The 287,776-nt window shown below is 47.7% G+C and overlaps 4 protein-coding genes, 1 long non-coding RNA gene and 1 other non-coding gene across 15 annotated transcripts; 4 read left to right on the top strand and 2 right to left on the bottom strand.

Annotated features, from left to right (window-relative positions):
- Window positions 1-17,730: 17,730 nt before the first annotated feature.
- On the top strand, window positions 17,731-46,148 carry RBSN (rabenosyn, RAB effector). Of its 4 annotated transcripts, XM_060161073.1 has the most exons (12): window positions 20,665-20,866; window positions 22,859-23,175; window positions 26,850-26,990; window positions 30,057-30,157; window positions 31,071-31,116; window positions 31,235-31,396; window positions 33,675-33,916; window positions 35,928-35,998; window positions 38,645-38,731; window positions 39,785-39,887; window positions 41,261-41,365; window positions 42,057-46,148. In XM_060161073.1, the coding sequence occupies exons 2-12, from the start codon at window positions 23,028-23,030 to the stop codon at window positions 43,203-43,205; spliced, it is 2,355 nt and encodes a 784-aa protein (XP_060017056.1). In that variant the 5' UTR covers window positions 20,665-20,866; window positions 22,859-23,027; the 3' UTR covers window positions 43,206-46,148. The 4 variants fall into 4 exon arrangements, with proteins under 4 accessions (XP_060017058.1, XP_060017056.1, XP_060017057.1 ...); XM_060161075.1 differs by lacking the exons at window positions 20,665-20,866; window positions 22,859-23,175 and adding an exon at window positions 17,731-17,751; XM_060161074.1 differs by lacking the exon at window positions 22,859-23,175.
- Window positions 46,149-50,348: 4,200 nt separating this feature from the next.
- MRPS25 (mitochondrial ribosomal protein S25) lies at window positions 50,349-64,009 on the top strand. The gene is made up of 4 exons (XM_060161092.1): window positions 50,349-50,617; window positions 55,134-55,240; window positions 63,021-63,108; window positions 63,745-64,009. The coding sequence occupies exons 1-4, from the start codon at window positions 50,484-50,486 to the stop codon at window positions 63,935-63,937; spliced, it is 522 nt and encodes a 173-aa protein (XP_060017075.1). The 5' UTR covers window positions 50,349-50,483; the 3' UTR covers window positions 63,938-64,009.
- Window positions 64,010-68,746: 4,737 nt separating this feature from the next.
- Window positions 68,747-149,388, bottom strand: NR2C2 (nuclear receptor subfamily 2 group C member 2). Of its 2 annotated transcripts, none has more exons than XM_060161088.1 (14): window positions 149,085-149,388; window positions 98,698-98,808; window positions 90,764-90,964; window positions 88,588-88,690; window positions 86,151-86,330; window positions 85,123-85,270; window positions 84,278-84,371; window positions 81,186-81,319; window positions 80,055-80,232; window positions 78,841-78,962; window positions 78,018-78,157; window positions 76,620-76,757; window positions 75,134-75,239; window positions 68,747-72,149 (listed from the first exon to the last, which is right to left on the bottom strand). In XM_060161088.1, exons 2-14 carry the CDS (start codon window positions 98,767-98,769, stop codon window positions 71,975-71,977), a joined length of 1,791 nt encoding a protein of 596 aa, XP_060017071.1. In that variant the 5' UTR covers window positions 98,770-98,808; window positions 149,085-149,388; the 3' UTR covers window positions 68,747-71,974. The 2 variants fall into 2 exon arrangements, with proteins under 2 accessions (XP_060017071.1, XP_060017070.1); XM_060161087.1 differs by lacking the exon at window positions 149,085-149,388 and adding an exon at window positions 135,188-135,266.
- Window positions 86,201-97,594, top strand: LOC132526768 (uncharacterized). 2 transcript variants are annotated; one of them, XR_009542692.1, is made up of 4 exons: window positions 86,201-86,343; window positions 94,357-94,481; window positions 96,660-96,761; window positions 96,856-97,594. It is a non-coding gene; the product is annotated as an uncharacterized LOC132526768 (long non-coding RNA). The 2 variants fall into 2 exon arrangements; XR_009542691.1 differs by lacking the exon at window positions 86,201-86,343 and having other exon boundaries at window positions 93,440-94,481.
- Window positions 149,389-161,036: 11,648 nt separating the features above from the next.
- On the bottom strand, window positions 161,037-285,009 carry FGD5 (FYVE, RhoGEF and PH domain containing 5). Of its 5 annotated transcripts, none has more exons than XM_060161078.1 (21): window positions 284,923-285,009; window positions 266,395-269,080; window positions 227,613-227,745; window positions 211,802-211,860; window positions 211,659-211,689; window positions 193,431-193,591; window positions 193,004-193,160; window positions 192,300-192,387; window positions 190,594-190,644; window positions 189,951-190,009; window positions 182,816-182,887; window positions 181,012-181,080; window positions 177,167-177,250; window positions 175,580-175,659; window positions 173,247-173,346; window positions 172,793-172,930; window positions 171,643-171,772; window positions 170,767-170,897; window positions 168,100-168,228; window positions 163,086-163,240; window positions 161,037-162,243 (listed from the first exon to the last, which is right to left on the bottom strand). In XM_060161078.1, exons 1-21 carry the CDS (start codon window positions 284,924-284,926, stop codon window positions 162,207-162,209), a joined length of 4,554 nt encoding a protein of 1,517 aa, XP_060017061.1. In that variant the 5' UTR covers window positions 284,927-285,009; the 3' UTR covers window positions 161,037-162,206. The 5 variants fall into 5 exon arrangements, 4 of the variants coding, with proteins under 4 accessions (XP_060017061.1, XP_060017060.1, XP_060017063.1 ...); XM_060161077.1 differs by lacking the exon at window positions 284,923-285,009 and adding an exon at window positions 277,226-277,370; XM_060161080.1 differs by lacking the exons at window positions 168,100-168,228; window positions 284,923-285,009 and adding an exon at window positions 277,226-277,370.
- On the top strand, window positions 164,051-164,153 carry LOC132528346 (U6 spliceosomal RNA). Its single transcript, XR_009543217.1, has one exon. It is a non-coding gene; the product is annotated as a U6 spliceosomal RNA (small nuclear RNA).
- Window positions 285,010-287,776: the final 2,767 nt, after the last annotated feature.

Genomic DNA, 287,776 nt, shown 5'->3' with positions numbered 1-287,776 from the left:
CAGCCCTGAGACACAAGTCGGCTCAGGTTCCAGGGATGTGATACCAGTCCAGGTCACTGAGGCCTGTGAGGAATATCATTGGGATTTCTTTTCTTTTCTTTTCTTTTTAAATTTAATTTTATTTTATATTAGGACAAAGTGGATTTACAGTGTTGTGAATGTGTTGTCTGTGCAGAAACCTGATTCAGTTATGCGTATACAGATATCCATTCTTTTGCCGATTCTTTTCCAATATAGGTTATAACAGATTGGTGAAGATATTCCCTGTGCTCAGGAGTAGATCCTTGGTAATTGTCGAGTGTACATATATTATTGTGTATATATTAATCTCAATGGTCTAATTTCTCCCTCCCTTCCCCCTGCCTCCCTTTCGCCTCAGGTAACCGTAAGTCATTTTCTAAGTTTGTGAGTCTGTTTCTCTTTGGTAAATGAATTCATTTTTATTGCTTGTTTGATCCCAGCTCTAATTGGTCTCCTATGCTGTTTGTCCTTCTCTGCCTTACGTCCTCCGCTAAGTATGATCATCTCCAGTGCATCCATGTTGCTGTAATTGACATGATTTCATCCTTTTATGTGGCTGACTGATATCTCATTGTATGTACGTACCGCATCTTCATTAGCCACTCATCTGTCGAAGGACATTTTGGTTGCTTCCAAGTCTTCGCTATTGCATACCGTGCTGTAAGCAATGTTGGTGTGCATGTGCCTTCTCGCATGATGATTTTCTCCGGATATAGACGGAGGAGTGGGATTGCTGGATCAGGTGGTAACGCTAGTTTTTAGTTTTTCTCTTCAGGAACCTCCAGACTCTAGTGCATAGCGCCTGTCAGCAATTTACATCCCCACCAACAGCAGAGGAAGGTTCCCTTTCTTCCACGGCCTCTCCCACACTTATTGTTTGTAGACTTTTTTTTTTTTTTTTTTCCGGTACGCGGGCCTCTCACTGCTGTGGCCTCTCCCGCTGCGGAGCACAGGCTCCGGACGCGCAGGCCCAGCGGCCATGGCTCACGGGCCCAGCCGCTCCGCGGCATGTGGGATCTTCCCGGACCGGGGCACGTGTTCCCTGCATCGGCAGGCGGACTCCCAACCACTGCGCCACCAGGGAAGCCCGTTTGTAGACATTTTGGAGATAGTCGTTCTAACCGCTGCGAGGTGACACCTCCTGGTAGGTTTGAATTGCGTTTCTCTAAGAATTAGCGATGTTGCGCTTAATTGCAGGTGGTTTTGTTTTAAACGGTGTGAGTACAGTTTCCCTCTCGAAATTGGCTGCGTGAAGGTCGACCCTGTCTTGAATTCTTTTTCCATTACCTCCCCGAGGATGTTTCCTGAGGGCAGGTGTCATTTCCAGCCCAGCCGGTTCTGTCAAGAAGCAGCGGGTTTAAAGTTGTTGTTACGGGAAAGGACCACAAGGCGGCGGCATTAACTCCTGCCCAACTCTGGTTACGAAGGCTACAGGAGCCTTAGCAAAACTCCTGTTCCTGGGTCGTGAATTAGAGTGGAAGGTGCCAGAAGAATCACCCACGGGCTTGTGTTCCATTTCTTATTCCCCCTTGTCAGCCCCTCAACTTCAGACAATTCCGAACCCCTGTAAAACCACCATGCTGAGGGTGCTGTCGTATGTACATGGAGAACGACTCTAAGGAAGGAGGCTGCACGTGGGAACCCCACGACCGGGACACGTGCAGAACAGGTGACGTTTCGAAGTTCTTCCAGCTCAGAGGGCCCACCATTCTTTGGGTGCACTAGGCTTGGCTGACGTGTAGGAGGGCCCGCCAGGATCTGGAGATTGTGGTCCATGCAGAGAGGACCCGTCACCACAGGACCACGGGGGCTGCTTTGCTACCACACCCACCCCAGCTCCCTCAACCCCAGGACAGTCCAGCCTTGGGACCCAGGTCAGCTCAAGCTTTAGGGATGTGAGCCCAGCCCCAGTCACAGAGGCCTGAGGCGAAGAGAGTGGGCATTTCTTTCCTTTTTTCTTTATTTAATTTTTGTTTTCTGTCCACGTATACTTGATTTACTATTATGTCGTGTTTGTTTTAGGTGTCCAGCAAGCTGATACAATTATATATATACACACATGTATACTTTTGTGGATTCTATTCTCGTATAGGGTATATCAGAGTGTTGAGTAGATTTCCCTCTGCTGTCACTAGGTCCTGGTTGGTTATCTATTTTATACATGTTGCAGTGTATATGTGAATCCCAACGTCCTAACTGATTTCTCCACCCACACCTGTCCCTTGGGTAACCGGCAGTTTGCGCCTCGTTGCACGTGGTTTTGTTTTAAACGGTGTGATGAGTACAGTTTCCCTCTCGAATTGGCTGCGTGAAGGTCGGCTCTGTCTTGAATTCTTTTTCCATTACCTCCCCGAGGATCTCACTTGAGGGCAGGTGTCATTTATAGCCCCCGCAGGCCTTTTGAATATGAAGTGCCCTTGAGCACCGGTTTTCAAGTTGTTGTTAAGGGGGACGTCCACAAGGTGGCAGCACTTCTTCACGCTCAACTATTACACGGGCGACCAGAGCCATAGAGAAAGTCTTGTTTCCGGTTGTAGATTAGGGTGGAATGTGCCAGAAAAAACAGCTAAGGGCTGGTGCCCCATTGCTGCTTCCCTCTTAACCTTCAGCCCCCAGGCTAATCCCGACCACTGCCCACAGGGCAGTGCCGAAGGTGCTGTCCTTCGTAGGTGGGGGATTCCGAGGAAGGAGGCTGCCGGTCGGAACCCACAATCAGAAGACTTCGAGACCTGGTGACTTTTCAGAGCTCTTCCAGCCGGAAGGTCCGCGGGCCTTTGGGTGCACTCGGCTTGGCTGAGCTGCAGCACGGCCCACCTGGATCTGTAGGTCGAGGTCCCATCCCCAGGGAAGCTGGTACTGCAGGCGCAAGGGGGGCTCTTTGCTGTCACATCCTACCCAGGTCCCTCAGCTCCGCCATAGTCCAGACTTGGGACACAAGGCTGTTCGGGTTCCAGGGATGTGACAGTAGCACAAGTCACCGAGCCCTGTGGAGAATATCGTTCGGATTTCTTTTCTTTTGAAGTTTAATTTTATTTTATATTGGAACAGAGTGGATTTACAGTGTTGTGCTTGTGTTGGCTGTACAGCAACCTGATCCAGTTATGCGTATACAGATATCTATTCTTTTTCCGATTCTTTCCCCATATAGGTTATAACTGATTGGTGACTAGAGTTTCCTGGGCTAAGCAGTAGGTCCTTGGTAATTTTGGAGTTTACATATATTCGTGTGTATTTATTCATCCCTCCCTTTCTCCCTGCCTTCCTGTGCCCACCTTTCCCCTCTGGTAACCAGAAGTTGTTTTCTAAGTCTGTGAGTCTGTTTCTCTTTTGTTAATGAGTTCATTTGTGTCGATTGCTAGATTCCACCCCTCTGTGGTCTCCTATGCTATTTGTCCTTTCCTCTCTGACGGCCTCCTCTTCGGCTGACCATCTCCAGTCCATGCATGTGGCTGCAGAAGGCATTATTTCATTGCTATTGTGGCGGAGTCATATTCCCTCGGGTATATGTACCACATCCTCTGCATTCGTCCATCTGCTGTGGGACCTTTGGTTGCCTCCACGTCTTGGCTCCTGTTAATACTGCCTCAATGAACATGGGATTAATGTATCTTTTCGAATTTTAGTTTTTCTCTGCATAGACGCCCAAGATTGGGATTGCCTGCTCATGTGGTAGCTTTATGTTAAGTGTTTTCACAAACCTCCATACTGTTCTCCCCCGTACCTGGTACCAATTTACCTTGACAAAAGCAGTGCAAGAGGGTTCCCTTTTCTCCGTGCCCTCTCCATCCTTTGTTGTTTGTAGACTTTTGATGATGGCCCTTCTGACGGGAGTGAGGTGATACCTCGTTTTGATTTTGATCTTACTTTCTGTAATCATTGGCAATGTGGATCTCTTTCCATGTGGTTACAAACCAAAACAAAATTAACAAAAAGGTGTCCGTCAAATTTCCCTCTTGAAATGGTTTCTGGCAAGTCGACCCTGGATGGAATTCTTTTTCGATTACTTACCCCAGGACGTTTCTTGAGAGCAGGTGTCATTTACAGCTCCCGCGGGCCCGCTGGGGCTATGAAGTGCCCTTCAGCACAGGTTATCCAGTTGTTCTTAAGGGAAACGTGCACAAGGGGGCGGCACATCTTCAGGCTCAACTGTGGTTACTCGGGCAACCAGAGCCAGAGAGAAAGGCCTGTTGCAGGGTTGCAGGTTAGGGTGGAATGTGCCAGAAGAAACAGCTAAGGGCTGGCGTCTCATTGCTGCCTTCCCTTGCCCCTTCAGCCCCAGGAGAATCCCAACTGCTGCCCACATGGCAATGCTCAGGGTGCTGTTGTCCACGGGCGGGGTGATTCCAAGGAAGGAGGCTGCCGCCAGGAGCCCACAATCAGGTGACTTGGAGACCTGGTGACTTATCCAAGCTCTTCCAGCCGAAAAGTCCACCAGGCTTTGGGTGCACTCGGCCTGGTTGAGCTGTACGACGGATCTGGAGATAGTGGTCCCATCTCCAGGTAACCTGGCTTTGCAGGGGCAAGGGGGGCTCATTTGCTGGCCCATCCTCCCTAGGTCCATCAGCTCCGCCACAGTCCAGCCTTGGGACACAAGGCTGCTCAGGCTGCAGGGATGTGACATCAGCTCAAGTCACCGAGGCCTGTGCAGAATATTGCTGGGATTGCTTTTCTTTTCTTTTTAAGCTTAGTTTGATTTTATATTGGAACAGAGTGGATTTCCAGTGTTGTGTTTGTGTTTTCTTTACAGCAACCTGATTCAGGTATACAGATAGCCATTTATTTCCGATTCTTTTCCCATATAGATTATAACTGATTGGTGACTAGAGTTCCCTGTGCTAAGCAGTAGGTGCTTGGTAATTGTCGAGTTTACATATATTATTGTGTATTGTTAATCTCAATAATCTAATTTCTCCCTCCCTCACCCCCACCTCCCTTTCCCCACAGGTAACCATAAGTCATTTTCTCAGTTTGTGAGTCTGTTTCTCTTTGGTAAATGAATTCATTTTTGTCGCTTGTTTGATCCCACCTCTAATTGGTCCCCTATGCTCTCTGTCCTTCTCTGTCTGACGTCCTCCGCTAAGTATGATCATCTCCAGTGCATCCATGTTGGTGTAATTGGCATGATTTCATCCTTTTATATGGCTGACTGATATCCCATTTTATATACGTACCGCCTCTTCGTTAGCCACTCATCTGTCGAAGGACATTTTGGTTGCTTCCAAGTCTTGGCTATTGTATATCGTGCTGAGAGCAATGTTGGTGTGCATGTGCTGTTTCGAATGATGAGTTTCTCCAGATATAGGCCGAGTTGTGGAATTGCCGGATGACTTGTTCTCTGTAATTTTACGTTTTTTTCTTCAAAAACCTCCATACTGCTGTGCATAGCGCCTGTTAGCAACTTACATTTCCACCAACAGCAGAGGAGTGTTCTGTTACTTCCACGGCCTCTCCCGCACTTACTGTTTGTAGTCTTATTGGTAATGGCCGTACTAACCGCTGGAAGGTGACACCTCGTTGCAGGTTTGGATTGCGTTTCTTTAAGAATTAGCGATGTTGCGCATTGTTGCATGTGGTTTTGTTTTAAACGGTGTGAGTACAGTTTCCCTCTCGAAATTGGCTGCGTGAAGGCTGGACCTGTCTTGAATTCTTTTTCGATTACCTCCCCGAGAATGTTTCCTGAGGGCAGGTGTCTTTTCCAGCCCAGCCAGTTTTGTGAAGAAGCAGCGGGTTTAAACTTGTTGTTACGGGAAAGGGCCACAAGGAGGCGGCATTTCCTCCTGCCCAACTCTGGTTACTAAGGCTACAGGAACCTTAGCAAAAGTCCTGTTCCTGGGTTGTGAGTTAGAGTGGAAGGTGCCAGAAGAGTCACCCAAAGGCTTGTGTTCCATTTCTTTTCCCCCTTGCCGTCCCCCCAAATTCAGACTATTCCCAACCCCTGTCAATCTGCCGTGCTGAGGGTGCTGTCATATGTATATGGAGAACGACTCTAAGGAAGGAGGCTGCACGTGGGAACCCCACGACCGGGACACGTGCAGACCAGGTGACGTTTCGAAGTTCTTCCAGCCCAGAGGGCCCACCATTCTTTGGGTGCACTAGGCTTGGCTGACGTGTAGGAGGGCCCGCCAGGATCTGGAGATTGTGGTCCATGCAGAGAGGACCCGTCACTACAGGTGCAAGGGGGCTGCTTTGCTACCACACCCTCCCCATCTCCCTCAACCCCAGGACAGTCCAGCCTTGGGACCCAGGTCAGCTCAAGCTTTAGGTATGTGAGCCCAGCCCCGGTCACAGAGGCCTGAGGGGAAGAGAGTGGGCCTTTCTTTCTTTTTCTTTAATTTAATTTTTATTATCTGTCGACGTATAGTTGAGTTACAATTGTCGGGTTTGTTTTAGGTGTCCAGCAACCTGATACAGTTATACATATACACACATGTATACTTTTGCGGATGCTTTTCCCATATAGGGTATATCAGAGTGTTGAGTAGATGTCACTCTGCCGTAGTGTAGGTCCTGGTTGCTTATCTATTTTATACATCTTGTAGTGTGTATGTGAATCCCAACGTCCTAACGGATTCCTACCCCCACATCTTTCCCTTTGGCAACCAGCAGATTTTGCTGTAACCCTGTTAGTCAGTTTCCCTTTTGTAAATTAGTACGTTTGCATCAGCGTTCCATTCCATCTGTAAGTGATACCATATGAGATTTGCCTTTCTTTGTCTGAGGTATTTGACTTACTCTGATTACCTCTAGGTCCATCCATGTTACTGCAATTGGCATGATTTCATACATTTATATGGCTAAATTATATCCCACTGTATACAACTACCGCATCTTTGTTAGCCACTCATCTGTCGATGGACATTTTGGTTGCTTCCAGGTCTTGGCTATTGTATACTGTGCTGTGAGCATGTTGGTGTGCATGTGCCTTTTCGCATGATGATTTTCTCCGGATATAGACGGAGGAGTGGGATTGCTGGATCAGGTGGTAACGCTAGTTTTAGTTTTTCTCTTCAGGAACCTCCGTACTCTTGTGCATAGTGCCTGTTAGCAATTTACATTCCCACCAACAGCCGAGGAAGGTTCCCTTTCCTCCACGGACTCTCCCACACTAAATATTTGTAGACATTTTCGTGATGGTCTTTCTGACTGCTGCGAGGTGAAACCTCGTGGTAGGTTTGAGTTGCATTTCTCTAAGAATTATCGATGTTGCGCATCGTTGCAGGTGGTTTTGTTTTAAACGGTGTGAGTACACTTTCCCTCTCGAAATTGGCTGCATGAAGGTCGGCCCTGTCTTGAGTTCTTTATCGATTATCTCCCCGAGGATGTTTCCTGAGGGCAGGTGTCATTTCCTGCCCAGCCTGTTTTGTGAAGAAGCAGCGGGTTTAAACTTGTTGTTACGGGAAAGGGCCACAAGGCGGCGGCATTTCCTCCTGCCCAATTCTGGTTACTAAGGCTTCAGAAACCTTAGCAAAAGTCCTGTTCCTGGGTTGTGAAGTGGAGTGGAATGAGCCAGAAGAATCACCCACGGGCTTGTGTTCCTTTTCTTTTTCCTCCTTGCCCTCCCCCCAAATTCAGACAATTCCCAAACGCTGTCAATCTGCCGTGCTGAGGGTGCTGTCGTATGTACATGGAGAACGACTCTAAGGAAGGAGGCTGCACGTGGGAACCCCACGACCGGGACATTTGCAGAACAGGTGACGTTTCGAAGTTCTTCCAGCCCAGAGGGCCCACCATTCTTTGGGTGCACTAGGCTTGGCTGACGTGTAGGAGGGCCCGCCAGGATCTGGAGATTGTGGTCCATGCAGAGAGGACCCGTCACTACAGGTGCAAGGGGGCTGCTTTGCTACCACATCCTCCTCAGCTCCCTCAACCCCAGGACAGTCCAGCCTTGGGACCCAGGTCAGCTCAAGCTTTGGGATGTGAGCCTCGCCCCGGTCACATAGGCCTGAGGGGAATAGAGTGAGCCTTTCTTTTTTATTTTGTTTCTTTAATTTAATTTAATTTTCTGTTGATGTATAGTTGATTTACAATTATCTCGTGCTTGTTTTAGGTGTCCAGCAACCTGATACAGTTATACATATACACACATGTATACTTTTGTGGATGCTATTCTGTTATAGGGTATATCAGAGTATTGAGTAGATTTCCCTCTGCTGTACAGTAGGTCCTGGTTGGTTATCTATTTTATACATGTTGTAGTGTGTATAAGAATCCCAACGTCCTAACTGATTCCTCCCGCCACACCTGTCCCTTGGGTAACCAGCAGTTTGCGCCTCGTTGCACGTGGTTTTGTTTTAAACGGTGTGATGAGTACAGTTTCCCTCTCGAAGTGGCTGCGTGAAGGTCGGCTCTGTCTTGAATTCTTTTTCCATTACCTCCCCGAGGATCTCACTTGAGGGCAGGTGTCATTTACAGCCCCCGCAGGCCTTTTGAATAGGAAGTGCCCTTGAGCACCGGTTTTCAAGTTGTTGTTAAGGGGGACGTCCACAAGGGGGAAGCACTTCTTCAGGCCCAGCTGGTTACTCGGGCAACCAGAGCCATAGAGAAAGTCTTGTTTCAGGGTTGTAGATTAGGGTGGAATGTGCCAGAAAAAACAGCTAAGGGCTGGTGCCCCATTGCTGCTTCCCTCTTAACCTTCAGCCCCCAGGCTAATCCCGACCACTGCCCACAGGGCAGAGCCGAAGGCGCTGTCCTTCGTAGGTGGGGGGATTCCGAGGAAGGAGGCTGCCGGTCGGAACCCACAATCAGAAGACTTCGAGACCTGGTGACTTTTCAGAGCTCTTCCAGCCGGAAGGTCCGCGGGCCTTTGGGTGCACTCGGCTTGGTTGAGCTGCAGCACGGCCCACGTGGATGTGTAGGTCGTGGTCCCATCCCCAGGGAAGCTGGTACTGCAGGTGCAAGGGGGGCTCCTTTGCCGGCACATCCTACCCAGGTGCCTCAGCTCGCCACAGTCCAGACTTGGGACACAAGACTGTTCAGGGTCCAGGGATGTGACAGTAGCACAAGTCACCGAGCCCTGTGGAGAATATCGTTCGGATTTCTTTTCTTTTTAAGCTTAATTTTATTTTATATTGGAACAGAGTGGATTTAGTGTTGTGCTTGTGTTGGCGATACAGCAACCCGATTCACTTATGCGTATACAGATATCTATTCTTTTTCCGATTCTTTCCCCATATAGGTTATAACTGATTGGTGACTAGAGTTTCCTGGGCTAAGCAGTAGGTCCTAGGTAATTTTGGAGTTTACATATATTCGTGTATATATATTCATCCCTCCCTTTCTCCCTGCCTTCCCGCGCCCACCTTTCCCCTCTGGTAACCAGAAGTTGTTTTCTAAGTCTGTGAGTCTGTTTCTCTTTTGTTAATGAGTTCATTTGTGTCGATTGCTAGATTCCACCCCTCTGTGGTCTCCTATGCTATTTGTCCTTCCCTCTCTGACGGCCTCCACTTCGGTTGACCATCTCCAGTCCATGCATGTGGCTGCAGAAGGCATTATTTCATTGCTATTGTGGCGGAGTCATATTCCCTCGGGTATATGTACCACATCCTCTGCATTCGTCCGTCTGCTGTGGGACCTTTGGTTGCCTCCACGTCTTGGCTCCTGTTAATACTGCCACAATGAACATGGGGTTGATGTGTCTTTTCGAATTTTAGTTTTTCTCCGCATAGACACCCAAGATTGGGATTGCCTGCTCATGTGGTAGCTTTATGTTAAGTTTTTAAACAGACCTCCGTACTGTTCTCCCCGTGCCTGGTACCAATTTACCTTGACAAAAGCAGCGCAAGAGGGTTCCCTTTTCTCCGTGCCCTCTCTATTCTTTGTTGTTTGTAGACTTTTGATGATGGCCCTTCTGACGGGAGTGAGGTGATACCTCGTTTTGATTTTGATCTTACTTTCTGTAATCATTGGCAATGTGGATCTCTTTCCATGTGGTTACAAACCAAAACAAAATTAACAAAACGGTGTCTGTCAAATTTCCCTCTTGAAATGGTTTCTGGCAAGTCGACCCTGGATGGAATTCTTTTTCGATCATTTACCCCAGGATGTTTCTTTCTTTTTCTTCTTTTTTTTTTTTGCGCTACGCGGGCCTCTGTTTTGGCTTCTCCCGTTGCGGAACACAGGCCACGGACGCGCAGGCTCAGCGGCCATGGCTCACGGGCCTAGCTGCTCCGCGGCACGTGGGATCCTCCCGGACCGGGGCACGAACCCGTGTCCCCTGCATCCGCAGGCGGATTCGCAACCACTGAGCCACCAGGGGAGCCCCCCCCCAGGACGTTTCTTGAGGGCCGGTGTCATTTACATCTCCCGCGGGCCCGTTGGGACTATGAAGCGCCCTTGAGCACCGGTTTTCACATGGTTGTTACGGGAAACGTGCACAAGGGGGCGGCACATCTTCAGGCTCAACTGTGGTTACTCGGGCAACCAGAGCCAGAGAGAAAGTCCTGTTGCTGGGTTGCAGGTTAGGGTAGAATGTGCCAGAAGAAACAGCTAAGGACAGGCATCTCATTGCTGCTTCCCCCTTACCCTTCAGCCCCAGGAGAATCCCAACCGCTGCCCACATGCCAATGCTCAGGGTGCTATCGTATGGGGGGAGGGGATTCCAAGGAAGGAGGCTGCCGCTGGGAACCCGCAATCAGGAGACTTGGAGACCTGGTGACTTACCTAAGCTCTTCCAGCCGAAAAGTCCACCCGGCTTTGGGTGCACTCGGCTTGGTTGAGCTGTACGACGGCCCACCTGGATCTTTAGATGGTCGTCCCATCCCCAGGGAACCTGGCTTTGCAGGTGCAAGGGGCCCTCATTTACTGGTCCATCCTCCCTAGGTCCCTCAGCTCTGCCGCAGTCCAGCCTTGGGACACAAGGCTGCTCAGGCTGCAGGTGTGTGATACCAGCCCAGGTCACGTAGGCCTGTGGGGAATATCGTTGGGATTGCTTTTCTTTTTTTTTAAGCTTAGTTTGATTTTATATCGGAACAGAGTGGATTTCCAGTGTTGTGTTTGTGTTGTCTGTACAGCAACCTGATTCAGTTATACACATATACATTTTTTTCCGATTCTTTTCCCATATAGGTTATAACTGATTGGTGACTAGAGTTACCTTTGCTAAGCAGTAGGTCCTTGGTGATTGTCGAGTGTACATATATTATTGTGTATTGTTAATCTCAATAATCTAATTTCTCCCTCCCTCCCCCCCGCCTCCCTTTCCCATCAGGTAACCGTAAGTCATTTCCTAAGTTTGTGAGTCTGTTTCTCTTTGGTAAATGAATTCATTTTTATCGCTTGTTTGATCCCACCTCTAATTGGTCTCCTATGCTCTCTGTCCTTCTCTGTCCGACGTCCTCCGCTAAGTATGATCATCTCCAGTGCATCCATGTTGGTGTAATTGGCATGATTTCATCCTGTTATATGGCTGACTGATATCCCATTGTATATACGTACCGCATTTACGTTAGCCACTCATCTGTCGAAGGACATTTTGGTTGCTTCCAAGTATTGGCTGTTGTAGTCGTGCTGCGAGCAATGTTGGTGTGCATGTGCATTTTCGCATGATGAGTTTCTACAGATATAGGCCCAGGAGTGGAATTGCCAGATCACTTCTTTTCTGTAGTTATATGTTTTTTTCTTCAAAACCCTCCGTACTGCTGTGCATAGCGTCTGTTAGCAATTTACATTTCCACCAACAGCAGAGGAAGGCTCCCTTTCTTCCACGGCCTCTCCCACACTTACTGTTTCTAGACATTTTGGTGATGGTCTTTCTGACCGCTGTGATGTGACACCTCGTGGTAAGTTTGAATTGCATTTCTCTAAGAATTATCGATGTTGCACATCGTTGCAGGTGGTTTTGTTTTAAACTTGTGAGTACAGTTTCCCTCTCGAAATTGGCTGCGTGAAGGTCGGCCCTGTCTTGAGTTCTTTTTCGATTACCTCCCGGAGGATGTTTCCTGAGGGCAGGTGTCATTTCCTGCCCAGCTTGTTTTGTGAAGAAGCAGCGGGTTTAAACTTGTTGTTATGGAAAACGGCCACAAGGCGGCGACATTTCCTCCTGCCCAACTCTGATTACTAAGGTTACAGGAGCCTTAGCAAAAGTCCTGTTCCTGGGTCGTGAATTAGAGTGGAATGAGCCAGAAGAATCACCCACGGGCTTGTGTTCCATTTCTTTTCCCCCTTGCCCTCCCCCCAAATTCAGACAATTCCGAACCCCTGTCAAACTGCCGTGCTGAGGGTGCTGTCGTATATATATGGAGAATGACTCTAAGGAAGGAGGCTGCACGTGGGAACCCCACGACCGGGACACGTGCAGACCAGGTGACGTTTCGAAGTTCTTCCAGCCCAGAGGGCCCACCATTCTTTGGGTGCACTAGGCTTGGCTGACGTGTAGGAGGGCCCGCCAGGATCTGGAGATTGTGGTCCATGCAGAGAGGACCCGTCACTACAGGTGCAAGGGGGCTGCTTTGCTACCACATCCTCCTCAGCTCCCTCAACCCCAGGACAGTCCAGCCTTGGGACCCAGGTCAGCTCAAGCTTTGGGATGTGAGCCTCGCCCCGGTCACATAGGCCTGAGGGGAATAGAGTGAGCCTTTCTTTTTTATTTTGTTTCTTTAATTTAATTTAATTTTCTGTTGATGTATAGTTGATTTACAATTATCTCGTGCTTGTTTTAGGTGTCCAGCAACCTGATACAGTTATACATATACACACATGTATACTTTTGTGGATGCTATTCTGTTATAGGGTATATCAGAGTATTGAGTAGATTTCCCTCTGCTGTACAGTAGGTCCTGGTTGGTTATCTATTTTATACATGTTGTAGTGTGTATAAGAATCCCAACGTCCTAACTGATTCCTCCCGCCACACCTGTCCCTTGGGTAACCAGCAGTTTGCGCCTCGTTGCACGTGGTTTTGTTTTAAACGGTGTGATGAGTACAGTTTCCCTCTCGAAGTGGCTGCGTGAAGGTCGGCTCTGTCTTGAATTCTTTTTCCATTACCTCCCCGAGGATCTCACGTGAGGGCAGGTGTCATTTACAGCCCCCGCAGGCCTTTTGAATAGGAAGTGCCCTTGAGCACCGGTTTTCAAGTTGTTGTTAAGGGGGACGTCCACAAGGGGGAAGCACTTCTTCAGGCCCAGCTGGTTACTCGGGCAACCAGAGCCATAGAGAAAGTCTTGTTTCAGGGTTGTAGATTAGGGTGGAATGTGCCAGAAAAAACAGCTAAGGGCTGGTGCCCCATTGCTGCTTCCCTCTTAACCTTCAGCCCCCAGGCTAATCCCGACCACTGCCCACAGGGCAGAGCCGAAGGCGCTGTCCTTCGTAGGTGGGGGGATTCCGAGGAAGGAGGCTGCCGGTCGGAACCCACAATCAGAAGACTTCGAGACCTGGTGACTTTTCAGAGCTCTTCCAGCCGGAAGGTCCGCGGGCCTTTGGGTGCACTCGGCTTGGTTGAGCTGCAGCACGGCCCACGTGGATGTGTAGGTCGTGGTCCCATCCCCAGGGAAGCTGGTACTGCAGGTGCAAGGGGGGCTCCTTTGCCGGCACATCCTACCCAGGTGCCTCAGCTCGCCACAGTCCAGACTTGGGACACAAGACTGTTCAGGGTCCAGGGATGTGACAGTAGCACAAGTCACCGAGCCCTGTGGAGAATATCGTTCGGATTTCTTTTCTTTTTAAGCTTAATTTTATTTTATATTGGAACAGAGTGGATTTAGTGTTGTGCTTGTGTTGGCGATACAGCAACCCGATTCACTTATGCGTATACAGATATCTATTCTTTTTCCGATTCTTTCCCCATATAGGTTATAACTGATTGGTGACTAGAGTTTCCTGGGCTAAGCAGTAGGTCCTTGGTAATTATCGAGTTTACATATATTCGTGTGTATATATTCATCCCTCCCTTTCTCCCTGCCTTCCTGTGCCCACCTTTCCCCTCTGGTAACCAGAAGTTGTTTTCTACGTTTGTGAGTCTGTTTCTCTTTTTAATGAATTCATTTGTGTCGATTGCTAGATTCCACCCTTCTGTGGTCTCCTATGCTATTTGTCCTTTCCTCTCTGACGGCCTCCACTTCGGTTGACCATCTCCAGTCCATGCATGTGGCTGCAGAAGGCATTATTTCATTGCTATTGTGGCGGAGTCATATTCCCTCGGGTATATGTACCACATCCTCTTCATTCATCCGTCTGCTGTGGGACCTTTGGTTACCCCCACGCCTTGGCTCCTCTTAATACTGCCGCAATGAACATGGGGTTGATGTGTCTTTTCGAATTTTAGTTTTTCTCCGCCGAGAGGCCCAAGATTGGGATTGCCTGCTCGTGTGTAGCTTTATTTTAAGTGTTTTCACAAACCTCCATACTGTTCTCTCCCGTGCCTGGTACCAATTTACCTTGACAAAGCAGCGCAAGAGGGTTCCCTTTTCTCCGTGCCCTCTCCATCCTTTGTTGTTTGTAGACTTTTGATGATGGCCCTTCTGGCGGGAGTGAGGTGATACCTCGTTTTGATTTTGATCTTACTTTCTGTAATCACTGGCAATGTGGATCTCTTTCCATGTGGTTACAAACCAAAACAAAATTAACAAAACGCTGTCCATCAAATTGCCCTCTTGAAACGGTTTCTGGCAAGTCGACGCTGGTTTGAATTCTTTTTCGATTATTTACCCCAGGACGTTTCTTGAGAGCAGGTGTCATTTACAGCTCCCGCAGGCCCGCTGGGGCTATGAAGTGCCCTTGAGCACCGGTTATCAAGTTGTTGTTACGGGAGACGTGCACAAGGGGGCGGCACATCTTCAGGCTCAACTGTGGTTACTCGGGCAACCAGAGCCAGAGAGAAAGTCCTGTTGCTGGGTTGCAGGTTAGGGTAGAATGTGCCAGAAGAAACCGCTCAGGGCTGGGGTCTCATTGCTGCTTCCCCCTTACCCTTCAGCCCCAGGAGAATCCCAACCGCTGCCCACATGCCAATGCTCAGGGTGCTATCGTATGGGGGGAGGGGATTCCGAGGAAGGAGGCTGCCGCAGGGAACCCACAATCAGGAGACTTGGAGACCTGGTGACTTATCCAAGCTCTTCCAGCCGAAAAGTCCACCGGGCTTTGGGTGCACTCGGCTTGGTTGAGCTGTACGACGGCCCACCTGGATCTTTAGATGGTCGTCCCATCCCCAGGGAACCTGGCTTTGCAGGTGCAAGGGGCCCTCATTTGCTGGTCCATCCTCCCTAGGTCCCTCAGCTCCGCCGCAGTCCAGCCTTGGGACACAAGGCTGCTCAGGCTGCAGGGATGTGATACCAGCCCAGGTCACCGATGCCTGTGGGTAATATCGTTGGGATTGCTTTTCTTTTCTTTTTAAGTGATTTTATATCGGAACACAGTGGATTTCCAGTATTGTGTTTGTGTTGTCTGTACAGCAACATGATTCATTTATACAGATATCCATTTTTTCCGATTCTTTTCCCATATAGGTTATAACTGATTGGTGACTAGGGCTCCCTGTGCTAAGCAGTAGGTCCTTGGTAATTGTCGAGTTTACATATATTATTGTGTATTGTTAATCTCAATAATCTAATTTCTCCCTCCCTCACCCCCACCTCCCTTTCCACACAGGTAACCATAAGTCGTTTTCTCAGTTTGTGAGTCTGTTTCTCTTTGGTAAGTGAATTCATTTTTATCGCTGGTTTGATCCCACCTCTAATTGGTCCCCTAGGCTCTTTCTCCTGCTCTGTCTGACGCCTCCAGTAAGTATGATCATCTCCAGTGCACCCATGTTGCTGTAATTGGCATGATTTCATCCTTTTATATGGCTGACTGATATCCCATTGTATATACGTACCGCATTTACGTTAGCCACTCATCTGTCGAAGGACATTTTGGTTGCTTCCAAGTATTGGGTATTGTATGTCGTGCTGCGAGCAATGTTGGTGTGCATGTGCCGTTTCGCATGATGAGTTTCTCCAGATATAGGCCCAGGAGTGGAATTGCCGGATCCCTTGTTCTCTGTAGTTTTACGATTTTTTCTTCAAAACCCTCCGTACTGCTGTCATAGCGCCTGTAAGCAATTTACATTTCCTCTAACAGCACAGGAGTGTTCCGTTTCTTCCATAGCCTCTCCCACACTTATTGTTTGTAGGCATTTTGGTGATGGCCGTTCAGACCGTTGCAACGTGACACCTCGTTGCAGGTTTGAATTGCTTTTCTTTAAGAATTAGCGATGTTGCGCATCGTTGCAGGTGGTTTTGTTTTAAACGGTGTGAGTACAGTTTCCCTCTCGAAATTGGCTGCGTGAAGGTCGGCCCTGTCTTGAGTTTTTTTTCGATAACCTCCCCGAGGATGTTTCCTGAGGGCAGGTGTCATTTCCAGCCCAGCCGGTTTTGTGAAGCAGTGGGTTTAAAGTTGTTGTTACGGGAAACGGCCACAAAGCGGCAGCATTTCCTCCTGTCCAACTCTAGTTACTAAGGCTACAGGAGCCTTAGAAACTTCTGTTCCTGGGTCGTGAATTAGAGTGGAAGGTGCCAGAAGAATCACCCACGGGCTTGTGTTCCATTTCTTTTCCCCATTGCCCTCCCCCCAACTTCAGACAATCCCCAACCCCTGTCAAACTGCCGTGCCGAGGGTGCTGTCGTATGTACATGGAGAACGACTCTAAGGAAGGAGGCTGCACGTGGGAACCCGACGACTGGGACATGTGCAGACCAGGTGACGTTTCGAAGTTCTTCCAGCCCAGAGGGCCCACCCTTCTTTGGGTGCACTAGGCTTGGCTGACGTGTAGGAGGGCCCGCCAGGATCTGGAGATTGTGGTCCATTCAGAGAGGACCCGTCACTACAGGTGCAATGGGGCTGCTTTGCTACCACATCCTCTCCAGATCCTTCAACCCCAGGACAGTCTGCCTTGGGACCCAGGTAAGCTCAAGCTTTAAGGATGTGAGCCCAGGCCTGGGCACATAGGCCTGCAGGGAATAGAGTGGGCCTTTCTTTTTTTTTTTTTCCTTAATTTAATTTTTATTTTCTGTCGATGTATAGTTGATGTACAATTATGTCGTGTTTTTTTTGGGTGTCCAGCAACCTGATACAGTTATACATATACATACATGTATACTTTTGTGGATGCTATTCTGTTATAGGGTATATCAGAGTGTTGAGTAGATTTCCCTCTGCTGTACAGTAGGTCCTCGTTGGTTATCTATTTTATACATGTTGTAGTGTATATGTGAATCCCAACATCCTAACTGATTCCTCCCCACACACCTGTCCTTTGGGTAACCAGCAGTTTGCTCTTCATTTCAGGTGGTTTTGTTTTAAATGGTGTGAGTACAGTTTCCCTCTTGAATTCACTGCGTGATGGTCGGCTCTGTCTTGAATTCTTTTTCCATTACCTCCCCGAGGATCTCACGTGAGGGCAGGTGTCATTTACAACCCCCGCAGGCCTTTTGAATATGAAGTTCCCTTGAGCACGCGTTTTCAAGTTGTTTTCATGTGGGACGCCCACAAGGGGGCAGCACTTCTTCAGGCCCAACTCGTTACTCGGGCAACCAGAGCCATAGAGAAAGTCTTGTTTCAGGGTTGTAGATTAGGGTGGAATGTGCCAGAAGAAACAGCTAAGGGCTGGTGCCTCATTGCTGCTTCCTTCTTCCCCTTCAACCCTCAGGCAAAACCCAAGCCCTGCCAACACGGCAGTGCTGAGCATGCTGTCGTTCATAGGTGGGGGATTCCGAGGAAGGAGGCTGCTGGTGGAAACCCAGAATCAGGAGACTTCGAGACCAGGTGACTTTTCAGATCTCTTCCAGCCGGAAGGTCCCCCCGCCTTTGGGTGCACTCGGCTTGGCTGAGCTTCAGCTCGGTCCACCTGTATCTGTAGGTCGTGGTCCCATCCTCAGGGAACCTGGCACTCCAGGTGCAAGGGGGTCTCGTTTCCTGGCCCATCCTACCCAGGTCCCTCAGCTCCGCCACAATCCAGACTTGGGACACAAGGCTGTTCGGGTTCCAGGAATTTGATAGTAACAGAAGTCACGGAGCCCTGTGGAGAATATCGTTCGGATTTCCTTTCTTTTTAAGTTTAATTTTATTTTATATTGGAACAGAGTGGATTCACAGTGTTGTGCTTGTGTTGGCTGTACAGCAACCTGATTCAGTTATACATATACAGATATCTATTCTTTTTCCGATTCTTTCCCCATATAGGTTATAACTGATTGGTGACTAGAGTTCCCTGTGCTAAGCCTTAGGTCCTTGGTAATTATCGAGTTTACATATATTCGTGTGTATATATTCATCGCTCCCTTTCTCCCTCCCTTCCCCGCCCACCTTCCCTGTCTTGTAAGCAGAAGTTGTTTTTTAAGTTTGTGAGTCTGTTTCTCGTTTGTTAATATGTTCATTTGTGTCGATTGCTAGATTCCACCCCTGTGTGGTCTCGTATGCTATTTGTCCTTTCCTCGCTGACGTTCTCCACTTCGGGTGATCATCTCCAGTGCATGCATGTGGCTGCAGAAGTCATGATTTCATTGCTGTTGTGGCGGAGTCATATTCCGTTGGGTATATGTACCACATCCTCTTCATTCATCCATCTGCTGGGGGACCTTTGTTTGCCTCCACGTCTTCACTCCCGTAAATACTGTCACAGTGAACAGGGGGTTGATGTGTCTTTTTGAATTTTGGTGTTTCTCCACATAGAGGCCCAAGAGTGGGGTTGCCCGGTGATGTGGTAGCTTTATTTTAAGTTTTTTAACAAACCTCCATACTGTTCTCCCCTGTGCCTGGTACCAAGTTAGCTTCCCAAACCAGCGCAGGAGGGTTCCCTTTTCTCCATGCCCTGTCTTGCCTTTCTTGTAGACTTTTTGATAATGGCCCTTCTGACGGGTGTGAGGTGATACTTCGTTTTGATTTTGATCTTTCTTTCTGTAATCATTGGCAATGGGGACCTCTTTCCATGTGGTTACAAAACAAAACAAAAGTAAACAAAACGGTGTCCGTTAAATTTCCCTCTTGAAATGGCTTATGGCAAGTCCTCCAATGTTTTTCGATTACCTACCCTAAAATGTTCCTTGAGGGTTGCTGTCATTTACAGCCCCTGCAAGCCCTTTGAATATTAAGTGCCGGTAAGCACAGTTTTTTTTTTTTTTTAACATCTTTATTGGAGTATAATTGCTTTACAATTGTGTTAGTTTCTGCTGTATCACAAAGTGAATCAGTTATACGTATACCTATATCCCCATACCCCCTCCCTCTTGCGTCTCCCTTCGACCCCCTCCAACCCACCCCTCTAGGTTTTCACAGAGCATAGAGCTGATCTCCCTGAAGTACTGGTTTTTAAGTTGTTCAAGGAGTTGTACACTAGGCGGCAGCACTTCTTCAGGCCCAAGTCTGGTTCCTGGGCAATCAGAGCCATAGAAAAAGTCCTGTTTCTGGGTTAGCTATTACAGTGGAATGTGCCAGAAGAAACAGCTAAGGGCTGGCGTCTCATTGCTGCTTCCCCCTTACCCTTCAGCCCCAGGAAAATCCAACCCCTGCCCACACGACAATGCTGAGGGTACTGTCGTATGTAGGTGGGGGGATTCCGAGGAAGGAGGCTGCCTCTGGGAACCCAGCACCAGGAGACTTGGAGACCTGGTGACTTATCAAAGCTCTTACAGCTGTAAGGTCCACCGGGCTTTGGGTGCACTCGGCTTGGTTGAGCTGTACGATGGCCCACCTGGATCTGGAGATGGTGGTCCCATCCCCAGGTAACCTGGCTCTGCAGGTGCAAGGGGGGCTGATTTGCTGGCCCATCCTCCCTAGGCCCCTCAGCTCCGCCACAGTCCAGCCTTGGGACACAAGGCTGCTCAGGCTGCAGGGATGTGACACCAGCCCAAGTCACCGAGGCCTGTGGGGAATATCGTTGGGGTTTATTTTGTGTGTGTGTGTGTGTGTGTGTGTGTGTGTGTGTGTGTGTGTTTTCCCCACACATTGTTCTTTATCCATTCATCCGTCGGTGGACACTTAGGTTGTTTACATATCTTGGGTACTGTAAGTGATGCTGCAGTAGATAAGAGGATGTAGATACCTCTTTGAATTAGTATTTTTCTGTTCTGCAGATAAACACCCGGAAGCGGATTTAGTGAGTCCTATGTTAGCTCTGTTTTTAAATTTTTTGAGGAACCTCTGTGTTTTCCGTAGTGGGTGCAGAAATTTACATTCCCAGCAATAGTCTACATGTGTTCCATTCCCATCCTCCCCAACACATTTCTTTTGTTAACGGCCACTATAACAGTTGTAAAGTGATATCTCATTACTGTCTTGTTTGTATTGGAAAACTTCACAGATTTTCCTGAGCACTCTGTACCTGTTTTGGATGTATACTTCCTGTCATTATAAGCCCACTCTCGTGCTGTTATATTCCAGACTCTCCACATCCTCCAAGCCTCTCAAATAATTCCTTTACTCTCTAGCGCTCAGGAAGTTTAATTGACTCTAATTAATTTAGAAGTGTTCGTTGCCTCATTCACTGCGCACCTCGGTCAAGGAGCAAAAAAGCACAGGCTTCAGTTTTCCCATACTTAACAGTGGGGTGGAGAGCAAGGGGCGTGGTTCAACTTCGCTGGCGGAACTACCAGAGTCGTCAAAACGTCGCAAAATTACCCAGCCTCGCCTGGCCGGTTTTTCCTGCGCCTGCGCAGAATCCGCCGCTGGCCTGCGCTTGGGGATTCCCTTCCGTGCCCTCGAAGACTTGGCGCTCCTCCGTGGTCCGTCTGCCTTTCTTTCGTTTTAGGCGTCGACGCAGGCGCGGCTGTTGAGCGCCGAGCAGTCGATGGAGATGGTGGCCTCGACCGCTTGAGGGGTCGTGGAGGCCCCGAGCTCGGGTCGGAGAACTGGACAGGCCTTCGCGGCTGTGGGACCGGGAAAGGTACACGGGGCTGGGCGTGCCTGCGGGGCTCTTGTCAGAAACCGGGCGGGCGGGCCGTGCGGGCGTGGGATCCGTGTGTGGTGGGTGTGACGTGCGTGGTGGGCGCTGGGGCTCTCGGGCCGCGCGTCTCGCTCGTGTGCCTGGGGTGTTTTTACTCCGTGGTTGCTTGGGGTTGTGTGAGCTCTGTAGCGTTACGCGGCTGGGGCGGCGGGGGGCTGTCTCCCAGGAGCGTTTTCTGGGTCTTCTGTGGAGGTTTAGGCGTTTGGCTTCGGGGTTTGTGTGGTGCCTATGTGAAGTTGTCGTGTGTGCTTTGTGGGGATGAGCCTTTTCACCCACCGCACTGTGGGTGCGGTGATGCGGCGCGTGCACGTCACGTTGAGTTACGTGGAGGGTGGTCGGGCGGCCGGGGGATGTGTGGTAGCTGCGGCGTGTGGCCGGCAGCTCTCACGCTAGACGTGGAGTTGCAGGAGATGTGGGTTTTATTTGGACTTTGGACGTGATTTAGGGTGCGAGGGTCTCGCATATGTTGTGGACGTGGGGCCTGGCTTGGTGGTTTGTGGTGGGTATTTGGTATATGATTGTAGGGCTCGTCCGTTCATTCATTTATTCACCCTTGGAGCGTTGTTGAGATTTTCGGTGTTTTGTGCCGGGCACTGACCCGGGGAGTGTGGTGTTGGGAACGAGGACGTGGCTTCTGCTCTCAAACAGCTTACAGGCTGTTGGATTAAGTCGCTTTGTGTACCTGTGATTACAAATTGAGATAAATGCTATGAGGAGAGGTGCAGGGCTGCCCGATGGGAGAATGCGTCAAGCAAGAAATTCTCGAGGAAGTGAGGGTGTCTTGAGATATGGGGAGTGTGTGTTGATAGCGTGAGTGCATGGGAAGGAAGGGGGCTCGGGTGAACCCCTGGCTGGGAGGGGCCGGGAGCTGCTTTATCAGCGACCGTCTGGAAAAGGGGCTGAGATCTGAATGTATATAACCATTGGGCTTTTTAGCTAGAGGAAGAAAACAGGGACCTCGTGTTTCATTTGTTTATTTCCTGGGTCACTGCCACTCTTCAGCTTTGAGGGCTTAGGCAGTTCCTCCTCCGTGGCCCTGTTAGCAGGTCCATCCACAGCTCAAAGATGACGGTCATACATTCTCCCTGACTCTGTACTGTGGTTTGTGGCCTCAGGTTCTTGGGGAGAAATTTCTCTGCTTTTGTGGATTGGTTTTGTCTGCATTTCCCTATGGCTATGCATCTTTCTGAGGTGACATTGGAAGTGACTTTGCCGTGGCCTGATAAAACTGAAAATGTAACTTATTAAGCCCTGAATTGTATAAGCATCAGCTTCTTTTATTTTTGAAGCAGTGAGAACGTTAGGCTTGCTGGTTTATAAAGTCTAGTAAGTTTATTGGAGAAAAAGTACCCTACAAACGTAAGACACAGAATAGATTTTTCTTTTTGATCACTAGGTTTCTAATGCTCCTCCTTAGACTGAAGCTGGAATTTTGTTTGGTTTGGTTTGGTTTGATTTTTAGCGCAGGTGCTATCCCTTTTATATCAGTGCCTTTTTGACAGAGGTGCAAGAGCTCCATATATGTAGTTGAATAAATGGTCAAGGTAAAGAGAGTCAAATAAAAATTTGTGCTTGTTGATAACTATTTCAGACATTTCCCCAGCGGCTAAAGTGGAATACAGATTATGAAGCTAGATCATTGGAATGAATGTTAGTGAATTGCCTTGGTATTGTGTTTACTGTTGAAGTTGTATTTTCCTTTCTTCAAGAATCTGTGCTTTCCCTTTCACTGAGTTGCCATTGTCCAGTGATGTTCTCATATCTTAGAAAGTTTTGTGTTTTGGTCTAAGGATTCGAGAAAGCAGTTTGTGTTCTCAAACTTGCACTGAAAAATGTTAAGTACCCTTCCTGAACTGTGAAAAGGACAAGGAAAATTCTCAATTGCTGCTAATTTGCCTGAATTGGTTTCCCCCCGCTTCTTTCCTTTCTTAGGACTCCTACTCCAGAGAGGATACCTCATCCAGGGCCGTGATGCCACTTCCCCATCACTTGTGTGCTGCTTGGTTAAGCTAATGCTGCGGATCCCTTGTCTCTTGTGGAGGAATCAAGCTGACTCTTGGCATGAGGACCCTGCCTTGCGGGGGTTGAGAGTGACACTGCCATGGCTTCTCTGGATGACCCAGGGGAAGTGAGGGAGGGCTTCCTCTGCCCTTTGTGCCTGAAGGACCTGCAGTCTTTCTATCAGCTGCAGTCACATTATGAGGAAGAGCACTCTGGGGAAGACCGTGATGTCAAAGGGCAAATTAAAAGTAAGAGACAGGGACTCTCTGCTTATCTCATTCTGTCACTGGGAGCTTTAACTCGTGGGATGGTTTTCATCAGCCACCATGTTGCCACCGTAATATGATAAACAATACGAAATTAATAATAATAATAGAGAACATATTTCTAGTGCTTTCCATGTGCCAGGCATTATTCAAAATCTTCCCAGTGTATTAACTTCATTTAATTCTCACGATAACTATGTGACTATGAGCCCATCTTACTGATGAGGATACCAGACACAGAGAGATTAGACACAGAGATAACTTGCCTGAAGCTGCAAAGTGAGGTAGAGCCCGGCTTTGAACCTAGTAAGTGTAATTACTGTCCTCTGCTGTCTCTTGCTAGAATGTTTGAATTACCTAACTGCCAGCCTAAGAGGGTTTGGGGTGGAATTCCTTTCCTTTGCTCTGTAAGTGGAGGCACATTGTACACCCATTTACCTGTTACAAATTCAGGCCTTCCTGCCATCCTTACTTCTTCAACTAGACCTTGTCCTCTGCAGCACAGGAAAAGGAAGATTATGGTTGAAATATAAGGAGTTAAACCCAAAAAGTTAAAACTTGGTTTTTGAGCTTCCAAGGACCCTCAGGTCCTGGAGATTTGCAGAAAGAATTTTTCATATTTTTGCTATCCAGATTATTCATTTCCCGAACTTTAGATTCTAACCCCTAAGTATGATGCTGGTGCTCTGGAATTCACTTTCCTAGTGATTCAGTTAATAGCTGGCCACATTTCTGAAGGCAATGAGATTAAAAAGGTCTATTGCTGTATTCACAATTCTTTGTTGGATGGGAGAGAGAGGAATGATCCATGTATTCCTAAGCGGACTCTGGTCTCCACACGTGTGAGTCACATGCCCCTTGTAATCAAAGTCTCACTCCATGTCTCACTTTTCAGTTCAGAAAAAAAGAGTTGTTGAAAGTATTAACATTTATAACTTCTGTCAAAAATATGACAAAGTCAAACATTTTCAAAATCCTGAAGGCTGCAGTGGACTAGGTGGCTTCTGGCTCTAGAGGCTGGAGCAGAGTCATAACTCTGAGGAGACCCAAAAGGAAAAAAAAAGAGAAATGTATGTTCTTTCACATACATTGTTATTTCATTTGACTCTCCCAACAACCCTGCAGGAAGGTGTTGGTCTCATTTTATAGAGAAAAAGTGAGGCTCAGAGATGTGGAGTGACTTATCCAAGGTCAGATAGGAATTGATGGAGGTAGGCCTTGACCCCATGTCTTCCATCACCTCTAAGCCTAATGCTCCTCTTTGCGCGTGGCATCACTGATGAGGTGAGGCCCTGTATTCCAGTCACAGCATGCACTGCAGCTGGAAAACTAGCAAACGAAGGGACTGATTGTCTAAGGGTCCTTTGGATAACTGAAGGGCCTCCATGATTTTCAGTGAGCATCTAGTCTTAGTGCCAGCTCAACCGAGTCATATACCGTGATATCACTAAAACCTTGATGCCGGTGGGTGGAGAGATTAGAGAATGTCCTCACATTCCTGTGATGACTGCCCTTGTATTAGGGGAAAAATGTGTAAGATTATCGAGGGAATAACAGATATAGGACCTTCTGCTGCTGACTGAATTGAAGTGAGGGTTGATCCTGAGTAGTAGCTGGAGAGAGACCGGGAGTTATCAAATTTAGTTTCTCTTTTCTGTCAGTGTCTGTTTCTCTCTGCTTTTCTGTTTCTGCCTCCTTTGAGAGACAGTGAATTTCCTGCTCCTTTGGCTGTGAGGGGAAGACAGGCAAAATGAATAAGGCACCTAGATTTTAGTCCCCTTTTCTTTCATGTAGCTCATAATCACAAAGTCAAGAAGTCAAGACTTGGGCTTTCTTTTCACTAATGAAAAGGAGAAACCTGGTACTGAGTTGAAGAAATGCTTTGGGCCGATCAGATACTGGAAACTACCTCTTCAGGTGGAGTTCTTTCCTCCTACCTCTGCTTCCTTTACTTGGCTTGTTTTGGGCTCTTGGAAAACCTGGGACTGGAAATAACTCTCAAAGATGTTAGCTAAGGGGCTGGGCTGCAAGCACTAAAGCCCGCTTTTATTAGGAAGGGCATTTCTAATTCTCTGTTTAGTGTCCGTTACAATGGAAGGCTGCAAGAAGGTCCTTCTTTGGTTGGCTCAAGCTTTGGTTCTAACTCTAGCATAATCTCTTAAAACTAGCCTCACCATCCCTGACAATGGCAGGTTATGGGCTACTTTCTCTCCTAACTCACAGTATCTCACATCAGAGGGAAACTATTTATGTATATAGCCCATTGTCTTCCTGGTGCCTTCACTAGGCTTATTTATAGCTACCTTCTGTTATAAAAAAGCCATCCAAACCTTTCAGGAAGGATTCAGTGTCTAGTGCATTTTGTGTCTAGGACATTTGCCTTATCTGAGATGCATTTTTTTTTAACAAAGCCTTTTCAGGACACAAGGGCTGTCAGTTGAATTTAACTTTCCTCATTTTCTCTGTTCCTCTTAATCAGCCTCTTTTTTAGGAAGCTTGAAATTTGGGAGACACTCTGGTGTTCATTAAGATTCTGATTCCATTTGTCTTGCTGGAATTTGGGAGGCAAGACCCAAGGCTAGGGAATGACTTACCGGGGGATAGACTGTACTATCCATAATGTCCTCGGGACTCCCCTGGTGGCGCAGTGTTTAAGAATCCACCTGCCAATGCAGGGGACATGGGTTCGAGCCCTGGTCCGGGAAGATCCCACGTGCGGTGGAGCAACTAAGCCCGAGCGCCACAATTACTGAGCCTGAGCCCTAGAGCCTGCAAGCCACAACTACTGAGCCTGCGTGCCACAACTACTGAGCCTGCATGCCACAACTACTGAGCCTACGTGCCTAGAGACGGTGCTCCACAACAAGAGAAGCCACCACAATGAGAAGCCCGCGCACCGCAATGAAGAGTAGCCCTAGCTCGCCGCAACTAGAGGAAGCCCGAGCACAGCAACGAAGACCCACTGCAGCCAAATAACAAATAAATAAATAAAAACATAATGTCCTCATATTCCTGCTATTTAGCTCTCTCTCTTTACCTTTCGAGCTCTTGACTTGGCGTTTTTGTCCTCATAGAAGCACATAGTTCCTCTTGTGTACTTCCTTGGCCCCGAGCTGTTACAGTCCTTGAATTTCTTTAATTTTGTCTGAAGTAGTCTCTTTTATATTTTATGGCCCTAGGATTTTAGACTAGAGTTAATCATAATAATACTGCTGAAATCACAGTCTGCGGCTTTCTTATGGGACCCCAGACCCAAGAGTTCCCTTCCCTACTACATATCTAAAGTACAGATCTTTGAATTCAAGAATCTCTAGTTCAGAACCAACTTAGTGGTACAGTTTGCTGATGTTCCTCAGCCTGCAGTTGAGTCTCTCCTTAACTTTATAATTGATTTAAGCAACAAGATCCCTGTGATGTATATGGGCTGGAGGATGGAATTGGACCAGTAAATGGGATTGTGACAGTGATTCTAGAAGTTTTCCTCCTTCCCCCATACTACTTATGTCCTCAGAAAATGAAAGAACCCTGATACAGGAGAAGCCATGAAATGCATTGGGACCCTGTTGATAGGTGAAATCTAAGTGCTTTTCCTATAGGACCTTGACTCTACTGGGTTATCTTCGTGGATTCATATGGTGTTTGTTCCATTTTTCAAGGTCTTGTCCAGAAGGCTAGGAAAGCAAAGAACAGGCTGTTGAAACGAGAAGGAGATGACCGAGCTGAATCAGGGACCCAAGGATATGAGTCTTTCAGCTATGGAGGGGTTGATCCTTACATGTGGGAACCCCAGGAGCTTGGTAAGAAATTCTTTTCATTCGTTCATTCATTCATTCATTCAGCAAATGTTTATTGAACATCTATATGTTTTAAGAGTTGGCTGAAGAGACACCAGTAAATCAGAATGGTTGTAAGCTTCTGAACCTTGTGTTATAGTGGGGGGAGAAAATGGACAAGAATGAGCTGGGCCTCTGCTTTGTGTTAGGCACTGCATTAAATGCTTTACTTGTGGACTCTCGTTTAATCCTTACTGAACTCCATGGGGACCTCCCAGGGTCAGACAGCTAGGAAACTGCGGAACTGGGGTAGGAATCCAGGTCTTTGACATCAGCCCAGGTGCAGTCCATTGACTGGGCTGTCTCTTCTTGTGTAGCCATTGATTACCTCCCTACTGAGAAGCACTGGTTCATGCAACTTAATTTTCTGAAGCATGTAATTGTGTTATCATCTGCTTACTTTCAAAATTACCATCTTTTCGGGATGATGAAAATGTTCTAAAATTTATTTTGGTGATGGTTGCACAACCCTGTCAATATACTAAAAACCATTGAATTTGTATGCTTTAAATGGTGAATTGTATGTATTTGAATGATAACTCAGTAAAGCTTTTACCAAAAAGATCATGCCACATGGAGTTGAACTAGCTAATCTTACATGTCCTTTAACTGTTGAATGATAGTGATCATTAATATAGTATTTTCTATCCATGCGATGGGTAAATAATGATTCTTTCGTAGTAGTTTATTATACTTTGTTTTGTTTTGGGGCCGCTCTGCATGGCACGTGGGATCTTAGTTCCCCAACCAGGGATCGAACCCATGCCCCCTGCATTGGAAGCGTGGAGTCTTAACCATTGGACTGCCAGGGAAGTCCCATAGTACTTTATTATACTTTGATACTCATTATCTTGTTCACCTTTCACAAAAGCCTTGTGAGGTAGAAAGGGTAGTGATGCTCATTCCATTTATAGATGAGAACACAGACTCTAAGAAGGGAAGTGATATTTACCCTGGGGTCATCTACCAAATAGTGCTGCTGCAGGATGTGTCTTTTATTTTATTTTTTTAATAAATTTATTTATTTTATTTACTTTTATTTTTGGCTGTGTTGGGTCTTCATTGCCGCGCACAGACTTTCTCTAGTCGCAGCGAGCAGGGCTACTCTTCCTGTGGTGCACGGGCTTCTCATTGCAGTGGCTTCTCTTGTTGCAGAGCACGGGTTCTAGGTGTGCGGGCTCAGTAGCTGTGGCTCGCGGGCTCTAGAGCGCAGCCTCAGTAGTTGTGGCGCACGGGCTTAGTTGCTCTGCAGAATGTGGGATCTTCCCAGACCAGGGATCAAACCCGTGTCCCCTGCCTTGGCAGGCCGATTCTTAGCCACTGCACCACCAGGGAATCCCAGAATGTGTCTTTTTGGAAGAGGAAAGTCCTAGAATTACACTATCCAATATGATAGCTACTAACTGTATGTGGCTATTTAAATAAATTAAAGTTAAATTAAAAGTCAGTTCCACAACCACACATTAGCCACATTTTAAGTGCTCAGTCTCCATGTGTGGCTAGGGGCTACCATGTTGGAGAGTGGAAACATTTTATTTTCATTATGGCAGGAGAAAAATGGCTTAAAAATAAGATTATACGCATATATTTATTAGTTACATATGAAAGACAGAAACATGAAGGAGACTTTTCAAGCATATGAATTATTAGCTTTTTGATAGCTTATTTCATGATTGCCAGTGTTAAATTATCAAGGTGATTTACTGATTAACTTGCCTGTTTCAGCAACTGAAGGAAGTCACAAATTACAAAAGGTCACGTGAATGGCAAATTTTAAAAGTTAACGTGTATTGTCACTCCTAAAAATTCGAAACTAAAATTTAATTAGGTGTTAAAGTTGATTAGGGAAGAAGAAAAGCGTGGATGCTTAAGAGTGTAGCATAAAGATCTAGATATGGTAAAGCAGCGGTCCCCAACCTTTTTGGCACCAGGGACCAGTTTCAAGGAAGACAGTTTTTCCATGGACGATGGTGGAGGGTGGATGGTTCAGGTGGTAATGTGAGCGATGGGGAGCGATGGGGAGCTGCAGATGAAGGTTTGCTCGCTCTCTTGCCTTCCACTCACCTCCTGCTGTATGGCATGGGTTGGGAACCCCTGTGGTAAAGTACCTAAATGAATAGGCCATCATTGGGTGGAAGAAATGAAATGAGTGCTGGGAGGGTTGAGGGGGCAGGGCCGGCTTTCAGAAGAGGTGAGATTGAGCAGGTTATATTTCAGATGCACTGAGACAACAGGCTACTTGGTTCCATTTGTGTGAGGAGGTTTGTCCTGGGTCTTGGCTGCTGGACTGAGAAGTTACCTGTTTAACTAGCCCCCTCCAAGGGCATCTGTTAGCGTTTACATTTGGGGGGCTATTTTGAGAAGGATTGTTTTTATTCTGATGAAAAACTATATTGTACCAGCTTTGAAAAGTACAGAAAAGTATGAGATGTTTAAAAATCGCCCATAATGTTACTGCCTTTTTATTTAACAAAAATTCGTGTGCTAGGCAGTATTCTAAGGATTTTATAAATTTTAACTTCTGTAGTCCTGATAACAGCCCTGTGGAGTAGGTACTACTGTTTTCCCCATTTTATAGCTGAGTACTCCAAGTTACAGAGAGGTTAAGGAACTTGTCCAAGGTCACACAGTGTGTGGCAGAATTGAAACTTGAGCACAGGCTGGCTCCAGAGTTCAACCTCTGTCCTTAAGGTCTTTCCTATCATACTTTGTGGCCCCAAGGTGACCACAGTTAACATTTTAGCAAATTTCCTTCCATTTGCTTTTCTAGTTTTTTAATTTTTAGTAAGACTCTAATGGACTTCCCTGGCAGTCCAGTGGTTAAGACTCCACGCTTCCAACGTAGGGGGCCCAGGTTCAATCCCTGGTTGGGGAACTAAGATCCCACATGCTGCACGGTGTGGCCAATAGATAGATAGATAGATAAATAAATAGATAAATATAATAAAATCCTAGAATGTTTGAAATTCAAGGTAGAGAGGCTCCCTCAGGGAAACGACAAGTCGTTTATGTCACCACCTCCCCTCCTAGGTGCTGTGAGAAGCCATCTTTCCGACTTCAAAAAACACCGAGCTGCCAGAATTGACCACTATGTCGTTGAAGTCAATAAATTAATAATCAGGTTAGAGAAGGTAAATCTTTTGTTTTAAAACACTTTTTTCCTGCAAGTATAAATCTTCTGGGGGGAGAATTACATTTCTGTAGCATGTGTTTTGTATATTGTGTATATCCAATGCTGGCAAGGAAGCGCCCCACCTAGAGCTGTGCTGAGGACGTGGTGGATGGTTCTAGCCTGGGCTGGCCTTACTGAAGGTGGTGGCCCAGGTTGATGACTGGCCACATATCCCGCTTCCCTTTTTCTTCCTATGAAGGCCACTTGGCTGCTGGATAGCCTTTCTGCCTTTAGATCCTTTCCTCGTTTGGGTGTCCCAGGGACAATCACTCAGTGAGGCATAGTGTGTGATACCATGTGATGGCAAACAGAGAGGCTAGTAACCAGGCGTGTGAGGAGTACCCTGCCAGGGCCAGTGTGCAGTGTGGGAACCTCTCGTCCTGTGGTTGGTTTAAGAGTGTGTCTTCAATACCACGATCGCTCTGTTTACTTTAACCCTGGAAATGCTTGTTGTATATAAGCTGGGTTGTGTGGTGGGCATGGCAGCAACCACACGGGTTCAATTCTTTATGTGTACTTCGTAGGGCAGAAATATGTGACCACTTTCATTGTCCAGGAGGACTGTGGTGAATCGGGGGGTTCCCATTGCTTTCAGTAGCCACCCCACCGTGCCCTTGCCTACCCCTGGTTATTGCTTAAGCGGGTAACTGACAATAAACAGATTGGAATGGGTCATGCGAAGGGAGGTACCTTCTGGATGCAAAGCTAATACTGTATCCCCCACAAAATTGTTTTTGTGACATTTTGGGTTTGGAGACGACAGATAAGACTTGAGCAATGCTGGTGTGCTCATTCCCACTTGATGCTTCTGCCTGTAGAAAATGTATACACCACCAGATTAATTCCTTCTGGCACTTTTTTCTCCTTGTCAGCTCACTGCATTTGACAGAACAAATACTGAGTCTGCGAAGATCCGAGGTAACTCTAGAACTTTGCTCACATTCCTTCTATTCTTTATCTTTCTTCTTGACCAGATCTCCTTTTTAAAATGGCCTACATTTATGTTTGTTTGGTTTTTGTTTTGTTCTTCCCAAAGCAATAGAAAAGTCCGTGGTGCCTTGGGTCAACGACCAGGATGTCCCCTTCTGTCCAGACTGTGGGAATAAGTTCAGCATCCGCAACCGCCGCCACCACTGCCGCCTCTGTGGGTCTATTATGTGCAAGAAGTGTATGGAGCTCATCAGCCTTCCCTTGGCAAGTAGGTGATGGGGAGGCGGGCCCTGGACCCTGATCTCCTTTTGAGACTAACTTGTTTACTAATTACCACTGGGTGATTTGGGGGACTTTTTAAAAAAATTAATGGCCCATGGGATCTTCATTCATTTACTTGTTTATTCCTTGAAGCCCATTACAGCCTAGGCCCTGTGTTAGGGACCAGTGATTCAATGGTCTGTAACAGAGGTTGGCAAACTTTTCCCATAAAAGATCAGGTAGTAAATATTTCAGGCTTTGTGGGCCACATACGGTCTCTGTCACATTTCTTCTTCTGTTTTAAACAACCTTTTTGAAGTGTAGAAACCATATGTAGCTTGAGGGTCATACAAAAACAGGCTGGACTTGGCTTGCAGGTTGTTGTTTGCCCACGTCTGGTCTATAAGCATCAGCCATTCCTTCAGGGAGTCCAGCATCCAGCAGGGGAGACACACTGACAAACAACTGCTTTATAAAGAGGCAAGTATGATGAGAGAAGTTGTGTCAGGCACATGGGAGAGTTGACGGAATCTTTTTTTTAAAAATAAATTTATTTATTTTTGGCTGTGTTGGGTCTTCATTGCTGCCAGCGGGCTTTCTCCAATTGCAGTGAGCGGGGGCTACTCTTCGTTGTGGTGCGCAGGCTTTTTTCATTGTGGTGGCTTCTCTTGTTAGGGAGCATGGGCTCTAGGCGTGTGGGCTTCAGTAGTTCTGGTGAGCGGGCTCTGTAGTTGTGGCTCACGGGCTCTAGAGTGCAGGCTCAGTAGTGGCGGCGCACGGGCTTAGTTGCTCCGCGGCATGTGGGATCTTCCTGGACCAGGGCTCGAACACGTATCTCCTGCATTGGCAGGTGGATTCTTAACCACTGCGCCACCAGGGAAGTCCCGAGTTGATGGAATCTTTGTCAGCTCTGCTTGAAGTGGCAGGTGAGGCTTTGAGAGGAGACTGTAGGAGGTGGTCTTAAAATGAGCAGCGGGCTAGTCCTTTCCTTTGAGCAAAGAGTCACAGACAGCTCACCGTCATATAGAATAGGCTGTAATGTCGTAATATGAGAGCCACTGAGTGCTGCTGAGGCCGCTGCAGAGGCTGAAGAAGAGTGAGAGTGTGGGTGCTCAGGGTCAGGAGGTGACGTTTGAGAGCAGCCTTGAAACACAACTGGGACTGCAGAGAGGTGGGGCAGGCAGGCATCCTGGGGAGAGTGAAGAGCTGGTGCTTAGGCGTGGGATGTGGAAAGGCCTGGGGAAGGTTAGTAGATGAGCAGGTACAGTAGTTGGGGGTGTGAAACACTGCTTGAGAATGTGGGAATGAGGCTGTAAAGGTTAGGTGGAACACAGTGTCCCAGTGGTCCAGAACTTTGAACCTCAGCTGGTTAAAGGTTGCGAAAGATGATCTCATGGGGTTTTGGCTAATTCTGGGACTTTTGGGGTGATTTTGCAACCCTGGAGAGTTCTGCTGACTCTGCATGTACCGTTGGCTGCAGGATGTCTGGATAACATGGGACAGAAGCAGATGCTTCCTCTGTCGAGCTCTGATGTCCAGCGGGCTCGCATTACCTTGATACTTCCCCTTTCTCCCTGAGGCGACTCCCTGTCTTACCTGAGACTTTATAAGCTATGTTTTGGGGACACTCTTCACCTTCCTTCTTTTGAGCTAATTAACTGACATTTACTGGGTAGCTGCTATGAGGTGGCCCTGTTGGAAAAAATATAGGGCTGCAGCTATGAATAAGACAGTTTCTACCCTCAGAATCACAGATTCCTAGGGCAGCTCTGGGGTGTACATAGAGCTATCACTACAGGGAAAAGTGGGAAGTGCTCCACAAGGGGTGATGTAGTAGAAACTGATAGAAAGGCAGATTGTTTTTGCCTCAAGGAATTGCGGGGCGGGGGGGGGCTTCCGGGAGGATGTGCCATTTGAGCTGAGCTTTGGAAGGGGTAGGAGTCGGGCGTTTGGGCGTGGGGGAAGGCCGTGGAGGGTAGCCCAGGGAGAGCCTGGGTTGTGTCTCAGGCACGGGGCAGGGCAGTAGGTGGTAAGGCCAGGTTAGGGGTGGGCTTCAGAGCCTCAGAGACAGACTGTCCTAGGCTGCTTGGCTCTTTGGCAGCTGCACTGGGCGTCCATCCCACCTCAGAGCCTGAGCCCGGAAGGCAGAGGTGTGGGTGCTTCTCGCCTGTGGGCAGAGCCTGCTCTCGTGCCACCCCCACCGTAGGACTCCACTGCTGTTGTGGCTGGTGGGGTGATTGGAGGCTGCGGGCTCACTGCTGCCTGTCCTGTGTTGTGCTTTACAGACAAGCTCACCAGTGCCAGCAAGGACTCCCTGAGCACTCATACCAGCCCCAGCCAGTCACCCAACAGTGTCCACGGCTCCCGCCGGGCCAGTATCAGCAGCGTGAGCAGCGTGAGCTCTGTCCTGGACGAGAAGGATGACGACCGGATCCGCTGCTGTACACACTGCAAGGACACACTACTCAAGAGAGAGCAGCAGATCGATGAGAAGGAGCACACCCCTGACATCGTGAAGCTCTACGAGGTGATTCGTGTGTGGCCTTGAGTCTGATTCGAGAGATCTGGCTGTTGGTTATATACATGCCTGCAGCTTTTGGAGAATGCTTTGGGAAGTCATTCCCTTGAATCATTTTTAGTTTTTGCCAAAGGGCACTAGCTAGGGCCCTGGGTGAGTCGCAGAGTCACTGGGTATGTTGCAACAAACTTGTTCCCTCACCCTTTCATGCCCACTTGACAGCGGGGTGGGGGGGTGGTTAGGGGCTTCTGTGGCCCAGGGGCAGGAGGAGGAAGGGTGGTTGCCATGCGGTGTAGACAAGTTCTGTGGGTGGGCAGGAGCTGGAGCTGGTGGTGAAGAGTGGGCTGGAAGAGTCCTGCCACACTCACTTGGAGTTTGAGAAACTGCCCGGAGGCTTAGAGCTTCCTCTTTTAAGTCCATTCAAATGCCTCAGCTCTCATTACCACCAGCAACCCTGGAATGCCTTCAGTAGATGCTGCTTTAAAGGAGCAGAGTGTGGTGCCAGAAGCTGGGATTTAGAGTCAGACTGGGTGTGAGCCTGGCTTAGCCTCCTAATGGCCAGGTGAGGCCTGCAAGATGAGAAGGATGAGCCAGGTTGGGGTTGGGCAGGGAGGTGGTAGGAAACGGGGAGGAGGAAACCCGCCCAGGCATCGGAAGCAGTTTGTGCAAAACTGAGCAGAGGAGGGGTGTATCCTTTTTTTTTTTTTTTAATAGATTTTATTTATTTATTTTTGGCTGCGTTGGGTTTCATTGCTGCGCGTGGGCTTTCTCTAGTTGCGGCTAGCAGGGGTTACTCTTCATTGTGGTGCGTGGGTTTCTCATTGCGGTGGCTTCTCTTGTTGCGGAGCGTGGGCTCTAGGCACGTGGTTTTCAGTAGTTGTGGCACGTGGGCTTCAGTAGTTGTGGCTCGCAGGCTCTGAGCTCAGGCTAAGTAGTTGTGGAGCACGGGCGTAGTTGCTCCGCGGCATGTGGGATCTTCCTGGGCCAGGGCTCGAACCCATGTCCCCTGCATTGGCAGGTGGATGTTTAACCACTGCGCCACCAGGGAAGCCCCAAGGAGGGATGTGTTTTTGTCTGATGATCACTGAATGGTCACTGGTAGCAGTTCTGTAGGTCACAGTGGCTGTATTTCTGAAACCACCATGAAAATACTCAGGCTACTAGAAATGGTGTTAATTAAACCCTTGCTGAGCTGCAGATGTAGCCATTGTCCATCCTTTATGTGGAGCTCATGATCTGACAACTCATTTTTGTAAATAGCTGCCACGCTTTTGGCTTCCTTCTTTTTTGAAGTGAGCCCTGGCAGTGCCTTGTGCTGGTATCTGGCATCACCTGGCAGATACAGGACATAGCAACTAATTTCTTTTCTCTACCTTGGTAAACTCAGATGACTTGTGTCCTGGAAGGCCTTGCTCCTCTCAGAAACATCCGGTCAAACATCCGGGCTTCCCTGGTGGCACAGTGGTTAAGAATCTGCCTGCCAGTGCAGGGAACACGGGTTCGAGCCCTGGTCTGGGAAGATCCCACATGCCGCGGAGCAACTAAGCTCGTGCTCCACAACTACTGAGCCTGGGCTCTAGAGCCTGCGAGCCACAACTACTGAGCCCGCGTGCCACAACTACTGAAGCCTGTGCGCCTAGAGCCCACGCTCCGCAACAAGAGAAGCCACCGCAATGAGAAGCCCGCGCACCGCAACGAAGAGTAGCCCCCGCTCGCCGCAACTAGAGAAAGCCCGCGCACAGCAACAAAGACCCAACGCAGCCAAAAATAAATAAATTTATTAAAAAAAAAAAGTTCACCCTCGCTTTCTTTCCTTCCTGCAAGCTTTTCTTGTAGAGTAGGTCTAAATCAGGAAATTGATAACAACAAACAAAACAAAACAGAGCTAAAAACCACTCTCTGCACTTTTTTCATTTTATAAAACTGCACATTTTAAATACATCTGTTGATTCAACATAACCTCTGGGTAGGCTTTTCTGTACCTTGAGAGTACAACTCACCTCTTCTTTTTTGTTCTTAGAAATTACGACTTTGCATGGAGAAAGTTGACCAAAAAGCTCCTGAATACATCAGGATGGCAGCATCATTAAAGTAAGCTATTCCTCTCTGTTTTACTAATTTAGTGGTGACTGTTTTCTGGCATTTTAGGTCAATTCTTTAGTAGGTGAAAATGACATTCCTAACTCTGCCCAGGCTTTTCTTCTGCCACTGACTGCAGAGAATCTTCGTCATATCTGTATTTCTTTGGGGTGCATGTTACAGTCCTGTGTAGTCATGTTCAGTCATGTGACCCCAGCTTTCCTGATTGAGCGGGTTTAGGAAGGGCCTTGGACGATAAGCACCACTGCCAAGTGCAGCATCCGGAGGTGAGCAAGGGCACTGTGCCTCATGCTTGTGCCTGGGTAGATGCCATTCAGGGTGACACTGAGGTGTCAGGGCTGAGAGCAGACATTTCCTTTAGGTCAGGGGTTGGCAGACTTTGGCCCTCTGGCCACATCTAGTGTGCCATCTCTTCTTTTAAAATTAAGATTTAATTCACACACCATAAAATTCACCCTTTTAAAGTGTACAGTTCAGTGGTTTTGGTACAACCATCACATCACATTTAGTACAACATTCACAAAATTGTACACCCATCAGCACTGTCTTAATTCTGAAACACTTTCATCATCCTAGTAAGAAACCCCATACCCGTTAGCAGTCCCTGCTCCATCTCCCTTTCTCTGGCAACCACTAATCTGCTTTCTGTCTATGGATTTGCCTAGTTTGGATATTTCATGTAAATAGAATCATAGATATATGATCTTTTGTGTCTGGCTTTTTTCACATAATGTAAAGTTTTCAAGATTCATCCCTGTTGTAGCATGTGTCAGTGCATCATTCCTTTTGTGTGAAGCACCGTGTGGGTAGACCACATTTTGTTTATCCATTAGTCCCTTGGTGAACATTTGAGTTTTTCCACTTTTGGCTATTGGGAATAATGCTTCTATCAATATTCATGTATAGGTGTTTTGTGGACATATACTTTTATTTCTCTTGGGTATATACCTAGGAGTGGAGTTCTTGGGTCATATGGTAACTCTGTGTTTAACTTTTTGAGGAATTGCCAGACAGTTTTCCAAAATGACTGCACCATTTTACATTCCCATCAGCGGTGTATGAGACTTTGAATTTCTCCACATTCTTGCCCACACTTATTTCAACATTATAAATACAATGTTATTGGGACACAGCCATGCCTGTTTGTTTGATTACTGTAGCTGATTTTGCACTACAGCAGCAGAGTTGAATAGTTGCAACAGAGACTGTATGGGCCTCCATAGCCAGGGGGGAGCTACCGTTGCTAAGCATGTTTCCAGGTGTCCAACTCTTACGCCTCCAAAGACCAGTTCTGAAGTGCTTTAAGTAAGTGCCTTTCAGTCTGTCACTCATTCACTCAGTGGATATTTAGCAAGCACGAGTTACGTGCCAAGTGCTGTTCTGGGTGCTGGGGCTGCAGCAGTGGACAGTGGAGACAGCTTCATTATCATGGGAGTGCAGACCGTAACCAAGTGAACAAGTAACGCACATGATAATAATGCCAGGCATGATAGGTGCTCCGAGGAGATTATAGTTGGTTGATGTGACTGAGACCAGGGCAGTGATTTCAGATTTGGGCCAACCCTGTTATTTTCCACATGACTTGGCGTTATCAAGACAAAGTGCAAGTCTTTTTAGTTCTGATCTGATGTTCTTTTTGCAAACTGTGCAGTTAGAGATGATGAAACAACTTTATTGAATCTGCAGATTACAGCACACACCAAGATTTTTCCAGCTAGGCCTGCCTTATAGATGGAAAACAGGTAAACACAGCAGTTCTTTCTGTTTATTTAACTTAAATTGCTGTTGCCTCAGGAAGAGAGTTGAGTGGCCATTGCTGAGGCTGGATTAATAGCTTGGAGATCATTTGAAATGTTTCTCTTCACAGTAAACATTGTTTAAGCTTGTCCCATGTGCTAGTTACTAGGGGTATAAAAATGAAAAGCCATGATCACTGCACTTGGAGTTCAGCAGTCTGGTGGGAATGGCAGACTAGTAAAGGAACAATTCTAAGACCACATGATAACTGTTACTGTTCCTCTGAGACTGGGGTTAAGCCACCTCTGGCCTTCCCTGATGTCCCATCCTCCACCCTGGGCAGAGTTACTCCCTCTCACCTCCTTTCTTGAGTTGGAGTCCAAGTGATTTTCTCACACAGGGAGCAATTGTTCGTGAGACCTGGGAGCATGGGGCAACTGACAGTGCCACCTGGGCCGTGGCTTGGATTCCTTGGTCAGCTTTCCTATCATTCCTCCGCTCCCTGGGTAGTCTTTGAGTGAGAAAAGAAAGTGCCTTCTCTTACGTGGTCTGACCAACTCATTTAGTAAACCACTTCAACCGTCTTACTAGATGCACTGAAATTGTTCACGGAAAGTAGGCTGGAGTAGATTCAGTCACATTTATTTTGGCAATGAGCTTAGGAGCTGGTCCTCAAAGACCTCGGCACTAGTGTGTCCCTATGGTGTCTGCAAATTAAAAGCAGTTTCTAGTTGATTAGCACTTATATTTTGAAAAGGAATGAGCACTGCAATATATGCAAGAGTCTGAAATGCCATTTGGAGAGAATTAACTGTCTACCCCTCTGTGAGTCCTTTTACACCACACTGTCCGTTCAGTGCAATGACATTTAGATCAAACATCTCTGTGATTTCTCCCTAGTGCTGGAGAGACAACCTACAGTCTGGAACATGCCAATGACCTTCGAGTGGAAGTGCAGAAAGTGTATGAGCTAATAGACGCTTTAAGGTAAGGTCTGTTAGGTGATGTCTTACGTGCTGCCTTGAGTGGAGGAGGTGCTTTGTTAATGAGTGGTGGGCGGCCAGCAGACCTGAGCTTACCCAGTCCTGGTGATAGTGGGAGTGTGTGAGGAGGAGGCTGAGGGAGTTGCCAGCTCTGGCACTCAGTGCATCTCAGTAACTTTCGGTTAAGGATTTCTATTGTTCATTATTATTAAAGGAATAGGAGTTGATTGACACCAGCTGTGTGCCAGTCACTGACTACTTCCACACAGAGTAGCTCCTTTATTATACCATGGTTACCCTGTGAGGTAGAGATTAACATCCCCATTTTATAGGTGAGAGAATGCACCACAGCTAGAAGAAGGACTGGAGCCCAGATGGAAACACAGATTCTTTTCTTCAAGTTGACTGCTGCCTTGGTTTTTTTTGGCTGCGCTGTGCAGCTTGTGGGATCTTAGTTCCCTGACCAGGGATCGAACTGAGGCCCATGGCAGTGAAAGCGCCGAGTCTTAACCACTGGACCACCAGGGGAGTCCCAGTCGCTGCTTTTTTTTTTTTTTGTCGCTGCTTTTTAACTGTGGATTGGCTGTTGGGGTTACATCAGCCCTTTGCAGTGTAGGAAGTACTGTGACTCAGAACAGAGATGCGGAACTCTTGTCCATCTGTACGTGCAGGGCTAGCTACGTGGTTTAGGGTCTGCTGCAAAATGAAAATTCAGGTCCCTTGTTCAAAATTAAGGATTGTAAGACAGTGATAGCAGAATATGAAACCAAGCACAGGGCCCTTCTGCTGTGCTGGTCACTCACCCACGATGCTGGCCCTGCACCAGTGGTCAGTGCCTCGATGGCTGAGTGTTTGTCGTTCACCCTGTGCTTGTTTGGGGCCTTGGGTACAGCCAAAGGGTAAGAAATGGGCTTTGCCTGCAAGGACATTTCAGTGGAGTCTCTAACCCATTTCTCTACACATGTTGCTGGCATGCAAGCCTGGTGACTCGGGACTTTTCACCCATGTTTCTGAGGCTGGCAGTGCCTGTTACAGTGATGTATTTGTTCCAATTCAGTAAGAAGATCTTAACCTTAGACTTGAAGCAGGACCCTCCACCACATCCAAACACTTTACGGCTACAGAGGATGATCAGATACTCAGCTACGCTTTTTGTGCAGGTAAAGCCATCCTGGGGTGGCAGAAACGCCGCACTCGCCTCCCCTGCTCTTCTACCACTCTGAAGGCAGATTGGGCCAATGGCTTGTTTATTTTCTGTTTGTACATTTATTACTTTTTAAGGTTATAAATGTGTCAGTCACATCTAGAGAAAAATCTGGATGTCAAAGAAAAGTAAATATTCCTTTTAGTCCTATGTCCTTAACACCATCCTGCCTCATTCTGATATATTTTCTTTTTTATTCCATTTGCACTGGTTATATAAAGTAGTTACATATGCTACTTATAGTAACTTATATAAGTAGCATATTTGCAAGTTTAGGCCTTCTTATTGCTGAATTTTATATCATAAGCCCTTTTTTTTTTTTTTGGTGGCGCCACACGGCATGCAGGATTTCTAGTTCCCCGACCAGGGATCGAACCCATGCCCTCCGCAGTGGAAACACCAAGTCTTAATGACTGTAGTGCCAGGGAAGTCCCATAAGAACTTTTTTATGTGGTCCTCAAACAGCTCTTGTTTGAATGACTACAGAATAGTGCTCTGTGTACACTATCCTTTAACTATTCCCCTTTCACTGGGCATCTGATAGATTCCCATTTTTTGCTGTTGAGGATTGCCTGATGGACATACTTGCACATAGCATTTCCTCCTTGGGATAAGCTCCTACGGGACTCTTCCTGGGCCATTGGTTTGGAGGAAACAGGTGACAAGGGCGCACTAGACGTAGGTGGTTGGATCTAAGTTGTTTCTACCTCAGAAAGCCCTTGTGAGAGTCACAGTCAATCCCCTGTGGGGCTCCTGACAGAGATCTAAGCGTCCTGTTGGGTTAGTTTCCCAACATCGTAATGCAGAGAATGAGGCCCTTCCTGCTTTTGATTAGTGGCTGTATTCCACAGTCATTTGATGAGTGCCTGCTGAGTCCCAGGCAGTGTTCTAGGTGCTGGGTATCCTGCCATGAGTAAAGACAGACATTCCTGTTCTCCTAAAGCTTGTATTCTAGAGAGGGGAATAGAAAAGAAACAACTAAAAAGTATAGCTTAAGAGGGTGGAGAGTGCTGTGGAGAAACGTAAAGAGCGTGGGGTTGGGGCTTTGACGGAGGCTTACGGATGTAGACAGGGAGGGCAGGAAAAGGCCCCACTGAGAGGGCAAATAACTGGGATGTCTGGTGTTGATCATTTCATCAGGAAAAGGCTGGCCTATTTGGAAGTTGGCTCTGCTCCGATTTCAGCGTTAGGTCCTTCCCTGCTCTGCTCATTAACGTGATTGTCCGAGAGTGGGGTAGTTTAGCTTAAGTGGGCTCTCACTAGAGGGCTTCAGGTTCACTTTTTCTCCTAAAAGGGTTTAAGTGTAAAATTGCCTGTGACCCCCTACAGGAAAAGTTGCTTGGTTTGATGTCACTGCCAACCAAAGAACAGTTTGAGGAACTGAAAAAGAAAAGGAAGCAGGAAGTGGAGAGGAAGAAGATCCTGGAGAGACGGGTGAGTGAAGCTCAGGGATGCTGGCGTCCTGGCTTCTTCCCTGCGGCTCCCTTGAGCGCAGAGGCTTCCTCAGGCTCCCAGGAGGTCCTGTGAGGTTGTCGTTAAGTCAGAACCTCTCACTCTCTCTAGTTTGCATTCTCCTTCTGTTCTGTTTCTGGCCTCTCTCATCTTCAGAGGTCAGGGTAATTATTTTTCTCTCCAGGTCCTATTTTTCTTTCAGAGGTTCTACTGATTTTCTCCTGTCCAGAATACCATAGAGACTGGCAATCCTCCCCCTGGTACAAGCTGCAGAGGACCCAGACACCAGGGAGTTCTTTCTAGAACACTTTGGAATATGCAGTATTAAACAGAATAATATGTGTATTTAAGATTGTGTGAGGTTCTAGTGTAGATGAATGGTAATAGACCTCAGAGATTTAAGACAAGTACGTGGCCAGTGAATCTAAGATTGAGAAAAGCTTATCCCTTAACTTACTGTTATTTGGTATTTTAATTTTGAAAATCAGGGTGTGTCCCTCCTTCCCTTCTGATAAAAAAGCCTGATTTATTTTAGCAGTTGGATATCGTAGTCCTGAGGTGGAGAATTGGAGTCTCACTGACACAGGGATAGCGGGACCGCAGAGGGTGGCTGGCGGTGTGGCTGTTGGCCTGGTGACCGTGTTTCTTCTCTTTGGCTTTGGTGTCTCCCCAGGCTGCCCTGGAATCCCAGCGAAGGCTTGAGGAAAGGCGCAGTGACCTGGTGTCTCATGCGACCAACGGGGAGGTGGTGTCCCTTCGCGGGGGCCATGCCCCGTTGAGAAAGGCTGAGGGCTGGCTCCCGCTCTCTGGAGGTCAAGGGCAGGTCGAAGACTCGGACCCACTCCTCCAGCAGATCCACAACATCACATCCTTTATCAGGCAGGCTAAGGCCGCGGGCCGGATGGATGAAGTGCGTACGCTGCAGGAGAACCTGCGCCAACTGCAGGACGAGTATGACCAGCAGCAGACAGAGAAGGCCATTGAGTTGTCCCGGAGGCAGGCCGAGGAGGAGGACCTGCAGCGGGAACAGCTGCAGATGCTGAGGGAACGCGAGCGGGAACGAGAACGGGAGCAGTTCCAGGCGGCATCTCTGCACACGCGGACTCGGTCCCTGGACTTCCGAGAAATCAGGCCTTTTCAGTTGGAGCCAGGCAGAGAGCCTCGCAACCACCTTGCTCATGCCTTGGATCTGGGCTGTTCCCCAGCTCAGAGCAGTGCGGCACCCAAGACCCCTTCACCCAGCTCGGCTCTCGAGCCCATCAGACTGTGGTCTGGGCCCCCAGCCCTTGGCCAGGAATTCTTCCCCCAGAGCACCACGTCGCAGCACAATGAGGTGCCCTCCCTAAATCCCTTTGATGAGGAAGACCTCTCCAGCCCTGCAGCAGAGGGCACGGCCAGCCCTTCTGCTGCAGAGCCTCCTCTCGGCCCTCCAGCCTGTGTCCTCAAGGAGTACAATCCTTTTGAGGAGGAGGAGGAAGAGGAGGCAGTGGCAGGGAATCCCTTCACTAGCCCAGACAGCCCAGCCCCCAGCCCCTTTGACGAGGAAGATGGGCATTCCCCTCAGAGACCCTCAGGACCTCCTGTTCCTGGCAGCCCCTTCGAGGAGGCCCCCTGTACTAACCCGTTCGAGATGGACAGTGAGAGCGGGCAGGAGGGCGAGGAGCCCATAGAGGAGGAGCTCCTCCTCCAGCAGATCGACAACATCAAGGCGTACATCTTCGATGCCAAGCAGTGCGGCCGCCTGGACGAGGTGGAGGTGCTGACGGAGAACCTGAGGGAGCTGAAGCACACCCTGGCCAAACAGAAGAGGGGCGCCGACTGACCATGATGGGCAGGGCGCCTTTGGGGCCTGGCAGGAGCCAGGGGAGCAGGAGGGAGGGCTGCTGGAGTTGATGGACAAGGAGGAAGGGCGAGATTTAAGCTGCACGCAGGTCAGCGGGGGAGGAATCTGCTGTTTCGTGCTGTGCACTTGGAGCTTTTTCCATGATAGTTGAATAATAAAATGGGAACTAGAACAGGAAGAATCAGCATGCATTTGCTGTTTTTCCTGTTTTTTTTTTTTTTTTTTTTTATAATTGGGTTTTCCCTTTAGAAGGGAATTTAAAACTTCACTGCCGAGATATAACTAAGCGCAGTTCTGTTGGGCCCTGGGCAGAAATGGCTACTGTGTACCTCTTGCAGCCATTTGCTCCTGCCTGGTATTTGGTCATTATGCAGTATTATAGGGCAGCCTTATATAGGGCCCTTCCTTTAGCCAAGACAGACAAGATAGAGTCCTGTAAATTTTACTCGGCTCTGGAGGAAGTCTGTCCCCATTAGGGTATTATGTTGCTTTTACCTGGGACTTCCACTGCTCTACTGGGCACATTCTGCCTGTACAATGGAAGGGGGAGGTCTTGCTATGAAGGCAGTATTTAAGACCCAGGAAAGCCCAGCACCTCTTCTTAAGAGTGGGTAATGGTGGTGAGGTTTCACCGGGGTCTGTTTCCCTCTTTGACCTCTTGTTTGTCTCTTTCAGGAAGTTAAACTCCCAGTGCAGGGGTATCACTGTGAGTCTGATCGTGAACTTTTTACAAAACAGGAGTGGGTAACTTTTTGGTTGATGGAGGTGGTATAATTTGGGAGAAGAGTCTCTATCCGTGTGGCTCTGTGGAACTGAATGACCGCTGGGACAATTGTCTGTCCCCAGAGAAAGCTTCCTCTAGAGCTTTGGCAAAATAACTCTGAGCTGGGCTTTTTCAGACTTTTTCATAGTTTAGGAATTGGTGACCAGGAAGCTCTTGTGGAACATTGTCAGAAGAGTTAAAGCTCCCCTGAGTCAGAAGGTCAATTAAAATAACTTCCAAGGCTAGTTGATGAGCCTTCTTCCCTTTTGGTTCATCTTGTGCTGACCGTGGACACTGGTGAGATATTTTTTTACCAATGTTTAGTATTAAGAAACTGAAATGGGGAATTCCCTGATGGTTCAGTGGTTAGGACTCGGCGCTTTCATTGCTGACGGCACGGGTTCAATCCCTGATCAAGGAACTAAGATCCTGCACAGTGCACCACGTGGCTGGGGAAAAAAAAAAAGAAACTGAAATGTTTGAAAGAGGCACAACCCAGGATCATTTTGGTAGAATCGCAGTACTTGAACTCTTCACCAATTAAGGGCAAAAAGGGAAATTGTTAATTTAGCTCTGGTGCTTAGGTTTACAGGAACATAACCCTTAACTGACATCTGCCATCTTGATACCCAAGTGTGCTCAGCTCTGGGTAGAGTTCCTGCAATTATGCTTGTTAACTACTGAACAATAACTGACCACTAGTCACTTTATACCCCTTAACTAACTCTGGGTCATACTCTCAATGGTTAATGGTGTGAGAGTTGAAATTCACTTTGTTACATTCTGGGACGACCTCTCTTGATCTTGGGAAGGTCTGAAAAACATTGTGGTGTAAAGGTAATCTGTTTTTGTATTGACACTATTCACATTTCTTTAGCACCTGCTGGATCTTTGGGCTGAATGAGGGGGTCCTGTATGGGGATGTGGGAATGGGGAGTGGGTGGGTGGAGGGTGTGTGGAGGACCCCTCGAGTCTGGGTTCTCTTCACAAAGGAATGTGAGTGGGTTTGAGGTCAGCCAGTTACCAACCTTGCTGATTGTCATGGTTTGGGAAGTTGGCCGTCAGGCATATAAAATGTTGCCCGGTACAGGCATTTTTTCTTCCTCAGGGTCATTGCTCTTCATGCTGTTACTCTGGAGGGATTTATGGATGGCTGCATGCTCCTCCCTGCTCAGTCTGTCTTTTCTCTTTGACTGAAGAGAAGGAAGCTCTCTGTGCCGAAAAGCAGGTAGTTCCAAAAGCTAAATGCTGGTCTCCCTCATGATTACTTTTCTAATGAGAATATATCTCTTTTAGTTAGCTGGTGGTTTCAATTAGGACTAGTTTACCAAACATACCCTTTCTCTGAAATCAATTGCAGGTGGCAATGTATAAGTAACTAAGAGCATTGAGAGCCACTAATATAAGAAACATGTTTTTAAGCTAAAAAAAAGAAATTTTTAAACTGAATATACTAAATCAAACTAAAACCCTCTGATGTGATTGAATTCTTCCATGGCTGTATGTTTCCATTTAATTCTTCCATGGCTATATTCTCCTATAATCACAGACATGACCGGAGTTAGAATTCTCTATCCCTCGGAATTCACACGGGCACAAAGTTGGATTTACAGGGATGGGTTAACGTCAGGGAAGAGATGGCCTATGAATTGCAACCACAACTTCAGGTTTTTGCCTCGTGTGAATAGTTCCCCCGTCCTGCAGTCCTTCATCGCAAACAGCTCCATCTCATCGGAAAATGGGCAAGTCCTTGATACGGCGTTGGCAGATGTCCCTAGACACAGATCATGTATGCAAGAGACTTTGGGGATTCAGGCATCAAATGAAGCTGGCTTTTCCCTGTTATGCCTTGTCTGTATTTTCCCTTGTCTAATACACTAAGGACGCTTACTCGTTATGCTTGCTGCTCAATGTGTCTCTTCTGTTCAGATACTAAAATGTACCTGAATCAATCAAGAGCCATGTGGTAGGTTGGACGTTGGCATAGGTGATGGGACTCAGGGTGAGAAGCTGGTCTCTTTACCAGGTCACAGACTGTGGTAGTAGATTATGCTGGTCATCTGACAGTGACAGACAGTTTGAAGGTCATTGATTTGCATGCACTACTCTGAGGCCTTGTATTGGAACCTTTTTTAAAAAAATAAAATAACATGTTAGTGGTTGGGGGTGTGTGTGAGTATGTGCACACATTTTGCGAGTAAGAATTACCAGATAACATCTCTCCCCTCCTTTCTTAATAACTTCTGAGTATCTGAGTATCAGAACAGCCCAGCTCCTGTGTTACCTGTGTGGTTAAGGCCTCCGGACAAAATCAAGGTCACTGGGCTCTTAACAGGGGTTAAGTATGGGTTCAAGTTCTGTCCTTATCTTTAGTTATTCCTGCAGTGTTGATTAAATGAACTGTCTTCGGCAGGTGTCATGCAAAACCCTTTGAGGTGGTTAATCAGGTGTTCAGCTGACAGATGAAGAAACTGGTTGAGAGAGATGAGCCTGGCTGGGGTCAAAAAGCCAGTCAGTGGTGGAAGGAGGATTTAAAGCCCAGTCTGCCTCACTTGCTTGCCCTATGTAGCAAGGAGGGTTCCACGTGGGTCAGGTACAGTGGGAGTGCTCAAGCAAGGTTTGTGGCCCAAAGGTAGCGGAAGTGGGCGACGGGGAAAGAGATTGGAAGCTGCTGAGTGGATCTCTGATATTGCCATCACTTGGACCTTTGAGACCTCCCAGGACTAAACCAGGAGGAGGTAATATTTAGCGCTCACTCTGGGTCAGACAGAATGCCAAGTATTATGTATGCGTACCTCATTTAATCCTCCCAACAGCTCCAGTTTACAGATGAAAAAATGAGTGTGGTGAGGTTAAGCCTGCTCAGGGTTACACCGCTGGGATTCCAGCCCAGGTCTGTCTGCCTCCAAAACCCAAGCTGCCCTGGCCTGCTTCGTGTATGGACACTCAGGTTTCTCACATGGGGTAGGATAGTTCATCCATAGGAAGCACCTCCTCTGAACTTTAAGGTCAAAAGCCCTTCTGACTAAAACTCTTCAGTAGCCTAGCATGGTTTTAAAAAATACTTCAGAAAGGACTTCTGGCTTCAGCTCAGGCATACAAAGAGTTTGGCAGTTGTCACTCCTGTCCTTACCACAAGGAAAAGCTGGGCATACTGAAAGTCAGTGACTCTTTGGATCCATCAGAGAACTGAGTTTGCAGGGCCTACTGCCACCTAGAAATGTGGAGAGGTGAATGCAGAATCGCAGCCAAGATCTGCTTACCTGAAGCAGAAGCCACTGGAGCCAGAGCTGCTAGGAAAACTCGCTGAATTGCTGGAGGCTGAGTGTGGACTAGCATGGGAGTAAGAAACCCCTGGGGGTCAGCCTAAGGACACCCCACACTCTCGGGTTTTACATCCTGGAACCCCACCTGGTTTTCATAGCTAATTGCTTTGGCAGGGAAAGGGGGAAGAGTTACCTTTGTAAAATAAACTCAGAGCATTCTCCATAACAAAGGCCTGTTGGGGGGCTGGGAGGTTTACCAGAGTCTAACCCCACGTGGGGAAGGGCATTTCACACTAGTCCCCTCTAGCCTTCCTGTCTCATCCAAGTGTGGGGAGGGTAAAATTGAAAACTCATGTTTTTCTATACATTCTACTCACACACTCTTATGACACTACATACGGGGTTTTTGTTTTTGTTTTTTGCGGTACGCGGGCCTCACTGCTGTGGCCTCTCCCGTTGCGGAGCACAGGCTCCGGACGCGAAGGCTCAGCAGCCATGGCTCACGGGCCCAGCCGCTCCGCGGCATGTGGGATCTTCCCGGACCGGGGCACGAACCCGTGTCCCCTGCATCGGCAGGCGGACTCTCAACCACTGCGCCACCAGGGAAGCCCAATACGGGACGGGGTGGGGTTTCCACAACGACCAATTCTCCAACACCAGCTGGGTGTCCAACAATTCAGTTCAATTCTGACACTGTCTACCTGGAGTTACCATCAGATCCCACACGTTAAGGGCTCAGTCCACCAAGACTGCCCCTCCACTTCAGATGCCAATCACAAGTGCGGGCCTCGGGTACTTCTGACTTTCTATGAATCAGGGGTTTCTACAACTCCTCCTTGGTTTCGATAATTTGCTATAATGGCTCACAGAACTCAGGGAAACAGTTCACTTACTAGATTATTGGTTTATTGTAAAAGAAGACAACTTAGGAACAGCCAGACGGAAGAGATGCATAGGGCAAGGTATAGGAAGGGGTGTGGAGCTCCCATGCCCCCCTCTGGGCACATCACTCTCCAGCACCATGGTGTGTTCACCAACTTGGAAGCTCTCCAACTCCCTAAATTAGGGTTTTTATAATGAAGGCTTTATTACATAGGCGTGATTGTGATTGATTGAATCTTTTGGCCATTAGCGATTAACTCAACCCTTAGCCCCTTACCTTCCTGGAGGTCAGAGGTTGAAAGGGGCTTGTTATGAATAACAAAAGCCACTCCTTTCACCTTCATCTTTCCAGAGCTGTTTCAGGAACAGGGACAAAAATTAGATATGACAAAAGAAGCTCCTATCACTCTTATCATTAAGGAAATTATAAGAGTTTTAGGAGCTCTGGCCAGGAGCTGGGAACAAAGACCAAACATATTTCTTATTCTTTATCACAGAGGGGGATTCAGAGACAGGAAGGTCATAGCCCAAGGACACAGACCCACTAAAATACTGAAATTTCACCATAAAATTACAGAATGCTTCCCTGCTACCACACCTTACTACCACACCAACAGAACTCCAGTATAAGGATGCATTACAGCTAAAAGAGCTACAAAACACAGACTCTAGGGTAGCCCAAAGTCAAGAGAGACAAAAACAGACACTAGAGGAATTTGAAGCCTCTGGGGCCTACAGCTACAGCAAACAAACACAGCTCTACTTCTAGCCAGAATAACATAACCCCTCATAGTAGAGGCTTATTTACCTCAGTTCCTATTACCTAATACAGCCAATAATGTCTCACTTCCAACAAAAAATTTTAAGTGTGCTAAAAAAGGTAAGGGAAAACCCCACAGTCTGATAAGACAAAGCACATATCAGAACCAGATTCAGATATTACACAGATGTTGGTGTTATCAGATAGAAAACTAAATGATTAATATGTTAAAGAGTCCAGTGGTAAAAGTAAATAATATGCAAGGACAGATGGATAATGTCAGCAGAGATAAGGAAACTCTAAGAAAGATTGAAAGGAAATGCTAGAAATAAAAAAGACTAACAAACAATGCCTCTGATGAGCTCATCAGTTGACACAGCCAAGGAAAGAATCAGTGAGTCTGGAGATAGGTCAATAGAAACTTCCCTACTGCAAAGCAGAGGGAAAAAAGAATGAAAAAAAACCAAAAACACCGAATAGAACATCCAAGAACTATGGGACAATTTCAGAAGAGGTAAAACATGCATAATTGGAATACCAGAAGGAGAAAAAAAAATGAGAGACTAAAGAAAAATATTTAAAGTAATAATGGTCAAGAACTTTCCAAAATTAATGACAGTCACTACACCACAGGTCCAGGAAGCTCAGAGAACACCAAGCATAGTATAAATACCAAAAATATACACCTAGGTATATCTTATTCAAACTCTATAAACCAAAGACAAATAAAATCTTGAAAGAAACCAGAAGAAAAAACCATCTTACCTATAGTGGAAAAAAGAGAGCTGACTATTCATCAGAAACCATGCAAGAGGAGAGTGGAGTGAAATAAAGTGTTGAAAGATGCCTCCCAACCCCCAACCTAGAATTCTATATCTGGCAAAATTATCCTTCAAAAGTGAAGGAGAACGTTCTCAGATCAGTAGGAAATGCATCTCATCCACCTTTTGCTTTTCAAGAAATTGAGGTCCAGAGCTCTCAAGTGGCTAAACTAGAAAGGAGTGGATCCCAAAATCTCCTTTTTTTTTTCCTTTTTGCAAGTCAGGTTTTTAATTTTGTTTTTTTTTTTAAGTCAATGTTAGAACTTGCTTAGTTCTAACCCTTCACTTTAAAACTGGAGAAGTTGAGAGAGCAAAACTGACATATTTGAGGTTGAACAGAAAGTTACTAGCCGACTTGGTGTTCAAACTCAGCTCTCCTGAATTATTTCCTACTGTAAGTTTGTTGTCTGAATGATTGAGTTTGATCCTATATAACATATTTTCCCTTGGCGGAGGGGAGAAAGACTTGATTCACAAATCGTGAAAACCTTAACGTTCCAACAGGAGCTTTAACGCTTAGGCGTACGTGCCGGCTCCCACCGCCCCCGCCTAAGGAAAACTCTGCCAGCCAGTACTACAAGTCCCAGGCCGCTCCGCGGCGCGCGCGCTGCCCGCCGGGAAGCGTCTCCTGTGAGTCTGCGCGGGAAGTGGAAATCGGCGCTGAGGAGAAGCGGCGAGAGGGCCGCCCGGGCGGCGTCAGCTTACCTCGTCTCTACGCGCTGCTGGGCTCGCGGCCGGCGGTCCGGCCCCTCCGCCGCAGCTGCCATGTCCATGAAGGGCCGCTTCCCGATACTCCGCACCCTGCAGTACCTGGGCCAGGGGGACATAGTGTTCAAGGAGTCGGTGAAGGTCATGACGGTGAACTACAATACGCACGGGGAATTGGGCGAGGGCGCCAGGTCAGTCCGAGCCGCCGGGTCCCACCAATAACTTGCGAGTCATTGAGACCCGGCGCTGCGCTGGCGCCAGGGCCCCCATTGCACGGACGGGCAGCTGTCCCGGCTTCCACAGCAGAAGAGGACCTCAGGGCCTCGTCGCGCCGGGTGGGGGCGGCACTGACGGGGAGGCCGAAGCCTCCTCAGCCACCCGTGCCCCGCGGGCGGCGCGCGGTCCGGGTGGAGACCAGCCCGGGGCGACCGACCCGCTGGGGTCCGGGCTCTTCCACCTGCTGGCTTTGGGAGAGTTGCTTTTCCTCAGTGTTGCGACCGGGGTGATACCTATGTCTCAGGGCCGATTTGGGGGTGCATGGCAGGGGTAACAGCTGCTGGCATTTATTGAGTCCTCGTACGTGCAGCGCGTTTCTGAATGCTCCTCGTGCACTAGCTCGTTTGATTTCTACAGAAACCTCGCTGTTCTCTTCACTCCAGGGATGAAGGAACGCAGGAGGTTAAGGAACTGGCTTGTCCAGGGTACCATAGTCAGCTGGTGAGGGTTCTCGAAGGACTCGTGACCCTTAGAGTGAAGGGACTGTGAGCTGCGCAGCGGCCCCCGCCCCAACTTCTTAATGCTTTTCAGCCCGCAGCAGAGTCGGGACTCATTGAATGGATTTGCAAGTGAAAGGTTTGAACTGAACCTCGAGGCAGCAGCAGTGCTTTGGGCTTTTCAGGTGTTAGGCATAAATTTACTGAGTGCCTCGTGCTGTTGCTGGGAATTCAAGTCCTGTCTTACAGAAACTTTGGGATTGGGTGTGTGGGATGGATCAGAGTGAGCCTGGAGAGCAACTCCCTGTGGAGGGTGGTCCCACCATGGCGCGGCCTTCAGTGCAGGGCTGTTCAGGAGAGCCAGCAGCTACCCCCTAGCCGTTTGCTTTCCACAGGTCAACGCAAGAACTTGAACCTACTTGGCGTGGGGTCAGCTGGGATGAGGGCTTCCTAGAAGACTCAGTCTTAGGGCTGAATAGGCACCCAGATACTCCTGCATAACCAACTTTGCATCCATCCATCCATCCATCCGCACCAGGAGTCACAGGGCAGAGGCCAGGCAGGTACAAACAAAGGAGAGAGACAGTCTGGATGGGCCTGCAGTAAACTGAAAACGTGCCCTGCCTCACGGGGCCATTCACTGCTTGGCTACATCTTAGCTCTTTGGGCTCCATGGAGAATTTCTGACCTGTCAAGGAGCCAGAAATTCAGATTTTTATGTAAATCTTTGGTTTTTAAATGGTCAGCCAATCAAAATAGGCCTGCACATACTCGCATGCTCAAGTATTTTCATACTCTCTGGGTAAATAGGAGCCAAACAGCCATTCTGTGTTTCACTGTTCCTAGTGATAAGGGCTTGACTGTCCCACCGGTGCCCTTCGGGTTTGAGCCTGTCAGACTTGCTCTTTGTAGCCCCACCGGTCTTTCTTTGCTTGTTCATGTGCCCTCAGCACTTCATCTGGCCCTCCATTCCAAGTGCCAGTGGCCAGTACAGCACCGGGCTAGCAAGTCTTAGGGTATTTGCTGGGTGTGTGGGGAGCTGCCTTATTCAGAGTCTGAGAGCTAAGTTCCTCCTCACCTCTGCCAGGTGTTCTTGCCCTTAAGATGCAATGGGAGAAGTAACAGCTGCTGGAATTTATTGAGTTCTGTGTCCAGCCTTGTGCCTCAGGATCCAGGTGAATTTGATAGTGATGGAGCCCAATGCTCACAGCCCTGATTGTTTGACTTACTGGTCATGTGACCCAGGGCAGTTTACTTTTCTGGCCGTTTTTAAAAAATTAGTTAATTAATTTTTGGCTGCGTTGGGTCTTCATTGCTGCACGCGGGCTTTCTCTAGTTGTGAAGACCTGCATATGTCTTTTTGAATTATGGTTTTCTCTTGGTATATGCCCAGTAGTGGGATTGCTGGGTCATATGGTAATTATTTTTAGTTTTTTAAGGAACCTCCATACTGTTCTCCATATTGGCTGTATCAATTTACATTCTCACCAACAGTGCAAGAGGGTTCCCTTTTCTCCACACCAGCATTTATTGTTTGTAGATTTTCTGATGATGCCCTTTCTAACCCGTGTGAGGTGATACTCATTGTAGGTGATACCTCGTTGTTTTTTTAAAATTTATTTATTTATTTATTTTTGGCTACATTGGGTCTTTGTTGCTGTGCGTGGGCTTTCTCTAGTTCTGGTGAGTGGGGACTACTCTTTGTTGCGGTGTGTGTGCTTCTCACTGCAGTGGCTTCTTGTTGTGGAGCACGGGCTCTAGGCGCACAGGCTTAGTAGTTGTGGTGCACGGGCTTAGTTGCTCTGCGGCATGTGGGATCTTCCCAGGCTCGAATCTGTGTCCCCTGCTTTGGCAGGCAGATTCTTAACCACTGTGCCGCCAGGGAAGCCCCCTCATTGTAGTTTTGATTTGCATTTCTTTAATAATTAGTGATGTTGAGTATCTTTTCATATGCTTCTTGGCCATCTGTAGTCCATTGATTCGTTTGCAAATATTTTCTCCCATTCTGAGGGTTGTCTTTTCGTCTTGTTTATGGTTTCCTTTGCTGTGCCAAAGCTTTTAAGTTTCATTAGGTCCCATTTGTTTATTTTTGTTTTTATTTCCATTACTCTAGGAGGTGGGTCAAAAAAGATCTTGCTGTGTTTTATGTCCAAGAGTGTTCTTCCTATGTTTTCCTCTAAGAGTTTTATAGTGCCTAGTCTTACATTTAGGTCTTTAATCCATTTGGAGTTTATTTTTGTGTATGGTGTTAGGGAGTGCTCTAATTTCATTCTTTTTTTTATATATAAATTTATTTTTTTTTAATTTTTGGTTGTGTTGGGTCTTCGTTGCCACATGTGGGCTTTCTCTGGTTGTGGTGAGCGGGGGCTACTCTCGGTTGCGGTGCACAGGCTTCTCGTTGCAGTGGCTTCTCTTGTGGAGCACGGGCTCTAGGCACAGGGCTTCAGTAGTTGTGGCACGCGGGCTCAGTAGTTGTGGTACGTGAGCTCTAGAGCGCAGGCTCAGTAGTTGTGGTGCACGGGCTTAGTTGCTCCGCGGCATGCGGGAACCTTCCCGGGTCAGGGCTCTAACCCGTGTCCCCTGCATTGGCAGACAGATTCTTAACCACTGCACCACCTGGCAAGCCCTAATTTCATTCTTTTACATGAAGCTGTCCAGTTTTCCCAGCACCACTTATTGAAGAGGCTGTCTTTTCTCCATTGTATATCCTCCAGAGGCAACAACTTTCAACTCTAACCATTTGATTAGAGTTTTACTCCCATATAGTTAAATACCATACTTAGAGAGCTCCTTACTTTCTTAGCTTTAGGCTTTATCTGTTGACTTGTCACTGTGGAAGGCAAGGATTTAGCTCTTCAAGAAGCATTGCTGTTCCCTACCGCAGCACATGCATACTACTTGACGCCCCCCCATCCTCCCAATATAGTCATTTAAGAATTTTGGATAAATCAGTATTCACTGTTAAATTATTATGACTTTGTAAACACTGTACACAGTTGAGTCAAATACTTTGATTATTTTTTCTTTTTGTTTTTGCAGTTTTTTGTTTTCCCTGGAGTTATTGTCATTGCTTTTGTTTTAACTGCAGATTCTGCCCCAATTATGGACATCTCCCCAAGCAAATGTCACACAGTCAGACCTTCTGTTGATCCTATCTTTTTCTTCTTGAGACTAAACTACAAGCTGCTATCTGGACTGGTTGTCCTGCGTTGCCATCATGTTGGCATAAACACTGAGGCACACAGCAGTAACTTGCTCTGGGTTATATACAGCTGGGAAGTGGTGAAGCCAGGCAACCACGCTTCTACCCGCGTACGACTCGCACCTTTCCATCGTCTGGTATGGGGAGCAGGGTGGCAGCAGGAAGCAGAGAATGCATTTAAATTCGGGTCATTGGGGAGGCTTTAATCAAGAGACTAATTGCAAAGGTGCAGGCAGGATCTTAACCACTGTGCCACCAGGGAAATCCCTTGCAAAGGTTTTAATGTAATCAAATTTATCTGTGTTTTAAACCTTCTGAGTTTAGAGGTTTCTCCACTCCTTGATTGTAAAAGTATTCCCCATGTTTGTTTTCATGGTTTCATTTATTTTTAAATTGTGGTATAATTTACATAAAGTGCTCACCTGTAGATACACAGCTTCTCATATGAGTACACTGTGCAGCTGTCACACCAGTCAAGACCGAGGACATTTCATGGTTTCATTTTTATATTTATACTTCTGTTTTGGTGAGTTTTAGGCTAATATGCAACATGAGGTAGGAATATAGATTTCTTTTCCCTAAAATGACAAACCAAGAGTCCCAACACCCACATTCAGACAACACGTTAGTGGATTCCTGAGACCTGCTTTTCCTACCTCCACCTTTTCGCGGGGGGGGCAGGGTCCTCTTAGAATCTGATGAGAGTTCTGGACTTTCTCTTTAGAAGAACATACAGGTGCATACAATTTTAGGTTAAAAACTCTCATGGGCTTAATTTCTTCTGTTTTGCAGGAAATTCGTGTTTTTCAACATACCTCAGATCCAGTATAAGAACCCCTGGGTACAGATCATGATGTTTAAGAACATGACGCCAACACCCTTCCTGCGGTTCTATTTAGGTGAGCGCAGGGCCCTTTGCCATGGCCCAGGCCTGACTTGCCTCCCATGTTCCTCCTGTGTGGCAGTCAGCGGGGGCTGAGATGGGAGCACTTGTAAACCTACGTTGGTCCTGTCACCTTGGCTGTTATACCTGGCACACAGTGACTGCACAGATCTGGTTTGTCCCTCTCCAGCCGCATCTCCTGTTGCTGCCACATCTCCTACATATGCCTCATGTCATATGGGCTAGTCTTTCCAAATTCCCTTGCTGCACTGTGCTTTGTTGCCTTTGCTCATGTCGGTTCCTTTGCTGGAAATCCCCTTTCTACTTTTCTTTGCTTAATTAAAAAATAAATCCTTTGGGACTCAGCTTGGGCACCATTTCACTCAGGAAACCTTACCTACACCTTAGATTGGACTCTCCCTTCTCTCAGGGCACGTCTCTCAGTGCTGGCCACATTCTCTTGAACAGTGTATGTGTCTGCGTGTGTCCTCTATGGACCATATGCATTTACATGATGCTCTCCTGTCCCTGTGAGGAGCAAACAGAAGATGTATTCAGTTAAATTGGGCTCAGTGCCTGGAAGTCAGAAGACCATATATTCTAGCCCAACTCTCTACTCAGTCATTCTGATCCTGAGCGAGTAATGTTCCCACTTACATATTTCTAGGGGAAGGCAAAACATCTTCCTTACACGGTTACGAGAATCAAATGAAGTATAGACTGGGAAATTCGTCAGGAAAGAAAATGATGATGTTCTTTCATTCGTTCAGCAAATACGTATCAAGTTCCTGTTAGGACCCAGGCACTGTTCTAGGTGCTTGGGGTGTCAGGGGGCCATACAAACAAAGATCTCTAGCCTTGTAGAGATGATATTCCAGCAGGAGGAGATAGAATGAACAAGAAACTCAATAACATGGTTTGTTAGAAGATGAGTGCTATGGAGAAAAGAAAAATAGAGCAAGGTGGAGGCGAGGAGAATGGTGGTCGTTGGCAATTTCGTGTATATATTTCGTGTTGGCGTTTTAAAAAATTAACTTTATTGAGGTATAATTTACCCATAATAAAATGGACAGGTCTCACGTGCATGGAGTGATGAGTTCTGATAGATGTGACGGGCCTGTGTCACTGTTTCCCAGTGAAGACCCAAAAAGTCTCCCAGTATTGCTTTCCAGTTCCCAGTCCCAAGAGGGGCAACCACTGTTAGCAGTTCTTTTTTTTTTTTTTGGCCGCACTGTACAGCTTGTGGAATTTTAGTTCCCCGACCAGGGATTGAACCCAGGCCCTCATCAGTGAGCACAGTCCTAACCACTGGGGCCGCCAGGGAATTCCCTCTGTTAGCAGTTCTTTCACCATAGACTAGTTAGTTTTGTTTCAGAACCTAATATAGAATCTCACAGTATACGTTCTTTTGTGTCTGGTTTTCACTTGTCTTTTTGAGATTCATCCACGTTATGTGTATCAGTAGCTTACTCATTTTTATTGCTGCATAGTGCTCCATTATCAGAACATACCACAGTTTATCCATTTATTTGTTGATGAACATTTGGGTTTTCTATAGATGCCAAGACAGAGCTACAAGTATGAGGTTTATTGGAGATGGGGGGCAGGCAGGGAGTCTTCAGATGGCAAAGCACGTCTGACATCTCTGGAAGGAGGTCTGGCCAGGAGACGCCTCAGATGAGAAAGTCGGGGCTGGTCGGTAGGAAGCTCTGGCTGCGTGTTGGGCAGAAGCGGCAGGTCCTGGACGTGGACCTGGGAGAGCTGGGTGGGCTTGGCTCTGCTGCTGCTGCAGCGGGTCTCAGAGACTCCTGCAAGGAGGGTCTTGCTCGAGGTGGGTGTTAGCGGCTGCCTGCCGAGGGTGGTTTTGGGAAGGTGCATGTCGCTGTGGACCTAGGTGTTCAGTTCTCCTGGGCACAGGCTCAGGATGGGCTTGCTGGGCCACAGAATAGGCACGTGACCTTAGAAACCACCCAGACAGGCCTCCAAAATGGTTATGCCATTTGTCTCTGCAGTCCACAGGGTGAGGGGTCCTGCTGGCCCCCCATCCTCACCCAAACTGGTCCTATTGCTCATCTGCATTTCCTGTGGCTGCTGTAAGATCACCACGAGGTTGGTGGCTTAAAGCAATACAGATTTCTCATCTTAGTTTTGTAGGTTTGAAGTCCCACATGGGCTAAAATCAAGGTGTTCGCAGAGCCTTCCTTCCTGGAGGCGCTAGGGATGAATCCATTTCCATGCCTTTTCCAGCTTCTAGAGGCCCCCACATTCTTAATTTATTTATTTTTAAATTCTTTCTTTCTGTCTTATTTTTGGCTGTGTTGGGTCTAAGTTGCTGCACGTGGGCTTTCTCTAGTTTCGGCGAGTGGGGGCTGCTTTTCTTTGTGGTGCGTGGGCTTCTCATTGCGGTGGCTTTTCTTGTTACGGAGCATGGGCTCTAGGCGTGTGGGCTTCAGTAGTTGTGGCTCGCGGGCTGTAGAGCACAGGCTCAGTAGTTGTGGTGCATGGGCTTAGTTGCTCTGCGGCATGTGGGATCTTCCCAGACCAGGGCTTGAACTCGTGTCCCCTGCATGGGCAGGCGGATCCTTAACCACTGCGCCACGAGGGAAGCCCGAGACCCCTACATGCTTTGGCTCGTGGTCCCTTCCTCCATCCTCGAAGCCAGCTGTGTTCGTGTCTGGCCCACTCCAACAGTCACACGTCCCTCTGACCACAGCCCAGGAGGGTCTCCAACTTTAAGGACCTTGTGATTAATGGGACTGTAAGATTATCCAGGAGAATCTCCCCATTTCTGGGTCCTTAGGTATAATTTCTTCTGCAGAGGCCCCTTGGCCACGTCAGGTGTCATATTCACAAGTTCTGGGGGACTAGGTGGGGGTATCTTTGGGGGCCATTCTTGTCATCACATAAGTCTTTTCAGCCATTCCAGTGCCTGTGTATCTCCTTGACATTTTAATTTGCATTTCCCTGTATCTTTCCATGTGCTTATTGGCCATTCATTTATTTCTTTTGTAAAGAGTCTGTTTGGATCTTTCGTCCATTAAAAAAAAAAAAGTGGGGGGCTTCCCTGGTGGCGCAGTGGTTGAGAGTCCACCTGCCAATGCAGGGGACACGGGTTTGTGCCCCGGTCTGGGAAGATCCCACATGCCGCGGAGCGGCTGGGCCCGTGAGCCATGGCCACTGAGCCTACGCGTCCGGAGCCTGTGCTCCGCAACGGGAGAGGCCACAACAGTGAGAGGCCTGCGTACCGCAAAAAAAAAAAAAAAAAAAAGTGGGGGCTCTTTTCTTGTTGAGTTGTTCATATATTCTGTATTCGGTTCCTTTGTGAGATGTATTGTGAATATTTTCTGTCTGTGGCTGCCTTTTCATCTTCTTAATGGTGTCTTTTGAAGAGCAGAAATTTTAATTTTGATGAATTCCATCTTATCAGTTGTTTTCTTTTATGTTTAGTACTTTTTATGTCCTGTCCAAGAAATCTCTGCCTACCCCAAAGTCACAAAGATTTTTCTCCTGTGTTTCAAAACTGGGAGAGTCCTAGATTTACATTTAGGTCTATGATCTCGTTATTTGTGTATTAAGTGAGATAAGGATTGAGGTTCATTTTAGGTGTTTTAGATTTGGGATATTCAGCTGTTATAGCACCATTTGTTGAAAGACAGTGCTTCCCCTTATTTAATTTCCTTGGCACCTTTGTCAGAAAAATTGACCATGAATGGATAAACAAAATCCATACATTCACTCAGTGGAATATTATTCAGCCATGAAAAGAAATGAAGTACTGGCACATGCTACAACACGAATGAACCTTGAAAACATGCCAACGGAAAGAAGGCAGATGCAAAAGGCCATATAGTGTATGATTCCATTTGTGTGAGGTGTCCAGAACAGACAAAGCCATAGGGATAGGAAGTGGTTGTCAGGGGCTGGGGCTGGGGTGGTGTGGGGAATAGGAAGTGACTGCTTAATGGGTACAGGGTTTCTGTTTGGAGTCATGAGAAAGTGCTGGAACCTAGATAGTGGTGATGGATGCACAACATTGTGAAGGCATTAAAAACCACCAAATTTTACACTTTAAGCTGGTTAAAATGGGAGAATTCCCTAGAGGTCCAGTGGTTAGGACTCCGTGCTTTCACTGCCAAGGGAGCGGGTTTAATCCCTGGTCAGGGAACTGAGATCCTGCAAGCTGCATGGCACAGCAAAAAAAAAGAAGTATAATTGATGTACAGTAATATTATGTAAGTTACAGGTGTACAATATAGTGATTCACAATTTTTAAAGGTTATACTCCATTTATAGTTGTTATAAAATATTGGCTATATTCCCCATATTGTACAGTATATCTTTGTAGCTTATTTTATATATAATAAATATATATATAATAGTTTGTACCTCTTACTCCCCTACCCTTATGTTTCCCCTCCCTCCTTCCCTCTCCCCACTGGTAACCACTAGTTTGTTCTATCTGTGAGTCTGCTTCTTTTTTGTTATATTCAGAAGTCTGTTGTATTTTTTAGGTTCCAAAAATAAGTGCTATCATACAGTATTTGTCTTTCTCTGTCTGACTTAATTTCACTTAGCATAATGCCCTCCAAGTCCATCTATGTTGCTGCAGATGGAAAATTTCATTCTTTTTTATGGCTAAGTAATATCCCATTGTGTGTGTGTGTATAGTACATCTTTATGCATTCATCTGTTGATGGGCATTTAGGATGCTTCCATAGCTTGGCAGTTATAAATAATGCTGCTTTAAATATTGGGGTGCATGTATCTTTTTGAATTAGTGTGGTTTTTTTTGGGTATATACTCAGGAGTGGAATTGCTGGGTCATGTGGTGGTTCTATTTTTAGTTTTTTGAGAAACCTCCATACTGCACCGGTATACATTCCCACCAACTGTGTACAAGGGTCCCCTTTTCTCCACATCCTCACCAACCTTTGTTATTTGTGGTCTTTTTGATGAATGCCATTCTGACAGGTGTGAGGTGATATATGTCATTGTGGTTTTTTGAGTTGCATTTCCCTGATGATTAGGTATCTTGAGCATCTTTTAATGTGCTTGTTGGCCATCTGCATTTCCTTTTGGAAAAATGTCTATGCAGTTCTCCTGCCCATCTTTTAATCAGGTGAAGTATTTATTTATTTACTTGGCTGTGCCAGGTGTTTGTTGCCACAAACTTTTAGTTGCAGCATGCGAACTCTTAGTTGCAGCATGTGGGCTCTAGTTCCCTGACTAGGGATCGAACCTGGGCCCCTTGCATTGGGAGCACAGAGTCTTAATCACTGGACCACCAGGGAAGTCCCTCATTTTGTTTTATGTTTTCCTTTGCTGTACAGAAGCTTTTTTTTTTTTTTTTTTTTTTTTTGGCGGTACGCAGGCCTCTCACTGTTGTGGCCTCTCCCATCGCGGAGCACAGGCTCCAGACGCGTAGGCCCAGCGGCCATGGCTCACGGGCCCAGCTGCTCCGCGGCATGTGGGATCTTCCCGGACCGGGGCATGAACCCGTGTCCCCTGCATCGGCAGGCGGACTCGCAACCACTGCGCCACCAGGGAAGCCCCTGTACAGAAGCTTTTAAATTTAATTAGGTCCCATTTGTTTATTTTTGCTTTTATTTCCTTTGTTTTAGGAGACAGGTCTCCCCAAAATATTGCTGCAATTTATTTCAAAGAGTGTTCTATGTTTTTTCTAGGAATTTTATGGTAGCTAGTGTTTATATTTAGGTCTTTAATCCATATTATTTTTGTAGATGGTGTTAGAAAATGTTTTAATTTCATTCTTTTACATGTAGGTGTCCAGTTTTCTCAGCACCACTTATTGAAGAGAGTGTCTTTTCTCTATTGTATGTTCTTGCCTTCTTTCTGGTAGATTAATTGACCATAAATGCGTGGGTTTATTTCTAGGCTCCCTGTTCTGTTCCACTGGTCTATGTGTCTGGTTTTTTTTGTGCCAGTACCTTGCAGTTTTGAATACTGTAGCTTTCTGGTGTAGTCTGAAGTCAGAGAGCATGATTCCTCCAGCTCTGTTCTTCTTTCTTAAGATTGTTTTGGCTATTCGAGTTTATTTCTGAACTCTTCATCCTCTTTAACTGAGCTGTATGTCTGTCCTTATGCTAATAGCACACTGTCTTAGTTTTTGTATTTCCTAATATGTCTTAAGATCAGGAAGTGTAAATCCAACTTTGTTCCCCACCCCCCCCTTTTTTTTCCAAGATTAATTTGGCCCTTGTAGGTTCTTTGCATTTCCATTCTGACTTTAAATCTGCTTGCCAGTTTCTAGAAAAAAAGCTTGCTGGGATTTTGTTCGGAATTATAGATCACTGAGGATAATGGACATTTAAAAAAAATAAATTTATTTTTGGCTGCACTGGGTCTTCGTTGCTATGCACTGGCTTTCTCTAGTTGCGGCGAGCGGGGGCTACTCTTCGTTGTGGTGCGTGGGCTTCTCATTGCAGTGGCTTCTCTTGTTGCGGAGCATGGGATCTAGGCACGCGGGCTCAGTAGTTGTGGTGCACAGGCTTAGTTGCTCCGTGGCATTTGGCATCTTCCTGGACCAGGGCTCGAACCCTTGTCCCCTGCATTGGCAGGTGGATTCTTAATCACTGCGCTGCCAGGGAAGTCCCTGGACATTTTAATAATATTGAGTATGTTTTGTGACTACTGTAAATGGTATTTTTAAAATTTTCGTTTTTCAGTTCTTTGGTTAGCACCAAACAACTTTGTAGAAGTACCGCTGATTTTGTACATGGGCCTTGTGTCTTGCAATCTTGGTAATTCATATTTCTAGAAGTTTTTATTTTCTAAATTCCTTAGGATTTTCTACATACAGTCATTACATCTGCAAATAAAATTCTTCCTTTCCAATCATTTAATTATTTTTGTGTGTGTCTTAATTCACTAGCTGATGTGGCTGTAAAATTTTGCATTTTTACTAGTAATTTAGGAAAGTTCCAGCTACTCTGCGTCCTCACTAGCACTTGGTATTGTGTTTAAAAAAATTTTAGCCACCTTAATATCTCACTGTAGTTTTATTTTGTATTTTCCTAATGACTGATGATATTGAGTATCTTTTCATGTGCTTATTATTATCCATTTTTGTTGTTGTTAAATGTTTATTCAGATATTTTGCCCATTTTTTCTTTGGATTGTCTTTTTGACATTGAATTGTGAGAGTTCTTTAGTCAGGCTACAGGTCCTTTATCAGATATATGCTCTTCTTCCTCACTGAGTTGTCTTGTCATCTTTGCTGAAAATAAGTTGACCATAAATTTAGTAAGAGTTTATTTCTAGACTCAGTTCAGTTCCATTGCTCTAGGCTGTTCTTTTGCTCAGTACCACACAGACTTGATTACTGTAGCCTGTGGTAAAATTGAAATTGGGAAGTGAATGTTCGCCCATTTTCTTGTTTGTCAAGGTTGTTTTGGCTGTTTTGGGTCCTCTGCATTAATTTTAGGCTCAATTTTTCAGTTTTCTACAAAAACACCTGCTAGGATTTTTGATAGGGATTGACTGAATCCATAGACTGATTTGGGGAGGATTGCCATCTTAACAATATTAAATCTTTCTATCCATGAACATGGAGTTTCTATTTAAAATAGTATGCATGCTTTTGTACATACCTAAAGTTTATGTGTGCTCACATCTAAAGAAATACGGAAAAAGGGCAGCATAATTGGTTACATAAACACTTGTTTGACCATTAAAATGTTTCTCCTCTAAAAGCAAATCCCAAATCACCACCATTTGAGGCCAGGGAGTGCCTTGCTGTGTTCTCAGCTTTCTTTCCCTCTTCCTCCTGTTTCCAGATTCCGGGGAGCAAGTCCTTGTGGACGTGGAGACCAAGAGCAATAAGGAGATCATGGAGCACATCAAAAAGATTCTGGGGAAGAATGAGTGAGTTGTTGGGCTTGACCTGGAGAGGTGCAAACGTCTTGGCCCAGAGATTTGAGAGGGAGGAGATGGGCGTGCTGGGAGGGGTGTTGAGAGGGCGGACTCTGGCAGGAGCCTCGGATGCTGACCAGAGAGTGGGCCGGAGTCTGTGCGCCTGAACCTCTGAGCTGCAGCTCCCTGCACCGTGAAGACAAAGATGGTCCTTTCCTCCTGGGTCCACGGGAAGCTGAGAGGCATCTGAAATGTGCGCCCTTGTGGCTGTGACCATGTCCCTCTTGGGGAATCTCAACTTGGAGCTAGTGGGTGACCAACCCCAGGGCCTGCTGTGACATATTCCTTTTCTTCCCATGAATGGAGGGAGGGAAGATGGGAAAGTCTGTCTTGAGAAAGCGCACGAAGGCACTTCGGGCCCCTTGGTCCTGATTGCCTGTCCTCAGAGCTGGGGTCACCCCTTGCTACCCTTCACCAGGGTGCAGGCCTTCCTGCGCACTCCCAAGCCCCGGAGGCCCGGGGGGAGTAGGGAGCAGCGTAGGAGGTCTCCCTGGCAGATGCTGGGGCTCACGGCTGAGAAGTCCCCCACTTCCCAGCAGCTTGGAGCTGTGTCACCCACGCCTTGTTGCTGTCTGTGTTCTTTGGCAGGGAAACCCTCGAGAGAGAGGAGCAGGAGAAAAAACAGCTTTCTCACCCAGCCCACTTTGGTCCCCGAAAGTATTGCCTGCGGGAGTGCATCTGTGAGGTGGAGGGGCAGGTGCCCTGCCCGGGCCTGGTGCCATTGCCCAGGGAAATGACAGGGAAGTACAAAGCAGCTCTGAAAGCCAGTGCCCAAGACTGAGGCCCCAGAAAAGCCCCTGGTCCTATTCCCCGAAAGACTGAAAATCTCTTTGCAATAAAAGGGTCTCCTTTACACACTTGTGTAAAAGTGTATGGGGGGGGGAGGGGAGGAGTTGGGCTGTAGCCAAGCTGCCCAGTGAACACCCTGCGCCATCAGGGCAATAAATGCTTCAGGATCACTGAGCAGTGTGGCATGAATCCGGTCTGATAGGCCTTTGTAGGGAGGGAAGGTGTAAGGCCGCAGCCTGGTGACATCTTGTCTCAGTCCTGCAGCCCTTTCCTGGTCTCTACTGGCTTCGACTCTTCTTCCAGGCCTTGCTCTGGAGAATAATGAAGAACTGCCGCGTCGCGGTCTGGCCGGAGCTGTCTGGCTGGTGGTATAGACGTCCTCTCCAGTCAGGCTCTTTGGGATTTTTCAGAAATCCCAGGGCAAGCCTGTGTGCAGCGCTCGCTTTTTAAACTAAAGCCAACTGACCACTGGGGCGAGGCTGTGCCAGAGGCCAAGAGGTCCCAGTGGAGGCTCAGACCTGTCTCCCTGGCAAGGAGAGGGCGCCCCCTGGTGGAGGGCGCTACCCTCTGGCTTGGTCAGCCTTCATTTACTGAGGTTTGGAAGAGGGTGTGAGGTGTCACTGGGGGTCTGCCTGGGAGTTCTTTCCTCACAGGACACTGATGTTGCTGTCACTTCAGTTGTATTGGTTTCATTCCTCAGGAGACACCAGGGCCCTCTAGGGTCACCTTAAGATTAGGTTTACTTGGTCAGGAGTGAAGGACTTGGGCTGAAGCCAAAAGCTCCCTGTGAGATGGGAAGAAAGGTAGTCCTTGTCCCAGTGTGCGACTGGGATGTTTTATGTAAGTGTTGCAGACTACCTCATTAAATTGGGGGAAGTTTGGCTCCTTTCACATATGGTGCTCAGGTTATGTGATTTTGTACCAGACCTGTGTTCGGGGTGATGGTGTAAACGTCGGGGTTGGGGGGAGGTGGGCATGTGGGTCTGATGTATAATGGGTAGCTGTCCTGAATGACCACAGGCTTATGAGGGTTGTTTAACTGAAATTCAACACTTTGGTGCTCTCTCCCCCGTCACCATTTCCGAGGGCGGCTAGAAAAACCTGTCCCCCATCCTAATCCCTCCCTGGGTGCTGGTCTCAGTTCCTGCCATGTTTCTGATACTGCTCCCAGCTGGTGGCAGCCATGGCCTTCACAGTGGCTGAATGGCCTTTTCAGAAAGAGTTGGTTCCTCTTGGCCTTGTCTCCAGAGCTAGTGAGACAGAAGGACTTACAGAAATGGCCCTTCCCTCCATGGTCCACAGGGCGCCCCCAGGGTTGCTAAATAGGAGGATCGCCCTGAACTAAGCTAGTTTTTGACCCCTCTTTAGAGAGAGAATAAATGTCCAGTGCCTGACACGATGGTGCTGCTGTTACTGTTTGCGTGGACTATTTTATAGGTAGCAGGTAACATGCATGGAGATAAACACCACTGGGGGGCATTATTCCTTTGTCATCTATTTCCTACTTTATTAGTGGTAAAAAGATGGGTTTAAATTTACAAAAATGGGAAGAAATTAGTAGAGAAGATTGCTATGAGGATCTTTTTTTTTAATTTTATTTTTTTATATAGCAGGTTCTTATTAGTTACCATTTTATATAAGTGTATATGTCAATCCCAGTCCTCTCATATGAGGATCTTGTAATTGACACATTTTCTTAATTCTGTCTGCATAAGCAGTGTTCACCAGATGGTTTTTGGCCTTGTTCTACTGAAGTGACCAGTTTTCTTCTCATCTTGAGTTCTACCTGGCAAAGCCACTTAAAGCTATTTGGCTGCCTGTGGGTTCTGCCATGAATCTGACTTTGGACCTTAGAATCCTCATCTGTAAAATGAGAGGTCAGATGACATAATGAGCAAGTTCTAAACTTCTGAAACTTTAAGAAGACGTTTTTACCCTGGATAGCAAATATCCTTACAGGAAGCGTCTGCCGGTTTGAGGCCTGGCTCTGTGCACATTTGTCTGTGCCAGCGATCTGTGCGTCCGGAGGCCCAAGCTGTGCTCTGCTCTGCTCCAGGAAAGTCTGCGTGGCTTCTGGACACCATACCAAGGAGTGGCTCCACTGGGAGGACGCAGAGGGGATGGTCCCGCCAGCATTTTCGTTAAAGGTATTTACAATCCAGTGGACCAATCAAATGGACCATCAAGGGCTAAGTCACTTTTGGGCAAGGCTAAGGTGGGGTGCAAGCTGTAGGGGTCTGACGACCAGGGTGCCTCCTTGCCACCTACCTGGGGTTCAGGCAGAGCATTCTGGGTGCCTCTGGGGGTCAGGCGTTACCGATGTTACTATTACGAGGAGAAATGAGGAGCAGGATGCACATTAGTTTTTAATTCACTTTAATAGTATAAACCTCTTTTAGGTAGTAGTATTAAGCCACAACAATAATGCCACATTGAAACAGCATTTAATAAAATGCATAAAGCTAACTCATGCACTGCAATACTCTATATACAAACACAACAATGCAAATTCTTCGAGACTGAAGACATTGATTAGATATAAAATTCAGTTTAAAAAGAACATGCTGTTTTTTAAATGCCATCGCATAAACAAAGCTGATTTCAAGCTATACAGCTTTCGACAGATTTTAAACCTGGAATTAAAATGTGATGGCATAAACAATATTTTCTATATTGTGAAGGGCAGAGGTTACAGAAACGGTCCCAAAAATCTAACACCCAAATTTTCCTTTAACACACTTCTTTTGAAAGGGCTGGTAGTGCAGCTACATTTTAACAGACAGCTCCAAACTATAGGTAAAAACTATGGTTTGTACTATGAAAATGTGCAGTTTTCAGTTATAAAACTAGTTGAACACTGGTTTACAAGATAATTGGGAGAACGGAGAGAGTGTAGAAAAATACTCCAGCACTTGAGTTGTGTGTGGCAGCAGCATTTAGAATCCATGAGTGCTCTGGTTGTTAAAATGATAATTGACTACACTTTCCTAAAGAAAAGCCATTTTTAATGTAAAGACTACCATTGCTAATTGTTATCCAAGTGTTAAGCTTTATCACAGTCTGTCAATCGATAAATATTGCTGAGCCTTTTTTCCCAGCATTTCAGAATTATTATTGGCTTCTTAACTGAAAGTATAGCTGGGCATTAAAAATATCTCAGACATTCCTCACCCCCAAGATACTTTTTTTAAACTCACAGTTTAATTATTCTTAGATTAAAGTTAAGGTAAATAGCCCCAAAGGAACACTTTTAAGGATTCATTTAGAGACTGTCAGGCTTCCACTTGTTTTAACTGGAGAGCCACGTTCAAATAGTGCGATTGTCACGACAGGCAAGGACACGGGAAAGGTCGAACAATCACTGTGGGATGAGGCCAGTGAAGTAGCAGGAGCTTTTGTCACATCAAAGCTATGGGAAGCTGAAGGCTAAACGACCCACCATCTCACAAAAGGCACCGAGTACTGTGGTCTCAATGAAGTATTTTCAAACATTTCAGTAAGCTTATTTTTTTTAAAAAGTAACCTGTGGATTACGTGAGTTTTTGCAGTTATCCAGTGATTTCTTTCAGCAGGCCAGCTTTCAACCTTCCCACCATTCAGGTCTCTGCTTACCAGGTGCATGAGCAACTATTGCTGGGCTGGGCCCTGGCTCCTGAGTGCTGTATCTCAGTTAAAGCCCGATTAATGGGAAAATTCCTCAGAATAGACCTGGACAAGGAAAATTTGGCATTTGTAGCTTTAAGGGTATACATCTGTATAAAAATGCAATTTTTATCTGAAATTTAAAAATTTTAGAATCATAATTCATAGAAAGGAATAAGGTCAGTGGATTTCGTTCACATGCTATATATACAGTTAGATAATTTAAGATTTGTAATTTGTATACCATAGAAATCAGCCATCAACATTCATGCTTCCTAGAGAAGAGAAAGCAATGTTATCCTGCCAGGGCCTTTCTGTCTGGAACTTGCCCTGGTGCAGAGTGGACACTGACCTCAGGGCCTTTCCCAGCCAGGCTCACCCAAAGGAAAATGGAGTTAAAGTCTCAGCAAATCCATCCTGCTGAGGGGACCATGGAACACCCACATCAATTTACTGTAGAAACTCTATCATAGATTCTCTGTAAAACAAAAGGGAAGTCTGGATACGTGGCTACATGTCTGTATACATAATATATACATCTATGTACACATACGCTATATACACTGTACATATAGAGAAGGTATAAACACATGTACATTCAGTCAGTCACACAAGCCTATAAATCTGTACACACACAATGCCGCCGAAGGGACCCCAGAGCTGAACACACAGAAGTGCCTGCTGGTGGGAGGCACAGGTGAGGAGGCCCAGGACTCTGTGTACAAAAGACTCATCCCACTCGGTCATGATGCTGAGCTAGCTTTGCAAATTTAACATCAAAGTTAAGACATTTTCCAAGAGCCGCACAACCTATGGAGAATGGAAGTGGGACAGTGAAGGATGTGAGTGTGTGCCCTGCTTTCTCCGGCCTTTCCAGGCTTTGAAGGGCACCATCCTCCAAAATAAAGGTGAGCATCAGAAGATGCCGCCTTTCATGACCTGGACTCAGAGGAGTTGTAATGTCACCTTCAGCCCCATTGCACATAAGGCCACTTCCACTGGAAAGTGGGCAATGCGTTTCCAGGCTCTAATCTGATCAGGCCCTGGAACTTGGATCCCCATCCAAAGGCTGCTTGTCAGGCAGAGGGCAGGGCTGGGAGCAAGACTGCTCTGCTTGGTGGTGTTCCCTCAAAGGATCAGGATAAAGAGCACTTTGGTAGCCGTGTCCATTGCCACCACCTTGGGAGAGAGTCTGCATTTAATACTGACGCTGACAGGCTAGAAAATGATCCCTCTTGAGGGCGATTACATAACATCTTACAAGTGACTACACCTGAAATTAAATATAAAAACTCAAACAACAAAAGAACCCTGACCACAGCCTCAAGGCAGAGGTTAGACAATAAATAAGGTAGCCTCCCCGCCCCACCCCAAACACACACACACACACACACACACACACACAAATCAGAAGGGTGGTAACATACTTCCTTAAAAATACTTTCAAGGAATAACATGGAAAATATTTGCTTGAGTAATTTGGTCTTTTTCTACATCTCTTCCGGTCCTGTTTTATGATTATATGTAATGAACTCCACAAATTTCAATAGATAACTGTCCAACATTATCTGAAATACCGATGGAAAAGAGCCCACTTCGTCAAGAAGCAGTGGTGTACGTCTGTCCCCACCTCCCTTAGGTACTTTCCTCACGGAGGGAGGGGTGGCTGGGCCAGGCTTTTCGTGGCAAAGAATCCTGATCCTGGCTTATTTCACTCAGATGCAGACTACTCAGGGCTGGTCTCACTGTACTAAATCAGAGTTTCAAAAACTACTAACAAGGGTTAAAAGCCTGGTCAAAGTTGAGCCCAAATATTTACTTGCAATCTCTTTAAATAATTCTTGACTCTGGGTTTCTTTTAACCAGTTTGACAAGAGAGAATGGACCTGCTGTCAAAGGCTTGAGTGGCGAGAATTCAGGTAGTGTGGAGCTGATTTTTACGGAAAAGTCCACTTCAGAGTAAGGCCAAGGGGATCTAGGAAACTAATGAGGAGTGTTCAAAGCCCAAAATGGTCCACTAGAATCAGCCATCAGCAGTGAAGGGACTCAGGGAGCAGGACCAGCTTAGAATCAGCTTTTCTCCCGAGCTGTCCTGCTGGAGTGGGGCATATGCTTATCCAGGTGTTCACTGGCTCCCTGCTGGTACCACCTTCTGTTCCCAGCAGAGACTTCAGTCTAGGTCTTGGCTAAGCTGCCCTCATACCGTAGCAACCTGAGTGTAAAAGCCTCACAGACACAGGACGCCCAGTGCAGCCGGCCAGTGTGGACCTTTTCACCATCACCGAGAGCTCAAACCTGAAAGATGTGTGACACAATACGTGTTCCCAGGGAGCTGCTACAGGATCAACAGACATGCTTACATCCAAAGTCAGAAGAACAGAAAAACAGGCAACTCGCTATGTAAGATGCACACAAGTGCTACAAAATACCCTCTGCGAAAATCCTTAGCCACTTTTTGCCTTAATTTTGAAACTTAAATCACTTCAAAGTTAGAAAACCAAAAATTTAAGCTGTCAAAATTAAATCCTTCCCATTATTTTATAACAGGTACCCCCACTATTCTCCAAAATTTGCTCCCAAGGCATGAACGATAAATGACATAATCAGATCCAAACAGGAATTTCCAAGTTGGAGACACTGTTCCCACTGATTCCCACTAATGACTTCCATAAGTGCCGCCGCCAACTGCGGAATAGAGTCCCGTCTTGCCATAAGCCCGTGGCGGCAGCCCGGCACCCACCTTGCTCTCCTCAGCTTTACACGGCCGTGGATGCCTGGAGGCAGGGGAGTGAGTGCACTGGGGTCTTTTGGGGTATCATCTGATCAAAAGGTTCCAGAAATACAAGTTTAGCCTCACACTGTATTTTCTTAATCTGGGCTACACAGAAAGAAAGTACAGGTACCTGAGGCAGCCTTGCTACTTTTCCCAAATGGAAATGTGAGCTGCTGCTTCACAACCAGGGGAACTATGGGCGCTTTTCTCCGACTAAACTTCCCAATAACCGCATTCTGTTCTTGTAAACAATGGTCACTATCACTTACAAGGAGAAAGAAGATGATAACTTTGGGGATTAGAGGTTGTTTTTAAGGAGCATGCAGCCTGCTTCTACATCCATCATGTAAAACGCTCCAGAGTTCGTCTGCTGGCACAACCGGGGGAACCCAAGTGCGTGGTACGCCAGGATCATTGAGAGACCTGCTGACAGAGGTGCTGAGCCTGGAGACACTGAGAAACATGCCACTCAGCTCCACCACACCTGCTGCCTGGGCAGGCAGCAAGACCCGCACCACAGTCCACCTCCCAGTTCGGACCGAAGTGCAGGAACACAGGCCCTTCCCAAGGGTTATTTGGGATGGAAACTGCTGAGAAGGGAGCCCTCGCACTCCTCCACCTGAAAAACATGCAACCCCCCGCCACACTGTAGTCGGGAGGTCCCGGCAAGGGTTCAGAATGCTCACCTTGCACTTTTTGGTCAGAACGCTCCAACTGCTGTAAGTGATGGAGGTGATTCGTGGATGTTTTCAGTTGCTGCAGGAACTGGCAGTTAACATCTTACTGGTTTAATCCAATTCTGAGAACCAGTCACCAGAAGAGGCCCGAGTTCAGAGGAGCCTGCAGATGCCCGTCACAGACCAGGACCAGAGGTCAGGGAACCTGACAAGCATCAGCTCTGGCTGAGGAAGCTTCGAATTCAGGTCACCACGATTGTGCCACCACACTCCCCCTGACTGCACGTACAATAAGCTGCATCTTCATTCATTCCCGGGAATTTAGCTCTACACCAGCAACATGTGCGTACAGTTAGGAATGACGCCTTCCTTCCTTAAGCATAAATGATTGTCTCCTGTAACCCTATTGCATTTTCACAGAAATCATTAGTATTTCGGCAAAAGACATACACAGTTTTCCATTTGCCCTGCACACAGGCAAGATGTTGCTAACATTACACATTGATAAGAAGTGCTTAGAAAGTGCTAATATCATTACCCTGGTAATTAGTAGCTATTATTTCCAAGGACGTTTTTAATATATACACACATACTGTTGTTCTCTTAGGTTCTTTTAGTTTTCTTTAACTAGTCTCTGACATTATAAAACTTTGCTTTTTTTTTGCCCTTTGAGAATTTCTAAATAAAAACTGAGTTAAAAGATTGTTCCAAAATCTGCTGCTTCATCAAAAGGCATTAAAACATTTCTTATGGCAGGAAAGGATCCTACTAGTCTTTTAGTTGCTACTGTCTGGGATTAACAGATAAGAAGAAACCAGGTAGGAAATAGCTAAGATACTGGAAATATTTGCACATACCAAAATACCACTACTTATTTTCTTTGTATTTGAGCGGTCCTGGGCGGATCCTGTGCTCCTCGGCAGGTGTGAGGTGTGCGCTATAGGCTGGCTCCGGTGATCTGGCCGTTATACTCTGCTGTCTCCATCTTGAGGATGTAGGGGATTATGCTGTCTATTGAAACATTGCCGATGAGACCAGTAAAAAAAAGTTCTTCTGTTATGTTGGAGCTCATCAGCCTGAGTGCTGGCAGGCGGACGAGAATCCGGGCCAACCTGTAAGAGGAAGGGTCATTAGAGAAAGGGGGGTTCGCTGCACTTCAGACTTCACCCTGGATAGGCTCCCAGGGGCCCTGTCTGCACTGCTCGGAACTGAACCAAACAAACACATTCACTGTCCCACCCTTGCTTTTCTGATTTCAACAGTTCCTCTTGTAGGAGTTTATCATGAGTGCAAAGATTATGTACAGATATGTTCCCTTCATTGTTTATAACGACTCTCCTCAGCCCCACCAAAATGAAAAATCTGAAAACCTGTCAGTGGAGGGTAGGTTAAAATAAAGTATGGTGCCTCCATATAATGAATCACTACATATTCATTAAAGAGGATAATAAAGGTCTATATCCACTGATAAGAATTCCATGACATACAGCTGAATAAAAACTTAAAAGAAGGATGTGAGGGCTTCCCTGGTGGCTCAGCGGTTAAGAATTCGCCTGCCAATGCAGGGGACATGGGTTCAAGCCCTGGTCCAGGAAGATCCCACATGCTGCAGAGCAACTAAGCCCGTGTGCCACAACTTCTGAGCCTACGTGCCACAACTACTGAAGCCTGCGCGCCTAGAGTCTGTGCTCCGCAACAAGAGAAGTCACCGCAACGAGAAGCCTGCGCACCGCCACGAAGGGTAGCCTCTGCTCACCGCAACTAGAGAAAGCCGGCGCGCGGCAATGAAGACCGAAGGCAGCCAAAAATAAAAAAAAAGAGGATGTGAAACAGCCAGTACAGCGTGACCTCACTTGCGTATATTCCTTTGTACGTATGTGTGTAAATAAAGTACTTGGAAGGATGGTCACCAGAATGCTAATGGTTGACCTCTGGGTACTGGGATTTGAAGTGATTATATCAATTAAAACTTTTTCTATATTGCTCTAATTTCCAGTGTTCTTTTAGCATTGTAATTAAAAATAAAGCAATAAGATTTTTATTTGGAAGGAACCCCGGGAGGGCACACCATGACCCTGTCCTGGCAGGTCACTGAACACTATCTGAAGCATCTCGTGGATGGGCCATTTCCATAGCCAGCACCCAGAGCGGTGGGCACCAGGACGCAAACTGCAGGCCAGCCCAGTCTTGAAACGACTGATATTTTCATAAGTAGGGAAATGATGAAATTATGGCATCTCCTTAGCCATGGAAAATGATTTAGAAGAATGTATACATGCCCACTGAATATTAAGTGAAAAAAAGGTCACGAAACCTTATTTTCTATTTTCTGATTCCAGTTGCACATACTAAGAAATTACTGGAAGTAAATACATAAAACGTTAACAGGGAAGTGGTATTTACAAAGAGCTAAAAGTTTTCTTTTTGCTTTCCAGAATGTTCTAATTTTTTCTACACTGAACGTTATTTTTGAAAGGGGAAAATATATTTGTATTATGAAAGCAGTATTCCAGCACCATCATCCATTTGCCCAGCCATGGTGTCTGGCAGGGCACCCAAAGGTGCCAAGGGGCCGACAGGCTGAAGGGTCTCGGGAAGTCAGCAAAGGCCAGTCAGGGAGGATATCTAGCTGGGCCTTAGACGCTGGCTAAGGTTCCTATCAGCAGAGATGCAAAGGATGGGAGAGGATTTCAGGAGGAACAAACAGCATGAGAAAAGGCCTAAGGATGGGACAGAGTAAAGCAATGACTGTATAAACAGGACGCAACCATTCTAGGGCCTTTTCTTTGGGAACTGAGTGTTCCCGAGTGCTATGAGAGAGCGCCCCTGCTCTCATTTCTGGCCCCAAATCACCTACCTGGCTTGCCCTCTTCTCCCCCAGGGTCCCTGACTGGACCAGGAGTAGTGATTCAGGAATTTTTCAGAAACATGTACTTTCAAAGGCCAGAGAGCTGCCATCGTCAAGGCAATTCTTGTGTGCTGGTGCTCTGCCAGCAGCCCCAGAGGAGCCTTTTCAGCCTCTTCTGGCCACAGGCTCTGTGTGGATTGGGCCCAGAGCCTCCTCAGGGGACAGCACGCCCACACGCCTGGCTGTATGAGCTCTGGTGTGGGTGTGTTACCACTTTGTATGCAATGAGACTGAAACCATTCTAGATTCATTGTGAGGTCTTCAGTGACTCCAGTAGAAAATGGATCCTGCTTTGGCAAAAACTGTGTCTGGCCATGGCGGCGTGCCTAAAGCAGAGGCAGGCTCTCTGCCAGCCAGGCCCGTCACAGGCCCCCAGTCACACCAGAGAAACTGTCCCCCTGGGGCTGGGGCACTCAGGCCCACAGGGCACCTATTGACTGAGGTCTGTCTGCAGAGGACATGATGGGGGAAGGTGGGGAGGGAAACACTATGCTTGACAGGCCCCAGAAGTTCACATAGCCTCCAGTGGGTTAGAAGAGGTCACGAGGAAAGAGCTCTTCCACTCCTCAGCTGGAGGGAAAGCCTGCCAGCACATTCTGCCCTATTTCAGAACAACTTTCCTGGTCAAAGCTGCATGAGAAAGGCATACAGATAACATTTTTTTCCTGCTGCCCAAACATCATAAATTTTCACCCAAATAAAGGAACTTTATTTGGAAATCAGTTTATGTGAGGATTAAATTTCAGTTTATGTGAGGATTAAATTACTACTTTGTCCAACCCAGTCACTCTTTCTAGGGGTCAGATTTGGCTTCTGTCAAGGAAACCCTTTTGTCTAGCACCGTCTCCTCAGTGAATGCGGGGCAGGCGGGCAGAGCTGCCGACTGTTCTGGACAAGCGGAGTCTCCGTAAGAACTCATCTCACACACAACATCAGCCCCAAAGGAGATCACGGCTCCCAACCCCTCAAATTAAAGAGCAATAACCCAAGGTCTTACCCAGTCACCCAGCAACACTGGGATGGCCTAGGACTCCTGACCCTCCCCACTCCATTTTCAGCCGTAAAATGCAAGAATTAAAGTGTGATCAAATGGAGGCTCTACCAGGCTGCCAGCAATGGGAAGGCCAATGTAACTGATATCTGCAGCTACAGATCCAGCCTCGCCCCCATCGTGCCCGTGTGCCTCACCGGTAGGTGTCTTCCGAGTAGGTTTTCTGAACATAGTCCTGCAACTCCATCTGTGCCTTTTCTTGGAATTTTTCAATCTGGCTTGTGCTGGTCAAACCTGGATGATCTGAAAAAATAAAAGTACCCCAAATTGTCTTCTGTATTTGGAAAGCCTCATTTGCAGACGTCTCAGTACTTATTTTTAGTAAAACTTCTGACAAATTTCTCAAGTGCAATAGATTGAGCTCTGAAGGCTGGTCTAGTTTGGATACTCTTGCTAGAACACTGGCTCTTCCTCTGTGCTCTGCCACACCTGAAGGTTCCCAGGAGAGGTGTGGCCCCTGGGTGCTCACACCAGCCTCAGCAGCCCCACTGGGGCTGGTTCTAGACCTGTGGCTTCCTTCCTTACTCCAGACAACATATACCACATGAAATTAGAAATTATCATCTGCTCTCTAGATATTTAATCACATAGTGTCTCCCACTTTTATTAGCTATTTTGTTATTCATGAGTAGGGGACCAGAGCAGTGGGACAGAGAGGTTAACCTGGGTCCACCCCTGCTGTCAAGGACAACAGTCACCAAGTGGCCTCTCAGGTGGCTCAGAGAGAAGAGCTGACGGGGAGTGAGTGAGGCCAGCCCGGTCGACTCTTACTTTCCACCAACAGTCCCGCTGCCTTTTCTTCATCTGCTGTGACCACACCTTTTGGCATGCCCTGCAGCTGCTGCTGCTACTGCCCTACAGAGACTGTGGGTAAACTTGTGCAGTTTCAATCTGTACTGGATTATAAGTGCTAACATACCTAAAAATTAGCAAAGAGCAAAACAGAACAAATCAAAACAAAAAAAGGACACTGGGTGGTAGTATAGTCATCCCTCGGTATCTACAGGGGATTGGTTCCAGGAACCCCCCATGGATACCAAATCCACTGATGCTCATGTCCTTTACGTTAAATGGTATAGTATTTGCATATAACCTACACGTATCTTTCCGTATACTTTTAAATCACCTCTAGATTACTTCTAATACCTAATACATTATAAATGCTATGTAAATAGTTGTACCTAGTTGCTGGTGCGTGGCAAAATAAATTTTGCTTTTTGGAACTCCTGGAATATATTTTTCCTTGAATATTTTTGATTCACGGCTGTGAATCCACTGATACGGAACCCGTGGATACAGCGGGCCAAATGTGTACTCAATTTTGTTTGCTGTAGTCTTATTTAGCCAATGGCTTAGTTAGGATACAGATGATATCTATTTAGCATATGAAGTTACCCGGCACTACAGCATATTTCTTTGGGAATATAAAGACAGGACTTTAAAAGAACGTATGTATTTATGTTAGCTAGCAAAGCACACATTACGGGAACATTCAGTCACACACAGTGTGGCAGGGCTCTCTCTACACTGCTGATAACCTGACAAACATGCTCATGTTCAGAAATATTAGTAGACACAGGTGGAAAACCGTCGTTGAGTGACCGTGACCACTGCATATCTTACCGGGGCTAAAGAGAACTATAGCTTTAAGGTATGCATACTCATAGCCGTCTATATCCAGCTTCGCCATACTGTTACAGAACTCCTGAAGCTTCCAGATGTGCTCCATGACTTGCTTTATCCGGTCGCCAGAAAGTTTATCTAGAAATCAACATCACAGATCCTCTGAGAAAGGCTAATGAGAGCAATAACATGAGCTTCTTTGAGGGGCCACATATTGAAAAAAATGAGAGAATAATTTCACTTTTAAATGAAAAACCAGTTATCTCAAGAGCCTCATTTTCCAGTTATAGGTGAAGTGACAACAGGCACTCAGATTCCACTCTGTTAATATTCTGCCTCAGTAACGACCTCCAAGACCAGTGATTCTTCCCGGCCCCACCCTGGGCAGCACCTTTGGCCTGCAGGTGCTGAAGGCCCACATGCCAGTTCTTATCAAGGTCAATTCTTTCCAAGTCTCTGCAGGCACTGAATAAATATTTGCCAACCTGAACACGTTGGCATTTTTTAGTTGTCAAAATAATTTTATCCGTTGTCTGATTTAGTCTTCATGACAGTATCTTGCTGAAGGCAGTATTATTATATTCAGTTAAAAATAAAACTAAAGCTCGTTTGCGAACAAACCTAAAATTCAATAAAATGTTACAGGGTTTTAAAAATCACCATTATATAACTATTCCAAAGGAATAACTAGAAAAACGAAGGTGTGACTAGGTGACTCACACTCCTAGGTCTCAAACACTGGGATGACTGATTGAAAAAGCAATTCAACTCCACCTCAGATGCAAGTGTGATCTGCAGGGATAGTCTAGACACTGGGCAGCGTGGGCTCCCTTGACAGTGTCTTCAGTGTGCTGCGGATGTGCAGCTTGTGGAGACCACCCCGGCTACTCCCCAGCCCTGATACGGCTGGGACCTGACCACCCGATGTCAGGTGGTTGCACAGATCTCATAATAAGAGACTCACTTGTTCATTCATGCTCTGGACTAGGGGGTCACATGACCCAGGTCTGTGCCCCAGTCCCCAGCTCTTCCACTTGCTGCTTTATCCCGGGCAAGCCAGGGACCTTACTGGGACCTGGTCTTCCCATATGTAACCCTGACATAACAGTTTCTACTGTACAGGGTTGTGAGGATTTGTGAGATACATGAAAGGGCAACCTGTCAATGAAGCTGAAAACAGAAGCTGTGACTGTTCTGCAAACATCACTCAATGTCTGTATGTCGGAAATCAGCACCTTTTCCCAATTATTTTTTTCCTTTCCTCTTCATTATATGAAAAGAAGGCAGTCGGGTAGAAATTTAAACATTCTGACGGGTAAGGGACGCTGTGGGACACAGGCTGGCTATGCGGAGGGCCAGCTGAGACGGAGCCGTCCTCACCCGCAGCCCCTGCCCTACCTTCCTGGATGCTGTTCTGCAGGTGGTTGACAATGGCGGCCAGGATGGTGGAGAGGCTCATGACCTGGGCGCACTGGGCCAGGCCGAGGGTGAAGAGCTCGTTCCAGCAGGCCCGCACCAGGCTGGTGTTGCAGTCCTGCCTGGGGACACAGAGGCGTGGTGGGTGCGGGGGCCGGTGGCACTCCTCCAAGCCCCCGCGTGTCCCAAACAAGTTGTGTCACCATGTATTTGCTGAAGGCCTATGGAATGCCCAGGATTGTTCTTCACAAACACCACTGTCTGTGACTGCCTTAACTGAAGTCCCTCTGAGGAGAAACTATTCCCTTAACAGCCCTGGTATGGTTCTGTCACAAGAGGCTGCAGCGATCAAAGGACTGAGAGCCCGAGGGTGGGCTCCAAAAGGTAGAGACACACCCAGCCTGCCAGGGAGGAGCTGGGGCTGCAGCAGGGAGGAGGGGGGAATCTACGCTCAGGACAGCACGGCTGATGCACCTCGAGACAATCTGTCTTCATCTCAGAAGCCCCCAGACGCAGTACCCTGTATTTGTCTCAAGATCACAGGACGACTCCTGCCTTCCATTCCAGTCCATCCCCTGCTCCTAGCACCAAGTCCAAGGCACATGGAGAAGGCACAATAAAGGTCTGAGGAACACTGCAGCCTTGGCCACCAAGGTTGTCCCCTTGCTACCAGTCCACCAACTGTATTTAACAAGCAAATCGGGCCAAAGGAACAAACTGGAAGGGCCCTCAGAGATCTTCCAGGCCATTCCTAGAGCAGGAAAGGCCCTGCCCAAGGATACACACAGAGAAAAAAGCCACTTACCCAAGTGCCTGAAAGGCCGGGATGGACCTGGCCCAGTGCATGGAGAGGAAGAGCAGGCGGGACGCGGACTCGCAGATGTAGTGCACGTTGAGGTACTCGGGCATCGGGCTGGGCATCGTGAGCTGCGAGAGAGAGCACACAGCACGGGGGTGACCAAGTGACAGGGGCAGCTCGTCAACACCAGTCTCTGACACTGAAGCCCCCGTGCAGAGCATCCTTGTGAAACATATGTCCTCTGCAGGGGGGCCGGCACTGACTCCCTGTGGGGTCCTGCCCAGTGAGCTAGGGTCTGATGGCCCCTAGAATGTGGGAGGACGGGGACCTCCCAGCTTATCCTCACAAAGACATACATCTCAACTCTGCTTCAACTACACTGGTACTTGTTCTAAGGCAATTCCATTTTGAGCCATAGGTTCAAGTCTAACTCAAAGTCGGGGACGGGTAGGCTCCACAGGCTAGCAGGGATTTGGCAGGTGGCCTCAGGGAACAGTGAATGAGAGCTGAGCAGGAGCCCAGATGGCAGGAGGAGGACACACCACCACCAGGATGTCGGGCTGGGTTCCGGGAGCCCCACTGTCTAGAAGAGGCTTGAATGCCTCTGAAGCTGGAATCCCACTGGTGACCTGTGTTCTTGGCACCCTTGGACAACTATGGCAGGGACTCAGTCTTCCTAAGTGATTGGCCAGATCTCTCTAGTGGAGAATATGAGGGGAACTGAAGACTCAATCTGCAGACCTAGAGACCAGGGGCTCAGGGAGGCTGGCAGTGTCCTGGAGAAGTGAGGCCGGGGAGGTGAGTGCAGGGAAGACTGTGGGGACCTGACCCAGTCTTCAAGTATATCTGAGATCTACTTTCTGTGGCTCTAGAGGGCAAGAGGTCAGGCCCAATGGCTGGGAACGCCTGCTGGAACAGACAAAGGGCCTGCCTGAGCCTATGCTGAAGCCAGGTCATCATGGGAAGGCGAACGGCAGAGCAGCCCGCATCAGCCTGTCTTGGCCGTGACAGGTGGCCACGCCTGCTTCAGGGTTACCGGCAGAGCCAAACAGCCAAGTGAGCAAAAGACAGTGAAAATGCTTCATAATGGGAACATTGTTCTGGAACACAAGATCCTGATCAAACACAACCGTATGAAAAATGAGCTCACTTCAAGGTTTCATTTTTTTAACTGAGACCAGCCTGGGCACAGAGCTCCTCTCCCAGCTACACACACTCACCTTAAATGTGACGTGAGTGTCTGAAAGGAGGGGGCCTTCGACCTCAATGATGGGTGTGGACTGGTCTCTGCTGATGACGTGGATGCTCCCTCCTCCACTGCCGTCTATCCCATCCGCCAGGCTTGGAGGTGAGGAGCTGTCTGTGGTGTTAAGTGCTTTAGCTAAGGTGTCGAATGCCCTGCGAGCAAAAACATAGCAAGCAAGTGTTGTGAGTCCACAGCTTCTATGAGGAGAAGAGCTCTAGCTGAGACGTAATTTAAGGAACAACACACTGGGGAAAAGATAATTAACTCTGACATGCTGAGAGGAGGGGCGGCGGCTTCCACATGCTGTCTCCATGGTGCCTTGGGTGCTAAGCTAGATATTTATTTTCACATGTAATTTGTTTTTCACAACTACTCTCCAAGGTAGAATTCTCTCCATCTTACAGATGTGAAAGCTAACTTTTCCAAGAACACCCAACTAGTAAGTGGTAGAACCAGAATTCGACCTAACTCAAATCCCATCCTCTTTCCACTGGATCCAGATTTTAATTTTCTACCAGACCACAAGTGAACATGAGGACTGGTGCACCTGAGTGGCCCCGGCCATACACCTGCCTGGCCTGGCAAGAGGGGCAGGAGTGGCCGGCCCAATAGGAAAGGAGCAAACCTAGCGGCCCAGCTGCAAAGAGAACACACCCTTGGCAGCGGGAACAGGTGTCTGGACCAGCTGGTGCCATCTAACAGCTCATCTCTGTCTACCCTGATGAATCGATTTAAGCTCTAAACTCAATACTTGGAAAAAAGATACATAAGATAAACAGAAGTGGGAAAGGGGATGCACTACTGATGTTTAGGCACCATAAGCAGTGACCAATACAAGTAACATCTCTTCCCCTGCTTCCACTGAGTTACTCAATTTAGTTTATTATCTGGAATGAAGAGTTTTTAGACTGTTTTATGTCATGTAATAAAATGCATCCACATTCCCATAGTTAAAATTTGAAAGAAGACAGACATGCAGGGGCACTGGGACAATTTTGCAATCCTTGATTAAATACAGGGTGGGTGTCAAAATGCTGCCACCCACCCTCACAACGCCATGCCTGTGTGTATGTCAGGAGGGGCCTCCACCCTCATGGGTTCGTACCGAGTAATCTCACTTGCAGACTGGTCCTCTGGCTGCATTTCTGAAGTGTCACCATTGTTAAGGGATTCACTTAGGTTGGCAAGGGAAGTTACTACATTTGCCAGTGTGCCCAGGGCTCCCTGGCTTGTTTCAGCCTGTTAATCAGAAAATAATAATATTAAAGATGAACACATATACCAGACTCTCAGGGCAATGAAGGTTTAATGTTGCTTTAAAAACAGCTTCTATGGGGGTACGGCTATGATGGGGCAGTGAGAGGAAGAGCTTTTTGGTGATGAAACAGTTCTGTATCTTGATTGTGATGGTAGTTACACAAACCTACGCATGCGATAAAATGACAGAACAAAAACAGATAAGCTGGATGTCACCAAAATTTAAACTTTTGTGCTTCAAAAGACATTATCAAGAAAGTAAAAAGACAATCTCTCTCTCCCCACACACAAAACACAACCCAGAGAATGGGAGGAAATTTTTGCAAATTATACATCTGATAATGGTTTAGTAGCCAGAATATCTAAAGAGCTCTTACAGCTTAATAAGAAAAAGACAAATAAGCTAGTTAAAAATGCAAATAAAAACCACAATGAGATATCACTTTATACCCACTAGGATGGTCACAGTCAAGACAGATAACTACAAGTGTTGACGAGGATGTGGAAAAATTGGAACTCTCATACACTGCTGGAAGGAAAGTAAAATGGTGCAGGTGCTATGGAAAACATTCTTCAAAAGTTTAAACGTAGAGCTGTTATATGACAACAGCAATTCCATTCCTAGGTACATATGTAAGAGAAATTAAAACATATGTGCACAGAAAACCTTGTACACAATGTTCACAGCAGCATTATTCCTAATAGGGAAAAAGTAGAAACAACTCAAATGCTCATCAGCTGACAAATGGATAAATAACACATGATATAGCTATTCAATGGCATATTATTTGGCAATAAAAATGAATAAAGTACTGATACAGGCCACAACATGGATGAACCTTGAAAACATTATGATAAGAGAAAGAAGCCAGTCACAAAAGGCTACATATTGTATGATTTCCCCTTATATGAAATGTCCAGAATTGACAAAACCATAGTCAGAAAGTGAGTGGCTGGCAGGGGTCAGGAGTGGGAAGAAGGGGCAGTGACTGCTTAATGGATTCAGGGTTTCTTTTTGGGGTGATGAAAATGCTCTGGAATTAGATAGTGGAATTAGATAGAGGGGATGGTTGTAACAATCTTGTGAATATACTGAAAACCACTGAATTGTACACTAAAAGGGTAAATTTTTTGGTATGGGAATTACATCTCAACTAAAAAAAAAGAAAGCCAAAGATATACTCAAACAAATAAACCAAGATACATATACAAACATGTCTGCTGTATCTTGATTATAAAAATGAAAAACTAGAATCAGTAGAAAAGATCATAAACAGAGATGTGGTTAATAAATCACAGAACCACCACAGCAGAATATCATGCAGCTGGTGAAAGATGTAGGTCGTCATGACAGATATGTTGAAGGGAAAAAGTTGAAGGGTGAAAAAAAGAAAAAGAACGATACCCACCCCTGTCCCCATATCCTGCCCTGGTCCTGATCCTGTGCTATGGCTCTGCAAGACACGGCCTCCGGGAGAGACTGGGTGAAGGGAGCATGCAGCACTGTGGTATCTTTGTATTTATTCAAAGTAAATGATTTTGAATGTATAATTGTTTCGTAGTAAAAGTTTAAAAATCAGCTTCTGAAAATAGCTACCTTTAAGGGGCTCTGCATATGTTCTATTATTCATGACAAGCTTCTGGGGTGGGTCCTGTCACTTCCACGTCCTGGAGGAGCGGCGGGCAGGGCCTGGCTATGACCTGCAGCTGCTGCCTTCACTACAGCTCACTCACCACCGCACAGCTTGGTGCTCCTTCTCCTCGGTGCAGCGACCACAACAACTCCTAGCAGCCAGCGTTTACGCAGCGGGCACTGCATGCTTTACCAAATTAACTTACTCAGGTTTCCCAACACCCCTGCCTGGTGGGCGCTGGGGTGGGGACGGGAGGGCATGGGGTGGCCGGCTCAGTACCAGCCTCTGTGCGGGTGGCACACGGGACAGGGGCTGCGCAACCCCCTGCCATCAGGAGTTCAGGGTGCTCAGGCCTTACTTTCGGGCTTACGGTGTGTCCACCCCACCAGGTGGTCAGTCACTGTCCTGCACGTCTGCCGGGTTAAGGCAATGAGCCAGGCATGATTCATCACCACCGCCCGAGGACAACAGGCTCAAAGCCCAGCCAGGGACCAATGGGTGGAGGGCAGCTGTCCATCGGCTCTCATTTTTGCCTTTCCTTTCCCAGAAGAGGACGTTCCTTAACGTGCCACATGTGCATGACAGCAGATGAGAGGGGAGCCTGCAGGCCCAGCTCTGGCTCTGAGGGCGGCAGCAACGCCAGCACTGTTCTAAGTCGCTCCTTCCAGAGCAGAGACTTTGGGGCTCAGTGGGGCTGCCGCCGCTTCGTCGTTGCTCGAGTTATATCAGGGACAATAAGATGAGAGAAGCAATGGGCTCCCTTGCCTGGATAAAACCCCCTCTCCTCACGTATCTCCACGGGAGGCAGCCAGCTGTCTCTTTCTTGGGATGACAAACATCTCTGTCCGCAAGTTGGATTCCCTGTAGCTGACCTGCTCTGTCCGGGTTGGAGCTGCCAGAATCCTGGCTGGACTTCTTCCTGCAGGTCATCTAATAAAAAGGAACCAGGGACTCCTGCAAAAGGCCATCTTAGGATAAGGAGCTCTTCCTCAGCCTGCCCGTAGTTTGCCAATGTGCGTCACTAGGGGGGAAAATCTTAGAAGTGAACCACAGAATTTTCACCAAATTGAACTCTAGACCCTGACATGTTAAGTGACCATGACCAGCCAGCTCTGACTGAGTTGCCAAAAAGCCACTGGCATCCCTGAAACGAATCACAGCACGGCTGTATCAGAAGTAAATGGAGATGCAGAAGGCCACGGCCTCAACTTAGTCTGAAGGCCAAGAAGAAGGTGGGTGCACACATTCAGAGAAGCAGCCTGCACTGAGACATAAAAGTGGAGAAGGCATGAGGAGAGAACATCACCTTGGAATCTGTGGCCAGGAGAACCGTACCATCCTCACGTATCAAAGGCTGCTGGATGTTCACAAGCATCCCTGGATCAAGAAGACCTGTTTGTCTATTTAAGACATAAAGAAACCCAGAGTAGCTTCCAACATTTAATGCACAGTGTGATCAGGCTGCGTTTACCTGTCCCGTCTACATCTGCAAGGCTGAGCAACAGAAAAGTTCACTAGACTCAGCCACCGAGTGACTCACCAACCCCCTTCTCTCTACAATGAGATGTGCAGAGCCGGGTCTGCAGCCTGAGACAGGATGACACAGACCGCACATCCCCCCAGGCTTCCACGTCCACTGCTGTGCCAGGAATGCTAACCTGATCTCAGAGTATCACCAGGGCATTCCCAACTCTAGCGCTTGCCATGATACATTTTGGATTTCTTGTTTCCCTCTTTCTGTTCCTTTAAGTTTGATAGATTACATTAAAAAAAACACATATAAATTGACTTGTGGCACCATCTAGACCACACCTGGGTCTTAGGCCTTTTATCTCTACTGCAAAAAAGCCCCATTCCTGAGTGATGGAACAACTGTTTTCCTGCAAGAATGATGCCTGAACTACAGCACATAATCCCAGTACCTGGGAGAGGAGACATTCTGACCCCATCCTAAATCAACCATCCTCAGGCCTGGACAGAGGTGTGACTAGAGTGGCTCCAAAAAGGGTGGGATAAGGCAAGACAAGACTCAAGGCTGTGGCCCTCAGGTGGGGAGCCACATAAGCCCCCTTTCCAAGGAATATCTGTGCTTCCCCTAATCAGCTCCAAAGGCTGATTACAGTGTCGCCCTTTGTCAACACAGGGACTGACCTTGCTCCATCTTTATCTGCCACAAATGTTGGTGTGGCTATCAGAGGACTTCTCAGGTCCTTCCGGATATAGATTTTCTCCGTTGAAGCAGCACAATTGCTTGGTTTCTCCCGCTGCACATCAAAGGGCTTCCGTTCACTCTGCACAGCTTAAATCACAACAGAAATACCCATGTTTAAAAACCACATCCTTCACGGGAGAGGTAGGAGTCCTCTTGACTAAGCCCACTGCTGTCGGGATAAGCTCGGTGCTGACACGCCTGGCTCAACTTCCACAGTGGATTTCGCAGCCAAAGGAGAGAAAGGCTCAAAGCCAAAGTGTTGTCAAATCTAAAGGAGCTCAAGATGGCGGATGCCATGGCCAAGAAAGGACCGAGTGGCGTTTGTGTGGGTATCATTCTGTCACTTCCTGCTGCTCACAGGACTCTCTCCAGGAGGAGAAACACCCCCTCAGGTGGGCCCTTAACAGAGAGCTGCCCATGCCCCACGTGGAAAAGGAAGCATCCTAATGCCCAACCCGAGCTGGACAGCTTCTGCTAACTGTCAGTGGGGCTCCATTTTACGTGACACCAGTGACCTCTTCCTTCAGCATCTGGTACAAGAGCAAGAACACATGCCAGAAACAAATGAAGAAAACAGACCTTTGCAGAAGAAAAGAGGACCCCAGACACATCATGTAAGGAAGGCAAGGGTGCTATTTCATGGATGGGGACCTGTGGCTCAGAGGCCACATGACTTCCCAAGGCCTCCCGGCTCCTGGGGGCAGGGCTGGAGCTGACGTGGTATCAGCTTTACCCCAAAGCCTGTGTTCATCCCACTCCACATGCTGCCCCCAAATTATCTGGACTAGGTTCCCACTGTGGAAACCAACCAATCCTAGTGGTATCAGCGCCGCATCACTGAGCTGACCCTGAAGGTGAACCAAAATGAAGCCTCAGCAGATACTGTTAAGAGTATTTTAAGGCCAGGCATGGAAACCTCACTTTTGCCCTCCTTATTAACTCACGTGGTTTTTTAATAGTTACTCACATTCCATCTTCATGCCCATCTCTAAGCATTTTTTCAGCCGGCAAAACTGACAGCGGTTCCGGTGGTGTTTATTGATGATGCAGTCTTGATTGCTCCGGCAGCTGTAGGTCAGATTTTTCCTTACGCTCCTTTTGAAGAAACCTTTGCAGCCTTCACAACTGACAGCCCCATAGTGACGGCCTGAAAGAGAAAGGTAAGTCTATCGGGGACTGGTGTGCAGGGTCAGATGCCAGCAGCCATGGGCCAACCACAGGCCTGAGTGTTAAGCATGGCACCCAGGGCCTTCACATTTTTCTACCATCTTTAAAGTAGCCCTGTGAGGTCATGATGGACAAATGGAAGCTCAGACAGGTTATGTGGCCGCTGGTAAATGGCATGACCTCGGTGCTCCGAGTGCACAGCAGGAGCTCGCGGATGATGGCTGGGCTGCATCATCCGTTGTACTCACCGGGCCCGGCTCTGCAGACCTGCCTGGTGAAGGCCCTCAGCTCCCCTGTCCCGTCAAGAGTGTCAAAGAGCAAACACAAGCTTGTGTTTTGTTAGCCCAAAGAGTCTCATCCTGCATTTACTCCCTCTGTGTGCGTCACGTCCTGGGCCCCAGACTGACCCGGGGTGGGGGGCGTGACTGTGTGAGCCCAGGCCAAAGGAAGGCCGCCAGTTCTTTTTTCTAAGCTTGTTTACTTTGGGGGTCTCTAAGTTCTAATTCCCTCCCACATTAAAAAGAGCTGTACGTGAGTTTACCCTTCCTCACGTTCCCAGCTGGGACTGTCCTCGCGTATGCTCTCCTGGTTTGGTCTCATGTAACCCAGGGTCACAACTACACTGCAGGGTCAGGGTTCACAGGGTCACTGTGGACGGCGGCTGCAGAGCAACCCATGGCCCTAAGCCCTAAGCTTTGGCACGTGGAGCCGTTCTCCAACTCTGCACTTAGAGGGTCTCAATTGTGTGCCTTTAAGAAGAGTCATGCTGAAATGACTCTGTGGACATCATTCTTCCTTGCTTGCAGTGGATTTCCTTGGGCTCTCTAGGCCTTAGAGTGATCTCTAATATCTGGAGGCAATGGCACTGCAAGCCTGTCATGAGCTTTACGCGCAGGAGGGTAAGCCAAGCAGATTCTGTGGCCTCTGCTATGCACATGCTTCATTCACTTGTTCGAAAGTCTGCAGAATGTCTCTCCTTGCTGAGCAACAAGATGCGGATATAGAGATGAAGGGGTCAGACACGGTTCCTGCTCTAAAAAAAAGAGCACATTCTGGAGGGGAAGACAGGCCTGTAAGGAAGCAACTAGAAAAGAACACATCCAGTGCCCAGAGATCTGAACAAAAGGGTGATGAGGACAGAGGCAGCGCTGGCCCCTGCCTGCTGGGGCAGATGAGGGCTTCAGAGAAGGGGCGAGAGCACAGCACCTGAGGCATCAGCGGGCGGGGCTGGAGCTTCCGGCCTTCAGCTGGTGCTTGCCTGGGGTTGTCTTCCTCTTAAGAGGCTTGGCTCAGCACTTTTTTCTTTTTTTTAAAACCAGGACCACAAAGTATCCAAAGTTCCTATGAATGTAGTGACCACAGAATAAAGCAGAACCAAGTGGTCATCTCAGAACTCAGGTCAGTGTCCCTAGCATCACTTACCCTCTATAGCTCCCACTGTTAGCAGGCTGAAGTCTGAGCTTTGGGGCCAGACATCTTCTTTAGTCTCCTTGTACCCACCTCCTAACCATGGAAGCCCAGGAGTGCTTCCCCAGAGACATGGTGGGTATGGATGTTAAACTCTCCAGGCCCTGGTCCCGCCAGCTGGAACACTAAACTCTCCAGGCCCTGGTCCCGCCAGCTGGAACACCCTTCTGCTTTACCTGACAGCACACACTCAACCATCAAGGTCACCAATGTGACTTCAGGCCTTTCCTGACCCTGGGACTCCAGCCAGAATCGCATGCCCCCTCCTATTTATCACACTGGGTTACAGTGGGGGCATGACAGAGGCAGCTACAGTTAGGACAAGGGAGGGAGAGACAACAAACACATCTTGTGAAACAGCAAAGAACTGAGCCGATATTAACCAGACTAATGAAATGATTGCTCTTTTTTTTTGGGGGGGGGCAGGTGCGTGGCATGTGGGATCTTGGCTCCCCGACCAGAGATTAAACCCTCACCCCCTGCAGTGGAAGTACGGAGTCTTAACTACTGGACCACCAGGGAAGTCCCAATTTCTTTCTTACTAGTACAAAAATAATTGACACCCAACCAAGATTTACAAATCACAGAAATAATTTCTTGATTTTTCCTTTTGATTCTTATAATCTGACAAACTGATTTGCTTATTTACATCACCACCCCAATAAGAAGAGTGGAGTTCATGTTTTGAAACCTACAACCCTCCCCCGCCCCAGATTTGGTGCATGATGTTGGCCCCTGATGTGCACCCAGCATGGCCTTTGGTTACTCACCTGAGGCTTTGTCGCCACACACCACACAGTACTCTACCACCTGGGGCCGCTGGACGTCGGCCTTCCCCAGAAGACGCTCCACAGAAGCAGAGTCCGTGACGATCTAAGAAGAATCAGGAAATAAGCAGAGTGCTGATGAAAAACCAGAGCACTAAGCAAAGTCATGTTGAACTGTGAATTCCTAATCTCAGGTTTCTAAGAACTCTGGGCAGAACTGGGAAAATGCCATGTGACAACTGAATATGCCACCAGGAATGGCGTGGCCGCTCATCTGGACCAAGCCCCTTGAGCGGTGGTGGGTGGCGGTGGGCTTGTCCAGGGTCGGACACTGGTTTTCAGGGACCTACCCTCCTATCTGGCCACCCCAACCACCTAGGAGTAGGGGCCGTGTGGGGACTCACAGGCGGATGCTCCAACATGAAGATACTCGAGGTCTTTTTGGTTGCTTCTCTATTCTCATGAAACAGCTTGAAAGTACACAGAGAGGCTTACTTGGCAGAGAAGTAATTAAGCTTTACTGACTAAATAACTAGCTCTCTCGTGAGGCAGCTGGCAGTGGAGGGACTAGGATAGGTGGCCTCTGAAACCTGCTATTTCTCCTTCATTTGTAGGTGACTTTCTAGGTGACCCACAGTGCTGCTCATCTGAAGAGTAATGTAACTGGTTTCAACATGAAAAAGTGAAAAATAGCTGTTATTAAATCATGTACTAACAATAAGCCTTAAAATGATTTATGTACAGTGAGAATATATACAGACATCATTATGTGCAATGACCTCTTATAAGACATGCAAGAGAATCACCAGCCATCCTTTCAAAAACAAGGAGTCGAAGCAAGCAGGGAGGAACTCTGATTCCAGATGATCAGAATGTACACTAGGAAGTATTTACTAATGGCATTATGAGGTGTCTCAAAAGTACAGCTCTGGAAGCTGAACATATTGGTGTTCTGAACCCAGCTGCAGCGGAAGGAAAAAAACCCTTTCCTTCCTGAATTTTCTCCATAGTAGAAATCTCCCTGCAAAACACATGGATTCTTAGCAGCATTATTCAAAGTAAAGGTCGAAGCAACCCAAGTGTCCACTGACAGATGAATGGAAAAACCAAGCGTGGTCTATACATACACTGGAATATTATTCAGCCTTTAAAATGAAGGAAATTCTGACACATAAGACAAAACACAGATGAACCTTGAGGACATTGTGCTCAGTGAAATTAGCCAGTCACAAAAGGACAAATATTACAGGATTTGACTTATGTGAGGTCCCTAGAGTAGTCAGACCCATAGGAAGTGGAATAGTGGTAGCCAGGGGCTGAGGGGTGGGGAACGGGAGTTGTTCAGTGGGGACAGAGTTTCAATTTGGGAAGATGAAGAGTTCTGGGGATTGGTGGTGGTGATGGCTACACAACAGTGTGCATGTCCTTAATGCCCCTCAACTGGACACCTAAAAACTATTAAGATAGTAAATTTTATATGTTACCACAAATTTTTAAAAAACTTAAAAACCAGAACCAAACAAGACCATGGATTGCACCCTGACCTGGACTAAACATGCTCCATGCTTGGCCACCATGGGACATTGGCCTTGAGTCCCTGCTTCTCTGAGTGTTGGACTTGGAAGTTCAATGCTTCCCAATAACCCTGCTCTTCTTCCAGCCCTTGCTCTCCTCCTTCCTGTACCTGCCCCAACCCCATCCCGCCTGCCAGAACGGGGAGAACCAGGGCAGAACGGAGGGGCCCACAGGCAGCAGTTCACAGGAACAAGATCAGAATAAAGAGCCGGGCTAGTCCGAGGTAAGAGAACAAGTCGGTCCTCATCTGACTGTGGTCAGCCCTTGGTGGTGCCCCTAAAGCATCACAGGCCAAGGGCTGCCACCACATGGCCTTGGTTGAGAACCGTTCTCCAGTGGCTCATGCCAACTGCTCAGGTGAGTCTCCTGTGGGACCGCTGATTTGCCGGCTCAAATTCCATCCATCTGAGCACTGCAGCGGCTGCCTTCTGGGCCTCGCCACTCATTTGCTGGTTTTTTACTTTAGCCGAGGCAGCAATCCACCATGTTTGCAGGTCCCCAAAGGACCCACTAGAGATGGATTTGGCCTCCACGGTAGAGGTAAGAGTCAAGAACAAGTGCAGTAGCAGAAGTGCTGAAACAAACACCTGTCAACAGGTCTTACTTGGATCCTGCCAGGGACGAGGTTGTCCGAGGTGGTGAATATGAGCTGCTTGGCACTGGAGGTCTCCGGGGAAGCCAGGATCACCTTCCCAGTTCCAGCTCCATCTGGGCTGGTCAGGATGAACTGCTGCTTGGGGGATCCGGAGGCGTCCACTGCGGTGACTATCTGGATCTTCTGTCCTGTCTGCTGGTCTGTCACGATCTACAAGACACAACACGGAGGCTGCTCTCACGGAGCATGTGCAGTGGCTGCCAACGCCGGCCCGGAGTCAGTGCTGGTCCAGGACAGTTTCACCAGTGCCGGTGAAATGGGAAAGAGAAAACAACAGGGAGCTTTTCAGAAACTGGTTTTCATACAGCTAATTTTATTCTAGGATGATATCATCCCTCCTACTTTTAGAATTAAAATGCCCTTTGGAAGTGGAGGGAAGGGAAACTGTATGAAGGTGGTCAGCTTGAAGGTGTCCGGAGAGTAAATCCTTAGAGTTCTCATCACAAGGAAAAAAACACTTTTTTCCTTTTTCTTTTTTCTACATGTATATGAGATGGTGAATGTTAACTAAACTTGTGGCAATCACTTTACCATATATGTAAATCAAGTTATTATGTTCTATACCTGAAACTTAGTGCTGCATATCAATTACAGTTCAATAAACCTGGACAAAGAAAGGCCCTTTCTGTTATGAAATGAAGACAGTAATAAATAGTAGATGATAGGTTTAACTAAAAAAACAAGAAAAAAAATTCTTGTCCTAGGCATAATAAGAAATGTGGGCAACCCTAACTTTGTTTTTTTTTGGGCCATGCTGCACAGCATGTGGGATCTTAGTACCCCGACCAGGGACCGAATCCAGGCCCGCTGCAGTGGAAGCGTGGAGCCCTAACCACTGAACCGCCAGGGAATTCCCTACCCTAACTTTTTGAAACCCCAAAACCTGAGAATGGCTGCTTTAAAGGGCTATTTCTGAAGGGAAGGTCCTATAAATAATTCTGCCTTGCAGTGACAGAATGCAGGGAGTCCCTTGCTGACACACATCCAACTTCTCCCACCTCTTGACTCTGAGGTCTCTAAGCATAGAGATAACACCTGTTTCAGGGCTGCATCCCCAGGGCCAGCACAGGGCCTGGCACATGGAGAGAAGATGTGAATAAAAGACTGTGGAAGCCCTGGAGGCAGTGGGCGCTGACTCCGGAGAAGCCCTGAGCCTCATTTCTCCAGGGACGGCCACCAGTCATGAGCCCCACTGCCATAGCTCACCTCTTCCCTGCATCCCTGCCTAAGTGCATCAGTCACAATTAAGATAGCTGCTACGTTAGAGCAACTTCTCTTATTCCTGCTCGTGAAGTTCTTTGAAGCTGTTCTAGCCCGTTCCTGTCTCTCTTCCAGGCCAAGTGCCCAACTTGGAGCATGGGGCCACCTTTTCCCTGAGGACCCCCAGCAGGCCCTCACTGCAGACAGGACTCTTGCGGTGCGTGCGCTGGGCCTTGGGAAGGGGAGACATACTGTGTCTCTGGTTGTACCCCAGCTCCCTACAGCACATTTATGGACAACATATCTGGAATCTGCGCCACCTCTTGATAGAACTGCTTTGGGTCATGGCATCCCAAGGTTCAGACAGCAAACTCACACAGAGTCCTAGAGCTTTGCCAACAGTCCAATACGGAAAATCCAACAATGCTGGTAGGTTCAAAAGAAAATGACACAAGCAAGGAAAGAGTCAATTACTTAACACGTGTTTACTGGGCACCCACTAGGTGACCAGCACTATTCTCGGTACTAGAGATGGAAGTGTGAACACGGCGGGGAGCTCGCCTGCTAGAGGAAAGACAGACTGTGCACCCTGACATGAAGAGGCAGGAAGGAAACACAGAGGAAACAAAAAAGCAGGATAATGGACAGAACAAAATATGGGGAAGGAGGCAGGGGGGCAGCTTCAAGAGCAAAGACCTCTCTGAGGGAGTGACAGTGGACAAAGACCCAAATGAGGCAAGAGAGGAAGCCGTGCAGAGCTGTGACACAGTGGGTTGCAGGCTGAGGGCCCAGTGAATGCAAGACCAGAGAGCCACAGGCTGGACACGAGTCCCAGCACATCATCGCTTCCAAGTGAATGGCCAAAAGACCTTTAAGGGGATTCCCTGGTGGCGCAGTGGTTAAGAACCTGCCTGCCAATGCAGGGGACACAGGTTCGAGCCCTGGTTCAGGAAGATCCCACATGCCACAGAGCAACTAAGCCCGTGCGCCACAACTACTGAGCCTGCGCACCACAACTACTGAAGCCTGTGTGCCTAGAGCCTGTGCTCCGCAACAGGAGAAGCCACCACAATGAGAAGCCTGCACACCGCAACGAAGAGTAGCCCCCGCTCACCGCAACAAGAGAAAGCCTGTGCGCAGCAAAGAAGACCCAGCCATAAATAAATAAGTTAAATTAAAAAAAAAAAGATAGGACTGCCGAAAAGAAATAGAGTAATCAACCATTATAGTTGGAGTTATCATCACTCTTCTGTAAGCAACTGACAGATCAAGCAGGCAGAAAATCAATGACCTGAGGAGTACTAGCAACCCCCTTGATATAACTGACATGTGTAAACTCATCCATCTAGCAACAGCAGAATATACATTCTTCTCAAGCCTGCATGGAACATTCACTAAGACAGACCACATTCTGGGCCACAAATATATGTATCAAACACACATATATATATCAAAATATATAGCTGAGTGTGTAAGGAAATGGGCACTCTCATACCAGGCTGGTGGGAGTATAAGTTGGTGGAACCTCTTTGTAAGGCAGTCTGGCAACTACTGTCAAAACTACACATAAGGGACTTCCCTGGTGGCGCAGTGGTTCTGAGTCCACATGCCAATGCAGGGGACACGGGTTTGATCCCTCTTCTGGGAAGATCCCACATGCCGTGGAGCAGCTGAGCCCGTACGTCACAACTACCGAGCCTGCGCTCTAGAGCCCGTGAGCCACAACTACTGAGCCGGCGCGCCTAGAGCCCGTGCTCCACAACAACAGGCCACCGCGATGAGAGGCCCGCACACCGCGGTGAGGAGTGGCCCCTGCTCGCTGAGGCTAGAGGGGAGCCCGTGCAGCAACGAGAAGACCAAATGCAGCCAAATCTAACTAAATAAATAAAAGATAACATTCCTTCTTAAAAAAAAAAAACAAACAAAATAAACAAACTACACATGACACACCCTTCCAGCAATCCTACTTTGAGGAACGGATCCTACAGAAATACTCTCACATGTCTTAAATTAAGCAGGTAAAATGTTATTTATTGCAGCATCCAAAAAATGGGATATCAAACTGCCACTCAAGAGAAAGAGGCAGCTTATTTGTACCACAGGGAAATACCTCCAAAAGAGAGTGAAGTCCAGAGCAGTGTGGGCAGAATGTCGACAGGAGTGTAAAAATATGCTGTATTGTTTACATGTATGCTTGCAGGTGTAGATGCACAGCCCATCTCTGAAAGAATGAATATGCAATATGGTAACAGTGGCTTTTCTTGGGAGAGACGTGAGTAACTCCATGAAGAGGGAGGGAGGGAGACTCGTCTTTTACTCTGTATGGTGTGACTTTGTTACAGTGTACAACTACTACCCAGTCAGCACGTACAGACAACTCCTGCGAGTACCTGAGAGGGGCCACTAGAATATCAGAGCAAGAAAGGAAATATCAGATGGTTGCGGATGGAGAAAGGACAGAGAACAGGTACTGGCTGCTCAAGAAGGGTGTGCAGAAATAAAGAGCTGGTGGAAGAGAGACCTAGGGAAGGAGGATGCTACAAGAGCCCAAGATGCAGTCCCCTGGGGAATGTAGTAAGGATTTCAAACTTTTAAAAAACATATAAACAGCAGAAGTCTTTTCTAGTAACATGTGAAACCTCAAAAAATAAAGTAGATAAAAAAGCACTGTATTATATAAATGTATTTTATAAGCTCAAATTTAAACATTTCCTTCAAACAATAAGTATAATTATGCTCTCCTGAAAACATAAATGTGAAATGGGGAGTGTGGAGGAATAGCTCTGGAAAACCTTAAAATCCATGGAGATGGCAAACGAAGGTTTAAGCCAAGATCTGCCCCAAAGGGAATGAACACAGATTACAAGTGAGTGCACCAGTGACCTCCAGCATGTCAAATTTGGTATGTGACATGTTCAAGTGTATTTTTCTTTTAATCTACTTTAATTGCTTTGGAAGCTGGACTAAAAAATGAAATTTGAACATAATGTTTGTGTAATCTGGGAAACAGTAAAGAACACAGTTTGAAAACCACTGGCCTAAAAAGACTACATATGATGAAAACCCATGAAATTTACTGAGAAGCTAGATTTTGTGATGGCATGGCTCCGACTAAGCTTCATTTTCAGACAAGCAGGTGTTCTCCTACAGCTTTTCTTATCTCCATCTCCTTCCTCCCATAGTTTCTGCCCTAGACCTCTGTACCCCAAAAAACAACAGCTCTCAACCCCAGTCACAAGGCTACCTCTCCTGCTCTGAGGACCACCACCCTTCGCACTTGGCCCCAAAGCCCTTTTGCAGCCATTAGGATGACATTATACTGATGAACACAAGTCCATCATCAGATCAGCCCTCTGTTGGTCTGCACAACTAGATATGTTGGGCTTGTGTTGACTGACACCTTAATTTTTGCTTTCATTATTTATTTATTTTTATTTTAAGAGACGGGGTCTCGCTATGTTGCCCAGGCTGGAGTGCAGTGGCTATTCACAGGCGCGATCCCACTACTGATCAGCACGGGAGTTTTGACCTGCTCCGTTTCCGACCTGGGCCGGTTCACCCCTCCTTAGGCAACCTGGTGGTCCCCCGCTCCCGGGAGGTCACCATATTGATGCCGAACTTAGTGCGGACACCCGATCGGCATAGCGCACTACAGCCCAGAACTCCTAGGCTCAAGCGATCCTCCTGCCTCAGCCTCCCGAGTAGCTGGGACTACAGGCGCGCGCCACCACGCCCAGCTTTGCTATCATTATTAAAAACAAAAATAAATCCTGGAATGGGAAAAATAGTTATAAAGGATTTAACTGGGAAAACTGATGAAATTTTAGAATATGGACTATGGACTAGATAATGGCATGTTTCAATATTAAATTTACTGATTTTGATAACTGTATTGTAATTATGTAAGAGAAAATACATGCTGAAGTATCCAGGGCAAAGAGGCATGATGTCTCCACTTTATTCTCAAATGATTCAGAAAAAACACATTATACATACATCCAGAATGTTACAGCAAACAACTGGTGAATCTGTGTAAAGGGGACACAGGATTTATGTGTATTATTTTCCTTAAGTTTGAACTTATATGAAAATAAAACATTAAAAAATTATATAACACAGATGCTAACATTTATTGACATCTACTTCCTACAGCTTTATAGGCAGTATCTCTTAATCCTTTTACAATCCTATAAAACAGGTACTATTACTGCTGTCACTTTACAATTATAGATGTTACAGAAACGTTTCCCAGGGTCACAGTGCTGAGTGGAAGCAAGATTTGACCCTAAAATCTGTTCCATTCAGAGCCAAAGCTCCTAAATATTGCATAGCTTGCCATCCTTACTGAATAATCTTTCCCTCCCAACCTTATCACACAAGCCACTATTTGAGTTCAGAGCACTGTTATTCATTAAAATATCAGAAAATGTATTCTTTCCCCACACCTCAGGGGATCAGAGATCCATTACTGAAGTCAGGACTAGAAATGAAAACTTCATCAAAGCCACAGCACCAACATCAAGAACCCAGAAACCAACCTATGACCTATAACTTTCCTTCAAAAAAACCAAACCTTGAAAAACAGTCAGTTCTGTTGCACCGAGGTAGGTCTCTTTTTTTTTAATTTTTTTTTTTTGCCCCACAGCACAGCATGCGGGATCTTAGTTCCCCAACCAAGGATCAAACTCGTGTCCCCTGCAGTGGAAGCATGGAGTCTTAACCACTGGACTGCCAGGGGAGTCCCAAGGTATGTCTAATTTTATTGACAGTACACAATGAAAAGATTTTCAACTATACTTACTTTACATAAAACTCTTGCTAATGGGTTATCTTCCCTAAAGAAACTGAAAGCTCAACGCCAAAGATCTATTCTACAAGACTGCTGCTCAAGAATCTTACTGCATTCTAGCCAGGACAGTGGTGGAACCATGGGCCAAGCACCAGGGCATGGGAACAGCCCCACTGTACGGAATGGGATGCCTGAATATCCCTCGGGAAAACAGAAAGATCCTTCTTATACCAATACAGGGGGCTGTATACCCTCTCTTGAAACACAAACTAGCTACCGATGGAGTTTTCTGGAAGAACTTTCTATGTTCTCATCTGCCCTCAGATGGTTGTGAAACCATAATATAACATCCATGGTTAAACGTACAAAGTTAGTTCCTAGTTAGAGTTGGGAGAGTTATGTAGGCAGGATCCTAACACCTGCTACATAAAACTATAAAGGACTCATTTTCAAGTCACAATCAGCAAATAAGAACAAAGCAAAAGAGAAAAAAATAACTTAGTTATATAAAGTTTCTAATTCTGAGGAATAGTAAAATCTCATTAACGTTGGACCAATTATCTGAATTTCTAGACACTCAGATATGTGTTTCCTACTTGGTGTGAAGAAAAGAAGTGTATGAACTTCGTTATTTATGATAAAATATTATGTAATACGGACATGATGGAAATATAATTTTTATCAACTCATTTCACTTTACTTATTAGAACTCTTCTATGCTTAGTTTATAATAATCCATAAAATCACTTTTAAGAATGGGTGAACACTATGGAAGTCATCTACTTATTACAGCATACTACTCACTTAATACTGAGTTTTAAAATAAAGAAACTGTAAATGAAAGCAATCCTTTACTTATTCACTCAAATACCTGTCCACCTGCTATTCTCTCAAACTTACGTTACATAACTAGAGTTTTCTCTGCCGTTCATTTCCGTGCATGTGTTTTGGTTTGGCCTTTTGAGATAACTATGAATCTCTTCTTTTTTTTTTACATCTTTATTGGAGTATAATGGTGTGTTAGTTTCTGCTTTATAACAAAGTGAATCAGTTATACATATACATATGTTCCCAAATCTCTTCCCTCTTGCGTCTCCCTCCCTCCTACCCTCCCTATCCCACCCCTCTAGGTGGTCACAAAGCACCGAGCTGATCTTCCTGTGCTAGGCGGCTGCTTCCCACTAGCTATCTATTTTACATTTGGTAGTGTATATGAATCTTTAATGTATGTGTTTCATCAATAATTTTCCCTTCTTCTTGCTTGTTGATCATGATACATGTACCTTCTTTTTGTTCAGTGGGAAAGAGGCAGGTTCAGAGCCCTGGGAAGACTAAACCTCCCATAAGTGAATATCATCAATTAGTTAACAACAATACTAGCAATAATAGTTATTATAGATAATTAGTACATACCGAATGTTATTATGTGCCAAGCACCGTTTCAAGCATTTTACAAGCAATAGTCACTGATTCTTCCTAATAACCTTATGAGATAAGTACTACTATTATGTACATTTTCTAAATGGAAACAGTGAGACATTAGAAAAGCTATAAAATGGGGCACTGGATTTGACTTCAAGTGGAGGTCCACACTCTTAACGACTAAGACATACTACCTCTCAATTTTGAAGCACATAAGTAATAAATGGTACTTCATTCCAATAGTTTGAAGTGACAGTTCAGACTTTTAGATTGAAAGTAAGTCAGCTTAGTAAATGTAAAATCTTTCTTCTTTTATCTTTTAAAAAATAAGTGAGATTGTACTATACTTGATGCCTAAGAAGCACAGCTCCTTAGTGAAACCCTTAGGCAGGTTTGTTTTCAGAAACGATTCAGGGAAGGCAGGTCTGCCCTCAGGCAGGTGGCTGGAACCAAGTGGGACTGGTGCAGGTACCTGAATGCGCTGAGGTGAGGCTACCGCAGAATCAGTGGAGATTATCTGGATGCGCGGGGAGGGGCTGGTCATCCCTGGAGATTCCGGCCGAGAAGTCTGTGTACGTGGTACCTGTGGGTGAGAAGAGGGCTGCATCACAAGGGGGCTTAGAAAGATGCCCAGTGGTGGTTTGAGGACCATGCCTCTTGCTTTCACTGTAGCTTTTTGAGTGATAAAATTGTATAGTTTTCGATGACAAAGGAATCAATGAGATATTTCCACAGAATGATCCTAAGAAACAGCTACAATAGCTGTTTCTAATGTTGAAAATGCAAGAAAAAAATGAAAGGTATTTTCAGGTCTGCTCTGCACAGCATCAATAAAATAAAAAGCTACCAAAATAACTTCTTAGAGATCATCTTTGAATTTTTTTCACTGTCTCTAAGGCCAGCTATAAAGCACTCCTTTAAGATGACAGGTTCCAGAAGACAGGCTCTCACAATACTGTTGAGGATGGCAAACAACCAGAATTACACTGGAAACTACTGGGATTAATACTTGTGAAAGAGTCTGGCAACCTCCCATCCTCACTGGGATGAAATCGGAAAAAGCTCATCAATAACACAAGGTCAATACCCACTAAAGTCAAGGTTCAAGGTTCTGAATGGTCACTTGGGCACCTGAAGTGAGCAGATATTATTTTTCCTTGAATAAAAGTATATCATGAACCAATGTTTTTCAAACTTCAAAAAAACAAAAAACAAAAAAAGGAAAAAGAAGAAGAGGAGGAGGAGGAGGAAGCAACACTTCCCAATTCATTCTATGAGGCCAGGATTACCTGATACCAAAACCAGACAGACATCACAAGAAAACTACAGATCAATATTCCTTATGAATATAGATGCAACAATCTGCAACAAAACCCTAGCAAAATGAATCCAGAAGCATATAAAGAATCATACACTATGACTAAGTGGGGTTTATCCCAGGAATGCAAGGTTGGTTCAGCATATGAATCAAACAATATAACACACCCAAGAACAGAGGACAAAAGCCAAATGATCATCTCAACGTACAGAAGAAGCATTTGACAAAATTCAACACTCTTTCATGATAAAAACACTCACGAAAGTAAGAACAGAAGTACTAGGCTTCCCCGGTGGCGCAGTGGTTAAGAATCCGCCTGCCAATGCAGGGGACAGGGGTTCGAGCCCTGGTCTGGGAAGATCCCACATGCTGAGGAGCAACTAAGCCTGTGCACCACAACTACTGAGCCTGCGCACCACAACTACTGAAGCCCGCGTGCCTAGAGCCCGTGCTCTGCAACAAGAGGAGCCACTGAAATGAGAAGCCTGTGCACGGCAACGAAGAGTAGCCCCTGCTCACTGCAACTAGAGAAAGCCTGCTTGCAGCAGCAAAGACCCAATGCAACCAAAAATAAAATAAAGTACATATTTAAAAAAAGAATAGAAGTACTGATATTCCATCAATCTGATAACGAGTATCTATAAAATACAGCTAACATAATACTTAGTGATGGAAGACTGAAAGCTTTCTCCTAAGATCAGGAACAAGACAAAGATGTCTGCTTTCACCATGTCTACTTGACACTGTACTGGAAGTTCTAGACAGGGCAATTAGGAAAGAGAAAGAAACAAAAGCAGCCAGATTTGGAAAGAAGAAAAACTATCTCTTTTTGCAGATGATACGATCTTGCACACAGAAAATCTGAAAGAATCCACAAAAAAACTATTAGCGCTAGTAAATGAGTTTCAAGGTTGCAGAATACAAGATCAACATATAAAAATAAGTTATCTTTCTATAAGTTAGCAAAGAGCAATCAGAAAATAAAATTAAAGGAACAATCCCACTGACCATAGCATCAAACACAAGAAAATAGTTAGGAATAAATTTAACAAAAGTGTAGTATTTGTATACTGAAAACTACAAAACACTGTTGAAAGAAATTAAAGAAGACCTAGATGACATCTGTGTTCATTCATCAGAAGATTTAATATTGTTAAGATGACAATATTACACAAATTGATCAACAGATTTAATATAGTTGCTATCAAAATTCTAGCTGTCTACATTGCATAAATTGACAAGCTCATCCTAAAACTCATGGAAATGCAAGGGACCCAGAATAGCCAAACAATCTTGAAAAAGAACAAAGTTGGAGGACTCACACTTCTTGGCTTCAAAACTTATTATAAAGCTACAGTAATCAAAACTGTTGGCAATGGCATAAAAACAGACACAATGACCAACAAAAAAGAACAAAGAGCCCAGAAATAAACCCTCCCATATGTGGTCAGATGATTTTTGACAAAAGTGGCGTGCCAATTCAATGGGGAAAGAACAGTATTTTCAACAAATGGTAATGGAACAACTGGACACAACATAGAAGAATGAAACTGGACCCCTCCCTCCTACTATATGGAAAACAATTAACTCAAGAGAGAGAATTCTGGGAAGATGGTGGAGTAGGAAGCACCAGGAATCTCTTTCCCTACCTAGACCACAATTGCACTAGTGGAATCTGTCTGATGTAACTATTTGGAACTCAGGAGTCTACTGGAGGCTTGCAATTTCCAGGGTAAGCCTTGGACCATAAATTGCAGTTAATTTTGGTCAACTCCAGCTCCTAGCACAGTAGCAGCAGCTACCCATTCCCCACATCTACCCTATAACAGGCACCTGTGCACATGTTCCAGAAGCAGCTTGCACACAGCTTGTGGGAGCCAGGGTGGGTAAAAAGGGCCCTTGTCCTCCAAATACTGGGGATCTGTGCTCCAATCAATGATTGCTTCCTCTGATCCCACAGGTGCAGACAAAGAAGGGGTATCCATTGTCTTCGTACTTCTTCCTACTGTTGCAAGCCCCTCCATTTCTGCTGAAGTGATTTCCAGGGGACTTAAAAGACTGGATTGCTTCCCCCACCTCCCCATTTTTCTCTTTATCCTCTATTGGGAACCAGACATTAAAGACAAGGACATTCAAAACTAACTGCATATACAGGGACAATTAGAAAGTAAATACACATGCTCAGAGAAAGGCACAGGTTCAGAAAAGACCCTAGAAAAGACGTTAAGTTTACATGTCAGGATGCTCCTTGGAAAACAGCTTACAACAAAAACAATAAAGTAACAAGAAACAGTAAATATTTGGAAAGGGAGAGAATCTGATTTCCACAGTTACCACATTATTAGATTTAAATGTCCAGATTCAAATGTTGTTTCAACAACAACAACAAAACCACATGGCATACAAAGAAACAAGAAATTATGATCCATTCAAAGGAAAAAAAAAATCAATGTAAGTTATCCCTGAAAAAGATCTCATGTCAAATGTATTAGACAAAGACTGAACTAAAGGAAGACGTGGAAAACTCAACAAACGATGTAAGAACAAAATGGAAATACCAATAAACAGATATAAAACCTAGAAAGAAACCAAAAAAAATTTTTTGGAGCTGAAAACTACAATAACTGAAATGAAAAATTCACTAAAAGGATTCAAAGGAAGATTTGAACAAGCAGAAGAATCAGTTACCTTGATAGAAAGTAGTGAGTCTGAGGAACAGAAAGAAAAAAGATAGAAGAAAACTGACCAGTGCCTGTGAGGCCTACAGGATACCAAAAAGTAGACCAACATAGCATTGTGGGAGTCTGGAGGACAAAAAGGGGGTGAGCAAAGAATATATGAAGAAATAATGTCTGAAAACTTCCCAAATTTGATCAAAGACATGAACATAAACATCCAAGCCCACCAAACTCCAAGTAATAGGAACTCAAAGAGACCGAAATCAAGACATTATAATCAAACTTTCAAAAGACAAGAAGTGAACATCTTGAAAACAGTAAGAGAGAAGCAAACTATCACATACAAAGGACCTGCAATTAGACTATTTGCAGGTTTCTCAGGAGAAACTTTGGAGGCCAGAAGGCAGTTGGCCAATACAGTCAAAGTGCTCAAAGAAAAGAAACCTGTCAACCCAAAATAGCATACCCGGCAAAACTATCCTTCAAAAGTGAGGGAGATTATAATTAAAACGGCAAAAGTTAAAGATAAAGAGAGGACTCTAAACACAGCAAGAGAAAAACAAAGAGTTAATTTTATAAGGGAACCCCCTTAAGGCTATCTGGTGATTTCTCTACAGAAATGCTGCGGGTCAGAAGGGAGTGGCAAGATAAATTCAAAGTCCTAAAAGGGAAAAACCTGCATCGTAGGATACTCTACACAACAAGATTATCATTAGAATAGAAGGAGAGTCAAAGAATTTCTCAGACAAGCAAAAACTAAAAGAATACAGCAATACTAAACTTTTAACCTGAAAGAAATATAAAAAAGTCTTCTCTAAATAAGATAGAAGCAAAAAAAAAAAAAAAAAAAAAAAAAAGCAGCAGCAGCAGCAGCAGCAAGAATCTATAGGAAAGAAAAAAAAAAAAAACCCACAATTGGGGCCTTCCCTGGTGGCGCAGTGGTTAAGAATCCGCTTGCCAATGCAGGGAACAGGGGTTCGAGCCTGGTCTGGGAAGATACCATACGTCGCAGAGCAACTAAGCCCGTGTGCCACAACTACTGAGCCTGTGCTCTAGAGTCTGCATGCCACAACTACCAAAGCCCACGTGCCTAGAGACCATGCTCCTTAACAAGAGAAGCCACCGCAATAAGCCCACACACCGCAACAAAGAGTACTCCCCACTTGCTGCAACTAGAGAAAGCCCATCTACAGCAATGAAGACCCAACACCGTCAAAAATAAATAGACAGATAAATAAATTACTTAAAAAAACATAATTGAAAAGTATATCACTTAAATAAGCCAGTATGCAGATAAAAAAATTTTAAAAAAATTTGGGGGGTGAAAGTGATAACTACAATGAACAGCAAAAGCATAAACATGAAGATATAAAAGAGGACATAGGGGCTTCCCTGGCGGCGCAGTGGTTGAGAGTCTGCCTGCCGATGCAAGGGACACGGGTTCGTGCCCTGGTCCGGGAAGATCCCACATGCCGTGGAGCGGCTGGGCCCATGAGCCATGGCCGCTGAGCCTGCGCGTCCAGAGACTATGCTCCGCAACGGGAGAGGCCACAACAGTGAGAGCTCTGCGTACCGCAAAAAAAAAAAAAAAAAAAAGAGGACATAAAAATCATAAAATGTGGGGAAGGGAGTAAGAAATTGTAGATTTTTTTTTTTAGAATGTATTTGGAGCCTATATGACAACCAGTCTAAAGCAAGTAGATAACAGTAATAGGTTAGCATACCTGAAAAACAGGGTAACCACAAATCAAAAACATTATTCACAAAAACTAAAAATAAGAAAACACAAGCATAATATAAAAGAAAACCATCAAACCACAAAAGGAAAAACAAAAAAAAGGAACGAAGAAGAAATATAAAATCAACTGGAAAACATTTACAATCGCAATAAATATATATCTATTAATATTTACCTTAAATTATATGCCCCCATCAAATGACACAGAGTGGTAGACTGGATAATAAAATAAGAGCCTACAATATGCTTCCTACAAGGAACCCTTTAGAGTGAAGAACACACATAGATTGAAAGTGAAGGGATGGAAAAAGATATTTCATGCAAACGGAAATCAGAAGAAAGCAGGGGCAGCAATACTCATATGAGACAAAACAGACTTTAGAACAAAATCCATAAAGAAAGACAAAGAAGGACACTATATAATGATAAAAGGATCAATACAAGAAGAGGCTATTATGCTCATTAACATATGCACCCAATATAGGAGCACCTATATAGATAAAACAAATACTAACAGATATAAATGGAGAAACTGATGAGAACACAGTAATAGTAGGAAATTTTAACACCTCACTGACATCAGTGGACAGATCGTCCAGACAGAAAAATCAATAAAGCAACAGAGATCCTAAATGACACAATAGAACAGTTAGACTTAATTGATATTTTCAGGACACTACATCAAAAAAACCCAGAATACATATTCTTTTCAAGTGCACGTGGAACTTTCTCTAGGATAGACCATACACTAGGACACGTAACAAGTCTCAACAAATTTAAGAGGATAGAAATCATTTCAAGCATCTTTTCTGACCACAATGGCAGCACAAAACTAGAAATCAACCACAGAAAGAGAAATGAGAAAAAAAAAACAACGATTACATGGAGACTAAACAACATGGTGCTAAAAAATCAATAGGTCAACGATGAAATCAGAACATATGTTGAAATAAATGACAATGATAACACAACCATACAAAATCTATGGGAGGCAGCAAAAACTGTCCTTAGAAGAAAGTTCATAGCAATACAGGCTTTCCTCAAAATACAAGAAAAATCTCAAATAAGCATCCTAACCTGCCATCTAAAAGAATTAGAAAAAGGAGAACAAACAAAACCTTAAGTCAGCAGAAGGAAGAAAATAATAAAGACCAGAGAGGAAATAAACAGAGATTAAAAAAACAACAGAAAAAGAACAATCAAACCAAGAGCTGGGTTTTTGAAAGGGTAAACAAAATCTACAAACCTCTAGCCAGGCTCACCATAAAGAAAAGAGAGAGGACCCAATAAACAAAATAAACGAAAGAGGACAAGTAAAAACTGATACCACAGAAATACAAAAAAAACATAAAAGAATACAACTATATGCCAACAAATTGGACAACCTAGAAGAAATGGACAGGTTTCTAGAAACATACAGCCCACCAAAACTGAATCGAGAAGAAATAATTTGAACAGACTGATTACTAGACGTGAAATAGAATCCGTAATTTAAAAAACTCCCTGCAAACAAAAGTCGAAGACCAGATGGCTTCACTGGGGAATTCTACAAAACATTAAAAGAACTTACACCAATCATTCTCAAACTCTTCCAAAAGAGTGAAGAGGAGGGTACACTCCCAAAGTCGTTCTAGAAAGCCACCTCACCCTGATGCCAAAACCAGACAAAGACACCACCAAAAAAGAAAATTACAGGCCAATATCTTTGATGAGTACAGATGCAAAAATTCTCAACAAAATATTAGCAAACTGAACCCAACAATACATAAAAAAGATCATACACCACAACCAACTTGGATTCATCCCAGGGTCACAAGAATGGTTCAACATACATAAATGAATCAGTGTGATACAATACATCAACAAAAGAAAAGACAAAACCACATGATCATCTCAATATACACAGAAAAGGCATTTGATAAAATTCAACATCCATTCATAATAAAAACTCTTGCCAAGTAATAGAGGGAACATATCTCAACATAATAAAAGCTATTTATGACAAACCCACAGCCTACATAATACTCAATGGTGAAAAGCTGAAAGCCTTCCTGCTAAAATCTGGAATAAAGCAAGGATGCCCACTCTTACCACTTCTATTCAACAAGTTTTGGAAGTCCTAGCCACAACAATCAGACAAGAAAAAGAAATAAAAGGTATCCAAACGGGAAGGAAGAGGTAAAATTGTCATTATACGCAGATGACATGGTACTAAGATACAGAAGACCCTCAAGACTCCACATAAAAACTACTAGAAGTGATAAGTGAATTCAGCAAGGTAGCAGGGATACAAGGTTAACATACATAAATCAGTTATATTTCTTTACACTAGCAATGAAATATTAGAACGTAAAAAAAAAAAACCCTTTAAAAATCGCATTAAAAAGTAAAATATTTAGGAATAAACCTGACCAAGGAGGTGAAAGACTTACATGCTGAGAACTATAAAACACTGATAAAGGAATTTGAAGATAATGCAAAGAAATGGAAAGATATCCCATGTTCTTGGATTGGAAGAATTAATATTATTAAAGTGGCCACACTACGCAAAGCAATCTACAGATTTAATGCAATGCTTATCAAATTACCCATGACATTTTTCACAGAACTAGAACGAATACTCCTATAAATTTTATGGAACCATAAAAGACCCAGAGGGCTTCCCTGGTGGCGCAGTGGTTGAGTCCGCCTGCTGATGCAGGGGAGATGGGTTCGTGCCCCGGTCCAGGAGATCCCACATGCCACGGAGCAGCTGGGCCCATGAGCCATGGCTGCTGAGCCTGCGCATCCGGAGCCTGAGCTCTGCAACGGGAGAGGCCACAACAGTGAGAGGCCTGCGTACCACAAAAAAAAAAAAAAAAAAAAGAGACCCAGAACTGCCAAAGCAATCCTGAGGAAAAAAGAATAAAGCTGGAAGCATAATCCTCCCAGATTTCAGCCAATACTACAAAGCAAGAGTAATCAAAATCTCATGATATTGGCACAAATGCAGACATATGGATCAACCAGAAATAAACCCACACACCTGTGGTCAATTAATCTTCGACAAAGGAGGCAAGAATACACAATGAAGAAAGGACTCTCTTCAGCAAGTGGTGTTGGGAAAACTGGGCAGCCGCATGTAACTCAACAAAGTTAGAACACTCCCTCACACCCTACACAAAAATAAACTCAAAATGGCTTAAAGACATATATAAAACATGACACCATAAAACTCCTAGAAAAGAACATAGGCAAAACATTCTCTGACATAAATCGTAGCAATGTTTTCTGAGGTCAGTCTCCCAAGACAATAGAAATAAAAACAAAAATAAAACGTACAAGCTTTTGCACAGCAAAGTATACCATAAACAAAACAAAAAGACAACCTGCGGACTGTAAGAAAATACCTGCAAATGATATGACTGACAAGGGCTTAATTTCCAAAATATACAAACAGCTCATACAACTCAATAACAGAAAAAGGCAAACAACCCAGTCAAAAAATGGGCAGAAGACCTAAATAGATATTTCTCCAAAGAAAACCATACAGTTGGCCAATAGGCACATGAAAAGATGCTCAACATCGCTAATTATTAGAGAAATGCAAATCAAAACTATAATGAGGTATCACCTCACACTAGTCAGAATGGTCATCATTAAAAAGTCTACAAATAGAAGCCCTGGTGGCACACTGGTTAAGAATCCGCCTGCCAATGCAGGGGACATGGGTTCGAGGCCTGATCCGGGAAGATCCCACATGCCTTGGAGCAACTAAGCCTGTGCGCCACAACTACTGAGCCTGCGCTCTAGAGTCTGCAAGCCACAACTGCTGAGCCCACGTGCCTAGAGCCTGTGCTCCACAAGAGAAGCCACCACAATGAGAAGCCCGTGCACTGCAATGAAGAGTAGCCCCCGCTCGCCGCAACTAGAGAAAGTCCCTGTGCAGCAACAAAGACCCAACACAACCAAAAATAAAAATAAATAAAAAATTTTTTTAAAGTCTACAAATAATAAATGCTGGAGAGGGTGTGGAGAAAAGACAACCCTCCTACACTGTTGGTAGGAATGTAAATTGGTGCAGCTACTGTGGAAAACAGCATGGAGGTTTGCTAAAAAACTAAAAGAAAGAGTTGCCATATGATCCAGCAACCGCACTCCTAGGCATGTATCTGGTGAAAACTCTAATTCAAAAAGAAACATCACCCCAATGTTCACAGCAACACTACAATAGCCAAGACATGGAAGCAACCTAAATGTCCATCAACAGATGAATGGATAAAGAAGATGCAGTGTGTGTGTGTGTGTGTGTGTGTGTGTGTGTGTGTGTGTGTGTAGTGGAATACAACTCAGCCATAAAAAAGAATGAAATAATGCCATTTGCAGCAACATGGATGGACCTAGAGATTATCATACTAAGTGAAGTAAGTGAGAAAGAGAAAGAGAAACAGCATATGATATCACTTATATGTGGAATCTTTAAAAAAAATGATACAAATGAACTTATTTACAAAACAGAAGCAGACTCACAGACGTAGAAAACAGACTTATGGTTACCAAAGGGGAAGGGGATAAATTAGGAGTTTGGGATTAGCAGATACAAGTGTCAATGAAAATAATCAATAAAGAATCTATAGTAAGAAGAGTTTTATTTGAGCCAAACTAAGGACAAGCCCAAAAGCCAGCTTCCCAGATTAGTCTGAGAAGCTCCTCTGGAGAAGCATGGTTTCCAGCACAGTTTTATATCTTGTCAGAACAAAGAACATTACATTTCTTCAAGGTTTAAAAACAAAAGACCCCACAAAGATCAGTGATCAGTAAGTCAGCATGGCCTTGGCACCTGGGAAGGGAGTTTTATCATCAAAGAAGGCCCAGCATTGGCACCTAAGGAAGAGAGGAATCTTTATTTTTGACATGGACATTCTTTACTTCTGGTCAGTGTGCCCTTTTCTTTAATAATTAAAGCATATGTACAATGTATGTTTGATACGCCACAAACAGGCTATTTTAGTTAGCATAAAATTCAGGTTAACTCATGCATAAGCCAGAATGACTTCCCTGTATCTCAATACGTGAAAATTTCTTTTATCGCAAACTATACACACACACACATATATATACTACATATATTTACATATATAAAATAGATAAACAACAAGGTCCTTTTGTATAGCACAGGGAACTATATTCAATATCCTGTAATAAACCATAATGGAAAAGAATATGAAAAAGAATATATATAAAAAAAACTGAATCACTCTGCTGTACGCCAGAAACACAACATTGTAAATCAACTATACCTCAATTAAAATAAACAGATAAATAAATACATATTTTTAAAACAGAGGGAGAAACCAAGACATTCCCAGATAAACAAAAGGTAAGGGAATTTGTGATCACTAGCTTTGCCCTGCAAGAAATGCTCAAGGGAGTCCTGCAAGGTGAAAGGAAAAAACACTAGGACATTGGAGAAATAAAGATTTCAATACAGGTAGGTACGTGGGCAATTATAAAAGCTAGTATTATTGTAGTGATGGTTTACAACTATACTTTTTATTTTCTACAAATACATTTAAAGAAAAAAAAAACCCTCAATTATCAGTGTAAAAGCTAGTACTGTTGTGACTTTAACTCTTGTTTTCTACATAGGAGACTAATGTATTTAAAAGAATTATTAGCTTATGTTTTTGGGCACACAATGCATAAAGATGTAATCTGTGACAACAACAACTGAAAGGGGTGGGGACAGAGCTGTAAAGCAAGAATGTTTTTCTGTGTGATTGAAGTTAAGTTGGTATAAATTCAAACTAGAGTGAATCTGTAACTTTAGGATGTTATATGTAATCCCCATGGTAACCATGAAGAAAACAGCTATAGAATATATACAAAAAAATGAGAAATGATTTAAACATTTCAATACCAAAAAAATCAACTAAACATAAAGAAGACAGGAATGCAGGAAATGAAGGACAGAAAAAGCTGTAAGGCATATATAAAACGAAGAGCAAAATGACAGAAGTCCCTCCTCATTAGTAAATATTTAAATGCAAATGGATTAAACTCTCTAATCAGGAGATAACGGCAGAATATTATAGAGAAACTGTGTTCCAACTGTATGCTGCCTATAAGAGACTCACTTTAGAGCCAAAGATACAAATAGACTGAAAATGAAAGGAAAAAGACCATGCGAATAGAAACCAAAAGACAGCAGAGGTAGCTGTACTAAAATCAAACAAAATAGACTTTAAATTTCAAAAGGTTGTAAGAGACAAAGAAGGATACTAATAAGAGGATCAACACAGCAAGAAGATATAACAATCACAAACATTTACACACCTAATAACCAGAAAAATATGTGAAGCCCAAACTGATAGAACTTAAGGAAGAAATGGACAGTTCTGCAATAATAATTGGAGACTTCAATAGCCCAATCTCAGTAATGGACAAAACCACTAGACCGAAGATATATGAGGAAATAGAAGACTTAACACAATAAAAACTAACTAGATTGAACACACTATACAGAACACTCTACTCAGAAACAACAAAGACACATTCTTCTCTAGTACACATGGGACACTCTCCAGGACAGGCCATAAGTTCAGCCACAAATTAAATCTCAACAAATTTTAAAAGACAGATACCATACAAAGTGTCTTCTCTGACCATAACAGGATGAAGTTAGAAATCACCAACAGAAGGAAACTGCAAAAAATTGCAAATCTGTGGAAATTAAATAACACATTCTTAAACAGCCAATGGATCAAAGAGGAAATCACGAGGGTAATTATAAAAAACTTAGAGATGAATGGAAACGAAAACACAACATACCAAAACTTAGGGGACACTGCAAAAGTGGTGTTAAGTGGGAAATTTATGAGCTCTAAGTACTTACATTAAAAAAAAAAATCTCAAATGAGCAAACTAACTTTTACAACTAGAATAAAAAAAGAACAAACTGAATCCAAAGCTGGCAGGAGAAGAGAAAACAGAAATATAGAAAACAGAAAATCAATGAAACTAAAAATTGATTATTTGAAAAGATCAACAAAATTGACAAATCTTTAGCTAGACAGACTAAGGAAAAAAAAGAGAAGACTCAAATTACTGAAATCAGAAATCAAAGTGAGGACATTATTAACAATTCTACAGAAATATAAAACATTATAAGAAAGAGTAATTGTATGCCAATAAATTGGACAACCTAGACAAAATGAACAAACTCCTAGAAACAAAACATACCATGAGTAAATCATGAAGAAATAGAAAACATGAAGAGACTTATAACTACTAAGGAGACTGAATCAATAATAATAAAAAAAATTTTCCCATAAAGAAAACCCCTGGACCCAAAGGCTTCACTGGTCATTTCTTCCAAACATTTAAAGAAGCATTCTCAAACTATTCCAAAATACTGAAGAGTAAGGAACACTTCCAAACTCATTTGAGGCCAGCATTACCCTGATACCAAAGCCAGGCAAACACACTACAAGAAAACTACAGACCAATATCCCTCATGAACTCTGATACAAGAATCCTCAGCAAAATACAAGCAAACTTGTATCAGCAGCATATTAAAAAGACTATACTCCATGACCAAGTGGAACTTATTCCTGAAATGCAAGGATGAATCAACACGTAAGAATCTATCACTGTAATACACTGCATTAACAGAATGAAGGAAAAAAACCCACAATATCATCTCAATAGAAGGAGAAAAGGCATTTGACAAAATTTATCACCCTTTCATGATAAAAACACTCAAGGAATTAGGATAGTAGACTATCTCAACATAATAAAAGCCATGTATGAAAAACCCACAGTGAACATCACAGTCAATGGTGAAAGACTGAAAGCTTTTCCTCTAAGATAAGGAACAAAAGCAAGGATGCCTGCTTTCACCACCTCTACTCAACATTGTACTAGAAGTTCTAGCCAGAGGAATTAGGCAAGCAAAAGAAAGAAAAGGCATCCAAATTGGAAAAGAAGAAGTAAAAGGTAAAAGATCTGTACCTTAAAAACTACAATACATTGCTGAGAGGAATTAAAGAATAAATGGAAACCTTTTCCATGTTCATGGGGTTGGAAGACTTAATATTGCTAGGATGTCAATATTTCCCAAAGTGATTTATAGATTCAATGCAATTCCTATCAAAATTTCAATGATTTCTCTTTTTTTGCAGAAATAGAAAAATCCATCCTGAACTTCATGTGGAATCTCAAGGGAATCCCAAATAGACAAAACTACCTTGATAAAGAACAAAGCTGGATCACTTCCTGATTTCAAGACGTGCTACAAAGCTACAGTCACAAAACTGTGGTACTGACATAAAGACAAACATACAGACCAAAGGAAAAAAGATTCCAGAAATAAATCATTGCATATAACGTTATGATTTTTTGACAAGGGAGCCAAGACCATTCAATGTGGAAAAGACATTCTTTTCAACAAATGGTACTAGGAAAACTGGATATTCACATGCATAAGAATGAAGCTGGACTCTTACCTCACACCATACACAAAATTTAACTCAAAATGGATCAAAGACCTAAAACTATAAAACTCTCAGAAGAAAACATGGGAGAAAAGTATCACACATTGGATTTGGTAATGATTTCATGAATATGACACAAAAGGCACAGGCAACAAAAGAAGAAAAACCACACACAACATGAACTTCATAAAAACTTTTAAAATTTGCGCATCGAAAGACAATATCAACAGAGTAAAAAGGCAACCTACAGAATGAGAGAAAACATTTGCAAATCATGTATCTCATAAGGCATTAATTTCCAGATTATATAAAGAACTTCTAAAACTCAACAACATTAAAAAAAAAACTCAACCTGACTAAAAAATGGGCAAAAGATTTGAACAGACATTTCTCCAAAGAAAATACACAAATGGCCAATAAGCACACGAAAGCCTGTTCAACATCACTAATCATTGGGGAAATAAAAATCAAAACTACGAGATACCATCTCATACCCATTAGGATGGCTACTATCAAAAAACAAACAAACAAAAACAAAACCAAAAAAACACACCCCAGAAAATAACAAGTGTTGGTGAGGATGCAGAGAAATTGGAACCCTTGTGCACTGCTGGTGGGAATATAAAATAGCACAGCGGCTACAAAAAACAGGATTGTGGTTCCTTAAAAAATTAAACTAGAATTACCATATGATCCAGCAATTCCACTTCTGGGGATATACACAAAAGAGTTGAAAGCAGTGCCTCAAAGAGAGATTTGTACACACATTTACAGCGGCATTGATCATAATACTCAAGGGGTGGAAGCAACCCAAGTATCCATGTACAGATGAATGGATAAGCAAAATGTGGTATATGCGTTCAATGGAATATTATTCAGCTTTTTAAAATGAGGAAATTTTGGCGCATGCTACAACACAGATGAACTCTGAGGACATTATGCTAAGTGAAATAAGCCAGTCACAAAAAGACGACTATTGTATGATTTCACTTATATGAAGTATTGAGAGTAGTCAAATTCATAGCAATAGAAAGTAGAGTGGTGGTTCCTAGGTACTAGGAAAAGTGGGCAATGGGAATTAGTGTTTACTGGGTACAGAGTTTCAGTTTTACAAGATGAAAAGTTATGGAGATGGATAGTGGTGAAAGTTGCACAACATTATGAGTGTATTTAATACCACTGACCTGTATACTTAAAAATAGTTAAAATGGTAAATTTTATATGTATTTTATTACAATTAAAAAATGGGAAAAAATTAACTTAAAATGGATCAAAGATTTAAATGTAAGAGCTAAAACTATAAAACTCTTAGAAGAAAACATAGGTATAACTCTTCGTGAACTTGGATTAGGTGATGGTTTCCTAGATATGATATCAAAGCATAAGTAACAAAAGAAAAATTAGATGAAGTAGCCATCATCAAAATTAAAAAGTTTTGTGTTTCAAAGGACATCATTTAGAAAGTGGAAAGACACCTACAAAATGGGAGAAAAATTTTGCAAATCATGTATCTGATACATGGACATGCACATATAGACTATAAAGAACTATTATAATATTTAAAAAAAAACAAAGAGGCAAAGAAATTGAGTAGAAATTTCTCCCAAGAAGATATACAAATGACCAGTACCATAGGAGATGATCAACATCATTAGTTATTAAGGATATTCAATTTAAGCCCACAATGAGATACCACTTCACACCCACTAGGATGGCTACAATCAAAAAGATGAGACTATAACAAGTGTTGGCAAGGATGTGGGAAAACGAACTCTAATACACTGCTGGAGGGAATACAGAATGGTACAGCATCTTTGGAAAACAGTGTGGTCAGTTCTCAAAGGTTACACAGAGTTGCCATATAAACCAACAATTCCACTCCTAGGTATATACCCAAGAGAAGGACAAACATATCTCTACAAAAATCTTGTGTAGAAATGTTCACATCAGTATTATTTGTAATAGCCCCAAAGTAAAAACAATCAAATATCTATAGACTGATGAATGAATAAAGAAAATGTGGTATGTCTATGCAATGGAATATTATTTGGCAATAAAAAGGAATGAAGTACCGATACATGCTACAACATGGATGAAATCAGTCACAAAAGACCATATATTGTATGATTTCATTTCTATAACATGCCCAGAATAGGCAATCCATAGGGATAGAAGGTAGATTAGTGGGTGCCAGGGACTGAAGGGATGGGGGAAAGGGGAGATAACTGCTAATAGATATGGAGTTTCTTTCTTTTATTTTTAGCCGCACCACGTGGCTTGTGGGATCTTAGTTCCCTGACTAGGGATCGAACCCACGCCCTCACAGTGAAAGCGTGGAGTCCTAACCACAGGGCAGCCAGGGAATTCCCTGGAGTTTCTTTCTGAAATGATGAAAATGTTCTAGAATTAGACAGTGGTGATGGCTGTACAACCTTGCGAAACTGCTAAACTGTACACTTTAAAAGGGTGAATTTTACGGTAAGTGAATTATATCTCAATTTTATAAAGCACAGCATGAGGGCTTCCCTGGTGGCGCAGTGGTTGAGAGTCCGCCCGCTGATGCAGGGGACACGGGTTCGTGCCCCAATCCAGGAAGATCCCACGTGCCGCGGAGCGGCTGGGCCTGTGAGCCATGTCCGCTGAGCCTGTGCGTCCCGTGCGTCCCGCAGCGGGAGAGGCCGCGACAGTGAGAGGCCCGCGTACCTCAAAAAAAAAAACAGACAACAGAATGCAATATTCTCATAGTGACTTTTCGTTTACAAAATGCTTTGTATATATTAGTTTTCTCTTGGTTAAGAGATACGCAGAATAGGCACAAACCATTTTAGAGAGGATGTGATGAGGCTCAAATCTTGCAGAATATATCTCCCAGCATCCATGTACATATATTTCTTAGCTCTGTTTATTTGTAATTAAGAAGAAAAGGCTGGCCAGTCATTTTATCAGTGCATAGGCATTAAATCCTTCTTTAGTAATGAACGTTTAGAATTCTGGTTGAGTCTATTATTACTCTGCAAGTTAATTCCACCCATTTCAGATATTCTGAATTCTTAACTGATAGAATAATATTCTGCCTTTCTGACTCACTTTATTTTTTAGAAGTTTTAAAGGAATCAACATTATTTGAGTACCCATAGGCTATGGAATCAGATAGACCTAGGGTCTGAAACATATACTGTCACCCTGAGAAAGTCATTTAAACCCTCTAAACTTCGGTTTTCTCAAATTCAACATAGACATATTGTTACTACTTTATGGGATTGATGAGAGGGTTAGTAAATAATATGTTAAGTATTAATTCTATTCACCACATAGTTACTATTAATACTATCACAAACTTCTGAAAATTTTTTCTAAAGCCTGAGTTATAAACAGTGTATAAATATCTTTGTTACCATGATTAATTGTACTAGTGAGATGCTTCTTGAATGGAAAATTCTTATTTTCTTTTTATAAGAAAGAATACCTCACATTATACACAAAAATTAGAAAACACAGGTGTAAATCTTCATGACCTTGCCTTAGGCAATGATTTCTTAGCTATTACACTTAAAGCAAAATAAAGAAACCAAAGATAAAACGAACTTTGTCAAAATTAAAAACTTTTGGGACTTCTCTGGTGATCCAGTGGGTAAGACTCCGCACTCCCAATGCAGCGGACCCGGGTTCGATCTCTGGTCGGGGAACTAGATCCCACATGCATGCTGCAACTAAGATCCCACGTGCCGCAACTAAGATCTGGTGCAGCCAATATAAATTAATTAATTAATTTTTAAAAAAGGTCATTTTTAGGGAGCAGAGTGGGGGCAGTGATTGGGAGAGGACAGGAAATTCTGTTCTTAACCTGTGTGGTGGTTACATGGGAATGTTCCCTCTATGATAATTTACTGTGTTACACACTTATGAATTGTGAACCTATGTATGTTATACAATAAAAACTTTATTTAAAAGAATAACAGTATTCAAAAAGTATTTCACAGGGACTCAGAGAAACTTTCTAAGTCAGTAGGCCAAAGTGACCCTTGTCCACGCTTCACTGGAACCTGCTAAGCACTGACCCTGTGCCACCCTGGGGCTGTGCACTGGGTGTGCACAGCAACCAGAAGTGGCCCTGCCTTCCAGCAACTGCGGCGGTGGGTGGACAGCTACAGGGGAGGAAGTGCGGGTTGGGTGCCAAGACTATTTGCCAGCTTTCTTACCCTGCCTGAGCTCCAGTTTAAACCCCCTGGACTCTGGTTGCCCCACGTTAAGGAATACGCTTGCAAATTTTATGATTACTTTTATATGAGAATCCCAAAGACCTCCACAGATTTGCTGAGAGGGGGCAAGGGTCATGCTGGCGATGGGCTCAGTAATAAATTTATTTTAAAAATATTTATTTATTTATTTAGGCTGCACCAGGTCTTAGTTGAGGCACGCAGTCTTCTTAGTTGTGGCATGTGAACTCTTAGTTGCGGCATGCATGCGGGATCTAGTTCCTCAACCAGGGACGGAACCCGGGCCCCCTGCAGTGGGAGCGCGGAGTCTCACCCACTGGACCACCAGGGAAGTCCCTCAGTAATAAATTTAGATTGGGTGAACAGTCTTAAATATCCCTGGGATTCAAGGGAAGGATGCTTAACTCCAGAAGTGACAGGTAAGTGGGAAAATACCTGGGATCCCCTACTCCTGTGGCCTTTAGAAAGAAGGTGTGTTCTACTGGCACCACGGGCAGTTTAGATATGATCTGGCTTGAAGGCAAAGTGATGTCTTGATGGGATCGCCCAGAAATTCTTGCAGCTGTGTGAACTTTGAGCCTAATATTATGAACAGACATCAAAGCAGGAAGTCCACTTTTTTTCCTGAAGCATTCTGTTGAATATCATTTAGCACAATGATAAAAAGTCAATGACAGGGGCTTCCCTGGTGGCGCAGTGGTTCGGAGTCCGCCTGCCGAGGCAGGGGACAAGGGTTCGTGCCCTGGTCTGGGAAGATCCCACATGCCTCAGAGCGGCTGGGCCTGTGAGCCATGGCCGCTGAGCCTGCGCGTCCGGAGCCTGTGCTCCGCAACGGGAGAGGCCGCAACAGTAAGAGGCCCATGTACCGCAAAAAAAAAAAAAAAGTCAATGACATAAAAATATTAGATGCATTTCTGACCGGCAGAAGCATCTCCTTTCCATCCTTTCCTGCCTACCTTTTCAGTGCCTGAAGTAGGTCTTGGCCCTCTGCCTTAGCTTACTTTCTACCCCTTCAATTTGCTCCAGCTGCAAAGGACACGCTCATTTAGTTCACAGTGAAGTGTAAACGCCCAGCAACACCCAGGTGTGTATTATACCTGGCCAGAGCGCTTGCACTTTGACACGGAAACAGCTACTCCAAAGGACTCAATTAAAACATGAGCAAGCAGAGTGTGAAAATACATTTGGATACAGGTCTTCCAGGGCATGGTGTCTGACTCACACTTAAAGGGTAAAATCGGCACTTCCATTTCACATCCTTTCTAAAGTTAACCATGCTTTACCCAACACACAAATGTTTACTGTCTAAAGAGTTCATGAAAGACCAGCTCGTCTGGTCAGCTGTCTCTGACCCCCCGGATTGGTGAACGAGTCCTGCTTTGGGCTCCCAGAGTGCCTGTATCTTAGCACTCTCCACAGGGCCCCTCATAGTACCTGCTCAAGTCTACCTCAGAGGGCAGGAAGGAACAGTTCCTTTTACTCCTAAGGCCAGGCACATATCAGGCCCAAAATGACTAGTTAAAGAATGAGTACTTTTTAACTTCAAGAATAAAGAAGTCGTCTTTTTTACAGTCCTGATGCTGGGACTCTGCCTAGACCTCTTTTTGTTTTACTCCACTCTTGTAACTATCTGCTAGTTAAACATCCTGCAGGTATGCACAACACCTGCCTTGGCAGTTTATCATATAAATAAACCAAGGCATATTGCCTCCACTGACACACGAGTATATGTGGCTGATGGGAAAGTACATACCATTTTAACCTGGAGTGAGAACCTTCTCTATTTCACCATAACATGCCACTGCCTTGGCAGCATTTTTGGGGGAATAATTTTTAGGAAAAATTTCTGTGTTAACATGCAATCATTCGGTAAAGGATGAACATCTAGGTTGAACAGAATGCCCAAAGCATTCAGCTAATAAGCAAAAATTAAGTTTCTAAATCTATAATTTATTTTGATTCTGATTTTTGGCTGCAACATTCCCATGGGTTATTAATAGGGCAACAAAGTTCACACCCTGTGTGTGGGGGGGAAATAACAGATCCTGCAGACTCAACATGTTACGATCTCAATCAGGAACTTCCACTTCTCCTTAACATTCCTAGTGAAATAATGAACAATGTAAACAACTGCCTAAGTGGGTAAAGGGCTTCAGGCAGGGGACACCTCCAGCCTGAACTGAAATGTACCACACCCTCCTTTTATTTTTATTTCAAAGGACCACCAAATAATAAGTGTGGTGAAGGGTCAATGGGCAAAGAGTTAACCTCTCTTTGTGCAGCAACTTGTACCACAGAGGGAGGAAGCCAGAGGAGGCTGCTGGTCTTGAAAGTGCTCGGCCGCTCACCTCATACAAAGGACCAGAACCTTATACTGCCAAGTGTCCATGTTCCTAAAGAATTACTCCTGTTGAGTGGCAAGGGCAGCTCTTCGTTATACTAACGCCAGTGGAAGAATCAAACCTCAATATTAATAAATCCACCTCACTTAAATCAGAATTGATTAACCAGTTTGAAAATTTTCAAGTTGATAGTATGTTTAAAAAGATAAAACTACAGCCCTAAATTTCTTGGCACAAAAACAAAGATCCAAAATCAATGACTACTACCCCCAATTATATAAAACAGAGAGGTATTTAAGAACAGGTTCACATACTCTGTTCAGAGGCAGGTTAACCTACTGAAAACAACAACCACCACCACAAACAAACAGCTCTTGCTCCACTTGGGTCTACCCAGCACACTCAAATACAAGTTCCCATGAAGAAATAATTTGCTAGGTGCTAAGCATAGCAATAGACACTAAATTGATTTCCTTCAAATACATATTAGGCATCTAAATCCACTGCTTTTTACCACCTGCTATAAAAATAACTGCCTATGAAATATACTGCATTACAAGGAGACTTGCCTCCAGAAACAGAACGAGAAAAGGCTTCAAAATTAGTCTTATTTTTCTGCAGAACACTACACTTACCATGCCAGTGGCTCTCTGCAGCTTTATTTACATTTTTTCTCAGCAACTTGCCCAGCCAGAGTCCAACCAAAACAGCCAGGGTTGGTGGGGGAACTCATCGGCATGTGCTTTCAAACTGCCAGTGCAGATTCCATTCACCAAAACCAGACACAGCTGTTTAAAGATGCCCTCTCTATGACCCTGCTCTGCTGAAGGTCAAGTACACTATCACTCCTTGTAACTAAGGAAGCAAAATTGTCATGTTCTTGCTGTTTCACCAGCTGCTGAGGCAGTTTGTCTAATAATATGATTAATTGTTTCCAGGGAAGATGTAACTTTGCTTTACCAAGTTCTCCCTTCACCTAGATTGTTGCCTTTACTAAATGCTGGCCCCCACCCCAGACCACCTTTCCTGAACTGAGAGCTCAGGAGAACGTTACCTTGGAGTACAACCAACTCAAAACAGTTTTAAAACTATAAGGAGTAAAGGGAAGATTTGGAGAACTCAGAAATACCACATTCTGCATATAGCATTTTCAACTTCACAGTACATTAAGTCAATATTTTTAAAGACATGGGGTCTTTGCAAGTTCCTCCTTCATTGAAAGGGAAGGCAACATCATAACCATCTGCATTACATATAAAAACACCCATAAGAATAACAGCACCAGGCTCCTTTAACATTTTACTACATCCACCCAACACGTAACAGGCATGTGAATACAGGTCAGAACTCTAGCCTCCAAAGCCTCCTATTCTGGTGAGAAGATGAACACGGGTAGTCAGGGCAAATGAGAGACTGTGGAATGGCTTCAAATCTAAGCCCTCCCCCCTTTCCCCAAGGCCACAGAGGAAAGGGAGCTCCTGGGGGAGGTCACAGAGAGGTGGGGCTGGGAGATAAGAGCACTTGCCTCCTGTTTGACATGGAGTGAATGCTGGTCAATCACCCTAAACCAAACAAAACAAATCAAAGCCTGGGGGAAGAGTAGGAAGAAATATATGGATATTTACTTTTATGTAGGATGGGAGGAGGGGATTGAAAGAGGAAGGAAATTAAAAAGAAATAAGTTCACACTGCAGTAAGTAATGAATTTCCACTCCACAAACTTGTGGAGTGGAAACTTAAAACAATCTAAGTTAAAAGAATATGCCATCCATTTTTCAGATTCTAGCACAAACCTAGGCACCCCAACCGAAAGGGGAAAAATTAATCAAGAGTAAAAAAGATGATTATCCTTTTTTAAAGCAGTGACTAAAAGTCCTTCCACCTCAACAACTACTTAAAGTCCTAAGAAACATAACACTCTATTCACTAAGTACAGCCAGTAAATGACATGTTAATGGAAAGATTAATCTAAGGAAGCAAAAAGCTCCAAGGCCCAACTGTTGAGGTCAACAGGTCTGCTCCTCTCATCAAAAAAATTTGTTCATGCCCTCTGGCTTGGTAATTCTACTTTCAGGAAACCACCTTACACAAACTATCCTAAATACAGAAATGGCTTTATCAGTGTGTAATCCTAAATTATTTTTCTAGGGAATATGGAATTTCCTCTCTCAGGGGTTCAGATAAGGCAGAGCCCATCTCCAACTGTAGAGGCAGAAAATGCCAGATACTTGCAGGTCTGGCCTCCCTTGGAGGAGGGCAGGGGTTTGATCAGATGTGGAGACTTTGCACTAGCAGCAGAAGCCCCATGTCTGGCCTTGGGGTGTGGTGTGCAGCCACAGCTTCAGACCAGCTCTTCAGTGAGATCTGGGTGCAGTTCCTAGATGCAAAGCTAGTTCTCCACCTCTCCTAGTAACTCTGTCAAGTAAGTTATCTATCCATCCATCCATCCATCCTCACATATATTTTAAGTCAATGTTTTTTAAAAATCTCATTTCTCTTTACATCAGCAACAGTTGGTTTCTGATGTTATTTGCTATTAGATTCCTTGACTGGTAAAGCATGGATATATTTATCAGTGTTAATTTATAATACAGAAAGGTCAAAAGCAACTTAAATGTCCTAAACTAGGAGATGGGTTAGTAAATTATGCTATGCTCCCTTGATACAAAATTATGTAGCTATGAAAAATGATGGTCACGTAGGCTATGTAGTAACCTGTGGAAAGGATGATGACATTTAGTCTGTGAAATTAACATTCTGTGAAATCAAAAGATACAAAGTTGTATGCACAGGATGATTACAACTGGATGACATGCATGTGAAAAAAAAGACCAAAAAAGAACATGTTTATTCATGTAATAAAGAAAGGTTGGGCTTCCCTGGTGGCGCAGTGGTTGAGAGTCGCCTGCTGATGCAGGGGACACGGGTTCGTGCCCCGGTCCGGGAAGATCCCACATGCCGCGGAGCGGCTGGGCCCGTGAGCCATGGCCGCTGAGCCTGCGCGTCTGGAGCCTGTGCTCCGCAACAGGAGAGGCCACAGCAGTGAGAGGCCCGCGTACCGCAAAAACAAATAAACAAACAAAAAAGAATCCGCCTGCCAATGCAGGGGACACGGGTTTGAGCCCTGGTCTGGGAAGATCCCACATGCCACGGAGCAACTAAGTCCATGTGTCACAACTACTGAGCCTGCACTCTACAGCCCGTGAGCCACAACTACTGAGCCTGCACGCCTATAGCCTGTGCACCGCAACTACTGAGCTCACATGTTGCAACTACTGAAGCCCACACGCCTAGAACCTGTGCTCCACAACAAGAGAAGCCACCGCAATGAGAAGCCCAAGCACCACACGAAGAGTAGCCCCCGCTTGCCGCAACTAGAGAAAAGCCCGCATGCAGCAACAAAGACCCAATGCAGCCAAAAATAAAATTAATTAAAAATGAAAAAGCATGTAGCAATATATACATAGGTGGTAAAGTCATAGACAAAAGGAAATGGCTCCATAAAATTCAGGACGACAGCCACACACTGTTACTTCAGAGTAGATTTCATTTGACCCTTCAAAGAGAAACTAAGACAAAACACTGGAGCTAATTCAAGCCCTCTCCCTCTGTTCCTGACTTTCCCCCTCTCCACAGCACCTTCCCCACCCAAAACCAATCCATGTGCGTATCTGAGCCATGGGCTTGAACCCCAAGAGATAACTTATTCAATTTCATAGGGAAAATGAGTCAAATTAATCTACTTACTGAAAACTGAAGTTTATATCCCCAAAATGGGACATGCCAGATACATATTAAATAGAATTGGGAGGGTTTGGGTGCTTTTGTCAGTGACTAGTTACAAATGACACTCAAACTTACTCAAATGAAAGGGGAAATTTGTTGGAAGGACACTCACAGAACCCAGTCTCAGGATGTACGACTGTGCTATTTGGGAAGGGGAGAGCTGTGAGACAGCTTCTGTATCTCTTTCTCAGGCCACCTGCTCACTCCCCCTTTGCTTTTTTCTGAGAGTCTGAGAGTCACTCTCCGGCTTCTCTCTGAGGACCACCTTTCTCTGCTTCTACGTTCTGCAACAACCTGGGCTTACACATGGCATCACCTCAAGCCCTGACACTGTATGATCTTTTAACTCCAGGGTCTAATGTCACCTTTTACTGACCATATGCCAGTAGACACGTTATTTAACCCTCTCCTGTGCCTTAGCTTCCTTAACTATGAAAAGTGAGAGCACCATTTCACAGGCATTATGTTAACATTAAGCAAGATGATACAGAGCTTATGTGCAGTACCTGGCACATAGTAAGGGTTCAACAGGTATCATTGTTAGCAAAGTATGTTCTGTTGCAACGTTATTTCTGTAATGCGATTCTGATTCTACAAAATTGTAAACAGAGAAATGATGGCAGTATAACACTTGAAATCACACTGATTTACAAGTGACTGCTCCCAATTCCTTAATGCTTTGTATCACAGTGTAGAGCCACAGAATGCAAAGCACATCGGCATCTAAGCTAACAGGAATTCAGTGTCATGCACGATGCCTATTCATAACCAGGTTCATCCTCTTGTCTCATTCTGGCCACGTGTTCTGTGTCTTGGAAAAGCTCATTGCATGGTTCTCCCTAATCTTTATGCATTTATTCAATAATTCACCATCTTTAACCCTTCCTCCTTATATCCTCTTCCATAAAGCTTTCACCTTGTTTTTAAGACAAAATCCTATACTTTAATGTTTGATTATTAGGAATTTAACATGTCTTTTTAATTATACTAGCATTTTTATTAGGATTGTTATTATTTTTGTTAGTGCTCTGGGCCACGCTGAATGCTATTTTTCCATAAGCTCTGTTATTTATTTTTATTTTTGGCTGTGCTGTGTCTTCGTTGCTGTGCACAGGCTTTCTCTAGTTGCGACGAGCCGGGGCTACTCTTCATTGTGGTGCGCGGGCTTCTCATTGCGGTGGCTTCTCTTGTTGTGGAGCACGGGCTCTAGGCGTGCGGGCTCAGTAGTTGTGCCTCGTGGACTCTAAAGCACAGGCTCAGTAGTTGTGGTGCATGGGCTTAGTTGCTCCATGGCACGTGGGATCTTCCCAGACCAGGGCTTGAACCCGTGTCCCCTGCGTTGGCAGGCAGATTCTTAACCACTGCGCCACCAGGGAAGCCCAGCTCTGTTATTCTTAGTGTGTAGAACACAAGGTTTTCCAGAAATGCATATTTCGTGTAAAAACAAAAATGCTTGTTTTCCAATTCTTAAGAGTAGGAATCTTATCAGCTCAATCAGTCCATCAGGGATACAGGTTGGCTGAATCAGCTGTAGACCAAGGAGACCAGGGGTAATGTGCTATGGACATGGCCACGCAGGTAATTCCACAGCAGGGACTATGGGTAGCCATGGTTTAAAACCAGGGAGTACCTCAAACTGCCCACCTTCAATGAAGAGAGTATGGTCTGTCAGGTCAGGGTCTGAGTGCAGCAGTTTGCACAATCAGCAGGCTCCTAGTTCAACCCTCAAAGACAGGCCAATCTCCTGCTCTAACTCTCCAATGGCTCCCCAATGTACATAGAATAAAATACAAATTCCTGACCATAGCCTATATAATCCAAGAAGACCTGGCCCTACCTACCCCACTGACCTCATCTCCCACCACGTTCTCCCTCGCCCCCTGCACTCCTGCCACACAGGTCTCTTCATGGTTCCTCTACTGTGCCAACGCTCAGTACATTGAGCTCCCCTCTCCCCTACGCTCCCCTCTCCCCTACCTGGAATGTTACCCCACGCCCTGATACTCTTATCTGAATCACTTCTCTTACTTCATTCAGGTTTCCATTTAAATGTCACCTTCTGGGACTTCCCTGGTGGTCCAGTGGTAAAGAATCCGCCTTACAATGCAGGGGATGCGGGTTCAATCCCTGGTCAGGGAACTAACATTCCACATGCCACGGGGCAACTAAGCCCACGCGTCACAACTACTGAGCTCGTGCACCTCAACTAGAGAGCCTGCGTGCCGCAAACTACAAAGCGCATGCACTCTGAAACCCGCGCACCACAACTACAGAGCCCACACGCCCTGGAGCCTGCGTGCCACAACTAGCGAAGAGAAAACCTGCACACCACAACTAGAGAGAAGCCCATGTGCCTCAACAAAATATCCCGCATGCCTCAACGAAGATCCCACGTGCCACAAATAAGAGCTGACACAGCCAAAAATTTTAAAAAATGATTTTTAAAAAAATTTATGTCACCTTCTAAGAAGTCTTCCCTGAATGTGCTTAGATAATACTCTTATCACTTTCTAGCTCTTCACTTTTCTTTATAGCACTTACTGCTCTCTTGACATTTTTCATTTGTTTAGATGTTGGTTGTTTCCCAATAGGATAGAAGCTTCATGAGAGCCGAGTATCTTAAAAACTAGAACAATGTCTAGCACACGGCACACAGTAAGCCCTCCTTAAATACTCGTTGAATGAATAAGTGCATACTTATGAAGTACCTTGAAGTCTATCAGTGAACAACTTTAATTTGCTTTACTAGTAAGACTTTCCCTTACTTCCAGTTAAACATAGCAAACACATGCATTTATTATCTCTATTCCTTTAACAAATCACATTTAAGCATGAGTAAAGGATTAAGAAAATGTACAGATCCACAAGGACAAAAAGAATAGTCAAGGAGATGACAGTGGATCACAAATACTAACAAACGCTAGGAACAGGGAAAGTAGTTGGTGGAGTGGAAACTGACTCAGCAGGATGAACAAAGCTGAACTCCAAATGACTATAGAGGGGAATACTAATGAGAAACAAGCTAATTCCCCCCCACCCACCCCCAGAACCCTGGAAGGGCTCAGTAAGATCCCTCAGTTCCACAGAAAGCTGGGTTTAGAAATAGGCTGAAAACCAGAGGCTGGCTGAATACCTGTGGTGCAGCCATGTGACTCATCACATGACCACCACTTCCTCATTCCCTTGCAGGGAAAGTGCAGCTACCAGGCCCCAGACCAGAGACATCAAAACATCTTCACAGCGAGGAGGGAGCCACCCTTCTTCAGTTTGCAAAGAGTAGATTAAATATTGAACCTCAAACCCTCACTTTGTGCCATAACTTTAAAATCAACAACAATAAAAATACTGGAGAAAAGGCATAAATCACACCCACCCCCAAAGAATTCTTGCCTCCAAAACCTGAATGGCCCCAGAAAAGAAACCTATGGATAGTGACACTTGGAGCACCCTCCAAACAAAATGTGTGGGTGCCTATCTAATCACCCCAAAGTAAAATCAAACCAAAAGTTGACAAGCCTTACTCCTGTACAAAAAACATTTGTTTTTGTTTTCAGTTTTAAATGCTTCATTTTAAAATGTGAACCAACAATAAGGATCATTAGCCATTTGAGAAAAGCTTCCTTATGAAGTAAAGGAACTAAAAGAAACAAGAAGGAACTTGGATAAAACAACACCTATGGAAGCAGCAAAAGAAAACTAAAAACAGCAAAAAACTGCAATTATCACCCTCACAAAAAGAGGACAAACTACTGCATACATGAGACAACAAAAAGTTGCCACACGGTTTGGTCTGGTTCTCCCACCGCTCCACGTCGGGTTGCAAGGCCTGGGCGGAAGAGGGCAGGAAGGGACAGCGCAGGGGGCCCAGTTCCTCGGGGATCTGGAGCGGCCCAGGCTCCACCCAAAGGAAGGGCAGCTCTCCCCAAGGGGCAGGGATGGAGGTACCCAAGAGATGGGCAAGGTTATCAGCTAAACCTGCTCCTGCAAAAGTGGAAACAAAGCCAAAAAGGGAAACGAGAACAGGGGAGCAAAGGGAAAACAGGCCAAAGTGGCTCAAGAACCAAGAAACTAAAGAAAGTTTACTTCCAGAAAACAGAACTGAAAGGGGGAGAGTCCAGCCTCTGATGAAGCAGGAGAGAAAGAAGCCAAGTCTGATGAATATCACACACTAAGTCTTATGAGTGGTCCCTGTCTCACTTCTTGTACAACGCGGAGGAATAACGTTATCAACTATTTCGTAAACACAAGGTTTTTTTAAAGTATATCTAGAAACATTTCTAAGGAGGAAATCCCACCACATCCAATTTTTCAAGACTCAATTTTTTTTTTTTTTGAGAGGTGAGTCATTTGCTGTTGCTTATTTTTCGATACAACCAGAAAATAGTGGGGTAATTGAGTGCAGGAGGCTTTGATTGTCTTGGATGTTCAGCTTAACATGCCATGGATGGGGGTCCTTTTCATTTCCTATTATACAAATCATACTAAATGACAACTTGCAGTCCCAGTCGTGCATTTAATACGCCTTGAACATTTAAAATTACTTCTGTTCTCATGTTGTTTTCAGTAAAATTGTTTCCTAAAGAAAACCACCCCTTGATCTTGGCCCTGCCTGTTAGAACTGCCTGCTCTCTGTAACATCTTTCATCATGCTAGTCCATCTTCCTAGTAACTTTGTTAATGTGCTGTGAAAGACCGAAAATTGGAGTATGTATATGATATTAAAAATTGTGAATTAATGGGACTTAAAATGTAACAGTTTATCAACACTTGAAGATACTGGTACTTGATATCCTCTTACAGAAAAATTTGCTGCCAAATTTTAAGCTGCAATAACTTTAAGAAAGACAACTACATGGTTTTTTAGATGTTCGGTACATATGTCACAAATTGCGTACAAACTGAAATGTCTGTGTACTGATGCTCAAAACAACCAATAAAATTTCAATTAAGAAAGGAAAATAAAAGAAAAAAAAGTTGCTATAAAAGAAAAACAGAAAAAAGTTTCTAAAATGAAAAATAAGATAGCAAAGAAGAAAACAATGTTGAAGAAACAACAGCAGCAACAGCAGCAGGAGCTGGGCAGTGACTACTCGCCACACTGTATTATTACTATGTGACATGCTTTAGACACACTAACTGAATTCTCACAATAATCCTCTACAATAAGTATAATCATTAACCCCATTTGATAGTTGGGGACACTGGCACAGCAAGGTTAAATAATATGCTCAAGCAACTGGTAAGACCTGAAGACAGATCTAAGTTGGAAATCTCCCTGAAAGTAGAAGCAGCAGAAAGAGCTAGAAACAGAAGAGAAAAAATGAAGAAATGATTAGTTCAAGAGCTCCAGTATCCAATTAATTAGGAGTTCTGGAAAGAGACTGGAAAAATACTGAGGGAAGATATTATCAGAGAACTACTGTAAAACAATTTCATAGAACAGGAGGTCGTGAGTTTCTAGATTGAAAGGACCCTCTGAGTGCTCAGTATAATGTATAAAAGAAAAACTACACTAAGAGACATTACTATGAAATTTCAGAACAAAAGGGATGAGGAAAAGATCTTTTTTTAAAAAAAAATTAATTTATTTATTTTGGCTGTGTTGGGTCTTCATTTCTGTGCGAGGGCTTTCTCTAGTTGCGGCGAGCGGGGGCCACTCTTCATCGCGGTGCGCGGGCCTCTCACTGGCGCGGCCTCTCTTGTTGTGGAGTACAAGCTCCAGACGTGCAGGCTCGGTAGTTGTGGCTCACGGGCCTAGTTGCTCCGCGGCATGTGGGATCTTCCCAGACCAGGGCTCGAACCCGTGTCCCCTGCATTGGCAGGCAGGTTCTCAACCACTGCGCCACCAGGGAAGCCCCGAAAAGATCTTAACCATGGAGGTAGGGGACAGAAAAGGCAAGAGAGAAAGAGGGAGAGAGACACTTAAAGAGAATCAAGAATGTAAATGGCCTTCTCAAAGCTGGAAGACAATAAAATGATGCCTTGAAATTCTGAGGTAAAATTATTATTTTCAACTTAGATTTCTATCCCCAAACTATCACTCAAGCATGTGGGTGTAAATAAAGACACGTTTAGATATGCAAGATCTAAAAACAATTCATCTCTGATGCACTCTTTCTTAGGACGTTTCTGGACCATGTTATTTACATTTTTTAAATAAAAGGAAAAAAAACCATGAATTCAAGGAAAGAATCCCAAACAAGAGACAAATAAAGGATGACAGCTGTGCAGCAGGCTTAAAAAGCAATCAGTAGGGACTGGAGCAGGTCAGAGGACTTTAGGAGGAATGTTTTCACAGGAAAATAAAGGAAACTGAAAATTCCTCTGATGTATTTGTATGAAGAATAGTATTCAGAGGGTTCTACAACTATATTGGAGATACTAGGAAGTATACGTGATAATGTCATAGTTAGGTAACAGAACATTAATTTATGCAAAGAGGATACACTTTTATTGGGAGAATGAAGGGAAGATATGGGTGTGTGAGGAACTGAATGAAAACTAAAGTTTATTTATATACTAAGTCAAAAAATGTCTAATACCAGAAATGAACTTATTACTGATTTTGCAGAAATAAAGAGGATTTTAAAAGAGTACTATGAACAACTGTATACCAACAAACTGGATAACTGAGATGAAATGGACAAATTCCTAGAAACATACAACCTACCAAGACTGAATCATGAAGAAATAGAAAATCTGAGTAGACCTATAACTAGTAAGAAGATTGAATCAGTAATGAAGCCTCCCCACCCCTCAAAAAGCCCTGGAGCAGCCCTAGTGAATTATACCGAACATTTAAAGTAGAATTAACACCATCCATCTCAAACTCTTCTGAAAGACTGAGGAAGAAGGAACACTCCCAAACTCATTCTATGAAGCTAGCATTGCCCTGATACCAGTCAGGCAAAGACACTGCAAGAAAAGAATATTGCAGATCAATATCCCTTACGAATACCAATGCAAAATTCCTCAACAAAATACGAACAAACTGTTATCAGCAGCATATTAAAAAGATTATACTGGGCTTCCCTGGTGGCGCAGTGGTTGACAGTCCGCCTGCCGATGCAGGGGACACGGGTTCGTGCCCAGGTCTGGAAAGATCCCACATGCCGCGGAACGGCTGGGCCCGTGAGCCATGGCCGCTGAGCCTGCGCGTCCGGAGCCTGTGCTCCGCAGCGGGAGTGAGAGGCCCGCGTACCGCAAAAAAAAAAAAAAAAAAAAAAAAAAAAGATTATACACATGACCAAGTGGGGTTTATTCCTGACAAAATTCAACACCCTTTCATGATAAAAACATCCAACAAACTAGGAATAGAAGGAAACTATCTCAACATAATAAAGGTCATTTGTGAAAAACCCACAGCTAACATCACATTTTGTGATGAAAGACTGAAAAATTTTCCTTTAAGATCAGGAAGCCAAGAATGACTGCTTTCACCTCTTCTACTCAATATACTAGAAGTTCCAACCAGAATGATTAGGCAAGAAAAATAAGTACAAGGCATCCAAATTGGGAAAGAAGAAGTAAAATTATCTTTATTCACAGATGACATGATCTTCCACATAGGAAAATCTAAAGATGTCACACACACACACACACACACACACACACACACACACACTAGAATAAACAAATTCAGCGAAGTTGCAGGATACAGAATCAACACAAAAATCAGTTGCATTTCTACACCGTTAACAATGATGCTCAAAAAAATTAAGTAAACAATTCCATTTACAATAGCCTCAAAAAGAATAAAATACTGCAGGGGTAGAGGGGAAGAGGGAATGGATGTTAGTGTTTAAAGGGTAGAGAGTTTCAGTTTGGGGAGATGAAAAGTTCTGATGATGGGCAGTGGTGATGGTTACAGAATAAGGTAGTTAATGCCATAGAACTATATGCTTAAAAATGGTTATAATGGCAAATTTTATATTTTACCACAATTAAAACTAAAAAAAACCTCTCTCCCAAAAAAGGGCAATGTCTAACACTGATTAAAAAAAAAATTGGAAGAAAAAATGTTTTTAATAAAATAAAAAATGAACTTTACTGTGTAGTGTAAAAGTCTAGGCTCTTAAGTCACTCAGATATGGCAAAGTAATCTCTCTACCTCTCAGTTTCCCCCACTTAAAGTGGGGAAAATAATACTTTCCTTATAGTGTTAACTGAAGTATTAAATGAGGTGATGAGCTGAGCATAACACCTGGCACACTGTATTATGTAGCTACAGATACATCTGAGAAATAAATACCTTACAAAACTGGAATCAAACTGTATATACTGCATATGTAATCATGCTTTACTCTTTTAGAAAGTATATAATTCTAATTAAAAAGTAGAAGTCACAAATCCCTCTAGTTTTTTTTTTCTCCATTTCTTTTTGTTCTTTTATTTTGGAAAATACCTCTTAATTTTGGTAGTGGCATCTGGTTGCTGTTATGTATTGTTTTTAAAAAATACTTTTATTGAGCTCTAATTCACCTACCATACATTCTACCCATTTGAAGTGTATAATTCAATGGTTTTTAGTATATACACACATATTTGCAACCATCACCACAGAAAATTTTAGAAAAATCTCATCCCCTCAAAAAGAAACCCTGTACTCTTTAGGTATCACTTCCAAAATCCAGCCCTAGGCAACCACTATAACCTATTTTCTATCTCTATAGAGTTCCCTGTTCTGGACATTTCATATGAATGGAATAATATAATATGTTGTCTTTTGTGACTAGTTTCTTTCACTTAGTATAATGCTGTCAAGGTTCATCCATGCTGTAGCATGCATCAGTAATTCATTCCTTTTTATAGCTGAATAATATTCTACTGTCTGGATATACCACATTTTGTTATTCATTTGTCAGTTGATGGACATTTGACTATTTCTACCTTTTGGCTATTTTGAATACTACTACTATAAACATTGGTGCACAAGTTTTTGTGTGGACGTATGTTTTCATTTCTTTTGGGAATATAGCTTGGAATGGAATTGCTGGGTCATGTGGTAACTTCATATGTAACTTTCTGAAGAACTGCCAGACTGTTTTCCAAAGTGGCTACACCATTTTACATTATTACCAGTAATATAGGAAGTTTCCAATTTCTCCACATCCTCACCAACACTTGCTATCTGACCTTCCCCCCACCCCACCCCCCGCCATTCTAGTGGATGTAAAATGGTTATCTCCTTGTGGTTTTGACGAGAGTGGAAATTAATGAAACAGAGAATATAAAAACAATAGAGAAAAATCAATGAAATCAAAAGGCGGTTCTTTGAAAAGGTCAACAAACTGACAAATCTTTAGCTAGACTGACCAAGAAAAAGATTCAAATTACTAAATAGAATCAGAAATGAATGAGGAGAAATTGGTACTGACCTTATTAATAGAAATAAAAAGGATAAAAGAATACCGTGAACAACTGTTGTGACAATAAATTAGATGACTTAGATGAAACAAACAAATTCTCAAAAAGACACAGACTACTGAAACTGACTCAAGAAGAAAAAGACAATATGAACAGACCTATAACAAGTGATGAGACTAAATTTGGAACTAAAAAACTACCTGCAAAGAAAAGCCCAAGCCCACATGGCTTCACTGCTGAATTTTACCAGACATTTAAAGAAGAATTAATATTAGCTCTTCATAAACAATTCCAAAAAACAGAGAGGTCACACAGTTTGCAAGTGGCAGGATCAGGATTTAAACCAGGCCATCTGGCTCCAGAGTCTATACTCTTGACCACTATATTAAACTGTCTCTGTGAATAACTGAATAAATCGGAGCACATTATAGGACATCAAATTGTTCGTTTGTATGATCCAACTTTTGTAGTTTATTTTGGTAATGTGACTTATCTGGTCCATAGGGAAAAAGGTTGTCCTGGGGACTTGAAAGAAAATCATTTACATTATTGACAATGTTGCTCTATCTCATTTATGGAGCAAAAGCGTGGGACCTGCTAAAGCTCCTTATACGTTTTTTTTTGTTTTTTGTTTTCTGTTTTTGCGGTACGCAGGCCTCTCACTGCTGTGGCCTCTCCCGTTGCGGACCACAGGCTCCGGACGCGCAGGCTCAGCGGCCATGGCTCACGGGCCCAGCCGCTCCGCGGCATGTGGGATCTTCCCAGTCCGGGGCACGAACCCGTGTCCCCTGCATCAGCAGGCGGACTCTCAACCACTGCGCCACCAGGGAAGCCCTCCTTATATGTTTTTATTTCAATGACTTCTCAAAACAATCCCATGAGATAATAGGTTCTAGTACTACTCCCATTTTCTAGATGAGAAAACTGAGGAACAAGGCAGTCACCCAGATAGCAAATGGCAGGACCTGGATTTAAACCCCAATCTGTCTGATCCCTAGAGAGCCCCCTTTCCACTATGGAGAGCCTGTCCTCTGGTGTAGCCTGTCTCATGCCTGATCCCTGCAACACTGAGCTCTGGTGAGCAGATACCCAGTCCTATTACTCACCTGTGTGTGCTTCTGGCAAACAGGCAGGCAAGAGGTATGTTTCTTCACTGTCTGCTGACTGAATAAACAACTGTCCCCAAATGACTGCTAATAACCCCTAATTTAAAAACTTCATTCCCACTCAATTACTGTTTAGCACCAACATGATGAACTGTAGGCTCTCTTACTCATTTCGCTGATTTAATATTATATACAGCTACCACATGTAGTTTAAAGTCATCAAAACTTGAAATTTCAAAATAACAGCAAGGAGATCTAGGGAATATTTTAAATAGGAAGATTGCTTTTGTTCTCCAAATTAATAATGCCTCCTACTATTTTGGATGTCTCCTCAAAATGTGCTTTTCGCCATGGGAAACAATAGTTGCACTAAATTAACACATGAAATTCCATTTCTTGATGGAAGTAAGGCATCTGACAGAAAATTTTACCTAGGAAATTTTCTGAATACATACACAAAACTTCTATTATCCTATAAATTACTATAGGTCAGTACTATAGGTTACTTACTATACTAACCTCTTCTCCTAAAGAATTAGTGATGACTTCTTAAGGCAGTGATCCACATACTAGTCTCCAAGTCAGTCTCAACTGGAAACTGTATTAAATGCATAATAACCCTAAATATTTGAAAAGCCAACAGTGATTTTCAAGGTAATTGTTCCTAAGACAAACTATAAACACAAGCATTTTAACCCCAATACTTTCACAGCTCTTTAGCTCTTCCAAAAATATATTTAAAAATTTGTAAAATCTATCTGTTTTCATCTTCAGTTAACACTAACCCTTATTTGCCGGGTGAAAGGGATGATTATTATACTGCTGCCTTAAAGTCAATGGTTGATCTAAAATCTGAAAAGTCTGCTCACCAATTTTACTGGTATAAACTGGCATTCGTGTACTTATTTTTTATTTTAAAAAATCCTTTCTTTAAATGTCCATCCTTTGATAAATCTGTGTCTTCACCTTAGAAATATGATTATTGGTTCAAAAACACAAATCTGAATCCTTCTAATGGCTCCTGTTTGCAGCATGATGCATGGTTTATTGGAGGAGCTCTGGAAGAAGTGAAACAGAACTGGGTCAGTGTGCCCTTGGCCAGTTACTTGTCCTTGAGCCTTGGTTTCCTCACCTATTAAATGGGAATTAGCGATCACACCAAACCTCAAAAGGTTGTTGAGGACTGAAGCCCTTGCAGAGGGCCTGGTACAGACTGAAAAGATCTGGCCCTACTTCCCTCCTTTACACCTCGAGTTGCCTGAACATTCCAAGCTACTTCATGTCTCTGTCCTGTCTTTGCATAGGTTTCTGACTTAGGATACCCTCCTCAGCATCTGCCAGTTTCCAACCCTGCTTCCTTAGGTCTGCCTAACAAATGATTACTTGCAATGCAAGACCCACCTCCAGGATTACCTTCTTCACATGGAGTTTCACGTCTTACCATTTTATAATTACTCCTTAACCAGGCCCAGAGAACACTAAAGGAAGGACCAATGGCTCATTCACCTCCATATTTCTTAGCACTTAGCAAAATCCCCAGTACATGGAAGAAGGTCAACAATGACTGTAGAATGCACAGAATCCGCTTTCCACCATACACAGTATTAACAGAGTATCAACTGTGCAAGAAACTAAGAGCCTTTGACTTAAAACTATACTCACAAGCTTGACAAGCATCATTAGACTCTTAGTTTTTGTTCAAAGTAAAATGTTTAAAGTCACCTCATCGTATGCAGCTAGGCCACCCTATTCATGCAAAGAAACTTTAGGAGCAAATGTTCTTGTCATTTTCATTTTTCTTCAATGGCAGCATCCTGCTTTGGATCTGGCTCACATGCTGACTTCATTGGGACTGTTTTGAAAGAACAGCACACACTGATGTACTTTTCCTTTTAAAAGCAAGGGTGCCAGCTATTTTGCTAGCCCCTGTCACTCACCTCAGCCACCTGCTGGGTCCCCACTCTGTGCTGAACCAGCCCCTCCATATTTGTAGCCATGGTGAAGCAAGATCATTAGAGAACCTGTTTGGAAAGATGTAGCAACTTCTATCAGGTGGAGAGAAACCAGCCTACTTGAAAAACATCAGTAATCAAAATCCTTTTTTGGTACCATCTGGTGCAGATTTTGCCCTCCACAGACAACGAGCTAGCAGACTAAGCATATCTGGATAGGCTGCACCGGCTTCTTCAATTACAGGTACTAATATTCATCAGTAGTAACATTTCAACTGGGAAACAAGACTTGCCCTGGTAAATACAGACAAGATGAATCTGGAACTTTATCAGTTCTCTTGGGTTCTAACAGCTCAGTTCACCTCTCAGGCAGGTGGGAATCGCACCTTTTTGGATAGCTCCTTGTCACAGTGTGCTGAATAAGAAGGTGGCTATCTGAGAAAGGTGTAAGATCAACTTCAATACAGAGCATTAGATTGCTATCAGCAACTGTACTTCTGTTACTAGTGACCAAGCAAGGAGCAAAACCCTGCCCAGGTGCTAACACACCTCACTCATGGGTTTAAAGGCAAACACTATCACTAACAAAGTAAGAAAAGAAGTAAGGAGACTGCATTACTAAAGTGGGCTAAGAACACGGTACTCATAAATTTATCAATTTGTATTTTTAAGTCCTCATTAAATTAGAAACCCAGATAATTCAGCTTTATATTATTAGAAAAATTATGCCATCATTTGCCTTAAATTGAGGAAGTTCATCTAAAGTCCAAAAAGCATCCTAGTCTCCTGGGTCAGAATCACTTGAGTGCAAGCAGTGTTGATGAAACAGACCCCCTGGTCTCTTCAGGTCATGACATAAAGATCCCCTGAATAGTCCCTAAACCTTTTCCAATTAACTCTACCACAAAGAATTCAGGATAAAGGGATTCCACTTTGGACCTAATTCCTGGACAAAGCAAAGACTTCATTATTGACTGCACAGATCCTATGGTTAATAGGAGTTTAAAGCTCTTGTATAATTTATTTTCAGCATGTATACAAAAAATCTATATAGTCCTTCCAAGTGTGTAATGCATAAAATGCACACACAGTTTATTTGCTTGGCCCCTCCTCAATCACAAACTGGACTATTCTGCAATGCAACTTTACAAAACACTTTCCTATAGTTCTCACCTAAAGTATTATATTTATAAGCACTGATGTCTATAAACTTTTTCACTCTCTGGTAACTTTCTACGTTATTCTATCCAGTATTAGACAGCCACTTCTATTATCATTATTCAGATTATTTTATTGGCAAAATGGTAATGACAGAGAAATGGGAAACCCTGAGTGACAAATATAAAAGAAATATAAATATATAATATATAAATATATATATATTTATATATAATATTATATAAATATATATATTTATATATATATAAATATATAAATATAAATATATAAGAAATCGGCCCTGCCTTCAAGGATCAATATCCTCTAAGAGTACATACTGCATCAACTGCTATAACAATACCAGGTCACCAGTGCCAGTGAATCATCTTCTAAGAACAGGATTAGGACCAAGACTGGGGAGGCAGTGTTTCTGGCTATTTATTCTTTTAATAAGTCTTCAAGACTTTTAACTTTTGTTTACTTTTCTTTGTTTCTAGAAGAAAAAGCACAGAGAAACACTGGTCTTTTCCCCTACTCACAGTTTGATTCCAACTAATAAGGCATAGAGGAAAAAAGCATCACTTCACATGTACCAGAAAAGTCAATCAACTGTTGTTAAAAACACAACTATTGCATGTGAAAAGTCCAGAGTTCTAATCTTTTTTCCTCAAAACAGTAAGTAAGAGCTCTCTAAAGAATCAAATGGATGAAGATAGCAAATAGATTATATTAAGAAATAAAACCCAAATATGCAGCTGTGACTATTAATTTTATCACTTTTAGGTGTTATTAGCATTTCTATTGCTGTTAACTGCAGTTTTATGCAAGAAATACATGAACTTGAGTATTACAAAAATATTGTTAGGGAAATATTAGTGAGTATTAGAGTACAGAAATAACAAAGTATTAGAAAGGCATATCTTTCTATTGGGTTTCCCTAAAAGAGGTGCTTGATCCTCCAAGTTTTAAGGTATCACAATGTAAGAAGTAAGTAAAACAACATCCTCTGGTGATGTTAAGAAGGGAGGGAAAACATTTAACAAAGACTATGGGTGTCTGGATGTCAGGATATCAGGGAGTAAGATTCACCTGAGAGCCTGTTTTACTGGCTACCGCAGCCATAGGCTGAGACACATAGTGAGAAGGAAGGGTAAAGCTTTGGAAAGGGTACTGGGAGGTGGTTATCAATGAGGGGGTGTCCTTCAAGAATGAAAAGCTCCAGGGAACAGTGGGTCGTGTCTACATATTCACTAGCACAATATAATTTTGCATTTGAAATTTGAAAAACAAAAAAATCCTATTGTTTTGCCAGTACAAACTAGACAAAGCACTTCAAAACAGCCTTGCTGAAAAAAATAAAAAAAAATAAAAAAAATAAAAATAAAAAACAAAAAAAACAAAAAAAAAACAGCCTTGCTGGTAGAGCTGAGCAGGCTAATGTAAAGAGTAACTAACACTTACTGAGTGGTTACTATACCCCAGGCACTGTATTCATAAGTACTCTGGACTGAACACTAAAGCAGCTCTGGGAACAGAAACCTGAGTCTTCAAAGGCTGGTGCTTGACCCACTCAGCTCCTAACCCTGAAGGACTGCCCCCAACGACCACAATGTTTCCCAATTCATTAACCAAAGAGCTATAAAACCAAGTACCTTAAGTTAAAACAAAACAACAACAACAAACACTACAGAATATTTTCCTATGGTGGTTTTAAACTAATCAAGTTCAACCACCATCAACCCTTTAAAAATAACCAAGCAATAAGTTGGCTGCTGAGAATTAGTAACAACAATAAGAAGGAAAAGAGGAGGAAGAGGAGGAGAAAGTCCTTGTTCTTGAAGAACTTAAGAAGGAAACTACTAAGAGCTGTGCCATGTAGATGCTACAGAGTGTCCGAAGGAAGAAGCACCTCTGAGAGCAATGACAGTTTCACAGGACAGGAGCTGTTTAGACTGGTCTTGAAGGAAAGTGGGAATTTAGCAAGCAAACAGAGGGCGGATGGGAGAGAATTCTAAGCAGAGCTCAAACTGCAGGTTATGAGAATGGCACAGCAGAGGAACAGCAGGCAATCTGGTGGGGACTGTTGGAGAGGTCATGGGAGGAGAGAGGCTGACACTGTAGACAATGAGAACTATCAGAAGTTTGGTAGGGAAATGTAGTGATCACATCTGGATCTTCAAAAAAAAAAAAATCCTTTGGGCGACAGTGTGGAGATGATAGAAAAGGACGGTCTATGGGAGGCCAGTTAGAAAGTGGTGGCAACAAAGACTATGGATGCAGGCAGACTCTTAAACTTAACCTGAACTAGTGAGTCCTTGCTGTATAGCACAGAAATGACAACAAGGCACAGTATATAAAAACTGTCATACAGACCACAGAATAGCGCAAGTAAAACTATTATTGCTTGGCCTCATGTGGCAGTAGGTTTTATAACATAAATTCTTTCAAATACAAGTAGATCAATGTAACTCTTAACAGCAAAGATACAGAGAACACAATGGTGACTTTAATCAACTCTTCCAGACTTACGAAAAGTGTACAGCTGACCAAACTTTGCAAACTTTTCAGCGGAGGGCTACAAACCCCAGTGACCTGCAGTGAAAGCTAGGCTCGGCCCAGGAGCACCTGAATCCCAGTGAGTTAGAGAACAGCCCAGCTATGCTCTCCACAGGGGCAGGCTGAGAGGCCAATGTCTCAAATAACAATAAACAAATCCTGGGACAAGGAAACTCTGTCTTCACTGACAGGAATGGGTGAGCCTACCTTTCCCTTCACAATCAACTGATTCACATCATCCTTATTTACGTATTACGTGGCCCATAATCATATAACATTCAAAATATTTACTGCCTTGGTAGTTTCTCTTCTAAACAAATATACTGGGTTTAGAGGCTCTGGCAGGCACTAATTTCTCTGATACTGAACTGCATGAAGTTATCATTAAGAATAGATCTTAATACATGGGGCTTCCCTGGTGGCGCAGTGGTTAAGAATCCTCCTGCCAATGCAGGGGACACGGGTTTGAGCCCTGTTCTGGGAAGATCCCACATGCCGCAGAGCAACTAAGCCCGTGCGCCACAACTACTGAGCCTGTGCTCTAGAGTCCACACGCCACAACTACTGAAGCCCGAGCGCCTGGAGCCCATGCTCCGCAACAAGAGAAGCCACCGCAATAAGAAGTCCACACACCTCAAAGAACAGTAGCCCCCGCTCGCCTGTGCGCAGCAACAAAGACTCAACGCAGCCAAAAATAGATAAATAAAATAAATTAATAAGGAAAAAAAAAAGAACAGATCTTTTTTTGTGTGTGTGTGTGGTATGCGGGCCTCTCACTGTTGTGGCCTCTCCTGTTGCGGAGCACAGGCTCCGGACACACAGGCTCAGCGGCCATGGCTCACGGGCCTAGCCGCTGTGCGGCACGTGGGATCTTCCTGGACCAGGGTACGAACCCGTGTCCCCTGCATCGGCAGGCGGACACTCAACCACTGCGCCATCAGGGAAGCCCAGAATAGATCTTAATACAATGTAAAGGGCCTAACACTGTGCCTGGCACACAGCAGGCATGCAATGCATGGGAGCTACTACTAGCACAAATCTCAAAGACATTTGAAAGCAACAACAAACTGTAAAATGCATATTATAATTAGGAATATGTCTCTCATTTTGACATAAGATCCACATGAAATTTAACTACATATGTATATGCATTATATGCTCATACAGCATTTATAACTGATTCTATTAAACTGCACAACTGAGTGAAATGAAATGGCTGAATTAGGATAAATCTCACAAATATTTAAAAATAAACCAATACCGAATAACTATTTGCAAAATACTACTGGGTACAGAACTTCTTGATAGGCACAAGGTATTCAGTGTAAGTTTTACTATGCTAAGATTGTCAGAATTCTCTTTATACTCATGGGAAAATAAAAACAAAAATATAAATAGCCTAAGAATTAAAAAATGAGAAATACATAGCTCAAGACTTGAAATCATAGATCAAGACTTGAAAACAGGAAATGGAAATCAAGTGACAGATTTAGTATAATTTAGTAGATGTTCATCAACATAAAAGATGCTTACGGGGATGTCTCTAAGGTCAAGTTGAGATATACATCCTGTCTGTCAGAAACCCTGACACTAGTTAGACTCAAAGATTACTTACCTTTTGGGTAAGGTGATATCCTGCCCCCACAGGAAACTTGTTTCTTCCATATTACAAGTCTGGGCTACGAGAAAGGGGCAGCGATGGTATGTGGGGGCTGGGGAGATGGGTGAGCAGTGACTTGCAGCGAAGAGAAGTGGCTCTCATCTACATGGAGTTCCTAGCTACCAGAGCAGTGCTACAGGTCTGTGTGTGGAGACCTTTCCTAAAATATCATTGTACAGTGTGGGTAGCTTTCCTGTTTCACCAAGGGCCCAAGTGTAAGGGTGAAACGCACCTTCTTTGTTTCTATTAGTGTGACCCAGGGGTAGAAGGATGGAAGGAAAGCAGGACAGATTTTCTGAGAACCTACAACGTGCCTTATATCAAACTAGGCATCGTTTAATCCTTAACATACCTTCTGAGTAGGTATTATTAGCTGCACCAATGCAGACAGAAAAAAACGGAGACTCAGAAGTTTAATCAACTTGTTCCAAGTCATCCAGCTGGAAAGAGGTAAACCTGGGATTCTAACTCAGGTCTCTTTGACTCTAAAACCTCTGCACCAGGGACTTCCCTGGTGGTCCAGTGGTTAAGACTCTGTGCTCCCAATGCAGGGGACCCAGGTTCGGTCCTTGGTCAGGGAACTAGATCCTGCATGCGGCAACTAAAGATCCCGTACACGGCACCTAAAAGATCCCGCATGTCGCAATGAAGAACCCCCATGCCGCAAATAAGACCCGGCGCAGTCAAATGAATGAATGAATGAATGAATGAATGAGTGAATAAAATAAAAAATAAAACCTCTGCACCACAGCGCCCTTCAAAATAGTTTCCCAGAAGAGGAAGTCAAGAGAAGAGAATTTTAAAGAGTGACAGGAGACCAATTAATTATCCAAAGGAACAAGCTGCTTCCATCAATAAGCTTGATGATTTAATAACTCATTTATATAACCACTAATTCCTAAATATATGATTGATGTTTCAGTACTACTCACAGAAATTTCTGATCTAGCTCCACCAGGACAGTAACATGACAGTTCCTTTAGAACTTGAACACACCTTTCCCTTACAATTTTACCTACATAATAATCATATTGATTCAAACAGTGAGGATAATTTTATCATCATTTTTAAAGTAAAATTTTTTACTGAAGTATAACATGCAAATACAAAAGTGTACAAATCATAAATGAAACAGCTCAATGAATTTTCATTCAGAGAACACCACTCACATCAGAAAATAGAACATTACTAGCACCTTAAAAGGCTCCCTTGTACACCCTCAGAGTCCCTTACTTCCCTTCTCTCCTGACTTTCACTATCATGGATTCGTTTTGCTTGTTTTTGAGATGTATGTTAATATATCTTTTGTGTGTCTGGATTCTTTTCCTCATTGTTGTGATAACCATGAGTAGTCAGTGCATTTTCATCCCTGTATAGTATTCCAACATATGACTATGCCACAATTTACTTATCCATTCTATAGCTGATGAACATTTCTAGTCTGGAGCTCTTATGACTGGTGTTCCTATGAACACTCCTGTACCGATGGTCCCTGACTTAGGGTGGCTTGACTTACGATTTTTCAACTTTATCATGGTGTGAAAGTGATATGCATTCAGTAGAAATTGTACTTTGATTTTTGAATTTTGATCTCTTCCCGGGCTAGCAGTATAAAGTTACGATCCTCTCTCATGATGCTGGGCAGTGCCAGCTACAGCTCCCAGTCAGCCACGTGATCAAACAACCACTACACTTACAACTGTTCTGTTTTTCACTTTCAATATAAATTACTGGAGATATTCAATACTTAATTATAAGACAGACTTTCTGTTAGATGATTTTGCCCAACTGCAGGCTAATGTAAGTGTTCTGAGCATGTTTAAGGTAGACGAGGCTAAGTTACGATGTTTGGTAGGTTAGGTATATCAAATGCATTTTCGAATATATTTTCTTTTTTAATTAATTAATGGCTGCGTTGGGTCTTGTTGTTGCGCGTGGGCTTTCTCTAGTCACAGCGAGTGGGGGCTACTCTTCGTTGTGGTACATAGGCTTGTCCTTGCGGTTGTTTCTCTTGTTGTGGAGCACAGGCTCTAGGCGCACAAGCTTCAGTAGCTGTGGCACACGGGCTTTAGCAGTTGTGGCTTGTGGGCTCCAGAGAGCATGCTCCGTAGTTGTGGCGCACGGGCCCAGGTGCTCTGCAGCATGTGGGATCCTCCTGGACCAGGGCTCAAACCCGTGTCCCCTGCATTGGCAGGCGGACTCCTAACCACTGCGCCACCAGGGAAGTCCCCTTGACATATATTTTCAACTTACAAATAACCCCATCATAAGTCAAGGAAGATCTGTACATGCCTTTTGAAAATTTTCCTACTTTAAAAAACTGTCTTTTACCTCTTCAGAAAAGAGACATATGTTATAAATTTAAAATTTCTTAAAAAAAATCTGTACTGTATTAATTATGTCATCAAACATATCCTAATTACCACTCTTTTCAGCCAAAGGCTGACATGCACTTTGAGATTTGTGCTTTTAATCTTGGTAAAAGGTGACTTTTCAGTAATTCCAGGCTTATTCACCTCATCAACCTAGTAGAAGGAAGCATTATTGCAGAAGCAATGGATGAGTGGAGAGAAAGAGAATGAGGGCAGTACAAATGACATTTCTGTAATGTTCTACAAATAATACATAATCAGATTCACTGTACAATAAATACCACCAGGGGAAATGCATCCTGAAGCCTGCTGGCATTGTTTAACTTCTTAAGAGCCATCCAATCTCAGCTGTCTATCTTTCTCAGTGGAGACCTGCCTGCCACATAGAGGTAGGCAGTTATTGGAGTTTTTATTGGAGGTGCACGTGTGGGCAGCCAGGTAAGAAACTTTTTTTTTGGCGTAGCTTCTATTCAAACATGAACAATAAAGGTAAGTAAGGTGGCTCCCAGTAAAACCATAAAACCTTCAAGTTTGTGTCTGGCCCTGCCAGCCTCTCATTTCTCTCCCCACTCTTTGAATAGCATTTTCATTTTCCAGGCCTCAACACCGTCTCTCATACCTTCCACTAATCCAGTGAGAGAATGATATGCTCTTCTATCATTGGCAGAAATTCCCCCCTATCAACATGTTAACACTTCCAGGGATTAGAATCATCAGGGTTACTGTCGATAATTTTGGAATGAAAGGTTTCACCTCCTATTATGGACTTCAGGCCTCTTATTAGAGTGGAAGAGGTATCACACTCTGTCCCTGAGGCTGGGTTTCATGATTATAGGCTACCTGGAGCCCAGGGGTAATCAGAAAGATAGCTGAGCATCTGAGCTAGCCTATTCCTTTCCCATCCTTAACAATTCCCTTCCCATCCCTCTGCTCCAAGACTCCCAGATGCTGGGGTATGAATCTGCTCTTTCTGTCCCCCTAACAGTACCCTATGCCAATGCCCTGATCTGGACTTTAATGTCTTCTATCCACTCCCCCCACCATCACTGTGAGCTATGCTAGTTGACTGTTCCCAGGGAGTCTTTTTTGTACAGAGCCCCTGCCACTTAAAGCTCTAGCACTCAGGGCACCTGAAGAAAGAATGGGAAGCAAGTAGCAGCAGTGCGTGACAAGGGATACGGGGAAGGAATGGCAGGATGGGACAGAGTCACAAAGAGAATCTCAGCCCCCAGGCCTATTAGGTTGAGGCAAGTGAAACTCCAACAGGTAAGAGCATATCTTTTACAACGTGTGACAGATTAGGTTAAAGATAATAATACATGGAGGGAAAAAGTCTACATCTAAGCTGCTCATAACCAGCAATAAAATGAAAAGAGATAAACTAACCTCTGACAGGTGAGTTTTGCATCAGGTGTGAGGCTAGACTTGATGAGCCTTAAGACTGATTCCTTCCCAAATTCCCCCTATGCAGTATTGATTAAGGGGGACTAGTATCTGCTCTAGGAGGTGCTTTGGGACTAAAAGAGCACATGGCACATAGGTAAGCAAACTCAGGGATAAAAATCCCAAATGAAAGCCCTTAATACGTGGAGACAGTCAGGCAGCTAGACACATGAGGCCAGTGTTCAGGGCCAACGTTGAAGGTGGGCTGATCCACACAGGCCCACCTGCCTTGCTCTCTATGCCATCTGGATAACAAGTGGTCCCTGTTTTTGACCCAAATCTCAGTGTTGGCTCCCCGCCTCCCCATTTTACAACTGGGGAATGTATAAGCCTCAGAGAGGCTACCCACTCAAGGTTCCAGAGACAGGCGATACACTGTCACTTGACTCCTTGGAGACACATGCTAAAACTTCCCAGAAGTCCTCATGAAGTGACGTTATTACACATAGGTTTTCCTTCTTTCTGTAAAGGCATGTGCATGAAAACAAAACTTCAAGGTCACCATAAATACAACTGTTGAAAGCAATAAATAAGTAATTTAATGTTATAAGATAATATACACATACATATAAATATATATATATATATTTAGCTTTTTCATTAAACTATCAGTTCTTTGGTTACCCTGAATTAGGTAGTTCAAGGAATCAAAAGTGTTGGATTGAACAAGTGATACCAAAAAATCCTTCAACAGGATAGAAAAGAAACATCCAAAAATAAATAAATAAAAGGGTGGCTGTTGTTTTAAAAATACCACAACACTTTATTTGTAAAATCTGTATTATATAAGTCAACAAAAATTTTCTATTTACCATGCTTTTAAGCAGAAGCTTGATATATAACTGGCAAAATGTGCTTTTAAACTTGGTAAAGCAATCACAAGGTGATTTTCAATAATTCCATTGCATGAATCAATTTATCTTTGGAAAGATTTTTTTTTTTTTGGCGGTACGTGGGCCTCTCACTGTTGTGGTCTTTCCCGTTGCGGAGCACAGGCTCCGGACGCGCAGGCTCAGCGGCCATGGCTCACAGGCCCAGCCGCTCCGCGGCATGTGGGATCTTCCCGGACCGGGGCACGAACCCATGTCCTCTGCATCGGCAGGCGGACTCTCAACCACTGCGCCACCAGGGAAGCCCAAGATAACTATTTTAAATTAATGGCTACAGAGGCTGAACTCCCAACTCTCTGCAAACCCATTAAGTTTTCTTCTCTGTTCTTTGATCTCCTGTGATAGAATAAGACCAGCATTTTTTATTTCAAGAAAATCACACTGGTGCTTTGATTTTTCAGTTAAAGTAAATGGCATGATTATTTTTGGCTGTTTACTAATGAGTTCCATGCGAACTCATTAACTTTCATGTAATTTACCTTGTAATACAACTAATTATTAAATTATCTATTTCTTGTCTCAAAAAGACTGCCCATAAATCAACATATTAAGTGTGTAAAAAAGGATTTATGTGGGTTATCTTACCCATATTCAAGTTTGCAGGCAGTGCCATATCTGTGAGGAACCACTTCCTGAATTCATCCAAATACCATAACAGATATTTATTTTATTGCTGGCACTGCTTCTGAATTGCTAACAAGCCCACATAAAAAGGCACCATCAATGAGCAGCAACTTAGTTAGCAGTGATATCATAAACTATTCATTCACTCAACAAGTAGTGCCAGGCACTCTGCTAAGTGCTGGAAATATAATGGTGCCCAAAATGATTCCTGCTCTCATAAGGTAAGGGGAACAGGTATCAATCAAACAATCACATTATGGAGTGTAACTATGAAATGAGATAAACGTTAAAAAGGAAAAGAAGGGCTTCCCTGGTGGCGCAGTGGTTGAGAGTCCGCCTGCCGATGCAGGGGACACAGGTTCGTGCCCTGGTCCAGGAGGATCCCACATGCCGCGGAGCGGCTGGGCCCGTGAGCCATGGCCGCTGAGCCTGCGCGTCCGGAGCCTGTGCTCCACGACGGGAGAGGCCACAACAGTGAGAGGCCCGTGTATCGCAAAAAAAAAAAAAAAAAAAAAAAAAGGAAAAGAACACAATGTAAAGAAAAAGAATCTGATCTAGACTGGCACTGGGCATCAGAGAGCGATTCCCTGAGGAAGCGATGCTTAAGCTGACATCTGCAGGACTAAGGTGTATGGGGGGCGGGGGGGCAGGGGGCAAATGAGGACTGCAGGCTGAGGGAACATCATCTGAAAGGGCCTGGGGTAAAGGTAAGCCACACTTTCAAGAAAACTGAAGGCAGGCCAGTGTGTTTCATGCACAGGGAGCTAGGGATACAGGGATAAGAAAATGACGTAAAGTCTTAGAAAGGTTTTAAAATAGGGAGCAGGCAAAGGACCTCTACCATTATATCCTGCTAGGGCTTTAACACTATAATGCCTGTAAGAGAATTCTGTAAACTGTAAAGCACCCCACACTTTTGTTAATAGTATTAGTTACACTACTTTGTTTTCTAAATAAACTTTTGGTCTGGATGCCAAGTGACTAGCTGAAAGCAGAAGAGCCAAAACTAGTACCCCAGTGTTCTAATGCAGTGTTTTGCCCCTACACCACACTGCCTAAAAATCTCATTGTTTGCATCACTTAACCAGTCCAATGTCTTTACCAGACAGCTAGTGCTTCATGACAACAATAACTCCAATTGTGAGCATTTACTATACGTCACTTTTCTAAGCTCCTTATTTACATTAAACTCATTTAATCCTCAATTCTAGAAGGAGGGTTCTATTTACTGTCCAGATGAGGACAATGAGCCTCAAAAAAGTTAAATAACTTACTCAGAATCACAGGGCTAGTAAATATTGGCACTGTCACCCACAACACTATTTAGCTTCTGCCTACAACATTTGTGTGGGTATGTGTATGTATGCAGATGTATTAGGGAAAGAGGGAGAGAACAGAACTCAGGTGTATAGAACTATATTCACATACTTGACACCCACCAATGTCTTAGTCAACTAGCGCCTGGGTAATAGGGGGGTTCAGGAAATATTTGAGGAATTGAGGATGAACACAAGGGAATGACAAAGGATTTGAATCTGGAAGTAAAGTGATTTTCTGAGGCTTTCCACCAAGTCATGTATTCAACAGGTATTCATTTCACAGCTATATTTTCCTCGACTCTCTCGTTATTAAATTAGAGATTTACTCTCCACCACCTTTGTCATATTTCACATACCTCAGCCTGGAGGTAGAGGGGAATAATGGACGGGACAACGAACGAGCTCTCCAGCCTCACTCACACCAAACGCCTTCCCTCCTGGGGCTTTCTTTGCATTTGCTGTTTTCTCTCTCACGCTATTCCTTCCTTGGGTTCCTCCATTCAAACATCACGTCCTCACGGAGCCCTTCCCCGACCATTCAATCGCAGCTGCGTCAGGCTTTCAACACATCCAGTTTCACTTCACTTACTTCACAGGATTTACCACTCTCCGAAATCACCTCTTTAATTGTCTATTCACCCTACCCCCAATTATAGGAGGGTAGGGGCCTGGTCTAGCTGGTTCTCTGGATGTATCCCCAGTGCCCCAGACTAAGCAAATACGTATGTAATCAACGAATGATAAGAGAACACTCCAGATTCTCCTCTGTTCTCTCAAGCCCTCAATACCCTTAGGCTTTCCACTCCGGGTGGCTCCACACTCCATTTTCAACAACAACACCATTTTTCCATTACTCTGAGGTTCGGAAAGTAGCCTGGACTCCATTTTCTGAGTTGAGCCCCTCAAACGATCTGAGAAGGGAGGTCCGGCCTGGCAAGAACGCCCATCCTCCCATTTCACAGTCGATGAAATTGAGCCTCATACGGGCAGGAGCCCTAAGGTGTCCAGATTCCAAAAAGCCCTTCCCACGAGCCAGCGCCCTGGGTTCAGGATGCTTCAACACCTTTATTACTATTGTTCCACAGCACTCACTCTGGACGCGTTCCACGCGGAGGACGCGCCCGGGCCCTAGCCGCGCGCCTCACGCTCACCCGGCCGCGCCCCCGCCCCGCCCCCGGCGCCCTGGCCCCACGTCGCGCCCCGGCTTCTGCTCCCACCCCGCCAGGGCTCCCGCGACGCGCGGGGACCGCCCCCTGCCGACAGATCCAGTCAGCAAAGCCTCGGGGGGCGGCGCCGCGGGGCCCCGGCCCTCCTATCTGGGCGCCAACTGGCCCACCCAGCTGTCGCTCACAAGCTCGCGCCCGCACCCGCCTTCCTCCCTTTCCTCCACCCTCCCCTTCAGGAAAAAACGGCGGTTGGGCCGCAGCGGCGGCCAACTGCGGGCGGGAAGCGGAGGGTAGAGGAGCCGGGGAGCGAGAGAAGGAGGGACTACAGAAAGGAGGAGGCGATAGAGGAGGAGGAGGGGAGCGTGGCCCAGCAGGAGCCATCTCCGCCGAGAACAAAATGGCGGCGTTGGCGGAGGGCCAACTGTGAGGCGGGGCCGCGGCCATCCCCCTCCGCCCCCACCCTCGTGCCGGCCGGGCCGGACAGGGGTAGCCCGCTCGCTCCGCCGGCCGCGGGCGGGGAGGGGAGGGGAGCGGCCCGGCCCACTATGCAAAGCGGTTGGCGCCGGCGCCGCCGCCCCGTGGCAAAGGTAAAAGGGTCGGGTTCAGCCGCCGCCGCGGCGCCTCCATGTCCGCGCGCCAGGACCGCCCCCTCCGCCGCCGGCCCGAGCCCGCCCCGGCCTTTTTTCAATTTTACCTCAGGATTTGGCGCCAAAGCGACCTCGAAGCAGGTCCCGTGTCTGCGGCGGGCGGCCCCCGGCGCGGAGGGCAGGGCGCGGGGAGGCCGGCTTCCCGGCGTCGGCGGATGGCGGGAGCCCCGGGCCGCGGGCTCGCAGGTCAGCGGGCGAGAGACGAGACGCCCAGGTGGGAGTGGGGCGGCGAGGGCGGGCCCGGAGGCGCCGCCGGGGTCGCGGGGAAGGAGGGGTTTGTTATTGTTTTTGTCAGTGAAAGGTCAGAGTTCGTGACCCCGGTGCCGCCGCCGCCGCCGCCCGCGCGCTGGTAGGAGGAGGGCGAATGTTCTTCTTCCTCTTCCCAGAGCCAGCCTCGCTGCGGCCGCGGGGGGCGGGCGAGCACGCGATTGGCTGAGGCGCGCGCGCGCAACGGAACGCGGCGGTCGCGCTGCTCCGTCCGGCCCCTTGGCGGCCCGGCGGCGGCGGCGGCGGCGGCGGGCGCAGGGCGCAGGGTTTCGCGCGGTCGCCGGGGTGTCTGCCCCGGCTGGGTCCGCACCGCTGCAGGGCCACCATGTAGGTTAAATGCCGAGGTCGTCGGGGTAAGGGGTTGGTTGGTCGTTTTCGAAGGCCAGGAACGCCGGGTACCGTTATTCAGGGGCCAGCCCGTCCCTCCCAGGGGCCCGCGAGCTCCTCGAGGCCGGGTAGGGGCTGTGTTCTCGCTGTGACGTCCTCCACCCCGGCCCCCGCCGAGCTGAAAACTCTGTGTTGATTGAGGAAGCAATGAGAGAGCGAAGAGCCTGTAGGTCGGAAGCGGGTGGTTTGTTGGGTGGGTATTGAACTGTTTGTGCCCTGCTCGGTATAGATGGTCCGAGGAGGCACCAGTTTCTGAGAGTATCAGGTCAAGTGCATAAAGAGTATCGCGATTTGAAACGAGTAAACCATGCTTAAATGTGTATTAAAAAACTCTTTGCAGGATTGCTTAAATTATATAAATACAATTGCTTCTCTTGAGCCTATGAATCTTGGGTTGTAGGTTTTCATTAGCTACTTCTCTCTTTTAAGTGGGTTTGACTTGCTTTGGAAGGTGTGGACCACTGTTTTATCAGGGATGCCCTGAAGTGCTTAGGCCAGACTCCTTGATCACCATGCTTTCTCTGTAGGCCGAAGATCCTCTGCTAATTGATTTTTTTCCTGCACTTTTCATCTTTATTATGATTACTGACTCCAAGGTGGATGGTTTAAGCTTTTTTCTTAAACAGTGGCCATTTGGGCTTTTATCAGTGTGACCCCAGATTTGAGTATTTTGTCCATAATCTTGTAAAATTTTTATTTGATAGGAAATGCTTTAAACATTTTCCTTCCTTGTTTTCACCTTGCAAGGAAGTAAGTGAAGAAAAGAATTAAATTTATAATGTCGTGGTGAACCACAGATCCTGAAGCTGGAAGGGGTCTCAGAGATGATATGGTTGAATCCTCTTCTGGCAGAAAGATTTTACAGGAGAGGCAGATGAGACCAGAGAGGTCAAATGATATGCCTAAGGGAACACAGTGCTTTGATGGTAAATCCTTGTAAACATGGACTGCTTTGTAATTGTGTACTTTTTTTCCCAAAAATTGTTTTTAATGTTATATAATACTTACAGATATAGTTTTAAAATACACACTTAAATGAGTTTTAAGGGTTTTTTTGGCAAATTATAATTGTTCTAGATTTTTAAATGAATACTAAAAATAGTTAATGTTTCTATGATGGCTTATAGTTTTCTTAATTTTCTCCATTTAATACTCAGCAATTCTGGAGCAAGGCACTGTTATTTCATTTTACTAAGGCGCAGGAACTGACACCCAGATAAGTTAAGCAACTTTCCCAGTGCTACAGGTGCAGAAAGTGAAGCCAGGGCTCTAATCTAGTCCTTTTCACCTTAAGGTTTATGTTGTAAACCATGCTGCATCAGTTTGCTTTGTTTGTAGTAGTATTCAGTAAAATTTCCAGTTAAAACAGGGATCCTCAACCCCTGGGCCATGGACCAGTAGCAGTCCATGGCCTGTTAGGAACCGGGCGCACAGCAGGAGGTGAGTGGTGGGTGAGCAAGCGAAGCTTCATCTGCCGCTCTCCACCGCTCCCCACCGCTCTCCGTCGCTCACGTTACCGCCTGAACCACCCCGCACCCCTCCTTCTGTGGAAAAATTGTCTTCCATGAAACCGGTCCCTGGTGCCAAAAAGGTTGGGGACCACTGGGTTAAAAGGTTAGTTGTTCAATATTAAAAGTAATAGCAAAGTTCACAATCTTGATGGGCTTGAGCTCTTTTCGTCCCCTGAAGGACAGAAGCACATGTACATACACACACAGATTGCAAACAGTATCAGCAGGTAAAAGGCTTCTGCAAGCTGAGGGCACCACTGCCACAGTGCTATTTTTTGTTCCATTGTGTTTTTGGTAGAAGCTTTTAGTGAGAACTCTTAAATGGCTTTGTAACACTTGATGGACTTTATAAGCACAAAAATATTATACATTTTGTGTTATACTAGCTATACTTTTTGACAGTTAATATGATGTATCCACATTTGCATTAACAGTGCTTTTAACGTTTTATCAGCCTTTAAAATAAAGTGTTCTTAATTGCAGAGTGTACTTCAGAACCGCCAGGCCCCCCGTTGGGGCTGAAACTGTAAGCTTTGGGTGGGGCCTGGCATCAGCACTTGTACTGAGCATCACAGATCATTCTGATGCACACTACAGGCCCAAATCACTGATCTAATTCCAAAAACGTGTGGCAGAAAAAAGAGACAAAACTTTAAAAGGTTCTTTTTTAACTACTTAACTATGCCTGAAGATTACTCATTGACAGGGCCAGTGGCTCAGTGGGAATGATATATCCAGCAGTACCCAGCCCTTGTGTGTGCATCGCCTCAGCACCTACCCATCCTGAGCCCTGTATCGAAATGTGCCTTGTCCTGCTCTGTCTCAGCCCTTAACACAGTACCTAGTACAGAAGTACAGAATGGGCATGAAGTGGGCATTTATTTCCTTTTTTTTTTTTTTCGGCCGCACTGTGCAACATGTGGGATCTTAGTTCCCCAACCAGGGATCAAACCCGCACCCCCTGTGTTGGAAGGTGGAGTCTTAACCACTGGACCACCAGGGAAGTCCTGCAGTGGGCATTTATTGAATGAATGCTTTTCACAGCAACAGTGTATGGTAAACAGTGTTCATATCATCATCCCATTTTTACAGATGAACTCTGTAAAGGTTTTGGTGACTTCCTGGAGCTGAGATATGAGCCTGGGGCTTCTAGCTCCCTACACAGTACTTGTGAATGAGATCGAGGTGTTCCCTCCTCTGGTCCTCGGGCAGGTCTTTTTTCCCACAACACTTAAGCAGTCTGTTCTGCAGTCATTAACTGAGAGCAGGAACTAGATCATGCGGTTTCATTTTGTACCTAACAGAGTAAATGTTTTTTGCCATCCAAGCTTATTTTGAATTTGCATTTAAATGATATATGTTGAGTCAATGAAAACCAAGTTTTGACTAAATAGTTGTAGATGTGCTAAATTTTTAAAATTACTATTATCTAGTAGAGATTTTTTTTTTTTTACCTGTAAGGGTATGGCTTTTGTGATAGCATAAGTAATGTTTTTTTTTATTTTCATAGACTAGGAAGACAATAATTACCTTTGTAAGTACTTACGTACATCTATATGTCAATTTTTCTATAATAGCTTATGCTTTATTACTATATACAGTAATCAGTTCTGAAACTTCTCATTTGTATAATTGACATGTTTATAAAATAAACTTTTAAACCTCACGTAATTGTTGCTAGCCTTTTTTTTTTTAATGAATTTGGTATCTGAAGAGACATAATCATTGAATACCAGATTGCGCATTCCTTACACTTACACATTATCCTGTTTAATCTTCATAATAACCCTGTGCAGTAGATAGTGTTATCTTTTTTCTCTTTTTTACAACTGAAGAGGCAGAGGCCTTTAACAGAGTAAGAATAACTTCTCCAGAGTCACGTGGCTAGCAGGTGGTGGAACGTTTATTAAGTTATTTCTGCTTATTTCTTCTCTTTTGTCCTTGAGGACTTCGAAAGGAAGAAAACCCTCTTCTGCCCACCTCTGTGATTCTGTCACAGTCAAGCTCTGTCACAGTAGAAGGTTACTTGCGGAGGTCTCAACCTCTGTATCAATGGCCCTTGTTCTTCCCAGGAAGAGAAAGACCGACCCTGCGGTGGATGGATGGTTCTGGAACACAGGAACACTGCCAGAGTGAGTCCTGAGCCCCTCCAGAATGGCTTTTATTGAGAGTTATGACCGTTTGGTTTCTGACCTGGGGCTTCCCATGCCTTAGTAAGTTGTACTTGGCTCAGGTATCTTGGAAACATGATAGAAAATCAGATTATCAGAAAAATGCACCTGCCCTTAGTCCCATTTTAGAATATGCTCAGGAGAATGTCTTGTTTTTAAATGTCGTCTAATTGGGACTCTCAGTGTTTAGGCTGTGGCCTCTCCCGTTGCGGGTGCTCCGGACGTGCAGGCTCAGCGGCCATGGCTCACGGGCCCAGACGCTCTGCGGCATGTGGGATCTTCCCGGACCGGGGCACGAACCCGTGCCCCCTGCATCAGCAGGCGGACTCTCAACCACTGCACCACCAGGGAAGCCCAGGCCTGGAGTTCTTTACTAACCCAGCACCACCTCAAGAGCTAACCCACTTGGGACTACCAGCCTTTCACTGATGAAGTCTAGAAGTTAAATAGTAGCATTCCTTGAGTTTCTTAAAGAAATTATTTCCACCCCACAGCCTGTTCACTGCAGGCCAGGGAATGCACCTCAAAGCAGAAGTTCTTTGGAAAAGCCTCTCCCTTAAGTGCTTTGCTTTGGATCCTGCCCTTTCCCTTGGGGAGAGATGGGATGCTGCCTGAGGCTTCTGGCTTTCAGGAGCCTCTGGTTACACTGTTAAGACTGAGGGTCTAAACAACAAATCCCCTTGGTTTTACCCTCAAGTTTGGCCCCTCCTCTACTGGTCCCTAGTTTAGGTCTTATCTTCATCTCTATGCCGCTGTGTAGTTCCGCTGTGTAGTTTCCTAGCCTTCCTAACCAGTCTAACTAGCTGCCTTCCTCATTCATTCATCCTTGCTCCCTTTGTGCTGCTGCTGAAACAGAGCCTCTCCTAGCCCTCTTCTATTTATGAAGGTCTTTAATAGTTCTGCATTGCTTAGGGCTGAAGTAAAACCTCAGATGCCTCAGGTGGGGCCTTGGGGGAGGGTGTAGGAGTCTGGAAGACAATCTAAGGGAGGTTAATAAACTGATACAAACACAATTAGTATGTTAAATGGTGGTAGTGACACCTGGAGAGCTCAGTACCCACTTAAAGGGGTAGAGCCCCTCATCAGCTCCTGGAATGTGGTCCAGAGATGACGCATCTCAGATTTCTCAAGAGAAACCAGAAATCCAGATTTGTAAACATAAAAATTTCTTAACTTTAAATGTTAGCAATTTGCAAATGGTTTTTAAACTGTGCAGGCCAAGCAGCGTCTCTTAAGCATGGTTCTGGGCCTCAACCAGTTTAGGACCTTGGACTAATCAGATAAAATACAGACTCCTCAGTCAGGGCAAATGAAAGTCCTTCATAATGGGTCTTTTCAGCCACCTTCAGATTAGAGCGTCATTCAGGGGTAGTCTCCCAACAAAAAAACTGTTGAACTCAAGAATTTTGATTCCTTCTATTGAGCACACATTTTCATCTCAAGGAGCGGGAACTTCGCAGGCAGGAAACAGGAGCCCCCCGTTTAGAAGTTGAATCCAGGGACTTCCCTGGTGGCACAGTGGTTAAGAATTCGCCTGCCAGTGCAGGAGACACCGGTTCGATCCCTGGTCCAGGAAGATCCCACATGCCGCGGAGCAGCTAAGCCTGTGCGCCACAACTACTGGGCCTGCGCTCTAGAGACCACAAGCCACAACTACTGAAGCCCACACGCCTAGAGCCAGTGTACCTCAACGAAGAGTAGCCCCCACTCACTGCCAACTAGAGAAAGCCCGAGCGCAGCAACAAAGACCCAGTGCAGCCAAGAATAAAATAAATAAAATTAAAAAAAAAAAAAAGTTGAATCCAAAGTGTGTGTGTGTTTCCTGTCTCCTTCCAGGGCAGTCACTTGTCTGTAGGGTGGAGTCAGGGGATGAGGGTCTCATGACTCCTTACAGAGACTCCACTGGTGCTCCTGTTGAGTCCCACCATGGCCTTGAGTCCCACCATGGGCTTCCCAGATACGGTGCCTCTGGCTTCCAAGCCTCTCCGGAGGCAGGGGCTGATATGTCTCACTGGCATCTCTCCCAGGGGTCACTATGGTATTAGCTTTCTCCTCTGCCAAGTTAGCTGCCACTGTCCACGCATGTTATATCTTCCAAAAATGAGCTGACCATTTCCATACCCTATGCCTCTTGGATTTTCTTTGTCCTTTAGGTTATATCTCTTTATTCATTTACTGTCCTTTTAGTAGGTTTTGGGAGGAGCCAAGAAATGCATGTTTCGCGATTATCTAGGTGTTTCTTGAGACTCAGGTTTCAACGTGAAATTTGACTTGTTCACAGACGTTTCAGAAATGACTTAGGTAAATCAGCATTTGTCTGTATTAGGAAAGTCATTGTTTATGAGCGTATCAGAGTTTCAATCAGCAAAGTCTGTCTTTTCACCACAGGATGTAAAGTCAGTTTCCAGAATAACTGAAAGAAGCTGGGTAGCTTTTCCATGAATTTTATATGTTTTCCTCTTTGTAATATTTTGAAGCATTCAAAAAATAAAACTGGAAGTGTCATTACATTTGAATATGTGTCTTTAGTTCTTCTGCTTTGGCTCATTATGTGTCTGACTGCAACTTTGTGCTCTTTATTTTTTTTTTCCTTACCTGATACTCTTAGGCTAGTGGTTTAAAAATTTTTTGACCATGATCTATAAGTATAAATACATTTTTATCAACAAGCAGCATATCACATATAGTATATACATAAACGTATGATTGAAACAAAAATGTCATAAAATGGTCCTTAAGGATGATGGAATATTCTGCTGCCTTCTACTCCGCTCTTTGGTGTGTGGGGCAGGGGTCGGGTCCTGGTTGTGACCCATTACATTGATTCCATAACTCACTTGGAACTTGGGGGATACTGTCCAGTTTGAAAAACAAGAATAAAAGAAACTCATTTATGGTGCTTCTTCCTTTTTTCTTTTTCTTCCTTTTCTCTTTTGTCTTGTGCTTTCTTAATACAGATTTTCTCTTGTCCAAGCCTCTCTTTTGCTCTCTACACTGGCTCTAGTTTAACGGCACCCTTGAAAGATGATCAAAGTAGAGAAGAGGCCCGCCGTCATTCTGCTCTGTCAACACAGAATGCCCTTCCCTGTAAGACATCGTCAATTATCTGTGCACCGAAAAGACCCAGACCATGTAGAGAACTCGTCTGCAAAATCACTCCAAGATCACCAGGACATTGTGAGGGTGGCCACGGGGCCTTAAGCTTCTCCAGAGAGAGATCTGGTGGAAGGGGATGTTGTGATGCTGGGCACTGCCTCTGTAGTCCGGCGTCTGGCTCGGTTAGGCTGGTTTCCCCTCAGATGTTCACTACCTTAGTAGTGTATTCCTCCTGATAACGTTTGGCACAGTGTGGAATTCTAAAAGGTGCCTTGCAGTCCTGTCTGACGATAACTAGTGACAGCCCTTGTGCCTAAAACATCATTTCAGACACTCTCGGGTCTCATTTTCTTCAGCTCAGGATCTGACTATACACTGCAGATAGACCCTGTACACTGGTACCACAGACTCCAAGCCTGGCCACAAGCTGAGGTCCCTGCCCACGGACTAAGTTAAGTTTTTACTCTGAAAACCTTCCCAGACCCTCCCAACCCTGGATCCCCAACTTGCCTGTCCACAGTTTCCTGAGGGCAGTTGTAGACCTAGAGAGGGGCACCCCAGAGGAGAGGGGTGGGCCGCGGGAAGAGCCTGAAGCCACCCACACATGCATAGTGGGGCAGCGGTCTCAGACCACAGAACCTATGCAGCTGTCCCCAGGGCCAGCTCTCCCTCTGCTGTTCCCCGCTGCACCCCAAGGGGGCAGCCTTGGTAAAGTGGCCCAGGTTCTGGCTGCAGCAAGTTGTACATTTGTGGTCTGTCACCCCGACACACTGCTCTGGCTTCACATGACCAACACACCCCGGGCTGTGCATTGCTTGCACTGGCTTGATTTCACTTCTGGAAATAGCCCCCTTCCCTTAGGGGTGCAACCCCCCAGGACACAGAAATGTTCTGTGAACACGTGCTCTCTTCCCCTTGGAACTGGTGTGGCAAGGATATGATGGCTTCCTTCCCAAAATAAGACTTCTTGTCTATTCTTATAGGACACGTGTTAACTATAACCTTCGGGCTTGTCTTTTCACCACAGGACGTAAATTCATAAAGGGTTTGAGAATAGCAAGTAATTGATCAATTTTTAGGTTATTATTTATAAATCCATCATAGGAATTCTAAGCTATTCCATTATGTGAGAGAAATGTGCTGAATCCCCAAGGTTACTTACCTTAAAAATCCCTCATATTTGAGTATGCATTCTAACATGTCAATTATTGAATAACCCTAGAAATGTGAAATGTTAAATTATTTTTAAAGCATGTGTACTTTGGGTTTTAAATATCCAGATCCCCATTTTAAGTTGAGGTAAATCTTGTGCATATGATTGCAGAAAAAACAGAACTGTATTCATTGTTGCAATTAGTATATCGAAAACACTGGATTATGTACATGGATGGTACCTTACGTGACAACATCTAAGGATTCTGCTTGGAGAAAAAAATGCACAATTTTTCTCTGACTCAACATTGTGTTTGTTATACCGTTGGAAAAAAGGTCCTACTGATTGGTCCTGGGCAGTTAGAGATTTCTGTTGATTTTAGGAGGGACTTCATGTTGCAAGTGTCAGAAAATTGCCGAGTATCAGCTCACACACATTCGAGGGAGGCACCACAGGGGAGCAGTTACAAGCATGGGTTTGCCAACTGTGAGTGTGTGACCCCGGGCAAGCGACCTAACATTTCTATTCCCCAGTTTCCTCATCTGCAAAATGGGGATAATAATAGAAAAACAACTCACCTCAACAGGTCCTTGGGAGAATTAAATGGAGGAGCGGGGTTAAGGTGCTTAGAGCCCTTCGTGCCGAGATGTTTGCTATCATTTGTTGTTAATCACACAAAGGTCTTCTACGAGCCCATGAGAGATCAGTGCTGTTTGGCTGCTGATTTAATAATTGTGTTTATTAGGGGCTTAAAATACCAATAACATCAAACCAGCCTCCCCAATGCCACTTACAGTAATATTCAGCAAATATATAATAGATGCCCCAATGATGGCTGTGTAAGTTACTCTATCACAGAACATCCCCCAAATCCATGGCAAGGCACAGCCCGTGCACTACACTAATCCAAACCATAGTCTTCTTTCCAGAAGATGTGGTCCAGAGAGTGGCCACTGTGGGTGAATCTCCCCAGCCGCCTCCACCAGCTCCCTCTCCCCCAGCTGACTGGTCTCTGCCAGTCATAGTGGTGCCCTTGGCAGTGACAGCTCAGTAAGTGTGGTCCTGGAGCCGTGTGGAGGGTCTTCTGGGTGCTTCTAAGAAGAAGCTACAGGGAGCTGGGCCCCCTCCTTGGGGGCTGTGAATAGGCCAGCGGTAGCTCCCATCACTGGGGGCGGTCACCGGTCAGCCTCTTGGGAACCAGCCCTGGAATCAAGCTGACAATGGACGACAGGTCAGTAACCCAAAGAGCTTGGAGCTTGGGGGATACTGTCTAGCCCTGAACCTGCCCTGCTTTCCCACTTCTTGTTGAGCTGATTTCCTAACTGTCTAAACCAGTGTGAGGTTGGTTTCCCTTTACTTGCTATTGGAAACAGACGTCTTAGTGTGGATACATTTGTCCTCTTGACTGACACTTAATACGTGGAAGCACAGAAGTTTCCCTGCTCACAGCAGCCGCATATCACAGGCTGAATCCGTGAAGGGAAGAATATTCCAGCATGTGGTTGACTTTGCCCCACAGCAGAAAGAAACTCGGGGGCTTCCCTGGTGGCGCAGTGGTTAAGAATCCGCCTGCCAATGCAGGGGACACGGATTCGAGCCCTGGTCTGGGAAGATCCCACATGCCACGGAACATCTAAGCCTGTGCACCACAGCTACCGAGCCTGCACTCTAGAGCCTGCGAGCCACAACTACTGAGCCCTCATGCCACAACTACTGACCCGCGCGCCTAGAGCCCGTGCTCTGCAACAAGAGAAGCCACCCAATGAGAAGCCCACGCACCGCAACGAAGAGTAGCCCCCGTTCACCACAACTAGAGAAAGGCCCGCGCACAACAGCAAAGACCCAATGCAGCCAAAAATAAAAATCATTTTTTTAAAAAAGGAAAAAAAAAGAAACTCGGGTTCCATCAGCTCCTACCACTCCCACCCCAGGTGGCCTCAGTCCCCACGTAGAGCCTCAGTGTTCAGTGATGCCATTTATACTGTCAATCAAACGAGAGGCTGAACTAGATGGGAAAAGGACTCTGACCTGGTTCTGGGGCTACAGCAGGGCCGTCAGGGTCGGTGCACACCAGCACACCACCTGGGCATCAGCCCCTCACGCCTCACCTGCCCAGGCTGCATCCAAAAGAGAACGAGTGGTCAGGGAATCTATCAGCCTCAGCAGAACAACTCAGAGTATATTTCTGACATGTATTAACAGAAGACTTATTAGGACCCAGGAGCTCAATCAGTGTCCCGGGTCACTACCATGTTCCAGTGTGCTCTGCGTTAGTGACAACGAACAGAGTTCTTCCTGCTTATGAGTCCAGACTGGAGAGACACATCCAGTCTCAGGAAAGCTGTGAAACCACCAGAGTGTAAAGTGCGTGCTACCTGCTTTCCAGTGTCACAGCCTTCGGTCCACTTCTACAAACGCCCGGTGTGCGCTGTGTCCCCTGATCTCTTTGGGAAGCTGGAAGGGTCTCCGGGTGACAGGTGAAGGCACCGGGGCTCAGGGCTCCTGGAGTGTGTTCTGGTTTCTAAGCCACAGCACAGCTTCCTCTCTAGAAACACAGCCTCTGCTGGGGATGTGCCCAGGGGCTTCCCTGTGCCTGGGGAGAGCAGGTATCGTGGGGCCTTGGGCAACTACTCCTCCAGCCTCTGGGCCCGAGTTACTCTGGGCTCACCCAGTGGACAGACGGTGACATGAACATGTAAGACGAGCTGGCCAGAGAGAAGGGCAGGGGAGGGACAATGAACCAAATCAACCAGTAGAAATCGGATGAAATGAGTCCACGCAGAACCATGGGGAGGCCAGGTGAAAACAAGGCCCAGGTAACCAGGCAGATCCTCACCCAGTCACACGCGAGCTGTGCAGGACCTCTGTGGCTACTTCTTTGACAAAACCCAACCAGTATGTTTTAGCTACAACCCAGGTGTTTTTCTCAGGGTTAACTATTCACTGAGAATAAAAGCCCTATCACATCTTCTTTACGGAGTATCAGAAGTAGGATGTTATACAGTAAAAGAGGCCTTCCAGATGACTTCCAGACATAATTCTACCCGGAGCTCAGAAACTGACAATGGGCAGTGGCACGGGCAGGTTGGAGAAGCGCCCACTTCCTTGTGCTGAAGTCTTGTTGTGCTTTCTAAAGGCTCAAAGGGTCTAGAAGGCCCATTTCAATATGTCTGATGATGAAAATGAAAGTCCTCAAAAATTAATAAGAAGGCCTCTCTAATCACTTACTTTGAATCATTAATTAAATGTTTGACCAAACATTTTAAAAGAACTGCAAACTAGAAAAAAAAAATTCCCCTAAAAATATTTAATGTAAATAACTCCTGGAGATGGTGCTTTTTACAAAATGTTTGTCAGCAAATGCCTTTTTCAGGGGACAGGGCAGCAGGAAGATGGGGACAGGACATCAGAAAGTGTGATGATGGTTTTTTATTTCGATGAGAGTAACAAGGAGTCCCCCCACCACTCTGCTTTATGTAAAAACACGTCCAGCATCGTGAGCAGCAGTCATCAGCGGGGAGGTGACTGAGCCCCAGGCGCCCAGAGAGGATCTTCAAGCCACTATTTCTGTGCTCCCTCACTGTGTCCAGAGCCACTGGCCAAGACCACGAATTCACCTTCTGATTGCATCTTGTTTTCTCTCCTTTTGTCTCTTTCAAGGCTTCAGGAATACAGCAGAAGGATCACCGTGTCGAAAACAAGAACAGTTCTCACAAGCGTAACGACGTCAGCTTGTGCGGGGTAAACTCAGGAAGGCACACAATAAATTAAAGCAGACCTCTGTCTCTTCGGAGGGTCTGCAGTGACCTCTGGGGGCGGGGGCCGGATCTGCCAGCAGCGGAGTTTCCCGCACTACTCTGGTGTTGGGACTGCCGTGGGGAGGAAGGAATATCTCCTTTCGGAAGCCCTGTCGGTCTGCAGGTCGAGTGGGCGGGCGGGCACTTGGAGGAGAGAGTCCTCCCCTTGTGCTCCAGTGCCACGTGGCCCTGCACCCTCCGTGGTAAGGGAGACCCTCCTGGTGTCGCCTCCTTGCGCCACAGCCAGTACTGGTGGCAGATTAGTCCACAGGACTCCATCTACCATTTACTTAAGTAAATCCCTTGGAAAAAATAAAACTGGAGGTTGTTGCTCAGTAAAACAATAAAGTGCTTTTGATGAGAGTAGCTGTTATTTGCTGGTTGTTTCTCATTTCACCTGAGGCACTGACATCAACAACGTGAAAGGTCATCATGTTTACCAGGAGTAAAAATTGTAAAAGCTTGTTTCTACTAAAAAGCTTGCATTTCTAAAATGTACTTCTCTATTGGTTTCCACGTCTTCATGTTACTAAATTTTAACTCACTACTGGAAAAGGAAATAGTTTATGCCTGGGGCAGAGGTGGAAAACACGAAGACAGAAAAGGTCCATAAATATCCCTTAAGGGCTCCACTTGTGAAGGTGTGAGAGAGGGGTTACAGCAAACAAGGTCAGCCCCCATGCTGAATCGAGATGTGTGTCCAGATGAGTGGAGACACAGATTGGCTTCTGGAAGGGTCCACGCATCAACCTAAGAGTGTACGCTGAGTCCACGTGCTTGATAACTGCTATAACACACTCGCATCTTCCATGGCTTCGATCCACCTGCAACACAGAAGAGAGGGGACACTTGGTGTTGAGGCTCTGCCTGGAACCCCGGTCACGGAACCCATGAATGATGAGACTACGTTATTATTAGCCTGAAGTCAGCAACCGTGTCCTACTATATTTGTTTCCCTAGCATTTAGCAAAACGCCTAGAGTACAGTGCAAAGGTTGCTGAATCAATGCACACCTGTGTGAATGAGTCATAATACAGGCAGACCTCATTTTATTGTGCTTTGCTTTACTGTGCTCAGAGATACTGCATTTTCTATAAATGAAGGTTTGTGGAAACCCTATGTCCAGCAAGTCTAGCAGCACCATTTTTCCAACAGTATTTGCTCAGTCTGTGTCTCTGTATCATATTTTGGCAGTTCTCACAATATTCCAAACTTTTCCATTGTTACTGTATTTGTTATGGTGACCTGTGACCAGTGATCTTTGATGTCACTATTAGAAAAACATCATGACTTGTTAAAGGCTCGGATGATGGTTAGCATATTTTAGCAGTAAAGTTTTTTCAAATCAAGGTATGTACATTTTTTTTAGATGTAATGCTATTGCAGAGGTAGCAGACTACAGTATAAACATAACTTTTTATGCACTGGCCAACCAAAAAGTTTGTGACTCGCTTTGCTTCAACATTCGCTTCACTGTGGTGGTCTGGAACCGAACCCGCAATATGTCTGAGGTCTGCCTGTGAATTTAAATCTGCTGTTCTGCTGTGGCCCGAGGGGACTTGAAAGGACAGGATGGATGGAGAAGAACAGAAGCCAAAGCCCAGGGCGACAGCTCGTTCCCTTCTGAGAGACAGGCAAGGAAACGCACGACTAGTTATTTTGGTACCTCTGAGCCGAATTGGTATCCTCTGCTTTGAAGCTATAAAATACGGTTTTCTTGTGGTAAAGGTGAAAAATAGGTCCTACTTCGCTGCTGCCCTCCTCCTTTTCTGGCGCAATGGTGAAACCTAGGAGGGGCATGCTCTCCAAGGCCACTGTGTCCTGCAGGGAGGCAAAGGGAAAACTGATGTTAAACACGGCAAGATACCCAGTCAGCAGCTTAGCAATCACTGATGCTTCCAATGTAACATGCACGACGAGCCCCTCTGTGTGGGGCATCTCTGGCAACGGTGCAATTATCACACACATACTCTTCACTCCCACTTCCCCGCCAGCACCAGTCACGAGGAGGAAAAGAAACTTAACATTTTGTGACAGCATTTAGGGTCCAGGCACATTCACTTTCATATTATCTTGTTTAATCTTTGTACCAATCATAGAAGGTGTCACCCCCATTCTAAGAAGAAACTGAGGCTCAAGGAAGGTAAATAACTCCCCAAGATCACCCAGCGAGTAAGGGGCAGAGCCAGTGTTTGGACTCGAGACCACTTTCTAAAACCCCACATTCTTTCCACTGACTCGATTTATCAGTGACTCAGATTTCTAGTGTTACCCTCGTTAACGTATTCTGTACTCATCCCCCCAGGTCCTCTTTCACAGCGCTTCAATATGGAGCACTCAGGGTGTCCGTGCTATAGAGCTGCTTACAATTTAGTGAGATGCACCCAGAGAACACAGATGAATCTTAAAATCACAGTGCTTAGTGGAAAAAGAAAGAGCTTTTTATATATAAAGATATTTTTATACATACATATTTATGTAAAAATACATGTTCATAAAGAATACAACTTTATAAAATCACATATAAACAAAGATATATAATTAGTTAAGCACATTAGAATGATTGTGGGAGGAGGGGGGGAGTAGAGTTTGTGTCTAAAAGGGAATCAATTTTCAAAGACTGCTAGATCAGTGCTCCTTTGGCAGCACATATACTAAAATTGAAACGATACAGAGATTAGCATGGCCCCCGAGCCAGGATGACATGCAAATTTGTGAAGCGTTCCATATTTTTATTATACAGCAGAAACTAACACACCATTGTAAAGCAATTATACTCCAATAAAGATGTTTAAGAAAAAAAAGACTGCTAGATCAGAAAAAACTTTTGACAAAATTCAACATCCATTCATGATAAAAACTCATAGCAAACTAGGAATAGAAGGGGACTTCCTTAATCTGACCAAGGGCATCTATAAAATACCTACCAGTAACATCATACTTAAGAGCGAAATAGTGAATCCTTTTCTCTTAAGATTGAGACAAAGCAAGAGGATGCTCACCCTTACCAATTAAATTCAAAATTGTACTGAAACCTCTAAAAAGAACAAAGTTGGAGGACTTACATGACCTGACTTAAGGCTTACTATATAAAGTTATAGTAATAAGACAGACAGTATGGTATTGGCATAAGGTTTGGTAAATATATCAGTAAAACAGAATAGGGAGCCCAGAAATAGACCCACACTTTGTCATTTAATATTTAATAAAGACACCAAAATAATCCAATAAGAAAAGGAAAGTCTTTTCAACAAATGGTGCTGGAACAACTGGATATCCACAGGGGAAAAATTGAGCCTTGGCCCCTATCTCACACCATACACAAAAATTAATTTGAGATAGACCTAAATGTAAAAGCTAAAACATTAAAGTTTTCAAAAGAAAATATGGGGAAAACAACTTTGTGACTTACAGTAGTCGGAAGTTTCTTAGGACATGAAAGCAACAGCCAAAAAAGAAAACATTAATTGACCTCATTAAAGTTATAAACTTCTGTTCACCAAAAGATTGATTGATTCATTCATTTAAAAAAATGAACAGACAAGCCACAGACTGGGAAAGAATATTCACAAAACATCTATCTGATAAAAGACTGGTAGCCAAGGTACAGAAAGAATTCCTGTAACTCAATAACAAACAATCTACTCTAAAAAATGGGCAAGAGATCCGAACAGACACTTCTCAAAGAAAAAAATATATATAGCCAACAGACACACGAAAAATATCATTAGTCACTAGGGAAATCTAAATTAAAACCACATTAAGATACTACCACACCCTCACCAGAATGGCTAAATTAAAGACTGACAATACCAAGTGCTGACAAACACATGGAACAACCAGAACTCCCAAATTTACCTACACTGTTGCAGGGACTGTTAAATGCTACACCATTCTGGAAAAATGTCTGCTAATTTCTTAGAAGCCAAATATATACCCTTCTGTGATCCAGAAATTCCAATCCTAGGTATTCACCCAAGGTGAAATAAAAACTATTTTCACACAAAAACCTGTATGCAAAAGTTTAAATTGGCTTTATGCATAACCGCCTCAAATTGGAAACAACTCAAATGTCCTTCAACTGGTGAATGGACAAACTGGTATATTCACAAAACGGAGTACTACTCAGTCATAAAAGAAATGACCTACTACTGAATGCAACAACATGAATGAATCTCAAAAACATGCTGAGTGGAAAAAGTCACACATGATTCCATCTGTATGAAGATCTAAAAGAGATAACTAATATGCGGTAGGAAAAAAATCAAAACAGTGTGTTGCCTCTGGGGATAGGGGTGAGGTGGGGATTTACAGGGATATTCATTAGTCAAAACTCAACAGATAGTATCCTTAAGATTTGTGTACTTCATTATATATAAATTGTACCTCAAAAGAAAAAAAAGATACAGAAATATTGAACTCTTAGGAGGAAGGAAGTATACTTGAAAAGCATCAAAAAGTAAGACGGATGAGAGATGAATAGATATTTGTTCAAGGAAGTATAATAAAATGTTAATTGTATAATCTAGTTGATGGTTATAAGACCGTTCACTGTAAAATTCCTTCAACATTTCTTTATGTTTGAAATTTTTTAAACATAATAATAAATATATTAACTAAATAATAAAATATTGGAAAAAATTTTAAAGATTCCTATGTATTTCTGATAGTCACTCTCTCCCAGGACTGTTACTGACAGCAAGTTACATCTGGTTTGGGTTACCTCAGGGTACATGACGGGGCTCATGGTAGTGTAGACAGTGAAAACTGGCTATCCATTTTATCAAATTTTTTTCTTTGATGGAATTTGAAAGCTTGGTCCTGTCATTGGTTTAGGCTTAGTGAGAAACTGTACAAGTTCCTCTCTCTGAAGAAGTGGCTTTGGAAGCATACTTAAATCCGTCTTTTAAAATTAACCCACACTCTCACTTCCATGACAACTGTTGCTCGGGACCCGGGGCCTCTGGGTTTTCCATTCTCAAACAGGATCCACTCTCTTTGGTGGTTGGTTAATTATCACTAGCCTTTGTTCATCTGTCTAAGCCAGTATTTCTTCCCCAAGTGTGTTTTCCATGAGATGCTCTGTGAGGAAGGGCCTGCTGTCAGGCCACCTTGGGACTCTCCACATCCTGGGGACCCACAACACGCCGTTGTTCGTTAGAGACTCAAAAGCACTACTGTGAGGAAGTCCCACAAACTGTCTACTCAGGGTTCTCTCAGAACCCAGTTCTCAGAGGGCCCCTGCGAGTGTCCTGTGGAATGCCTCCTTAGGAAGATGCCGCTCTGGGTTGCAGCACATTTCAGATTGTTCCAGAAAGATCCACATTCTCCTCAGCACGGAGAGCCCCATCTGTGGACCCATAAGCGAAAGGCCCCCTCAGGGGAGGGCTTGCCTCACACAGTGCCCGAGTCACTCAGGCCCACAGTGGGTCCCCTCTGTGTGTCTGCGTCCCTCCTGGCCTCTGGGATCCCTGAAGATGGGGCTGACTGCAGCCGGCGCAGCTGCAGGCCCCTCATGAGGGAAGCTTTATGCCAGGAAGAAGGCAGTGCCTTCTGCCCGGATGCCAGCATCTGTGGTCAGGGGAGAAGGGCCAGCCCTGTGCTGATGTGCACATCCTTGTGGGTAAAGCACCTACCCTGTGCAGCTGGGCAGAATGCATTTAAGTCCCATTTTCAAAGCGGATTTTGCCTGTGGAAACCATCAGATGGTGGGGCCTGGACACAGAAATCTTTCACATTATCCCACAGGTTCAGCCTGGGCCAGGACCAGAGCGCCCCCTGCTGTACAGCCAAGCTCACACCTATCTACTCCAGAAGCAGGCTTGACCAAGGCCCTCTCTCTGATATTTTAGTAGACGTAAATGTAAGATGTTCCATGATATATATATATATATATATATATATATATATATATATATATATATATACACACACACACACATAAACTTGAGTTTTACTTAGCAGAAGAGTTACCACGAGGCAATATAGTTCCCTGACAAATGCACAGACAAAAAGTAAAGAAGTGGGACTTCCCTGGTGGTCCAGTGGTTAAGAATCTGCCTTCCAATGCAGGGGATGCGGGTTCGATCCCTGGTTGGGGAACTAAGATCCCACATGCCATGGGGCAACTAAGCCCGCGCGCCACAACTACTGAGCCCACGCGCCTCAATTACAGAGCCCAAGCACTCTGGAGCCCATGCGCCACAACTAGAGAGAAGCCCATGTGCTGCAATGAAGATCCAGCATGCCACAACTAAGACCTGATGCAACCTTAAATAAATAAGTAAGTAAGTATGGTAGCTTCCTCCAAGCTGCTGAATTTTGTCTCAAACAACTGAAGCGGAGAACACAAAGGCGCTCTCTTTTAGGGAGTGCCAGCTTGTCCTGGATGCTGGGGCTGTGATACCCGAATGCTATGCTGCACAGGCTTGCCTGCTGTACCGCCTTAGCCCCACAAAGAAACAGTAAATTACTCAGATTGGAAATGAATGCATGGCTGCATATCCACATGGCGTCCCTCAGTAAACACCTGACCGACGTGGGAACTGACGTGGGAACCAGATGCTAGACTCACACCGCCCTCTGGTGAGGCACAGTGCACACCCCACATAGACAGTCTGAGGCACAAGCTTAACCCACGGGCCCTCACGGGAGAGGAGAGAAAGCAGGAACCACACTACCTCACTGGCCATGTAGGTGTAGAGCACTTTGCCTTTGATGACAAACCAGAGCTTCTTCCAGTGCCTCTTCCCTTTCTTACAACGGCTGAGATAACCGCTGATGGCGGAGCCCTCTCCGGAGGCGGCCACCTGGCAGACGGAAGCAGGGCGGTCAGGGCACCAGGTAGTAGACACGGTTTACACAGAGCCAAAATGACACTGTGAACCCGCTGGCAGGGTGTTTATACTGCTTTGGAATCTGAGACTTGGATGATCTCGGGATCCACCCAGCACCTCAAAGGCAGCAAAACGGTACCATATCTGAGAGACAGGATTTACTGACAGGATTTGCGGATCCTAGACACTGGAATCAAAAACTGCCTGCAGGAGTGCTGCCCCCTGGTGGAGATTCAGATTCCTGGTTCCCTGCCCTCAACCCCCAAGCCCCCAAATTACAAAACTGCAGATATTTGGGGGAAAGTTTCTTCCTTCTAAAATTGATTCTTATACTTTTCAGCTTATTTCTTTCTTATATTTAAGAGGGGATCCCTTTTGTACTGTTTATCTGAAAGGTTTTATGACCTCCTGCCTAATGAGTTTGTTAACTCCTCTAAGTAGTAGTAGTAGTGGTTGTGGTCTGTTGAACAGGCTTCATAATGGGGGCTAAGAACACAGGCTTGGAGTAGGACCAATCTAGGGCTCCAGCACAGGCTCTACCAGCTACTAGAAGGGTAATGTCAGGCCACTTACGTCCTCAAAGTCTCAGTGTCCTTACTAGTAAAACTGGAATTAAGTGACATAAGACGGGTACCTGTCAGGTACAGTGCCTGACCCACAGTAAGTGCTCCATAAATATTCACCCTACTATGAGAGCAATAAAGCCAGGTTTTGAAATCATTTCCTCTTTCTCATTTTACAGGTGGGGAAACTGAGGCCCAGAGGAATGGAGGGATCTACCAAAGGTCAAATCCTGACTTAGTTGAAGAGAGGGTAAGAACTCAGATCTCTCAGCAAATGCTCTGAAGGTCAGCTAACTTCAGTGTAGGGAGAGGAAGCTACAACCAGCCGGGTGTTTTGAGAAGTACCAGGAAAGGAACCTGCCCCTCTCCGGGTCCTAGGACTTCTAACACCAGACTCGACTTCTCTCCCCACACTTGACCTGCTGGAGCAGCTCCAGAGTGAGAAAGGCAGAATGTACAGAACACATCAGGGAAACCGACTCTGCGGTCTCCCTCCCTGACAGATGCTCCAGAGGCAGCATTCCTGCAGACCTTCCCATGGGAAGCAGATCTCACTGCTAAGGTGGAGCTCCTGGGGGAAGAGGAGAGGGCGGAGAGGGACGGGCGCCCATTTCTTCTGGGGCTGCTGCAGAGCCCACGGTGTAGTCTTTGCTGAATAACAAAAAGGTTGTCACTTTGGGCAAAAACTGCCAACCTGGCTGGGGCAGATCCACACAGCACCAGGATCACAGTGCCCGGATACCCAAAGAGTGAGAACGGTTCTCGAACTCTGCACCCACAGAACACTCAGGTTCTATGAGCTCAGCTCATGCAGACACCACAGTGTGAGTGAGAGGGTGATCTTTTCTCAATTTGTGGAAAGGGACTAGTTAAATAAATGATGAGACAGCCACACAATGCGAGAAGTGTGAGATTTATGTGTATGAACTACTGTGAAATAATAATATTGAAGATAAATTAACTGGAAGAAATGTACAGAGGACCCAGTATATCATCTTTTGGGTAAAAAAAAGGACCTATGATCGTCTATCTTTATTATGTATATGCACAAAAATTTCTGGAAGGGTCCATAAGAAACTTGATGGTGGTTACCTTTGAGGGGTGGGACTGAAGGAGTCTGGGGAGGGAGAGAAACTCACTTTTTATCATATAGTCTTCTGTGTTGTGAAAAAATTTTTATCGCCTATGTGTTATTTACAAGATTTTTAAAATGCAAAAGGAATTAAGTTAATGGACAGAACTGTACTCATTTAAAATTTGCATCCCCAACACTTTTTTATTACCACCTGCTACTCAATAATGAATATTAATGAAAAAACTTGGAAACAGCTGATCACTCTTCTTTTGACAGCATGTATATTCATGGCACATATTTGTTTGTGGTTGTGATTAGAATACAGACATGTAATCTGGTCCTGTTTCCAGAATGGAATTTAGTTTAGCTAATTCTGAGGTTTCCTGCAAAGAGCCCCACGACCCTTAGGAGGCTCACCACCTGAGCCCGTGTGGGACCCCCAGGGTGAGAGAATGGTGCAAAGCTCGGGGGCGGGGGGAGGGGGCAGGGAAGGGCTGACGTGGGAGACCTGAGCCAGGACAAACAGCTTTAGACCCAAGTGCCCGGGTGATCTGTGCAGTAACCCTGGGGACTAGGTCTAGGCTGCGGGGACAGGTGCAGAGAAGGATGGGAGAGATGTCTCCTAGCACCACCTACAACCACTTGGGCTCCTGTCCTCTGTAAGCAACAGGTGTCTTCTCGGTCACCCAGGAGACGGGCCTGTGCTTCAGGGCTGCCTTTGTTAGCGTGAGTCAGGACACCTCCCATTAGGGATCCTCTTTGTCCTGAAGAGCCTGGTCCGGCTTGGGTGGGGGGTCCGTCCCTGTCCACTGAGAAGGACCGAGAAACGTCTCAATCCCCAGCCTCCCATGCAGGTAGCCCCACCTGCCTCACCTCGGTCAGTGCCGAAGGGACTTTTTTCTGCTTCTTGAAGGCTGAGGGGTTGATGCTCTGGAAGACGGATGAGAAGGCGCTACTCGAGAAGCGGGTGGAGGACAGGGGGAAGCTCATGCTCACGGGCCGCCCTACATCAAGACAAGCGCCGGAAAGGGAGGTGAGAGTCCACGCGGATGGGCACAGAAGCCACGTGTCTGTGAAATCTGGGCTCCCGTCCCTCCCAAGATGGGACCCAGCCTCACTGGGGCGGTTCAGCGTGACTAGGAAGACGGGCACAGCCCCCTCTGCTAACACAAAGGCGGGGCTGGGGGCAGGCCTTCCCTGAGTGCTGGCTAGCCCCTCTTCTCCAAGTCTCCATGAGGCTGGGCTGTCCTCTCCGATGGCCTCAGGTGGCCCTGGGGGGTGGGGGAGGGGGAGTCTGGTTTTAGGCCCAGGATCCACCTGCTTTCCTTCCAGCTGACCCTGCTCTGCCGAAGCCTGTCCCCTGAGCAAGGGCTCTCACAGGCCAGCTCAGCTGCCTCGGGCTCCTTTACTGGAGGACCCTCAGCCCCTCCGCGACCATGACGCCTCTGCTCTCCATCTCGTCATCCTTATTGCAAAAAGGCCCCACGGAACACAGGCCTGCAGAGAGGGCCGCTACGCAGAGCAGACGTGAGCGCCGGCCAACCGTCCTCGCCACAGACGCGTGGACCCAGCGTTTCCCAAACTTAGCTGTCCATGGAACCCTTCCCCTGGGTGCACCTATGCACTTTCTACAGAACCAACGTTTGCGGAAATCGTTTCCTCCTTGAGGGCTGCTTTTGTTCAGAGCCTCCCCAGGAAGGTGGTTGGGAGAAGCCACGTGGGGAAGAAAGGGAGGGTGGTCCCCGGTACCTCTCATCAGGCCTGGGATGTCCCCGCCCCTCTTCTTCAGCTCCCCGTAGCAGCCGTCACACACCTTGGCCATGCGGTCCTTGAGGTACTTCAGAGGGTACTTGTTCCTTGAGCAGTTCCGGCAGACGATCTGGTGGGGTGATGCATGTCAGAGGGTCTCACCCTCCCAGCACGCACACAGCGACGCGTCCGCGCCCCCTGCCCACTCGCTCCCACCTCCTCCAGGGCCCCGTGCTCTGAGCACAGTAATTATGTTTCTGTGCAGGTGCTTATCTGTTTTTCTTTTCTAAAAATTTCTAAAATACATAACATTATTTTAGTTTCAGGTGTACAATATAATGATTCAATATACATATATACAGTGGGCCCTCCATGTCTGTGGCTTCCATATCCCTGGATTCAACCAACTGTGGATCAAAAACATTAGAAATATTCCAGAAAATTTCAAAAGCAAAATGTGAATTTGCCGTGTGCTGGCCACCGTTTACACGGAATTCATGCTATGTTTATAACTATTCACATAGCATTTACACCGTATTAGGCGTTATAAGCGATCTAGAGGTGATTTAAAGTATACGGGAGGATGTGCGTAGGTTATATGCAGCTACTACAACATTTTACATAAGGGGCTTGAGCATCCTCGGATTTTGGTAGCCACGGGGATCCTAGGATCCTAGAACCAACCCCCTATGGATATCAAGGGAGACTGTACGATGAAATGCTCACCACAATGTCCAGCTAGCATCCATCTACCACATACAGTTACAATTTTCTTTTCTTGCATGAGAACTTTTAAGATCTACTCTCTTAGCAAGTTTCAAACATACACTACACTTTTGCTAACTATCATCACCATGCTGTAAGCTGATCTGTTTTTCTGATGAGCCCGTGCCCTTAACCGTGACAGGATGCTTTTCATCCCAGGAAAACCACCACATCCGCTACGACTTCCTTTTGAGAGCTTGCTGGTGTAGTGGGATGGGCCTGGGATCTGGAGTCCTGGTGGGAGGGCATCAGTAAAAGGGGAATTAACTTCACAGGGTTGGTGTGAACATGCCCCACTCTGGGCCCGACACGCAGCAGCTGCTGGACGCCCCCTGGTCCCCACCCAACGCCTCCGCCACGCCCACGGCCCCCGACGGGGACTCACCTTGCCGCAGGCGTGACAGTGGTGGCGCCTCAGGGTGAGGGAGAAGTCACAGCCACAGTTCATGCACATCATCACGTGTGTGACAGGCACTAGGGTCGGGGGCCTCTCCCCCAGGCTGACCCCCAGCCTCTCCCGTATCTGGAACAGCGGAATCGGACAAGCAGTGGGGTCAGGAGACCAACTGGATGGACACCCCCCTACCCCGTACGGGGTGTGCACGTGTGTGGGCGGGGTGGACTCCTCTTCTACAGGCTCCCCTGCAACCCCCAGGGAGCTGACCTCAGTTACAAACGGAGCCGTAGGTGCCAGGCTCTGGGCTGCACAGTGATTATCCTGAGCCAGGCACGGGGAGGACCCAGGGCCCTGATGGAAGGAGATGCGAGGCCTCGTGGGTTTGCAGGGGCCCCAGGGAAACCCAGGTCTGTGAGACGGGTGCCCCAGAAACCCCGCTCACCTCCACGCTATGCTGGAAGGCAGCCAGAGCCTGGGCCTTGGAGTCCTCAGGGAGGGCTCTGCTCAGACAGCTGTGCCACTCGTCCCTCTCTGCACAGGAGCTGTGGGCATGAGCTGGAGTGAGCGAGGGGTGCACGAGGGCTCTGCCTTCTGCCCTCTGGGGGTGGACCACGCCCTGGTGGCCCCGCCCCTCCCCCACACCAGAGCCTCTCTCCCCCACGCCTGAAACCCCACTGGCCAGCCCAGCCACCTGCCAGACGGGCCAAGGCTTGCACCGCGGCACCTCTGCTTCCGAGCAGGCGGCCCCAAATGTTACTTGTATTCGGGCTCTGCCCGTAACAAGGGAACATCCAACACTGCTCCTCTAACTCCCAGGGCTGTTGTAGGGACCAAATGACACGTGTGGTGTGGAGGACTCTGTCGAGGACACAGCACCGTGCAAAAGCAAGGGGTCCCACACTTTAGGGGGGCAGGCTGGCAGGGGGATGAGGGCCAGGTACCACTGCGAGGGTGGGTGGATAAATGCTGGCAACGGTCACCGTCCCACTCTCTCCATCTTCCTCCTCAGTTTCCCACACAACTTCCCACTCACTCATCCAAAACGAAGACTTCCCATCCCTGCTCCGAGCCTGGCGGGGTCTCCTGAGTGGTGAGAGCCACACCTGGCCTGAGCTGCCCCAGAGCAGCTTCAGAGTGGAAATTCTCACAGAGCCCCCTAGATGTCATTCCCACCCCGTACTAAGTGTGTGGACTCAAACTAGAAGAAGGGACCGGTTTGGCCTGGAAGGGAGGGTGGTGGGCAGCCAGATGCCACATCCCTAAAAGGAGATGCATGAGTCCCCTGGAAGCTTCAGCATGAAGTATCTGGGGCTAGCAGGAAGGTGACTGGCCTGACAGTGACAGTGGCTCCTTGAGGCCACTGGCCAAAGGGCAGTGCCTCTGCCTAGGAGAGACAGGCAGCCCCACCTGAAGCGCTAAGCGTGGCTTGTCACTACCCTCACTTCACGGTTGGGCAAAATGAAACCACACCCTGGGCCTCCTCATGCCCCTGATTTTACCTAGAGATAAGGAGAGGAGAGGCCATGGAAACCCACCCAGGCATCACCTCCTCCAGGAAGCCTTCCCTCACTTCCCCAGATGGAGGGGTCACTCCTTAGAATTTCCAAGGCTACTTTTTCCCCCTCAGGCAGTAGATAGTAGTGGAGAAGTGCTCTGGCTCACACAGTCCTGCGTTTGAACACCAGTTCTGCCTCACATGGATGTGGAACCCCTCTCTAGGCCTCAACTCCCTGCACATGGGAGGAGCTGCAGGCCCCACCTCCGAGGGTGGTGCTGAGGATCCGAGGAAGCGCCTGACACCTGGCAGGTGCCCAGTGTATGTCACCTTTGTCATCACTACTATTACAGCAGTTATGCTCTGCTAGGTCATAACTTTCCAACCTGTAAAGTGGGCTCTTCTGAGCAAACCAAGGCTTAGACAGTTTGTATCCTCAGCACAGGACTGGGCACTGAGGACGGGAAAGCGCATCTATGACAGAGCGTGTGCGTCAGGCCGGAAGTCCCATCCCACACCCAGAACCACGCCCACAAAGGGACCTGCTGCCGCCCGGGTCACACGCTGGCTGGGAGGGAAGACACTCCAACCTGGGGAACTCTGTACCCCTACTCTGCCCAGAGAGGCCCCTGGCAGGAGCCCCCGCTCTCTGGTTTCTGAGCCCCTCCTCCGCACCCTGGCTTGACCTGGCATTGCCCCGAAAGAGGGAGGGGGGAGCCCTTTCTCTGCCAGAAGCCAGCGAGGAGGGGTCCCCGGGGCAGAGCTCGAGGGCCTAAAGAAAACAGCCATCTCTGATAGAAAGGCCTTACCCCCAAACAGGGAAAGTAAAATGATGAATGCTCACTCCTTATTTTTCTCTTGCTCTCCAGACCTGGAAGCCTAAACGCAGACCATTTTGTAAACTAAGGTGCACTACGCACTTTTCATTGGCTGTAACTTTTCTTACTGCTGCAAAGACCCAATAATCCTTAGGGTTTTACAACGATGAGATATTTTTATATTTAAGCAACGGGCTCTGGAAACCCCCGAGATTCTATGTAAAGTTTTATGTGTATGCTCATTTTTTTTTTCTGGGGAGAGAAGCCATAGTTTTACCAGATTCTCCAAGAGGTCTGTGATCCCCAAAAGGACAAGAAATAATGAAAAGACAAAAGTCCTTTACCCAAAAGGATACCGAAATAAAAATGACAACACTTCCAGCACCTGTTATTCCAAATGTTCCCACCAGCAAAATCCTGCCCCTTCTGCCCCAGACTGTCCCTCCTCTCCTCTCCTCCTACCTTGCAGACAGGGTCAGGCAGGACTCGGAAGTCTCGATCTTCAGGGCATAGGGCACTTTCTCCATCACAGGGCGGCTGACCTGGAAACCAACAGCGGCCCCTCAGGTTGGGGGCAGGAGGGGTTCTGCCACTGCCCCACTCTGAGCCTGAGTTTCCTCATTGTAAAGGGCAAACCTTTCTTACGTGGAAGATGGAGGGGTGTGTGTTTGTGTGTGTGTGTGTTTGTGTGTGTGTGTGCACAGGCGTGCGGTGAGGGCTCGGCTGCCGACTCCAACTCTGTGGCCACCAGCCCACACCCAGGAAGGCTACGAGCATCCCTCTTAGAACCCATCGTTCTGGACAAGTACCTGTCCAATGGCCACCCTCCCTCACGGCCTCCGTCACAGACTCCTGAGCAGAAGCTTCGGTTCAAAAAGGGAAGCCGCCTCCCAGATGAACGAGGTGCTTCCCTTCCCCTTCTCCAGGTTAGGAGCCTCAGGAGCGGGAAAGCCCGTGCAGGGCCCCTACAGCATGTTCCCTCCGGTCCCTCCGCCCTCCCAAATGACAACCCACACCCAATTCCCCCACTTGAGTGCTCGCCCCTCTGACCCTGTCCCCACGCTGGGCTGGAATTAACTTCCTAAAACTTCCTACTCATTGAGAATCCCCTTCAGCTCCCAACCAGCCCCGTATTCGGGACCCAAGTTACAGCAAGTGAGGTCACAGCTGTGTCACTTTCCCTTCTCTCCAAGCTCACCCATGAGAATGTCCAGCTGGGCTGGCATCTCTCTCACATTTAAGAAATACCTGCCACTTGAATAGGTATTTGCACTCCCATGTACATTATTCACAGCAGCCAAAAGGTGAGGGCAACCCAAGTGTCCATGGATGGATGATGGGTACACAAAGTGTGGTCTACACATACGACGGAGTATTGTTCAGCTTTAAAAAGGAAGGAGATTCTGACACTTGCTACCACATGGATGAGCCTTTAGGACATTATGCTCAGTGAAGTAGGCCAGTCACAAAAGGACAAACATCGCATATGATTCCACTTATATGAGGTCCCCAGAGTAGCTAAATTCACAGAGACAAGAGAGTAGAATGGTGGCTCCCAGCGCCTAGGGGAGGGGGGATGGGGAATTAGTGTTTAATGGGGACAGAGCTTCACACTGGAAAGATGAAAAGAGTTCTGGGGTGGATGGTGGCAGTGGCAGTACAACAACGTGAATGTACTTGATGCTGTCAAATTGTACACTTAAAAATGGTTAATTTATATTATGCATATTTTACCACAATTAAAAAAAAACACCTGCTTGTTTCCTCCCTCCAAGTCTTTCCTTATGCATTTCCCTCCTCCTAGGACCCCCTCCTTCTCTCCCTTCCCTATTTGTCCAAATATTATCCACTCTAAGGGACTCAGCTCCCCCGCCCAGGAGGCCTCCCTCAGCCTCACTCTCCCTGGACTACCTACAACAGAATCCTGCTGTAACTCACAACCCAGGCTCCCTCACCTCCGCTGGTCTGTGAGCTCCACAAGCAGGGCTGTGTCTCTGCCTCCCCTGGGGTCCCCCCGCCCACCCCAGGGCACCCACCCCAGGTATCTACCTTCATGCTGGCCACCGCCAATGCGTTCTTCAGCCGGTACTTCCCATCCTTCTGGGGATACGTGTACAGGAGCACATCACTCATCTGGGGAGAGGGGAACCCCATCAGACATGTGTTGGCCCCAGAAGGCTGTGCTGGGTGTGTCCTGGAGCATCACTGAGCAGAGGCATCTTGCATTCCCCGTGACCCACACAGGAGAGCAAAACCACTCTGGAGTGAAACAGGACACCCTTCCCCACAATTCCACTCTGACATAGACACCCAGGAGGAACAAACGCAGATGCCCACAAAAAGTCAGGTATGGGGGGTTTCCCTGGTGGAGCAGTGGTTGGGGGTCCGCCTGCCAATGCAGCAGACATGGGTAAGTGCTCCGGTCTGGGAGGATCCCACACGCCGCAGAGCGGCTGGGTCCGTGGGCTGTGGCCACTGAGCCTGCACGTCCGGAGCCTGTGCTCCACAGCGGGAGAGGCTGCAGCGGTGAGAGGACCGCGTACCACAAAAAAAAAAAAAAAAAAAAAAAAAAAAGTCAGGTATGGGAATGTTCCTAGAGGCTTATTCATAACAGCCCCAAAAGCAAACAACCCAAACGTCCATCAACAGGTGACTAGACACAGAAACTGTGATTCATCCACACCTCACAGCCACACAGTAACCACAGAGCAGACAGATACATGCCTGATGACAGGGTTCAACCTCCAACACATGCCAGGGAAAGAAGCCAGACTCTGGAGTACACGCTGCTTCATAACATTTATATGAAGCTCCAGAGCAGGCAAAACTAATCTATACTGATGGAAACAAGGCCAGTGGTTGCCGGGGGTGGGGGTGGGGGAAGGTGCCTGACAAGGGGCACAGGGCAACTTTCTGGGGGCTGGATATGTTCTGTACCTTGACCCAGGTGGTGGTCACACAATGATATACAATTGTCAACACATACTAACACGTACACTTAAAATTGATGCATTTAACTCTATATAAATTAAGCCTCAGGGACTTCCCTGGTGGTCCAGTGGTAAAGAATCCACCTTCCAATGCAGGGGACACAGGTTCAACTCCTGTTCGGGGAACTAAGATCCCACATGCCGTGGGGCAACTAAGCCCGTGCGCCACAACTACTGAGCCCACGCGCCTCAACTAGAGAGAAGCCCGCATAACTAGAGAGAAGCCCACGCGCCGCAATGGAAGATCACGCATGCCGCAACAAAGATTCCACGTGTCGCAACTAAGACTCAACACAGCCAAAAATAAAAATAACTAAATATTTAAAATTAATTAATTAAGCCTCTACCAAGCAAAGTGAAGGAAGGAAGGGAGGGAAGGGGGAAGCTCCTTGGGGACAGGGAGCTGGTGTGTTCTATTCACTGCCGTACCTCCAGCAGTGCAGTAGGTGCTCAATTAATATTTGTTGAATGAACAACTGAAGCTTCCTGCCCTGAAGAAGGGCAGAGATGAAGAAACATAAGGAAAGTCACTTCTCCTCCGGAGAGAGTGCTTCTGTTTGGCTAAAAGTTTACAGCTTGAAGAGCCAATGTCATGCTCTGGGTGGGGCTGTGGGCCGTCAGTCCTGACCCTGCTCTGCAGCAGCTCTGTGAATTTGGACAAGCCGTTGCCCTCTCTGAGCCTCAGCCTCCTCACCTGCCAAGCGGAGGACATCCCTACCCCCACATCACTACAAACATTGAGAGTGGTCCCCAGTGAGCCCCTATGCGTGGGAGCCAAGGCAGACTAGGGGTGTCCTGAGGATAGAACAGGACAAGGCATCTCGGGGTCTGAAATGGAGCAAGAACTCAGGATTTACACTCCTCTCCCTGCAGACAGAGTCTGCTGAGGGGACAGAATGGGTGAGTTTTCCTGCCACCAGCTCTCCTGGCGCTTCTGGCCAGGGTGGTGCGGGAGACCCGGCCTGGGCACTGAGCTGCTGTGTGACCTCAGGCAAACCCTTCCTCTCTCTGGGCCTCACTGTCTAAACAGAGTTGGAATAGACCAGGGTTGGCAATTTTTTCGTAAAAGGCCAGATAGTAAATATTTCAGTTTTTGTGGGCCAGATGGTCTCTGTCGCAACTGCTCAACTCAGCTGCTACAGCCTAAAAGCAGCCACTGACAATCATAAAAGAATGCGTGAGGCTGCGTTCCAACAGAGCTTTCTGAACAAAACAGGCAGCAGGCCGACCCCTGGGTCAGAGGAACCTTCAAAGCCCCTTCTGGCTCTGTTCTTCTAACACTGACAAGAACTACTGGGCATTCCACATGCACTCCTGGGCAGGCCAGGTGCTGGGCTAAGCCCCCGGAATGATCTCAATTCATCCCCCAGCAATTCCCTCAGGCAGGTGCTGTTATTATCATCCCCATTTCACAGAAGGAGAAACCGAGGCACAGACTGGCTAGACAACCTCCCAGGATCACAAAGCTCATCAGCGGCAGAGCCAGGGTCATGAGTAAATGAGGGTGCCTCCAAGTGTGTGCAGGGTAGTGTGTTGGTGGTGGTCACACCCCGCCCACCACGGGGAACCCTCCTGTGTCACTACCACAGCAGTTCCAGCCTCCCTGCGGCTGCCCCTGGAGCCCCTGTTGCCATGGCAACGCCACGAGCACCCAGGGCTCTATGAGTGGTCCAGGACCACGCTGCCTGCCTTGCACTGCAGCACCAGTCAGCCAGAGGGAGGGGTTCTCACGGGAGGTGACAGGTGGCTGCGAGGAGGGAACAGAGGGAGAAGAGCCTCTAAGCTCAGCGCCCCTTGTGCTCTATGAGGAGTGGAGTGACCCACTGAGGTCGGGCTGGGGCCTTGGGACACGTGCCACAGAGGCTCCCCAAACCCTGATGGGCAGTCGCAGACGTGCCGCTTCGGTCAGGCTCAGGATTCCCCTGCTCAGGACCATGAGCCCTCTCTGGAATTCAGTCCCCAAGTGGCAGAGGGTCTATCTGAGGCCTGGTGTAGACCCAGCTCGTGAGTGGAAGACCCCATCTGCAGCCAATGACTCCACGAGATTCACAGAGGTCCGTCCTCCAGACACACCACGCTCCTCCCGCCTCTACGTTTGCCCATGCTGTTCCCACTCCTCCAATGCCCTTTCTTTGTCGGCCTGTTCCTACACACTGACTCAGAGCCTCTCTCCTTTTACTCTGCACAGAATTGTAACAAAGTGTAAGGAGGCTGTTAGGGCAGCCACAACTGACAGTAACAAGAGATGACAGCTAACGGCGAAGGAGCAGAGAGAAAAATTACATCTAGCAGAGAGAAGAACTTAAAAGGCAAAACTACTTGCGGGGAGGTGGGGGCATGGGCCGGGTCTCAGGACTGGGGCAAAGAGCTGCTTGTAGCTCAGTAGCCACTGAGGTTGATGTTACTATACCCCAGGCCTGGACACTCCCTGGTGTTCCAGACTGTGGCGGTAAATCATCAAAAATGTTACGTATATCCCATCCTGTGCACAGTGGAGAAAGGGCTGGGCTCGGGTCAGAACCCTGGTTCCCTTCTGGACCTCTGCCACCGACCTGCAAGGAGATCCGGCCAAGTCAACCCTCCTTTCTGGATCTCAGTTTTCTCGCTTGTTAGATAAGGCAGTTGAACAGCTATTCCCGGTTTAAGAACTTCTTGGTTTTAGGATGGGCACCTGGGTAATTAAATTTTGGCAACATTCCCCTCAAAATCGTTCAAGTAATACATTAGGGATGGGTTGTAAAGCCCTCAGCTTTCTGGAAAGCTCGGCTATTCAGAATGATCCGCACCCTAAGGATTAGGCTCTGGTCTAGTCTCCCCTTTGCTTGCAGCTGTCCTTGAGTACTGCCCCAGAACACTTTACAGAACTTGACAGTCCTGGGGCCTGGATGGGGGCCAGGTACTTACCAGAAACAGGTGTCGGGGGCGTCTGTTTTTCCCTGTTACTTTCATCAGTGTCCCTTCTTTCAGAAACTCCTGTGGGGAGAGAAGCAGACCTCCGTGGTCAGGCTGACACCCCCCTATGTCCTGGAGAAGGGTGGGGGGAGGCCCTTTAGTGGGAAACAAATTACGGCACCTCCCAGAGTACCAGAGAGCAACTCGTGGGAGAATTCCCAGCTTAGGAGACGTGCCCCGTGTTTGGTGGAGCAGCTCTGCGGACAGGCACCTGGCCTTTCAGGAGCATCCACCTTGAATTACACCAACCCCAGACACCGTTCTGGCCACAGAGTGGTCCAGTCATTGTCTGGTTCGCTACCACAAGGGGTCCAATTGGAACAGAGCCTTTGAAAGTTTGCTAAAAGGGCTGAAGACCTGTGAACAGTTGCTACAGCCCCCTCAATTCTGGAGGATACAAATAGATGTTTAATAAATATTCACTAAACTGATGACTCGGGCCAAAACATTAGGTGTGACTTTACACCTAAATGCAATCTCTCATTCTTTGTTCCTTGTCCTTCATGGACTGGAACAGGTAATAAACATATTTTTGACTATTCTTGAGCTGAGTTTTTTTTTTTTTTTTGCGGTACGTGGGCCTCTCACTGTTGTGGCCTCTCCCGTTGCAGAGCACAGGCTCCGGACGCGCAGGCTCAGCAGCCATGGCTCACAGGCCCAGCCGCTCCGCGGCATGTGGGATCTTCCCGGACTGGGGCATGAACCCGCGTCCCCTGCATCGGCAGGCGGACTCTCAACCGCTGCGCCACCAGGGAAGCCCTTGAGCTGAGTTTTATGTTTTCCATTTGGAAGCTTAAAGTAGATAAATTTGTCTCTTAAAAAATGTTATTTCTAAATTTATTTATTTATTTTTATCTGCACTGGGTCTTCTCTGCTGTACACAGGCTTTCTCTAGTTGCGGCGAGCGGGGGCTGCTCTTTGTTGTGGTGCATAAGCTTCTCACTGCGGTGGCTTTTGTTGTTGCAGAGCATGGGCTCTAGGTGCACGGGCTTCAGTAGTTGCAGCACACAGGCTCAGTAGTTGTGGCTTGCGGGCTCTAGAGCGCAGGCTCAGTAGTTGTGGCACACGGGCTTAGTTGCTCCGTGGCACGTGACATCTTCCCAGACCCGGGTTTGAACCCGTGTCCCCTGCATTGGCAGGCAGATTCTTAACCACTGCGCCACCAGGGGAATCCCCAAAAATGTTACTTTTTTTTTTTTTTTTTTTTTGCGTTACACGGGCCTCTCACTGTTGTGGTCTCTCCCGTTGCAGAGCACAGGCTCCGGACACACAGGCTCAGCGGCCATGGCTCACGGGCCCAGCCGCTCCGCAGCATGTGGGATCTTCCCGGACCGGGGCACGAACCCGTGTCCCCTGCATCGGCAGGCAGACTCTCAACCACTGCGCCACCAGGGAAGCCCAAATGTTACTTTTAAAATGCTTTGTTGGGGTTCCTGAGAGATGGTTTCCCTGATTTCCCAGCAACTGGACTAAACTAAGAATCCTGGTGTCTCTTTTTCTCAGAGGGACACGGAACCCAAATGGCACTGTTTCTTTAAAGGCCCTGAAAGCGGAAAAGCCCAGGGGAGGCAGCTGGGGGGCCTGGGGAGCCCAGCAGAGCCCTTGCCCTCCCCCCACCCTCCTGGGTGAAAGGCACCTGCAGCCAGGCCTGCCTGGGGCCAGCCCAGCTGAACAATGGGGCTTATCAAGGCCTCGCCTGCCTGCCGGGCTGCCCCTTGCCCTTGCCCTTGCCCTTGGCAGCAGTGGTGGCACTCACCCTTCCTGGCTGGAGGAGATCCCCTTGGCCCCGAACGCTGTGCTCAATGTGGACCAGCTTCTGTAGGTTTTCCTGCGGGCGGGAGCAGGGCGAGGGGGAGATGGTCAGGACGCCTCATCTCCTCTGTAAGGACTGGCATTGTTTCCACTTCAAAGAAGGAAATGCAGCCCAGAAGGGACTTGCTTCCAATCTGACCGCCTGTCGGTGGCAGGACCAGGAGTTGAGCCTGGGTCTGCAGGATGCCACCTGTGTGGACTGCCTACAAGCAGGCTAGTCTCTCTGGGCCTGGGGTCTGACACTGCCATCTTTCTGCAGGCCGTGGAGATGGTCACGTGGCCTCACTGTGCCGTCCGATACCTGTTTGTCTCCCGGCCTCTGCTCCTACTCTAGCCTGTGTCCCCTGTAACGCCTGGAGCATCCGGACCTCAATAACCCAGAGGTGACAGATGTCCAAGGCCGGACTGGCTCTGTGGGCTTGTGTCCTTTGTGGGGGTGGGGGGCGGGCAGGGCCTGAGAGAGAATAACGAAAAAACCGTAGCACCTGTGAAGGAAATGCTCTGTACTCCCTCAAGAAAAACAAGTGTGCCGGGAGCTCCCTGTCGGTCCCTCACTGGGAATCCACAATACGTAAGGTGACATGCCCCCAGGCCTATGCACACCATCCCATAAAATGAGAAATGACAAGCACCTAACCCATGGGGCACATGCCCCTTAACCTTTTGCAGGGTTGTTTCTAAAGCCAATGAACAAGGTGAAAATTGTGTGTAGAGAAACTGTCTTGAATTTCAGGCCTTGACACTGTCCCCAGTTTAGGGCATAAAATCCTACCCATTAGAAATGTATATAAGTTGTTCCACTTCCGCTTATCATGTAGGAGCTGCAAGGAAACCATGCCCCCAACCTAACAGGGAGAAAAAGCCATATCATCTGCAAAAGCATAACTCTTCTTATGCCTATGGGAGAGGTGGGGTCCCAAGGCCACTGGGTGAACTGAGTCCCAAAGACGGACCACAGCCCCACCATGGAAACACAAGAGGAACGAGCTATTCTGCCTTTGGCAACACATGGGGGAGGAGGTGGCCGGCATAAAAAAGGTGAGAAGAAAGCAGCTAAAATGTTGATAGATTCTTAAAGGTCAGGTGTGGACTGGTGGGACAGCTCAGAATAACAGGGAGCCCCAGACACAAGGCGCATCTGCAGTCACTTGCAAGCTCTTTTCAATGAGTTTCTGCCAGATACTTATAAGGAAGACTGGGGCCAGAGAGAACCCCCTCTTGGTGGTGAAGGCAAGCAGGCTACCACTGGGGGCTGGAATAAAACCCTGCCCACTTCCACAGGCCCCTCTCTGGTACAAAACCCTTCAGTCACTGGGGGAGGTGGGGCAACCCTCCCACTCCCAGAGCCCAGGCAAAGAGCTGCCCACTGCTTCTGGGGAAAGGGCAGAAGCAAAAGACATCTGTTCCAAGAAGAGGTGGGTAACCTCTCAGGCCCAGGATTGTGCACCAACACAAAGCAGAAACCTGTCAAAGACCCGCCACAGACACACAGCAGAGTTTTGCCACCATGCAGAGGAGGGGCAGGAATGCTGAGAGAGCCTGGCTCACAGGCCCTACTTAAGACTGAGGCTTGTCCAGGAGAGCTGTGACCTATGAGCCTAGCACGGAGTAACAGGAAACAGTGGTCTACCCCTGAGAAGGGGAAGGGGCAAGAACAAGGAGATCTCCAAAGATGGAGCAGGAACATGAGAAAAACTCTCCAGCACCTCAGGCCCAACACACAGCATCAGGTAACAGCAGCCCCCTTCTGGAGGAGCGTGAAGTCTGTGGGGCTCTGAAGGCGAGGATGGTGACAACAAAACCTAAACCCAGCTCAACTACTGACTGGATTGATGCAACTCCCACCCTCGACATGAATGGCATGAGTAAAAAAGAAGCATGTCCACTTCTGGAGGTAGACACTATTTCCCCCAGTCTCTACAGTTCTTCTACGCATAATGTCTGGTATTTGATTAAACATTACGGCAAACACAAAAAACAAGAACAAACCCCAACTCATTTTCAAGAGATAAAGCATTCAAGAAAACCAGAATGTGAGGTGACACAGATGTTGGAGCCATCAGACAGGGACATTAGAATGACTATGATTCATATGTTAAAGGAGCTAGTGGAAAAGGTAGACAGCATGCATGAACAGACGGAAATGTGAAAAATAAGAAATGTGGTATCAGAAATGAAGAATTCCTTTGACAGGCTTAACAGCAAACTGAACACAGCTGAGGAAAGAATGAATGAACTTGGAGATAGGTAAGTTGAGATTCACCAAACTGAAACACAAAGAGAAAATAGAGTGTGGGGGTGGGGAGGAAGAACAGGGCATCCAAGAGAATTTTCCAAAATTAATGAACAACAACAAACCACAGGTCCAGGAAGTTTAAGAATCACAACAGGATAAATGCCACACCCCTCCAAAACACACATACTTAGATATCATAGTCAAACTTCTGAAAGTCAAATGTAAAGGGAAGATCTTGAAGGCAGCTAGTAAAAAAGGGACACTTTACATAAAGAGGATAAATATAAACATTGCAGCAGATTTCTTATCAGAAACTAGGCAGGCCATAAGACAGTGGCATGGCATCTTTGAAGTACTGAAAGAAAATATTGGTCAACCCATATTTCTATACCCAGGAAAAATATTTTTCAAGAAGGAAGGTAAACTGATCAATTAAATAAATGGATGTTGGATGGCAGGAGCCAGGTTTCTCCCTGTTGGAGTGGAAATTTACAGATAAGCCAGGGAAGGAGGCTGGAATGATCCATTTGGTAAGAATCAGAGTTGAAGACATCAGTAAGAACTCATATCTAGCTTAATACAGGTGGTTATATATAGAAATAGCTATAAATATGAGTATATACACAGGTTGGTATATACACATTTATTACTTTGCTCTTTAGCTAAGAGAATCTAGAAGAAATGATACCCCAATAGCAATGAGCAAACCTGGTGCCCAGATCTTGGTTTCTAATACCATTAACCAATTAAAGGAACCAAGCCTCCTTGGAGAAATAGCTGATTCTAGGACTGGGGCAGGAAATATACAACATGATCCTGGACCATCCAGTAGTGCCAGAAAGTAAGGAAGTGCTCAAAAAATAAATAAACAAAATAAAAATCCCCACCCAAACCCACATCAATGGGGGTATATGAAAGAGGCACAGGAACCAACTGGCCAGGTTCTCAATGGCCAAAGATGGAACAATTTGAGAAATAAAATAAAGTAGATGGGATTAGAACTCAAACATAAAATAAATATACGTGAATTCTTACTGATATAAATAATTTATTTAGAATTAGTGAATACATTAATAAATGAGAGAGAAGAGACAAATCTCCCTTGCAGAAGAATTCCAAATAATTTAGGTAGATACTCTGTTCTCAAGGAGAGGGAGCATTATTCCTCACTCCTTAAATGTGGGCTGTGCATAAGTGACTTTCCTCCAAAGAGTACGGACAGGGCAGGTGGGGGTGGAACTTTACATGGAGAAATCCGACAAACACAACCTTGGCCAGGTGATCACAGTCAACATCAACAGTCATACAACAGGTTGCCAGTATGTACCCTTCATATGCTATGATGAGAACAGTACTTTCTGTGATCTTCCGCCTAAACTACAAACCTAGTCTAATCATGAGAAAAACATCAGACAAATCCCAACAGAGGGCATCCTACACTATAACTGATTGGTATTCTTCAAAACTGTCAAAGTTATCAAAAACAAAGAAAGCCTGAGAAACTGTCACAGTCAAAGGAGCCTAAAGAAACGTGACATCTAAAAGTGACGTGATAAATATCTAAAAATCTTATATGTTCTGGTATAATGTTTAAGTCATAATTCTAGTTATTACTTTAAAATGTATATCTCAGAAACAACTAAATTTCCTTGTCAACTGCATTATTACGAACTTTCATCAAATCTTTAACCGTGGTCATTTTTAAGTCTTTTGTCATTTACAGACAGTTCTGGGTATACTCTGATGCTTTTGCAAAAATGTTCCTATAAAAGGGTTTCATCTTCAAGGAATTCATGGAAAAGACTCTGACAAGTAAAGGTTTCTGGTAACTGACCATACTGCTGAACTGGAAGAGTAAGCATTTTCTAATGGAAAACTGATGAATTCATAGAAGTGCTAACAAAAGATCAAGAATGAAAAAGAAATTAATTACATGGGACTGAGTGAACTGATGAGGATGATCATAATTTTTGTGATTTTCTGTTTGAATAAAAAAAAAAATCCCACAAGGACTCAGAGGCAAAAAATATACAAATCAATTTTCACTGCAAAGTAAAGGAGCTGTTACAGTGGAGGATTACTGGACTGAATTTCAATATTATGACATAGTGTGAGTGTGTTTCATGTTCGGTAATTGCAATCATTGTTGCTTGCTTTTGTTGTGGTCACCCATTTACAATGCTTGGTGTCAATTTATTTATCTCTTGTAAAATAAAATACAGTGTGTGTGTGTGTGTGTGTGTGTGTGTGTGTGTGAAAAAAACCAAAACAAACAAAAAAAATAAAAATAAAAGTGATGCGATATCCTGGATGACAACCTGGAGAAAACATTAGGCAAAAATTAAGCAAATCTGAATGGACTATGGTCTTTAGTTAATAATACTACATCAATATTGGTTCTTTACTGTAACAAACGTACCACGCTAATATAAGATGTTCGTAACAGGGGAAACTGTGGCATGCGTGCGAACTTTCTGTATAATCTTCTCAATGTTTTCTATACATTTAAAACTGTTCCCGAAAAAGCTCTATTCAGAAAGCAGGATGGTGGTAGCCAGGGGCTGGGGAGAGGTGGGGATGGTGGTGTTTCACACTGTGTGTTGGATGGTATGTGGGTCCCATTTTGGATTGGCGGGGTGGTGGGATCTGGCTTTTCCTGGAAACCATACCTCCAGCTATGACCTGTGTGAGGAACTGTGGTAATGGTTTGATGTGAGCATAAACCCCAAACGAACGCTGCCCTCCTCCAAGTAGGCTTCGCTGGTCCTCACAACCAGTAAGTACTTTCCAGATTCTACTGAAGGCCATCTAGATTCATGGAAGACTTTGCAAAAAGGGGTTCTGGCACCATCAAACATATTTTAATAGGATCACTCTGGCTGCCAGATGGAGAATGGAATGGCAGAGCTGGGAGGTGATGAGGCCTGGGCTGGAGGGGGACCAGGGGGGAGGGAGAGGCAGAGCCCCAGTCCGTCTTTCAGGAACACTCACAGCCACTGAGCTCTGCGTCGGGGTTGGGTTATCTGGACCTGCCCGTCCATGGCTCAGGCAGAGTCCTAGCCCGATCCCAGCAGGCGTGAGGTGGAGGCCACTAGTCCAGAGCAGGCCTGGTGCAGTGTCCACAGGCAGCTGGAGAGACAACAGCCAGCCTGCATCTTGGCGTAGCATCAAGCCTGGCCCTTGGAGAAAGCCAGGAGGGCGTTTGGCCGTGGGCAACTCCAGTTGCTCCTCCAGGCAGGGGCCATGTGCAGGAGCTCACCACAGGAGGGAAGACACAGCCCTTCCTGACCTAGATTTTCCCTTTTGGAAGCAGGGGCATATCCCTCCTAAAGGGAAGTGTAGGCAGCCCAGCCCATCTGCTGCTACGTCACGACAGGGCGCCGACTCCAAAGCACCTCTGTTTCTTGGCTACAGTGAGGGAAATCTCACTGTATGTACGAAATGCCAAAATGCCAAAGAGCAGGGAGCCCACGGACACCGGAATGGGGGGGTGCTGATGACAACAGCGTGTCTGACCCCCTGGATTTCGCACCCAGCTGTCTTCAGCCTCCACACTTGCACACGTCTCCACCAGCCACCTTGACTTCTCCCCTCAGACTCTTTTCCGACCGCACCTATGCCGTTCCCATCTTCCAGCCACGCTGGGTGACCCTCTGAACTCTGACATGTCTGGCACTTTCCCATCTCCATGCCTGTGCCCAGGCCAGGCCCTCTTCCTGGACCACCCTTGCTCCCTCTGCCTTCATGGCACACGCACATTCCTCCCTGTGTGGGCTCCTCCTGTATCATTGCTTCTCAGTGATCTCCCTGCTGGAGAGATGAATCCCTTCTCTGAACCTTGTAGCACTTTCTCTCTCTCCCTCACGATGTTTATCATGGTTCTTCATGTCCACGTATTTACTGCTCCACTAAGCTGTGATTTTCTCAAGGGCTGGGATTCACGTCTTAGCTCTGCATCTCCAGACCCCAATACAAGACGTGACATGCAGCAGGGGTCCAAGAGACGTTATTCCCTTTCCCCTATTTCTATCTGCTGATGACTGATTATATGGATGCTCTGCATACCTGCCACAGCAAAGCTGAGCAACAGCTCGGCATACACACCACCATCACTCCCACCTCTGCCTGTGGAAGACATCACTAACCGATCACTGAACTCTTTCCCACTGGCCTAGGACTCGGCCTCAGAATCGTTCTTAACACACAGCTCTAGCATATTTACTGCTTAGAGGAGCAGAAAATATGTGGACACAAGTAACTGGGGTAACCACTGGAACAGAGTTGGGAGGTGGGATAAAACTGGCCATCCTGGACAGAAACGCAGTAAGCATCTGATCATCTCCCGAATGCAGAGTTATACACTGTCAGAACCAGGCGTGCTTTAGAGCTCACATGTTCTCGTGGATGAACGGCTCTCAAACTTTTGTGGGCCATTTATTTGGGGTGCTTGTTAAAAATGCCTATCTCTGGACCCCATCCCAGAAGTTCCAACTGGGAAGACCTAAGGCGTGCCTAGGAATCTGTAGTTTACAGACCACTCCAGGTGCTAACGCAAATGTTCTCAGACTACAGTCTGGGCACTACTTATCAGGTCTGTGCAAGTCTGCAGCCTCCCTCACTATTCAAATAAATGGTGAACTGGAGACCCAGAGAGGGACACACAGTACCTGAGGTCACACAGCACATGTCAGCACCAGAACCCATGGCTTGTTGCAAGATCCCATGAGATAAATGGTTGCCTGCGCCCCTCACCAAGAAGTGGGGTATCACAAGGCAGACCTGTGCAGGGTGGAGGGGCTCCTGGAACCTGCAGCCAATGGAAGCTGCCCAGAGCTGGACTTACCCCTTGCTCCATGCTGTCATTGGCGCGGTCTGTGACCTTGGAGATGAGGGTCAGCGAACCTACAGAAAGAAGCAGAGCCGAGGGCTGGGCCTCCTGGGGCGGGCCGGGCTAGCTGCCACCTCCTCGCCTCTCCCCACGCAGGACCCCTGCAGGGCCTTGTGTATGGGTGGCACCAATTCTTCCCATGGCCGGGTCAGGTCACTGGCCCAATCCCAGCTTGGCCACTACCACCTAAGTGACCTTGACAGTCACGTGACCACCCCATGCCTCAGTTTCCTTGGCTGTAACTAGAATATGTTAAAATAGGGACTGCCCCGGCAGGTCGCATGCACGGACAGCCACACAGAACTGGGAGGAAACAGGGAGTCTGGGTGAGATTTTTAGACCTGGCACTACCTCCTATCACTGAATTCTGATCACCTCCTTCTCCTCCTCTGACTGGACGTCAGCCCATCCCAGGGAGTCCCCATGGTTGAGGTGAAGGGGAGTCACTTGGCAGCCCCGGAGGCCTCACGTCCCCTGCACACCCAGCTGGGGGGAGGGGGCTGTGTTGTGTGCCTGGGATCTGGTGTAGAGTCCAGAGTTGGGGAGAGGGACCAAAACAGGAATGTATCCCCTTCCTCTGGGTTCACACCGGACTTACCCTGTGTGTTATCGTACTCAGCCGAGTCCGGGCAAAGGTTATTTAAATAGTCTGCAGACAGAACAAGAGCCAGGAGTCAGTTTGCCCTGGGGAGGCCAGCCCCTCGTGTCCACAACAGGAGCCCCTCTGTCTCCAGAGACGTGATGAGACTTCCAGAAGAATGAGGTGCCCACCCTCTCTTCTGTTAGCCCATCACAAGAACACACTGGCACAAAAGTGGGCCCCCAGAATCACCACCAGCATCACGCCTACCACCGCTGGTCATTCACTCACTCATTCCACAAATATCTATTCAGCACCTGCTGTGTGGCTGGCACTGTGCTATGCCAAGGAAGCACACAGTCGGCTGGGGGAGACAGATGTGGCCACCAACATGGTAGAGTGGGATGTGTCAGACCCTTAACACATTTACACGCGTAAGGCTCGACACGGGCTGGTCTTGCTCCAGCTACCTCTCCATGCCTCTCGTTTAGTGGGGCAATGTAGGCATTCTTGCTACTTCTTGAACATGCCAAGCTTGCTCAGACCCCAGGGCCTTTGCACTTACTATTTCCACCACCTGGTACTCTCTTCTTCCAGATCATCATATCGCTCATGTCCTCACTTCACTGATATCTCTGTTCAATGTTACCTCCTCAGACAGGTCATCCCTGAGGGATGGATCTAATACAGCATCCCTGTTCCCCTGAATGTCCTTAATCTGCTTTATTTTTCTGTAAAGCTCTTATCACGGACATATTATACTTTTACTTCCTTATTTGTTTGTTCGAGTATAAGCTCCATAGTGTCACAGAGTTTGTTTAATTCACTTCTACCTTTCCAGCATTTAGCACAGAGCCTGGTACACAGTAGGTGATTCATAAATACTGGTTGAATTAGATGAAAAAATCCTCCATCTCCTGGCCCTAATGTCTTTTCTTACAGCCTGGTTGGTCCCTGGAGTTACATGCCTATCTCTATGTGTGTAGTTCCATCTTTCCCACCAGAGCACCAGCTCCTGAGCCAGAGGTCTCTGTCCATTTAGAAGGCAGTTGCTCAGGACAGAGGTAAGAGTGTTTCTGGCAGGCAGAGGTAGGGGAGGGGATGACACTCCTGAGGGAAGTTTGTATAGAAGGAAGAAACAAGGACCTGGGGCAGAGCCCCAAGAATCACTGACATTTACGGGGCCATGGAGAGTGGCCAGTAGAGATGGAGAGGGAGCGGTCAGAGGGGTCAGAGGGAGGCAGGGAGAGAGTATACCACAGAAGCTCCGGGAGGAAAGGGCTTCGAGAAGCAGGAAGTGGTCAGCGGCAAAGCCACAGAGAGGGCCAGCAGGTCCAAGGGGGAAAACATCCGCTGATTCAAGAGGGCTTTGGTGATAAGACAGCTTTAGGGAAATGAGACCCACTGAGCCAGGGAGGAAATGCAGCCCAGGGGAAGGTGTGAGTTCCTGTGTGTTAGGACGGAGAGGCTTAAGGGAGACGTAGCAGGTGGCCACTCGGGCAAGTTTCCACGTGGCAGCAGGGGATCCAAAGCTCAGCCGGAGGGAAGGTGGTGGCTGGGCCTGGCACCTCTGCAGGGGGTGACGGCATCCTTCCTCCCACCCCTTCCTGCTACAGTGGGAGGGGAGGTCTCATCGCATACCTTGCCAGGCCTCCCCCACCCCTCTGCAGGTGCTTCCCCTCCCCACACCAGCTCGGTACACCTTGACCTCCTGTGAGGCCCACCTGTGAGGAGCACTTGGTACTGGAACAGGCGCTGAACCACCCTCAGCAGCCGGTGCTTCACGTTCTGGCCACCTCCTTGCTGACTCTGCTGCTCCCAAGAGACAGGAGAACAAAACTCCATCAGAGACCCCTGCCTGAGGTCTCCGGGCTTACGGCATCCCACATGAGCCCATCCACACATGTTCCCTCCATGTCTTCTCCTGCCAGGCTGAGCATCTCCAAAACCAGGTTCCCCTCCTCCAGGGTGTCCTCCCAGATTAGCACCGCCCCACTCTGACAGTTCCATTCTTTCAGGCTCACAGACTGTGCTACACTCAGTTATACATCGCTCCCAGACCCTGCTTTGCACCTAATGTTACTGGTAGAACAAAGTCCCTGATTTTGCTGCCCAGTAACTGGATCCCCAGTTGGTGGTCATTTGTTGGGCCCTCCGGTGGCTCAGGGCCCCAGCTTGCTTTGTGCTTCTCTCCTGGACAGAGAAACAGCTACTAAAACTCTCCCCATGGCTGGTGCTCACGGAGTTGTCATCAATGGCCCAATAGGGGATGTTCTGGGTTTCCCCTCCTGCTGGGTCACCCTCTCCTCCCTACCCCCAGGTCTGCCCGTCTGCCCCACTAAGAAGCCCCACTGATTTGCATTAAGCCCTTCCATGCCCACCCCCACCCCTGCATCCTTAGCGGGTTCTTGGACTACCGACAACCCACCTCAAATTCTCGGACGGCAGCTGCTAGCCGGGGGGCATGGAGGCAGTTCTCACCCAGCAGACTCAGGTACCTATCAAACTGCTGGATGTGAGCGGCATGGTGCTCAAACTCCTGCTCCCGGGCCAGGAAGACATCAGCCACCTTCTGCTGGCTCTCCCTGCAGCCAAGGAGGGGGCGGACAGGACAGCAAGAACTCAGCCTTGTGACCACACGGTGTTGGACGGTGAAGGTTGGCATTGCATCCCCGGTGGGGATCCCAGGTCGACTCTCCCACGGTTGTTTTACTTTGGGTGAACGACCTAACCCCTCCGTGTCTCAGCTTCCCCACCAGTCAAATGGAGACACCATTTCACATGGTGGGATTTTTATCCCACCTCCTGCATTCCCCAAGGCAACGAGGTGGGGACGGGGGTCCGGGGCCACTCACCAGTGTGACAGCCTCTCCTCCAGCTCCTCCAGGATCCCCTGGTGAAGGTCGTGGATGGGTGGGAGCTCACTCAGGCCACGTCGCAGCTCCTCCCTGGCCAACGTGTCCTTGCCCTCTTGGTCCATCTCATCCAAGGCCCCCATGACAGCTCCATGGAAATCCTGAAACCCCGAGAGGCCTGTTACGCATGAGTCGACTGGACTGAGCACAGTCCCCCAGGCAGCTCCTCCGCGGCTTTGGAGCCCTGGGTACATACTGATGGCACGGGACCTCACACCTGTGTCTCAGACCCTGTGAAATGGGGGTGACAACACGCACCTGGTGATCACAGGTAACTGATGCCCAAGGAGCCCCCCACGGCTCCCAGTATGGAGTAGGTTTAAAGCATGCTCATTCCTCCCCTTCCTTGTGGGACCTTGGGTGCACACTCTTCTTTTACAAGATGGGTAAGAAGTTGGGTAATTCCTTCTCTGAAGAAATATACAGCTCTTGCTTTACAATTATCCATCTCTGAAGAGGTTCATGGGCTGTTCTTTCAAAACAAAGTCTAAAGAAACTATAGGCATCTGCTCCCTGGTGTAAAAATGGTGAAGATGATGACTGTAAAAACATTCATGCGTAGTTCTAAGAAATCAGGAAGGGGTACAAAGCTGTCTTCCTACCCTAACACAGCTGTGTAAAAAGTGAATAAAGGAAAAAGCTGAAAGGGAATGAAATGTAAACAGTTACAGTGTCAGGGGTATAGAATTAGGAATGATTATTTTCCCTTGTTGCCTCTGTTTTCTAAAATTTCTGTATCATGATTACATACTTTAACAATTAAAGTAAATTTAGGGAGTTCCCTGATGGCGCAGTGGATAAGACTCTGCGTTCCCAATGCAGGGGGCCTGGGTTCGATCCCTGGTCAGGGAACTAGATCCCACATGCATGCTGCAATTAAGAATTTGCATGCCACAACTAAGGAGCCCATGTGCTGCAACTAAGGAGGCTGCGAGCTGCAACTAAGAAGCCCGCCTGCCACAACTCAGGATGTCACATGTTACAACTAAGGAGCTGGTGAGCCACAACTAAGGAGCCCAAGAGCTGCAGTTAAGGAGCCTGCCTGCCACAACAAAGACGCAGTGTAACCAAATAAATATTTTTTAAAAATTAAAGTAAATTTAATAAACATTAAGATTATAAAGAATGTACGACTTCTTTCTCACAACAAAAATGTCTGATCTTGGGTTTCCCTGGTGGCGCAGTGGTTGAGAGCCCGCCTGCCGATGCAGGGGACACGGGTTCGTGCCCTGGTCTGGGAAGATCCCACATGCCGCAGAGCGGCTGGGCCCGTGAGCCATGGCCGCTGAGCCTGTGCGTCGGGAGCCTGTGCTCCACAACGGGAGAGGCCACAACAGTGAGAGGACCGCAAAAAAAAAAAAAAAAAAAAAAGTCTGATCTTCAAATAAACATGCTCTTACATGAGACCCAGTACTACGGTTTTAAATACATGGACTATCCTGAAACCACCTTGAATCCTGAAGCAATGCACATCAGGTGAATCTCAGCATCAGCAGCCATGGTCCGGCCCAAATCCAGAAGGTGACGTCACCTTGTCAACATTCAGGAAGGACGACCACCCTGCCTGTTCAACTGCCTCCCTGATGGGGAACTCATTATGGGCAAGACAGTTAACCCCATTGCTGAATAGTTTTTACTGTTAGAAAAGTGTCTTTACATAGAGATCTGAAAAGGGAAAGTGCCTGAGAGGCAGGGAGGTGGATGGGGCAGACGGAGGCAAAGGTGGAGAGGGAACGAAGAGAGCAAAGAGAGCAGAGGGAGGGGTGCTGATGGAGAGAGCGAGACAGAGAACGGGAGGGGCAGAGACCCGGGGAGACTCTCTGGCTGCCCCGGAACATCTGTAAAGAGGCCACTGTGCTCCAGGAAGGGCAGCAGATGTGGAGGTTGCAAAGGTCCCCACTTCCTCAACACCTCACCCCGTCCTGCGTCCAGGAACGGCAGGAGGGACACGGGGAGGGCGGCCACCCTGGCTTGCACTCCCAAGGAGCGGGGATGAGTTGGTCCTGTCTGAGGCCGGCCCTAGCCAGCCCCAACACTCAGGTCGGAAACTGGGTGGAGAGAATGTGTGTCCTTAAGTGGAGGCCACACTCTTGAGCCATAATTAGAAACCGAATCGCATTGTACCTGAGCTACCAGAGCCTTTCCTGAAAGCAAGTTTAGGAGGATGGAGAAAGTATGAATGACAATGAAAGGGCAGCTAGGTGGGGATGGCAGCCAGCAGGTGGTGCTACTGAATTCTTATTTCTGCCCACAGCTGGCTCTGGGACACTTGGGGTCATCCTGAACCTGGAGGGGAGGTTTCTCTGTTGACCTTGACCTGGCATGGGAGGGCCCACCCACTCCTCCCTTCGGCGTCTCTGTGTTCACTAGGACCCAGTCTCCAGCCCTGCAGGGTCTTCTCAGCTGCGGCATCCCACAGAAAGAGAGAAAACGTGCTTGATGAGGCTGATAACCCCTCCTGCCTGGCAGCTGGTGGACAGAGGACTTTAACACACCCCCTTATCGGCTCAGTGCCAGGTTCCAGCCCAGCTACCCCAGAAGAGGTCACGGGCAAGCTGTCAACCTATCTGAGCCTCAGTCTCCTCACCTGGAAAATGGGGATAACAGTACCACCAGGTATCTACAAAGTGAGGCTCCTGAGAGGCTCATCCTGATGTTTGAAACTGCTTTGTAAACTATAAAGCGCTATTCCTGCGGCAGCAATGGTTCAATTTTAGATATGACATCTTCAGAGCAGGGCCACATCTGTTGGTTTCCTCCCATGCTTCTGAAGTCCAGCAAAGCATGCGACACAGAGGTGTTTTATAATACTTGCTGATGGATGCACTGCAGCGCCCTTATTTACCAGAAAAGGAGAATGAGTCACGGGGGAGCCAAGACCCGAATAGGGTCACCCTGATACGCAGACCACAGTACACAGAAGGGGGTGGAGAGGGAGAGGGAGTGGGAACACGAAGGACAAGCAAAGACAAGGCTGATGGCTGCATTTGCATCACACCCCAGGGAGCTTAAATATTAATGGCTTTGCAAGCTGGCTTCTCATCTGTAATTAATTCTCACTCAATTGACTCAGTCCCAATGGGCAGGTCGGCCACCAACAGCATGACTCATTCTTGAACTGGAGCACAATCGGAACCGTACAGACATCCTTTCTGCAAACTCGCATCGGCTGGAAGCGCGAGGGCCCGCCACCCCATCCATTGCTCCCTGAACGGTTTCTGCCATCACCGCACCTGGGGGCCTGGCAGCCACCACAGAGGGAGGAAGGGGGTAGAAGATCCGTGGTCCTCATCTCCTTATCACTCAACAAATATCCTGAGCGCCTGCTCTGCCCCAAGCCCTGAGGGGACAGTGGGAACAGGAGAGACGCTGTTCTGCTGTCAAAGAGTTTGCAATCTAGGGGAAAAGCAGTGAGCAAAACGATGACGTCAACACAGGGGTGTAACTGCTGTGACGGGAAAAACACAGGGGCTGTGCAGACCACCGGAAGGAGACCCGGCTTAGCACCAGGGAGGCAACGCCCACACTGAGACAAGAGGGGGAGTGTTCCAGGTGTGGGGACAGCACGTGCAAAGGCCCTGAGGTGGAGGAGGAACCGAGTTGGGTGTGGTTTGCGTGCGCGCGCATGCCGCGTGCAGGATTGGAGCATGATGAAGCTGGAGGGTCAGACAGGACCCACCCCACAGGGCCCTGCAGCAGGCTTAAGGGACTTGGGTTTCATCCTGGGGTGGTGGGGAATCACTGAAGGTGCTAAGCAGGGGAGCAAAGTGACCAGGTTATCTGTCTTTAAAAGTTCACTTTGTTGGGAGAACAAACTGGAGATGGCTGGAGTGGGAGACCAGTGAGAAGGCCGTTCCAGTCGTCCAGAACAGGGGAGAGGCCAGGACCCAATGGTGCCATTGTGGGAGAGAGTGCACGGACCAGAGTCGGTAAGGAGTACGAAGTGACTGGACCCCATGCCTGCAGGGTCCAGCCCAACCCCCTGGGGCACCGGAGGCCTTCCTGACTCGGTCTACCCTCTCACATACGTGCCTCCCCAGCTCTGTGTGGAGTTCCTGTCCCAACCCTCAAGGGCTCTAGAGAACGAGGACGAGTCCTTGTCTATCTAGACGGTTGCCTCCATGTGACCTGGGGCAAGTCACTCCACCACCATGGACCTCAATCTCCCCCTCTGCTAAATGCGGACACACGTACCTCTGCACAGGGTTTGTGCAGACCTCCTTCTGTCATGTTTTAGGAAGATTCGTTTCTGGGCCTTGCTTCTCCCCTAGACTGAGTGGTACTTATCTCTGTGCCCTGAGCACCCAGCCCAGGGCAGGTGCTCAACAAACAGCAACGCTGATGGTTACCGAACGCTTGCATTATTATTATTTCTATTTTACCAATAAGGGAATTAGGCCAGAAGGATTAAGTAACTCTCCCAAGGCCACCAGATGGTGAGATTTGAGCCCACGTCAGCCCGACTCCAGAACCCTGGCTCTTCCAGCTGCTTCACGCCAATTCCTCCTCTTATGACTGGCCCAGACAGGTAAGTGACTTGCTCAGGTCAAGGAGGGGAGACTGGAGCCCAGATCTCCAGAATCCTGGCCAGGGCTTTGCCCAACCTCAGAGACCCTGGGGCAGCCTCGGAGAGAGGCAAGGACGGCCTATGCCTCTGGAGCCCAGACGAGTCTCCTGGGAGCTCGCGGGGTTCCCAGGACCCTGCTCTGGACATGCCTGCAGTGGATGCAGGGACCTCACATTCAGGGGCCTGGTCCCCTGGCTCCTTTCCCCTTCTCCAAACCACTCATTGCATTTTCTGGGTGACATGGCATCTCCATTCTCTGGGCTAAACAGTTAGTGGGTGGCCAGAATGTCCTGCTCCTTGCAAGTGGTCAAACCACTGATGGTGCTGCCAGAAGTCAAGTGGACGCACTGGAATCCCATGAGTCCAAACGTACACCAACATCAACCTTGACCCACCTACGTTATAACTGCGCCCTGGCAGAAGCCGTGAGCTGTCCAGGGCACATGACTTCATTTGACCTGTGACCCTCCAATCACCGGAGGATACTTTGGAACCCTGAATATGTTTCTGTGGGGCACGCAAAGACTTTTTAAACCGTATACAAAAAGTACTAACCATACAGAAAAAAACTGTTAAATTGGACTTCACGTTAGAAGATGAATACGGAAAAATGGAATTTGGTTGTTCTGTGTACTACTCCTAATCTTGTTACTTTTCTATAAATTTTACTTTTCATTTCATTTTATTTTTTGCCATACCACGAGGCATGCGGAATCTTAGTTCCCCAACCAGGGATCGGACCTGTGCCCCTTGCAGTGGAAAGACACAGAACCTTAATCACTGGATCGCCAGGGAAGTCCCATGAATTATTTTAAAAATATTTTAAATTATTTTAAAAAGTCTAAGAATAATTTTAAAAGTAAATAAGATAAGAACAAAATGCTTAGGAATAAATTTAACAAAAGAGGCATAGAACATGTACTCTGAAAACAACAAAACATCACTGAAAGAAACTAAAGAAGACCTACGTAAATGGAAAGTGTCGCATGTTCACAACTTAATATTGTTAACAGGTCAGCACTCCCGAGTTGAAAGACAGATTCACATCAACCCCTATCAAGACCCAAGCTGCCTTTTTTACAGAAATTGACAAGCTGCCCTAAAATTCATACGGAGATGCAATAGCCCAAACAACCTTAAAAAAAGAACAAAGTTGGAAGACTCACACTTCCTGATTTCAAAACTTCCTATGTGGCTATAAGAATCAAGACTGTGTGGTAATGATGGAGGGACAGACATTTATATTAATGGAATAGAAATAAACCCTCACATTTACGGTCAGTTGATTTTTGACAAGGGTGCCAAGAAAATTCAATGGAAGAATAATCTTTTCAACAAATGGTGCTGAGATATTTGAATATCCATATGCAAAAGAATGAATTTGGATTCCTTCTTTAGATCACACACAAAAATTAACTCAAAATCAAAGATTAAAGGTAAGAGCTAATACTATACGGGACTTCCCTGGAGGTCCAGCTGTTAAGACTTCACCTTCCAGTACAAGGTGGCTGGGTTCGATCCCTGGTCGGGGAGCTAAGATCCCACATGCCTTGTGGCCAAAAAACCAAAAAACATAAAACAAGCAGTACTGTAACAAATTCAATAAACACTTTAAAAATGGTCCACATCAAAAAAATCTTTAAAAAAAAGAGATAATACTATAAAACTCTTTAAAAAATGAGAGTAAATCTTTGTGATTTGGGGCTAGGCAAAACTTTCTTACCTATGACACCAAAAGCACAAGCAAGGAAAGAAAAAATAGATCAATTAGAGTTCATCAAAATTTAAAACTTTTATGCTTCAAAGGATACTATCAAGAGAGTGAAAAGACAACCTACAGAACAGGAGGATATATTTGCAAATCATGTATCTGATAAGGGACTTGTATACAGAATTACAATAAAAAGACAACCTATTGAAAGATGGGCAAAGGATTTGAAAAGACATTTCTCCGAACAATATATACAAATGACCAAGAAGCACATGAAAGGATGCCTAACATCATTAGTCGTCAGGGAAATGCAAAATCAAAGCCACAATGAGATACCATTTTGCACCCACCAGGATGGTTATCATTAAAAAGACATATAACAAGTGCTGCAAGGAAGTGGAGAAATTGGAAACATCATACAACAACGGTGGGAATGTAAAATGGTGCAGCTAACTTTGGAAAACAGTCTAGGAGTTCCTCAAAAGGTTAAAGAAAGGTTACCATATGGTCCAGCATACACTCCGAAGTATATACCCAAGAGAATGGAAAACGTGTTCATGCAGGAGTTTGCACATGGATGTTCACAGCAGCATTTTCATAACAGTCAAAAAGTGGAAAGAACCCAAATGTCCATCAACTGACGAACGGATAAACAAAAATATGGTATATCCACTCAATGAAATTTTACTTAGCCATGAAAAGGAATGAGTCAATGACACACACTACAACATGGATGAACCTTGAAAACATTATGGTAGATGACAGAAGCCAGTGTCAAAAGACCAAAAATTGTATGATTCCGTCTATATAAGATGTCCAGAATAGGCAAATCTATAGAGAAAGAACTGGACTGGTGGGTGCCTAGGGCTGAGGGGGGTGATAACTCAGGGGTATGGAGTTTCTTTGGGGTGATGAGAATGTGCTAAAATTGACCGTGGTGATGACTGTATAACTCTGAATATATTAAAAAGTATTGAATTTTATGCTTTAAACAGATGAATTATATGGTTATGAGATTTATATCTGAATTAAGCTGTTGAAAAAATTGAATAGGGAAGCCACAGATTGGGAGACTATTCACAGTACACATATCTGAAAATGGACTTGTGTCCAGGATACTTAAATAGCTCCTACAAATCAAAAAGAAAAAGACAGACAACCCAATTAAAAAATAAGCCTAGGACATTTTTCAAAAGAGGATTTCCAAATGGCTAGTAAACAGAGGAAAGATACTCAATTTCATTAATCATCAGGGAAATGCAAATTGAAATCGCATGAGAAACCACTACACGATCAGCACAATGGCCATGAGTGAAAGGACTGACAGTGTGGGTATGCCGGCCAGTGCATGGAGAAAGCGCTAGTCCTACACATCGCGAGTCGGGGTATATATTGCTTCGACCATGCTGTAAACCTATTTGGCAGCTTTTAATAAAGCCAAATCTATGCTCACCCTATGACCTGACAATTCTACTCCTAGGTAAATATTGAGGAGAAATGAGTTCCCTAGAACATTCATAGCAGCTTCGTAATAGCCTCAACTGGAAACAACCCAAACGATCTTTAACAGGAGGATAGATAGACCAACTGTGGGAGATCCATACGAAAGAACACTGATACACGGAAAACTGGTATGTATCTCACATTACGTTGAGCTAAAAAAAGCCAGAGACAAAAGGAATACACAATTCATGATTCCATTCAGATGAGGTTCAGGAACAGGCTAAACCAACTGAACGTGATGGAAAGTAAAATCGTGGTACCCTCTGGGGGGATGACGTCGACTAGGGCAGGGCACAAGGTACCTTCTGGGATGATGGGGATGGTCTACCTGGGTGGTGGTTACAAGTGCACACACACGCATGTATTAAAAATTTGACCCCCACCCTTGAGATGTGTGCACTTACCTGTAGGTAAGTTACAAGACATTTTTTAAAAAAGCAAAACAGTTCTCTGAGGCCCCTGGGGGAGTGAGGACACGCAAGAGCTCCCCACTGCTTTCACGCTCCTCCAAACCCCTCACAGCCAAGTCAGTCCGCTTGGCCGGTCGCTGACGGCCCTTCAGGAGCTGGCCGCGCTGGTCTCTGCAGCTGACGCTCATTCCTTTACACCAGTGGGGCTCCAAGCAGAGTGTGCATCCAAATCTCCTGCCTGGCTTATTCAAACCCAGCTTGCTGGACCCCAGCCCCCGAGTTTCCATTCAGCAGGTCGGGCGAGGGGTTGGATAATTTAACATTTCTTCCACGTTCCTTGATGTCGCTGCTGCTGCTGGTCCCGGGGCCACATTTTGAGAACTGCTGCTTTATAAGAATCCTCTTTCCCAGCCTCTGTGTGTTTGTTCTGTGCCTCCAGCATCTGATCCATATCTTGCTCATCTTTCTTTCTTTCTTTAACAGACCTTTATTGGAGTATAATTCCTTCACAATACTGTGTTAGTTTCGGTTATACAAAGCTGCTTTCAAACGCCACCTCCATCATGAGGCCTTCCTGGGTTACTTCAGCAATCAGTCTAAGGGACTCTCAAGTGTCCTAGGGCCTCCAGAAATCCGGAGTCACAGCCTGAAGGGAGCCACCCCGATCTCAGAATGTCTCTGAAGTCTCATATTTTAGCTTAAATATGAATGCATATTTTACATTATTCTCCAAAATATACCCAATTTAATTAATTTAAAATTTCACAACTAGAGAAAAGCGGAGGCTCTTAATAAATGTGCTGTGTTTATCCCGTGGCCTCAACTATGCCCCAGGCACCTACTGCATACCTGGGGCAGTGTAACCTGTATCCCAGCCTGAAAAGTAATGGCTTTACAAGGTTTTGCATTGTCAGGCTATTTACCTGCTCCGCATGTTTCTATTATCTTCCCTCCAATTAAGCAGAGAGCAGGTTGTGTCTACCCACTTTTGTTTCACCCTTGGATTGACCGGGCTTTGTTCACAACTGTGCTGAACAAAGCAAAATGTCTGCTACTTTCCCACTAGGTTCTCCATTTCAGGTGCAAATTGCAATCACCTGGGGAGCGTTTCCACTGGTTTCCATGACCAGGCTGCACTCCAGACCAATTAAACACAAACCTCTAAGGGTGGAACCCAACATCCATAGTTTTTTAAAGCCGCCGGGCCTGTGCGGAGGGAACTTACAGGATCACCCATCTGTGTGTCTCAAATGTTAGTACTTCCTGGAGGGTTCTGAAAACACAGATGGCCAGGCCCCACCCCCAGAGTGTCTGACTTAGCAGATCTGAGGTTCTGAGGTGGGATCTAAGACTATGCATCTCCCACAAGTTCCCAGGTGATGCTGATGCTGCTGGTTCGGGGACCACACTTTGAGAACCACTGATGTAGATGAGTCTTTCTCACACTGTACTCCGTGGAGACCCAGGGCCAAGGAAGGTGGAGTCAGAGCCGACTTTGGCTTCCACCTGCCTCTGAACAAAAGTGCCTCCACTTTCATCCACTCTTCATACTGGCATTCTGAGTGAAATTCCTTTGAAAACAAGCTTCCATGGCTAAAAATGTCTGAGTCCCATCAGCCATCTCAGGGTGAGGCATCAAGGAGAAAGAGACTTTCCAAGGTCACACAGCAATTTCTTTTCCTGAACTGAATGAAATACAGAGGGAAGAGCCACACGCCTAGCACAGGAAACTCCTCTACTGAGATGCCCCCAACAGCCACCAAATTCGTACCTCCCCAAATGGGGAGCTCACCAACCCCCCTGGCACTTCAGGGGGAAAGCGAGCACATTTTCTCACACGCAACTAAAATCTGCTTCTCCCAAAGATCAATGTGCTCTCTGCCAGCAAAGACTGAGAAACAGAACCCCCCCAACCCCCGCCAACTTGATTAAAAAGTATTTCTTAGTGGGCAGGGGCTGCAAAAATAAGTAAGAGACAGCCTCGTTCCTGCCCCTGAAAAACAGAAAATCTTCCTGGCTATACATCAACTTCCCCAGCATGAGGCCGTCTGGGGGCTTAGTCTGGGTTAAACTTGTGGTCCTCCAGCATCGCCCCCTCCCACCAAACCCACCAGACCAACCTTCCCTACAACTCCCTCACTACATCTGCCCTGCTCGAGTCCTCAGGGCTCCCAAATTCCTATGTCTCCTTTTTGAAACACGACACATCCTGGCATTCAGGCTCTGCCTGAAGACCAGCTCTCCAGACTCTTCCTGTACACCCTACACTCCCCAAGCCCTCCCATCTGTGCACTTGTTTCTGTGGCTCCTACCTGCCAAAAGGCCTGTTTCTACTTCCTGTCCATCCATGTCCATCTCAACACCTCCTCTTCCAGGAAGCCTTCCTTGACTTCATTCCTCCCGCTCACACTGACTCCTCCCTCCTCGGGCTCCTTGCCACCTCACTGGACTGTTCCACATTTATTTGTCTCCTCCCCCTTCTCAGGGCTCTGGAGTGAAACAGCCCTGGCTCCACTTCTCACTGGCTGTGTGACTTCGGGTAAGTCACTCACCTTCTCTGGGACTCAGTTCTGGATCCATCCAACCATGTGAGAAATATTTACTGAGCACAAACTATATGCAACTAAATGAGCTAACGTATGTAAATTGCTAAGCACACATAGGAGCTCAACAAATGCTCTATGGCTGGGTGAGAAAAGAGGGGACTAGGGGGCCAAACTGACAGCACACCAATTTAGGTAAATAAACTCAGCAAGTCGCCGAAAAGTCCCTCTAGATCCTCTGTTTGCCCCAGTCATGTCAGCACCGAGGCCGCAGCCAAATTAAACTCCTATGTGCTGATAAGGAAGGGCTTCTGAATGACTCTCCTCTTTCTCCGAGCAGTCTGAGAAGTCGGGCTGTGTCCTGGGGTGCTCCTTACGCCCCTGACACCCTTTCCAGCGGTTACCACCGCTGAGAAAAGCAGGCGGTGCTGTCAGTGGGAGGGGCACAGGGAGGATCCATGAGCCTCTCCCTGCCCTTCTGTACCGTGTCTGCCTAATACCCCTCCCAAAGTCCTTTCGCCCCAGTCGGCAGGCTCCCCCCCTCCAGGGCACCTCCTTCCTCCCAGGGTCCCTGAGAGCCCTCTCCTGACACTGCACCCTCCCTCGGGGAAATCTGAGCCTCTCCTGGAGCTTCAGTTAACTTCTCTACACTTGACCGCTTCTGGTGCACATCCCGCACCCAGCTGACCACTAGCACGTCCTTCCCCAAAACCCCCTCCCTCGACTTAACCCATCATCTGCCCCCAAGCCTACCCTGACCCCCTCCAGCACTTGCTGTCTTAGTGAGTCAGCAAGTCAGCAAGCCAGAAATCTGGGGTCAGCCTGGAGCCTGCCCTCCCCCTCCCACACACGATGGCCCATCAGTCCCAGGCACACAGTCCTCAAGTCTGCCTGCAGCACCGCAGCCCACTCTCACTCTTGCTAGAATCACCCAACGGCCTCCCATGGACCTTCAGCGGATCAAACCCAAACCCCAAGCATGCCTCGCAGGCTCTCCGGGCTCTGCCCCGGCTGTGCTGGCCTCAGCGCTCACCGCTCTCCTACTCACAACGCTACAGCCAGGCTGAACTTCTTTCCGTTCCCAATCACACCATTCTCCAGCTGGCCTCTGGGCCTTTGTACATGCTGATCCCTTTGCCAGGTGCAAGCCTTCCTCACTGCTCCCCACCCAGCTAAGTCATCCCCATCCTTCAAGTCTCAGCTTAGACACGTTTCCTCTGGGAATCCTTCTTGGACCCCCAGAGGCCTGGGGCGGGTACCTCCCCTGAGCCCCTGCAGCCTTTGGGTGCCCCCCACCACCGTATTAATATTGTTTCCTTCATGCCCACTTCCTTCCTGGACTGTCAGTTCCTGGAGGGCAGGGCCCTCCCGCTTGTCATTCCTCCATAAGTCCCCCGTACCCACCCCACAGGAGGTTGCTCAGGAAATAATTTTGATTGAAGAAATGGTAAGACTGTTGGAAGAACTGACCCCGCTATCATTTATTCATCAGGCATTTACTGAGCACCGACAGCATCCCAGGCATCACAAACCACTGGGGATGAGATCTGACAAGAGCTTTGCCCTCAAGCAGCTCCAAGTCTAGTGAGAGAGGCAGACAATAAGCAAGCATCTAAAAGCCCTGAAATGCACGAAGCGAAGCAGACAGAACTGAAGGGAGACATGGAGGACTCAACACCCACAGGTGGAGACTTCAACATCCCACTCTCCGGGATGGATGGAAGACGAGACAGAGAATCACAGGGTGCAGCAGACTTGAAGAGCGCTACCATCACCCTGACCTCAGTGACATCTACAGAACACCCCCACACACATCCTTTTCAAGTACACACGGAACATTCTCCAGGATATACTATACGTCAGGCCATAAAACAAGTCTCAATAAATTTAAAAGGGCTGAAACCACACAAAGCACATTCTCCAACCACAACGGAATTAGAAATCAGAAGCAGAAGGAAACGGGGGAAATTCACAAATATGTGGACACTAAATAATTTTAAATAACCCATGGGTCAAAGAAGAAAGCACAAAGGGAATTAGAAAGTATGTGAAAGTGAATGAAAATAAAAACACAACATAACAAGTGAACAAACAGATAAATTCGATCATTTCAGATAGTAAAAGGTGCAGTAAAGAAAAGAAAATGAAGCAGGAGGGAGCACAGAAGACAGGAGAGCTGCGGTTCCCTGCCCTCTCTGCATCCCCACCCTTGTCACGGCCTCATCGCAGGGGAGAGCACATCCCTGTCCCTTGCCTCTGGGCCTGGCCATGACACTTGCTCTGTCCAAAGCCACGTGGGAAAAAGTGACGATGTGCCAGTTGTGAGCGTGAATTTTAGGAGCCCTCTGGTGTTTCTACTTGCTCTCCTACCATCACTCTGGGAATAGCCTCCCCCGAGGAACCTGCTGTACCTTCAGACTGGGCCCCAGAATAAACACACAAGAAATACAGCTGCTGACTTGAACCCAACTTTGACCAAATGACTCCCAGTTGACCCAGTTTCCCTTGCAACTAGGAGTGCCAAATGAGATGAAAGCAGAAGTTGTCCAGCGAGGCTTTCAGGAAATTGGTCTCAAGTAGACTAACTCAGCCAGGAGCATAACCTTTTGATTCCCCCCATTTCCTTCTTCCTGCCTGGGACACAGATGTGATGGCTAGAATACAGCAGCCATCCTGTATTCATGATACTCCTCCCACTGAATGGTGAAGACTATGTTCCCTCCCCTTGAGCGAAGGTGGACTTTTGTGACTGTCTCAACTAACAGAGTGTGGTAGTAGTGGTGCTACTTTTATGACCTGGCTTTGTCCAAGGCTACATCATAGAAATGTCACATACTTCCTCCTGGCTCCCTCTTGGGACACTCATTCTTGGAATCTAACCACCATGCTGTGAGGAAGCCAAAACCTGCCCAGGCAGAGAGACTACCAGTAAGTGTTCTGGCCGCCAGCCCAGCTGGGGTCCCAGACAATAGCCAGCACCGAGCAGCAGCTGCTGGTGTGAAGGCACCTCTGGTTGATTCCAGCCCCTGGTCATCAAGTCACTCCTTGATTTTAGTCTTCTCCAGACATCATGGAGGACAGACACACTCTCCCCACCTTGCCCTGTCCGAATTCCTGGCCCGGAAAATCTGTGAACATCATAACATGGTTGTTTTATGCCACTAAGTTTTGGGCACCACCTTTGAGAAGGTGACACTTGAACTGAGACCAGAATGAGAAGGAAGAAGTTGGCTGTGAGAAGAGCAGGGGCAGGACATGCCAGTGGAGGAAAGGACAAGTGCAAAACCCATGCAATGTGACTGCGTTTGTAGCACCTGAAGGACAACAAGAAGGCCAGTGAGGCTGGGGTGCAGGAAGGAGAAAGTGGTCAGAGGAAAGGGCGCAGACGTGGATGAGGATCAGATCGCATAGGGCCTCTTGGGTGAGGAACCTCCTCCTGGGGTCTCAGATGGTGACAGCTTCCACAGTCACCTCTCCCAGTCAGCAGACTGGCTTATGCACAGGCCTACAATGCTTCGGCCCAAAGGAGGGACCCATGGTAGGAATTTTCTGCAACTGCTAGTGACACGGAGCAGGACCCTATGGTCCTTGCCCACCCCCTACCCCATGTCCTCAGTCTGCCTTTTGTCTGTGGAAAAATTTTGGCCAAAGAATAAGTTTAATCAGAGAAATGAGAAAATGCAGAAACAAATGAAAACAGTCAAAGGAGACCAAATAATAATAGTTTAGTCATTAAACATAGTCAAGGACCTTTAGTTCCTTTAGTTCCTTAAGGGCTATAGATAATATCCTGAGCCATATCCTGTGAGCTGTCTTATAGATACTAAAACGCCCACCAGGTGGAAGAAGTGAACTACATCATGACCATGCTGTAGCCATGACATAAGCTGCCACAATTCCGAAAACTGGCCTCAAAGAGATGGAAACAAACCGAACCTGGAACTGAAGATTAACTGTACCTAATACAATCAAGATGCTGCTGGTCAGACCCCTGAAGACCAATTTCAAGATGACTGTCAGAGCTGACTGTGCTGTTTCTGCGTGTAGCCCCCTCCCTGTGTCTATAAAAGCTCTTGCCCCCGACTGTCAGTGGTGGGGAGTCGGCCTTTGGATAGGCGTCCGCACTGTGCCACTGCCCACCCCAGTTGCCAGCATCCAAAATAAAGCAAACTTTCCACCAACGCGGCCTCTTTATTGGCTTTTGAGTGGCGAGTAGCCAGACCGCACTTTTGGTTACACTAGGAGAGGGATTTGTTTTAGATGACAAAACAAGAGAATTAAAGGTGTCTAGGGGCCACACCAGTTTAAAATCTCCAATGACTCATTATATGCAAGGAAAAGCAGGAGGCTTCTAGCTTGGCATTTTAGGTACATCTCAGTTTGGTCCTAACCTTGGTTTTGGACCCATCACTTGACCCACTTGGAAACCTGCCTTTCCAAATGTATCCATGTTCTAACGACGTGTGATGGTGCCCTGTTCTCCACACATATCACGTTCCTTTAGGCCTGTGAGTGTTCTTATGCTGACAACCTGCCCTCCTCTACCACCTTGGCCTGGTGGCTCCCTCAAAGTCCATGTCAGTGGCACCTCTTCTGCCAACTTTCCTGGATACCCCAAAGGGGAATAAGCCTCTCTGCCCCCCATGCTCGTGCAGACTTTTGCACAAATTATACTTACCACAGAGTAGCACAACTGTTCACATATATAGTTCTCCTCCCCACCTCCAACCTTTCCCTCAACAGAAAAAGGAGACCTACTCAAGGGCAGGTTGGGGGCCTTTTCCCTCTTTGGGGATCCAAGGCCTATCTCAGTGTCTACGGTGTTGTAAACATCCTGTGATGTTCTGTCCAGAAGGAACGGGTAAGTCAGATAGATAGATGAATGGATGGATGAACGGATGAACGGATGAACGGACAAATGGATGAATGGGTGGACAGGGAGTTTGATGAATGACTGGCTGGCTGGATGGGTGGATGGACATATCATTAGGTGCATGGACAGATGGAAGGACAGATGAGTGGGTGAAAGCCTGGCTAGATGAGTGGATGAGAGATTGATCATACACACAGGTGGGCAGGTGGATGAATACATTTATGACTGGGTTCAAGGAAGGACAGAGCAAATCTTTAAACCAGAAGTCAGCAAAATTTCCTGTAAAGACATGATAAGTATTTCAGGCTTTGTGAGCCACATATGGTCTCAGTCATATACTCTTCTTTGCCCTTTTTTTCACAAGTGTTTAAAATATGTAAAATCCATTCTTAGTTAATAGGCTGTAGAAAAACAAGATCTTGACCATGAGAATGCACTTCTGGATGACCAGAAATTTTATGAATCCCTGAGGTAGCGCTATCTACCATTTGACAAACACAAAGTTGAATCCCTAACACAGAAGGCCAGAGGCCATCTCTGTCGCCCTCTCAACAAAAGCACGATGGAGTCAGGGACTGTTCTAGCTGGGGAGGTTTGAAATGCACAGTTGGGCCCTTCCCACCACCCGGCAGCCTTGGAATTTCAAAAGCAGCGGATCTCCACAGAGAAATTCTGAGAGTACCTGCCAACCTTAGCAATCAGACACAGACCCAGGGAGGGGAGTGGTGGAGAACATCCCAAAGTCTGTGGTCTCCTTTGGACTAGTGTCCCTGGCTAGGACTTGGAGTCACATTGGGGCATTTCTGCCACTTCTATCCCCATAAGCACTAACATCACAATGTAGCTCCAGGCCACAATTTCCCACAACTAGCTTCTGAGTTGTGATTTTTTTTTTATGGGCTCTTTTTTTCCCCTCCTCAGGATATTATTATGGATTACCAGCGGCTTCAGCATCTTTCCAACTGGCAGGAAGCAGTGCAAACAGAGATGGAAGTTTCCCAGTTAGAACCCTCTTAACAAAGTCATAAAACAAAAAGGCGCAGCCCCTCTGTCAAGCTGCCAGCTCAGAAGCAAGGGAGAAGCATTACAAAAGGGAGAGTGATGCTTCCTGCCGTGCTGGGCCACTGCGCTTCACACCTGAGGGCTTTTGGGTTTAATCACCCACGCAAAGTTCTCAGCCTGAAGGGCAAAAACGAGGGGCTGGGAGTGCAGGGCCAGAGCAGTGCTCTATCCCCCCTCTCCCGGGGACCTGGGTGCCTCTGTTCACATGGCAACACGACACCAGGGTGATGTCACCGAGAGGGACCTCAGCAGGATTCGACCAAAGACCTGGCTTGGTGCTGGTGCTCCGCTGCCGGCAGGAAGGCCCCTGCCCCGAAGAGCTCCAAAGGCGGAGGGGACACGTGACTAACACAGGATGGCAGCGCAGCAGGAGTCAGGAGACCTGGGGCTTCCTCCTGGCTCAGCCACCGAGGGGCACTGGCCTTTGCATCACCAACGACAAAACGCTTAGGATGGACATTCCCAGCTCTGACATTCTTGGAAAGACACAAAGATGAATCAAAGCAGCACGGGACCAGGTGCCAGCCTACGAGGAGACTGCAGATGGCTTAGAGAGCCCAGCCGAGCAGGGAGCGGTCACGAGGGCCTTTATGGGACAGATGCCCTCACTTCCCACATCTTTGCTGCACCCTCTTCCCTTGCCCTTCCTTATGACTCAGCCCCAAAGTCACCCCCTCCGGGAAGCCTGCCTAGATTCCCTGAGGTTGTCAGTCACTCCCTTTTGCTCTGGATAATTACTCATTCACCAATCTGTCTCCTTCGCTGGCCAGATTGCCCCTGCAGAAGGGACCTGTCTGATCCGACTTTCCATCCCCAGCTCTTGTCACACAGCATGTGTCCAAAAAACGTTCACTGAACTGAATTGAACTGACTGCACAGGGAGACCTTCCAGGCAGTCTGGCAGGTTGTGAAGGGTGGCAGTGCCAGAAATCCAGGCAGTCCCCAGTCTGGCCTCTTTTCCTCTGAAAATCCAGAGGATTCCCCTGACCCCACCGGCTCAGGTGTTATTGTCCCAATACCAAGGTGACTGAGAAAGTCTCTTGATACCCCAGCTGCCTGGTCCTTGTGCAAACACATCACCTTCTCCACATAGACCTAAACATACAATGAGCGCACACACCTGTACACACACACACGCACATGCATGTCCCCACCCCACACACCTGAACTTGCACACACACAGCTACGACCCAGAACTACATCTGTCCTCCTCCTGTCTTCTTCAATGAGAGGGTCGAGGAGACCGCAAACATCCTTCCAGAAACCGCAGCACGTCCCCTATGTACCGTCCACTCAGGCAGAGGGTAGCTCCATGGAAAGAGTGTGCTCTTCGCCCCCTGAAGCACACGAAGCAGGAGACAGACTTCCCTGAAAAGCTTCGGTGAACAGGTGCCTCTGCTTGTGGAAAGCACCTCTGTCTCCTCATTGCTTTTCTGCCCCTTATATCACAGCCTTGTAAAAGGGCGATTCGTTTTGGACAATTAAAGTGATTAACTCACCAGATGTAGGTGCTGGAGCATCTCCACGTATCTGCAGGGGGAAAGAGGTTTGAGTGTGCATTAATTCTCATTCTGTAGAAGCCGGGGAGGGGTGATGTTCTGTTAACAAGCTCAAGGCCACAGGCAGCTGCTTGGGGACTCACGCTTTCTCTGAAGACAGCAGTTCCTGTGCTATGACGTGGGCTCTGGACTGTCCGTCCACCTGTGGGAGGAAACAGAGCCATCAGGAGGGACGGTACCCATGGGGGCAGTAGAAGGGGAATCCCAGCTCCACAAGCATCAGTCAGGTTTATAGAAGGACCATCACGCTGCCGGAGGTGAATTCTACAGGCTTCTCAGGCCACCCCAGCACTCACTACCTGTGTGATCTTCAGCCTCGCCGCACCCCGGCTGCCTCATCTGTAATGTGGACATTAACAGCATCTACTGCTCAGCCCAGTGCCTGCTGCAGCCTGCATGCTCAGCCGCCCTCACACCCACGCAGACTCTGCCCACAGCCCGGCAGGTTTTGAACAACCTGCGGTTCTCTGTGCCAAGCGAGCTCTCCTTGCTTTTTTACATGCTGTCACCTCAGTGACACCTTGGAGTCACTCCAAGGGAGCCGCCTCCAAGTTATCCTTGGAGACTTAGCCATGATGTCTATCACTTCCTCCGAGGAGCACTCCTGATCCCCTCCCGGAACAGGCTGGATTAGGTGTCCTTTCTGGGCAGCCCCCTCTCAGGACACCGATTACATCTCCCCCTGCAGGCAGACACCGGGAAGTGCACCTCTGCAGGACAGTGCCCAGCCTGGGGTTGGTCCTCTTTTGTTACTGAAAGAATGAACGAGTGAATGAATGAATGAATGAATGTTCATACCACTTGGGAAGCACTGACTCTCCTGGCTAACCTCAGAAGGTGAGCCATTTAACCCATCTGAACCCCAGCCTCCGCACCTGTGAGATTATACAATAACTGAGATTTTGTCTATAAACAGGAAGGATGAGTGGGGGCCGAGGCAGAGGCCCGGGCCTTCTGCCACGAGCAACGCTTGTGGCCCCAAACCTGCCGGATATCAGACACACCGCGGTGTATCCGGAAGAGCAGAGACACTATGGGGCAGTGACAGGACAGATGGGGAAAGACACTGAGCCTGTGCAGGCGAGGCTGGGTGGGGTGGCCGCCGCGGAGAAGAGGGCACTGACGGGACGCATGGCTCCTGGTTTCCGGTCTCCTGCCACCTTCCCGTGCAACCCCGCAGAAGTCACTTTCTGAGGTCGGGCCTTAGCTTCCCAGGTGTGAGTAGAGTGACCTCTGAAGGCTGTTCTCTGCTGAACCTGTGTGTTATTAAACTTGAGATGCGATGATCTACTCCTGTGGCCAGAAACACACTGCCTGTTGAGGGAGCAGCTGCATGGGGCTGTGGCTAAGAGCACGGACTCCGGAACCAGGCAGTCTGGGCTCAAATCCTGCTTCTCCCTTGTACTAGTTAAACAAGTCACTTAACCTTTCTGTACCTCAATTTCCTTACCTGTAAAATGGGCACAGCAGTATAATGGTATCTCACACACACGCATATTGTGAAGATTAAATGAGTGTGTATATAAACAGATAGAGACCTCTCTGTACCTGTATCCATATCTGCATCTCACACTTGGAACAGTGTCTGGCACACAGTAAACACTACACAGCTAACCGCTATCATTATGCTTGTGCTTTTTGTACCCTGAGGAACAGAACCAGGTGCCCAGGGATGGAATAAGAACAAATAATTTACAGGGTCAAGTAGGGAAAGGCCTCAACTGCAGAGTAGAGGCTGAGCCACTCCTCTGATAGCAGTTGAGGCAGAGGAAAGCAAATGGACCGTGGAATCAAGCACACCTAAGTACCAATCCTGGCTCCAGCATCGTGTAATTGTGTCACGGCTGGCAAACCATGACCTCTGAGCCTCAGCTTTTTCACCTGAAATACATGGAGAATGACCAACCCGGTCTCACACACTGCTGTCTGGGATGATGCACTCTTAACTCAGGCTTTGCATTTGCTGTTCCCTCTGCCTGTGATGCTCTTGCCCAGGTCTTTTTTTTTTTTTTTTTTTTTTTTGCGGCATGCGGGCCTCTCACTCTTGTGGCCTCTCCCGTTGCGGAGCACAGGCTCCGGACGTGCAGGCTCAGCGGCCATGGCTCACGGACCCAGCCGCTCCGCGGCATGTGGGATCTTCCCGGACCGGGGCACGAACCCATGTCCCCTGCATCCGCAGGCGGACTCTCAACCACTGCGCCAGCAGGGAAGCCCCTTCTTCTCATTCTTACTTTCTGACGTTTTCAGGTCTCTGCTCAAAAGTCACATCCTCAACGTGCCCATCCATGACCACACGACCCAGAGAACTCCCAGAGTCAGTCTTACTCCGGGGTTCTCAGCCTTACTGACATTTTGGGCCACACAGCTTTCACTGCAAGGGCTGTCCCACGTGCTGCACGACTGTTAACAGCATCTATGGCCTCTACCCGCTGGATGACAGCTGTAGCCCCACTCCAAGTTGTGACAACTGAATGTGTCTCCAGACATTGCCAAATGTCCCCTGGGGGGCAAGAGCTCACCTTGGATGAGAACCTCTGCTCGAACCCTGTTTCTTGCTGTACTTTTCTTTATAGCAGTCACACTACCTAATGTTACCCTTGTACACGGGAGATGTTCAAGAAACGTTTGAATAAACGGATGGAATTGAGATACAGTGCCCAGCACATAGTAGGTGCTCAATAAACGAGTTCCCTTCCCTAGCTGGTGTGGCCCTAATAGCTTCTTGGCTAAGAGCACAGTGTTTTGGAGATTTCAGTCTCTCCAAGGCCACCCAAATTCAGCAAAACTTGGGCCTACGGTCAGTCTTCCTCCTGCCTCTCACTGCCGCCTCTGTGGTGGGTGATGCTGTTACACCATCCACAGAGCAGGAGGGAAACTTGTGAGGCCTGCAGAGGCCTCCAGCCTCACCTGGCCTCTCGCCCTCCCATGGGTACCGCATCATGACTCCCGGTCTGCCTTGTGCATCCACAGGGCTAGCGTGGGGCTCTGCAGGCAAGAGCAGCTCACTTTCCAAGCAGGGGCTCCTGCAGAGTACCACACGCAAAAAGACTTCGTAAAGAAAACCCTCACAACGGAAACGTATTCTGCCAGGACAGGCCTCAACAGTTAAGAAAACCCTGTGGTCAAGCTCCCGTAAAGACAATTACTTTGTAGAGAAAGGACCGGGGTCAGGAGATTGGCCCTATAAGATGAAGACGAGAATCAAGATGACGTCCAATCTTCCAGGGGCCTGTGAGTCAAATCTCGTTTGTCATCCAGCTTGATGCTGAGACCTGTGCTTTGGGGTCGGAAGGCCTGGGTTCAAGTCCTGGGCTCCACCCCTTCCTACGCTTATGCCCTTGGACAAGTTATTTCTCTTCTGAGCTCCCTCTGTAAAACATGGATGATGATGATAATAATAATAATACCTACCTAATAATATACGAGCTAGCATTTATTGAACACTTAGTCTGTGCTAAGTATGGCTCTAGGATTTTCACATGTATTATCTCACTGAATTTTCCCAACAACCTAGGAGGTAGATGCTATTATTATGATCTCCATTTTACAGATGAGGAAACTGAGCAACAAGTAAGGCCTACCCTTTGCCCAGAGTCACTGCTAGTAAGTGGCAGAGCCAAGATTCAAAGCCAGGTTGTCAGCTCCAACCTTGAAGCACTTGGCAGCGTGCCTGGCACTCGGCAAGTGCTCAGTAAATCGTGTCTCTGCTCATTAGAGGAGGTGGGCTTTCAAGCTGGGAGACACCTACTGCTCTTCACCTTCACTGTGAAGGAGGCAGCAGGAGTCCAGCACTCCAGGGCACCCAAGCTAGTCCTCCCGCCACAGCCCTTTCTGATTCCCAGACCGCAGAGCAGCACCCACCATGGCACACAGCAACGGGAGCGGTGCCGGAAGCGAGGACGCCCGGATCCACACCCCAGCCAGGCCACGAGCACCTATCTGACCGAGTGCAAGCCCTCCTCTGACGCCTGTCTTCTCATCGGGAAGATGGGGTCAGTGTTCCCCCACTGCAAGGACCAGATGATGAGACGATGGATGGAGTGTCCCCGCCCCACCCCTCTGAACTTCTGGAGTTGTCCTCATTACCACTGTCACAATCTTGAAGCTGTCGGGAGGGACTTCTGTGCACGGGCCACTCTGCACGTCCCTCCCAGGCCCTCCAGCCAGACGGGCAGACTCTGGGCAGGATGCACAGGCTGCCCCGCTTTAGTGACTCTGCTGATGATGGATGTGTCTTCGCCAGCCAGAGAAGAAGGCCTGGCGGGCCATGTGCCTGGGGCTCTCCTCAGAAGCTGCTCCTGGGCGTTGCCCAGCCGGGCCATTTAATATAGATGTTTGTTTAACCAGGAAATGAACTCCGCGGTTGACGGCAGTGTCCAGGGACAGACTTCTGGGAACAGGGTTCCTCCCCGGCGTGTGGGGGCTGGGCCCGTGCTATCGCGTTTCTCAGGCTGGCGCTGTGAGGGTTACATCAGGTAGCCGCCCTTCTGTCCGAGGTCCAGGCCCAAGCGGCTTATCTCCCCTGTTCCCCTGGGCCGCCCAGCCGCACTTCCTCCCCAGGCCCCAGGCAAACCTGCCGGCTCAGTGCTGGCTATTCTGGGAGCAGAGCAGGGCGGGAGGAACAGTCCTCCCTTAGGGACCCCCCTGGCTGAACAGACCCCAGAAAGAGCTGGGAGTCCTGGTCCTCTGCCTGGGACTCAGTTTCTCCAGCTATAAGACGGGGGTTCCTAGGCCCCTTCTAGAACAGCGGTTCCCCAAGTCTGCTCTGAGAAGCCCCAGGGTTCTGCCTCCCCTTCCCAACTACGTTATCTGTGTGAGCCTGGATTTTCACTAAACTTGACCAAAACAGCATTTTCAACAGACGGAACCCGAGAAGAATCCAGGCGTCCCCTATGAAGCCGGAAGTTAACACTGTTCGCAAAAATGTGAAACCTGGTCACTCTTGTCGCTAAATATTTTGCACAACAACTATTTTTCATAATAAGTGCTATCTATGTTAACATATAATGGTCTATTGTTGTTATTTTTAAATGAATTAAAAGATAGATGTTTTAAGTTTTTCTCAGCGTTACTTTCTCACGTGGTAACTATGGATAGATATAACTTATAGAAATAAAAACTCTTAGGGGTCTTCAATCATTTTTATGAGGTTAGAGGGGTCTCAGACCAAAAGGTTTTGAGAACCACTGTTTTAGAGGCTGTCACCCTGATTATGTAGGATTGTGGACGGAAAAGCTCTTCATTCTCAGTGAAGATCGGAAGAGGAGGCATCACTGCCACTGTATTATAATAACAATCACCGTTACGGTTATTGTGAGAAGTAGGGTAATGAGCCCCAGGCTGTATGGCCTGGCCCTCAGCATGGCCCTATGTATTCCCAGGGGTCACACCATCTCTCCACAGCGTCCTGTCCTGCAGAAGAGGAAGAAGCCACCTCCAAAGCTCCTGTTTTGCCACCTCTCTCCCTGCTTGCAGGCCTCCTGGGTTGATACCTGCTCTGCCTTTAAACAGCTGCCTCTTTCCTTTCACCCTCATCTCTGCCAGCTCCGGGCCAATCCCCATGTCCTGACGTCTTGGTGCCTGGCTCAGTGCCCCCTCCCTAGTTCACACCTGTACCCCGGCCTGTGGTCACCTGGGAACTCCACCCTCCACGCCGTAACCCTCAGCCTCTCACCTCCTTGAGACTCCCTTCCCTCTCAGACGACTTTCACCTATGTGTATGTCTGCTCCACCCACCTGGGCCTTGTCCCCGCTCAGTGCCCTGCTCTGAGGTGGTGGGGACCTAAGCTCCCGAGCTCCCCTCCACCCTCAGCTGAACTCCCCTCTTAGCTCATGACAGCTGCAGCCTTGGACCTACTCCAATCCACACAAGGTTGTGGGAACTGCCTTCTGCTGTCACTTGCAGTCCCAAGTGGCTCCCCAGGACTTACAGAAAGAACCTGTCGTCCAGCTTGATGCTGAGACCTGCGCTCTGGGGTCAGAAAACCTGGGTTCAAGTCTTAGGCTTCAGCGCTTCCTAAACCTATGCCCTTGGACAAGTTACTTCTCTTCTCTGGGCCCCATCGGTAAAAGAGGGATAATAACAATACGTACTTAATAATATAACAGCTAGTGTTTCTTGACCACTTAGTATGTGCTAAATATGGCTCTGAGCTTTTTACATGAATTACCTCACTGAATCTTCCCAAAAAACTACGAGGAACTATTATTATTACCTTCATTTCACAGATGGGGAAACTGAGGCACAAATAAGTCCTACCCTGTACCTGTGACTCCACCTAAAGACCCTTTCCAGGCACCGTACCTGCATTCCTCGGGGCCTTTTGGCTCACACAGATGCCTGTGTCCAGAACTTCCCTGTGATCGAGTAAGTGTCTCTAGGTTACACGCTTCACCCCAGTGAGGCAGAGCGCCAAGGCAGGCCCCCGATGCTCCACGTCTGCCAGCCGCACATCCCGTGGGCGGGGCGGAGGGGCACATCCGCAAAGAGGGAAGGGGCTGCCATACAGGGCTGCTTCAAGCCCTGGGGAAATACTCCTGATGAGCCCTTGCTACTTTGAGGGTCCCAGCGAGGGGCCTTGCTGGGGTCTCCCGAGGCCACAGCTGGAGCAGGGAACGTGCTCAGGGAGCCACACTCACGGGGTGGCAGGGACCCCAGGAGAATGCTTGTCTCCAAGGCCCCTCGGGGCACCACCTGCACTGACAGTGGCCACCTCCCCCTTAGAATGCAGACCGGGGCTCCCAGCACAGCCTTCAGCGGCCACTCGAAAATTCAGACAGGCGCTCAGGGAGAGACGGCTCATCTTTCATCCCAGCTGTTGCCTCTGTTCCCACAGGTGGCAGAGGAGGGATGAGGAGGGCAAAGGAGAGGCAACACCTGCAGGACAAGGGGGGAAGAAGGAGGGACCAAACACAGCCCCTCCTCCCCTCCTCCCCCAGGACCAAGTGGTAGGCTTCGCTTCCTGCTGACATCCAGCCTTATTCTAGTTCCTGAGCACAGGCTGGTGTGAATCTGGGTTTGGCCCAGATACTCTAGAAAACTTTCAGTTGCAAAGAATCTTTGGTTTCGGATGCAGTTTGTAATAGAGGACAGCACGCTATCTTGGAACACCCCGCATGAGGCATCAGGAGACCTGGCGCCTACTCCTGACTCTGCCGCCAACGTGCCAAACAGCCACGAGCGAGCAGCAGCCTCTCCAGGAGCTGCAGTCTTCCCTCCCGTGAGACGAAGGGATCTCGTGCATCACAGACTCCACACCCAATTCCCTCTGCCCCCGGCCCCTGGCAACCACCATGCTACTCTCTGCTTCTATGACTCTGACTGTCTTAGATCTCTCCTGTAAGTGGCATCAGGCAGTATTTGGCTTTCTGTGACTCCCTTGCTTCACTGAGCACCATGTCCTCCAGGTTTGTCCATGTTGTACCACGTGACAGGATTTCCTTCCTTTTAAAGGCTGAATAACATTCCATTGTATGTGGAGACCACACTTTGTTTATCCATCCATCCCTCGATGGACATTGAGAGGGTAGATTTCATGTTAAGTGTTCTTACCACAATAAAAAAATAAAATGAAGTGACCTCTAAATGCCTCCCTCTGTCGGCTCTCTCAGCTTATAGGAGCCTGAGTGTGGTGGTAACTGTGACCAGGCCAGCTCTCACTGAACAGGCCAGCACACGGCTCGTACGAGACACAGGCTTCCTGTCCTCAGCATCTCACTTCAGTTCGGGAAAGGACCAGCCACAAGTCAAGAAGCCAGTCAGTGACGCGGCTGCATGCCTTCGTGCTGCCTGCTTTGGCCTCCCATGTACCCTCTCTCTCCTTTCTACTTAGCCGCATCCTACTCTCCTTCACAGAGCACTTATGCCTCACCTCCTCCTGGAAACCTCCCTGATTGTCCTGACTTTTAAGACTTGGGATAGTCACACTGCTCAGGGTTTAGGTCACAAAGCTGAGGCCGCCATGGCTGCCCCATAATTGTTCCATCTCACGAGCAGCCTTTGTCTTATAAAAAACTGTCAGACGTAACCCTCATAAAAGTGTATAAAATGTAAAGTTTAGAGATATCACATAAGGAGCTTTCTCAGTCTCCAGCCTGACAGTAAGTGCCCACGATCAGGCACCCCAGAGAGCTGGGGGCACTGTGGGTGCTCCATACAGACTGGACGGCTGACATACAGACCAGAGTTCAAACCTGAGTGAGCATATGAGCCACCGCGGGGGGATCCTGTAAACATGCAGATCCTGATTGGACAAATGTAGGGGGGCCTGGGGTGCTGCTGGTCCACATGTCCAACTCTCAGCAGCAGCGCTGTAGACCAGGCACAGAGAGCGACTATCACAAAGCTGGGAAGGAGAAAGTGAGGGCGAGTGTGACCCTGTGGCCCGAATTCTAAACTGGTCAAAGGGGCACATTTGAGGGCTTCCCTGGTGGCGCAGTGGTTGAGAATCTGCCTGCCGATGCAGGGGACACGGGTTTGAGCCCTGGTCCGGAAAGATCCCATATGCCGCGGAGCAACTAGGCCCGTGAGCCACAATTACTGAAGCCTGCGCGTCTGGAGCCTGTGCTCTGCAACAAGAGAGGCCGCGATAGTGGGAGGCCCGTGCACCGCGATGAAGAGTGGCCCCCGCTTGCCGCAACTAGAGAAAGCCGTCGCACAGAAATGAAGACCCAACACAGCCAAAAATAAATAAATTAATTAATTTTTAAAAAAAGGGGGGGGCACATCTGAGACTTGGCAGAGAGGAAAACCAGCCACAGAATAAGCTCTCACGGGACCAGGGTATCCCAACGGCCCCCATCCCCAGCTTCTTGGCTCCTGACAGCCTCAAGCCCTCCAGGGCCCTGAACAAGGGGTGTGAGACAGGCGGGTACCCAGGATGCCTCCCGGACCTCTGAGCTCCTGTTTTCTCCCTTCCCCTTTGGGTTCTGAGAGTCTGCACCCTCGTCCTCCTCCGCTCAACACTGCCTGAAAATGTCTCTGCGTTACTCTGCTGAACTGCTGTGCCCTCTGCGTGGCTGCTGTGGGGCTGGTGACAGGCAGGCTTGGTTCCCCACTCCGTCCCTCGCTGTGCACTGTAAATTGTACAGGACCAAACGAGTGTTTTTGTTTATTAAACTGTCGTTCATCGAAGTTTGTTTTCCTTACTTAAACGCAGGAACTGAGTCTAAATGCATTCACTTACTTATTCGTTTTTTGGAGGATATTTACTCAGTACTATTTTATGTGCCAGGCAGCAGGGACGTAACTGTGAATAGGACAATCATGGTCTCTGCCTTCCTGGAGCTACTCTGAAAGGGGAAGGCAAACAATATGCAAGTAAGCAGAAAAATAAAGAACATAATCACAGCTTGGGATAAGCATGAGGAAGGAAATGACAGGAATGAGCAGGGTGAGCAGGGCAGGCCTCTTTGAGGAGGTGACATCTCATCTGAGACCTGCAGCCAGCAGTGCAAAGGGCAGGAAGAGCATCTAGAGTGGAAGCAAGTGCAAGTGCAAAGGCCCTGGGGTGGGTTTACAGAACAGACTGACTCGTTCTGTAGCCTTCGAGGCTGAATTTCATTTGATCCATAATTAAGACATGGCAACAGAAGATGAAATGCCAGGGATTTAAAATCTTTCAAATCTGGTGCCAACCGCCAGAATAGCAAACTCCAGTGGAGAAGCAGGCGGGCGGGTGGTGGGGGGCATGGGAAAATGGCGAGTTCAGCTTGGGATGTGTTGAGTTTGAGGTGTCTGCAGGGCTTCCAAGAAGGGCCCCAAAAAGCAGTTCGTAGATGGAGTGCAGGGTTGCAGGGAGGGGTGGGGCAGAAGGTCGGCTCTGGGAACACACCTGAGAAGGGCTGGCCGCTGGCCCGGAAGGGGCTGCCTAAGCAGAGGACACAGGAGGATAGCGGGGCTGGAGGAACCCAGGCCCTGGGACGTCAATGCCTCACATGGAGGCGTGGGCAGAGAGGATGGTCAGGGGAGTAGGGAGAGAACAAGGAGAGAACGGAGCCAGAGAAGCCGAGGCAGCTCCCCGGGAAGGGAGACCACCAGAGCGGGGGCTTGGGATCTGAGGTGGACAGTGTGCAGGGCGAATGACTGCAGCAAGGGGGGCAGGACAGCAGGGAGGAACATGTCTGTGGGCGGAGCCAAGTCCTGCAGAACCCGTCCAGCCCACCCCCTTCTCCTCTGCTCCCCCAACGCTGACCTCGGCTGTATAGGCTCATTCCCACCACCCGCCCCGCCTCTGTGCTGTTGCTCCTGGCCCGGAATGCTCTGTCCCTAGACCTTCCCGTTTCCTCCTCCCTCACAATGTTCAGCTCCCTGCTCGAAGGGTGCCTCCTTATCACAAAGGCCTTCTCTGGGAAACTGGAACCCACCTGCATCTCTGGAGGGAAAGTCAAATGGGGCAGCTGTAAAATAGTATGGCAGTTCCCCCCCAAATTAAAAATAGATTGACTATGTGATCTAGCAATTCTACTACTGGGTACATAGACAAAAGAATTGAAAGCAATGTCTTAAAGAGATATCTGTACACCCATGTTCACAGCAGCCTGATTCATAACAGTGGAAAAGTGGAGGCAACCCAAGCATCCATCAATGGATGAACTGACAAACACCACGTGATACGTACACATAACGGAATATTATTCAGCTTTAAAAAGGAAGGAAATCCTGACACCTGGAACAACATGGATGAACCTTGAGGACGTTCTGCTAAGTGAAATAAGCCAGACACAAAAAGACAAATACTGTACGATTCCACGCATGAGAGCAGTCAAAATCACAGAAGCAGAGAGCAGAGCGGTGGGTGCCAGGAGGACTGTGGTGGGGAGTTGCTGTCTAAGGGATACTGAGCTTCAGTTTGGGAAGATGAAAAAGTTCTGGAGATGGGTGGTGAGGATGGTTGCACAATAAGGTGAACGTTTTGTTTTTCTTTTTTTTAATGTAAGTTTACTGTTTTCTCTCTCATTTTTTTCAATTTATTTATTTATTTATTTATTTGGATCTGTTGGGTCTTCGTTGCTGTGCGCGGGCTTTCTCTAGTTGCAGCGAGCGGGGGCTACTCTCCTTTGTAGCGTGCGGGCTTCTCATTGCGGTGGCTTCTCTTGTTGCGGAGCACGGGCTCTAGGCGCAAGGGCTTCAGCAGTTGTGGCACGCGGGCTCAGTACTTGTGGGACATGGGCTTAGTTGCTCCATGGCATGTGAGATCTTCCTGGACCAGGGATCGAACCCACATCCCCTGCATTGGCAGGCAGATTCTTAACCACTGCACTACCAGGGAAGTCCCAACGTGAATGTTCTTAAGGCCACTGAATGTTCTTAAGGCCACATACTTAAAAATGGTCAAGATGGGGCTTCCCTGGTGGCGCAGTGGTTGAGAGTCCGCCTGCCAATGCAGGGGACACAGGTTCGTGCCCCGGTCCAGGAAGATCCCACATGCCGCGGAGCGGCTGGGCCCGTGAGCCATGGCTGCTGAGCCTGCGTGTCCGGAGCCTGGCTCCGCAACGGAAGAGGCCACAACAGTGAGAGGCCTGCGTATCGCCAAAAAAAAAAAAAAAAAGGTCAAGATGGAAGATTTTATGTTATGTGTATTTTCACAAAATTTTTAAAAATGGAAAAAAAAAAACCCCCAGCATTCTCCAGCCTCCCTGTCTAAGTTTCCTCCCTCTCCTCACCCCCAGTGCTCTGTCCTCCGCCACCTTGGTCTGCTTTGTTTGTTCGTTGTTTATAGCACTTTCACCACCTAAACCCACCTTGGGAGTTTTCTGGATGATTGTTCATCCCCTTCTAGAATGTAGACTCTAGGAGAGTCTTGACTTGCGGCTGCTGTATCTTCAGCCCTTAGAAGGGTGCCTGGCACATAGTAGGTGCTCAGTAAGTACTCAGTAAATAAATAAAATTCTGTTGAAGAAGAGGAGGGACGGGTGAAACTGGGTGAGGACACAGAGAGAAGAGGTGCAGATGGGGGGGAGTTCACATCGACAGGAGAGTGTTTTCTGGGAAGGAGAACAGGCTGCAGGAGAGGAAGCTGCAGCAGGTTTGGAATGGCCTCCCCGGGGCCCAGAGGAGCGCGTGTCTGCAGTGGAGCCAACGCGCAGCCGGAACGGGGGTTCAGGGTCTCCAGCATGGAGAAGGCACAGTGTGACATTTAACACAGGCTGGAGACTCGCCCAGTGGAAATGACCAGGGTTCAAGTGGATCCTTGTTTTTGGTTTGGTTTGGTTTTTGGCTGTGCCACACAGCTGGTGGAATCTCAGTTCCCTGACCAGGGAGGGAACTTTCACCCTCGGCAGTGAAAGCACAGAGTCCTAACGAGTGGACCGCCAGGGAATTCCCCACGCAGATCCTTTAACCCAGGCAGATGGTCAGGCAAGGCCACAGGTGCAAGGCTAGGGTCACGAGGTCAGCAAGGAGGCCCGGGCCAGGCCGCCAGGACCTTGGGTGCAGCCAGGGAGGGGACGTCCTGAGTGGGCGGGGACCAGGGAGGGCGTGAAGGCAGGATGGGTCTGCTCCAGGGGACAGGGCTGGGCTCAGGGGTGGACCCGGCCAGGAAACAACGTCCATGGTGACAGCGGGAGCCCGGCCAGGGAGGAGGTAGCCAGGAGGGGCTGCCAACTCCTGGGCTGGTCTCAGGGGAGCTGGTATCTCGCCTGAAAAGTCGCCATCAGCCTGAAAACCGGGCGCATTGTCAGGGAGGGGCAACTCGCCAGCCCGCCTTTGAATGTCTCCTTTCATTGCTAGATCTATTTTTAGGTCCCTCTTGATTCTCCTTTTTTGCCCCCTCTTTCCTTCAACCCACACCCTTTGTACGTCTGCGAGTGGGAGAGAGAGAGGTCAGACAGGTGGGTGGACCAGCTGGGCCCAGCATCCTGTCCTGCTCCAAAATCCTCTCCCCTCCTGACTCGGTCACCCCAAAACATCTGGGAAGGGTGGGGCTCAGCACTTTTAATTTATTGTTACATAAACCATATCACACTGAAAGAAGGGTGGGGCTCACCACTACACCCCCAAACACGCCTCCCAAGGCCCCGGGGAGGCAATTCTATGATCACGCACAGTTGGTCCAGGTCTGCCCCTTTGAGACGGTTGGAGATGGTAATCTGGGTCCCACTTCCCCCAGGACAAGACAGAGGCGAGGTCTGCCTTTTGAGAAACAGAATTTTCGGAGAGAATGGAAGGCAAAAGAATAAGAAGCAAATGCCCCTCCTCCCCACCCCTGCCCCACCAAACCGTCTGCAGCAGAAAGGAGCCAGGAAAGATTGCTCAGTCCGGAAAGCTCCCAGCGATCTGGGAGCCCTTCCACCCTGAGGGCTGCCAGGGAGTGTCTGTAACAGACTGGGGCAGGGGATTTAGCAGCAGGTATGAAGACTGATTGAAACTGCAAGTGTTCTCGGATCCCCTCCTGGGATCCACCCTCGGCAAAAACGTGTGTGTAAGGAGGGATATGAACAGGTGCCCTGCAGTGCTGTCCACTGAGCAGAAAAAGGAGACATTGTAAATGTCCCTCAGCAGGGGGAGGGCAAAGTAAATGACAGCACATCCAGACACTGGAATACTATAGGGCAGGAAAATATTAAGTTAGAGCTCCCTGTACCGATGTGGGAAGATCTCTAAGATACTAGTGAATGAACCCGGCCGAGTTACCCCTCCACCCCCGTTTCTTATAGTTTGATGTGGTTTACGGAAAAAAAAAAAATCACAACTCCACAAACAATACCATCCATTTTCCACACATAATGATGATATATGTAGGTGAATACAGGGAAAAAGTTCTAGAAGGATACACACCAAACTGCATACCGGTTACGTCCATAAGGGCACAAGGACCAGGAATGAGTGTCCCAGGGCACGGAACCCTGCCCCGTGATGACTTCATACATGATGAGGACCATCTAGCACAGCACGCCTCGGGCAAAGAGAACCTGATTGCTAAAGGCCATTTTACCTCTGCTACATCATGAAGGCCTCATAAGGAGGAAGAGAGCATGGTGGGGGGTCGGGGGTGGCAGTCAGTCCGCTCGGCAGCTGAAGAGGCTGGGCTCCCGAGCCTGGACTGACCTGCCGTGGGGAGTCTGGACCCACACTTCTCCCTCTGTGCTCTCAGGATGACAGGACCGTCCTTCTCAGGATGGGAAGTGACCAGCCAGTGGTAACACAGCTGGAGGGGGAGATGCAGGTGGTCCCAGAGGAAGGTTTAACAGAGAAATCAGTGACTGGTCGGAAATCATCACGAGGTACAGAAAGTTGCACATGGGCCCCACTGCCCTCTCAGCCCTTCAACTCTTCTGGGCCTGGGATCCAGCCCCAGCTCCCAGCTTCAGAGAAAGGACCAAATCCCCGATGACAGCTATGTCTTTCTGCTCCCAGGCTCCATGACCCCAGGGATGCCCAGAAAAGCCAAAATCATCTCTAAATGGGCACCACTCACTGAAAGCTTGCCTCCCTTGTCACCCTCTCCCCACTCCAGGAGCCAATAGCTTCTTCTTGGGTGAGGGGAGGAAGTGGAGAGATAAGAGGAGGCTACCGGGACTGCAGTGGAAAAACAAACAAACAAGACTGGGTTTGGAGTCAGACCTGTTTTCAAGTCCAACCCCTTCAACCACTAGCAGTGTGGCCTTGGGCAAGTTACTTAACCTCTCTGAACCTCTGTGTCCTCGACTGCAAAACAAGACAACGGTACCGGCTTCAAAGTGTTTGTAAGGAGTGAAAGAGCAGACGAGGAAGCTGGGAGTGCCCAGCAGACAGCTCGCCATCTAGAGAGGGAAGGGGAAGCGGGTGCAGACGAGCCGGTGGGAAAGCCCCCTTCACCGCTCCCACAGCACTGTGTATATGGGCAGACAGGAGAGTGAATTTTTAAAAGAAATCGAGTGTACGAAACGAAATCAAAGACACGCCCATTTATAAAATGCTTGGTAGGGGCCAGGCACCTGTACCAAGTGCTCCCACAGGAAGAGTCTGTAATCAGAGGGGCCCGCCTCACCTAAGCTGGGAGGGGAAGATGCCCAGAGTGGGAGACAGCCAGGAACAGGGGCCCAAGGGCACTTCCTCTGCCACCCCGGCCCCTCCCTGGCAGATGGCAGACGGGAGCGGGCCCGCGAGATGGGGGAGGGGGAGAACTTCAGGCTGGCCTCAACCTTCCGTGCAGCTGGGGTGTCCTCCTGGTCTGAATTCCTGGCCCCCAGCACCTTGTGTTGTCTCCTGGGTGACACTAGTAACAGCCATGTGGCACTGGGCAAGTTCTTCCGCTCTGACAGTTTCTGCAAACGGGAAACACGGGAGACAGCCCGTGCCTCCTGGAAGGGGTAGGGAAGGACGAGATCGGCCGAGCAGAGGTAACCACGTCACACCCAATGCCCGACACCCAGTGCGAAGGTCTGGGCCTCCACTGTGACTTGGGCCGCAACTCGCCATCTGCCTCCAGAGAAGTAACAGCCCTTCTCTGAGCCCCGCCCCCTCAGCATCACTGCAGGGAACCGGGACACCAGCTCTCATTCTGAAGTTTTCACTTCACGAAACTTGCTCATAACCCTTTTAGCTCATCTTACCCTCACAATTCCCACTTCACAGATGAGGTAACTGAGGCTGCCCAGGGGACCAAGGTCATTGGAATTCAGCCCTGTTTGGATTCAAATCAGGCGGCTCTATTCCGCTTCATCCCCAGGCTTCCTGGGACCCAGGAGGATGTCAGCAGTCACTCCCGCAGCATCAGCGCCCCCGTGTCTGCCACGTGCCTTCAGGCCGCAGCCCCAGCCGCCCTGTGACTCAGCCTCTGCATCCACCTTGGCGTCAGCTGTTTGAAAACAGCTCCCTCCGCACGGAGAAGGAAAGGAGTGGACCCTCTCTCCACTTTCACATCTCTGACGCCCACCTCCCACCGGCCCCCGGCCTGGGGTGGGGAGCCCTACCTTGTGGGTGAGGCTGGGGTCTCTTGGAGCACTGTCCTCCTCCTCCGAGCTTCCCCGCTCTTCATCCGACGTGAGGTCCTCCTTGGGGGCCACTGCCGAGATGGGACAGACCTTATAGGGCTCTGTGTAGGCGCTGGGGTCAGAGCAGAGGAGAGAGAGGGTTAGAGCTCCCTGTCCAACAAAGGGAAAGCGAACAGGCCAGGGGCCCTACTAATGTCATGAGCCGTTAATGAGTGCTCTGTGCTTCCATGAGGACCCAGAAGTGAATAAGAACCTCCTTCCTGCCCTCACTCCAGCCAGTCTGTTCTCCTACTAGTTCCTTGAACATTCCAAGCTCTTTGCTGCCTCAGTACCTTTACACATGCTGTTCAAGACAGACTTGTCTCCCTTAGACACGAGGTAGGCTGTGATGCTGAAGGAAGGTACAAATAATTACTATGAGGGCAAGAGATGTTCATTCTGATCAGTCTGGCAGTCTGGACTGCCCTGGTTGGGCGGCAGGGTCAGTCCTCAAGGTGGCCGTGTCCTCTGGGCCTGAAGAAGGGATGCAATGATGTGGCAGACAGAGTCTGGGATGTGCATTCGAGCCCCTCGCCCGAGCCCTGCTGCCAGCCAGATCATGGACAAGACACAGCTCAGGGTATCCGTTTCCACCTAGGCTACGCTGGAATAATGATTCCTATTCTCATTTTCTTGGCAGATGCTGTGAGGATCAGTATGTAGAAAGCTTATTCAGGTGTGATAAGCTCATATCTACATAACTATGACTATTGTGTAGCCAATGTCATTAACTGATTAAATAATACATTCATTCAATAAGTATTCATTGATTGCCCGCTTTATGCCCGGCACAGAGCTAGGCAGTGGGTAAAACACCGGTGAATAAAGCAGATATGGTCCCTGTCCTCAAAAAGGGAAAAGCTAATATATGATCATACATTGTGACACGTGAAGGAGAAGGATGTGCTCTCATAGAGAGTAACAGGAGGGGGGCTGTTGAGATAGGTCAGGGAAGGCACCTCTGAGGCTGAGACCAGAAGGAGGAGAAGGAGCCTTGCGATAGGAGGGGAAGTGTTCCAGGCAGGAAGCAGCACGTGTAAAGGCGTCGAGGCAGCAAAGAGCCTGGCATGGGACATAAGCCGACCTAGAGCACAGGAACCCTCCTTTCTCTGCCTTCTAAACCTTCCTCACAGAGGATGCTCTGGCCCCATCACAACAGCCTCCTTGCTCTGCTCCTTGCTCCCAGCCTCCCTCTCCACACAGCACAGTGATTGTTCTGCAACAGAAATTGGGCCACATCCCCTTCTTACTCAAGAACCTTCAATGGCTCCCTCCTGCCTTTGGCAATGTGGTCCCAGACAACTTCTCACAAAACTTCTCTTCATGCTAAAAATCCAGGCATCTTATCTTATTAAATTCTTATCAAATACTGATTCCTGCCCTCTGGGAATGATGGATGGATGGATGGATGGATGGATGGATGGACAGACGGAGGAGGGGCGGCAGGGAGGGAGCCTCCATCCTCTGGAGTGGCCCTGCCAACTCTAGCCCAGGCCTTTGGCGGGCAGGTGCAGGGCCCTTGCCTCAGGTCTGGTCCAGGCAGGGGGAAGCATGGCCGGGGTGGGTACATCAGGAGAGGAGAAACTGAGTCTTGGGCTGCAGTGCAAGTAGAGGCCCTTCTTGGAGCTCCTTCCTGACTATGATAGGAGCCAGACCATGGACACCTCTCTCCAGAACACCTGGAGCCCAGGAAACAAGGGTCTGCCTGGAGCAGGACGGGCATCCCCTGGTCCACACACTGGCGAAGAGGCTAGAAAGATCAGCAGCCTGTTCCTGCCTGGGCTCTTGCTGCATGTGTGTGTGTGAGTGTGTGTGTGTGTGTGTGTGTGTGTGTGTGTGAGAGAGAGTGTGAGTGTGTGTGTGTGAGTACGAGTGTGTGAGAGTGTGAGTGTGTGTGTGACAGTGCGAGTGTGTGTGTGTGTGTGTGTGTGAGAGTGGTGAGGGCTTGGAGCTGTGCACTTGTCTGCAGAGGCACAGCCCTGATCCAAGCTGCGCCACAACCCGCTCTGCCATCCAACTGCACACCCTTCTGGCCACTCCTCTTTCTTCCTCTTTTTCAAGATTTACTTTGTTCTTTTCTTTCAAACTACGAGAGCAAACAAGTACTCTGCAACAAGCCATATACCATGGAGGTGTACAAAGGCATGCGAGAGCCTCCCCTCCTGCTGGGGCCACCAGTTCCCTCCTCTAAGGAGCTGTCCCCTGGCCCAGAGGTCAGGAACGCTGCAGCTGCTGAGGGAGCTCAGAACCATGCTCAAGAAAGTGATGGCGTGGACAGTCTCACTGAGCTACAGCTCCCCTCCCTCCAGAGCTGTGCATGTCCTCAGACAGGGAGCCGAGCCCTGCTCTCCCTCCATGAGGAATGGCCACATTAGGCCCCAGCAGGAGCCCATTAGGCATGTGAAGGATGGCCAGGAATGGTGAGGCAGGGAGCAGTTAACTGTGCCCCGGGACCATTCCTCCTCCTTATCAAGGAAAAGCCCCGGGACCATTCCTCCTCCTTATCAAGGAAAAGCAGGTATACGGCAGGCCTTTCCTAGAACATGCTGTGAAGGCGGAAAGGATTCCCAGCCAAGCCTCCCGCCGGGTAAAGGGTGTCTCCATCCTCCCAGGCAGCAAGCTGGAAACCCGAGCATCTTCGCACAGCCAGCCACTGCTTGAATATTAAACCGCTCCCAAATTCACCTTCAAATCTTCCCCGACTCTGCTGGCATCTCTATGACAGCCTTGTGGTCCAAGCCATCTCTTGCCTGGATGTCTGTAACACTTGCTTCCTATTGGCTCCCATTCCCCCCGACTGTCCTCCGATCTGCTCACCCAGCGGCCAGAGGGACCCTCTCAAATCCAATCTGATCTTGTCACCGTCTTGCTCAAATTGCTCAGGGATATTCCAGTGCTGTTGGGATTTGGCCCCAACAGCCCAGCCTGCCAGGCAAGGCTCCACTCAACCTGGGGCTGGGGAAGCGGGCATCCTTGGGCCCTGATGCTGCCATGAAGTCTGCCCAGCATCAGACTCCACCAGGCATCCAGGGGCTCTGCCTCAAACCAGGCAAGGGCTGGATTCCTCGGAGCAGAGCCATGGGTGACACTGGGGAGAGAGCTCATGGACACCAAACCTCCGGAGAGGCGGAGAGGCTGGCTCAAGGTCACGGGGCAAATCTGGACCAACACCCATCGCTTCGGAAGATGCCCCTGCCTATGCCTGATCCCACTTTAGAGACATGAAAACAGAGGCCCAGTCGGGTTCCCTCGGTGCACTGACGTGCAGGGTTGGGTCTCAAGTTGCAAGGGCAAAAGGAGCTTTGCTTTTGTTGTCTGTGCTCTTCTTTTATTTCCCTTCTGAGAAGCAGCAGAGTGCAGCGGTTAGAGCTCACTCTTGGGTGGGACTGCCTGGGTTCAAACCCTGGCTCAGCCACTTAATGGCCATGTTTAACCTCCCTAAGCCTCAGCAGTGCCCAATTCACTGAGCTGCTGGGAGGATTCAATGAATTAAATAATGTAAGACACTCAGAACAGTTCCCCACACTTAATAACTCAATAAATGTGAGCTCTCCTCCTTACCAACTTGGCCTGGCTGTGCACGGCTGTTCCATTATTGACCGACTGTCGTCTAATGTCAGCTCGTTTTTAACATCTGAACTATTCTGACCTCATCCTGAGTGATAATACCCATGAAGTCACAGTACGTATTCTTCTAACACTTTAAGATAAACCATACAATAATTAACCTATAACACGTTTGACTAAAATGATCTTGCCCTCCACTGAAGATGCACAGACCTTAGAGACAAACGTGGTTACTGCTGACCCTCAATCCAACCTTAGCTTCTGGCTAGAAATGTGGCTCAGGCTCTTTTTATTCTCCTTCTTCCTCTCACTTGTTTTCTAGAAAGATCTAAAAGGGAAGTCAGGAGACAAGGGTTTGGGTTCTCTGATGATATTCTGGCTCATTTATTTCACTGTCCTATTGAGGGATTGTGAGCACAGCAAACGGGGACAAACTGCCATTAAAAACATGCTTTCAGGGCTTCCCTGGTGGCGCCGTGGTTGGGAGTCCGCCTGCCGACGCAGGGGACACGGGTTCGTGCCCCGGTCTGGGAAGATCCCACATGCCGCGGAGCGGCTGGGCCCGTGAGCCATGGCCGCTGAGCCTGCGCGTCCAGAGCCTGTGCTCCGCAACGGGAGAGGCCACAACAGTGAGAGGCCCACGTACCGCAAAACAAACAAACAAACAAAAAACATGCTTTCACAACATAAAAGAGCAAGTATAATCCGAGGCCTTAACAGATTCAGTGGAAGCTGTAGTGACAGACCTTATATTGGACCAAAGTCATTTGTTAAATAAGCAAATCAAGACAGAACTGCCTCTATAGACCCCTGATGACATTTGCTACCAGGCTGATCTTCAAATACAGGGGAAGATAAACACCTCCAAATGTTTTCTTAATAACTTCTGCCCAAATGCTCTGCCAGGCCCTGGAGAACTCGTGTCCTGGGTGAGTAACCACTTCCTCCCTCGGAGGACAGACTGGGAACCCTCACATAGCCCATCCATTGCCCTAGTCTGTCAACATAAACCTGTGAGGTGGGTCCTCTACACAGTATGCCCTAAGGAAGGCTGCAAGGTCTGTATTTTCATCTATCTGGTTCCCATCTGCTTGCTTTTTGGTCATCCAGACTCTGTACTGTAGGTACTGGTAATACAGTGGTGAACAAACACATTGTCTGTTCTATGGCCTCTCCAGTCAAAATGCCCATTATAATCATAACTAGGTGAGGTGTTGTCTCTAGACACCTTTTTTTTTTCTTTTTTAACATCTTTATTAGAGTATAATTGCTTTACAATGGTGTGTTAGTTTCTGCTCTACAACAAAGTGAATCAGCTATATGTATACATATATCCCCATATCCCCTCCCTCTTAGGTCTCCCTCCCACCCTCCCTATGGTTACAAAGCACCGAGCTGATCTCCCTGTGCTATGCGGCTGCTTCCCACTAGCTATCTATTTTACATTTGGTAGTGTATATATGTCCATGCTACTCTCTCACTTCATCACAGCTACCTTCCCCCCTCCCCGTGTCGTCAAGTCCATTCTCTACGTCTGTGTGTCTAGACACCTTCTTTGAATATACCAATAGATTACATATGAGAAAGCCCTCTGATCCAAAACCTACCCGTCTACTCACTCACCCATCTATACACTTTTCCATCCACTCACCCATTTAGCCACTCCTCCCTACTGCCCTCCTCTCCATCCATTCCTCTACCCATTCATCTATCCAATTACCCATCTACTTAGCCATCCATTGCTGCATCCATTCATTCACACACCTATCTGGCCAGCCTTCTATCCACCCACTCAGCTATCCAGCTACGCAATCATCCTTCCTCCCATCCATCCACTCCCTCACTCATTCAACAAACACAAATTAGCACCTACTTCAAAGTGCAAACACATGGAGCCCTCAAAGATGATTAAAGCACTCTCCTGGCCTCACAGAAAGCACAGTGCAAAGTATTAGTTAAGAGGATGAGCTCAGAAGTCAGAACACTTGGTTTGAATCCCAGCTCTACCACTTTAAGCAAGTTACTTCAACTTTCCATGGCTCAGTTGTTTTTTTTTTTTAATCTGTAAATCAAGGGTAATGACACATGCTGGGAAAACAGACAAAATGCCACGTGGTCAGCACTGTAGGTTTAGAGACCAAGTGGTATAAAACTTTGGCATCAGATCAAGGAGAGTCACTGGGTGACCTTAGGCAAGCCACCCACCATCTCTGTTTCTTATCTGTCAAGTGGGGATGACTGTATAGGTTCATTGTGGGCTTTAATAAGAACATGATAGTAAAAGTAGCCATTGCCTAGAACACAGTAGGTCCTTTTTGGCCAGCCTGCAGAGGGGCCAAGTTCTAAACCCCCAGACTAGTCTTCACAGAGCTGGTCTCCCTCCCTCTGGGTTGACTTGTGCTTTAAAGGGAACATAAATTACAGCTGCCCAGAGCTCGTGACCTTAAACGACCCTCCAAATGAGCACAGTCCTTTCCAGCAGCCTAGAGTCATAAAAGGACATGTGCACCCACATGCGGGGAAGAGAACTTTGTAACCTGGTCCAGGGCTGTCCGGCTCTGCCCATTAAATGCCGTCCCATGTGACACTCACTGGGAGCCATAACCCTGAGCACAGCCAAAATGGCCTCATAACTCATAAAAAGGGAACGCTTTCCTCACTGGGAGCCCTTCAGTGGGTGCTCTGGCCCCTCGCTCCACCCTTGCCGGTGCAGTGACATATGCATGGAGGAGGTCAGATTGCAGATGTAACGTCCTCTGGCTCCTCTGAGATAGGCTGGGGCCTTCCCGGAGCTCGCCAGCTCGGCGGGAGGGGCAGGGGGGCCTCGGGGCTGTGATCTCTGGGAGCTGGAAAGTTTGAGATGGAGGAGACAGGAGGACGGACTTGGTCAATATGACTATCCTAATTAATTAGCAGGGCAGCTGGAAGAGCATGGAAGTGGATGGAGGTGAGGGCTGGGCGCGAAATCAGGGATTTCCAAATCCTCAGACATTTCATCTTGTCCTGTGTCTCCTCCCCCATCCCTCAGCACCTGCAGAGGTCACTCAAACGTCCCTCCAGACCTTCCCCAGGTTGCATCTTCTGCCCTGATATTTCCTCGTCACTCAAAACTGACCCCTCACAGATCCCCCTCCTTCAAAGGCACATGAGATTTTCTTGGATACCACCCGCACTGTAACTGGAAACTTTCAATCTCAGACAGTGGAAACTGCCCAAGAAGATGGGGGTCAGAGACGGGGGAGTCCTGCATTCACTGCTAACCCACTGCATGGTCCTCCTGGTGGGGCTCCACACCTGTAAAGTGGAGATGGAGAACAAGACACCCACAGACGTGAAACTGCGCATTGAGACCGGACCACATGCATCCGATGGCCTGGGGGCCAGGCTCTGAGAGCAGCTGCTGCCTGGAGCCTTCTCCTCTCTGTTTCATTCCTTCTTGGAGAGAATGCATCTTACACCCAGGGTCAGCCAAGGGATAGTGCTTGTAATGCTTCCCAGAAACATGACTGAAGGAGAGGCTTTTTAAAAAATTCAATTTCCATTTTTCACTAAGTAAAAACAGAAGTGCATCCCTGCTCTCTGTCCTGTCACATCCACACCCCTCTGCTTAAAGCACAGCCTCAATGGTTTTTTACAGGGATTTGTTTTTTTGTTATAATAGCTTTACTGATATACAATTCATATACCATAAAATTTACCCTTTCAAAGAGTACAATCCAGAGCTTTTTAGTATAGTCACAGAGCTGTGCAACCATCACCACTATCTAATTTAGAACATTTTCGTCACCCCCAAATGAAACCATGTACCATTTAGCCATCAATCACATTCCTCCCTCTCCCCAATCCCTGGCAACCACTAAATTACTTTCTATCTCTATGGATTTGCCTATTCTAGACATTTCATATTAATGGAATCATACACCATTTGTCCTTTTGTGTCTGGCTTCTTTCACTCAGTACAATGTTTGCAAGGTCCATTCGTGTTCTAGCATGTATCAGTACTGCATTCCATTTAATGGCCAAATAATATTGCACTGCATGGCCGTGCCACATTTTGTTTATCCGTCCGTCTCCTGACGGACAGTTGGACTGTTTCCACTTTTTGGCTTGTATGAACAGTGCTCCTAGGGGTATTCATGTAGAAGTGTTTGGGGGGACATACATCTTCATTTCTCTTGGTATACCCAGGCGTGGAATGGCTGCGCCATGTGGTAACTCTACGTTTAACATTTTGAAGAACTGCCAGACCATTTTCAGCCGCACCATTTTGCATTCCCACTGGCAGCGTTGAGGGTTCTGATTTCTCCATATCCTCATCAACACTTGCTATTGTCTGTCTTTGTTATTTTAGCCTTCCTAGTGGGTTTGAAGTGGTTCTATAGGGATTATCGAGGAATTTTGTTCTCCTTGATTACAATTCAGCCTCCTCCCGCCCCAAACAAACACTGCCTGTTTCCTATTCAGAGAGAAACATAACTGTGACTATGAGGGCTTTCTTTTCAGAAAATCAGTTGCGGTTCAGAGGTCCAGGGAGAAAAAATTAATACTTTTGGGAGGTCTGCAGAAGCCTCATGAAATGACAGACTAATATAAAGAGGTAACATACGAGAGAAAAACCATAAGCCACAGTCCCAGTCTCCCCAGTGTAATGGTCTCTCTGACCCCGGCTTCAGTAACAGTATCTGCCTCATGCAACTCGGGCCACCAGCGAGGACAGCAGAGGAAGAGCCCTGAGCTTCTGGCCCTTAGCAGCAGCCACGCTGTTGGCACATGGCCCTGGCCCTGCTCTGACCACTGCCCCCAGCACTGTGGCCCTCTCTGGGGCCACAGGAGAGGATAATGTTAAAGGGCACAGTGTCAGAATTCCACCTCCTAAGGTCAGGACCCAGCTCTTCCACTCATCAGCCCAACGACCCAAGGTCAGCTGCTTACCTGCCTCAGTTTCCCCATCTGTCAAATGGAGATGATACAGCACTTACCCGCCCAGGGTTTATAAGACGGTGTGTATGAATGAGGCGGGTGGACTGCTTAGCACAGTGTCTGGCAGGTGGATTGACTACAATCAGTGTGAGCTACAGGCCAGAGACGAATTAATCAGCCAGAGCTCCTTGAGGTCTCACAGAGCTGGGTTCTAATCCCACCTCTGCCACCAGCTTGCTGTTGACCCTGTGTGGGCCCTCTCCTCTCTCTGGGCCTCAGTTTCCTCATCTGTAAAATCAGAGAGTTGGAGGACTTCTGAAGGCCCCTTCCACCATGATGTTCTGTGAGTCTGTGTCCAAAGGGGTCCCCTGCAAACCTGAGGAGTTCTGTCCCGGTGATTCCCGCCACATATCTGCTGCCGTCAGCCGTCACATGTGGCCAAACCACCACCTGCCTGACCCTCACACACCTTTGTACCTCCCCATCTCTGTGCCTCTTCCAAGGCTCCAGCCGGATGGGGCTCCCCTCACCACTTACATGTTGAGGCTGCAGAAATCTGTGTCCCTGTATCGGCTCCCCTGTCAGCCACCAGTTCTGAGGGCAGGAATCATGGGCTCGCTATGCGTTTCTGTGCATTCCATGAATGGCATATAGTAGGTACATGACGAGCACGTGCTGAGTGACCGTCCTATGCAGCTATTCTTCTGACTTCCATCAGCCTGTCAGTGAGGCCCCCTCCACTTCTGCACATCCAGCAGGAGCCTGGCACACAGCAGGTGCTCACACCTCTGGTGGAAATGGCACTGGCAGGCACTGCGACCACCGAGGATGCTGTGGCGTGGAGTCTTAATGGATAGATGAGCTTTTTTGCTAGTTAGGCCGTAACTTTATATTGCTTCAAATACAGCTGAAGGAGGGGGGTTGGGAGAGGCACCCCCATGAGCTGGATGTGGTTCACCCACAGGTTCAACGGATTCTATGCGTTCAGTTTCCTCATCTGTAAGATGGGCTCCACAGCCCTCACTCCTGAGCAACAGCCCAAAGCAAGAGTGAACTCGGACACATCTTTGTCCTGTCATCTCTGCTCCAGATTCAGAAGCCAGAGCACAGGGGAGATGAGAAGGGCAGGGGAACCACGGCTGCACCCCCAGCAGCTGCAGATTCATGAGGAGCGCTATAATTCTAGAATGGCACACCACATCTGAAGCTGCCAGGAGCTATGAGAGAGGGTGTTTGCGGCTTGTGTGCGTGGTGGTCTGAGAAACAAACAAGCCCCTTTTCCCACCCTTCCCTGCCACATGGACACAGCCAGCCAATAACAACAGCAGCAGCAGCAACAGTAGGAGAGGCAGAAGCCAGTGATCTTGAGTGCTGAGGACGTGACGGGCACTTGAGAAATGCTTCTCAATCACTGTATCCTGTAGGTATTAAGGTGCCCATTTTATAGATGAAGAAATAAGCAGGGACACGATATGTGCAGAGCTGGGATCTGATCTGAACACAGGGACCTCGGCTTCAGAGCCTGTCCTTGTAACCACTGCTTCCACCAGCAGGAGCAGCTAACGTGTGTCAGGCAAGGAGCTGCACATGCCTCAGGGATCATCCCTTGTGACCCTCTCAGCCACTTAGTGGGACAAGCCCCACTACCATCCCCATCCTGCATCTGGGGAAACGGAGGCTCTGCGAGGCTGAAGGACTCGCCCAAGCCCACTCTGCTCTGCCCCTCGCTCAGCTTCTCCCACACAGAACCACAAACAGCTGATCCGCACCTGGGCCCACTCATGAGACATGTTCACTCATCTGGTTCACTGTTGCCCCCTCTGTGCTGGGGAGACAGACGTGAAAACGTGCGAGACGTGCCCAGACACACTGGGGGTCCTCAGTGCAGTCGGCACAAGGCGGGTAGGAGGCGGGGCCTTCCTGACATGTGAACAAGCGAGTCACGTGGGAACAAAGTGGGACGCCTGGATGGGGGACACGGAGTCCAGACAGAGACGGACACCCCAAGGCTGAGACCCAGAAGGGAAGGTGACACAGGCAAGGGCAACAGGCCTGGACCCAGACATCCAACATCGCACATACTCTTGTCACATGGCTCATCTGTGGTCGTGCCCACTCCACCAGCCTCCTTTCCCCCAAACAGGGAAGAAACATTTCCAGAGAAATGCCATCCTTTGCCAAAGGCCTGTAAGAGCCTATGAATCCACCCGGCTTCTTGAGGGCAGGGCTGCTGGCCGAGAACAGATGCCTGGGAGACGCCCAGTGTCTCCAGGCCGATGGATTCGCCCCAGACCCAGCTCCAACCTCACCTCCTACTCCAGGAAGCCTTCCCTGACCACTGAGGCAGGTCTACCATGAACTAGTGAGGCTTAGGCTTCAGGCCCCACACCTGCATAGGTCTCTCTCAAGGCTCTGCAGATTATTTTCTATCCTTCGTTGTACATTCTTCATCTTAAAGAGACTCCCCAGATTACATAAGCTTCAGAATCTGCCCCTGCTTGGACATGCCTCCCTGCAGAGGGCCTGCTCCCCTCTACACGGCCCTGTACCCAGGGGCTCCCCTCACCTGGTTGTGGTCTTAGCTCTGCACAGTTTCCTCTACCTCACCAGCCCCCAGGGCTGAACTCTGCACACAGCAGGTGCTCAACTAACCTGCTGGTTTCAACGGACTCCAGGGGAAGCACCTCCAGCCAGATCCGTGCGTGCATCCGTGTGTGCTTCTGTGAGTAGACACGGATATGGGGCATCCCCCGGTCAGAGCTGCCCCCAAGCACAGACACAGCAATTTCCTGCAGATGGAGCGCCTGCTGCCTGCACTCTCTTGCCCGACACACCTGACACGTGCTGACCGTCCACCCCACGCCTGAGCGGGGGACACAGAGAGGGAGGAGATACCCCTTTCTCTGCCCCTGAGGCACCCACAGCCCAGCGGGAACGCAGACGGACAAGCAGCGGACAAGAAGGGTGGTGAGGGCTACGAGCACAGGAAAGGGGCCCTAAACTTGTGCGTGTGGGTGTGTGTGTGGGGGTAGGGGGGCGGTTCTAGGCCAGGGGAGACCTGAGACAGTCTGAAGGTTGAACACGAGACAGACAGGAAAAAGAACGTTAGGGGAGAGATCTCGGGAAATGCGCAAAGGCACAGAAGGGAGAGACGTTGGGGTCTGCGTGCTGTGGGGTGAGGAGGGCTGGGACAAGGGGCTGGCCAGGCAGTGGGCTCTCAAATGCCCCTGGACTGTGTATCCTGGGCGGGATGGGGGCCAGCAAAGGTTCTAGCCAGGGGAAGGACCCGAGCAGTTGTGCTCCCTGGAGAGTTCACCCTGGCCACCTGGCAGGAGCGGCGGGAGGAGACACAGTGGGAGCGGGGGAAGGGCGAGGCGTGGGCTCAGGCAAGTCCGTGGGCCCGACAGGGAGGTGTGGGAAACAATAAACTCTTATCCTCATTTCACAGATGAGAAAACTGAGGCTCTGAGACGCTGGGGGATTTGCTCAGGGTGACGCAGCGAGCGAGAGGCAGTCCCAAGACTTCAATTCAGGTCTTCCTGCCCCAAATACAACCCCTGTCTCTCAAAGGGTGAAATCGGGGATGTAAAAGCAACAAAAACAGTGCCTGAAACCTGGCACGTACTCAGTGAATGCTAGTCTCCTTTCCAGTTCTTATTCAGGCTTTTAAACATAACCCGTGTGGGACTTCTCTGGTGGCACAGTGGTTAAGAATCCGTATGGGGATTCCCTGGTGGCGCAGTGGTTGAGAGTCCGCCTGCCGATGCAGGGGACACGGGTTCGTGCCCCGGTCCAGGAAGATCCCACGTGCCGCGGGGCGGCTGGGCCCGTGAGCCATGGCCGCTGAGCCTGTGCGTCCAGAGCCTGTGCTCCACAACGGGGGAGGCCACAACAGTGAGAGGCCCACGTACCGCAAAAAAAAAAACAAAAAAAGAATCCGTCTGCCAACGCAGGGGACACAGGTTCCATTCCTGGTCCAGGAAGATGCCACAGAGCAACTAAGCCCGCGAGCCACAACTGCTGAGCCCGCGAGCCACAACTACTGAAGCCCACGCGCCTAAAGCCCATGCTCCGCAGCAAGAGAAGCCACCGCAATGAGAAGCCCGCGCACCGCAATGAAGAGTAGCCCCTGCTCGCCGCAACCAAAGAAAGCCTGTGCACAGCAACAAAGACCCAACACAGCCACAAAATAATAATAATAATAATCCGTGCTTCCAGTATAATCAACCCAGGGCCCATTTTCACAAAATTTCAATTCACACACACTTCTCAGGCACATTTCTGTGGCAAAAGTGAGGCCACCCTGCACTTCTTGGGTCACAGGGCTGAGTGGGGCTGGCCTGCCCTTCCTTCCTCTCACAGCTGGGCTGCGGGCTACACCAGGGCAGTGAGTGTTGCTGTGCCTTTGTTAGCGCTGCAGCAAGTCACCCATTTAACAGGTGGGGAGACTGAGTCCAGAGCAGAAGGACTAGGGGCAGATCTCCTGTCGCCCAGCTCAGTGCTCTTTTCAGGCTCCCAGGAGCCTCCCTTGGGAGGAGGGGTGGGCTGGCCAGGGATCTGGAGGCTTGCAGGGTGTGGCGTCCTGGAGGAAAAAGGCAGGGGAGGTGCAGGACTGCCTGGGAAGTGGGACCTTTCCCTTCAACAGCAATGAAAGGCCTCATCCTTGGGGCGGGAAGAGGGGCACCCGCCCTCAGCCCCACTGCCAGGCCAAGACACATCTTCCACTCCTCCTCCACCCACCTCCCAGGCCTTGTCCTGCATTTCCTGTAAACACGGGCACTTCCTCTGGCTGGCGGGGGGTGGGTGTGGGGGGGGGGTGGGTGGGGGTGCTGGCAGTGCTGGGGCCACGCCCGGTGGCCTGCCAGCCCCTCACACAATGGCTGGCCCGGGGCTCTGGCTGGCCACTCCACACCCCAGGCCTTCCCTGGGACCCGGAGAAATGCCATCCATGGCTAGAGCTGGACAGTCCAACGCTCCCCTGCCACCGGCGGGCAGAGGAAAGCTAGGGGTGGTGGTTGCCCCTGGCCGCACAGCAAGTCTGCAGGGCAATGCAGGGGCACCTCGCTCATCTCTATAGCAGCACCTTCTACCCTCACTGCCACGTGTTCAGTCCTAGAACTGAGGAAGCTGGTTAGGAGCACAGACTCTGGAGTCAGCCCATCTGGGTTTCCAAAACCTGGTTCTCTGCCACTTACCAGCCTTGCAACCTCAAGCAAGTTTTCTGTGCCTCAGTTTTCTCATCTGTGAAATGGGGGAGAATAACAGTACCGATGTCATTGAGTTTTTAAGAGGATTTAGTGAGTTGACATATATATATAAAGCACCCAAGACAGTGCCTGGGACGTAGTAGCTATGTTACTGTTGCTGTTTTTAAGTGTTTACTGAACATTCCATCCAGGGCAGACCCACGTCTCCAGGCTACAGCCCACCACGGACGCATTTTGGGGTTGGATTTCCAACTTCAACACAGTTCGAAGTTAGAAGGGCGATTCTGGGAGTCAGGAGACTCTTGTTCTGTCAGAAACTCACTCTGTGACCCTAGGGAAAGCCACTTCCCTCCACTGTGCTTTCGTTTTCTCACCTCTAAAAATTAAAAATCCCTGCTCTGCCCACCTCCTGGATTGCTGGGAGATCAAATGAGACAGTGGGCAGGAAACCAAACTGACATGTGTTTGGTGTATAAGACAGAAGCCGGCATTCCCAAGCAAATCGTTCCCAAATCTCATCTTTGATGATAAACTCTGAAAACTCCTTCCGGGCAGAGTTAACGTTACGGCTACAGCGAGAGCTTCCTGCGCACCAGGACCCGGCTGAGCACCTACCCTGCGTGACCTCCCACTGACTCCCAAAGACGGGCCGCTGAGTGGGTGTTACCATGCCACGTCACGGATGACAAGACTGAGGCTTCAACCTAACACCCTATGCCTAAAAATGGGCTGCACAGGACTCGCTCACGGCCCAGCTAAGATCCACATAGCACTTTACAGTCTACAAACACCTCCGCATCTTTCATCTCAGTGGACTCTCCCCACAAACCTGTAAGGTAGGCATCATCACCTCCAACTAAGAGAGGAGAAAATGAGGACCAGAGAGGCCCAGTGACCTGCCCAGGGTCCCACAGTAGAGAGGAGAAATGGAGACTAGAATGAGTGCCTGGCCCAGGCTGAGAAAGGTCTCCCCCATGCATGACAACGCCTGTTCCCCGGATGGCAGTGGTGGTTCCTGACACTGAACCAGCCCCATAGACCCCGGGTACCGTGTGAGCAGTTTTAGAGGCCTGTGGCCTGGTGTCTGGAAGTATCTATGAACCATGCAGCTAAGCTTGCTGTGTGTGTGTGTGTGTGTGTGTGTGTGTGTAACTGCTCTGAAATATGGGTTCTGAGATTTGTGCTACGACGCCAGCTGGCACAGCCTCGCCCTCACACGCCAAGGACAGACACTACAACAGTGGAACGCTGGGAAAACCACCATCACACAGGCCATTCTGGCTCGGGATGAAAGAAAGGGCCGGAAAAGAGGCAATGAACTGGAAAACAGAACCCTTGAGGATGGCATGGCATGGCGCCCTCCTCCCTCAGCCCCATCCTCACGAATCGGTCTTTCAGTCCTCTGTGAGGGGCCCTGAGCTCCCAGGCCAGTTGAAACATATTCTTCCACATGAAGGCCAAACTGCACACCCAGGTTCAATGATAAGTTTGCCCCTAGTTAGTGATTCAGGTGAAAAGTCTTATGTGAAATAAGCTAGAAGTACCATCGACCAGGGAAGAGTTTTCCAAAGAGAGTCGGTCGCCTTTACCTAAAGAAACCACAGGGCCTGCGGGCTGAGTTCTCGATAGACAGTCCTCGGTATCTATCCCAGCCCCAAACCCAACCTCCGAGCAGCCCAACTCCTCATCCCCTCACCCTTCCTCTCTACCTGCTGGACCACCTGGCTGCCAACTTCAGTCTTAGCCTCTCTCCAGATTCTGGATTCATTCCGCCACTAGTCAGGGAGGCGCTGGGGAACTTCATTCAGCTCCACAGCATCTGAACATAAAGCGCATCAAGGCAGTGTTCCTACTGTAGAGTCTGTAAGAGCGGGCTGGGTGATCGCCGCTCCATGGTCTTCCTCAACCATGCTGTTTCTGATACGAAGCCCACCTTGTAACCCCACTCCAGGGTCTGCGAACCCATTGTGATAAACCCTCTCACATCCCAGCCTCAGGAGTCCTGCTACCTTCATCCCACCCGCATCGCTTGTTCCCAGACTCCCTGGTTCCGAGAAACTTCCTGAACCTCTGAGAGCAGGAAGAGAACTAACAGATAAAAGTGCAATGTTGCCACAGCCTTGTGTGGGGGACGAGAACCCTGTTCCTGGAGGTACTCAAACACCAGCTTGTTGAGAACAGAAGCGTCCAGTGAGCAGCAGGGCGTCCGCATCTTGAAAGTCCTTTCCAGCCCCAAACTGACTAACTTCATTAGTTTTAATTCAAACTTCCCAGAGTAAAATAAGTTATGGGTTGATGTGGCTGGCAAGTTGAGGATGACTTCAGAATGCAGCTGGATGAAACCTTTCCTGCAGTCCACCCCAATCCACAGGGTGGAGGAGGAGAGTTGATGTCTGCCTTCAGAACACTTACCATGGAAAGGACCTGGGGTGGGATGAGGGGAATCAGGAGGGGTTTGTTGACATGTACAAGTGACAGAAAAGGAACCCCCCCCACACACACAAAAAAAGTTCTAGGCATCTTCTGAGCTAAGGCAGAATTTCTATTGGAACCTGGGCTGAGGCAGACACCTGTCTTTTCCTAGCTACTCCAAAACTCAGGCGTAGGGACTTCCTTGCACACCTTAGGAGGTAATGAAACACCAGTCACGGGCTATTGCATCTGACCAGACCAGCACTATCCAGTTAAGAGGACAGATGAGGGAAGGACTTTCCAGGAAGGAAAAACAGCACAAACAAAGGCACGGAGACAGGCATGTGACCTATTTAGGAGATTTTGTATTCAAGCACAACACTGTGCTAGCCCTTCAGAGACAGTCATTTAGCTCCCTCAGCAAGTCAATGCAGCAGGGCTCTCAGCTCTGGGGCACAGAGACATGAAACCACTAACCTCAGACCACACGGCTATGAAACTGTGTAGCCAGAGTTTTAAACCAAGTCTGTCTCATGGAAAGGCAAGATGCTCACGCACTGCGACCTGTATCTACCTGTCCAGGCCGGCCCTCCCGAAGGGACCCTTCCCTTGTCCCTTCCTTTACATAAATACAGGAGTGTCAGCCAGGTCCCAAGCCTGCCTGCCCTCAGGAGTGGACCTAACGGAGGGAGAGGAGACTTCTTCGTGCAGCTAGTTAAGGAGAAGTCAGATGGTTAGGGGAGTGTTTCTCTAAGGTGCACTGGGGTACCTGGGGGAGGGTCTCTTATAAATGCAGATCCCTTGGCCACACCCCATACCCTGTGGATCAGAATCTCAGGGTGCAGGTCCTGGAAACCTGCATTTTTAATTTTTTTTTTTCAAAGTCACAGTAAGAGTTGAGACATGCTATAGCTAAAAGGGTCAGGAGACTCTGGTTCAAATCCCAGCTCCCTTAGCTGTGCAACCCTGGACAAGCCACTTCTGTTTCCTGAGCCTCAGTTTCTCCATCTGTCAGGTGGGAATCCCTTCCTTCCAACCCACAGGGTTGCTGTGAGGGTCAAAGGACGTTAGAAGAGTTTTCTGGGTACGCACAGCTGTGGACCCCAAGAGACCTGTGCTCCTTCCAGCCACCCGACTGGTACTTTGTCCTGATGGGGAGGGGCTGGCTGTGACCTCATCAACGGGGAGGTTGGGGGTGGCAGGGTGGACCAGGCACATCCCCAGTCAGGGCGGGCAAGCTGCTTGGCATCCACATGGCACTCTGCAGGCAATGCCTGCTGCAGAGCCCTGGGGTGGAGGGCTGTCTGCAGCCAGGTCTGACTCAGCCCTCAAGAGAGCGTCTACAAAGGGAAGGGGGAGCCCAGTCCCAGCTTTCAAGGCCAAGAGGAAAAGACCACAGCAGGGAGGAATTCTGGCACAGCACATCAGCCTCACTCTCCTCCCAGCTCAAACTCCCTTGTAGCACATGCAGGGGACGGTCTCTAAGCTGCAGAGACCCCAAGAGTTCCTTGGTTGTTGAGCACAGTACAACTCGTTCATTTTTGTGCAGTTCACATTTACAGAGACCCTGCTGTGTGCCAGGTGCTGTGCTAAGCTCTGGACAGGGACCCTCCCTTTCATAGAGAGCCAGAGTCTAAAAAGAAAATAAATAAATCAAGCAAAACGCCAAACATGAGAAAAAGGCAACTTGATTTAGATTCTTGTTTTCTTGAAGAAATATCAAGTATTCAATTCTCAGGATTTTTAAATTAAGAAGAAGAAACATAAGACTGCATTTGATAAATATAACTAACTCTTAAAAAGAGAATTCTTTCTTAAAAATTTTAATAGTGGGGAGGAAGACGGTGGGGAGAAAGGACAGCACAGAGGTCTTGGGGGCAATCCGTCTTGGACAAGGTGACACCATGGACAATGGGACCAGTGTTTGACACCCAGCCTCCTACCAAGTACCCACCCATCTGTTTGCCCACCCAGCAGCCACCCATCTTCACGTCCACACACGGTACTGCACACGCCAGATTCCTGACAGACACGGGACGAGGAGGAGAAGCGCCTGCTCACCAGGAGTTTGTGCTGTAGGGGAGCTACAGCCAGTAACAGGCACACAGCTCCAAAACAGGGAAGGCGGCAGAAAGTTCTAGGAGCCATAAGAGAAGGAGGGAGAAGCTACTGGGAAAATTCAGATGACATCAGAGATACCACTAATTGCCAAAAGATACAACGAAGGCTTCAAGCAGAGGGTGGTACTTAAAACAGGTTGAACCGTGCCCTTGGGAAGGATGTGAACCTGCAGAAAGAGTGACAGAGCAGCTGGGCAAAAAGCAACAGCGTGGGCAAGGGCTCAGGATATGTAATGGGACAAGACGGAATTCCGATTGAGGGATGGAGCAGAGAGATGTTGGGAGAAATGGGTCCCGACAAGTGTGCAGGGCCTTAAGGGGGCTCTGGGGCCGCTGGGAAGAGCCGGGTCGAAGAAAGAGAGGTGGGCCTCCCAAGCCTCAGGTCAGTGCACGTGGCCAGCCTCTGTGACCGCCATACCCGCGCTCTGGCGATGGGGAGGACGCCACTCCTAGAAACGCCTGGCCCTCCAGGAAAGCACTTCCCAGCCCCAGGGAGCAGCAGGTCTCCAGCTGACAGGTGAGGGCTGCCTGCGATGCTGAGGCCGGAGGTCAAAGGAGAAGCTCCCTGGGGCTCCCTGTGGGGAAACTGGCAGCGGGGCTGCTGTGAACACTGCTCCAGGGTTGAGGACAACGTGGGTTTACAATGTGGACATATTTCTCTGGATCCCAGAAAGCTGCAGCTGCCCGAGCCAGATGCCTCTCCAGGAAAAAAGCTCACCCGACTTAACTGTCAGGCTGAGCTGCGCCAAGCAGAGATGGAAGCCAAACGCCCAGAGTTTAGCAACCGCCTGAGAGTCCTCTTTGGGGAAAAGGACTGGAAAGCCAGGGTCTGGGACCCTAACAGACTGTGGGGGTAGGTGGGGGGGATGTCTGGGACCCTGGCACGCTGCAGGGGTAGGTGAGGGAGGGGTTCTAAAGCCCCAGGAAAAGCACACTCAGGTGACTGAGAACTGTGGGAAGGCGGCAGGAGACCGCTGTTTGGGGGGCAGGTACCCCTTAATCTTACCCATGAGGTCAACACTGTCTGGTGCCTGGTGACAGTGTTTCCTTTCACACCCAGATCCATGGGAGATGACTTGGGGGCCCCCATCCCCCCGCCCCTTGTCCTCTGGATAAGGGAGAAAGGACAGTTGTGGGTTATAACCATGCTCTTTGGTGCCTGACTTTTCCTCTATCTTTTCTGAAATCTTATCTTAAAAAAATATGTCTTCTCCTTAACTAAGCCTGTTCATCTCCTTCCTCCCTCCAGCAGCCCCTTCTGAGTCTCAGAATCTTGAATGATTCACACCGACCGTAATTTGATCCCAGTCAGGGCAGAGCAGCGTTTAACCCAGCCGCCTGGGCACTCGGTACCAGAGGCCGCCACCCCTCCTGCACACGCGGCACCTCCCACCCAGCTCGCACTGTCTCGCTTTTATTAACAATCATCACAACCATCCCTCAGTTCCCGTCTTAGATGGGACCAACGGGGCAGGCCCAGGCGACCGCTGGCACAGCCCTCTGGACAGCACCTAGGCAACACAGCACACCCGTTCCCCGACCGTCTCTCCTATGGAAATGACCCCAAACGCCAAAGAAGCTTTCATTACAAATACATTCACCTGAGTGTGCGGTACAACGCAGCAAGATATCACCAAGGCCCTAAATGGAGCTCCAAATGGGGCATTTGTGCAATCACTTGGTACTACTGTATCCGCAAAGCCCAACAGACTGTCTCCTCGCCAGTTTTAGTAATTCAGTAAGTTATTTAATAATGTAGGCAAATACTCACAATATGCAGTTAAATAAAATAAGCAAGATAAGAGAGTTTACACACAACATGAGTTCATCCTCTTTGAACGCCAGATATATTCACATAAGACAAGGACAAAGTACAACCCAATGCTAGGAGTGATTATGTCAGTGCTGTGGGATTGTCTTTGTTTAATTTTTTTTTAAACCTTCACGTATGTTTGTAAAAGTGTGCACATGTGTATGTAAAGTTATTAACTGTAGTATTTTCAGAGGCGTATAAGACTGGAAACAACCTAGCTATCCATCAATAGGTGACCAGATACTGGAGCTCCCTGCAGTCATTAAAAACAACGGGGGCAGATGTATGTGCCTTGATAGGGAACAATGTCTAAAGTAACGAAGCAGGGTCAGGAAGAGTGTGTTCAATACACTTCCACTTACGTCTAGAAGTAGTCAAGGATCGGGGGAGTGTGTGTGCGTGCCCCTGAATGCACACCATAAAGCATCTAGGGAGGGGCTGGAGAACAGGTTCAGTGGTGTGAGATTTGATTTTTTGCTGCAGATCTGATTTTTTTAAGTGCATGTCACCTTCTACAAAGCATTTTAAAAATGGTTTTTGAACCAAAATGAACTGGTCAAATTTCTCTCCCACTGGACTACCCCAAGAGCACAATTTCCTCCTTGTGGCCAGAATTCTGGCCATTGTAGTGACCTCTGTGACCCTGTGCTGAGCCACCCAAGGTGGGATCCTGCACCTCTTGTCCTCTAACCACCGGTCAATTAATCAGACTGGCATGTGGTGGGGAAGGGGTATTCCAAATGAGGAGAAGGTCCGTGGCAGTCTAACCTCCCTGGGGCAGGGGTCCCAGGGCACAGCAGGGCCCAGACCACAAATACGGCTACTATTTGCAAACAGTTCCAAGTCTACAAAACACTTTTCACATATTATTCCCACTGGACCTCTACAACAAGTCTATGGGGTACATGGTAATAGCTCCACTTCACAGCGGAGGAAACTAAGGCGCACAGAGGTGAAATGAATGTCCTCATTCTCCTCAGCTAGAAGGGGGCAGATCTAATGTGAGAATCTGTACGTTTCCCACTTCCTGGTGTTGAGGGAAGGGAAGGGGGAGTGCTGGAAACACATGTTAACAAACCCTTCTCATATCAAACATCACTCAAGTCCTACCTAAATCCTTTTTGCTGTATTTCAACTGAATTCCCTATTGCTCCTAACCAACTGACACAAAGCTGTGCAAATGTATTCTCCCAACATCCCGAAGACAGGGCCAAAATATAGTCAACCACTGCAGAGGTGAGGGTGTGGGTCTGGGGGGCTGGTGCTGTTGTGTTTTTCCCCATAGTTTTCGGAGACGGATATGAGGTTCCCTGGAATGTCATATGATTCCATTTTCCATTCTCTCCCTGTTTGAACGGGAATACCTATAACTGCTCCCATCATTGTTTTAGGGGAGCAGATAACTTCTTTAGGTTCCTAAGTTCACAAATGGAGAGGAATTATTCCCCAGGATGGATGATACCCAGAGCCTCACCCACACCCAATGAGAGGATTTAGATGATGAGGTCTGGGATTTCTGAGCTGATGAGATTCAGATGAGATTTGCTGAGCTGAAGCTGTCATGGGATGAGATCTTTGGGGGCCTTGGGATGGAGTGAACTTTGCATTTGGGATGGACACAAATCTTTGGGGGTCAGAGGGTGGACTGTCACAGGCAGAATAATGGCCCTCAAAAAAATGTGCAACTCCTAATCCTGGGACCTATGGATATTTTGCATTACATGGCAAAAGAGACTTTGCAGATGTATTTAAGAGTACAGACATTTTAATAGGGAAATTATCCTGGGTTATCTGGCTGGCCCAATCTAATCACAGCAGTCCTTAAAGCAGAAAACTTTCTGTGCTGGAGTCAGAGATCCGAAGTATGAGAAAGGGTCAACCCACTGTTGCTGGAGGGGGCTCCATGGAAAGCATGAGAAAGAATGCAGGCCACCTCCAGGAGCAAAAACAAGCCCCGGCCGACAGCCAGCAGGGAGTAGGGACCTCGGTCCTATGTGGATCTGAGGTCAGCCAACAACCTGAGTGCCCTTGGAAGTAAATTCTCTCCCACACCCTCCAAATAAAAGCCCAGGGCAGCTGACACCTTGGTTTTGGCCTTGTGAGGCCCTAAGGGGAGTACCCAGCCCAGTCTACTAGACTTCTGACCTACAGAACTGTGAGATTTAAAAAATGGGCATTGTTTTAAGCCAATAGATGTGTGGTAAATTGTGATGGCAGTTAGAAATAGAAAACTATATATGTCATCTCAGAAGCCACTTCACCATTACCTTCATTTTTGCAAATAGGGAAACTGAGGTCCAGAGAGCAGAAAGCAACAAACGGTTACACAGCAAGAGGCAGAGAGCCCAAGAGCCCAGATATCCTGGGCTGGCTCTGGTTCTCAGAAGGAGAGATGCAGGACTCTATGCCCCAAACCAAACTGTGGACCATGTGAACAGCTTTGTGAATAACCATGATCAACCACTTCTGACGTGATGATTCACAGACAGCCCACAAGTAGTCCCAGCCTGCCTCCATCTCTGTGGGAGGCCGAGTCCACCCAGGCTGGATGTCATTTATACAAGACCCACCTGCTCTTCAGGCCAAAGAGACAGGCATGGGACAGGGCAGAGGTCGACTCAGAGACCAGGATTCTGAAAAGCCACAATCTAGAGAAGGCTAGTCTTCAGGGGAAAGCCACCTAAATATATTTTTCCCACAGTGATTAGCTCTAAGTGGCCTATTCAAAGGACACTAACTCATGCGTGTCACCAGGGCACCATGGATTGGAAGCAACTTGAGAATGAAGTCCCTATGAGCCGAGTAGTGGCCCATAACTGGGAGGCAGACCCAGCCTCAAAAAGACATTGTTACATCTATGCCCTTCCCTGCTCCAACTGCAGGGGGAGGAGAGTCTCATATAATCCCAGGTGGTTTCAATGGAGGCTGGACAAGGCAGTCAGGGCAGGGAGAGCCCAGGCTGGGAGACTCCCCCACCCACAACCTGCACTCAGCCTCTGCGTCTACCTGCTGCCCTTCAGAACCTCAAGCTTTCAGTCGCTCCCTGAGCAGACAGTCTGGCCACCGTGCCCATGTCCTGTCTTTGGACACTCCAGGCCCTTTCTGACTGTGTGCCTTTGCACATGCCGTGCCTTCTTTGGAAAGCCCTTCCCACACTTCCTCACCTTGCAAACGCTTACTCTTCAAGCCCAGCTCAAATGCCCAATTTGAACCCTGCAAACTCCTCAGGAAAGCCTTTTCTTCAATGCACTTGGCTGCCCCTTCTGTGCTGCCAGAACATTGTTCATTTTCCCACTGCACTTATAATCGCATTCAGTCAGCTGTTTATGCATCTGCATCCCGCTCCCCCCCCATCCTGAGACCACAATCAAAGCTGCACCTGTGACCCCCAGCTCCCAATCCTGCAGGGGCTGCACGTAGTAGATGACCAGTGGATGCTCCTTAAATTGATGAATATTTCTCTCCAGACGTGAGGCTCACAAATGGTTCCTAAGGTCAGAATTACATGTACTAGGGGCTTCCCTGGTGGCGCGGTGGTTAAGAATCCGCCTGCCAATGCAGGGGACACAGGGTCATGCCCTGGTCGGGAAAGATCCCACATGCCGCGGAGCAACTAAGCCCGTGCGCCACAACTACTGAGCCTGTGCTCTAGAGCCCGTCAGCCACAACTACTGAGCCTGCGTGCCACAACTACTTAAGACCGCGCGTCTAGAGCCCGTGCTCCGCAACAAAAGAAGCCACCGCAATGAGAAGCCCACGCACCGCAACGAAGAGTAGGCCCCGCTCGCCGCAACTAGAGAAAGCCCACGCACAGCAACGAAGACCCAATGCAGCCAAAAATAAATAAATAAATAAATTTAACAAATTATATGTAGTAAAATCCCAGACTCAGGAGCCTGAGAAAGTTGGTTACCTGATCCTCTCGTTGTACAATGGAGGGAATAGAGACCCGGATCACACAGGTGATGCCAAGACAGATGAGATGCAGAACAAATGAGGAAAGGAAGGAGCCAGCGGCGAGGCCGGGGGGTGGTGAGTTCCCAGGTGCGGGAAGGGAGGACAGCAGTGAGTGTGCACAGGCCAGCCTTCCCGTGGGAAGTGAGGGCTTTGGCCCAGCACACTGTGATGTCACCACGGCCAGCTGGAGCATCCTCATTCAGAGCAGAGCCAGCAGGAGAAAGGGTAAGGGCTCTGGAGTTAGATGGACCTGCATGCAAACCCCAGCTTCTCCTCTTGATACTCCTGTGGCCTTAGGCAAGTAAGGCTCCTGCTCTGAGTCACAGTTTTCTCATCTGTAAAACGTGCAAGATGACCTTCCTCACAGGATCCTCCCCTCCCCTCTCCCTCTATCAACTTCCTCTATCAAGTTAATTCCTCATCAGAGTTCAGGACTCATAAGCCCCAGTCTCATTTTCTCAGAGGTCTTCTCCAGCCACAAATAGATCAGGGCACCTGTCAGAAGCTCTCAGAATTGCCCGCACTTCTTTGGAGCACTCAGAACAGGTGAATTTAAGTAATTAACTGTGCAGTCAGGCATTTCCTGTCTGAGTCCCCAAGCTATCAGCCAGCCTTGTCTCTCCTCTTGTCCCAGCACCCAGGGCACTGATGGGGCTCAGGAAGAATCTGTGGGAAGCCGGATCTGGTGGTGTCCCTCGGAGATAACAGTGTCCTTCAGCCTCCAGAAGACATCCCTTTATTTAACATACTTATTGAGCATCATCTGGGTACCAAGCTCTATGCCAAGTGCCAGGGACACAGGGATGAGCTGCGGTGGTGATGCCCTGGAGGGGCCCACAGTCTAGTAAAGGAGACAGTTCCAACACAGGTGGGCAGACTCTACAAAGAGGCACAGCAGAGAAAGTGACCAGCCCTGGGGAGGGGAGGGACGGAGGGCAGTGCTTACCTGCTGGGGTTTGGGGAACACCAAGAAGGCTTTCTGTTCTAGAATCTTATCCAAGCACGTAATACAGTGTCTGAAATTCCCTCATCAGAGTGTCATGCCCTTCCTGCACGCCCTCACCGTCCTCCTTTCCATCATTACCTTATGCATTTACGCGGGTGGCAGCTGATCCAGTGGAAGGAGGAATGGAGGACCCGAGCCCCCTCTCTGAGCCTCGGCTTCCCCCTCTGTAAAGCCAGGTGGTATCCCGGACCTCCCTCCCCAACACTGGGAACAGGGGAGGGTAAACGAAAGACCAGAAATTGGGGCAAAGGCTGCAACACACAAATGTCTCTTCAGCACGGTGCTGCTGGTCGGCCTTGGATGAGACCTCAGGACCTCCTGGGGTCTGAGACTGGGTTTGGAGAGGAAGGGGCTCCTTATCCCAGAGGCTGAGCAGCTGTCTAAATTCTGGTCTCTGCTAAGCCACTGACTCACTCCATGGCTCTAAACCCAGCCTTGACCTCTGGCCTCAGGCCGGCAAGGAAACTTGGGTTTGGACTAGGGACCTCCCTGGAAACCAGATGTAGCGTCTGCAAGGAGCTTCCCAGGAGGGGAGTGCGGGCCCAGAACAATCCCTAGCCTGTGACACCACCTCCTTCCTCCTGTCATCACCCAGAGCAGCTCCAAGTGTGCCCAGGACCTGACACTGCCTGTCCTGGGTCCGTGCCAGGACCAGCCTTGCTCAGCTCAATTCATCACGGAACACGTGGCCAGCGGCTTCGCAGCAGGTACCCCTGAGCCCTATGGCTGGGCTCTGCTACTTGCCAGCTACGTGAACTTGTACAATACTCTTCCAGCCTCCAGCTCCTTTTCTGCTCTTCCCTGGCATTTTCCAAACCCTCAGTCTTACAGGCACCTTCCCTCCTGCCTTTCCTCAGATCCCTTCTTTATATTCAGTACAATCATAATAATAACCATAATTGCATTCACTGAGAACCAACTTCATGCCAGGCCCTGCAACAAGCACTTGGTGTGGGTTACTCTTAACCATCAGATACCTGTCACTCCACTGTCCCCATTTTTCAGTCGAGGACACTGGGAAAACATTCCAGGAAAATGGCTAACCGCAAGCCCCACAAAGAAAACAACTCTGCCTGACTACCTTCTGTCCTCTTTCAGGTCTTTGCTTAAATTTTGCTTTTAATTGGTGTCTTGCCTACTCTAGACAGAGGTTGTTGGAAGAATTGATGGAGCTAACAGGCATGGAGAAGCTTTGTAAACTGTAAAGCGCAGTGCACACGTATGTGGCTGCCACATCGAAGTTTCATGACTTTCTGAACGTCCAGCTTTCTGACCTACAAAAGGAATCCGCAGGACAGCCTCTCTGGCAGGGGCTCAGCCAGCCCCTCTGCACACACCCACAGTGAGGGCGAATCAGTCTCCTGACGTGGGCGCAACTCTTGCCAGGAGCAAGCACTGCTCAGTGGGGCTGGGACCCCTCCGTGTGCCCACCCTGTGGGTCCTAGCTCTGTGCTCTGCATTCTCAGACCCTGTCTGTTTGCCTCCTCTGCCACATGATATCTGGGCACCTCAGTTTTCTTACCTGTAAAATGGGGCCAATAATCAATGAGATAATGTGTATAAAGCAGTGGGGTGCACAGAAGTATGTGAAGTATTGGCAGACAGTGGAACCCACTGGGGGTTGCCTCCTTTCCCCACTCATATTAATTTCATTTCCATTCTTGTAAACCAGATGGTGAGGGGGTTATTATAATCCAGGAGTTTATGATCCAATAGTTATTTACCCCTAAACTGCTTCTCAAACTGCTACACCTTCCCTTCAACAAAACAAAAGCCCTGCTTTTGAAAGGTGGGCAGAAACCACCATTTCTCCACCTCCCCTGCACAGGGGTCTGTAAACCACTGATCAAATTCTCAGTGAATATAACTTATAACTATGTATATTCAACAGATAGCACTTACTAAAAGAAGCCTGCCCAGAGTATCTGGGATGAGGTGGGGTTTTCAAACTGCATTGCTCAGAAACCCTAAGCCCTTTTTGGCAAGGATTCACAAACATCTGCTTGGAATTTCATGGGTACAGACACTGCTAGAGTATCAACAGCTAGAGTGCACTGAGGACTTCCAAGGACCAGACTCCAGCTAAAGTCTTTGCAAGTGTTAACTTACTCAAACCTTGAGACAATCACTTGAGGTTGGCAGCACCACCTTCCCTGCTTTTACAGATGAGGCTGCTAAAGCACAGAGAGGTTAAGTAATTTGCCCAAGGATACACAGCTAGTAGCTTGTCGATTAGGGATTTGAACCCAGCCATCTGCCCTAGAAAACACATACTACACCCATGATACACCCACCACTTTGCACAAACAACACCCCTCATTAGGCCATAAGAGCAGCACTGTAATCCATAATTCCCAATTTCCAAGATTTCTATTCATTATGACAATCTTGTTAAATTAACTTCCTATGAAGTATTAAAAATTTTGAACTTGTGAAGGAGAATTATAATAATAAAGCTTTGCCTTCTATGCTGGGGTTCCGAGTAAGATTTCATTTAAAAAAGGATCCTGCTGCTGGGCTTCCCTGGTGGCGCAGTGGTTGAGAGTCTGCCTGCCGATGCAGGGGACGTGGGTTCGTGCCCCGGTCCGGGAAGATCCCACATGCCACGGAGCGGCTGGGCCCGTGAGCCATGGCCGCTGAGCCTGCGCGTCCGGAGCCTGTGCTCCGCAACGGGAGAGGCCACAGCAGTGAGAGGCCCGCATACCGCAAAAAAAAAAAAAAGGATCCTGCTGCAACAGAAAGTTTGAAAACCACTGAGATGAAGTGTGTGAGGGAGCCCCCCCAAGGGGCACCAAATAACCAACCTTCCCATCTGCTTCAATGCAGCTGGGCCCTTGGCTCCAAGAGGGGGCCTTTTGCCTTCCCCTGAGGCAGGCCATACCCCAAGGGCTACCACCCCCCAGGTACTGCCTCTTCAGCATTTCAGAGGGTTCGGATGCAGTGGGCAGGGGGTATGAAAAACATGTTTCTCCGTAACAGGAGGTGCCTTCTGGAACCAGGCTCAGAGCTGCTATTGAGTCTTCCTATAGTCTTCTGGGGCCTCTCCAGCCCCGGGGCCTGGACACCTTTTAGCAGCTGCTTCCTTGGGACTCGACCTGCCCAGCCAAAAATGACCCCCAGAGTTCAGATTTCCTGGCCTGTGTAAGTCATGATCAATTCCTGTATCCTTTCCACTGATGCTTAATTACTGACCATGATGAAGGCTCACGACCCCACAGGACAACCCTGCTGGACACCTCTTTAAGTGTAGGGAACTCTCATCCTAACAGTACAGCAGGCCTTAAGGTCTCTGAGCAGATTCTGCTTTTGTTTGGTTGGGTTTTTTTTTGGGGGGGGGGTGCGTATATGTGTGTATCTTGTCTTCTTTATTAAAATCATGCAGGCAAGCCTGAAATGTCAAGTTCTCGGATCGTGCCCTGACCTAGAGAAACTTCTCTTGGGCCCTATTCAGGGCTCCAGATCAACCCCACGCATGTAGAGAATGGGTCTGTTTACATAGAGACCAGCCACATCATCCCCCAAAACAAGCTCAACCCTAAGACATTCGTTTTACAGGAAAACAGCCAAAGACAGAGGCCTCTCCAAGAGAGGGAAACACTGCAATTCTCAGCTGCAAGCTCAGAAGTCCCTGCACACAGCTGAGTGGCTGCCTTCGTATCTGGGAGGCCGGACAGTCTTGGGACATTGTCAAGGAGCCGGATGAAACATCAATTCATCACTAAGAAATTATTATCAGTTTTTTGTCCTGTTCACCTGGAGTACTGTGAGCACGGATGATAAATTCCCCAATGACCCTTCCTGAGCCCAGCTAGGCAATCTAAGGAAGCGTTAACCTCCTGCACAATATCATCCCTTTGACTACTAACGCAACAGTGTGCACTACTCTATATATAGTTTTTACATCATCCCCTGGACATGTGGATCTAAGCAAGGGGACAGTCATTATACTGTCCATTCTGAATGCCTACACTAAGGACATTTCCGTTCTAAAGATTCATACCCCATTGTGTGTCCTCACCTTTGACATCCGGAGGGGGGTCGATTCCAGTTGGGAAGTTCTCAAAGGGGGTGAATCAGAAAAAGGGAAGAATTTATACCTAAAGATACCTTCCTTCCCGTCCTGGCTCCATCACTTACTGGCTTACAAGTCATGTTACCACTCTGAACCTCAGTTTCCTCTTCTATTAAAAAAAGTGAAATTGGATAACTACTCCCAAAGGGACATCTAAACAAATTAAATGTAGTGACACACACAAAGTGAGAGGGAACCTCACAGCATACTTGAAAGCACAGTTGCTGGAAACTGCCTGGGTTAAAATGCTGGCTCTGCTGCTGACCAGCTGTATGACCTTGGGCCCCTTATTGAACTTCTTTGTACCTTAGTTTCCTCATCTGCTGAGTGTAGATTTTTTTTTTTAAAGTATCTATGTGGCAAGTGGGTGTTTCGGATTAACTGAGTTAATACATGTAAAGGGTCTGAGACAGTATCTGGCATCTAGTGAACACGCAGCAAAGCCTCATCAGCTGTGGTGCACACAGCTCCCAGCAGCAAAGGCCAAGGCTGATGGTATTATTTTTTAATACCTGAGAAAGCCCTTGTGTGAGTATTATCTCTGACTCCTCAGGACAGCTCAGTGATGAAGGGACCATCATACCCCTGGAACCGGTGAGAAGACTGAGGCTCAGATGGGACAGGGGCAGAGCCGGACCTGACCTCATTCTCTTCCGGCCCTACTGCCGCCTCTCTGGTCCTGTCAGCTGTGTTGCCTACACGCCGTCAGGCACCCTGAGACCCCCACGCTGGGGAGATGCAGGCAGCCAGAGCCCTGGGTCACTCTACTCTGAGTGACTGTGCAGCCGCCGTGACTGGGGGCCATCACATTACAGAGGCTGCAGAGCGAGGCCTGTCATCATGCCTCGATCCCTTGATATTCAGACACCTTACTGGTGGGGCTTCTCTTCCCCCATTCGACCCCTCATGGCTGACAATAACTGTGCTAGAGAACTAGCTGATGACGCTCCCTTACGCTAAAACCTTCAATAGCTCCCTATGGCTCACAGATCAAATCAGTTTATGCAGGGAGCACAGGTCCAAATGTAGCACATTCGTTTTCAGGAATTTTCCCAGCCTTATCACCTCTCGGCCTCCCTCTGCTGGGCGCGTGTCCTCTCGGCTCCCTGGACCACCACCATTTTCCGTAAAGAGCACTCAGGTGTGGACTCAGAACCGCTGGCTCCAAGCCGGTCCAGAGCAATCACAGGTGGGAGAGAGACAAGACCCAGATGCTCAAAAATCACATAGCCAGGGGCAGAGCTGGGGCCCAAATTCAAACCTCCTTATACTCCCAGAACCATTCTCAATAGCAAATATTCTTTGCTGCATTTTCAAATTATTTGCTGATGACTGTAAACATACAAGTCTTAAAGAGTTCAGATAACTCCAACATTTTGGATCCTAACACTTCCTTCCAATGGCGTCTTATTAAAGTAAAATCCAAATCTTTTACAAAGGCCCCTGCCCACCCATCCCTGGTCACTCTCCCCACTGCGTTCTGCTCTCCAGCCACGTTGGACTCCTGGCCTCTCTACAAACCCCCAAGGGCCTCCAGCCTGAGGGCCTTTGTCCCTGCTGTTCCTCTACCTGGAACGCCCTTCCCCCTGATGAGGCCTGATCACCATTCAGGTTTCACTCCATGTCACCTCCTCAGAGAAGCCCTCCCTGACCACCCTGTCTAAACCGTGCCTTCCACCAGTCACTTTCTATCACTCTGCTCTTTTTTCTTCTTTTTCACAAAAGAATAACCTCACTTGATATGAATTCAGTGAAGAAATGCACAAACTACAGAGATGACTTTTGCTCTCTGGCTGCATCCTTTGCATGGTACGCTTATCCCCAGTCCACGGGCCGGAAGACTGAGGCCCCGGATGTCAGCACCATCTACACTCAGGCTGGAACAAAGACTCCATGCCTCCTCTGGGGCTCAGCTGGTCAAGGAGACCAGCTGCTGACATTTCACCAAAGAACCCATGCAATAAGTCTGTCTGCTATTAGTGAGAATTATTCTCACACCTCCCACAGAGGGAAACCCTGACTTTATGAAGGTAAAACCACATTGTGATTAACAATCAGGATTTCATCTGCATTATAGCTCTGTGAGGGAAAAAAAAATAGCTGGGGCTTTAATCTCATGCTAATAAATGTTCCAATCAGTGTGTTCCTGACACAATTTTCTTATTAGGGTCCTTCCATGTAAATTTTATTGCGTTTAATTAAAAATTATTGCTAAAAGAAACAGCTGCAGATGGTCTTATTTTAAGTCAGAAAATTAAAAACTGAATATTCTCATCAGTCAATTTCAACAAGAAGCACAGCCGCACGCAATAGGAATGTGATGGTTTTGAGATTATAATAATTTTTATGGCATTTCCAGGTCCTTTCAATGAAACTTAATGAAAGCTCTGCATGAGTTCATTTGTCAAAAACGTAATAATAATAGGAAAGCTCCCGGCTTGCAGACCAATAGAAAGATATGAAGGAACACCACTGCTGGGCTGTGCCCAAAGCCCAGCGACGCAGCTCTCAGCACCAATGCAGTCAGCCAGCAGGAGGCCTGGTTGCAACTCTGCCATATACCCACTCAGGGATGTGTAGCTGAGGCCGTAAATCACCTTTGTTTTACAAGGATGCATATTTTTGTTGCTGCAGCACTGTCTACGGTTGTAAAAAAATAAGTCAGCTTTTGCTGTCTCAGGGAATCACTTCACCGAAACATCTACTGCATTCTAAAGATGCTGGGGGCCAGGGAGGTAAGAAGGAGGGGCCCTCATGCTAGAGTCTGTGCTGGATTTCAGAATTTTAATTGCAGCTGCTGTCCTTGGTCTGGATTGTCCGTACAATTACCTCCCCCACCTTTGTTACTCGGCTTGTATCCTTTAACTTTTATTTTAGGGACTAAATTCTTATTATTTCTTGCTATGTCTTTGATTGGAAACCAGCGCCAGCCTTTCATCTATTTGGGACCAGACAGACTGTAAAAGGTAAACAACAGATTAAGAAGAGAAAGGCAAAGGCAGATACAGCTAGCCCTGGAGTGAACTGACACTGGAGGACCGGGCTGCTGTGCGCATTCTAGAGACGGAACACCACACGTCCCACTCCCTGCCACAGCCCCACGGGGTCTTCGTTTCCTCTGCAGGGGCCGGCGCAATGGCCTCCTGGCTAATGTCCCTGCTTCCCGTTGCTTCATCCCCTCCACTCTCTATCCTGCCAACAAGGCGTCCAGTGCAATGCAGCATCCCCACCACGGCCCTGCCCTGCTGAAAACCAGCCAGGGTCTCCCCGCTGCCCTGGGATATCAGACAGGCTCATGGAGCCGAAATGTGAGGCACTTCCCGGCTGGGCCCCAGGCTGCCTTCCCAAGTTCACCTCGCAGGCGTGGACACTGAGCTCCACCTCAACACTTCATGGTCTTTTCTTACCCCCGACTCCTGCCCAGGCTTGTGCTCCTCCCCGACTGTGTGTCTCCATCATGAACACTTTGCTGTGCCTCTGGCAATACCCGCGGATAGCCCAGACAGTGAGGGCTCCCCGCTGCCCCTCCTCAGAGCTGTCTGGATGGACCTCTAACAGGACCTTTATTACGCTAGGTTCTAAGGACCTCGGTCTGCCTTTCTCCCCAGCCAGACAGAAACACCCTGAGGGCAGGAACCGTCACCCTCCAGTGCTAAGAACAGCAGCCGATGTTTAGTGGTTGGCCGGTGAGGGAATTAGCTGAGCCAGTGCAACCTTCTACCACCAACTGGGGACGAGAAAAAGATGGTGCAAGTTTAGTACTTGAGGCTTTCAACCCAGTCTCCCCAATGCAGTCTCTGTGTCTGCAGATGATGGGAACTGTTTTCCAGAATAAAGATATCGAAGGACATGCTGAACTAAGGTTAGGTTATTTTCACTGCAGCTTCACCTGCTAAAAACCACAGTCCTGCGTGTGTCTGTCTGTGCTCATACCTTCTTCTACCTCCATATGTGGAAACCCTACTTTTCCTTCAGTGCCTGTTCAAATGTCCCCTTTTCCACGAAGCTATCCCACCCTCGTCTAGACTCCTACTCTTTGGGTTCTGAGCATCTCCGATCTTGCATTTCAGGGACTTGGGTCTAAGTCCTCTTCCAACCACCCAACTGTACCTGCGCTGAGGCCGGTGACGGTACTGGGTCCACCTCTCCACCTCCTCCCACACATCACTTAGCACAGTTCCTACTCAGAATTGCTCATTTCTCGAATGGTCGTCATCGGCAAGCCAAAATATTCAATCCCCTGGATGCACCCACTGCGGGTCCTCATCTCGCGCTGTACCACGTGGCCAATCCACAAACTCCACAAAGCATGTAATTCGAGCTGCATTCCAACAGGGAACAGCTCTGGAGGAGAGCCTGAAATGCTGGGCCTCGGCCCATCCACAGCTCTCTCTGGAAGGCACTGCTGCTCCGGACTGAATCGTCTGAAGCTCCCCTTATGAGTGGTACAGACAGCTGCTCTAACCCAGAGCTCCTCCTGGCTGCTCCTCGGGCACAAGGGGCCACAGGAGGGCCAGGGTCCCCCCGAGGCCCTGAGGGAGGGAAAGACATCTGAGCACTGCATGAGCACGTCCCAGGAGAGGCTGTCAGTCTTCTTGATGAGTTGCCAAGAGAGAAGTAAACCCACCAGCCTTGAGAAAAGAGAGTGTCCTTCTGCTTCTCCTCTGGACCAACAAGCAAGGCTACCCCAGCCTAACTCCTGCAAGCAAAGACACTTCACAGCGGTTGGATGGAGACCACCAGCTAACGTGGCATTTTTCAACCAAAGAAACTAGGACGTGGAAAGAGCATTCGGTCGAGAGGCAGAAAGACTGGGGTTTGAACCTTGGTTTGGCTACTTACTACCTGTGTGACAGAGGATGGTTTATACCACTTCCCTGGGCCTCAGTTTTCTCATCTGGAAAAATAGGAACTGGAAATTCCTAAGGTGCCTAACTAATCGTGAGTTACAAGTGAAGTAATAGCTACAGTCAGAGTCACAGAGTAGGCACCTCTGCTAGCGAGATTACGGAATCAAAAAGCCCTGGTCCTGGGTCCAATTTAAGGCTGCTTAGGCTGTTGCCTGCAGCCCCAACTCCATCTCACGCAGAAGGCAGAGGCAGTGCTGACACCACACGCCACCACCGAAGCTCACGAGTTCACCCCTGGTCCTGGTTTATGGATGGGAGGTCCTGAACATTGAGTCAAACACACGCAGAACAGTCGTACGTGAGAGAGACAGAGAGATACTCCCTCAGTGAAAGGGACCCGATTCCCCACCTGCATCCACTGCTGTGTGACCTTGATCATGTCACTCGATAACAGCTAGTGCCTAGTGAACATTTCACTCTGTGCTGCATTAATTCATTTCGTCTTAATGACATTGTGAGGCCAGTACTACTATCATCGCCTTTTACAGGTAAAGAAACTGCGGCACAGAGAGGTAAGTCACAGGAAGTGGTGGAGGGCGGACTGAAAGCCACGCAGCCTGGCAGGAGCCTGCACACGCTTAGCCACCGTGCTCTCACAGGCTCTCCCTGGGCTGCCGTGTCCTCATCTGTAAACATAAGCCACCAGAAATGCATCAGCAACAATATGCATCAAGAGTTGGAGAGGGCGCTGGAAAGGGATGAGAAAACGCCAGTGCAGCAGTACGTTAATGTAAAATCTAGGAGGTGGGTGTATGGACATTTCACTGTTAAGCTCTTTCTACTTTCCTGTAAGTCTGAAAGTTTTCATGATGAAATGGGGAAAAGGGGCCTCGGGGATCTGTGTTGAGGTAGGGATCTGTGTTGAGGTATAACACTGAGTGATTAAAGGAGACTCATCATCATGCAAAAAGCAAACTTACAATTATGGGGACTTAAATGAGACACTCAGGACAAACCAGTGTGTGGTGTTTTGCATCAAATGGATACTGAATAAGCGTACACAAAGCACCCCAAACTGTGTTTCAGAGTATACTTAATAAATGATAGTTCCTTCCCCCAGTGAAGCTCAAAATCACCAACTCATCGACATGCATTTATTAAGCTCCTAGTGCATAACCAACATACTGAGGTCCTGCGGGATATTCAGAAGTAAAGACTGGGTTCCCCAACCAAGAGTCCTGACTGAGGACATAAAACGCCTTATTTGAAAAGGATGAGTGTTGGACTGAAAACATTTTTTGTGCGTATGAGAGTCAATTCAGGGAAAAAAAGAATGCTTTGGGGATACACTTTAAACCAAAGGATAACGAAACCTCTTTTACATACGGGGGTGGGGGAGTGAGGACTGTACATAGGTAACAATGTATACGCTTTTATTTTATGAGATAGAAAACGGTTAATAAGAATATTGTTGTAGCTTCGAAAATGCTATTATCTGTGTATACAAATCTCAAAGGAAGTAACTGTGTAGAAGAAACTTTATAATCATCCATCAGACCCGGAGCTGCTGCTCAGATTTAGGGATCTCTAAGGGCTCTCGGAATTCTATTACATACTCAAAACATTTCTTGAAGGGAGGCACTGTCAGCGGAAAAAGGACTTGGATTTAAATAACATTGAATCACACCACGAGAGAGTTATTCCCTTCTCAATCCACCTGAATCCTTCTGATTATGCCAAGTAGAAAGTCTCCGTGTGGTGCCAGGATGCCTTTAACACCTCTCCCTGTTTAACAAAGGGACCAACCTCCCGCTCACAGCCTTGGCAACTAATAACCTCAAGCTAGACTTTACCCGTGCTATTTTAATTTCTCTTTGTATCCTACTTTTACAATTGCCTTCTTCTATTTATGACACCTAATACTGCTTTTCCATTTCCCAACAGTGGCATAAAATTTCCTTTTTAAATATTTTTAAAGTAAAAAACATGGACTGATTTAAAGAAAAGCAGTGAGTGATAGCGCAGGTGGTTGAGAAGTACAGATGGGCTCCAATCCTACCGTTTTACAGAGAAGCGACCGGGGCCCAGCCTCCTCCAGGATCCCACAGCAAGTCAGTGATGGGGTGGGCTCTGAACCCGCACGTCCTGCAGCACTGTCCTGCGCTCTTTCAGGACTGTCAGTATTTAGTTTGGCTTCTGCCTCTGATCTTCACACTGAAGCAAGGTCTGGGGCAGGACAGGCAGCGGAAGGAGGAAGGAACTGTCTCCCACCCTCTCGTCCTGTCCTGTCCAACCCCAAGCACCCCTGGGCACGTGTCTCAGGTCAGCGGCACCCCTCCGCTCGGTTCTCAAAGCCCTTATTCAGGCGAAGAAGCATGGCTCCTCACCCCGTGGCAGTTCCCCCTGCCTCTCAATTTTGTGTATCTGAAGCCGCCCTTGCCCAGACGTGTTCCCGCCCAGGGTGGGGATGTCTCTCTCCCTCTGCTTCCATCTGTTTCATGCAGGGAAGCGGAAGAAAGCTTTGCTCACTGATTGATATCCAAGAGGATGTGGTTCCTGCACGGGAGATTCATCCCAGTCAGTCTGGCCTTCAGGGAAATAAATTCAGAGTGGGGCAACAGTGCTTTTGAAATTCAGAGTCTGACGGTTGAGTCAGACCCTAGGCCAAGGCCCTAGGCTGTAGCACCAAATGTGAGATAATACAGGGAAAGCACTAGCACGGTGCCTGGCACAGTAAGCAGTCAGGATACGGTAAGTATTAGCATTTTCTTGGGTATTTTATTCCCTTAATGTCATTATAGTTTGGATGAAGGGAGCTTTTTTGTTTTTTGGACTAAGTACAGATCAAGGCAACAAGGCCTTTGCATATGGCCAAGTAGCCTGTGCACTGCACAACCCCAGGGGCAGCATATTAGACGAAAAGGTGAGTGGGACCCTGGGGTTGTGCAGTGGGCAGCCTGAACAACCAGACCTGGCATCCTTCAGCATAATGCACTACAAATTCCTGAACCAAGAGTCAGGAAATCTGAGTCCTGACACTGATTTCTCCACTAAATTGCTTAGAGATTTTAGGCAAGTCTCTTTCCCTCTCTGTGCCTCAGTTTCCTCCTCTGTAACGGGACCAAATGTTGGCTGAAGTTCCCTTCCAGCTATGAAATTCTGTGATTCAACAGAAGCAGGTTTCAATTTCCAAAGGACAGTCATACAAAAGAGGAAATGAGCTCAGCTGCCTGGCTTGAGGGGAAAGAGCCAGCATGAGTGGTGTAGGGATATTAGAGAGAATAGCTTCTGTCTCAGTGGGATAGGGACATTAGGGAGAGATAGCTTTTGCCTCAGGCAGAAGGAAAAACTTAATCAGAGTACCTAGCAACAGACGAGGCACCTCTGGGAGGTGGTGAGTTCCCTGTGGCTTGAGGAATTCAAGCACAGACCCAGTTAAGAGAGGGACCTATCAGACATGGGAGGTTTGACCGTACGCTCTTTGAGGTCCTTCCCAGCATGGATATTTCATGGTTTCAAAGCCTGGTTCTATTTTCATTAGTGCTGGAGGCATTCAGCTAGGGTTGGGTCTTGTCAAACCCCGCTGATAACTATTAACGCAATGAACTTGTCTGCTCTCCCGCTCCCACCCTCTTAAAGTTCGCACACATCCACATTCTCCAAATTAAATTGGATCCCTCCGGTGGCACTGATGTCTACCTTTGCTCTGGCAAACAAACCTAGGAAGAACCAATTCATAGCCTTACCCAGACTTGGGGCAGGGAGAAGATGGAGCCAGTGTGGGGAACCACGTGAAAAATTCAGGAGAATAAACCACACAAACACTTCTAGTGTCTACACTCCAGAGAAAGCTAATGCTAATTGCAAATCATTCTTATCTATTCATTACTGCAGGTCCCCTGGGAATTCCGAGCAGCAACAGCTGTGCCCAACTATGATGAGTTACTGCACACGAGGGGAAAGAATCAGGGTTTCCTTTAAAATCACCACCATTCTGACTTTTCATTAATTCAGATCAGGTGCCCCCAAGCGTGTAAATGGTTGAGGCTGAATCGCAGTGCCTTTAAGTTGCATCCATGGTGCATAAAAAACAGCAAGATTTGGCAATTATCCACCTGGGATGGTCAACAGGACATTCAGTCAGTCTCGGGAAGGTGGGGTCAGAAAACCGCCACTGTTGTCAATAATTGCAGTGTTTCACGCTCACTTCCAAGGTGACTGAGTCCAAAAAAAAAAAAAAAAAAAAATCAGCCTGGACGTACCTCTTAAAGACCTCTATTCAGAAATTTAGCTCAGGGCACCCTTAGCTCTTTAAACAATTCAAATAAATTGTCTTTTCTAGTTCCTTTGAACAGAGTATATATTGACATAATAAAAAGGTCTCAATCTCAATTTAGGGTATTTTCCTGATGGTGAAAGATGTTTAGTTTGACAAGATTCCAGAACCTTCTCTTTTGGTGACTTTCCCAGAAGGGACTAGTAAAGCCATCTACCTAGGAGATGAGAAATGTACCCCAAATAATAGAAATACATACACTCACATGGGCACTATATTTGGCATCTTAGCCAAATACTTTCAAACAGATTAGGTACTCTCATCTTTTCAAACACTCTGCCTAGAGGTAGCACAAATCCATTTCCCAGATGAAGTCAATGAAGCCACTCATCCCAAGCCACAAAGCTAGAGAGAAACAGAGCCTGAGGCTAAAAAGCAAGTCCGTTCTGTCCCCTACGCCTAAGCTTGCCTCTCGGATAGTTACACCTGGCGAACAGCAAAGGAAATGTCATTTCACGGTACCTTTCTGCCTCCTGGTCTGCACTCTGCTGTTTGCTCTCGAAGGCGTTGAAGCTGCTCATGTCCACGTAGCCGTCATTCTCGTTTGCTGTGGACAGGGCTCTGCTCTGATCTTCAAACAGCTTCGTAAACGTCCCGGCCCTTGGGGGCCTCCGAGGTGGAATCTGGATATTTTCATAGTCCGAGTTCATGGCCGGGATGTTCTCGTAGTCCGAAGTGTCAGCGTTGGGGAACGAGATGGAGCGCGGCTTGGTCAGGGGCAGGGGCAGAAAAGGAGGCCGGGAGCGGTCCTCGAAGGACTCCACCCTGGACACTGTCCTGCTGAAGGGGACGCCCTTCCTCTTGCCGTCCCTGTAGAAGATGAGGGAGGAGGGCGAGTCGCAAGCCCGGAGCTTGCCGGTCCTCGCTCTGAGCTGCGGTGAGTTGCTGAGGCTCCTCCGGTCCATCTCCAGGAGCCGGGCCGGCCCATGGTAGCTGGACTCTGAGGAGGACCTGGACGAAGACACGTTGACGTCCACGTGCACCTTGCTCTCTGTCTTCTTCTTAAACGTCAGCGCCAGGAACCGCTTAAAGGACGGCTTCTTCTTCTTGGTGTGCTTGTCCGGGGGCTCACTCTCCACCAGGAGCGAGGGGGAGCTCTTTGTGATGGGCTTTTTGGTGATGCAGGCCAGGTCAAAAGGGGGCGGGATGTCAACTACGGAAGACGGGGTGGAGGTGCCGCTGGATGGGAGGTGGCCCCTCTGAGAGAAGCTGCCAGAGGAGCCAATCATGCAGGGCAGAGAGAGGTTGTCGTCCTTCCTCTTGATCCCGTGGCCGTCTAGGCCACACGCCTCGGGCTCCCGGCACAGGGACATGGGGATCTCTCGGCCTTCCACGGAGAACGATCGCGGGTACAGAGTGAAGGCTCTGGGCTTTGCTGGCAAGGCCCTGCCGACGTCCAGCGGCTTCCCCTCCAATGACAGGACCGCCTTCCTCGTCTCCTTGGTGACACCCCCAATGCCAATGGCTGATGAGCCAGCTTCCGGTCCCGTTTCTTCCGGGACAGTTTCTGGGACGTAGCCAGCCATCTTCCCGGAGTGGGGCCTGGCCCTCGTGGTGACATTCTTCCTGTCGATGGGGACCAGGCTGCCCTCCGCATCAGAGCTCACCTCTTCCTTCAATCCACAGCCATTCGCGGTGCCGGAGGCAGCCTGTGCCTCAGGCTTCTCCCCCTCCCCAGGGTCCACCCTGCATGCCAGGCCAACGCCCATCTCATAGGGGTTGGCGAGCGCGTCGTCCACGGCATCCTCCTCCTCTGGCATGACCACCACGTCAGGGACAGAGGGTCCCTCCCCGGCGCCACCCTGCAGGGAGCCACGCCGGCCACATCCAGGCCCAGCCACAGGGTCCTGCTGCGCCCGTTCCCCTGACCGCGGCTCCTGCTCGGACTCTAAGCTTTGTGCTGACTCGGAATAAGGAGAGCAGCTCTCGCTACAGAAAGAGGTGCTCTCGCTTGGGAAGAACTCGTAGGGACGTCCTGAGAGTGGAGCCACAAAGTCGTCCACACAGTCTCTCTCGAAAGGAATGATCTGGCAGCTCTCCTCAGCTCCTTCATCCTGCACAGGGTCCTCACCTTCTTGAGGGTCCCCTCCTGCCTCCTGGGTGACCACTGCTGTTGCTTCTGGGTCAGGTTTCTCTTTCTGATCAGCTGGCTCATCCTGACCATCCTGGCCACCACCTCCTGGGGCATCTTCACACGCCTCCTGGGAGATGTCAGGGCTGTCTGTGGCCGCCTCCGCCTCCGGGACACCGGGGGCCAACCTCTCGTTCTCTGGGGGCTCCTCGCTGCCATCGGCAGCGTCCCGCGCAGGGGGCCCGTCAGAGCCCACACACTCGTCTGATGCCCCCAGTTCTGTGTTGGTGCGGCCTTCCTCACCATCCTCCTCTGACTCCCCGGGTGTCACAGGCGGCCCGGGCTCCTCACCACGAGCTGCTGGGTCCTCTGCATCTAGGTGAGTTAGAATGATATCGCTTGGAAGGACCGCCTCTCCATCCCCAGCACCCCCGTCCTCCAGGCTGTACACGCTGTGTTCTTCCACCTGCTTCTCCTCGTCCTCACTTGTGAGTTTCTGCTCCTCTGCCCCCGGGGCACAGGCACAGTCCTCCACCTCCATGTTCTCAGGAGTGGGGGTGACGCCTCCATCGTCCTCTCCACCCAGCACCGCTTCAGCCGGGGCTGCCCAGTCCTCTGCAGCTGCTGCCCCTTCCTGCTCACACTCCTTGCCTCTCTCTTGGCACTCCTCCCCACCGCTGGCCTCCGGAGGCACCGTGACTGCATTCTCCACGGAGCCCCCATCCCTGGGTCCGTCCTCTGCTGCCGGAGCCCCGGGGGCCACGATGTAATCCTCGTCTGCCTCGGGCTCGGAGCATTCCGGGGTGGACCGGTGCTCGTCGTAGAGCCCCCTGTCTACGCAGGGCAGCTTCCCATTGCTGCATTTGTTCAAGCTGTTGATCATGTAGATGCTGGCCCTCCACTCACTGGGCGTAGCCAGCCTGGGCTTTGGGGCGATGGGGGGTTTCGGCCCCCTGGACATGGAGTTGGGACTGTGAAGACACTCGGGCCGGGGTGACGAGGAGAATTTGGGTGCCGTCACTGGCGTGAGGGGACTGGCAGCCTTCGGCTTAGGAGCAACTGGTGGTTTGGGTGAATCTAAAGGATGAGAATAAGAAAAGGAGAGAGAGAAGGTACAGTTACCATTATTTCCTTCCACTCAGAGTCTCCTACTTACCATTCACAAGAGAACACCGAAGATGGTTTCCCAACCCACATGAACCCAATCTACCATGTTCTGTCAGGTTTACACCCTCCACCAACATCTTTAATATCCCTCGACCTTCCAATAAAGATTCATTCTGTAAACAAGGTGAAGAGATCTTTCTTCTATGCACAGGCCAGCTAACAGAGCCCAACTGAATGACACCCTGTGCTCCTCAAATAAAGGTGTCCAGGTCGTTGCACTCATCCACTCAACAACGACGCAGTAAATGCTTTCGATGTGCACCGGCCCATGAGACACTGCTGGTCCCAACAGCCAGATCCCTGCTGCCCTCGTGGAGCCCACAGTCATTCCACCATTCATTCATTCTTCTATCTATATACACAGCACTGTGGATGGCAGAGGCTTCTAGGACCAAGAAGAGAAGAACACCTCTGCTGAAGACTCACAATTGAATCAGGGAGACAAGACTAACAGAACAAGTGGAGGACTGAGCCACAGACCCTTGGAATTGGATGACTGAATATCTCCCTCCCTCCAGAATGATACACCACAGGCTTGGGACAGTGGCATATGATTCTTCTGAGGGTCACCTCTGAATTCTACATGCTTCAAGACTGGTTTCCAGCTAACTGCCCTGCCTCCAAATTTCACAGGAGAAATTATATGGTATTTTCCAACATGGGATATTTGCAAAAGGCCTTATCCCCTGTGGATGTTGAGGATCTATCAGCCATGGCAGAATAAAAGATGTCGCACAACATGCACGTGTGACAGGAGTCAGGAAAGCAAGAGTTGCCATGGCTAGGGAAGACCTCTCGGAGAAGGTGAAATTTCAGCTCACTTTTGCAGGACTGGAGGGACCTGGACAAGCGGAAGGAGCAAGGGAGGAGTCGCCCACTTCCAAGTTCAGCATCTCTCCTGCCACAGCCAGCCCATGCCTTCACACCTCCTGCTGTGCCTCCGAGCCCCTGTCCACACTGCAGGCAGGGTGAGGAATGCAGATTTTCATGAAATGCAACTCCATCCTGCCAACTTCACTTCAAAAGCACTGCCTGGCTGTTCACTGCCCAGGTTTAGGATGTACAGGTCCCCTCTTCAGTCCAGTCTCAACTCCCAGTTCCATCCCCACTAAGCCTTGGGTGTGATACAAAGCAGCCCCAGCATGCCAGCCCGGCTTGTGACAGAAGGAAGACTGAGCACAGGGTCTGGAGGTCTGTCAGCAAACTCTCCTCCTCCCCACACATTTGACTCCCAGCTCAATCCTTGCAGCATCTAACCCTGGTCATCTCTAATCCAGGGCTGTCTGACAAATATAAATGTGAGCCCCATTTATCATCACACACGTAATTTTTAATTTTCTCATAGCCACATTAAAGAGTCAAAAAGAAACAGGTGAAATTAATTTTAACAGTACATTTTTCAACTCAATATATCCCAAATATTATCATTTTGGACATTATCATGTGATCAATGAATCATGTTTGCATCAACGTGTAATCAATGCACAAAAGTCATTAACAAGATATCTGACACTCTTGTTTGTCCTAAGTCCTCGAAATCTAAGGTATATTTCACACTTGAAACACATCACGATTCAGACCAGCCACACTGCAAGTGCTCAGTGGCCATGCGAGGGTGGTGGCTATGGGGCCAGCTAGCACAGCTCTAACTGATTTTAACCCATCTCCATGGGACTGTCCCACTGGCCCCTCAGTTTCAGTATATCTGAGGCCAAAGTCAGTATCATCCCCCCCAAACTGGCACAGCTATGCAAAATTCAGCTGAGGAGCCCCAAAGGAAATAAAAAAGGCCCAGGACAGCAATAATATAGGGTTATAAAGCCCATGCACTCTGGTCCTGGAAGGGCCTGATTCCAGAGCCTCTGTACATTGCTCATAAATCTAATGAACTTAGTTGTATGGTTTCCCAGGACACAGCTAATTAGTGGGGGGTGGAGGTGCAGGGAGAGCAGCAACACTGCCAGTTGTAAGACGTGGTAGCAAACAGCAAGAAATGGAGAGAAGAGGCACAGCTGTCAAGACTTTAAAGGCTAAAGCAACCACTGCATCAACGCCCTAACCCACACCTACATTCATCCGCACCAACGCCCAGGCCAGCCACTGGCATCCGGATAATAACCCAGAGTCTTCAAGATAAAAGAAGTGACTTCCCAACTTTTTGTTTCCATATGCAATCAAATATATCCTAATTTAGAAAAATTTCTGTCCAATTTAGTTTAAAACAAACTCGAATATTTGAAGCTTAAAGAGCTACCTGTCAATGTGGAGTAACAGGGTAATAATAAGCCTTTGGAGCCTGGTGGTCTGGGTTCAAATTCCGCCGTTGCCACATATAAGCTATGAAACTGACTCTCAGATTCCTCATCTGTAAAATGGGTTCAACAGTAACACCTATTATGAAGAGGTTGTTATGAAGATTAAAAGATATATATTAGCAGGACTTTGCATAGACAGGTGTTCTCAATAAGCAGTAGCTATTATTGTTCTAATAAAGTCAGTCCTTCCCTACCCCACATCTTCCCCTGGTATAAGTCTTGCTCTACACAGATATATGATGTAATACGAGCTTCACGCTCTCAATATCAGGTGTCAGGCATTGGCATGAAATTATTCTTTGGGGGTGGGGACTCTCACTTCTCATCCTTAACAGGTGGTATTTCACATGGGCACCACGAGACCTGACAGAGGTCATGGAAAATGACCGTCACCTAGGCTGCATCGCTCCCACCGCCCCCCATCCTTCATCCAATCAAGCTATTGATCTGTGGGCGCCATCTCCTCAGAAAAGATTACAGTGGGTGTCAGAGGCGTGATCCTGAAAGAAAATGCCTTCCCCACAGGAGCCCCTAAGGAGTGACAGGTACACAGTGTCCATGCCCTGCTTCCAGCTCTAGAGCTCAGGGCGTTTCATCCACATCCCCTCTGAGATCAAAGGATGCCAGAGTCAGAAAGGCCTCGTCTGACACCTCATTGAAAGATGAGGAAACTGAGGCACAGAAAGGGTGGGTGACTGGCCTGGAATACTCAGCGAGTCCAGAGCAGGGTCCCAGTAGAATTTTTTTTTTTTTTAATAATAGGATTTTTAAAATATATACTTATTTATTTGGCTGCGCCGGGTCTTAGTTGCAGCATGCAAGATCTTCCTTGTGGCATGCGGGATCTTTAGTTGCGGCATGCGGGATCTAGTTCCTGACCCGGGGTCGAAGCCAGGCCCCCTGCACTGGGAGCGTGGAGTCCTAACCACTGGACCACGAGGAAAGTCCCAGAATTGGGGGTTTCTTGCTTCCTGGTCCACTCCCTTGAACCTCTGCCTTCACCTTTCTGCCACTGAGCATTTCTTCTACAGTGCAGACTCAGGGCTCCCAGCAGAGAAGGGCAAAACGCAGGAAAACTGAGGCCAGGGAGACCAGGGACCACTAACCAGGTGAGAAATTCACATAAGGCTGAGTTAGAAGGACTAACTGTGACCATAAAGTGAATGACTGGCTTTCCTTTGCTCCTATCCACTTTTCTTTAATCCAACTCCATTAAATAGGTATTTAACGAGCACCTACTATTTGCCAGACACTCATCTAGACTCTTTAGATACATCAATAAACAAAACACTGTGTAGATGCTGCTTAGCCTTGAGCAGAAGGCCATGCACACTCCAGCTAGTGTGATGAACAAACTAGAAGTGGTGAGGATGGAAGGAGGGAGAGCAGGGAGGAGGCGCCTGCGATAATCCAGGCCAGAGAAGATGGAGGCCTGGACCAGGCTGTAGCAGTGGAAGTGGTAAAAAAAAAAAAGAAAGAAAGAAAGAAAAAAAAGGTCAGATTCCAAATATGAAGGTACAGCTGGTGGGATTTACAGACAGTTTGGATTTGGGGTGTAAGAGAAAGAATAATAAAGGACAACACGAAGGTTTTGAGTCACAGCAACCAGAAAAGTGAATTTGTTACCAACTGAACTGGGGAAGGCTGCAGGTGCCAGGGGAGGTAACCAGAATTTCGATTGGCACGTGTAACATCTGAGTTGCCTATCACAGCCCCGGGAGGAACTGTCAGTGGGCTCTCGGATGGACCAGCCTGGGTTCCCGGGAGAGGCCTGGAGGCAGCCATCACAGAGACAGGATTAAGGCATGAGCCGGGTGAGCCCACCAAGTGACTGAGCGGGGGCAGAGACAAGAGCAGGGCCCAGGAGGGAGCCCCAGTGGCCCAAAGGTTATGAGAAGGAGCCAGCAAGAGAGACAGAAGAGGGAGGAGAGAAAATGAAGAGTGTGAGAGCTTCCAGGTCTGCTCCCTCCCTGCTTCCCTCACAAAGAGGAACCACATAGAGCCCCTGCCCTCAGTACAAGGGTCTCAGACCAGTTCTGCCCAGAGAAGACCCAGGGGACAGATAGCACCAGGGTGCATGCTGAAGGACAGGGAGGATTTTAGTAATCAAAAAAGAGGTTGGATATGATCCAGCAATCCCACTTCCTCAGCATATATCCAGAGAAAACCTAATTTGAAAAGATACATGCACCCCAACGTTCACTGCAGCACTATTTACAATAGCCAAGACATGGAAGCAACCAAAATGTCCATCGACAGAGGAGTGGATAAAGAAGATGTGGTACATGTATACAATGGACTATTACTCAGCCACGAAAAAGAATGAAATAATGCCATTTGCAGCAACATGGATGGACCTAGACATGATCATACCAAGTGAAGTAAGTAGGACAGGGAAAGACAAATATTGTATGATATCATTTATATGTGGAATCCAAAAAAAAATGATACAAATGAACTTATTTACAAAACAGAAACAGACTCACAGAAAACAAATTTAAGGTTACTAAAGGGGAAAAGTGGGGGAAAAAATAAATTAGGAGTTTGGGATTAGCATATACACACTACTATATATAAAATATATAACCAACAAGGACCTACTGTATAGCACAGGAAACTCTACTCAATATTCTGCAATAACCTATATGGGAAAAGAATCTGAAAAAGAATAGATACATATATATTGTATAACTGAACTGCCTTGCTGTACACCTGAAACTAACACAACGCTGTAAATCAACTATACTCCAATATAAAATAAAAATTAAATTAAAAACATTTTAAAACAAGAGGTTGGGTGTTCCAGGCAGAAGGAACAGAATGTGCAGAGGCCCAGAGGCAGTTAGATGCAAGCCCTTTGGGAGTAAAGAGTCCAGTTTGGCTGAGCTTTAGAGAATGGCAGGGATGGGGCAATTACAGGATAAATCAGAGCAGGGCTTTCCTCCTCTGGGCTGAGCTTAACTTTCTGACTGTCCAGAACCCAGAATGGACGGAACTGCTGGACCCTCTGGCTGCTGCATGAATCTTTTCTCTCTCTGTAACACAGAGCCTGGGGGGGCACAGCCTCCCCACCCTGAGGTACCAACTCCCAAAACCTCCTGGCAATTTGCTACACCTGAGGATGACTCGAATGCAGAATACCCTGTGAGCCAAGAGGCCAAGAGTTAACTGGGGGTGGGGAGTCACAGTGACAGGAGGAAGAGATTTTTAAGAGCTTCTGGTGATAGAAATCATCCCCAGCCAGGCCCCTGGTACCAGTTTATATTTTCTCTCTCTATTTTAATTAAATATCTGCCACTCACACATCCATGTTGCCGTTCCCTTGCCGGCTCTGCAGAGTTTAAATCAGAAGAGGTACCGAGAGGGGCACTGGACTGGGAGTTGGAGCTCTGATCTCCACTCCTGGCTCTGCCTTTAACTGAAGGGGAGACCTTGGGCAAGTCCCCTCCCCTCTTTGAGCCTCTGTTTCCACATGTGCAGAGTGAGGGGACTGCACCAACCAGTCAGTAAGTGCCTTCTGCTTGCTCTGGCCGACAACAGCCTTTTAAACTCATGGCTTTTCTGATGACGTCCCCTGACATTCCCATCTTCAGCCCCTGTGTCTGTTTCAACTGCAGTTCACCATACTCCCCCTGGAACTCTCATAACCGTATGTTCCAAGAGTAATTATCTTCCAATTTCACCTTCCAATTGCATCTTAATTTAACTTTCATTGCTGGGTGCCTGCTGGAATGTCCCAGCGAAGCCTGATGATTTCTAATTAGGCTGCTGTTACGCTAGTCCAGTGATGCACGACAGAGCGGGAAGAGCATGGGTCCCCAGCTCAGACAGACCTGGACTCCAACCCCAGCTCTGCCACACACTGGTTGTGTCACAATAACTAAGAGGATGGTGGTTACGAGATTCAGTCCCATGGAGTCTATGAACCACTATGCTGCATGATCGGGAACTTCAGAGCCTGGCACGCAGAAATCATTATATGAGGTCTAGGACTGCCGTCACACTGCAAAAGTAACCAGGTTTATGCTGGAGGCAAATGACTGGATGGCAGATTTCCTGGGACCAAACCTGCCTTTACGTGTATTCCGGCTCACTCCATCCCCCAGATTCTCAGAGAAGGGAGGGCTTGCCCAAGCCTCATGCAGGGAAACGTGGGAATACCGGATCGGCTCTCACCATTGTTTTAAGCGAGTTTTATTAGGAGTGTAGGAAAGAGCTAGCCTGGCTCTGTCCAGGCTGTGCCAGATCAGGCAGCAGTCCACCTCCTTCCTACAAGGAGTGGCTGGCTGGGCGCTGAGACCCTGCCCCAGCCTTTTCCACTACTCAAAAGGGGAATCCCTGCTCCCACTCCCACCTCCTACCCTGCGACCAACACTCACTCACTGTCCAGGTGCGTACACGCCCAGCAAAACAGGGCCTGGACACAGGGAGGCGGCTACCACACTCCCAGGCCCCCAAGTCTCTCCTTTGTCAGATCAATCCAGCCAAACGTCTCCCATCTGCACCTCACTCCTAAGACAATGACTTTTTTCATCAAAAAGATTATACAAAGAAAAAGCCCACAACACACACACAAACACACACTTTTTACACATACTCAGGGCAGCAGGATATGGTTCTAAGACAGCCAAAATGGTGGCTTCCTGTTTCTTCAGGGATGTGTGTTTTGGAGTACGGATTCGGACAAGGGTGTTGGTCGGAGAGAGAGCTGCCTTCTGCTAAATTCTAAGAGAAAAATATTAAAAGAGCAGTAATCGCTCCTTGTCAGGCAAATGAAGTTAGCTGGGGCTGCTGCCTTGCAAACTCACCTCTAGGAGGAAACTTTCTGCCCTCCCCGCGGAGGAGTCAGGAACCCGAGAACTGGGTTCCAGGCACCGCCCATCTCTGACTCTCAGTTAATAAACCTGTTAAATGGCACTCCTCTGGAGGGATCATTATCTACTGTCAAACGCGTTCTGGATTTCACGGAATCCCTGGCCTAGCAAAGGCAGATATGGAGAGCAGAGAAGCAAGGGCTTGGGAGGGAACGCCTGGAGTGCGGCTCAGCCTTGGCGTCCCCTAGGCGTTCGGTCCCCTGGGGGAGGCACAAAGAAGGCCCCGGGCCACGGCACTGCAGGAGGTTGGGGTGCGCTGCGGGTGTGTGTGTGTGTGATAATCTAGGGCTTTTTAGTTCCTTTGGAGAGCGAGCTCCAAGTCTGGGCGTCTAGAAGAGAGAAGGGCGCAAGAATCCGCTAAGGGCGCGCCTCGGAGTAGCGAGGGACCAGGAATAGACCCCGCAGTGGGGAAGACCTCAGACGGTTCCCGTGGGCCAGGAGGGGCCTCTGAGGGGCCAGCGAGGGCCTGGCGGGGACCCCGAGGAGCAGGAGTGAGAATTTAGGGTCGCGACCAAGTCGCCTTTGCGAACGGAGCGTCATTCCCCGCTGCGAGGGGACCCTCAATACCGGGACCGCGGTGGGAGCGGGATACGGCCGTACGTGGCCAGGGTGCGGCCTCGCCGAGACCGAGGGTGCGTCCCCGAGGCTGGGCGTCTCGGACAGGGGCAGCGGCCCCCGATGTTCTCGTCCTCCTCGGCGAGGGCACTCGTGACCCGCCCATACCTCGGCCGAGGCAGAGCAGAGTGGGAAGGTCGGGGGTTTCTCGGCAGCTCGCTCCCGGCGCCCCGCGGGCTACAACTTGGAGCGCCTGGCGGGGGCCCCTCGCGCGCGTCCCTCGGCGCCTGAGGTCGCGCGGAGCCTCCTACCTGCTCTGTTCATCTTCCAGCGCGCGGAGCCAGGGACCGCCCGTCGGTGCGTCCGTCCTTCCGAGCACGAGTCCGCGCGCCGCCTCACTCCATGGCCGCCCCGCGGGGCCCGCACCCCGTGGCGCCTGCCCCGCCCCCGGCGCGCGCCGGACTTCGCGCAGCGCGCAGGGCAAGTGGGGGCTTGGGGGGTGCGAGCCTCCGGGGCTGGGCGGGGCTGGGCGGGGGCAGGGAGGGGAAGGGGCGCGAACGGAGGGCGCGCGGCGTCGCGTTCACTCAGGACTCCGCGCGGCGCGCAGGGCCAGGGGGGCGCAGGGCGCGAGCCTCCGGGGGCGGGGCCGGGGGCAGCGGCCGGGACAGCGCGCGGTGTTGCGTCCGCTCCTGGCTCCCAGCTCCGCGCGCGCTGCGCTCTGGTCGCCGCGCCGCTGCCCGTGCCGCCGTTGCCGCCGCTGCCCCTCCGCCCCCTCCTAGACGTTTCCTCCCGCTCCCGGAGAGGAAGACTTTTTTTTTTTCTCTCCCCTTTCTGCTCTGTCAGGGATCGAGGGAGCCGAGGGGCGAGGCGTCCCCGCGCACATTTAAAGGGGCCATGGCCGCGGGAACTCGGGGAGCTGCACGAGGTTCAAGGCACGAGGGTGGGAGGGGCGGGGTGAAGCTGGCGAGTTGGGCTTCTGGGGACTTCCTGGTCCCTTCGCCCAGCGGACCGTCTATCACTTTATTTTCAACCTCGGGCGTTCATTCAGTCCTGGGCCCAGCACCGTGCTGAGCGCAGAACAAGACAGCCCCAAATTCTTGCCCTAGTGGAGCTTAAATGGGATGTCAGTGGAGACACAAGACAAATAAGCAATAAACATCGTTTCAGAGAGTGATGGGTGCCTTGAGGGAGATAAAACAGGGTCGTGGGGCAGAGTAATTTTTAAAAATGCAAATTCTCAGGGCCCGCCCCAGACTTAACTGAATCAGAAATCCCGTGTTGGGCTTCCCTGGTGGCGCAGTGTTTGAGAGTCCGCCTGCCGATGTAGGGGACATGGGTTCGTGCCCCGGTCCGGGAAGATCCCACATGCCGCAGAGCGGCTGGGCCCGTGAGCCATGGCCGCTGAGGCTGCGCGTCCGGAGCCTGTGCCCCGCGACGGGAGAGGCCACAACAGTGAGAGGCCCACATACCACAAAAACAAACAAACAAACAGAAATCCCGTGTTTAACAAATCCTTCAGGTCCTTCCGATGCAAGCTAGTTTGAGAACCTCTGGAGTAGAGAACAGGTGATCAAGGAAGGTCTCCCTGAGGAGGTGACATTGAAAGGGAGACCTGGTAGATGAGGAGCCTTTGTCCACTCAGTGCTCACCAGCCAGCACCTCGCTGGGACCAGGCCTGGTGCTGGGTGACATGGATGACTCAAGCCTTCACCCTTGAGCACCCGTTGGATTGGCCACGCAAACATAGGCAGTTCTGCTTCCCTGGACAAGTGCTGGGATGGGGACAGGAGCTTGTGGGAACTCAAGAGGTGGCCCCTGAGTGGAGAGGGTTCCAGCAAAAAAAAAAAAAAAGGCCTTTCAGATGGAGGGAGTAGCTTGGGCAGAGACTTAGATGTGTGAAAAGGCATGGCCTGATGGAAGAGCCGTGAGGGGTTTGGCAAGGCAGGGAAATAGAGGGTGGCAACATCTGATAAGAGGCACAGAAGGTTGGGGTGAGGCGTGCTTTGAAAGCCATACCAAGGGCTTCCTTCCATCAGCCATTGAAAGCTGAGGGCAAGGGTCATGTCTCTCATCTATAACTGGCAGCCAATACTTATAGAGCACCTACTGTGTGCCTGGCAAGGTGTTAAGCTCTGTACCTGCATATTTACTCGTTTAAGCCTCACCACAACTTTATGAAGCTGGTATCAAAATTCTTCCCATTTTACATTTGAGGAAACCGAGTAAACTAAGAGTTCACATGAGCTTTCCTGACTGTTCTTGCCCTGGCTGTCCCATGTCTGCATCTCCAGGACCCAGCTCAAGGTGTGGCTTGGTCATTTAGTAATTTGGTTGTGAGCCCACTACGTGCCAGGGTGTAGGCTCGCAGCAACCCCAGCACTCTGTGGGAGGGTGTGGGGCTGGGGCATCTCAATTCATTCAGGCGATTCAGCCAATGTATCTACTATGTGGGAGTAGGTGGGGGGGGACATGGAACATATCCCCCCGCACCACCACCATACCTTCCTGTCCCTCATTTGGGGACGAAAGACCCAGAAATGGCCCCATGCAGGGTGATGACTCCAGGGCAGGGGCTGTGTCTGCTCTGCTTACCCCTGCAGCCCTGGCATCTAATAAAGAACCCAGCACTTAGTAGGTCTTCAAAAAATATGTGTTGTCCACAAAAATAAAGGCCTGGGACAGAGGTTCAGACTATTGTTTGGGATCAGTTTGGTTTTCTGGGACTGAAGGTGGCAGAGGCTAGAATTTTTGTGACTTTGACCAGCTGTGCTGGGAGCTTGTGAGGAGGCAGAATTCCAAATGGCCACGAGACATTTCGCAGCCTTGGCTGTCCTCCCTGAACCTAGATGCCTTCGGTCCAGCATTTGGTCCAGGCAGTCCCAGACAACCATATGTTCTCATTGCACAGATGAAACACTTCTCTGAGCATCGTCTGTGGAGCCCAGCAACAGCAGCACTCAGAGGCTTCTTAAGAATGCAGAATCCCAGGCCCCACCCCAGTCCTACTGAACTAGAACCTGCATTTTAACAAGACCTCCAGGTGATCTGTTTATACATCTGGAGAAACACTGCCCTGGATAACTCACCCCATTACTTTTTGGCCAGATGTGCTGCCAAAGTCCACAGAAGTAGAGAAGAGACTTCCCCAGGTTCTCACTGGGGTGAGAACTTAATCCTCTGACCTCTGTCTCCTTATTAATACATTATTGGAAGGTGGGTAGGTTTCTGGATATCTGGGGGCCTGCACCCAGCAGAACTCCTGGTGCATATTAGGTGCTCACTAAAACTATAAAACTTGTATGAAGGTCTGATTTGAATTGTTTCATGAGCCAGTTGGTGCCTGACACAGAGGATGTTCAATGCACACATACTAAAGACAGGAATCAATACATTTCAGTTAGATAATGTGGAAAGGCTCTGGGGAGGTGAAACTCTTGTTTCCCGTCATTATGAAAAATCTTATGTTTTCACACTCACCAAGCACTTCCATATACCTAACCAAGTTTGTAGGTTTTGTCTTGTTTTTATCTTTTAATGCCCACAGTATAGAATCAGATTATGTGCATTTCAGGCAAGGGCCTAGGGTGTACCTCAGTTTCTCCAAATTCAGAAATGAATTTGATCCTTTCAAAGGACTTATGCGTCTCTGAACCGCTACAGAGTCCTTAAGCGTCCAGCCTTTTGCGGGGAAAACCTTTTTTGCCTCTGAAATAGGAAATCAATGGCAGAATTTGTGTTACTTAGGCCCTTCATAAACTTTATGGATCCCTGTGTGGAAGTGGTGGAGATGATGGAGGTGATGGCGGAGGTAGGAAAGGTCGTGTTGGAGGCGAAGGACGAGGGGGAGGGGGAGGTGGTGACAGGATAGAAGTAGCTGTGAACATCACGGTTAGGGTGGAAGGCGTGATGTAGTCGGAGGTGGTGGAGGACGAGGTGCATGGAGGTTATGGTTTTGATGGATGTGGTGGAGATGGTGGCCTTGGAGGAGGTGACGGAGGTGGAGGTACAGAGGGTGGGAGGTGTCCGTTTGAATATGGGTACAAATGAGTGAGTGGATCAATCACTTCAATATTTGATGCAAGAAGAAAATATGTTTTAAGAGTTGAGATCATTTCCGGGAATTAGCAATAAAACCCAAAGAACCTAGGACCCCCAAGGCAGGAGCAGGAGAGGGAGGCTCAGATAATTCAATCAACGGCCAGTTTACCCTTTGCTGTAGGGCCTGTGGAAAGAAGCAGGGAGGGCAGGAAGGGACCTCAGTGCTTGGCTAAGACCTTGCCATGACTGTTGAATTTGGGATTTGAGGCTAAGCAAAGTATACTTTAAAAGATCATAGCACCGGGCTTCCCTGGTGGCGCAGTGGTTGAGAGTCCGCCTGCCGATGCAGGGGACGCGGGTTCGTGCCCCGGTCCGGGAGGATCCCACATGCCGCGGAGCGGCTGGGCCCGTGGGCCCGTGAGCCATGGCCGCTGAGCCTGCGCGTCCGGAGCCTGTGCTCCGCAACGGGAGAGGCCGCAACAGGGAGAGGCCCGCGTACCGCAAAAAAAAAAAAAAAAAAAAGATCATAGCACCAAGGGCAGTTGGGAAAAAAAAAACCCAGGTCTGAACTTGTTTAGCTGAAACCACACGGTGGTGTGGAGTGATGGGCCATGAAGCTGAAACGCTTATTCCTTTGTTTGCTTTTCCTAATACGAGAAAATGGATGGGAAAGACCAGAGGGCTTTCCAAACATTAGGAGCTGATACTGGTGGTTGGACTTGCTTAGTCCTTATGGAACTGAGCTATAACCACTCACTGAGCTCAGGGATGCGGTCAATAACCATGTAGGGGGTGATGACCCATCACCTCTCTGGGTTTGAGCCTTTCACACACATACTCTTCCCAAGAACCCTATAAAGTGTTTCTTATCTCCCCATTTCACACTTGGGAAAACTGAGGCCCAGACTGGGGAAGTGACTTGCCCTTCCAGCCCAGCCAGGACTCACCCCCACTTCACTCTGAGAACATGTTCTTAACTACCAGGCTACACTGATTTCTCTGTGATGGGCACAAAGTCTGCCTAGATTTAATGCTTTCCAAATCACTCACCATCTTACTTGCTCCTCTCAGCAGACATGAGCCACCCAGGGTAGGTGTTATGCCCACTTGACAGACACGGAAACTGAGTCCAGAGGGAAAAATAACTGGCCTGGGATCCTACGGTAAGTCAGGGGATTCCAGTGCTGGGATCCACACCCCCTGACATCCAGGCCCAAGTCGGAATGATGTGGAGCTCTGCATACAACTTAAGTCACCTCAGATCAAAACCACTGAAATTCAGCTCCCTGTTCCCGCCTGCCTGAAGCCTCGGCAAAGTGCAGAGCCAGCACCAAAGCTGGATGTGATCTCCAGAAACAGAGAGCGCCCAGGCTCTGAGAGCTCCATGGCCAAGCCTCCCAGACAGGCGGTAGAGTGCAGTGGTCAGGAGCCACACTGACCTGGGTGTGACCTGGGCGGGAGGGCAGGTCCCAGCCTCAGCTTCCCCATTGGTAGCTAGTATTTGCTGAGCGCTTATTTGGTGCATTCAGTAAGTCTTTTGCATATATTAGCTCATTTACTCCTCCCAACAAACAAACTCCTCCTGCCCCTGAAGTAGGCAATGTTATTACCCCTGTGTTACAGACAAGGCTACCAAGGCACAGAGAGGCTGAGGCATTCGCCCAGGGATACATAGCTAGTGAACAGTGGGGATTCCACCCTGGCTCTGGGGCTGGCTTTCTTACCCACTTCAACACGCTGCTGCCCTGTCAAGGATATGATAATAGTGTCTGCTCATTAAATGAGATGAATTATCTAAACCACCCAGGAGGGGAGAGGGGAAGACAGGAGGTGCTCAAGAAATGATCATTATCATTTAAACATCTAGTACAGAGTTGGTGTTCAATAAATGCTTACAAACAAAGTACACCGGGAACTGGGCCACGCACACCCCACGATCAGAGCAGGAGAGGGATGGGAGAGAGCATTTACTGAGCAGCCTCTGTATACTGGGATGGGTGAGAGGGGGCAACAGGGGAGCCCCTCAGGAGCACGGGGAGGCAGCCTGGACCCTGCTTCCTGGCCCCGGGGTGGGGGAACGATCGGGGTTTTGTTTACCGCTGAGATGGGGGCGCTTCCATAAAGCTGGGGCCCAAGACCAGCTACCTTCGCATCCCTCTCTATAGCAGAGTCCCCCTGGTTTCCCGGTTTCCACGAGGAGCAGCTCTATGCCTTTTGTCTCCGGGGATAAAATGCATGTTACGAAAACGGAAATGACCCCGGCTCTGCAGCCTCTTTGTGCTTTTGGACTGCTCACCCCACAACGCCACGGCTGCGACATCATCAGCTTCAGGGCTTATCTCCCCCTGGAAAGTAATTGAGTTGCCTTCCTGGCTCCAGGGGTGGGCAGATCTGAGCCAGACACCTGCCGGGGTGGACTCGGCTTAGCAAGGCCGCCCCTCCCTTCCTGTGCCCCAAAGACCGGGCCCTCACCCCCACCCCACTGCACACACCGGGCCAGGCACGAGCAGAGGGAGAAGCGGGGGTCCTGAAGGCCCCTGGTTTCACCAGTCACTGGTGCTGTGGCCTTGGGGGGGGGGTTTCACCAGTCACTGGCTCTGTGGCCTTGGGGGGGGGTTTCACCAGTCACTGGCTCTGTGGCCTTGGGGGCAGGGACACTTTGCCACTGTGCACCTCAATTTTGTCCTCTGTAAAATGGGAACAATGAGACCTTTCTCTCGGGGTCATGGTGAGGATGAAAGGATGTTATTTCCCCTCTCTCTTCCCTTTCCTGTCCTTGAAGAGCTCATGGCTTGGTCTGAGAAACGGGTCTGGGTCAGCTAACAGTGACACAGTAGAGCTAGGGGTGAAGGCAGAAGATTGAATGGGCTCATTGGGCTGGGCTTTACAGTGTCATTTACAGGTGGAGGGGTAGGGTTGCCGTTCCAGGTGAGGGTACAGCCCGTGGGGATGGAAGAGGAGGGCAGGATTGGGGCAAGGTGAGAAGTGTGCTCTGGACAAGCTCTCCAATGGCTGGCCAAAGAGTTTGGACTTTACCCTGCTGGTGATGGGGAGCCTTAGAGTGTTTCTGGGGGAGGGAGTGACATGGCCAGACCCGTGTTGTAGCCGGAGTGGGAGGGGAGCCAGAGGGACAAGTCCAGAGGTAGGATGGCCCAAGGAGGCTGGGGCAGGGACCCCAAGAGAGATTAGGTCTAAATTTATGAATGTTCCTGACCCACGATCGCAGGGCTCAAACGCATGCTAGGAAGGCTTCCAGGAGGAGGCAAGCTTTGCTCTGCACCCTGGAAAAAAATCACACAAGCAGAGGGGAGCAGGAAAGGGCCTGCCACACAGCGGGTGGGAGTGGGAACTGGGGGTCAGTGGCCCAGTAGGCTGATGTGTCCAGTGTGCAGGGATGCGTGAGAGGGACAGGCAGGGGCCTCAAAAGCCTTTGTGCAGCAGGCCTTTGACTCCCCAAGGAAGGGCTGAGCTCTGGGGGAGGGGAGTCTGAGGCTGGGCAGGGCCACTCAGAGTTTTTATCACCACTGGGTGGGATCCAGGGTCTGTGGAGGAAGTGACCGCCCTCTTCCGGCCAGCCATTTTTTTTCCTTCTGCTGCCCGTTTGGCTTTTTCCTGAGGCCGCATTTCCACAACGGCCCCTCCTGGCTGGCTGGGCGTGGGCATGGCTCCACCACACACCCAGCATTAGGGGTGGCCCGGCGCTAGGCTTCCTGTCCCTCTTTGGGCAGGCTGATTGGAGGAAAACAGCCCTCGAGCCTTCTTCAAAACAGGAAACTGCTCTCCCTGCTTCCTGAAGGACAGGAACTGTCCCCATGGCAACCATGGGACAAAGAGGCCATGTTAACCCTTCTGAGGTCAGGCCTGGCTGAGGCCCTTTCTTACCAGCCCCTCGTGGGTGTGGCACTGTACAGGTGACATCCTCCAAGTCTCACCACCATTCTGAGGGCAGGGCAGGTTGGGGACTTCATACCCATCGGATGGATGTCAACGTGGAGTTCAACTCCGAGGGCAAAGGCGTGGCCACACCGCGAGCACACGGTGGGGTCTGAGGTCAGCTGTCTCCGTTGAAATCTTGGCTGTGCTGGCTGTGTACCTGGGGCAGGTGACTGAACCTTCCAGCCTCAGTTTCTCTACCTGTGAAACAGGAAACAGCGCGGGGCTGTTGTGAGCGTCTGCTGAGTTCACCGCTCGTCCAGCGCGTACTCGCTTGTGCTATGAGCTGTTCTATGCCCTGATGGCAGCGACAATGACACGAATGACAACCTCCTGCCTCGTGGGCTGAGTGTGTAGATGGGGGTCAGGAGGTCAATAGGCCCACATGTCCGTGCAGACCAGAGACTTGCAGGGAATGACCTGCAAGGGCTGCGGGTGGGGGAGGGGAGCATTCGGGCAGCGGGGCGGCAGGTGTGCTATCTGGGGATCAGCGAGGCACAGGGGCGGGCGAGGGGGGGAGCAGAGAGCCTTTGGGTCTATCCTCAGAGCAAGGCGGAGCCAAGGAGGGTGAGGCAGGCCGGACATGTTCTGATTCGCATGTTTAAAGACCTGCCTCTGGCTGTGCGGACATGCAGAGTGACAGGGACTCTGAATGGTGTGTTTCCTGGGGGGACCTTGCCCAGGACCCTGGAGAGACCTAAGTCATGCATGGGGAGACACCATCTGTGCTGGTGCTGGGGAGCAGGGCAGGGCGGGGACTCCATGACCTGCCCCCAGTGCTGCCACTGTTCGGGGGCCCAGCCTTTTCCTTGACGGCGCACCAGGACACACCCAGCCTCCCTCCCTCCGACGCCCAAGGGCTGCTGCGAGGAGGATGCGGTGGACGCAGCTCCCGCACTGTGGCAGAGGCTGCTCTCCTCGCTGTGGCCTCCAAGATCCCACACTCCCTGCCTCACCACGCCCCCTCCCCACCCCATCTCCCACCACCCTGGGCTCCGGCCACACCGGCCTTCCTCTCCATCCCAGACCCTGCCCGGCTCCCTCCGGCCCCTGGGACTTGTCCTGCTCTCTAAAATGCCTTCCCAAATGCTCACGTGGCTGGGCTGACCCCCTCATCCGCCAGGTCTCCAATGTCACCTCTTCTCAGAGGCAACCCCACCCCTCCAGTCCCTCAGCATCCCCTCACCCAGTGTCTCTTCTTCACCTGCACTTACCTATATCTGAGATCGTCTCAGGATTTATCTGTTTCCCTATGTGATGTCCGTCTCCCCACCTGGTACGACAGCTCAGGGAGGGCAGGGCGCCCGGAGCAGAGCCTGGCACACAGTGAGAGCCACTCTAATATCTGCTGCGTACCGAAGGGACGATACTGACAGAGGCCCCCCTTCTTGGGCCTTATCACCAAACCCCTGCTCACTTCCACAGTCTGAAGAGATGTGGTCTCTCGGCCAGGAAGGCAGCTCTCAAGAGGAGTTGGTTGGAGGTGAGGGGAGCAAGGGTTAAATGCCTGCCCTGTAAGGAACTAGTCTTGTTCACGAATGTTAACAATCACCAAGAACTGTGTAGGGGACTCGTGCACGGGGAGGGATGTATCATTATCCGCATTTTTCAGATGAGGTAACTGAGGCGCAGAGAAGCAAAGTCTTGAGCCCAAGACCACACGGCTGGGAGGGGGCGGAGTTGAGGGGAAACCCAGGGGCCTGTGCCTTTCTCCTTAGTCTTCCGAAGAGCTGAAAGGGGCCTCGCACACAGATGAGAAAAGGTGATTGACTTTCTGAAAAATCTCCAAGGCTTTGTCAAGGCCACTGCCATCGGCCACATCATTGGGTTAACGTAGGTGAACACAAACTTCCTGGACTGAAGCACCCTCTGCACTGGTTAAAGCGCGAACTCCAAAACCCCATTCCAGGCCCAGTGAGTTAAGCCTCCATGAGGTCGAGGTGGAGAGTCTTCATTTTGGGAAACACGGGATTGAGGCTGTGGAGGCCGCACTGTGAGTGGAGACTGGGCTGGGAGGAGCACAGGGATCCTTTCCAGCCAAAAAGCCTGAAGTTCCAACTGGGTCATCAGCTGAGAGCCTGTCCATTGATAATCTCAGGGTGTGGAGGAGTGTCTGAGGGGGCATGAGCATGTCCACACCCTGCCCTGCCAAGCTGGGGCAGCCCTGGGAAGGCCTGCCAGGCAGTCGATTCCATTCTCCGACCTCTGACCTCCTACCTGCTCTTGACTTACCCCAGGGACAGGGAGCTCATGTCCTCACAGGGCTCTCCTCCCCTTGTGAGACATCTTTGCGGAATGCGGGTGGCAATGTCACCTTCCAGGATGCACCAGCAAGGCTGGCGATTTTAAAACAGGCATTTGGATGAGCCACCAGGCCTGACTCCTGATTTATTTTCCGGAATGGAGCTCTGCCCCTCTGCCGGCTGGTGGCAGAGGTGGGGGGAGCGGCTCTGCAAGGACCATGTTAATTAGCTCAATAAGCGCGTGTGCACCCGTGCGGAGGGACCCAGAGGCAATGTGACCGCCTGTCATGGACACCATCAACTTCTGGGGTGAGCTGCCTCTACCTGAAATCCAGACACTTAGAGAAATGAATCCGACACCATGAAAACACTCAGCACCCTGGGCACCAGTGCACTGCCCCACAACTGGGGGTCTCCATCCTTCTAGAAGAGGCTGCAGTCAGCACGCATGGTACCCCGCGGGAGCTGCCTCCTAGCTGCCTTCTGGCAGGGGGGCTACAGGCTGGAGCCTGATCCTCTCCAGCTCAGGGGAGCCCCTAGGGAGGGGACAGCGTGTGAGGGAGGGGACCTTCAGCACATGGTCTGACAAATTCTGATGATCTCACAGTGTGAACTGGGGACAGAGCCTGACAGCTCAGAGTTTGGGAC

This window comes from Lagenorhynchus albirostris, chromosome 10, assembly GCF_949774975.1.
Source record: "Lagenorhynchus albirostris chromosome 10, mLagAlb1.1, whole genome shotgun sequence".
In the NCBI taxonomy this organism is placed as follows: Eukaryota; Metazoa; Chordata; class Mammalia; order Artiodactyla; family Delphinidae; genus Lagenorhynchus; species Lagenorhynchus albirostris.
Note: the sequence above shows the minus strand (reverse complement) of the source record. Positions and strands in the feature narration are given on the sequence as shown.

What these genes read in the sequence shown, in the direction of transcription:
- FGD5 (XM_060161077.1), bottom strand. An exon ending in CATCCCAGGCCTGATGAGAG is followed by an intron (nt 170,898 to 171,642) that starts GTACCGGGGACC and finishes GTCTTGATGTAG; the next exon opens with GGCGGCCCGTGAGCATGAGC. An exon ending in TCCCTTCGGCACTGACCGAG is followed by an intron (nt 168,229 to 170,766) that starts GTGAGGCAGGTG and finishes TCCGTCTGCCAG; the next exon opens with GTGGCCGCCTCCGGAGAGGG.
- MRPS25 (XM_060161092.1), top strand. Translation starts at nt 50,484, where the DNA reads ATGTCCATGAAGGGCCGCTTCCCGATACTCCGCACCCTGCAGTACCTG. An exon ending in GAATTGGGCGAGGGCGCCAG is followed by an intron (nt 50,618 to 55,133) that starts GTCAGTCCGAGC and finishes TCTGTTTTGCAG; the next exon opens with GAAATTCGTGTTTTTCAACA. An exon ending in AAGATTCTGGGGAAGAATGA is followed by an intron (nt 63,109 to 63,744) that starts GTGAGTTGTTGG and finishes GTTCTTTGGCAG; the next exon opens with GGAAACCCTCGAGAGAGAGG.
- RBSN (XM_060161073.1), top strand. Translation starts at nt 23,028, where the DNA reads ATGGCTTCTCTGGATGACCCAGGGGAAGTGAGGGAGGGCTTCCTCTGC. An exon ending in GTGGGAACCCCAGGAGCTTG is followed by an intron (nt 26,991 to 30,056) that starts GTAAGAAATTCT and finishes CTCCCCTCCTAG; the next exon opens with GTGCTGTGAGAAGCCATCTT. An exon ending in TGAGTCTGCGAAGATCCGAG is followed by an intron (nt 31,117 to 31,234) that starts GTAACTCTAGAA and finishes TTCTTCCCAAAG; the next exon opens with CAATAGAAAAGTCCGTGGTG.
- NR2C2 (XM_060161087.1), bottom strand. Translation starts at nt 135,247, where the DNA reads ATGGCTACAAATATGGAGGGGCTGGTTCAGCACAGAGTGGGGACCCAG. An exon ending in TCGTCCCTGGCAGGATCCAA is followed by an intron (nt 88,691 to 90,763) that starts GTAAGACCTGTT and finishes GATTCTTCTTAG; the next exon opens with ATCGTCACGGACTCTGCTTC. An exon ending in TATAGTTCTCTTTAGCCCCG is followed by an intron (nt 75,240 to 76,619) that starts GTAAGATATGCA and finishes TTATTTTTTCAG; the next exon opens with ATCATCCAGGTTTGACCAGC.